A 275,559-nucleotide genomic window follows, 5' to 3' on the forward strand; every position below is an offset into this window, starting at 1 on the left:
ATGCAACAAAATACAGAAACTTCAATTACTTAATCTCTTACACGAGTAAGGAGACAAAATATGTAAATTAATTATCATAATTGGGATAGTAAAAGAACTTCAATAAAACAAACCCTCATACCCATGTAATCGATACCCTTACTCGTAGTTGTCACAGTTCGTTTGAAATGTGAAGCACGAACAGCAGATCTCGAGGGAGCGGTTTTCAATATTCATAAATCAGAAAGTTCCATTCTAACTTTGATCACACGTGGGACAAAACAAAGTGACTGAAGTGACTACCGTTTATATGAAATGTCGCTTTGTGAACATAAAGCTTTACGAATTAAACTGTATTTTGTTTGACTTGTAGAAATAGTTCATTGTTAAACCATTATTGAAATAGTTTTGCCTTCAGTTTATGCTTTGCAAATTAGCGACGCCGTCCCTATACTCTTTGATTTGACCTTTTTGATTCAAATAAAGACCTTTACAGATATCAACGAGTGTTACCGGTGTACGTATGGTTATTTTACATTTAGTTAAAAAAAAATTAAGAAGTCAGTCTTAATCCTTTAAATAAAGATTATTTAAATATTTAATATGTACCTACTTATGTTAAACTTTCAATATTTTAAGTTTTAAGCCCTTCCAAAGAAATACCTACGTGGATAAATATTTTAATAGGTTTAGCGATCAGTTGAAGTTAATAAAATAATTTATTTGTATCAATCGTGGAGAAAGAAATATGTTATTTCTTAACAATTGGTAGATGTTACAGTACAATTCGCCAATATATCGGCAGACATATTGTGAAGTTGAACGTATAATTAGGAAGTCTCCACAAAAATCTACTCTGTTATGCAAGATTTTAAATCAATCTTTTAACGGAATTCTTATATTAGCAGCCATAAACATAATAGTTCACTCAATAAATTGAAGAAAAGTGTATTCTATTTCACATCACGTACAAGCGAAGCTTCGATATAATGATCTAAAGGTGTACCTTTGGAGAATTTATAATAGATGGATGAATGGCAGTGAATGTATGAGATTGTTTTATATTATAAGAAAGTATTATAATTTTTAACCAATATTTTATAAAGATACTTATTTATTGACACAGAATTTTTTTTGGAGTGGAGGAAAATACATTTACGTATTGAAGACCCCGAAACGGGGCCCATATGTCGGACTCAGGTGGACACCCCTTACCGACTAAAAACCTCCTCTATGCTGTCAGTCCTGAAGGCTTTGACAGCGATAAAGGACGTGGGCTGTGGAGGCCGCAAAAAATACGCCAAAACAGTCGCGGGGCGTCTCTTAAGGAGACTCGAACCTCGGACCAGATCATTATATTCAGTATACTGTTTTCGTGTTGGCCGTCCGAACTTAACAATGGTACGCCTATGGGTGTTGTGAAGTCTAGCGCTGGTACATCTATGTAGTTACTGTGTAGGTAATGTCCACTGTTGCGTATTCGTATTTTATAGGTGCCGCTGCCATATGTTCTACCGACGTTTGACTGCCGTCGATTTTAGGTAATCATATTTTAAGAATCTCCAAGCGCTATTTCTCAAATGGAACGTGCCGTCTTTTGGTGTATGCTGTTTTTCGTATATCAATCCAATAGAGTTTGTTGCGTTGTACAATATTTTGCACTTGCGATTAATTCCGGCAAGTATGAGTATTTTTCGATACTTTGTTTTTTTTGTGTATTTGTCGCCTTATCGAATATTCCGTTATGATACCAGTACTCCATTCTGTTATCTATAATTTTCCTTAGCATGCTGCGCTTTGCGATTTTTCCGCTATTAACCTGTGCTGATTCTGTACTGCTGAATTTTCCAATTTTTTTCCGTATAGTACTTGAGGCGTTATGTTTTCTCCTAATTTTATCATTCCAATTCTACCCATGTCTTCCCAAATACCTATTGTTGTTTGCGTATTAGCGTTTGCGTATTGCACTGATCCAGATGATGCCACGAACGGCGTGCGATATTTTTATGTATGTGCTTTTCACCGACGCCGTGTGTATTGTTTCTATAATGTCGTCGTATTCTTTGTGTGTTAGGTATATGAATAGTTTATGCCATGGTATTGTGTGTATGAACGTTCTTACTGGTATATTTTTTCCATTTGCCGCGTTCGCCGATGCCTCTTCTTTTTGGTACGTACATAGTGAACATTTATGTGAAAATTGAACTTTTTTTTGATTGTGAATGTTTTTGTATTTTGTTTATTTTCCACTCCTGTCGTTATTATCGGTGGCGATACCAAATTATTTACCTCGCTTGCCATTATTATTGTTCTGTTCGTGTGCCTCTGGTGTGCTCTGAATCTTGGATATATTGTACCCAATACTTTTTCACCTAAGTATTTTGTTCCTATTCCCGCTAGCGCTGCGACTTTTGCTGCTGCGTCGTATTTCGATTCCGGTGCATATTTACTTGTTGTAGGAATCTTTCCTCTGCCTTTTGTATTTTTTTTACTGCCCACTTTTTTGTTTTTTCCTCACTTTCCTTTCACCTTTACTTATTCGTTTTTCATATTCAATTTGTACGTAATTGTATGTCTCGTCGTGTTGTTTTGCTATTCTATCCAAGTCGTTACTTGGTTCGCCTACATCGAGGTCGTTACCCGGTCCCAAGTATTTGTATCCAGGTAGCGTGTAACCGGTTTGACTTGTTACGTCTTGTCCCTCCGCCGACATACTGGCGCATTATTGGCGCTTTATTCTATTTATAACCTCGCCGCACCTTTGCAAGAATGTAATCCCCTCATGCTATTTAATTATGTATAACCTCCCCTGACATTTACCTATAACGGCCTCTTTTGTTTTATGGTATCCTGGCACCTTGGGGTTGTTCATGCGTTAATGTGAGGGATAATTAAATTCAGTTTGCGTTAATTACTTATTTATTATCATACTTATATCTAGTACATTTATTTTATTAGTGAAGCCTTATATTAGTGTTATTTACAATTATTATATTATTAACTAAAATATTTCCCGATTTTCGGAATCTAGCGTCATGTCCAATGTGTCTGCGTATTTCTTCCAGAATTCTTCCCATATGAATGGATTCAATTTGAATCTCTCCGTTTGTTTTATGAAGTTGAATTGTGTTGTTCTTGTTTCTATTGCTTCGCTTGTATCTGGTACCGTTAAGTACGAACCAATTGGGTAATTGCTGACTGTGTATAGTACACAATTTGTTACGTCGTGTCTATTTTTATACTTTACATCAGTTGACATTGGTTGTCCTCCCGCCAGCAACTTCCACTGTTCGAATTGATTGTCTGTTAGCTTGCATTCGTCCATAAAACTCAGATACGTTTTCATCGGGAATAGAAGTGTTGAAATCCAGTCGTCGCTGTTTTTTATCTCGTGTTGAGCCTTGTGGATTTCCCCCTTCGGTATTTGTAGGGTGATTGTACGGGTTTTTAATTTTAATTCCCGGCGAATGAGCGACACACATTGCAATTTTTTTATCTTTTCGTGTGAGAATTTGCTTAAATGTACGACGATCAGCGCCGGTAGTAATGTAAATAAGAAGGCACTCAATACATGCAATCTGACTACACTTATGTTCTTGGGATCGTATAACTTTTCCAAGCTTGCTATTATGTCCCCAGTTTTTGGCAGTGGAGATGTATATGATGTGGAAATGATCCCTTCTTGTTCCTTGATGACTAGCGATGACTTTCGAAGGAGATACCCGATTTCTCCCGATGTTATATTTTTGTCGGTCCATTGAACAATCCAAGCTATCGTCGGAAAGGTATTCTTCGTCACTGCTGCCTTTTCTTCCGTCTTGAGACGTTTCGCTACAAGTTGTTTCTTCTTTGTCGGTGCTTGTTGGAGTTGCGCTATTGTTCGCTTCATGCTCTCGTTCATTGTTCTCTCCGATGTTTTCGTCTCTGTCAGAGATGTCTCCTCTGCTTCTTTGTTCGGGGGTATTTCTTCGTCCTCGCTCATCGTCCCACCGCTCGCTAGAATCTCTTCCTTCGGGGGTTTGTCGTTTTGATACAACTCTTGATTCTCCGCTGCTTCCGCCGTCGAAGTTACCATTTGTCGCAGATTGAACTCTTCTTCTAGTTCGGCGTCCAGTAAGTAAGTTTCCGGCAGGGGTGAGCTCATTTTGCTTGATGTACGGTTCGATGTTTGCTGACGTGATGATGTGGTAACTGTACATGTTAGACTGTGCTTTGTCGTTCCCGTCTAGCCTTTTTATATCGTGAATGCACCTGCTCGTTGCCCTTTAAGTTTGCACCTGCGCACCCGTTTCTTTGTTCCAAAGAGTTCACCGCCCCGTGGGTTAGGTAGATAGTGATTAAGGTAGGTTGTTTTGTGTTTTTTGCATTACATAGCCACATTGTATCTATTTTATTCCCTAGCAACAGTTTTATTTGTTAATTGCTTAGCATTAATTTTATTATACTACATATATGTATGTGTATGTGGTATATATCGTAGAAGTAGTAATAATAACTAAACCTAACCTAATGTTTCTTAACTTAACCTAACCTAACCTAATGTTTTTTAACTTAGCCTAACTTAACCTAACTAAACCTCACCAAACCTAACATACTCGACTTTAACCTAATTTGTATCGATTTTAAAATTTTGCGAACTTTTTTCGGCGTTGACCTCATTTTTTGCTTCGTGACAACATACTACCTACCTAACCTTACCTAGATTTTTACTGTATTTCGGTCTGAAGGGCACCGTAGCTAGTGAAATTACTGGGCAAATAAGATTTGACAACTTATGTCTCAAGGTGACGAGCGCAATTGTAGTGCCACTCAGAAATTTTGGGTTTTTCAAGAATCCTAAGCGGCACCGCATTGTAATTATTTTCACAAAAAAAAGATGTCGCACTGGCTCTACCTTGAAACAAACTCTCGATTTTCTTAAATAAGAACATTTAATTAACCTAAATCCTTTCCAAGCTCAACCCTTTAATGAGTTTTATCCCAAACGGAAGTTATTCTGACGAGAGCAGTACTAAGTGCTTCGATTTCGATTTCACAGGGAAACTCTGAGACCTCTCCATTGCCCTCTGAGCGACAATGTGCTTTACCAAACATTAATAAAAAGTACTTTCTTCGGTTTGATTAGAAGTTTAACTCTTAGATTTATTTATTTATATAATTAAGGTACAAAAACGATTACAAAGTAAAACATGTGAAACAGAAAATATTAAAAATAAAGTACTTATCACTATAAAATTGTAAATCTAACTATAGTACACAGCGTTATATTATTTACATTCACATTGAAAATATGTAAGTACAACTAAAACATGGGTGCTATGTTAAGGTGTTTCTTAATTGTTATTTTAAAATTATACAAACTTTGACTAAATATGTCGATCTCACAATTTATATGACGACTTAACTCGTTATATAATTGGCACATACGATAAAGTGGATTATTGTAGGTTTGCGAGTGGCTTGTTTGCGAGTTTATAACTCGTACTAAATGAACATCTTTTAATAAGTCATTGCTGAAAGTCCCATGTACAATCCTGTGTATGTCATGTCAGCAATTTCACGCCTGCATTTAAAACTTTGAAATTTAAAATGTACCAAGCGCTCCTCATACTCAGGTGTGGCTCGTCTCAATCCCATTTTGCTACTAAATTGTCTAATGAAGCGCCTTTGAATTGTTTCCATACTGTCTTTGTCAGCTTTGTAAATGGGTGCCCAGACTGAGGAACAGTACTCAAGTTGCTGTCTTACTAAGGAGGAGTAAAGTACCTTTAGTGAATTTAAATTCTTGAATGGTTTTGATGTGCGCATCATAAATCCTAGCATCCTACTAGCTTTTGTCACAATGACTTCATAGTGACGTTTGAAACTTAACGAAGAATCGAACCACACACCTAAATCACGTACAACACCAACCCTGTCTAATCTATGGAATAGTTAAAATTTATTGTATTCCTTATTTTCGTGAAACTAATAAATTGAAATTTTTTTTATTTACAGATATATCGTTAGTTTTACACCATTCGTTTAGAGTATTTACGTTATCTTGAAGTAAATAACAATCTTCGATTTTCGATTTTTTGGTGTAAAATTTAATATCATCAGCATAAGCTATAGATTTACATGTAATTTTATCGAGAAGGTCATATATGAAGGGTAAAAATAGCAGGGGTCCTAAATTTGAGCCATGAGGGACCTCGGAAGTGGGCTTAAAACCACACAATGCAACAATCTGGGAACGATTCATGAGGTAAGTATGTAACCAACGATGAAGATTACCATTAAAACCCAAGCTTGATTAAAAGAATAAAATGATTGACGCGATCGAAAGCTTTAGAAAAATCAATATACACTGAGTCAACTTGGTATTTACTATTAAAAGATTGACATAAGTAATTTGAATATGTTAACAGATTGGATGCAGTAGACTTACCACTGACAAAGCCATGTTGAACCGGATTAAGTCTATGCTTGAAATGATTATAGAGTAAATTACAAACCATACTCTCAAATATTTTGACAAAACAGTTTAATATACTAAATAGGCCGGTAGTTTGTTGCATCAGTCTTATCACCTGATTTGTGTATGGGAGTGATTTTAGCAATTTTCCATAGCTCAGGAAAAATAAGTATAAGATAATTGGTTTAGCTCTTAAAACGAGTCTCTTGCTGTTAGACAACCGATAAAACAAGGCCAGGAATATTAGTTTACTATGTGTGACACGCTACGTCTTACACTAGCGATTTGTATGACACTTTGTGTTAGTGTGCGTGCATTGCTCAAAATATATGTTAGTTCTGAATTCAATTTTTTTGACACTTTCACACCTGTCATAGTCTATGTAGACGTATAAATGATTAACTATTTTATCTTATTCACTTACAGACATATTGTTATATTTCATATAACTCACAAACACTAGAAAAGCATACGCTATTCGGTTTACCGCAATAAATTTTCTTTTGGAATGTTGTCGTTTGATATATTGTACCGATAATGGTTTCGTCTAGAGCAATCTTATGCTACGATATACGATACAAAGAATTATATGATAATAAGGAGGGAGACGAGCAGGACGTTCAGGTGATGGCAATTAAGACGTCCTTCCCATTACAATGCAGTACCGCGAAGGATTCTTGAAAAACCCAAAATTTCTGCGCTCGTCACCTTGAGACAAAAGATGATAGTCTCATTTGCCCAGTAATTTCACTAGCTACGGCGCCCTTCAGATCGAAACACAGTTATGCTTATACATTACTGCTTCACGGCAGAAGTAGACGCCGTTGTGGTACCTATAATCTAGCCGGCATACTGTACAAAGGAGATTCCCACTGGTGAATTGCTCCAATGCTTATTTATAAGTGTGAAGTGCTCTATTGCAAAACTGTTGACTTGACTTTCGAATTCCTATGTATGTTTTATAGACGCCTTATAAGTTTATAAGCTTCAACACTCTTGTAATTCCTCTGTTTTTACAAGAGAGAGAGAGTATTCGCCGCAATGATCACATACCATTACCAGTGGGAGGCTCCTTTGCACAGGATGCTGGCTAGATTATGGGTACCACAACTGCGCCTATTTCTGCCGTGAAGCAGTAATGTGTAAACATTATTGTGTTTCGGTATGAAGAGCGCCATATCTAGTGAAATTACTGGGCAAATGAGACTTAACACATTATGTCTGAATGTAAAGAGCGCAATTGTAGTTCCGTTCAGATATTTTGAGTTTTTCAAGAATCCGGAGTGGCACTGCATTGTAATGGACAGGGCGTATCAATTACTATCAGCTGAATGTTATGCTCCTCTCGTCCCTTATTTTCATAAAAAAAAGGGAACCCGAATTGCTCTCCGTACATATACTCGTTTGTCTTCCTCTCTCAAAAAAAGAATAATATGTATTGAATATCTGGACTTTATGGAAATGTCTTTGAAATCATTACTTAAGTCAGGCTTAACCCTCTTAGCAGTATGAATTATGTATTTGCGAGTGGCAGTCATGCTCATGTGCTCGTCTACTGACAAACAAAACAAATAAATCTGATATGATCGGATGGTTCTTAGTTATCTTACTGGCTTTTTAGAATAACATATGAACAAATAGCTATGGAGCGACGATTTAAAAGAGATGCCGCTGGTATGACGTGGGGTAGATCAGGTCATGACCGAGAACACTGTAAGAGCCTGGGGGAGGCCTATGCGAAAGCAAACCAATCTGTGCCGATGTCTAATGCAAACTCAATGTAAATATAAAACTATCTGAAGATTGTTATTAAATGATATTATTATTATATTATAGCTATATTTCTTTTAATAATTTATTGCAAAGTAATCGAAATTTTGGGATAAATAAATAATGAACAATTTCCAAAATAGGTTATGAAAATACAACGGATGCATTAATAAATTCAGGTATGTTCGCGGAGACATCCATTGATGGTTGTGCCGCCATTATAAGAAAAATATTCGATTCTCTTCTACTCAAGCCTGTGGCAGCACCAACACTCTCCTAGATGTCTTTTACAGATCGGTGGAAGTCCGATAAACAAAGGTGGATGTGGCTTCACACAAATTTCAAATAATTATTATTTGATGACATCAGATTTTAGGTAAACTTTACTTACCAATTTTTTTTTATGGAATAGGAGGACAAACGAGCGAGGGTCACCTGTTGTTAAGTGATCACCGCCGCCCACAATCTCTTGCAACACCGAGGAATCACAGGAGCATTGCCGGCCTTTAAGGAAGGTGTACGCGCTTTTTTGAAGGTACCCATGTCGTATGGTCCCGGAAACACCGCACAAGGATTCTCATTCCACAGCTTTGTAGTACGTGGAAGAAAGCTCCTTAAAACCGCACTGTGGAGGACCGCCACACATCCAGATGGTGAGGATGATATCCTAACTTGTGGCGTGTCATGCGAAGGTGGAATTCGGCGGCAGGAATCTGGTTAAACAAACAAACTGGTGATAAATGCGGTAGAAGACACACAATGAAGCGACGTCTCTAAGCAACGCCAAGTGATCCAGCCATTCACAGAGCACTGTGTCCCCGACAATTCGAGCTGCTCTGCGTTGCACGCGGTCAAATGGATCGAGCTGATACTGGGGTGCGCCAGACCAGAGATGACAGCAATACTCCACGTGTGGCCGGACCTGCTCTTTGTAGAGCGCTAGTATGTGGGCCGGCTTGAAGTATTGCCGTGCTCTATTAATAACGCCCAGTTTCTTTGAAGCCAATTTGGCTTTGCCTTCCAGATGACCACGAAATTGGCAATCGCTCGAGATTTCGAGACCCAGTATTCCGATACTAGGCGAGGCTTTGAGGGAAGTGTTGTCGAAGAGCGGTGATACGACAAATGGGGTTTTTTTAGTGGTAAACGAGCAAACTTGAGTCTTCTGGGGGTTAAATTGGACAAGGTTCGATTTTCCCCATTCCGCGACCTTCTCAAGAGAGGACTCGATAGAAGACACAAGTTTCTCCCGGCACTGGTCGACGATTTCCCGAGAGAGACCTGCATGGCCAGTGTATACAGCATCACCAGTGCTGTCGTCTGCATAGCAATGAATGTTGGAGGTGTCCAACATATGATTGATATGCAGAAGAAACAGCGTGGGATATAGCTTACAGCCTTGGGGCACTCCAGCATTCATGGGCTTCGGGTTCGAGCAATATCCGTCGACAACAACCTGTATGCTGCGCCCAGTGAGGAAGCTGGAGGTCCACTTGCACAAGCTCTCGGGAAGCCCAAATGATGGAAGTTTTGAGAGGAGCGCCTTGTGCCATGCACGATCAAAGGCCTTCGCTATATCCAGGCTAACTGCCAGGCCTTCCCCCTTGCTTTCAATAGCCGCAGCCCATCTATGTGTTAGGTATACCAGAAGATCACCTGCCGACCGACCATGGCGAAACCCGTATTGTCGATCGTTGATCAACTGGTGACCCTCTAGATATACTAAGAGCTGACGGCTAATTATGCTCTCCATGATTTTGGAGAGCAGGGAGGTAATAGCAATAGACCTGTAGTTTGCCGGATCCGAACTGTCTCCTTTTTTTTGGATCGGATGGACAAGGGCTGACTTCCATGAGTCAGGGACTACGCCTTTAGAATAAGAGTGCCGGAATAAACGCGTTAGCACCGGCGTCAACTCAGGGGCACACGATCTAAGCACGATTGGAGAAATGCCATCCGGCCCGCTCGACTTCCTGACGTCCAACGAAAACAGTGCTCGCCTAACAGTTTTCTTACTGAACTGTACTTCAGGCATAGAGCTCTGACACCGCGGGATGGTCGGCGGTGTTTTTCCGTTGTCGTCAAGAGTCGAGTTGGAGGCGAAGAGAGTGCACAAGAGATCGGCTTTCTCTTTTGCCGTATGGGCCAGGGTGTCATTCCTCATGTGCAACGGCGGCATGGACGGCTGGCTGAAGTTACCAAGAGCAGCTTTCGACAACGACCAGAACTTGCGTGTTCCGGTCGGGTAACTGGAAAGCTGCTCGCCGATTTTGACGACGTGTTTTGACTTTGCACGGGCGATTTGCCGCTTAAAAAGTCTGGAGGCACGGTTGTATTTCCTCTTAAGAACTTTGCAGTTCGGATCCTTTGCGCCCAGCGCCGCAACCCAAGCTCGATACTCCTGTTTTTTGCAGTCAGATGCTGCTTTAACTGTGTAGTAAGCAGAAGATCCAAAAAGGACGGCATGTGGCTATCCACATCTGGGAGCCGCGTTGGCGACTCGACCAATTGGGACAGACCATACGCCAATGCAAAATTATGCACAAATCGCCCTGCGTAGTCTGTGGTACGTGATCCAAGCCATTCGGCATTGTGCCCGTTGAAATCACCCAAGACTACGATTTCAGCGGAGGGGATCTGTGCAAGCACGTCGTCAATTGCCGCTTGAACGCAGCCCATGAGATGATCGGTTTCTGCGTTACCACTATGGGACCTGTAGACACAGGCATAGATGCGGACGCGGTCCTCTAAATCTACGCGGAGCCAGAGAGTGGACAGGTCCCTACCCTCAAAATTGCCGAGACGGCGACAGCAGATATCCTCCCTAACGTACACACATACCCCGGCATGAGGCAAAAAATTGTGCTCAATTTTGTACCCGGGGTACGTTAAATATGACGTATCGCTAGGTCGAGATATCTGTGTCTCAGTAAGGAAACACAAGGCCGGCTGCGCCGTCTCAAGGTGGTGGTGGACGGCGTTTAAATTGGAGTGAATTCCCTTGATATTGCAAAAGTCCACGTTGAGTGTGGAGCGGGGTGCCGTGGTGATACTGCCTCGTTTGTCCTTGGTCATGCGCGGTTCTGTGCCCTCCCCAGAATACGAAGGGCAGCCCGAGCTAGAGTGCTCGGGGAGGGATTCTCGGACTCTGGTAGAGCCGGTACCCTCCTGGGGTAAAATCTTTTTAAGCTCCGCTGTCATATTCGGGTGGAGGGGGGGGGAATACCAATATATGGATCTGTTCAGAAATAAATGTTTCTGTTACAATCATAAGCATAACCGATGGACAGACAGCAATACATATTATTCGCTTTTGTACAGAACAAGTGTGATACAAAATGTATACAAGACATTTTGCAGAGCATTCAAACACATCTCCAACAGACGTTTCACATTTGCAGTAAAATACAATGTTGACGCCACCATTGGTCCCGAAAGATCTTTACATCACACTATTATGGCTTTCGCAATTAAGCTTCTCAGGTTTGCGTTTAAATATGATCTTTGCATTAAGTAGTAAGGTAGTGCTTGAAATTACACGTGTTGTCTAATTGCATTATAAATATGACCTATATTCTTATAGTTCATATTCTTATTTTTTAATATTACTATCTATATCAACCTGTTCGTATTAATGCTAACCTGCGTAGTGTGTGGTAGTGTTCCCCCAAGACGACGACGATTTTTCTTTTGTATAAGCGTCTGGTAAACGATCATATTAAATAAACAAACAAATATTTTAATTGCAATGATATATGTACACATGTGTCTGCATATGAAGATGGTACCGATATTTAAATTGTTTTTTTTTTTATTTATAACATTATTACCAGATTAATGTTTGCTTATATGGTACTTATTCTTCTCAATCGATCACTCTGACAAGAGTGGTTGTGGTCGCTAAGATGATGCGACATAGGTCGCCGTTGGTCTCTTTAGTTTTGGGTCGCTCTGCCTCCTTCGCGATGCTCCTCCACTTTTGGCGGTTTCTAGCATTGCGGGAGCAACAACAATTGTCAGGGTTATGCTTGATTAGATCCATCCATCGCGTGATTGAGCGACCTGTCGCTCTTTTCCTCTCCACCTGTCCCTGCACTATCAATCGCTCAATCGATCCTTCATTTCTGGAGATGTGACCAAAGAACTGCACTGTCGACGACAGCCTTTCTTTTATCTTCAGTTCTTTTGAAGATGGAATTGTTCGTTCGGTAAGCCGTCCACAGGATCTTCAAGAGTTGCCTCCAACACCACTCTAAGGCATCAATTTTGCGGCGGTCTTGCAGTCAAGGGGTCCAGGTTTTAGCCCAGTAGAAGAAGATTGAACACAAGGCACCTCATAAGTCGAATCTTAGTGGTTTTGGTGATCCTTCTGTCCTTCCAGATCTAATTGAGCTTCTAATGGTACTTATACAAAAATATATAATTCATGCGGAGTAAACAACATTTCCATTGTGTTTTATTTTTAAATTGCCGAACAAAATAATTTATTCGTATCTTAGATCCAGTATTTCTACAAGATTCAGTCCCATGGGCAGAGAAAGGTTCAAAGTAAGACATTACGAAACAATTTGTCAGATAAGCAAAGTGAGCCACATCAATTATTTTATAAAAGAAAACCTCTGGAGTTTGTGGATATTAAAGAAATAATAAGTAATATTTTTGAGAATTAAATATTGAAATATGAATTTTCAATATAAGAATGACGAAGACATTTTCAATTACACTTTTGTAACCAACTTTGAAACAAATAAAGTATTAATTAGTTTAGTTAGTTTAAGTGCGGTTTTGTATTTTTTTTTATGGAAAAGGAGGACAAAAGAGCGTACCGGTGTCCTGGTGTTAAGTAATCACCGACGCCTACATTCTTATGCAACACCAGAGGAATCACAGCAGCGTCGCAGGCTCTTAAGGAAGGTGTACGCGCTTTTTTTGAAGGTACCCATGTCGTATCGTCCCGGAAACACCGCACAAGGAAGCTCATTCCATAGCTTTGTAGTACGTGGAAGAAAGCTCCTTGAAAACCGCACTGTGGAGGACCGCCATACATCCACATGGTGGGGATGATATCCTAACTTGTGGCGTGTCGTGTGAAGGTGGAATTCCACGGCAGGAATCAGATTAAATAGCTCTTCGGAACACTCCCCGTGATAATTTTACCTTTGTACTGAGACGCTGAGATCGTAAGATCTAACTGTGTTATGGGTTTGTTTTAAAATAACACGACTTGTCATTTACGATAAAGAGACATGCATACGGTAACTACCAACTAGTTAATATTTTATAACAGTAAATAGCTATTTTATATTAATTGCACGGCACCCCATACAAACCCTAGTGGTACCGGGGTTTATATTGTTTTGTTATAATAAATATACAAATAGTAAGGTTATTTAAAATATTTTACTTATATATTTTTGGGCAGAAAATTAAATACAAACAGTTGGAACTGGATATAATTTTTAACTCTTCTTAATTCTTTTGATAATCTTGGTCAGCTGACAAGCATGTTTGTAATATTATGATATATCGAAAATCCTTATAAATCATTTCGTTAAACAAAATATTTTCTTTATGAATAGAAAATTGATAACATTTTTTTATTATGGTTTTGTTTTTCGTTCTTCGTGTAATATCAAATATCGTTCGGTGATTTATCAAAAGGCTATAAAAATCAAGATATATTGAGACATCTGTTACGAGTTTTCATCAATCATGTCTCATATTTTTCCAGTAATAATTCAGTTAATTATTATTCTTAATAAGTTAAGAAGTTCTGCGTTGCTCTCGGTCAAGTGGTTCGAGCTGTGATGCACCAGAGCAGAGATGAGAAGAATACTCCATACGTGGAGAGGAGTGACCTACACCTTATAGAGCGCTAAAATGTAGGAGCGCTAATATCTGTATTTACCAGTGGGGGGCTCCTTTGCAACACAACGGCGCCTATTTCTGCCGTGAAGCAGTAATGTGTAAACATTTCGGTCTGAAGGGCGCCGTAGCTAGTGAAATTACTGGGCAAATAAGACTTAGCATCTTATGTCTCAAGGTGACAAGCGAAATTGTGCCGCTCAGAATTTTTGGGGTTTTTCAAGAATCCTGAGCGGCATTGTATTGTAATGGGCAGGGCGTATCAATTACCATCAGCTGAACGTCCTGCTCGTCTCGTACCTTACTGTTATAAAAAAAATGAAAAATATATATAATGCAGCTCGGACATTTTTTGACAGGCAAATGGGAGCCTAGTTGTTTATTGTACGTCGATGGGCGGCTTGAAGAAGTATCTCGTATTAAGATATTGTATTGGCATATAATCTTGATAGCTCATATTTAAAAAAATATTCAAATCTTTGGAGGTATTTAAGTGATAGTAATGGAAAGATGTGTGTGTTTTAGTTTTTTTTTTGTTCAAAACCAGTCAAGAGCGCCGGAATACGTTGGATGAGGGCAGCGCAGGACCGATTGTCGTGGAAATCTTTGGGGGAGGCCTTCCGGCTGATCCATCACATATATACAGATGAAGCTAATATATATCGTACATAAATGTACAATATCTTTTGGAATAACACAAATATTCAGATAAATTTATTCTAATAAGTCAGTAATTATTGGTTGTACTTGAACTGACCATAAATTTATATTATCTTGGAAGCAGGTCCACAATCTAATGACTTGTATTTAGATTTATTTGGGTTCATTTATCATCTACAAGTGGCTGAATTAAGAGTATTTTCTAAGCGATTAGGGACAAACAGAGTTCATCCACTGATTTTAAATCCTTATTTATAGCTTTTATGGGAATTGTGCTTGTTTAAATTCATTTACTTTTAGTATTATTGATATCTATAGTGTGTATGAATTTTCGTCTATCTATAATTTGGTTACTTCAAATCTGGAAATTTTGTATAAAAAGTATATTAATAATATAATATTACAAGCCGCTTCACATGGCAAATAATAAAAATGGCGTGCGTACAAAGTACACATGTCAGAAGTGAAACGTCTATGGAAACTAATTTTTAAATCTCATTTGTATCAATTATCCTAACCTGTTCCGTACACCAATTGTTTTTTGTCAATATTAGAAATTATTATTATACTTACTCGTGGATAGATACATATGTTTAGATAGAATTATACATATGTAATGCCTATTTTAATCTGATAATTTTAGTGCATTGTTATTTTTGTTGTTGAGACAAGTCGTATGATGGGCATGGTATATGGGCGGAAAAAAAACCGGTTTAATTTCCGTTCGCTATTTGTAGTAAAAAAATAATAGTAATCATTTTTTCCTCCAGCAGTATCATTTGATACATCTCAATAAATATATAATACACAATACAAGGCCAAACAAATATACGCTGTTGTCCATTTACATGCGTCTCGGCTGAGACCTGAGTATAAACTGACACAAATAGTGCGGAATTTATTCCGCAGTGCGTGCTAGTTGAAACTTACTACGCGGATTTAAATCCGCGAAAAAAAAATCCTTTAACTCTCAACCACATTTTTTGTCGACGTTTTCACCTGTCACAGTCCATCTAGACATAAATGATCTAATATAGAAATAATCAACCCTTCATAATATCATCATCAGCCGGAAGACGTCCACTGCTGGACAAAGGCCTCTCCCAAAGATTTCCACGACGATCGGTCCTACGCTGCCCTTTTCCAACGTATATCTTAACTAGATCTTGTGAGGGGCCTACCAACACTGCGTCTTCCGGTATGTAATCGCCATTCGAGGACTTTTATTTACTGCCCCAACGGCTGTCTCTCCGTTGATCTATATACCCTGCCCCTGCCACTTCGCAATTATTTGGGCTATGTCAGTGACTTTGTTTGTCCTACGGATCTACTCATTTTTGATTCCATCTCGCAAGAAACTCCGAAAATCCTTCATATAAACTGTAATAATGTTATGTATGTACTTGTATGTAGTTTAATCGTAATAATTACAAAAACGTCGCAATAAACAGTCTCTCGTTGTTTATTTTCCTTAATTAATCCATAAATAGGATAATATTTGAATATTTTATAATGGACAGAAATTTAAGAACATAAAATATATTATATCAAAGCTGCATTTATTTAAGCTGAAATTTCAAAGCTAAAATTTTGAGGTTTAAGTAACGAAGAGCCGTGTTGTTAAAAAACCATTTTGTTCTTGATAAAACACAGTTGGGCTTTATGTAGTAACGGAAGCTGTGATAAGAAAAATTATATTTTTGTTGAAGTCAGCTCAAATATAACCTCGGTTTTGGCTCTTATCTTATAAATGATGAGAAGGTGAAAAGCCAGTTTACAAATTATATTAACGAATTTTTTTGAAAAATATACTTGTACATGTTTAAATTATGTTGATTTTGTTCATAATAAATTTACATAAATAATAATATATTAATAAAAAATGCAGGTTGTTAGGCAATAATTTACATAATGGTTATTACTAAAGCTTCTTCTGTTCTCAGCCTAAGCATGGAACTTACTGTGGGTTTTCAGGTATTCTTAAATATTCAGTAAATGGAAAAATTAATTTAAAATTATTTTACCAAAGATCGTTTCCCAAACATATATTATTTAAAAATATATAATATTAAAACATTAATAAACATACTAATAAAGTAACATTTACAATATTTTTCTTACAATTTAAAATAGAAATAACGTGATTCAGATCTTATTTAACCTTAATCTTAATCTAATATATATAAATTACATGACACGTTGTTTGTCCGCGATGGACTCCTAAACTAATGAACAGATTTTAATGGGGATTACTTCATGGAGTGCAGTTTGGTCCAACTTGAGAGATAGGATAGTTTTTATTTCGATTTGGGACCCATAATTATTTTTATTACCAATATTTGTTTTGTATGGACATATTTTCTATGAAAGAAATTATTGACGCAAGGTATGCAAGTTCTGCTGTGAAACAATTGCATTGTAAACAACAGGGAGCCTATTTTAAGAAATAATTTCTTGATGTAATGAAATATTATTTACAAATTCATAAATGTCATTATTTTATTGATTATGTACAGAACAACGTCTGTCGGGTCAGCTAGTTATGTATATAACTTATAGCACACGAAAAATATATGGTAATTGATGTCAGATAGAATTAATGTTTTGCGTAACACATCAAATGCTGTGAAAATAATTATTTCTACTTTTAGGCAACCTTGTTATCTTATTTAAATATCATTAAAACTTCTGTCCGTGCTTTGTATCGCACTTCTTCGGGATCTCTTCAAATTTGATGTACCTATTTGATGTATTTTGAACATTTTGATTCTGATATAAGAAACAGGAACCTTTTTGAAGCAGATTGAAAAAGAGTACACTGGATGTTCGCTTTTGTACAGAAAGACCTTGATGACATAAGTTTAAACTTTTGTAACTGCTAATTAACTACATGATTAATTTAACAATTTCTAAATTATCAACACGAAGTTACCAGTGGGAGGCTCCTTTGCACACAAAAGCTAGATTATGGGTACCACAACGGCGCCTATTTCGCCGTGAAGCAGTAATGTGTTATCATTACTGTGTTTCGGTCTGAAGGGTGCCGTAGCTAGTGAAATTACTGGGCAAATGAGACTTAACATCTTATGTCTCAAGGTGACGAGCGCAATTGTAGTGCCGCTCAGAGTTTTTGGGCTTTTCGATAATCCTGAGCAGCACTGCATTGTAATGGGTAGGGCGTATCAATTACCATCAGCTGAACGTCCTGCTCGTCTAGTCTCATATTTTCATAAAAAAGTGCAACAACAAGTCATTTGACGTTAGATTTATCGCAGTGTATGTTGTTCAGAAATATATTATATCACATCAAGGTGATGAAGTAGCTTAAGAACATGCGAATGAATAAGATGATTTCCCAAGAGGAAACGTTTTCAATATTCTATTGTGTCTCGCAGTTAACCACGAAGTCATTACTTCGCGGCATCAAGCTGTGTATTCATTCCTACTTGCGTACAGAATAAAGCGTTGATTATTTGTTCTATGGTTATTTTCTTTGATTATCTGTTGTCGAAGTTGTTTGGTCATGTGGGAAGAATTTTTGATAGTATTTTGAATGCAGAAAGAAAAACAACTTTTGAATTTGAATCGAAAAGCATGGAGGCTTGCAATATTATCAAAATTCATAAAAACAACATGTATTTTCTGTTAAAAGCAAAGATTAATATGAAAGGTAAGTTACAATAATCTATATATTGTGTTTGAATTTTAGTGATACCTATGTTAAATTTTGTTAAGCTATTAAGCTATATTATAATTGCCAACTATTAAGCTGACTTACTAAATTCATTCACCTATTTTAGTAGTTATTTTAGTTTTCAGGTTTTTACGAAATGATTCGTAAGATATAGGTAACTTTGGATTTTTTTCTATCGAGGAAACTACAACCAATAATTTTTATAAATTGTATGGTTTATATAGTAATTCCTTAAATATCTTGTATGTATAATCGTGACCAAACCTTTAATAATAACAATACAGAAAAGGAACCAACAAAAACCTTTTTCACAATCACCTACGTATCGCTGCTCTCGGCAACGTGGTCGCCACCCCCTACGTTATCTTGCAACACCAGAGGAACAGGAGCGTTGCCGGCCTTTAAGAAAGGGATACACGCTTTTGTTGAAGGTACCCATGTCGTATCATTCTTGGAATATCGCACAAGGAAGCTCATTCCACAGCTCGGTTGTAAGTGGAAGTCGCTTGAAACCACACTGTCGTTCCTCCATACCTCACACATCCAAATGGTGGTGATCATATCCTAATTTGTTGCGTGTCGTGCGAAAGTGGAATTCAGCGGTAGAATTTAGCTCAAACATCTCTTCGGAACACTCCCGGTGAAAAATGCGATAGAAGACATACATTGAAGCAACGTCTCTACGCAACGCCAGGTGATCGAGCCATTCACAGAGCACTGTGACTCCGACAATTCGAGCAGCTCTGTGTTGAATACGGTCAAATAGTTCGAGCTAATACTGGGGTGCGGCAGACCAGAGATGACAGCAATTCTCTATATGAGGCGGGATACGAGGAGGTACTCACTGCTCTTTCGAGTAGCCCACGTGCTCGTTTGTCCTTCTATTATATTTAAAAATAAAATAATCACGTTGATGAATGTTGAGGAAAAATACTATACGATACTCGTGCGCACATTGGTCATCCTACTTTGCACACTTGTATCGTAATGTACTATTATAACTTGTCTATTAAATATATAAACAATATGAAGGCTCTGCAGGCAACGTTTGATTTGACCCAGTTCTAATTAAGAACTGGTTTTTACAATATGTACAAACTATTGACAACCTTTCACTACGGGGGCGTAGCTCAGATGGTAGAGCGCTCGCTTAGCATGCGAGAGGTACCGGGATCGATACCCGGCGCCTCCAAGTTCTTTTTATATAAATAAATCTTTTATTATTTATTATTTTTTATGTTATTTGTGTAACTAACTTCCTAATATTAAATTGTTTTCAGCCCTGTAAAATGTCGCTTTTCCAATCTTATTTATTTGATGATTTAAACAATTTGAAACACCTGCGTTTTTGTTTAATTAAATATCAAAGTTTTTTATAACAGCAAAATTATTGTATAGCCTTACATCAACATGGTTTATAAGTTATCTGCCTTCAAATTTTCTGTCAACTCCAAAATGTTTGTATGGGAAAAACCTTAGATCGAAGAGTGTTCATGTTTTATCTTAGAATATTAATACTCATATATATGTCTTCTGTCTACGCTTAGATTATTCAAGTAGCTTTTTAGACTACTTAATCAAATGTTTCATAGGGCATTGCAGTTTGGTTTTGTTTTAGTGACCGCAATTAAAAAAAACGATTCTCCTTACAAAAACGGGGCATGTATTTTTAGTACAAATTAAATGTGTTTATTTTTAATCGTCACCCACCTACATCTTTATGATTTTGTAGGCTTGCATACTCTTTAAACTGTTATTGGAGTAAAATATCGAAGCAGACAAGCCACGCCATTACAGCTTCAATATAATATGTTGAAAGTTAGCCTAAAGCAACGTGAGGCTTTAATATTTCTTCCCTAGAAATTTTCTTTTCACGATTCAGTGAACTTGTGAGGAAATAAATCAAGTTGTGGTCACTCCGCGCGGAGGTGATAGATCCCTTTTGAAGGCCCATTTCGTCGCTGTTAAAGAGAGTCATCAATCCGACCTAACGGCTCTATAACGATAGGTCGACATGTGTTATTTACGAGAAAAAAGCTTTACAACGCGAATAGCTGCCTTATTAATTGAGCAATAGAAATTAAATTCCTAATTAAGGTCAGGTGGGGTAAGGGAAACATACTTCATATTTTTTATTTTACGTTTATTTCTAATGACTGTATTAAATATCCTGCAATCATCTAAATAGACACAATATATACTCCTTTAAGTCGGCTTTCTATCTGTCAACAACAGTCCCGCATCGTTCATAATATATTTTTTTCAGTTTTATTTGTGTAATTAATCCCAGAAATGAGAGTTATCATTTAAAAACATAACAAATTGTTTAGATTTGCAAGAGCGACATCTCAAGTCATTATTATCATTGCGTTAGGAAATCCTAATATGCAAATATTGGAGATGAGCAGTTTATCAACTGTAAAGTAGATCCTGTAGATGAAGCCACAACCTGAGAGTTGAACAAGACATACAAGATTTATCAACAGTACGTCACTCAAACGGTTGCCTCAGTTGGAAAGAGCGGTCGCACGGAACGCGAGAGGTCGCGGGTTCGAGTCCCTCAACGTAAATAAAATTTTGTTTTCAGTTTTATCTGTGTAATAGATACACATAACAATTGCGTAAATAATGATATAAATGTTCACAATTTACTGTGTGTCGGTAATTGAAGTAACGACTCAATTTGATTGCTAACAATATTAATATTATTCAAATTCTCCTGTCACATGCAATAGCGTAAAAATAATGATATTTTACAGCTTCTGATGCCATCAATTAATTTACGAGCGGTAGTCTGTTAGAGGAAGCTGTAAATCGGCTTACATTCAACTACAATTGCCAAGCCGCAGTTTCGTTGAAAGTCTTCCGGATGGCACTCCAGTGAATCAATGGATATTTTTTTAAGAAAGCCTTCGTCATTCCTTTTCGCCATAAACCATAGACTTATTACCTTCAATAACTGCTTTCTTTATCGTCTTTTTTTCCTTCATCACCTGGTAAGGTACTTATCTTCTGGAGAATCTGACACTTAGTTTAACGTCCCCGTAGTCCTAACACAAAATAGTAATAGCTACTAAAAATGCTACGTCATGTTTTGTTATACAACATGATGGGAATGGAGCGACCGCCCTCGGGCTTTTCACTAACAAGTTTCTTTGTATTGTGAGGAATAGTAATTTGAATTAGTGCGGATATATTCAAATAAATTAACAATACTCGTGAGCTTATTATTATTTAATATAATGCTATGTAAATACTAAGAAATGATATGAAGTTTATAAATTAAAAATTAATTTTATTTTTTTATAAATTGGCAGCTATTTAGTATTGTATTTTTCCTCTAGCTTTGTGAATTTACAAGTCAGTTAGATATTCGTGCTAAAAGCTCATGAATATGTACGAGCTTTGACAAACTGCAAATTCACATTTATTGAACGTGAATGTTCCAAACGTATCGCAGCATTTCAACTTTGTTACGATTCGCTTAGAAACTCCAAAAGGATTTTAGATGCTCAATTTTTCAACTCCAGTTCACCTGTAAGTCCCTGCTTCTTTATTGTATTATCATTACATAACCTATAGACACGTGGAGCGAATGAGTGAAGAAAGAATGACTTATCAAATATATAAGGCAAGTGTGTGTGGGCAAGTCGGAACAAGGCGTGAGTATGTGTGTGTGTGTGTGTGGGTGTGTGTGTATAAATCTATCACATTTTTTTTATGGGATAGGAGGACATTCGAGCGTACGGGTCACCTGCTGTTAAAGTAAGTTGTTATTACGTAAAGGGGTTGAATAGCTACTGACCTATCAGGGCTTATAAAATAAAAATATTGCTTCTTTTATTATATCATCACAAATTTTCGCAGACCGCAAACATATGAACACAATAGTATTTATCATAAGATCTCAATTTTATCTCAAATAAAATAACAGTGTTCTGCTATAAGATAAAATTTTATATAATTTAAATTATTTTATAATAATTTAAATTATTAATTATAAATAATAATCCACGAGAAACATATATTTCCTCTTTTATTTTATAAATTTCTTTGTAGAGTTTTCTATATATAGTTTGATAAAAATAATAAATGGTAATAATTGAGAAAACTTAAGTTGTGGCTACTTATCCCAAGCGCGGCGACTAAGGGCTATATTACACTGAGACACCACAATGGCGCAGCCAGTCGCCGCTACCAACAAAATGTATAAAGCTCTATAGAGAGTTACTCACCTGATGTTCGTTTGGTTGCAAATATTGGTTGCACGATCAGCTCGGATGTGTCATGACTCAGGTGTCTAGTTTGGTAGTTTTTTTTTTGTTAATGCAATAAGGAGGACAAACGAGCGTACGGATCACCTGGTATTAAGTGATCATCGCCGCCCATATTCTCTTGCAAAACCAGAGGAATCACAGGAGGGTTGCCGGCCTTTAAAGAAGGTGTTCGCCCTTTTTTTGAAGGTACCCATGTCGTATCATCCTGAAAACACCGCACAAGGAAGCTCATTCCACAGCTTTGTAGTACGTGGAAGAAAGCTCCTTGAAAAGCGCACTGTGGAGGACCGCCACACATCCAGATGGTGGGGATGATATCCTAATTTGTGGCGTGTCGTGTGACAGTGGAATTCGGCGGCAGGAATCAGGTGGAACAGCTCTTCGCAACACTCCCCGTGATGAATTCGGTAGAAGACGCACTATGAAGCGACGTCTCTACGCAACGCCAAGTGATCCAGCCATTCACAGAGCATTGGGACAGTCGCGCCATCATGATGTAATATAGCCCTAAGTGGCAATTTGCCATTAATTACGTGAGGGGAAATCAGTGATTTTGTATCTTAAGTACTGTAGCGCCTCTCTTAAAAATGAAAGCAGTATCTGTTACTCCATTGCTATTATATTTTATTCTATGGTTTTGGGTTAAATCCGATTCATTTATTGCATTCAAATATTCAGGTGAAAAAGTTCTCTGTTTTTATTACTATTTATTAATTACTCGCGATTCCATTACTCAGGTCACACATCACCTTCCTGCTTTGCTATTGGCACATACAAATTACCACTGAGATAAGACGCCAACTTCAAACTAATAGAATTTGTTATCAAGCATCTTGTATATATATTTTATAGTTTAAAAGAATTCTTTAGCCAAAAATAATAGTATTAAATGTAATTTTTTGAGGGGTACCAACTCATGTTTATTTAATATTATATTATAATTAAAACTATGTAATGTTTATTAGTGACGTATAAATATAAAAATTCCAATATTGACAATCAAATATTTGTATGCTGATATATTGGCGAATTGTGCTGTACACCAATTAATTGTTAACAACTATGTTACTACGATTCATACAAATAAATCATTTCATTTCATTTCATCTAGAAAGACCTCGAATATTCGATGGCTAACTAATTCTAAAAAAACACAATAGCTGTAGCGAGAATATAGTTTAATTTGGTAGCAGAGCGTGGTAATAAACACCAGGCAATACCATAGATAAATAGAGAATCAATCTTAAATACAATCAGTGGGAGGCTGCTTTACACAGGATGCCGACTAGGTTATGGGTACCACAACGGCGCCTATTTCTGTTGTGAAGCAGTAATGTGTGAACATTACTGTGTTTCGACCTGAAGGGCGCCGTAGCTAGTGAAATTACTGGGCAAATGGGACTTAACATCTTATGTCTCAAGGTGCCGCTCAGAATTTTTGGGTGCAGAAACAATCCTGAGCAGCACTACATTATAATGGGCAGGGCGTATCTATTAATATAAAAAAAACTTTTTGGTAGCACAGCGTGGTTATAAACCACAGACAAGTGCATAGAGAAATAGAGAATCAATGTAAAATACAACTTATTCACGTTAACACAAAATATACTTGGTGTAGCTTCTATCATATTTGTATATTTTGATAATATTGTGACGTTGTGGGTTTCGTGGTTAATAGAAGGGAAAATTAAACCCACTGGTCAGCACAAGGAATTTATTATCAGTAGTGGAAGTACAAGGCCGTGGATAAAAGGGCCCTTCAAATAATTTGCCACCCAATATCTGTATTGGGCGAGTACTGCCCTGGCTTGTGGCCGATGGCTGCAGGCCCCAGATGAAGCAGACGGAGACACGCGTCGGCCTTGCAGTCGTGAAGTTGCCGATAGGAGGTACAACCACGGAGACTACGTACAGGAAGTAAGACAGGCCTGCTATACATGCAGCAAGGACAGGTTGTAGGTGCAACCTCGGACCCTGGAATTTACATCCAGCGTGTTATAAAAGTTATCCCGCTTCTTCTCCTCTGATTGCAACCACGCGGTCAAGCCAGCAAAAAGCACTGCACAAGATGGCGGATGCGTAAGTTACAATCAGACGGAGTTTACCTTTATAATTAAAAGAAAGCATTAAAATGAAGTTATCTAATTACAATTATTATTAAATAGCAATAAGCATAAGGTACTAGGCAATCAACTAATATGTAAAATAAATGAAGAAACTACTTTAATAAAATTTAACTGATTATGAGAATTGAAAATAAATTAATAAGCAAAACGATATACTAAGAACAAACGTTACAGAATGAAATTAAGATTAATAAATGATTATGCGAAATGATCGGTGCATGAGTGACACGTGGAGAACAAAGAACACAAACGTTATTTAGCGCCATGGCCGACACGCTTGCATAATTTACCTATACAATAAAAAGATTATAAATTGCTTGCAATTATCAATAATTAAAAATCAAATAATTATTCCTTGGAATGATCAACACTTACGCGATACACGGGGTTTAAACAAACTCACAATGCGCTCGTACAGCGAGACGCGAAACAGTTAACTGCCTAGTCGCGGCGTATGAGTCGATGTCTCGTGTGCCTCGCACGACGATGCCTTTGTCTCTGCGCGGACCGCGAGCGACGGTCTTCAATCGAAGAAAACCCCGCGCCACGCGTCTCTCCCCGCGGGGAACCAGTTCCGCGAAGTGATCAGATTAACAGTGTTAACTAACGCTACACATTCGATGGTCAGAGATTATGTCAAAACATCAATTAATAACTCGCTTTAAAATTTGTATGGTTTGTGTAGAGGATTGATAGAAGTAGATTGACTGAATTGTAAAGACCTAAATTAGATAGAAGTATTGGGAAAGGTCGCCCTATGTATACATTCCACGGTCAGTGGGAGGCTCCATTGCACAGGATGCCGGCTAGATTTTTGATACCACATCGGCGCCTATTTATGCCGTTTCCGTGTGAAGGGCGCCGTAGATGGTGAAATTATTGGGCAAATGAAACTACATCATATGTCTCGACGTGTCGAGCGTAATTGTATTGCCACTTAGAATATTTGTGTTTTTCAAGAATCCTGAGCAGCACTGCAAATACAAGTAATTGGCAGGGCGTATCAATAACCATCATCTGAATGTCATACTGATCTCGTCCCTTATTGCCATAAAAAACGAAGCTAAAGCATTTATCATCATTTTTCAATGATTTTTGTCCCTTAAAGTGTTAAGCGCGTTATAAGAGCCAGAAGCCGACTCAATGACTCACTAGACATTGATACACTGTCAGTCTTACATTCCAATCGAACAAATACAGCGACCGTCATGATGCATCAATCTTTTATTAAAATTCCAAATAAATTGTTTGATACATTAATCTCGAATCGCCAAATAAATCTAATGTTTCAATTATTGTTATTTTCCATCATATCTCTTAATAAACTTTGTATTTTAACAACTTCGCTAAAATTTTCTCGCTTACTACAAACCGCTATCTCATGAAAAAAGGAGGAACTGTTAAATGCTATAACGTAATAATAATAATAATAAACTGACAAGTCGTAGGAAATCTAAAAACCAATATATTCCGAAGTAAATGATAAAATTTTAAGATTTTGTCTAATTTGAAAATAAAATTTATTGATCATAATATCTGTCGCATAACTTCAATTGTCGAAAAGGAATTCCATCTTGGAATATGTCTCCTCCTTGAAAATAATGGCTCGGATGAATATTAATATCAAGTCTGAATAGGGCTTCGTTTTTAGCATTACAAAGACATTATCTGATCTTAAAAATCTTCGGAAATTATTTCATTCTATGGAAAGTACATTGAAATTATTTTTCCTTATTAAATAAATAGCGACTGCTGGCGACAAATTACGCGAATCTTCAAAATTAGCTTCTTCAAACCATAATTCATTTTCTACAATGACAGTCGTCTGCCTGTCAGTCTATTCGGCTAAGCCGTTTCAGATATAAGCCGAAAAAGCAACAGATAGAAATTAATTTTAAAATCTGGTTTTTAGGTTAAACAAAAAAAATCTCTTACATAGTCATAGTACAGGCGGCCATAAGTCGACTTCAAAAAAGAAGAAGCTTATCAAATCGTGTGTACTTTTATGTTTCTTACCACATATCTCCACCATTTAAGGGGTGAATAACGTAAACAGTTCCTACCTACCTCCAGAAGATCATATGTTAAAATAAAATTATCAAAAGTTGAATATGCAGAATGTATCATTTGGTAAAATGTAAATAATGAGAAAAACCACAAATTGCAACCGGAAATGAACAATAAAATACGCCGCTGATAAATTACGCGCGTAAATTTAAATTGATATTATTATAAAAATTACTGAAACTCCTTAATACCAATACGAATCAGTATAATAATCATTTGCGCAACGAACAAAGAGTACTTTAGTACATAAGTAATATAATGAAATACTGGTAAAACATTGTGCTGCCCCGGGGCGTAAAAAGAATAGGGTAGTCCCAGGTCCAAGGGTGTCGTAAGAGGCGACTACGGGCTTTTTGAAAGTGGGAGAGTCACGCTGCTATCTTATGACGTCAGCACAATCGGGCCAGACTCGTCCGGGTTACTTACCACACTCGCACAGAATACCGGCGTGAAGTAGCGGCCTAGTGCCGCTATGTTTCGCATAGGTTAGTATCGAGGACCGGAGGCCATTCCCCGGATCGGTGGCAGATCACAGCCCTGGTTCGATGCGTCAGTTAAAGCAGCATCTGACTGCAAAAAACAGGCGTATCGAACTTGGGTTGCGGCGCTGGGCTCAAAGGATCCGAACTGCAAAGGTCTGAAGAGGAAATATAACCGTGCCTCCAGATTTTTTAAGCGGCAAATCGCCCGTGCGAAATCGAAGCACGTCGTCAAAATTGGCGAGCAGCTTTCCAGTTACCCGACCGGAACACGCAAGTTCTGGTCGTTGTCGAAAGCTGCTCTTGGTAACTTCAACCAGCCGTCCATGCCGCCGTTGCACAAGAGGAATGACACCCTGGCCAGTACGGCAAAAGAGAAAGCCGATCTCCTGTGCTCTTTTTTTTGCCTCCAACTCGACTCTTGACGACAACGGAAAAACACCGCCGAGCATCCCGCGGTGTCAGAGCTCCATGCCTGAAGTACAGTTCCGACAGAAAACTGTTAGGCGAGCTCTGTTTTCGTTGGACGTCAGGAAGTCGAGCGGGCCGGATGGCATTTCTCCAATCGTGCTTAGAACGTGTGCCCCTGAGTTGACGCCGGTGCTAACGCGTTTATTCCGGCACTCTTATTCAAAAGGCGTAGTCCCTGATTAATGGAAGTCAGCCCTTGTCCATCCGATCCCAAAAAAAGGAGACAGTTCGGATCCGGCAAACTACAGGCCTATTGCTATTACCTCCCTACTCTCCAAAATCATGAAGAGCATAATTAACCGCCAGCTCTTGGTATACCTTGAGGGTCACCAGTTGATCAACGACCGGCAGTACGGCTTTCGCCATGGTCGGTCGACTGGCGATCTTCTGGTATACCTAACACATAGATGGGCGACGGCTATTGAAAGCAAGGGGGAAGGCCTGGCAGTTGGTCTGGATATAGCGAAGGCCTTTGATCGTGTATGGCACAAGGCGCTCCTCGCAAAACTTCCATCATTTGGGCTTCCCGAGAGCTTATGCAAGTGGACCTCCAGCTTCCTCACTGGGCGCAGCATACAGGTCGTTATCGACGGTTATTGCTCGAATCCCAAGCCCGTGAACGCTGGAGTGCCCCAAGGCTGTGTGCTATCTCCCACGCTGTTTCTTCTGCATATCAATGATATGTTGGACACCGCCAACATGCATTGCTATGCAGACGACAGCACTGATGATGCCGTATACACGGGCCATGCAGGTCTCTCTCGGGAAAACGTCGACCAGTGCCGGGAGAAACTTGTGTCTTCTATCGAGTCCTCTCTCGAGAAGGTCGCGGAATGGGGTAAGTTGATCCTTGTCCAATTTAACCCTCAAGAACCCTTTAACCTTCAATTTAAGACTCAAGTTTGCGCGTTTTCCACTAAAAAAACCCCATTTGCCGTATCACCGCTCTTTGAGAACACTTCCCTTAAAGCCTCGCCTAGTATCGGAATACTGGGTCTCGAAATCTCGAGCAATTGCCAATTCCGTGGCCATCTGGAGGGCAAAGCCAAACTGGCTTCAAAGAAACTGGGCGTCATAAATAGAGCACGGCAATACTTCAAGCCGGCTCACATTCTAGCGCTCTACAAAGCGCAGGTCTGGCCTCACATGGAGTATTGCTGTCATCTCTGGTCTGGCGCACCCCAGTATTAGCTCGATCCATTTGACCGCGTGCAACGCAGAGCAGCTCGAATTGTCGGGGACCCAGTACTCTGTGAACGGCTGGATCACTTGGCGTTGCGTAGAGACGTCGCTTCATTGTGTGTCTTCTACCGCATTTATCAAGGGGAGTGTTCCGAAGAGCTGTTCAACCTGATTCCTGCCGCCGAATTTCACCTTCGCACGACACGTCACAAGTTACGATATCATCCCCACCATCTGGATGTGTGGCGGTCCTCCACAGTGCGCTTTTCAAGGAGCTTTCTTCCTCGTACCACGAATCTGTGGAATGAGCTTCCTTGTGCGGTGTTCCCGGGACGATACGACATCGGTACCTTCAAGAAAAGCGCGTACACCTTCCTTAAAGGCCGGCAACGCTCTTGTGATTCCTCTGGTGTTGCAGGAGAGTGTGGGCGGCGGTGATCACTTAACATCAGGTGACCCGTACGCGCGTTTGTCCTCCTATTCCATAAAAAAAAAAAACCTTATCTTTATGATACTTTGTTTTTTGTCTTATGTACAAGATGTGTATTATGTCCATAACATTCAAATGTTTATTAAAATTATTTAAAATACATGATTTCTTTTCAAATAAAACTCAAATTATGTATATTATCATTATATTTTCAAATACACAACAAAATAAAACTACGTAATACTATCTAGCTAGTAATCTTAATTATTTAGGTTTAAATTCTCTTATAAATAAAATCAAAAATAAATCAATAATCTGAATTGGTAATATCCACTGGGTTATGAACTGGTGTGCCGTCGCCTAATCTCTTCGCTGTCGCATTTATCATCTCAGGAGTTGCTTCACGGAAGTCATAAGCCCACCCGATACTTCTGAAGAAATTTATGAAGTATGTGCACCAGTTAAAAGGGTCAAAATGCTCAGCCGCTTTGTAATCGAATGGGAACATGTGATGGTAATTGTGCCAGCCCTCACCTAGAGTAACTGTAGCTACGAACCGATTCTCGCTAGGCACAATGTTTCTGAAAGAATTTTAATAAATAAAATAAATTAATTCTTTACTGCCATGGCATATTGTGCTTTATTGCCATAAAATTAAAGGCGATGAAAAAATAGGCAAAAGGAGAAGACTCAACTTCACATGACTGACATGAGATTATGCATTCATGTTTCCATGCAATGCTGTTTTTCAGCCATCCCTTTCTCCCTAAGGTGCTGAGTAGGAATGGATGTATTATGGCTCCCCGATTAACTTCTTAAGCTATGTGTGACACACAAAGAAATTTAAATAAGAAGGTAAGAGATTTATAGAATAGAGAGAAGGTAATAAGTAGTTTGAAATATCAAACCATTTGGTTTTGAATGACATAATTGCATGGCTTAAATTCGTTTACTTCAAACCATAATTAATTTTCTAAAATAGCCTGCCTGTTAGTTTATATATTCGGCTAAGCCGTTTAGCATATAAGCCAGTAAACAAACAGATTAATTTTAGGTTTTAATTTCCAATTTCTAGCGGAACGACTGTATACTATATATTTATGTATACATTAAATTTCTCCGTACGCTTGCAACGCCCCGGATATTGAGAACCTGTACAGCAAATTAACAAATAAAAAAATCTCATAATGAAATAGGTTTTACCTGATTATAAACGAAGAATATGCAATATGTGGACTATTTCACTGTCAATAAAATGATAATTCTGAAGTTTACCGAATGTCAAGCAAACTTGCAAATAATCGCGGGAAACGTTATAATACCGAATAAACCAATCATAAGCAAAATGTATATTTGTAAACATTTTGCATATTCTTGGTGAGGTCTCAGGTATAACTTTATACCAAGTTTACTTGTAGGTCGTTGATCTTTCACTATACTATAATAATTTAAAATGAACTCACTTGTTATACGGCTTATATCCATATGCATGAGCGAGGCTATTGACTGTTAGCTCGCAGTGAAACATTATCAAGAATCGCAGGAAACATTGCCACGCTATGGCACAGCGCCAATTCTCTCCCCACAATAACATCGACATAGTTGTCGGCAACACGAAGCATAACATTAGCTTGAAATATGCAAAGTGCCTGAAAATATACATTCTTAATAATTTAGCGCACGAAATATAAATGATCAACAAGTTCCAAGTAACCTGATTGTAAATAGAATTAGGTACATAATTACATAACATAGAGTTGGAGTTGGAACCCTCAAGGAAAACGCAAACGTGACCTGGTGGCGGACTGTAATTGACGAAGCGAAAGACATCGGAAAGACCTGGAGTGAAATCGGTCCTGAGAGATACTCAGGACCGATCACGATGGAGATACACTGTGTATACCTTCTGCCCCAGCTAGGGGATACAGGAATTAAATGATAAATGAATAATTACACATGTATTACAAGCTTATAATCTTGCTCGAGAAGCCTAGTAATCATACAAAGAAGGTTAGTAATCATTTGAACATTATAGACCAGTGTTGAAGCCTTTGAAAATTATAAAAAGTGAAAAAAAAAATAGAATGAAATCTATTGGAAAAGGAAGAGAATATAACAAAAATATAAAAAAAAATTAAAACAACCGAGTTCTAAAACGCTATTGTAAAACAATAGATATACGAGTAATATACACTAAAAAGTATAAAAATAATTGCGTATTTTTATACAATATAATTCTAGTTACGATTATTGTTATTTTTGGGCTCGACCACATGGGAAGCACCGGCTTTGAAATAAAAAAAGAATTAACAAAATCGGTTCACCCAGTCGAAAGTTTTGAGGTAACAAACATAAAAAAAATACCGACGAATTGAGAACCTCCTCCTTTTTTGAAGTCGGTTAAAAATCAAATCTATTTATAAATGTAAAAAGGATAACTTTTTTCATTATTATTGATTAATTGTATGTTAAAAAAGTGTGAAAACAAAAGTTTGACTTTTTTCCATAGGACTTGCAGTTTTGCCGGAAATCGAGATAAACCATTTTTTATTTTTTAGTTTTACCTTTAAATCCCTCTTTTTCCACTTCCCGACCTCAGATGGCCCGTAATTTATTTTTTCTTTCATTCTTGTTTTATTTTCTTCCAATTCCAATGGGTATTTCCATCCTACTATTATTTTTTTTGGTTTCAAAAATTATCAACCCTGGTTTATGATGTAAAGAGATATAAGTAGTATTCCTTGTCTAATTTTAACTCACTAAGTAACTTGTAATTACTAATTCAATTAAAATTCCTCAGGTGATTTTTGCGATGTTTGTGATACAATAACTGCAAAAGCGCTAGTAGGTATAATTAAAATAAATGGTAGGATATCCTATCGAGTTTGAAAGCCAAAATAAAATAAACCATTATATTCTTTCATTTATTGAATCAATTGTTTATCAGCAAAATGAAATGGAAATGATAACTTTCTTCCACTTACACCCAAGCTGTGGAATGAGTTTCCTTGTGCGGTGTTTCCAGAACGACATGGGTACCTTAAAAAAAGAGTGTACACTTTTCGAAAGAGCGCGCAAAGCTCCTGTGTTTCCTCTGGTGTTGCGCAAGAGAATTTGGGCGGCGGTGATAACTTATGATGAGGTGATTTGTACGATCGTTTGTCCTCTTCTTCTATAAAAAAATGAAGGAGAGAAGTAGATAAAGAGTCGTTTGTTAAGTATCAACTTACTTGTTATAAAACCTGAGAATAGGATCGCCAGTAATATCGCTCATGTCCATTTGTTTCCCTCGAGCCAGGACCTGGTCGTTCTTCTTGAGCATCAGCCATCCGATGTGAGAAAAAAACAGGCCACGATTGGCGTTATGTGGATCGGCCTCCGTATCGCTATACTTGTGATGAACACGATGATCGCGGACCCATTGCAGCAAGGAATTCTGTAAAACATCGTTTTCTCTCTATTTTTCTTAAAAGACTCGGGTGACATTACTATTACCTATACATAGAGGAAAATGAATATTGTAACGAACAAATTCAAGGTTAAGATAATTGTAAATGTAAAGTTATATAATAATATACTTTTGGTAACTGTTACATTGCTTACTAAATCAAATACTAAATATTGTTATTACGATAAAAAATTGTGTATATGTCAGCTCCGACGCATATGACGTCATATATTCTAGTGACGATCCTCTGGTGCCACGCATGTCGTCTACCACTTTTGGTACGTTCTAGTGAAGAAACCTCATTTTTAATGTCCTTTCCTCAACCTTGATCTACCAAATACTGAGTAAAGGTCTCTTCCATTTTAGACTATTTTGTGCTGTCTTGAGTTTGTCGCAAAGATGATTTTTTTTGGCCATATTGGATTTTAAAGTATAAACTTATCTCAAAGTGACTAGTATTGTAACGCAAATAATGCTGGGACAGTTTCTTGCGCCGCTTCTCTCTCAGAGCGCCATTTGTTTCCGAAGCGGCTGTAGTGTTAGAAATGACATCAAAAAGAATTCCAAAGGAATCAATTTTTATAAAATAAATGCCTTTTATATCTTTTTATACCTTATACTTTTACTCAACGCTCGATTTTATTTTCCTTGTCACATTTCCAAACCGGGGGCTATAACTAAAAATCGATTCTTAAAGAGTAAGCTCCAAAAATTAATAACATTTCTAGTGGCGTTCATATTTTATGCATTAACGAATTTTATATTAAAAAAGTGCGTAATAGACTCGCAAATAACGTTGATATATTTTCTTATTTAATTAAATTGTTCACACAGCTGTTACCGCGGGAGCAGCCAATAACGCTCATTAAAATTTGAATGCATAATTCGGCCTTCTTTGGAATAATATCGGAATTTTCTTTAAATCGCAACGTTGTTTTTATATTTATTTACCAAAATTGTGAACTGACCTTGCGTTATGATTTACGCATTAAAAGCTTGTTCTGAATTACTTTAATTTTATTCGTTTCATGAATGTTTTTTATGGCCGATTGGAGAAGTATGGATTCTTTAAAGAATCACATATACTACCAACTATTACATATTCTTTGATACTACTTAGATCTCTAGTATTATACCTATTCTTCTACTACAAGGTGAGGCACCGATTTAGTCACAAAGAAAATGGGATCTCTATTTTAGGTAAAATTTTAGATTCAAATTTTTTTGATGGAATCCATTAAACTTTAGAGACCAAAAGTCTGCGAATGTTGGTATTTAGTTAGTATTTGTAACAACTTGCATTTGCGATTTTCACTACAACGCGTGTTTCACGGCAACACTGGCAAAGCGCCGGCTCATAAAACTGGCAAAAATTAAAATTTTCACATGTTTTGTTGATTCTTGGAGATATGGTAGAAATGTAGCAGCAGGGGGTCATCGAATTAGTGAAATTTAGTTAGTGGTCTAAAAAAGTGTGGGAATCTCTGTAAAAGGCAAAAAAGACATAAATCCATTTATTTTCTCAAAATTCCTTTAGAATTTTTTTGATATTGTCATTTCTAATATACTAGATACTACTACCGCTTCGGAAACAAATGGCGCTCCGAGAGAGAAGAAGCGGCCCATGTTCTCTCCCAGCATTCTTTTTTTGCGCTCTTTTAATGAAATATACAATATTGTACTGTCATTGCTATTGCTATAAAATAATCATAATCTAGTCCCAGGCTGTCGGATCACTATGATATTCAGCTGTGGAGTAATAGGATATACGACGGGGGCATTTTTTAATAATTTAAATTTATTTATAGATAATGCCTGAACAGTGGATGGGAATTTACCCTTAAAGCTATTATGTATCTTATGAAGCCTACTAGAATTAGTTACAAGCAATCACTTATTTCTAGTGTTATAATAATGAAAATTACTATTAAGAGCAAAAGGTGACGATTTTTGTGAAAGTTAGTGTATTAAATTTTCATAAATGTACTGACAGTGAACAGTAATAATATTTATTTCTTAAAATTTTTCTTTGAGAGACTGTCTATAACCAATCTGATATATAGCACGAACAGCTCTTAGATCTTAGTTAGAATCAAAAGTCGAATTCTTCATGTTAATTATATTAGTTTAGATTATTACCTGACCAGCGCTGGCAAAGGCACCAAGGAGAAACAATTTGAGTGGTAGAGTCGCCTTGTAGGACTTGTGTGTCCATAGCCGATGTGCCCCTCCCGTTATTCCGAAACCACTTAGTAAAAACATAAACATGGCTGGAAACAGATTCAAATATTAGCAGTGGAATTAGAAAAAAACACACTTGGGAATTTTAGATAAACAGACATAAACTTTCATTTCAAAAAAACTAATTATATGAAAATAATTTACTCTGTTAATTTAGTGTGAGACAATATTACTTTTAATCACGAACCTATTAGTATTATTTACTTAGTTAAATTATGAGTTTCAGCACTGAAGGAAGATTTCATTATGTTAAGAATACTTATTGTAACAATATTTCCGTTTAATTAGTGCGCGATTAGTGCGTAGCGTGATGTGCTATCCGCAATTGAGTACTTAACTATTCATTATAAAGTTGAGTATTGTTTACTAAATAAATATATCTAAACAGACGGTCACTCAAAAAATCAATACATTGCGGTGGCAGGCCATGCGACTCACCCGTGCTACAATAAGTACTGTTGTTGTTGTACCTACATTAATTTTTTTTTCGTTTGTATTGTACCTATATTATTAAAGTGTGTATTTATAAGTTAGACAAACCTCTGTGGTTTTTGGCCTGTTATTTAATAATAAATTGTAATTCTATTTTTCATAATAAAAAAAAATAGTGAGAGGCTCCTTGGCACAGGATGCCAGCTGGATTACGGGTACCACAACGGCGCCTATTTCTGCCGTGAAGTAATGTGTAAGCATTGTTGTATTTCGGTCTGAAGGGCGCCGTAGCTAGTGAAATTACAGGGCAAATATGTCCCAAGGAGACGAGCGCAAATGTAGTGCCGCTCAGAATGGGTTTTTCAAGAATCCTGAGTGGTACTGCATTGTAATGAACAGGGCGTATCAATTACCATCAGCTGAACGTCGTCTTCGTCTCGTCCCTTATTGTCATAAAAAATATTAATTGTTAAAATATATCTACGTAATCAATTAAATCTTGAGATTTGCACAATTCATAAAAATATATAAGTTGAATATAGTAAAGTTACGTAACGACAAATTCCATTGTGCTAAAATTCAAAGCAATGGAAGAACACTTTTGGCGCGGCGCGGTGGTATTGCATATAATATTGATTGTCTAAACACTGGACCTGAGAGCTTTAACTACGGTTTTAATTCATATTTCACTTATACTGGCTGAAATTTAAAACAGCCGATAAATCATAGGATTGTTCCCCAGACTCGCGTTGCCTTTATATGAAGATATTAAAATTTTATGTTTGTTTATGACTTTGGGAAATGATGAAATTTATGAGTGAAATCCTCATGGCTATTATTATTCGATCCCCTTTTTGGAGTGACTTTTGAAAGATATATTATCGATATAACTCCATACTAACATAAATGTGAAAATTACTCGGCTTATCTGTCACACACAAACTATAAAACTGAGATTGATTAATTTTGTGTAGGTAATCGCAAGGTGCTGCCTTACGGCCGTTCCCGTTCAATTCAATTCAGTCTATCTCTTACTCGAGATAAAACCTTATCTGTACACGCTGTCTGTTAATGGGACGAAGTATAGCTTACCAGCGATAGAAGTTTGTGTATAAATTGCAATTCACGCCTCCCAATATAAGGCGATTAGAAAGATTAGATTATTACCTTTCATAAGCAAATATTTGACTGGCTGACTTTCATTATATTTTTTTTAAATAATATTATATTATAATTTCAAAATAAAATAAAAGAAAAATATATGTGAATTCTTATAATTTTGGCTAATTTAAGCCATTAAACTTAAGATAACATATATAGCAATGCTTTGCATACCAATAACTTATATAAAAGCAACACTAATTACTAATAAGATAATTCACTTTAAATGACTGATTTTACTGACTAACTTTAAATTTCAAGTATTGTAAATATAGTTTTAAGCATTGTTTTATTTTAAATAAGAATATTTCGTTGTATTTTTTTGAATTTTTTGAAGCCTTTTAAAAATAGAAAAATTAAAACTCGATTGAGTATTTCTCTCGGCGGAGTAGATCACCAATTATGGAATAAACCCAATGGTTATGTAGTGGTGACTGACATAATATTTATATACATACCAAATCCAACAGTCTGCCATTTAACTGGTAAGGCGTAATGATAACACCAATAAATGCCGAATAAATGATATAGAATAATAGATATAGCGACCGGCCATTTTATGTCATTTTTGAATCCCAAATTTTTCTCAAATGCACGGAATGTTTCACGAAGTGAAGGCTCCGATTTTTTGGGCACTTCAGTCATTATGGCTCCAAATTCAACTAGTGATTACAATTTTTTGTCCGCGTCCAGATAATTTAAAGTGTTTATTATGTCGCAAGCTATTGTAGTCATTGTAATTAACATCGCCCTATATACATCCACTTTAGGGGACTGTAGGAAAAGTACTTGGAGATTTTCATTTCATTGTTGTTTCTATTTAATGACTTTTTATTCCAAAATGGTTCGACGAAATAAAGCCTTGATCGGCAGCCAGAAACTTGTCGAGCTTCTGTTTATTGTAGATAAAATTTCAAAATGCGCATTTGATGTTAGAAATAATCAACTGCTCGTGATAATGTCAATAAGATATGAGTATTAAGACATTCAAAGGCGTGTGAAGCGTAGTCCGATACGATCATACTGCACCCGTCACTGTGACAGTAAACTTGGAATAAAATCTTATATGCTTGTGTTTAGTTATATAACGATAGAACGAATAAAATACTTTGAACATTACTGCCACGAAATAAGGTGTTACTTTGAATAATGTTATCTGTATGAGTTATGAATACATATACACTATATATACAACGCCACTCGGACATTTTTAATAGGCGATTGGAGGTGTAACGTGGGCTTAAGCACACACCGTTATTTTAATCGGCAGTCATAGGGACTGAATGTTTTTTTCTTATTAAACAATAAAAAAAAATGTGATGTCGTGGTTAAAACTTAACACGGCATCAATTTTACATGATTTCGCTGACAGTGTGTTAACAGCCCGGGTCAATTTGTTTATTTATTTTGTGATACAAATATCTACATTTTTTTTAAATAAGGGACTAGCACTCTTACAAGAGTGTAACGCCGCAGGAGAATACAGCGGCCTAGGAGTTTAGATAACTCCTGAAATGTCTGATGCAGAAGGCAACGGGAAACCATTGCATTATTTTCCCATGAAAGTCGCCATGTCTGTATAAGTAAAGAATAATAAGTGGCCATGCGACCCGCTTAGCAACCGGCGCCGTGCTGTGTCCGAAAAAGAGCGGCTGTTCGCAACGAGTGGCGTCGCATTGTGAAACAGGCCACTAACCTCGACGTGACGACCACGACCACTCTTACAAGAGTGTAACCCCGAAGAAGGAGGGACGAGACGAGCAAGACGTTCAGCTGATGGTAATTGATACGCCCTGCCCATTACACTGCAGTGCCGCTCAGGATTCTTCAGAAAAAACCCCAAAATTTCTCAGCGGCACTACAACTGCGCTCGTCACCTTGAGACATAAGATGCTAAGTCTCATTTGCCCAGTAATTTCACAAGCTACTGCGCCCTTCAGACCGTAACACAGTAATGCTTACACATTACTGTTTGACGGCAGAAATAGGCGCCGATTTATTATTGGTCAGAAACCATCACAAAACGATTTATGAAGTGCCGTCAACCCCGTCAACCCGTCAACCCCGATCACATAGCACTGTGCCCATCATGCTGACACTTTGTCATGGTTCCCATCTAGATATAGCCGCCGTAGAAGAAACTTCCTAAAATAAGTTAGTTAAGTATATTGTTATGGGGCAGTGCGGCCGATATTAATACCATCTTTGTGCTGCAGAAGAGGGCTATTCGCGCGATTAACCTAGGTCCTAAAGAATCATTAAGAGAAAAATTTAAAGAAATAAACATTTTGACTGTTGCTTCTCAATACATTTTTGATAATGTTCTGTATGTTCATAAGCACATTGAATTTTCTAGAAACTGTGACATTCATAATGTTAACACGAGGAACAAACATAAACTTGTTATGTCTACTACTCGGTTAGGTCGAGTTAGTAAGTCTTTTGTTGGGCGATGTATATGCTTCTACAATATGATCCCAGAAAACGTACAAAACAAATGTGTTACGAAATTTAAAAGAATTGTTAAGAAACGTTTGTGTGGGAAAGGTTACTATAGCATAAACAATTTTCTTAATGACACCACGGACTGGGAATAAAGCGAACACCCTCAGGCTCTTTAATTATAAATATTTATTGTACGATATCACATTGTAATCCATATTTTATATTAAAAAAAAGCCCGCTGAGTTTCTTGCGCCCATTCTACTCAGGCAGTCTCTTTTAAATGGGTGGTAGTTTTTGAGGTTCAATAAGTGATTTTAAATCCTATTTTGAATAAAAATATTTGAATTTGTATTTAAGCAATTTCCAATAAGGAACCCGGTCACAGTGAAATACATGAATATTGTAATGAGATTAATTAGTTAATATGTCAGTGTCTACTATAGGTCAGTGTTCCATTGTTTCACAGAACAGACACGCACTTTGGTGTTAATATCTAAATAAAGTTAACACTTAAATAGAACAACTACAAACACACATAATATAATGACTTAGATAAATTATACGTATAGACAGAGCCTCTTGCTGCTAGACATGAAATGACAACAGGTTTATTACTTCAGTGTTCGTGACAAGCTACGTCTTACACTCGCGATTTGTATGTCACTTTGTGTTAGTGTGTGGGCATTGCTCAAAATAGTAGCTAAAAGTCAACCTCAATTTTTTCGACAATTTCACAGCTGTCAGTCTGTCTAGAGTTATAAATTATCTAAGGGTTAATAGCTGCTAGTTTAAGGGCCAGTGGCCTTACTTACTTTTAATGAACTGCATTTTTTTATTAATATTTTACATATATATTACTTTTTAATTAATATTGTAAGTTGTTGTGTTTTTGTGTGAGTGTTTTTTTTTGCTAATAAAGTGTTTTCTATTTCTATTTCATTTTATGTTTGCCTGCATCCTTCACTGCTTCTCTGTTGTTGATATAAAATTATTTTTCGTCAGGATAGAGAATTGTGTATCCAGCAAGTTTTTCGTATACGACTTCGTGAACAAAATAACTTAGCCTGAATGAGAATCATGCTACCTTATAATGCCGAGACCATAAATATTTTGTTGTAGAAAGGTGTTTTTATATTCAGTCGTAAAACACACGTGAGACGCGGCCTTTCCAACGCTCGGTACCTCCGGGTAAAGGTTTATGTACTGTGTAATTGTGTGTTGCCTCAGTTGATAGACGGAACTGGAAACTCAAGTTAAACGTAACGTTAGTAAATATCTTTTATGGTTGAGCTTGACAGTTATTGAAGATTACTATAGGGGGTGAACCGTCAAACGACACCAACAGTGAAATCCAATCGCTAACTGATATCTACAATAACAGAGATGAGATTTGCTTCGCCTTCCTTCGAATGGATGCTCTCAGGTTTTAGGTCCCGAAATTATATCAGTTTGTGAATACTTTAGGCTAGGCTAGAAACAAGAAGATTGCAGCGAAAACGTGCGGTGATGGTATGCTAAGCATTGCCGTGATTCGAAGTGAATTTGAAATTAAAATTAAATTTATAATTGAAAAATTAAATTAGTTGCGGGTAATTATAATTAAAGTAACGGGTGTAATTTTGCATTATGACGTTATATTCAGCTGTTGGTTTAACCTGAAAAGTTTTGAGTGCAATTTCTTAGATTTGCAGTCTAGATGCTGGATTTTGAAGACTTTGAGGATAATACAGAAACGGGTCATCTCTTGAGCTGATCAATCGGCAATCGACGAAGTGCTTGCACAGATCCCTGTCAAAAAAATCGCGGTCTTGGGAGACTTCACGGGCCATAATGCCGAATGGCTTGGGTCCTGCACCACAGACTACGCAGGGCTATCTGTGTATATTTTTATTGCGGCGTATGGTCTGTCCTCCCTGAAGTTTTACCCTTATAATTCTTTATTGGATCTTCTGCTAACTACACATCCCGGTAGTTATCAGATGCACTATTGGGACGTCTGACGATTAAGATTTATAAATAAAACAATCATAGTTCTTTTATTTATGACAATAAGGAAGGAGACGAGCAGGACGTTCAACTGATGGTAATTGATATGCCCGGCCCTGCCCATTACAATACAATGCCGCTCAGGATTCTTGAGAAAACCAAAAACTCAAAATCATAAGATGTTAAGTCTCATTTGCCCAATAAGTTCACTAGCTACGGCGCCCTTCAGACCGAAACAATAATGCATACACATTTACTTCACGGCAGAAGGCGTCGTTGTGGTACCCATAATATAGCCGGCATCCTGTGCAAGGAAGCCTCCCACTGGTAGGTAAATGCCATTATTCACCACTTACACCCTTGGGCTTAGGACCTCCCTATTCTTTTTATGCCCCGGGAAATCACAGGGCAATATTTTTTTAGTATATAATCACAAATTCTTATGGAAAACTTCTCGACCAAACATTATGTACATGGAGGTTATAATTTGAACCTCTATCATTTCTCACTTTCTCGCAGATGAGACAAGATTAAGAAGAGTAAGAAATAAATTATTCCATGCCACACACATAAAAATACAATCAATAAATACTAAGTGTGGCAAAAGAAAAGGCCGATGCTCAGCTTGTGCTCTAAATCAATACTGGTTGATTTTCAGCATCTACCTGTCGAAGTAGAAGACAATAACCAAATGACTAAATCTTACTTACTTACTTACCTGATTCACTGACTTCAGCGGTATTTAAATTCCATGTTTAATGACCAATATATTGGCATGAGATAACGATATTATGACTTTATATCTATTATAACGCTTAAATTATTCCTTAGTTTATGTTATATTGACATTGTATCTTTACTGGGTTACTATATCATGAATAATTTAATGAAATAATTGAGGCAAATAATTACACATTCTCGTAACTCTTTTCATTTTTCTGTTACATCACCCTAAATTATAAATTGATACGTGGGCCATACTGAAATGTATTATTTAAAAAATAAATAATGGTATTTAAAAAAAGAACGTTCCGAGATTAGCTAACATAATAGTTTGTGTGATTTTCATAAGTTTACATTGTGGCATCGTTTTGAAAATTGTGTGAAGTGAATGTAATGAATTCAACTCGACAAAATAGGTTTTTTATAATAAGATGTACTCAGGGCACCTTAAGATTTTTTCACATCAAAAAAAGCAAGTAAAGTACCCCTTCAATGCGTTTCTCATTCCTCACTATTTTAATTAATTTCTTCCTGCAATTTCTCTCGCAAAATACATCGGACTTGGGAGATTTATTACGTTGCTGAAACAATTTACAATCCTTTAAATTCAAGACCCAATATTAGATAATTTATACGTCTAGATAGTCTCTTTTTGTTAGACAACCGATTTAAACACGCCAGGAATATTAGTTTAGTGTGCGTGACAAGCTACGTCTTACACTCACGCTTTGTATGACACTTTGTGTAAGTGTGCGTAAATTGCTCAATATACAGGTTAGTTTAAAGGTCTATTATTTTAGAGGTCTTCACAGCTGTCATAGTCTATCTAGACGTATTTTTTATTTTTAAAATATTCTGTCGCCGTAATCCTTCTTCATCCGTACAAGTGTCACATTTAATGAATTTGTAAATGCTTACCCCGAAATTGATACGTTTTCAACTAAACCTTGTGCAATAGGCAACTGATAACTAGATCCCCCTACTTTCTCTTCTTTTTTTTAAAATTACTGTAAACCTTAATTATATTATTACGAGGGGCACACTGAAATGATCGGGAATAAGAAAAACCACTTGCACGGTATAGCTAAATTGTATTTTATTGCTTTTCGAAGTATTCTCCGTTCATCTTAATGCACTTTTCCATTCGTGCAAACCAAACATTAAAACAGTAATTCCAGTTTGAAGTTGATGATGACAAAATGGCTGATTTGTACGCTTCCATAGCTGCTTCGGGGTCTTCAAACCGTTGACCGCGTAATAAATCTTTCATTCAAGGGAATGTAAAGAAATCGTTTGGGCTCAGGTCAGGACTGTACGGAGGATGGCCCATCAGCTCAACGTTTTCCTGCTTCAATAAATCATGTGTCTTCCGAGCCATATGACATATCGTGATGTAAGATGATGCGACGTTTCGGGTTATTTTTTCGGAGTTCAGCTATCATTTGTGGCAAAAAAACCGTGATATACCACTCAGCGGTAACCGTTCTGCGTTCATGTAAAGGAATTGTAGCAACAAGCCCCATTTTGGAGACAAACGTAGCGACCATTTACTTTGGACACGCTGCTTTAGCGAACCACTTTGTTGGTTTGACCTCGTCTTCGAAGACCAAAACTGCTGACTGATGTTTTCTTTCAGGTTCGTATGAATAAATCCATGATTCCTGAGACGATATTATAAACGGCATTGGACTTTCCTCCGCTGAAACGTTGCAGAGCAATTCCAGCACCAATCTACACGAGCCGCCTTTTGCTCTCCGGAAAAATTGTGGGGAACCCAGCGGGAAACTAGCTTTCTTACACACAGCTCGTTATGTAATATCCACTGAATTGCACTCATTCCGACTCTGGTAACATCCTGAATCTGCTCGTATGTCACATGACGGTCATCTAATATAATAGTTCGAACAGCTGCGATGTTTTCAGGCGTGACCGCAATGATCCTCTTTTGGCGTGACCGCTGTTCTTGGTCGACCTGCAGAAGAAAGAGTGCTGAGCGACACACGACCGCGTCGGAACTCGGCATACCAGCGGTATATTGTCGTTTGACTCGGTGCTTCACCGTCATAAATCGAAACAAGTTCGCTGAGACATTTATCTTGAGATAAGCCGCGACGAAAATTGTGATAAATTATGGCACGGAAATGTTCACGCGTGAGCTCCATTTCTGTTAACGACTTGTCAACTTTAAACCAACATAGTTTTTGCATTTTTTTTTTTTAATTGTATGAATGTCATTAAGAGTCTAAGAGGCCAGTATTCAAATTCTAAAAAAGGTTTTGTTGTATTTCAATCAGAAATATTCTATTCCCGATCATTTCAGTGTGCCCCTCGTAACTGCAATTATATTTTATAAAATACATAAACTTTTTGCAGTACATTGAACCACGTGTAAAATACTAAAAAAATGTAGTTAAATACAATAATTAAATATATAATAAATATTAAATCTTGTTATCCTCTAGTAAACTAAATATATCCATATGTTTAAACTAGTATATTAAGGGTTTTTAGTTATTCAAATGTAAATGAAACTTTGTTTTACAAAATAAAATAATAATATCGACATAATAAAAGAAAGAAAAAAAAAGGAATGCTTAAGTTCTTTATATAAATTGAATGTGATAATAAACCTTGATCTGGGGTGTGGGGTTTGAACCTACTTTTTTACCCTAAGGTAGATCGCTCGGCCAAACTGACTTAAAAGCAGTAGTTGAAATTAATGATACAACTGCAACTGTTGTAATGCGACATGCGATAGAGAGGCGACATTTGAGGCGATGTAATAAAAGTTTATTAATGTCTTGTGTGTTTCATTTTACCTTTTCTATAACTTTTAACATTGTTTCTTATCACTAGGTAGAGGTACCCATATCATTTTAAGTCCAAGTTTAAGTTATAGTATAGAATACTATACTATAACTTAAACTTGGACTTGGAGCAAGTAAAGCACACGTACCTTCACACTCGATTCGTTGTCCTGAGGAATTGATTCGGTTTCTGCTTGACTCAAAGCAATATTTCCTCTAATTTGTAAATAATAATAATAATATTGACACACTTTTTACACCAATTATCTTGCCCCAAATTAGGCATATATAGCCTGTGCCTGTGTTACAAGACAACGATATATTTAATACAATATACTTACTTAAACATACATAAATACATATAAACATACATAAATACATATAAACATCCATGACTCGGAAACAAACATCCATATTCATCATATAAATGCTTGCACCTACCGGGATTAGTACTAGTAGGATCGCTAACCACTCGGCTATACAGTAAATAATGTGTAGGAACCAATTCCAGGTAATTAATAACCAAATAATAATTATTGACAATAATTGTAAGGATATAATAACAGGAGTACAATATATTTCCTGGACCTGACACGGATTGCTTTTCTTCGGAGACGTGCAATCCTTCGTTCAATTAGTTCTCGACGCTCAAATAATACTGGGTGACCTCAAGTAACAATAATCGTATCATGTAATAATAATCGTATGTTTATTACAAAGACTTACTATTGGAACGTATAGACGATCTGACAGCTCGATAATGCACGACCAATTATGTTTTTTCAATGTGTACGTTAGCTTTTTTTATGAAAATAATGGTAATTAATACGCCCTGCCCATTACAATGCAGTGCCGCTCAGGATTCTTGAAAAACCCAAAAATTCTGAGCGGCACTACAATTGCGCTCGTCATCTTGAGACAAAAGATGTTAAGTCTCATTTGCCCAGTGATTTCACTAGCTACGGCGCCCTTCAGACCGAAACACAGAAATGTTTACACATTGCTTCATGGCAGAAATAGGCGCCGTTGTGGTACCCATAATCTAGACGGGTTCCTGTGCAAAGGGGCCTCCCACTGGTAGCTAGTGGTTTAATATTCTTCCTTCCTTGTGCAGTGTTTCCAGGACAACATATAGCATGGGTACCTTCAAAGCGTGTACACCTTCCTTAAAAGTTTGCAACGCTCCTGTGATACCTCTGGTGTTGCAATAGAATGTGAGCAGCGGTGATCACTTAACATCAGGTGCCCCGTAAGCTCGTTTGCCCTCCTCTTTCATAAAAAAAAATTAAACTACTTTAGAGCCAATGTCAATTGTGGCTGACTGTTTACGACTTGTCAATCAAAATCGGCTACAGTAACTACAGATTTATATCTTGCTGTATCTCCTTTATAGATGTTCTTGTAACTACTCTTTGTTGTCTTTCCGCTAGTACATTATAAGGTTATGGTTTATTACAAATTCATGGATTGATATTTGCGAGGAATAAATAATACTTTATCTATGTCAAAAATCTCCCTAAATAATATCATAGATCATTTGTAATCTATTCCATGAAGCAAGGAAAACATAGAAAAGAAACATACACACAGCTGGAAAGATATTCAAAGGTTGTGGATTAACTTCACCCAAATCACATTAGACTCCTAAAAATGCCTTGAAAACAAAATGGTGTTTCTCAACAACTTTACAACTAGGTTTTTACATTAAAAAGATCTTATAAAATATATTAGTTTGTAGAATGACTTAAGCAATTTTAATATTCTTTATATAGTCGGTTAAACCCTCTAAAGTTATCCTTAGATCGTGATCAGTCCACAAACTACGCTCCCGTCTCGTAAAATCCTATTTGCATTTTTATGTTCATTACGTTAGATACCCACTTTAACTAATCCAATTTATCCTAAGAAGGCTACAGTTTTCTAAACTATTTTAAAATATATTCCCAAAGACTTCAAAATGGTGTTCGAAATAGGAAAAAACATATTTTCCCATATGAGTTCCTGAAACCTGAGATAAAATACAAGACGAGCATATTTGATGTGATTTGAATGTATCTGTTTGTACACAGGATGGTTTTTTGAGAAGGGCGGTGATGGCCAAGTCGGAAACTACGAGACTTATAGAATAGTCGTGAAAGGAGTCATGCCCTCGATTTATAAGAAACTAATCTCTTCTCATCAATCGAGGGCATGAGTTCTTTCACGACTATTCTATAAGTCTCGTAATTTCCGATCCGATTCCGGCAATCACCGCCCATCTCAAAAAACCATCCTGTATATACTGGTAGATCCAGAATTAGTGTGTTCAAACAAACAAACATAAAACTTTTCAATTCCATAATAATTAGTGTAGATCTAAATTTTCATAACTTTAATGTATTGTAGTACTAGTATCAGCACTCCCTGCAATGTAATTTTTTTAAATGTAAATAAGGGACGAGACCAGCACGACATTCAGCTAATAGTATTTGATACGCCTTGCCCATTACAATGCAATGCCGCTCAGGATTCTTTGTGTGTTAAGTCTCATTTGCCCAGTAATTTCACTAGCTACGGCGCCCTTCAGACCGAAACACTAATGCTTACACACTACTGCTTCACGGCAGAAAAAGGCGCCATTGTGGTACCCATAATCTAGCCGGCTTCCTGTACAAAATATAATAAATTATCTAACAATCGGAGCTTGAAATAAAACAATTAAAACACAAGAACCAGTGTTAAATATATTTATTTTAATTGAACACTGTATACGTTGTAAACTAATCCTTATTGTAACTAATTAAACTGACTATGGGTATATGTCAGTATAATATAAAACAAATTTCTTTCAGTATAATTAGATATAACTGGCATATACCCAAGCAACAGATAGTCTAGTATCTAGATAGACACATTTTCACTGACCTGTATAAATACCACTGGACAGGCTGTTGCACATGTTTGACACCAAATTTTTGTTCCTATTCGAAGCGCCACTCGCGAGCGTCCAGAGAACTAATTTTGACGTATAATTCAAATGGCTGCGAAGGAACGTACAATACTCTGAAGTATTTTTGCATTTTGAATTAATTTCGTTCGTTTTCCTTGTTATTTATACTTCAAGAATCAACGTTATAAAGTACAATTTTTTTTTCTAAATAGTTTCCCACCATCTATCGATGTTTGCTGAGGTTGTCATCACTACTTTTAGTACCGCAGACTCTCGCTACATGGCCAACAGCGCCATAATGGCGAATATCAAACAGGCACAAAAGCATTTTGACAGCCGCCAGTCCAGTGGTTTATAGTAGAGGTCAGTGCACATTTTGGTCAGTCTTGGTAAACCATAATGAACTTGTCCGTCAATTTGTCAATGACTTCACGTTTCATACAATCGAGTGAATCGCTTTTTTCTTAGAGAGTTTCGCTAGGCTTGTTAAATCAACAGCACTGCCTGATTTAATTGAGACACTATAGTTTTTTTTATTACGGTAACAAGGAGTTCTTATCCGCACATAAGAACTCTTGTAATACGGTTGACCGTAATGGTGAAATATTAATTTATTTAAAAACTGAAATGACGCGATTGAAAAACAATCGATATAGGTTAGATGATGGAGTGAAGTAAGAACGGTCGGCCTTCGGCCTATTAAAAAATTGAAAGTAAAATGATATGTTTAATAATTAAAATAGTAAAGAAGATAAATAAACCATAAAAGACAAAATATGTTTTATGGGGCAACGATCCCATGTTTGAAGTTAGGGTTCACACGTTACATTACTATTTGGTAACTTTCAGTGAATCGATGTATATGGTGACGATGGGTGTTGCCACGTTTTTGAATACAATGGAATATCTTTTTGACGCTGACTGTACCACCACTCAAACTTCAAACCTTAGATCATTTATACGTTTAGATAGACTGTGAAAACGTCGAAAAAAATTGAGGTGGACTGTTAACCTCTATTTTGAGCAATGCGCTCACACTAACACAAAGTGACATACAAATCACGAGTGTAAGACGTAGTTTGTCACGCACACTAAAGTAATAAACCCGGCCTGTATTCATCGGTTGTCTAGCAGCTATGTAGACATATAAATTATCTAAGCTTAAAACATAATTGTGCTCCTTAACAAAGTGAATCCGAAACGTACAACCAGCACTGCCTCTCGACGAATTCGCACGCAAGTGGTCCAACAATTAGACGAGTAGTGAAGCTGGTGTCAATTTAATTGCTTCTCTTAGCTGATGGTCTGTCGAACACCTGCTTCATTCCTCCCCTGAAGTTGGTCATGCGAGTGGCCGCGCCGTCGTTGTTCCAAGCGGAATCGAACTCCGTGGTGTCCTGGTCGACTAAGTGCGTGTACTTGGTGCGACCTGATCGCCCAAACTTCTTCACTTGCATCACCTGCACATAATTTTAAAGTGATCACCCTTACTTCTAGGATTAATACACAAATAAAATTTGAAAACTAAATTTTATGAACGATGCGGGACTCGAACCAACGACCTCTCGCGTTCAGTGCTCGTCCAAATGAGCTAACCGTTCGAGTGACGTATCGTCATAAAATCTTGTTTGGTTTGTTCAACTCTCAGATTGTGGTTTAATCTACTTTACAGTTGATAACCTGCTCAACCCCAGTATTGGCATATTAGGAAATTGAATTGAGATGTCGCTCTTGTAAAGTACGCACGGAACGCGAGAGGTCGTGGGTCGTTCGAGTCCCGCATCGTTCATAAAATTTTGTTTTCAAATTTTATTTGTGTAGGTTGCTATAGTAGTAGTTTGTATTGCGTCCCATAAAAAAAAAACATAAATATTATAGAACAAAAATTATATGAATGTTAATTATAATTAAACAGATCCTATAAATATTTTTATTGGTAATTTATAATTGGACGTAGTTCCTGACAAACATCACATTTTAAGGAATTCGTGTATAAAGTTAAAAAAATATTAGTATATTCCATACATGTGGGTTGGTCTACTAAGTCATGATGTCATTTAAAGAGTGACAGTAGGGCTGCCATTTTTTGTCAGTCCGTTAATATGAATCACATGACCAGTTTTGTGTTATTAACTCAATTTCGACTGATTGTGGTTTGGAACGTTTTTCGGGAATTACATCCAATTGTGTAACTTGTAGTACTTCTTGATGCTCCGTATGGACACCAAAACGGTTGCATCGATTTTAATTAAATTAAAAATAAATATTCAGACATTAGACTGGTTGATAGAATTCCGAATGCGGTTAATACGAGCGCGCTGTGGTCTGAAAGATGTTGTGGCATGTACTGAGAAAGGAATGCTGAAACAGTTGGGACACGTGGAGAGAATGAGTGAAGAAAGAATAACTTGTCAAATATATAAGCCAAGTGTGTGTGGGCAAGTCGGTCGCGGGAGATCTCGTAGAACATTCGTCGACCAAATTGGGACTTTTTGAGAAAGGGAAAGGTCCGAAGCATTTGCAACCGGCGAGCATGTATGAAAAGTGGCGTTCTATTGTCTCTGCTTGCCCCGACGGGAAAGATGCGTGAGTGTGTGAGTTGATGTGTGTGCGTGTGTGTGTGTGTGTGTACGTGGGCGTGTTTGTGTGTGTGTGTGTATGTGCGTGCGTGTGCGCAGCGTGTGTATTGCGTGCATGCGTGTGCGTGTGTGTGGTAATATCCAGATTTTTTTAAGTTCTGTATTGTGCTGAAAATGTCACAGTAAACTGTGGCCGAGTTTATCGTGTCTCTTATATAATATGTTATGTATGTTACCTTTGGTAGAACAGTCTTATCGAAATGGTCATCCAATGTCGGTCCAGAAAAGTCTTGCTTGAACACTTCATCTTCCTTATCCAAATAGAAGGCACCTCTGTAAATCAACACACAACCTTAACACTGAGTCGATTTGATCGACAGTAAAATGTTCTTTACCATACCTAATCATACATTATCTGTAGTACATTTATAGTGGACATTTTATTCAATCTTTTATATTAATATGTTAAGCATAAAATACTGGCATGAAACACAAAAGCGCTGTAACACTACTGTTTCAATTTAATATTTAATTAGTGTAGTATACATATAATAGGCATGAATTATTTCCTTAAAACTTTAATACCCACACATTATACCACAATAATAAAGCGGCCAAGTGCGAGTCGGACTCGTCCTTGAAGGGTTCCGTAGCAGCAAGTAACATAATATAAACGTTATATAGAGAGGAAAATGATATCAAATAATTTAAATGGAGAAGGCAAAAAATCTTTGCTCAAAATCATACAGTGCAAATGAGCTCTCATGATTTATACGCATTAAAAAAACTATCGATAGATCTCGTTCAAACCAGTTTTCGGTGGAACTTTGCATGTTAATAATTAATGTACGTCATATATTTTTTTTAGTTTTATCATTCTATTATTTTATAAGTTATAGGGTAAAGTTACATTTTACCGCTTTGGAAGTGTCTCTCGCGCAAACTGTTCAGTTTAGAAAAAAATGATATCAGAAACCTCAATATCATTTTAATGATCTTACTTATGGGTTTGATGAAAAACATTTTTTTGGTTCCAGTATGGGGAACCCCCAAAATTTATCGTTTCTTTCTATTTTTGTGTGAAAATGTTAATGCGAAGTTTCAAGAGTTAGTTCTTATAGTTTAGAAAAGAAGTGGCTGTGACATACACGGTCAGACAGACAAACATGACGAATCTATAAGGGTTCCGTTTTTTGCCATTTGGCTACGGAACCCTAAAAACTAATTTACAAATAAATACAAAGAACGACAAACAGAAATAGCCTTCCTTGTCTTCATTCTCTTTCACTCCCTCACTACACACTCTCTCTCTTTCTTTCCATAGCTTTGTATTGCCGTCGTTGGTTATAATACAAACCCGACCACTAATCTGTATAACGCTGGCTCAGGAACTCTTTTAAGTTTCAGCATAAAATATATTCTCCAATATACCCTATATATTCTTTTCCGTATCCCCGACAACGTGTGTGCAAATATTACGATGCTCGATTGAGCTGTGAAGCAATAATATGTAAACATTATCGTGTTTCGGTCTGAAGGGCGCCGTAGCTAGTGACATTACTGGGCCCATGATATTTAGCATCTTATGTCTCAAGGTGACGACAATTGTAGGGCCGCTCAGAATTTTTGGGGCTTTTAAAGAATCCTGAGCGGCACTGCATTGTAATGGGCAGGGCGTATTACTTACCATCAGCTGAACGTCCTGCTAATCTCGTCCCTTATTTTCATAAAAAAAAGTTGGAATTAAAAGATATAATACCTGTGGTAGTATTTCTGTAAGAACTTGTATTTTCCTTTCTGCGCCTTGTTGGTGACAAGTTTTGGGTTCATCCGTTGTTCGGCACGTCGCTCTTCTTCTGTCATATTACGCAGCCTCTCAATATTCAGTAGCTCCTTCTCAGCACTGAATAAAAAGAAAAATTACATGAAGATTGGAGAATTTGTACCCAAAACTTTAACCGCTTTTCGACCCTAACTGACAGACTTTTTGACTTTGCTTCTTCCATTTGTCGGCATATAACGAAGATCGGCGCGAATCATCGTCGATCAAGTCATATCAGATCAGCTTGATGTTGGTTTTTCGGATGACAATGGGCGGTTGCCCATCAAGTCAGTCTCTAGCCCACATATAAAAATGGCCAATTTATGAAATAAACTCAACTAAAAGTTTTACCCACGCTCGTTCAACCACAGATGATGGTGTTTACTTAAATATAATATATTTGAACCCAGGGAAGTGTCTCGAGATGCCCTTGGCGTATTTTGTGATCAAGGCTTTCGATTGCGTTGAACACGAAACATTGGTCAGAAGAAAATAGCATTCGAAATAATGATATCCTACATAAATTATAGACTACAAAGGCTTAACGTGGATAAACCTGATTCCTGCCGCCGAATTCCACCTTCGCACGTCACGCCAAAAGTTAGGATATCATCCCCACCATCTGGATGTGTGGCGGTCCTCAACAGTGCGGTTTTCAAGGAGCTTTCTTCCTCGTACTACAAAGCTGTGGAAAGAGCTTCCTTGTGCGGTGTTTTCAGGACGATACGACATGGGTACCTTCAAAAAAAAGCGCGTACACCTTCCTTAAAGGCCTGCAACGCTCTTGTGATTCCTCTGATGTTGCAAGAGAAGGTGATAGGTGAAAAAATGGAAAGTAGTCCTCTATATCAATGGTTAAAATAGGGGTTCTACAGTGCAATTTTAGGACCTAATCTATTCCTGATAAATATCGAATTGTGTTGTTTGCTTTACCAAAATGATGTTAACAATGCTATAACTAAATCTGGTAGACTGATTTGAAGCTAATTACATTTTACTTAATGATAAGAAACAAAGTGTATTAAATTCACATCACCTGATATTGTCAATCAATGTACAGTTTAAAAACGGAAAATTAGATAATATAGTTGACAAGGTTGTTTTTCTTGGAATAATGTTAGATGCCAAACTCCAATTTAGACAACTTATCAAGCAGACTTAGTTCTGCTGCATACACAGTAAAATAGATTTGTTTACTAAATGACATTATAACTGCAAAATTGGTATATTTTAGTTACTTTTGCAACATTATGTCATATGTATCACAGTGTTGTTCTTTGGCAACGAACCATTCTATTTGGTTACAAATAAAACTTATTAAATGGTAATTGTTGTTTTTTCAACATGTTAGTTATAAATAATTATTAATATTATCAATAACCTATAAACAAAAACTAACTTATCTAATCCATTGAAATTATGAATGTGCCAAAAATTATTAATGTCGTTAGTATTCTTATATGAAGGGAGATTTAAGTAGAAATATGAATATTGGAATTGTTGTAAGCAAAAGGTAAGAATGTGATTTTCAATATACTATCAACAATTATTTGTTGCATGTTTTTTAAGACTAAGCTCTATTAAAATTTAAAAAAAAAACGCAGGTAACTTACGCCTCTCTCTCCTCCTTATCTCGTTTGATTCGCTTCATCTCACGCAACTTCCACGACTCGTACTCCAACTCATCATTCTCATCATCGGTGCACACATCATTTAAGTTTGCTTCTTTTTGATCTCCCTTAAATCAGAAAATTAAAATACTATTTGATGGCCGAAAGTCTGAAAAACTGCTTGGTACGAAAAATAAACATAAATTAACTTCTAAACTGGTGTGCCTCAAGGTTCAGTGTTTGGACACATTTTATAAAAATTATACACTATACACGCACATATTCTAATGAAGCAATAACCACTTTGAATGATGGCATAGCAGTTATTGTTTGTATATGTATAACAAATAACTGTACATTAATTCTTAACTTGCCCCCATGATGTTCAGGCTGTATTTGATAGTATAAGAAATCAATTGCATTAGAAACCAGAAAGAAAATATTTGTGCAAATATGAACATTAGATGCGTCAAAAGAGGACTACGGCCTTGACTCAATTTAGTTTAGGTACCTGGAAGTTGTTCTCAGAGACTGCAGGTGGAACAGAGAAAAAATCCAATGACTTTCACACTTAGTTTCAAATGAACTAATTCAAAATTATATTGACACAAGTGCTGACCCGGCAATTGTTGTTTTGCCATATAAATTAAGTACCACAAGCCCGATCAATGTATGAATTGTCATTTATAATGAAATGTCAATAACTGAATTATTATTAAGTATTGCAAATATAAGTAATCACTTACAAACATATAAACTTAAAGAAAAAGGTTTAACCATCTCCAAAAACATGCTGCATCTTATGGAATAAGTAAGTATTATTCCGATTGGTTCAGTAGTTTTCGCAGTTTAACCAAAGGAAAATAACGGCTCTCCATTTATTAGTATAGATTAATAGTAAATGTAACCTGTGTATTTCTCTGTTCAGCTCTTATTGTCTCTTCCACAAGTTTCAAAGCTTCTCTTCTCTTTTCTTCTTTTTCCCTACGAGCTTCAACTTCCTCCCTTTTCTGTTGTTTTGCTTTCTTCTCTCTCTCAGCCACAGTCATTCTCTCGGATGCTCTCACAAATACTGGTTTTACTCTTGGGCCTGGTCCCAAATAAAACAAAAAAATTCAACCCACATAGGTATAATACGATGTAATCTTCTAAAAACTATTCATGTAAGTATGTTAAAGATGTGTTAATAGAAACAGATGAAAGGAGAGTTTTCTATTAAGAGGGTTTGGGCCCGCCAAATATTGTAGAGATCCTGCGTTTACTTTTATATATGACTTTAAGCTCATTATTTATTTCGATTTGAGTGACATCTGCAATCAGTTCCTATGCAATTGTTACGTTTGCACAGACTGTAGTTTATGTAGATGGAGCCAAATCTGGAGAGTGAAGCGTGCTAAGGTTTGCGTATAATGCGTCAGAGAACGGCTAGATTTCCAGTACAACATTGGACAAAAAGTGCCGAAAGCATTAACTTTGAATCCGCAATTACAAAAACCGTAGTTTCCATAAGCATTGTACAAAATTAAATTTGTATATAATGTAGAATGTAGAAGTGATGGAAATGACAGACTTGAGAAATATTACAATTACAATGTGAATCTTGCAATGGGCATGATGACAGTTTTCGGTGACGAATTAACGAATAGGATATTATTAAAAAGATATTATGATAAAAGGATTTATTACCACCAAAATAAAATACAAGAGCAAACTGATGGCCCACCCAAATCAAATTGATGTGCAATTAACTTTTCCTGAGGCAAAGCACAGGCTCAAAAGACGGCATATACTAGACAGCCATGATTAAATGTCTCTAAATTCCTAATGAGGAAATTACTCTGATAGCCAATAAGCTTAGAACACATCTGTTTATAGTCTCTCGACTGATTGCATGATAAAATTATAAAAAAAAATGATGAAAGGATTTAAAAAAATGAACACAGTTTTGAGATTATTAATTATATTGAGATTAAAAATATATTTAGCAAAATAAAAGCATAAAATACGGCCATGAAATGTTAACACAAACATGAATGACGTCACGGCTCATTAAACATGACGACGCTTGAAGTCTTGAAACACCGATACGCGTAATAATAATTCATTTCTGAGGTGTGACGTCATCTTAATCGGCCACCATGTCGCTTTTTTTATGAAAATAAGGGACGAGACGAGCAGGACGTTCAGCCGATGGTAATTGATACGCCTTGTCCATTACAATGCAGTGCCACTCAGAATTCTTGAAAAACCCAAAAATTCTGAGCGGCCCTATCATTACGCTCGTCAACTTGAGACATAAGATATTAAGCCTCATTTGCCCAGTAATTTCACTAGTTACGGCGTCCTTCAGACCGAAACCCAGTAATGTTAACACATTACTGCTTCACGGTAGAAATAGACGCAGTTGTGGTACCCATAAACTAGCCGGCATCCTGTACAAAGGAGCCAACCAATGATAAGCCTCCACTTAGGAGGGTTTTTGCGAGTTATTCAAAGCAGATTAATTAAAATACAGTAAATTGCCCTACAGCTTATTTTACTCCTAAAATTTACCATAATGAATCAATTAAAATGAGTGTTCCCTTCCCTTAGGCCACAAGACTTCTATTACTGACATTTTTGGACTCTCTATGTTGAAGTAATCATTAATTTTTTAGATGAAAAGGACGACAAATGAGCATATGGGTCACCTGATGGTATGTGATCACTGCAGCCCAACAGTTGTAACACCAGATGAATCACAAGAGTGTTGCCAACTGTATAAATGTGGGCTCTGTGGTGAGAGTCAACGGTTCAACCTATTGCACCACCTATGCTTCCAAGACGCATTCCAAATTCATATTTTCCCACCAAAAATTTGAAAACTCTAGTTTATTTTACTTCTAAATAATTAATGGAACTGCTAGGTATGTTTGAATTATATACTATGTAATTCAGCTCGAATACGGCTGTTTGTTTCCTGAAAGCTGAAGCTTGTTTGATAATTTAAGATGGACTTGGAATGAGTTTCTTGCCTCTGCATTTTATCTTTATTTAATTTTTCCTAAAAGTGGTATATTGGTAAAATGTTTGCACTTAAATGAATGAATGATTTCAATAATTCAATATACCTAAGGTGAGTTTGAAGTTTAATATATCTGCGCGATTGTCCGTTTGCCCTCTCTAATATGAAAAAGAAATAACCTGTTTCTTCTTCACTATCTGTATATTCAGTGTCTGAAGATCCACTTTCCTCATTTTCTGCATCTAACATGTCTGCATCCTCATCTCTGCCTAAGACTTCTTTTTCTGCCTCCCTTAAAATATTTCAAAAGAAACCCATGTATTTGCTTTTCTGTTGTACTTATACACTTTTAAATGGCTACAATATAATATATTGATATATTTTACAACATTTAAGATTATACATTTTTTTATGACAATAAGGATCAAGACAAGCAGGACGTTCAGCTATTGGTAATTGATACACCCTGCCCATCACTGGTAATAATATATATATATGGCACATAATACATACTTAATATTTTGTACAGGTGATAATAATTCAAACACCATATTATATAGATAAAAAATTACATCAAATATAAGTATAACACAACATAAATAATATGTACACAACACAAACAGGATAGTATATTATTTAAATACCTAGCAGCCAGTTTTGCTTTAATTGCTTGCCGACGCCTTTCAATCTCCTCTTCATCCAGCTCATCCTCACTTTCGGAACTGTGTCTGGCCTCATCTTCACTCATCTGCTCATCCGGCTCATCAGGCTCTGCATCAATTATCTCTGGTTTATGCTCAGATCTCCGTATGGGTGATTTAACAGCCACACGTAACCTTCGTAATCGAGGATCATCAACCTGATAAAAAGAAATATTCATATTAAGAACTTCTAATAATAGAACAGACCACATAAAAATATGGAAAAATTAATCATGACATGTAGCACTGAGAGCCATCAGGTTTTTTTCACAATTTTTTCTCAGCTGTCCTCATTTTTTTTAAAGAGTAGACTATAATATGATGTGAAGTATAAATTACGAAGTTAGATTGTGCATCTCAAGTGTGGATTATTTATGAATCAATTACTTTACTAATTGACTTGAAATTACTAATAATCCTACTACTTAAAATCACAATAACCTGATATTAAGCTTGTAAAATGAAACTGACCTCCTTATCAGAATCACTCTCATCTTTTCCAGTAATTGTAGCAATATGATGCCTCCTTTCTGGCCTCTGCTGTTCAATGAAATCTTCTGCATCAGATTCCTCAGATGAAGAAACACCTTGTGCATAATCTGGCTTTTTTCCTGATATATACCTCTGCACCTTCACCTTTTGCATAGATATTTCACCTAATGAACATATTCAAAAATTTCTGATATATCATATTAATAATACAACAAAGGATTGTTGGAAGAATTACTTATTTCTAATAGTGACTTTGTTCCACTCTTATAGTATACAGTAAGCTAAATTTTTGATTAACTAAAACACTATTTATCAAAATTATTATTGTTATAATTTCATGAAAAAACAATACCTTTCTCATTACGAATTGGTACAGCTCCTGCTGTGCTCTGAATGCCAGCAGGTTGAGCTGGTAAAGCATTCATTATGACCAGATATAGAGAGATACACTGTTACCAAAATATAAAAATTGTATCTCAGCTGAATATTTTAGCAAACGGCATCCAGGACACAATTATTATTAATCAAGATTTAAGCATTGTTAGTTATTACGTGGTTATTACAAAATAAGATACATGTTTGCAAATATAAAGTTGAAAATATAATCACTCAAACTTCAACCAAAATCCAAATGTCTGCTTTTAATAGTTTCACCATCATTACAACTCGGGCGAATCAACATCACAAGTGACAACTGTCTTAAATCATGTCAAATTTTTTTTTTTGGAGTTTATGGCCTGGTACGTAGACTTTTAGGCCCTGTCAAATGTCGTTTGTGCAAGTACAGTGTGCAAAAAGTTTTTGTTTCCATTTCACTATCTCGTACGAACACCAAAAAATTATTTTATTTTATAATCGTCTTATGCGTGTATATTATTAAATTACATAGATGTATCGGATTAAGGTAGTAAATTTTTAGTTGTCATTTAAATTATATGGAAACAAAAAAATAGTTATTCGTATTTTTGTATTAAATTTACTTATTTATTTATCACGCTGAATCGTCACTTTTATCAATTTCTACTATTCTAGACCAATACATATCTACATCATCATATCGCTAAAATCTATCTATTAAAAATAGCTATTTCAAGAAAAAACGTCCAAACGTATGAATTTCAACAAAAATTTAAAAAAGGACAAAGTGTGATCTGTGATATGTATTAAAAAATTATATTTCCTAGAAATATACTCAATGGAGTGTTCGATTTTGAAATATTAAATATTTTATGAAAGTGACACTAGACTACACACTAATAAAACAGTACTTTAACTTAATACTAGCGCACCAGAATCAACGCACGCACAAATTCAAATACACTTGGTTTACATGTATTCGATAATTTAGTAGGTATTGAACACGTTGTAGCTAGGTAAAGACTTATAAATACGAAAAGAAACCTATGTAGATTGTAGTTGCTAACATAAATAAAAAGTTGCGCTAATGTTAAATAAACAAAATGGTGTTAAAAAAAATGGTGTTAAAAAAAATGGTGTTAAAAAAAGGGTGTACGTGTAATCTTTACGCGCGATTGAAGTATAACTTAATTATAATTTACTTTAGGAATAATTAAAAGATACATATATACTTTTTTTGCATATCTGAAAGCTCATAGACAAAATATGTTATTTTCGTTTGCCCTTGTTTATCCCACCTATTCTAGGACATCCAACATAAATAACAAATATTCAAAAATTTGAAAGACAAGAAGATTTAATTTATGCCATTTAATATATAGTTACATTAATTAAAGCCGTGTTATCAATAAATAATTGAATAAAAAAAATTAAATTATTAATATCACACATATCAATATCTCGGACCTTTTGCATGTCCGATGGACGAAGAAAAATTAACGAATGTCGCAAACGTCAGACTGAGAACTCTTATTTATTATTTTTTACAAAGTAGTCATAGTCAAATGAACAAATACACTTGGAGATTTTCAGAAAATATTACTAAGCAATTTGAAAAAAAATTTTAAATTATTAAATTATAATATTTAAAATTGATTCAATCGACTTTTTTCTGCCGGAAGTACTAACGTGGCTTCCTTCAGAAAAACCAAGTCAGTCAGAGTTACCCCTTAGTCACGCCTAAAGAAGTTTTACTTCAATAACTATACAGTAAAACATAACGTTGTAGTTACTTTTAATTTTTAACATTGTTATAATCATTAACAGTTAAAACTGTTCATTCATTACTGTTCAGTGTTCAGTTACATATTGACAACAGACAAAATATGACAATTACATACTTTGTTTTTCAAGACTCTTTTACCACTCCTTTTTTTAGATTTTTATCTTGAAAGATGTTCTCAATGGATGTTTTACACGAGAATTTTAGGTAGGTAAATAGATAAAAATATACATAAGAAATATTGTTTACCGACAAAATAAATTAGGTAAGGTAGATTATTTACATTTTAAGCACTATTTCTATAAAGGTATTTTGAAAGTAAACGAAATACAAATTAGTAATAATTAGTATTAGTTTAAATTAATAAGTAACCAAAATTTATGAACGGTTTGGTAATCGAACCAGTGACCTCTAGGGTTCCATCCGAGCGCTCTTTCCAACTGAGCTACCTGTTCGAGTACGCGTGGGTCATAAATTGTGGTATATCTTGTTCAACTCTCAGGTTGTTGCTCCATCTACAGGACCTACGTTACAGTTGATACCCTACCTAATTTCATATTAGGAAATTGATTTGAGATGTTGCTCTTTCAAAAATCAACAATAATTTGTTATTTTTTACGAGATGAAATGGCAAAGGATAGGTACGGAATAAAACACGAAAATAATGAATTATGATTGTTAGTTTAGATAAATTTTATTACATTTTTTATTAATGATGCGTCACCAGAATTTTTATTAATAATTACAAGTAAAATCAATATTGCTAAATAGAAAACTAGCACTATATTATGGGCATGTAATTAATGTTCTGTGGCAAATCGTAAATGTATTTAGTTTTGGTGAGATGAGTAAAGCAAGGAGTCTCTTCTTGCAATGTTTACAATACTTAAAAACTAATGATGTGTGTTTTTTAAGGAATTAAGTAAGTAATTGAAGAAATCGCATTGTACTCGAGACAAATAAATAACAAAACTCTAGCTACAAATCTATTTATTTAGGCACACCAAAAAACTACAACAAATTGTGATTTAAATAATATATCTCAAAGATTTATTTGGATTTAAAATCGGGCGTCACGGTGTTGGTATCCACCATGTTGTTTTAAGTCGATCAGTGCGCACAACCGGCGCGGGCTCTAGCTTGAAGACGACTGCAGCCTGCGACTTCTCAATGAGCGCTCTACTGATTGACAATAATAACTAATTTCAATCACCGCACCGACAGTGACGTACACAGTGACAACTTCAAACACACTTTGAAAGATGACATTCACCATCAGTTCAGCCCAATACACAGAGTAGAATATAATCATACAGGCCATATTACTTTTATATTCTAATTCTCCGACATATATATATTGTGAACTATATATGTATCCATTTTTCCATATATCCATCCCATAGTTTACGTTAGAAAAATGTGCTACTACAGTATGCATAATCCCTCAAGTCTAAAATATTTTATCTTATTTTTAAGTACTACACGGCTACATTATCTGTGGACCTCGCTGGAATGTAATGACCCTCCCGTTTCCCTATATTGGATATTATATAGTTATGATTGTTTTGCACACCGTACTTTGGATGATGATGTGACGTCATCGACGTCAGGTTCAGAGATAATGTAACCAGGTAGTAATAGGTCTACTAACACGTGAAAAGTGATTCGACTACCATTGTGACGACAATCCGTATAATTTCTCCACCACTTTATAACACATAAATATATTTTAAATTCTTGTTACTTACATCTGTTTTTAAAATCTCGTCCGACCGGGATCCGATCGTACTCACTCGTCTAACCATCGAACTGATCTGCGTCCTGTCCTGGTACAGTACCGGCGTAAGGCCTGCCCACTACGGGTTTGAGTTGCGCTATTATAAAACGTCAGAAATGCTTCCATATTTTATATGCGTTCACTGGGTATTTATTTAGAATTAAGAAGAGTTTTTATAGATGTAGGGAAAGGGACACGTGGGGATATCAAACAATCTAAAAAGGAACTTTGGTCATGTTGCGCCCATTCTTCTCAGGTCTGAGGCATTCGTTTTGGCATAGGTGGTAGTTTTTGACTTTCAATTAGTGATGTCACATATATCATATTGTGAATAAAAATATTTGAATTGGAATTGGGCTTGATGAAACTCCTACTCCTACAAAATCTTTTGGCATGTATTTTGACTCATCGGTATAAATATAATGCCCCTTTTATTTAACAGTAGAACTAACTTATTTAATGGCATTATATTCTTAAATACTGGCAATATAATTAACAGTCGGAATGGTAGTTAAGGCTAGGGAGAACAGGTAGGATTCGTACAGTGGTCATATTATTATTATCCAACATACCGATGCGTTTGTATTTATAAGCGTGACACCCCCGTTTATGCGTATCACAGAAAACATTATATAATATAGTTATAGAGTTGTCAGTCAATTTCAAGGCGAAAGCGAAATCGCGTGGGAAGTTGACGAAACTTTCCTCGGTCATACCTACATATACATATAACATAAATACCTGTAGGTTGTTTTAATTGTAATATTAATTTTACACAGGAATTCCGACATAAATGTAATGGCAGAATTACTGAAATGTAGATATTAGGAACTTAAGCTACAATAAAAAAACATATTATTTCCTTCTTCTTTAATGTAATACTGTATAGCGAATGTTTGCATTATATCCTCCTCATCGTGCGTCGAAATTGCTCCTCGAAGTATTTTATTGATGGACTGCACCAATTACATATAAATATCATAGTAGATATTATAGTAAATATCTAATAAGTCAATTCGGAACTATGCTCTTTGCATTTTAAGGAAATAAACGGAAATCAGTATATACTCAACACGCAACGAACACCAAACAACAACAATAATGAATAAGCAAAGCGATGGCGGCAAATAAATTAATAAACACCATGGTGATTGGCGGCTACCTACTGTGTAGGCGGGCGAAGCGGGTCTGTGTATCAATCAGTGCCCTCTATAGACAAGTTGACAAATTAATTTTAATGTGATGGTATTGTATGAATCAAGAAATGTTCTAAGTGCAAACGCCGTGATGCGTATAGTCTGACTGCGGGAGCGGCGTGGTAGTACAACTACGAGTTTCGTTGGAACGAGGCGTTACGTGTTTTCACGCTGCGTAAGTAATTTTACGATGTACCTTTGAACGTGTTAAATACCATTTTTTTTTATCAAATTTTGTTCTAGTTACTTATGGCTCATGAATTGATGCGGTAATTTAAAATTTCAGTGTTCATTTTGGGCTAACTTTGACGGTTATATTTATATTAAATTGGTTTGTCAAATATTTGGGTTGGGGCACCTTCGTACAGTTATAAATGGGGTGGATTCATACTGTACGAATGCTCCTCTTGAGGTCAGATAATGTGATTACTAAGACGTTATTTTATTACAGAGTCATACAGCGAGTATATGTGAAGGGGCAAGTCCCCTACTAACGGGAGAGGTAGTTGGAGATAAGGCCCAGACATATGTGCAATAACAACAAGCCATACCTGAAGAAATGGATTCTAATCAACACAGCAGCTGTATCACCCTCTTTGCTGTCAGAGCCATTTGCCTTAATTTCATCAACTATAAGATTTATAACACCAGAAATTATCTGACCGTAAATTAGACAGAAATGCATGGAAAACATCGAAGAATGGAATATTGCCAGAAAATTCAAGAATGTATTATTCTGATAATCCTGAAAAGAACAGATTGGAACTGAAAAATCAAAAGACCTGAAGAAGACGAGCATGAGAGGAAACAGAGAACCAGGGAGATGAAACGCGCTTTACACTTGCTAGCAGAGACAAATATCAAAACTAAACCAAAGAGACAAAAGAAAACTGTAACGACTGATAAGTGAGGACGAGACTCATATAATTTAAAGAGAAAATTCTTGTTCTTCCTTAGAATAGATGTCTGATGATCTATCATCTATTTACAAAGAAAATCCTGTTACGACGGATAACATAAAATAATGCTTTCTTCCGGTCAAATTCGAAAAGAAAAAATTGTTGTACATTATATTGGACAGGTGGTAAGATAATATAATAACTTGATGATTCAATGTGATCAGTGAGACTACGTAGTTTGTTATTAAGGGGCTATTTGAGAATTTTATTATTCTAAAACATGAAAAACAGACGAACAGCCAAAAAATAGCGCCTTAAATGAAACGGGGATTCGTTACACTCTTATAATGCATTTAAAGGACTAGATTTTACAAGAAGAAAGAAAGGACTTACAAGAAGGTTCCGAAATCGTAAATAATAAAGGATACTCCGAACTGTGGCACTGTAAAGATAACGGATTTGCACCCGGGATCCCAAAAACACCAGAGAGGCATCTCATTAAATTGAAAAGCCTTTCAAATTTAGTAACTACGTATTCACAATGAGCCAAGACTGTCAGTTTTGAATCTAAAATATACTTACTTACTTAAAATCTTAAATTCCTGTATCCCCTAGCTGGGTCAGAGGGCATCCACAGCATCTCCATCGTGATCGCTCCTAAGCATCTCTCTTAATTTCACTCCAGGTCTTTCCGATGTGTTTCGCTTCGTCAATGACAGTCCGCCGCCAAGTTTGCTAATAAAATATCCTATATAAGGTATACAGTGTCGAACTGAGTAGAGATCCTTGTGGAAGTACACAAGTCTACTTTGGTCCCGTGGGTGGTCAAGTTTTAGTGTTCTACCTGACAGAAGGCTTAGGCTTCGTTCACACGGCATTGTCCTGCACGTTTTTTTGCAGTATACGTCTTAACGTATAAATAGTGACCATACAACGTACATAGATCTATTCACACGTCGATTGTACCTACTGCAAAAAAACGTGTACCGCTTATACGTTTAAACGCATACTAAACGGACTTGTCAAGCAAATCGAATGAACTTTGACGTATTCGGTTCGCAGTGGCATATGGTATAGCTTTGTCTCCTTCACACGACACGATGTCATACGTTTTTTATCGAATAGCAACCGAAGAAGCGTTTAGTACCTGTGCGTCTTTTGGAGGGGTTGGACTGGTGAAACATCAATAGCCTTATGTAGAATTCTCCATTTTCCCGCTAAGATACCATAAGCACACTCCACGTATCTCCTTGCTGCTGGGGCGGTAATTAAAGATTTTTTTAAGAAAATCTAAATGTGTTCCTCCAAAAGAGCGTAGTAAATTATTATGTAGAGCAAATCCCTCATCACCAATAAATGCGTAAGGTGTACTTTCTCCACCTTCTAATAATGGCATTGGTTTGGGTATATTCAGCGAACCATCATTAACTTTTTTCCATAAGACGGAATTTTTCAAAATGGATGAGTCACAATCTTTTCCGTATGATCCTATGTCTACATATTTATATATGCGGTGGTTGATTCGGAATACAGATTTATATCTGTAAATAGCACAACTGACAAATAATCTTTATAATAGAAGTACATGGATCCACTATGAGGAGGCTTTAAGATTTTTATGTGTTTCCCGTCAATTGCACCTAAACAATGAGGGAAATTAGTCTTTCTTTCAAAACCTTCCACTATTTTCATCCATTCACTTTCTATAGAAGACGTTTGAAGATATTCTCCCTGAAGGACATGCCACAGAGTCCAGCAAACATCCCAGATGATACCACTTAAAAGTCGATACTCCAACTTTGTATGAATAGTGTAAATCTTTCATGGAACACCCCGATGCTAAATACCTGAAAAAAGAAATGTATATGTACGTACCGTATTACTTATCATGTTTGTCTTTTACAGCTAAAATGATTATTGAACGGTGAACTCATATAAGAGATAATTATAATCGATCATATAAAAAGATAAAACATCAGAAAAGCTCAGGAAGTGGCGCCATAACAGCAAAGCCTTATGTATATAGTAAACAGTTATCTTTTCTGCAGAAAGTAATACAACCTAAAGAGACAATAAATAATGTTACTACCGAAAATAACAACACGGAATCCGATAATAACACAGAATCCGAAAACCAGTAAAATAATTCTGAGGGAGGAAATGAAACATTGGAAACAAACTCTATAGAGACACAATGGCGGCAAAGAGCCCAATACCTGTAATATGATTAGTCCTGTAGATGCGAAAATGATGAAATTTATGGATTCTTATTCAAATAACGAACCTAAAACAATAAATCGGCATCTTTCATTTTTTAATGGGATATTACCATCATTAGATAATTATGACGATGATGAAGTCCTCGAATTCCAAATGGGTGTGCTACATTATTGAAAAAAAAAACAGTCGCCAAATTCATGAATCGTCGTCTTTCAATCTCTCATCAGTTCATAGAGGATAATTTACACAACAATACCAAAATAGTAATATTACATAAGAAGCTACAAATTCTATCATTACAAACATGACTACAACGACTTCTCTTCAAAGTCCAGCCTCTGTAGAATTAACTACAGCAGCTTCTCTTCAAAGTCTGTCCTCTGTCGAATCCTGCTATTCTAACTACACGGATATGGTGATCCATATCCGAAACACGAATATATACGAGTACTATAGTAAACTTGTTCAAATTTTAATATTTTTTTAATTATAATAATTAACATAAATAAAACTTAAATAATCAAAACCTGTGTATTTTTATTTGTGTACTCACCTTAAACAGATGGCTAATTTCATTTTAGTACTAATGCATTTCCGCATATTCGTATTTCATTTTGGTAGGCTTGAATTTTCCAGTCGAGTTAATAACTTTTCAAAACTTTCAATAAACATTCCAAAGTAATTAAAAAACATTTTTTCATTATTTCTAAGATTTTCGAATAATTATTCAAATGTGATCGTACGCACAGATTCTTGATTACCTAATAGGATGTATCCAAAACCGTCTGTTTTGTCGGCGGCGGGACCGTTGGCGCCTTCGATACCGATATAAAAGTACAACCAAGCGTGGATCCATCAGTGACTTCTACTCACTGTGACAACTGTGTGGAAACTGCGGCTATTCGTTTTTACACAAATGAAAATTTACCATATGAACACCCGGTTGATAAACGTTAAAACAACGATTACAGAAAAACGTGCAGGACAATGCCGTGTGAATGAAGCCTTATAATATTATTAATCAGAATAGAATTCCGGGATAGCAAGTTTTACTTATCATTCATATTATATTGAAGAATATGAAGATTGACTAAAAAAATGCGTAATCAGATTAAGAACATGTAAAGGCTAATCACATATCTGTCGTAAAAGTACCCACACTATTCATAGTGCTCCTACATTTCTTATGATTCTGATAGTATCCCACAAAATTAAATCCCATTTCCATTTAAAAATCCATTCAAATGAAAAGGGAGCAAATAAACACGCCTTATACTTACTAAGTAAATAATTTCAGCTTATTAAGAAACTGCACTTGTGTGTGAGAAGTGCAGTTTCTTAATAAGCTGAAGTTTAACTGTATTTTTATTTTTGTGAAGTTTCTGTTACGATCGAAGGGCATCCAAAGATGAGATCCTCGATCTCTACCATTATTTGGGTACGACGTTCGACGCGAAAAGATGCTATAGAACGAAATAAAAAATTTACTGTGTAGCAGAGAGCTAAAAGGATTGAATTCAGTGTTTTTCAATCTTTTACGAATTTGGGGTAGGTTTGAGGTTCCAAGGTTACAATGTGGTTGGTGGTGACCCGTACGCCCGGGTCTCCTCATATTCCATAAAAAAGGTACCTAGCACTGCAGTTTTATTGAATTGCCCTGCGAATATTTGACCAGTGCTCGTCCTATACAGAAGTGCTATATCGACTTACCGCCGCTACCGAGACATTCTTTGCAAATTATTTTTACCTCGTACAACTGTGGCGATATACTTATTAAAAACCGTCTGAACATTTATAGCGCGATTAACAGCGCACAGCTTTGTTAAGACCTTTCTAGTGCTATCGGTGAATGAAAATTTAGATCTTAATTGTCTTTAATTTGTTATCTATTCACTATAGTTCAATGAATAATTTTTATTATACCAAACAATTGTGTTCAAGAATAAAAAACATAAATAAAAGGGTTTAAGAAAAACATTCCTACACACAATGCATAATATTATTTATTCAATTCTCTTTAATACAAATTTATATGCCGCCGCGCAGACGCAAGACTAAATGCAATGTAGATTCCTTCTGAATATTGTAATCGGAGAGGGTTCTACCATCTTCCAGCTGTTTTCCCGCAAAAATGAGCCTCTGCTGGTCTGGTGGAATCCCTTCCTTGTCCTGGATTTTGGCCTTCACGTTTTCTATTGTGTCTGCAGGTTCAACTTCCAATGTGATTGTCTTTCCAGTCAATGTCTTGACAAAGATCTGCATGCCACCACGGAGGCGCAAAACCAAATGCAATGTGGATTCCTTCTGGATATTGTAATCGGAGAGTGTCCTACCATCTTCCAGCTGTTTTCCTGCAAAAATGAGCCTCTGTTGGTCTGGCGGAATACCTTCCTTGTCTTGGATTTTGGCCTTCACGTTTTCTATTGTGTCTGCAGGTTCAACCTCCAATGTGATTGTCTTTCCAGTCAATGTCTTGACAAAGATCTGCATGCCACCACGGAGGCGCAAGACCAAATGCAATGTGGATTCCTTCTGGATATTGTAATCAGAAAGAGTTCTTCCATCTTCCAACTGTTTTCCGGCAAAGATGAGCCTCTGTTGGTCTGGCGGAATACCTTCCTTGTCCTGGATTTTGGCCTTCACATTTTCTATTGTGTCTGCAGGTTCAACCTCCAATGTGATTGTCTTCCCAGTCAATGTCTTGACAAAGATCTGCATGCCACCACGGAGGCGCAAGACCAAATGCAATGTGGATTCCTTCTGGATATTGTAATCAGAAAGAGTTCTTCCATCTTCCAACTGTTTTCCCGCAAAGATGAGCCTCTGTTGGTCTGGCGGAATACCTTCCTTGTCCTGGATTTTGGCCTTCACGTTTTCTATTGTGTCTGCAGGTTCAACTTCCAATGTGATTGTCTTTCCAGTCAATGTCTTCACAAAGATCTGCATGCCACCACGGAGGCGCAATACCAAATGCAATGTGGATTCCTTCTGGATATTGTAATCGGAGAGTGTCCTACCATCTTCCAGCTGTTTTCCCGCAAAAATGAGCCTCTGTTGGTCTGGCGGAATACCTTCCTTGTCCTGGATTTTGGCCTTCACATTTTCTATTGTGTCTGCAGGTTCAACCTCCAATGTGATTGTCTTTCCAGTCAATGTCTTGACAAAGATCTGCATGCCACCACGGAGGCGCAAGACCAAATGCAATGTGGATTCCTTCTGGATATTGTAATCAGAAAGAGTTCTTCCATCTTCCAACTGTTTTCCGGCAAAGATGAGCCTCTGTTGGTCTGGCGGAATACCTTCCTTGTCCTGGATTTTGGCCTTCACATTTTCTATTGTGTCTGCAGGTTCAACCTCCAATGTGATTGTCTTTCCAGTTAATGTCTTGACAAAGATCTGCATGCCACCACGGAGGCGCAATACCAAATGCAATGTGGATTCCTTCTGGATATTGTAATCAGAAAGAGTTCTTCCATCTTCCAACTGTTTTCCGGCAAAGATGAGCCTCTGTTGGTCTGGCGGAATACCTTCCTTGTCCTGGATTTTGGCCTTCACATTTTCTATTGTGTCTGCAGGTTCAACCTCCAATGTGATTGTCTTTCCAGTCAATGTCTTGACAAAGATCTGCATGCCACCACGGAGGCGCAATACCAAATGCAATGTGGATTCCTTCTGGATATTGTAATCGGAGAGTGTCCTACCATCTTCCAGCTGTTTTCCCGCAAAAATGAGCCTCTGTTGATCTGGCGGAATACCTTCCTTGTCCTGGATTTTGGCTTTCACATTTTCTATTGTGTCTGCAGGTTCAACCTCCAATGTGATTGTCTTTCCAGTCAATGTCTTAACAAAGATCTGCATGCCACCACGGAGGCGCAATACCAAATGCAGTGTGGATTCCTTTTGGATATTGTAATCGGAGAGTGTCCTACCATCTTCCAGCTGTTTTCCCGCAAAAATGAGCCTCTGTTGGTCTGGCGGAATACCTTCCTTGTCCTGGATTTTGGCCTTCACGTTTTCTATTGTGTCTGCAGGTTCAACCTCCAATGTGATAGTCTTTCCAGTCAATGTCTTGACAAAAATCTGCATGCCACCACGGAGGCGCAATACCAAATGCAATGTGGATTCCTTCTGGATATTGTAATCGGAGAGTGTCCTACCATCTTCCAGCTGTTTTCCCGCAAAAATGAGCCTCTGTTGGTCTGGCGGAATACCTTCCTTGTCCTGGATTTTGGCCTTCACGTTTTCTATTGTGTCTGCAGGTTCAACCTCCAGTGTGATTGTCTTCCCAGTCAATGTCTTGACAAAGATCTGCATGCCACCACGGAGGCGCAAGACCAAATGCAATGTGGATTCCTTCTGGATATTGTAATCAGAAAGAGTTCTTCCATCTTCCAACTGTTTTCCCGCAAAGATGAGCCTCTGTTGGTCTGGCGGAATACCTTCCTTGTCCTGGATTTTGGCCTTCACGTTTTCTATTGTGTCTGCAGGTTCAACCTCCAATGTGATTGTCTTTCCAGTCAATGTCTTGACAAAGATCTGCATGCCACCACGGAGGCGCAAAACCAAATGCAATGTGGATTCCTTCTGGATATTGTAATCGGAGAGTGTCCTACCATCTTCCAGCTGTTTTCCTGCAAAAATGAGCCTCTGTTGGTCTGGCGGAATACCTTCCTTGTCTTGGATTTTGGCCTTCACGTTTTCTATTGTGTCTGCAGGTTCAACCTCCAATGTGATTGTCTTTCCAGTCAATGTCTTGACAAAGATCTGCATGCCACCACGGAGGCGCAATACCAAATGCAATGTGGATTCCTTCTGGATATTGTAATCGGAGAGTGTCCTACCATCTTCCAGCTGTTTTCCCGCAAAAATGAGCCTCTGTTGGTCTGGCGGAATACCTTCCTTGTCCTGGATTTTGGCCTTCACGTTTTCTATTGTGTCTGCAGGTTCAACCTCCAATGTGATTGTCTTTCCAGTCAATGTCTTGACAAAGATTTGCATGCCACCACGGAGGCGCAATACCAAATGCAATGTGGATTCCTTCTGGATATTGTAATCGGAGAGTGTCCTACCATCTTCCAGCTGTTTTCCTGCAAAGATGAGCCTCTGTTGGTCTGGGGGAATCCCTTCCTTGTCCTGGATTTTGGCCTTCACATTTTCTATTGTGTCTGCAGGTTCAACCTCCAATGTGATTGTCTTCCCAGTCAATGTCTTGACAAAGATCTGCATGCCACCACGGAGGCGCAAAACCAAATGCAATGTGGATTCCTTCTGGATATTGTAATCGGAGAGTGTCCTACCATCTTCCAGCTGTTTTCCTGCAAAGATGAGCCTCTGTTGGTCTGGGGGAATCCCTTCCTTGTCCTGGATTTTGGCCTTCACATTTTCTATTGTGTCTGCAGGTTCAACCTCCAATGTGATAGTCTTTCCAGTCAATGTCTTCACAAAGATCTGCATTTTGTTCTGGAATTTAAAAAAAAAATGAGGTTGCGACAATTTTTACAAGACATATTCATCAAAATTTAAATTAAATCATTAGACTACATAGTAAAGCATTACAATAAATTTCAAAATCCTCTTTAATATAACAATATACCAACTTATTTATTTGGACCCAATTGTATGGCTTGAAACAACAATTATTATGTTTATTTTAATATTTAACAAAGCTAGGTCATAAGTTTCAATGTATTTTGAATTATAATAGCTAACATTTGTAACAATGTGGAACCTGCTTCTTTATTACGGCTACTATAAGGCTAAGGTTTATCTGTACCTACAGATAAATATTGATATAATAAATAATAATTACCCTACCCACCTACTTACCTAAAGGTAAGTCCATTAAGTGGACTCCACTTTATATTAATTGTACCTACTGGCCGCTAGACATATATTTCATTGTAATTATTAATTAAATTTACTGTTAGATTTGTATAACAATCCTATGCTTCAGCATAATATGCAGAACAATTACACTAATTCAGTCACATAATACATCATTATAAAATGAGGTATTACCTATATACCTACATAATACATAGGTATCAACCAAGGCATTATAACAATGATAATGCTACTATTTGTATTTATTTAGAGCATTTAAACAAGACCATTTCAAACCAAAATACAATAAAAGAATATTTAAATCATTTTTCAGTAAAGGCACTCGGTCACAGGAAAGGTTAGATTTATGGCCAATATATTTCTTTATGTAGGTTAGACCTCCATTTTGATATCTTATTTATGTTAGTGTTACTGTTTAAATATTATACTATTAGGCTTGAATTTGTTAACAAAGATCGTCCATTGTTTCAAGATTTGCCAGGGAGGTAGGTAGGTATGTTTCTCTACGTCGTAAATACAATGCGTGAATAACTAGACCTCCATTTTGTTATCCTATTATTGTTAGTGTTACTCTTTAAATGTAATAAATACTAGTAGGCTTAAATTTGTTAACAAAGATGATCACGATCATTGTTTTAAGATTATTTCATTGCTAGGGAGGTAGGTACCTATGTTTATCTGCGTCGTAAATACAATGCGTGAATAACTATAAAGCAATTTTGTTGACTCTCTTGAAAACTCAAAAGTAGGTCATTCAAGGCACTTAATGGATCACAATTTTTATTACTGTAAATAGGTAATACTTAAACACTGGATAAGACAAAGCCAAGACAAGTAGATAATAGTAATATAATTCTTATAATATTCTCACCTTGATAAACGATCACTGCAGTTGAATCAAAGAATATACCTATTTACGATTAAATCCAAATTGTTTTCTGTCAATGATACGATAAATTTATTGCACAATAATAATTAATGTATTTAAAATGAAATTAACACTTATAATGATCTTTTATCCCAACTGAAACGCAATTTATAAATGCAGGAAAAAATCACAGAGAAAGCTTTATATAGACTCCTCAGTGACACGGCGCGCGTCACCACGGCGTCATCGATCAATAAACCATATGGACTATGGAGCGGCCTCTCAGCGAGTCGACGGACTCCGAAGTTCGCCGACTTCATTTTCTATCTCTCTTTACCCCTATTAGAAGAAGAAAAATAAAAGACATTTGTCGTGAATAATCTAGATTCTAGAACATTCATGAACAATTGAACACGATGACCGATGTTTTATCTTTGTCTGTTTTTCATTGTTGTTGTTGTTGAATGTTGACGACTTCGAGACTTTGTGCTGACGCAATAATAAAAACCTATTATATTATCTTATATTATCAGTTTACCTGTGGATTTTTACGAACGACGTAGGTACTAGGTACCTAGCTAATAAAATCAAAACCAAAATACGTTAATTCTTTCTAGGCTAAGGCGTCATGTCCTACACCCTGTTATTTGGCGAAAACATGAAAAATATAGATAGGTGCATAATATTATAAAAAAATATGCTACGAGGTGAAGAACTATTATGTTGGTACCTTTTAGGGTACCTATTGGCCTAAGATACCTATAGCCTATACGTAAAGGTGCACACTAATACATAGATTATATTATTATTATGCAGGTGCACTTAGAATAACCATTAACCACGTAGTTTCACTTCTCAGTTCGGTTATCGCATTAAAGTATGTAGGTACCTACTAGGTATTTAATAACCACTATTTCCTAAAAATATTAGGCACCTACCATTTGTTTAAGACAATAAGGAACGATAGGAGCAGGACGTTCAGGTATTTGATACGCCCTGCCCATTACAATGTCCAGTCCGCTCAGGATTCTCGAAAAATCCAAAAATTCTGAGCGGGGCTACAATTCGCTTGTCACCTAGAGACATATTAAGATGTTAAGTCTCATTGGCCCAGTTATTTCACTACCTATGGCGCCCTTCAGACCGAAACACAATAATGCTTACACATAACTGCTTCACGGCAGACCTACCTACTAAAATGATTTAAGATATTAACACATGGGATCTAACTTTTAAATGATAATATACTTTAGTTGCAATATATTTCTACCTACTTTGCACATAAGAGATTCATTCATTTTCAAATAATATTATGAATGAATTTCGTATCTACTCTGAGCAGCTTAAATCCTTGATAACCGCACTGTGGAGGAATGCAACACATCCAGATGGTGGGTTGATATCGTTATTTATGGCGTGTCGAAGGTGGAAGTTAGCGGCAGGAATAAGGTCAAATAGGTCTTCGGAACACTATCCGTGATTAATGCTGTAGGAGACACACAATAAAGCGGCGTCTCTACGCAACGCCAAGTGATCTAGCCATTCACCGAGGACTGGATACCTGCACGCGGACAAATGGTACGAGCTGGTGGGCGCCAAACCAGAGATACAAATATTTATTTATTACAACAAAATATATAATCAGTGTTGGGGTCTCCTTTTAAGCAAAGACTTGCCTGTAGTAGGAGGCGGCGCTCTTCTATAGCAAAAACATAATAATAAGATATAATAATAATCAAGTTGACCTTAACATAAATATAATTAATTAACTAAGGGAAAGAAAACTACTAGCAATAATAACATACAAAAAATTGATTTATTTGTAATCTATACTTAATGTGCTGTGGGTGTGTATGTATGTGAACAAGTACACACTTGTTCACATACATACATACATATTGTATGTATACAATGTGTTGTATACAATCACACGATTGTATGTATTGGTGAGTGTGTGTGTTAGTTTGAAAGATAACTTAAAGATTTAGTACCTAACTATAAGTAGGTTTTTTGTGTCTTCATAATTATATGACCTTATCCACTCAATTATTATTTTCTTGCATTCATTATTCATATATACTGTTTAGTTTATTTATTTTATTATACAGTAAGGCCGCAAGTTTTTCATACTGTATACTTGCAAATGTTGTTTTGATATGAGGTACATGAGTAACAGTGTGTTTAATTCTCTTATTTAGTAATGTACTATTGAAAGGAATAGTTTTATGTATTTTTAATACCGTATCTACTATATACAACTTTCTAACAGTCAATAAGTTACGGTCAGAATAGATGCTATGCATGGGATGACGCCGTTTCTTAAAATACATAATTAGAGATAACAGCAATACTCCATTTGCGGCCTGCGCTTTCTAGGGCTAGAATGTCTGCTGGAGTATTGCAGTGGTGTTTATGACGCCTTATGAATATCTTATCTTCTTTGAATGTATTGAATCGACAATTTTAATTAACATTCTAAAATAAGTGGGTATAATTGGTATTAAAAAAATCAAACTGCTTTAGCTTTTTAAAGCACTCTTTTATACATATGAACTGGGCTAATATCATCTTCACTATCTGGATGCATTCCTCCACATTGTGAGTTCTCTATTCTAAACAAATTATAAGTTCCCAAAACCAGCATGACAAAAAACAGTGATTTTGCTGCCAATATTGGTCTGTAGGATTCAGTATTGCCTCACAGTTATTTTTTTTATCACTTTCTATTCAGTTTATCCTCTTTTTTATTATTTATTTATCACAGGAGTGTTCAGAAAAATTAAGACCCAATAACTTGATCCCTGCCACCCAATTCCAGCATCTGATATACCACCACATGATAGACTTAAAGCTATTAGAGAGATATGCAAAACAAATTTAATATCAAATCTTATCAAAAATATTTTTATTTCATAGGTAAATAGAGCACGGCAATACTTCAAGCCGGCCCACATACTAGCGCTCTACAAAGCGCAGGTCCGATCACACATGGAGTATTGCTGTCATCTCTGGTCTGGCGCACCCCAGTATCAGCTCGATCCATTTGACGGGTGCAACGCAGAGCAGCTCGAATTGTCGGGGACCCAGTGCTCTGTGAACGGCTGGATCACTTGACTTCATTGTGTGTCTTCTACCGCATTTATCACGGGGAGTGTTCCGAAGAGCTGTTTAACCTGATTCCTGCCGCCGAATTCCACCTTCGCACGACACGCTACAAGTTAGGTTATCATCCTCACCATCTGGATGTGTGGCTGTCCTCCACAGTGTGGTATTCAAGGAGCTTTCTTCCACGTACTACAAAGCTGTGGAATGAACTTCCTTGTGCGGTGTTTCCGGGACGATATGACATGGGTACTTTCAAAAAAAGCGCGTACACCGTCCTTAAAGGCCGACAACACTCCTGTGATTCCTCTGGTGTTGCAAGAGAATGTGGGTGGCCGTGATCACTAAACAACAGGTGACCCGTAAGCTCGTTTGTCCTCCTAATCCATAAAAAGAAATATAACACTTGCAATGTCATTTTTTTTCATACAGCTCATACGAAGGCAGGTTTCCTCAGAGAAGAATGAGCAAGAAACTCTGAGGTGCTCTTTTTAAAACAGATGAGGTTTTACAATTTCTTATTTTTATTGCACTATATGAATCATTTCAATTAAAATATACGCAGAAACACAACAAATTACTCAAACGTCAAAAACTGTAAGGCTTACACAAGTAAATAAAAGTAAATTGATAATTATAAACACTATCAATCTATCATCCTCACCAACTGAATGTGGTGTTCCTCCACAGTGCATTTTCAAGCAACTTTCTAACATATAATCCAAACATTAAATATAATTCCTTCTGAGTTGAATCTAGGATGAAATTATTTGGGTACTTACCTTCAAAAAATAGTGTATATATAACCATTTAAATCCCCAGCTAAACTCCTGTGGGATTCCTCTACTTTTGCAAGAGAGTGGGTATCATTGCTTAACATCACCTAACCTAAATGATCTTTTTCATAAAAAAAGATTATCTAGGTCATGTGATTCCTAGTATCTTTGAGGATTTCTTAGTACTTAAACATATAAGAATATAAAATTTTTCAAAGAATCATAATATATTAACAGTAACAGTTATTAACTCTAAAATCACAACAAATAACTTAATTTAAAAAGCAATTTTTACATTGTATTTACTTAAACTACTTATTTTGTTTTATCTATGATAGTGTTTTCTTCCCAAGGCCTAGGGCCTCTTTTATTTTCCCAGTGGTCTATGTCTAATTTCTGTATATCTTCAAATGTACTTTCTAATGTTACATCCCGTTCTTTCTTAAGACCCATTTTTTCAGCCTCTTCTTTTGTAACTCCTTTTACTCTTCCTATTTCATATCTGGAAAAAAATATATTTTTAAAGTGTATATTATCCCGACCACAAAAGCCAGTCTTAACATGAACTAAGCAGAATTAGTGTAATAATTGTTTTACATAAAATATACCATATAAAACAACTTCTTATTGAAGTTTGTACATAACAGTAAACCTTTTATGGAAAATAAATTAAAGGTGAAAATTACAGCTTCTGTGACTTTATAGATATTGAATAGTATATTTTTTAGCCTAACCTGACTTGTGTCCACTGTCTTAGACCAAAGGAACCCCCTACAACAAATATGAGAAATGGCAATCCATATTTCACAGACTTCCTCCTGTTGTATTTCACCCAAGCGTCACTAATATAATTCATCTTAATTACTTTTGGACTTTGTGAACACCATTGACAATTTGATTAAAACTTTAAAGTATAATTCATTCATGCAGATAAGAAAATTCTAATACTTTATCAATTTTATTTTTGAACTTCAAAATCAAAACCTCAATTTCAAAATTCAAATTAGAAAGACAATTGACAAATGACAATTTTTATATATATTTTTTTTGGGATTTTATGACCTAGTAACTAACAATTATTATAAATACCTTAGAAACTGACGAGTGACAATTATACGGAGAACATTATTACTACTATTCATGAGTTCTGTAAACTCACAGTGTAAACCATTACTATCTATAATCAAAAAACGCGACAATTCGTTTTGGAAATCCTCTTTATGACTAATTACATACTGCTAAGTTACATACATCGAAGTGCTGGTCGGGTAAAAAATGGTGGTGTGTAAAATAGACTCCTTGAAATCTACTTGCAATAAAGAAAAAAGATTTTTTATTGCTTTGCTCTATTTATGATCTTGTTTTCCTGTTTAAAATATTGAGCCACCTTCAGACTGTCTCCTTTTGGCAAATGGTACAACTCGCCTTTCTGAAACCCTTTTTCCAAGATCAGGTTTACACGTTGAAACTTAGGTATACTATACTTCGAATCAAACATTCTTTAGGTCATCAGTAATGACTATAAGTAGTCAGAAATGAATTCGCATTGTATTTTAACAAAGTTTTTGCAAAAACTATGCATCCCGCAACACTTATCAGCTATTTTCTGAACTCTCTTTGACCTAAAACATATGAGTAACGTAGATGTGACATAATATCAGATAATAGTAAAATGCCTAGTATTAATTGCAGCTGTGAGGTAAATTATATTCTTATTTTGCCATGAAGATGAAGTTATTTTGTATGTGCATTATCTTTTTATTTTGCTGACATTGAAAATCATTCCATATTTGTATGAGCGTATCAATTACCATCCGCTGAACGTCCAGCTCGTCTCTTCCCTTCTTAACATAAAAAAATGTATAACCCAATAAAGATAATTCTAATCTAGAAGCTCCTATTTAGAAATTTTTCTTCACGGATAAATTTAGTCAAAAATTATATATCTTTGACCGTCCTCGTATTAATAATACTACCTATTATTAGTAGGTGTTCTATTTCCGGGCCGGGCAAAAATAGTTATTGGGTTTTTCTTAAGATTTTTCTCAGTAGTAGCCCGGAGTTTAGAATGTGGTGGCTCGCTCCTGTGGAAATTAACCATACTGGGCGAACAGTGGGTAGAAAAATACACCTCTACCTAAACTTTCAGGAATAAAGGCGAGAAACTATGTACTGTTATGTAGTTCCGTATTTTGTTTATTTGTTACGCAATAATAGGAAGTAAATAATTATTTTTATTGTATGTGAAATACATAATGCACAATGCACGTGGCGTGCATGCCTATGTATTATTTGTTCTTGTTTGATTCCGTTTAGTGGGCATACACCATAATCCAAATCCCAATTTCAAGGGATATTTACCAAAATAAGTAATTTTAGACGTTAGAATCCAATTGAGTATTTTTAAATAACTTTGAAATGTTCTAATTTGGTTCGTTAATTTTAATTTATTTTAGTTGCGAGTACTTTTTAATACCTGTTAGTCGTAAATAAATAAGAATTCAGATTAAATTATTGTGAAGACAACTCTGACGTCCTCAGAAGAGTAACGCGGTAGAAAGAGCGGAAATTTCTTGGACCTAGGTTGTACACGCCACATAGGCATACGCCACATGGTGTACCCATGGGGAGCTCTAGGAGCTCTAGAAAAATTATAGGCTCTTAATCAATTAATTAATTTTTGCACAATTTCCTACTCCAGTGTAAGCCGTTTTAAGAATCGAGGCACTTACTTGAGGTTATCTACTGCAACCTTCTCCAAGTTCCGGGGCCCCGGTTACAACTACGGGCAGTTGACAATGTAGCAATGCAGTACGAATAAAACTAGCTACACACAAAATACACTAAATTTACAAACTCTTTCACAGCACATGCGCTTGCGTCCTAACAGTTTTTCTGAGTTTTTTTAAGTGTAGTTTGCACACAAACGTCAATGTCGAATTACGTACGAGTGCACACCAAATTCAAATCGACGTTCCTTTAAAATTGTGTAAGTAAACAATACAAAACTGCCGAAGCATACTCCCCATCTGGAAAGGGTACCTTTCAACTAGTGGAAGCGCGAAAAACTAAAGCTAAAGATAGCTCTAGATATAGCTAATGAAAATTAATCTAAATTAACTGTAAGAGCGTTACGGTTGTAATAAAAACAACATACTAACAACAAACCAAAAATAAATATTAAGGTATACAAGATTATCAAAATCCCAAAGTTGAAATTTATTCAATAACTGTCTTTAGAGCGCAAAATAAAATACTATCTAAAATTAACTTATTATTAAGTATATTATAATGAGTGTAACTATTTTAATTTAGGCAACGGCCAAAGACGAATAATTGGACGTTTCAAAGTTCCAGTTTAGTTCTCACTAAGGCAACTCTAACGTTGGCTCCTTGATAAGCCTTTTCAATAATAATTAAAGGCCAATGTAGTGGCGGTGAATTATTCTTCATAATTAAAACTTTTTCACCTTCTGTAATCGGATGTATGTAAGTACTTATCACGCCACCTGCTCCAGTACGAATGCACGAGTCTATCAAGCAACATAGCGCTAAAGTAAGTGTTTACTCGTTTCCAGAACGTCTAGGGAACGTCGGGAAGCGTAGCTAGGGGTGTTGTATTCAAAAAATGAGACGGAGTTAATGGTAAAGTTTAACAGTCTCGAATTGACTATCGCCTCAATTTGGCAGAGCACTTTCAGCAACTCTTCGTAGGTCAATATTTGTGTACCTACGACGTTTTCTAAATGTGTCTTAACCCTAGAAAGATAACGTTATTTTTTGCTACTGAAAAGAAAATGTTGCGCCTTAGAGGCGCTCAATTATTATTATAACTTTTTTAAACAAATTTAAATAAATATTTTACTTTTTCATAGCTTTGTGGATGGCTACATTATTAATAAGTAAATAAAACACAGGTTTTAGTTAATATTTTTTAATTTTAATAAAAAAGTTAGTATTCTAGAAATCCGTTACGAAAATCAATAAAAATAAAATGGTATCTGTGTATGGACGTTACATTTTTTAAGGTATATAAAATTTTTAGTGATTTATCTTACTAATTAGTGAGTTATGAAATATATAAATCTAAAAAAAAAAAATATGCACAGTTGTTGCAAACATCTATTTTATGTTCACCAATCATCACACATATATTTTTTACATTTGGAACACGTCATCTTCTTTATGTGGAAGACATTCTCTTCTTTTTTATGTGCATGGGCTACAGTAGTACCGAATTTTAACTGGAAGTTAGAAAAGGAGGCACCTATTCACCTAGTGGTTTGTGGCAGAATGTTCAATATTCCCTCTCAAACGTCCTGACAAATTAGGGATTTCCAATCTAGACTGATTATCAGTCCATATTGTGGGCGGCCTACCAACTGTGTACTGCAGCACATGGTCTCCATTTGAGGACTTTGCTGATAGAAATGTTGGGCTGTTCAGCTCTCCCATATCAAAGCCCCTTTGACCTGATATAGCTTCATGATGTTTACCAAGTGTTATGTTATTGTCACTCACTGGCCTTGCTTATAGATTTACCAACGATTTTCATCGAGCATGTAGATAAGTCAAAATCAGATCAGAAAAAAATACAAGTTAAATTACAATATGCAGAAAAAATAGAGCAGCTTATTGTGTACCTTCGTCCTATTCCTCATTCAATAATAAAGACACTGTTTGAGCCTCTTTCAACGGTCTCCTTCTCATGATGTTGAAACTATCCTAAAAGATAATAAATACATAACCTACTTATATATTGACCGTACATAAACAAAAAGTAAGAAAAAAACAAAAAACAAACCATAAAGAAATGTTTGAAAGTTGCACAATAGATAAAGTGGCACCTTTCGAGCGCAACGTGTTGCCATGGCAACGAAACTCTCGGGAGTGTAGAATGATCACTGAGTTGGCACCGAAACACAAGCATATAGGTACGCACGTAAAGTAGAAATATACAGCAATTTATTTGTTTCGCGGGCACCTCTGAAGTGCACATTAACTGTCTAGTTTTAAAGTTAGGTTGGCCGAGTTGTGTAAGACGCCAGATTTTACTCTAGTTCCCGAAAGGGATTGAGGTTCGGACCCCAACCATTCAATAGGTTATTTTAAGTTATATTACATTTTATTTTACAAATTTAAAAACATATGCATCGTTAGCAAGCTTATAATATGATAATGACTGGAAGGTACTAATGTTTTGTAAAGCATAACATTTAAAAAAATATATATTTAGATTATTATGCTGATATTTATGTGATTTTGTGAAAAAAAGTTTCACTTGTAGCGTGGTTTCATAAAAACACAATTGCTTTTTATTCCTAAGTAAAATTCCCAACTTAAATTTCATTTATTACCTAAAATAATAATATAGTTAAGCGCTACAACTTACACACTAAAATTACATATAAAAATATGTGATCCAATTTTATTGTTGCCATTATAAATAGGTCAAGAATTCAAAACACTCGTGTCTGAGACGGAGATCGTTGAAAAAAAAATATTTTGTTAAAAAAAAGGTAAAATGGCGGCTACGTAAGGGTGACGTATATCTGTGTTGTGACTTGTGTTTATTAAAATTTAATTAAGATAATTTCATCTGTTTGCGCCTGTTAAAACTATTAGTGTTGTGTTTACCCTTATCGCAAAGAAAGGATATTTAGGATAATCTAAAGGTATGTAGCATTTACTCTTTGCATAAATAGGAATTTACTTCGGAATTACGACTGCTAAAGCTCGTGCAGTAGTGTTGCAAATTCTTGCGATGCGATCAATCATTATTCTTGCCCTATGTGAGGATTATTAAATAAAAATTCACGCATCTTCCAAGTAATTCATAATTCTGGTGATTTCAATGTTTTTGAAGGTAATAAATTGATCACAGTATGAGAATCATAAATACGAAGCTGTAGATCACTATTTACGTTCGAATCGTATTTATTTAAAATATATTGGTTAATTGGCTATTTAAATAATGACTATCTGGCAATTATATATATATTTTTAAAATTTATGGAGGGTTTTGTACTCACATTATATTATAATAATATTTACACATACATAGAGTTTGGTAAAGATGTTATTTGAAAACCTTGAATTCAAAGTCAAATGTGCTTTAGAATCGTTACTATAAATAATTCTTTTAAATTACTTAATCTAGCCTAATAATATATTCGGTAAAAGTAGAGCTTGTGAGAAGAACATACGAGAAACTTAACGGCCACTCTTTTTAATGAAATGGAGTATTTTACAAGGTCTAATTATGCATAATAAATTAGTTTGTAACTACACCCAATATATTAATCATATTCAAAGTTGAAAGTGGCTTAAATATCAAATATTTCATAAAAAGTAATAAAACCTTTACAGATTGACTTTATTGTTTGTGTAAGGAGGCTTCTTGAACATGTTTTTAGTAATTACTGTCATAATTGGCACACCAAAAGCAGCATCAATTCAAAAGTTGACATGGACTTATAATTGTTTCCTTCACGCATATTTGAGGGAAGTAGACGACCTGGCACATGACACCACCACAAGCAATGCCATTTTATTGAGCATGACAAACCATGCTATAACATACACATGATAACTACAAAAATACAAAAAACAATGCTCACAAAGCAAACCCACAAAAGATTCTATATAATGCAATTACAGTGGATTTTATATAAACAAAAATAATATAGCATATTCATGTTACATTCATAAGATTATACATCTTCATATGAAGGATTATTATGATCAAGTAGACCAAGAGCATCTATTTAGATGCTCTTATTTTTTAAGATAAGATTTTTATTATTTAATAAAAAAGCCATTTATTCAACAATAAGTAATTCAATTTACTATATCTAAGTTATATAAAATCTAGGTTTTTTTCTGCTGATTGCTTGGCATAAGGCCTCCTCAAACCTTTTCCACTCATTTCTGTCTTTGGCAACCTGACTCCAGGTCACTCCTGCAAATTTGGCCAGGTTGTCCTCCCATCTTTGAGGGAGACTCATCTATTTTTTATATTTCTTTACAAACACATAACAAAAAAACAAAAAAAACGATTCCAAAACAACAGATATAATATGCACTAAAAAGTAAAAAAATGTATGTAATGTAAAAGGTAGGTTTGCAACTATGTAGTAGGTGAGATGTGCTTGTATCACACGCACAAGTTGAAATAAAATGAAATTTAATCTTAAATTTGAATGAAACTGAGCTTGTTCATAAAAATAATTTAAACTAGTAGTAATCTGAACAGGTTTTTAAAAAAGGAGATGAAAAATTTGAGTGATATCTCTACTATTTTCCATGACCACTCCATCTTTTTTAAATGATTGAGAGAAAATGTTGAGACTGTTGAAAGAGTTGTTAGAGACTGTTGATGTAACTGGCAAGCTTGCTCAAATTTATAGTGCAAACTTGGAAAAAAGTGTTCGAAAAGGTGTTATACATTCCATAATCATATTATCATTCCATATTCCGTTACTCAAACCAGGTCACAATCCATCTGAAGCCACCAGTTATAGACCAGCTTAAACATCATCTTGAGTGGTTTGTTAAATACAATAACCTCATTTCCTATTGTCAGTATAGAGTTAGAAAGGGGAGGAGCTCATTATTTAGCTTCGGTTTCCTTACAACTAACATTAGGTAAGCACTCAAAAAAGAACCTCTTTTTGCAGTTTTTCTAGATATAGAATCTGCATATGATAATGGGTCATTTCCTCTGCTCAGGAGTAAGCTCATTCAGCTGAGTAATCCTGTGAAGCTATCTCATTTCATATGTAATGTGTTGATGGAGCGAACAATCACCAATATCCTCTTAGTTACCCCCTAAATCAGTTTGGAAAGTTTTATCTCAAGGTTCAGTTCTCAGCCCTCTATTATACAACCTCTATACCACCTTCCAAAAATAGGGTAGTGCTATTCACCAACAAAAATTGTCTCCCTGTTATTAAAGTAATAAATTACAATATATATTAGTACCTGTTGTTGATAATGTTAAGTTTTTCGGTGTCTGATATCAAAGAATAACAGGTGTAAAGCATTTTAATTACATTTCCCCAAAAGTTTGAAAAAAAAACATCCATATCTTTTGCTCATTGTCTGGTGTTTGGTGGAAAATTATTAAAAATCTATAAATTTGGGCATTGTCACTAGTTCTATTATCAGGATATACTTGATCAAACCACCTTCAACATTATTTCACATGTTTTTATGTTTTTTGCGGAGATCACCCCTTTACTCAAAAATTGCTTTACAATGCCATAATTTGTAGTCACACAGTTATGGTACTTTACTTTTGGTACCAGGTAATAAAGCAGGCTTAAATTAATTAGACAAATTACAAATGTTTGTGTATTATATTAAGAGCATGCATGTAGAATGTGTAGAATCTCCCCTTTAGCTCCGTTCATTCTAGTAAACTGTTTTGATTCTGAATTGATCTGAATTTATGCTCAGAACAGTCAATAAGCTTTGTTAGAAAAGCTTTGCTTGATTGAAGGCTTTTTCTATTGAACATAATCACTAATTACTCTCCATTTAACCTATTTAAGTGGGAAATATACAAGAAGCTGAGCTATTTTTACTACTACAGCATTTGCATTATGTTTAGAGACTGAGACCCATAACTAACATCTACATGTTTTTCTTAGTACACAATTTCATATGCCTTGCCAGAAGTTGTCGCTATCTATAAATTTAAATTGATTCAAAAGCAGTCAGTTATACCATTCAGCATTCATTTCAACTATATTTATGCATATCTTTAATATATATAAATTATGTGTCACATTGTTTGTCTGCGATGGACTCCTAAAGTAATGAACGGATTACTTCATGGAGTGCAGTTTAGTCTATCTTGAGAGATAGGATAGTTTTTATTTCGATTTGGGACCCACAATAATTATTTTAATTTCCAATATATGTTTTGTATGGATATATTTTCTATAAGAGAATTTATTGATGCACATTTGACAGTTCTTCTGTGAAACAATTATTTCATTTTAAGAACAGGGATCATTATTTAGAAATAATTCTTAATGTCATGAAATATTATGACAAAATCATAAAAGACAGTATTTTATTTATTATCAACAGAACAACGGCTGTCAGCTAGTATACCTATAATTGTTACCGCCCCGGTTGCCCCATATTTGGCATTACCTGCTTTTAGTTATTATTATCTAACTCACAGCGATAAGGTATATGGCCTACAAATATATTGGTCGACTACATAACGTTATTGTACCACACGCAGTCACGCGACCAACTCGTATCACACACATTGGATTCATCTCACGCTCTACTTGTCGCAAAAGCCGATTGTGTTGCGTTTTTACAGCACGGATGGGGAATTATGGTCGTGTTAGCACGGTATATCGTACTGTTGTGAAACCGGCCGCTAAAGAACAAGGCGTGACGTAATTATTATTGGGTGTTGTACGCGTCTTAAATAGTGTGATTATTGTATAAAATTAATGTACTTTGGAAAATTTATAGACCATGCTTGTTTCGAACCCGGTCCTCTGAGGATACGATGAATTTTCCATAAATAGTCATTCGTTCAGTTAGTTAAGTGGTCTAAGCGCTAGGGCGTATCCCAAGAGGAGCGGGTCCATAAATGTTGGTAAATAAATTTAATTTCTCTAGTTAATACCAGAATTGAAGGAATTCATTTAATAACAAATTGTTGTTGATTATTGTGCTAATTTGAGGAAGGTGTGTCGTTGTTACTACATAGAGACCGTTGCTCTAGTGGTATTCATGTCTGCCTATCGGGTTACTACTTTGGTTAACGCTGGAAATGCTGAATATTTTTTTCACGCTGAGCATGTATTTTAATTCGAGTGTTTTATTTTTATGAAAATAAGGGACAAGACGAGCAGGACGTTCAGCTGATGGTAATTGATACGCCCTGTCCATTACAATGCAGTGCCGCTCAGGATTCTTGAAACCCCAAAAATTCTGAGCGGCACTACAACTGCGCTCGTCACCTTGAGACAAGTTGTTAAGTCTCATTTGCCCAGTAATTTCACTAGCTACGGCGCCCTTCAGATCTAAACACAGTAATGCTTACACATTACTGCTTTACGGCAGAAATAGGCGCCGTTGTGGTACCCATAATCTAGCCGGCATCCTGTGCGAAGAAGCCTCCCACTGGTAACTGGAGTGTAACTGGGTATTATGAATTTTTATTAAATAAATGGAGCAACAGATCACAAATACGAGGGTCCTGGAGCTCTATCATAATTTTTCAATGATTTTTGACCCTTATAGTGTCAAGCACGATATAAGAGCCAGTAGCCGACTCATTGACTCACTTGACAATTATTGATACACTCACTTAAAACGATGTAGTCTTGGCACATTCACATAGGCGTGAGAATTGATTTTTTTGTTATGGAATAGGAGGAGAAACGAGTGTATGGGTCACCTGGTGATAAGTGATCACCGCCGCCCACATTCTCTTGCAACACCAGAGGAACCACACGAGCGTTGCCGGCCTTTAAGGAAGGTGTACGCGCTTTTTTTGAAGGTACCCATGTCGTATCGTCCCGGAAACACCGCACAAGGAAGCTCATTCCACAGCTTTGTAGTACGTGGAAGAAAGCTCCTTGACGCACTGTGGAGTACCGCCACACATCCAGGATGATATCCTAACTTGTGGCGTGTTGTGCGAAGGTGTGGAATTCGGCGGCAGGAATTATCAGGTTTAACAGCTGTTCGGAACACTGCCCGTGATAAATGGATCTAAAGAAATTGATGGGTATGGGATGAAAGCTATAGCTAGTCCACTACCAGATGTAATTCTTAAGCAGCTATTCGCTCGTAGTAGAGTCCACGATTTAAATACTTATGATGATTTTTTTAATTTATTCAGAAAACAAATTTTATTTTATCATGGTAATTACTTATTAGCATACCCTAGTACCTTTTGTGTTTTTCTGAGATCTGAGAAAGCGAATTTCGGAATGGGTGGTAGATTTTGACGTTCAATAAGTGATCTTAAAATCCTATTTCGCATAAATATATTAGAGTTTGAGCTAAAAGTTAAACATAAGAGTTATAAGTTAAGATTGCTGTATTGCATTTCAAGTTTGTTGCTTGTTTTTACAAATTTAATTTAGAGATCGTACTGTGCAGTAAGAGATATATATATTTCACGGAAACTACCAACTAAAATTAAATTAACTGCAAAAAAGATTCAGAGCTTACTTTGCAAATATGTATTATAAATTAGACGCAGCCATGTATAAAATACAATGAAATATAGCCCCTAATGTTATACTAACGAGGATTTTATTGTGTAACGCGTATTATTTTAATAACACCAGTATGCAAATAGAGTCCATAATGAAGCGGCCGTAACTCGTAAGCTACCGGCGACCGGCAGTACGTAATTGACTATCACGCCGCGAGCACGCAAGGACTCGCGGACGACACTCGTTATTAGGTCTCATGGCCGTTTGCCACCGTCTTCCGTACGGTATCTGTAGAGTAAACAAAGGATGCCTCGTTGACTCGGTGAGTCAAGTGTGTAAACAAGGGTGAACATTCGCGCCTGTAACTGGTTGAATTGTGTTTTTGTGAATGGAAATGGTGTAATGAGGGTTTATATTAGCGTTTCGAGGGGTCAAATTGGATTGGGATTGTTGTTGTTACAGTGCGGTATGTAGTAAATTTGATGATTACATCTCGTTTAGGATTATTTCTGTGGCCTGGTGCTAAAAGGGCCAAAGTACGTGTTTGTATGAAACGAGATTGTAATGCCAGTTTATTGTAAAAGTATGATATTTTTTTGTGCTAAAAGGGCGTTAGTGTATTAACAATCTTTTAAAAGTTACTATGTAAACAAGGCCAATGTAGTGTGCGCTTTCATAAGATGCGAATAAGGGCATTTACAAGTGGGAGGCTCCTTTGAACACGATGCCGGCTAGATTATGGGTACCACAACGGCGCCTTTTTCTGCTGTGAAGCAGTAATGTGTAAGCATTATTGTGTTTCGGTCAGAAGGGCGCCGTAGCTAGTGAAATTACTGGGCAAATGAGACTTAACATCGTATGTCTCTAGGTGACGAGCGCAATTGTGGTGCCACTCAGAATTTTTAGGTTTTTCAAGAATCCTAAGCGGCACTGCATTGCAATGGGCAGGGCGTTTCATCCACCATCAGCTGAGCATCCTGCTCGTCTCGTCCCTTATTGTCATAAAAATAGTCTTGAAGCAGGCGCTACAACAACATAATATACAGGGTTATAGTGGAAAGGAGAGTTAAATATTTTTACATTTGATAATCACAATTATAAATTGATGTCCGCGAAAATATAATAATTGCAATGTGAAGCAAAACAGTATACGGTAGATATAATATAAAAATAATAGTGCGTACTTACCAGGATTTCCCAACATCAAATTCGATCATCAACTGTCGACGATTTCGTTCCTCAGGGTGGTTCCGCACTACATTTGATACGAATCAGGGCAAAATACTTATTAAGGAAATTCAACCGAATTACAATATTGACTAACGCACTGCATCCGATCTTATTAGTCTTCTAAGGAACCCGGACCGAATTGGGATATCCAATGGCTGTTATACTAATCAAAATCCAAGAACAGATCTTTGCGTCTTTGGTATATCTATGTGTAAAGCGGACACAGTGCGTCCATAGAAATATATAACTATACTTTGGCTATTTCGGTGCTTCACTATTCTGTTCTGAATTGGAGACATGAAAACGGACCTACTGATGTCTATGACTACTGCGGAACAAATTTTCACGAGATCAGATCGAACACTATTTGTATTCTGTCTTTACGGAACTTTTGAAAATTCCAAGATGAAATGTAGCCTTCAACTTCAACAAAGAATTGTATGTTCAACAGGAACGACAGAGAGTTTATAGAGTTACTTTCACATATTGATAAATGATAAAACTTAGACTGTTGGAAATATATAGATATTCAATTTATTTATAATAGCTACATTAATTCCATACTTTTAACAAAAACTACAATAAAGGACATATTGGAGGTTGTTAAAATAAGCCTTTTCGCATCTGATAGAAACAGCAAGAAACCCTATTTTCGTACTCAATCGATACAGCAACCTAACGGGGAAGTTTTAAAATAAACTGTTGCAAATCCTGTGCATAACTAAAGACTACTGCATGTGCAAAAAAAATTAGGCTATTTTAGATCCAGGTGGTACGAATGTTAAAGGTTGAAATGTAAATTGTTATTGCTTGTAGCGGCGTCGTGGGGCGAGTCGTTCACATCTCTAAAGTACGAATGCGTAATGCTCGTGAGAGGTTACTACTTGGGCTGAATGGTCCGTCATTGTGATCTTTGCTTTTTTTAGTAATAAAATGTTTGTTAGTTAGTTGATGACTGACAAAAGGATGTTGTTTGAAACACAACAGTTTTCATTAAATGATTATAACACATTACTATGATTTAATAGATAAGGCAGAACTTTTATAATCGAAACGATATATACCCACCCACATAAAAACGAAAACTGTAGACGTTAGACGACAGAGGAAAACTTATAAAGGACAACCACAAGGTATCTGTAAAGGATAAAAAATGATCCCAGGATTAAAAGACAATATCATACGAGTGTGTGTAATATAAGTTGACTGATCTTTATATATACTCTTCTCTTAAAAATCGGGCTTATATAGTTATGAAGTAACGTGACTTTGTCTGCATGGAATTCACGTTATGTAAGCATAAATAAGCACAATTTTATATTATAATGGTGCCGCTTTTTTAGTCTTTAAAATGTTTTAAGTCCAAGCTTCAAAGTAGGTGAGGCTCAACAACCCTTTTTGATAGTTTTGGGTAGATAGTGCTTATGTTAACGTCATGAAGGGTGTAGGACAGAAAAAAGATCGTTTTAAAATGTGTGGCGTGTATTGCACCAATACTAAACTTCTTTGAAATGTTAAGTGGTATTATTTTGCTTGTGCTCTTGTAAAAAAATCTTGTTTATGACTCGCTGAAATGTCGAGGCTTTTTACCAGACATGGCTTTTGCGTGTGCAATCATTAATAAGCGCTATAAACAGTCTGGTACATTGGTATTGCACTGTGCAACGATGATATTTATTGAACGCTGTGTGCGATCTGTGCGTGTCGCCCCCGCGCCCTGTGCCAATGAGACCGTAAATTTGACTTATGCGAGCATAATATATAGGCCGTTTGAGAGCCGTTCCGGAGTCTGTCTAAAGTACTTATCGTTCCCATGATATATTTGATAAAGACGCTTTCATCAAATTCAAATCTTTTATTCAAAATTGAACGTCAAAAACTACCATCCATTGAAAATAGACTGCCTCAGACGAGCCTGAGGTTGTTCGCTTCATTCCCAGTGTGCTGTTTAATTATGAAAATCGTTTATTTTATAGTAACCTTTCCACAAAAACTTTTTTAACAACTCTTAAATTCTGTAACACATTTGATTTGTACATTTTCTGGGATCATATTTTAAAAGCATATACATCGCCCAATAAAAGACTTATAACTCGACTTAACTGAGTAGTAGGCATCAGAAGTTTATGTTTGTTCCTCGTGTTAGCATTATGATTGTCACAGTTTCTAGCAAATTCCTCAATGTGCTTATCAACATATAGAACATTATCAATATATTCAACAGAGAAGCAACAGTCAAAATGTTTATTTCTTTAAATTTTTCTCTAAATGATTCTTTAGGACCTACCTAGGTTATAAATAGCGCGAATAGCCTTCTTCTGCAGCACAAATATGGTAATAATCGGCTGCACTGCCCCATAACAATATTATACTATAGGCCATAATACTATGAAAATAACTAAAGTATACTAGTCGCGCCGAATCTATGTCAGTTTACTGTCTAATTTTCTTAACCGCTGCAGTTCTAATTTTCTTAACTAATACGCTGCAGAACTGTGCTTATTCGCAAATTCTTCAATATGGGGGCCATATTGCAATTTGGAATCAAGAGTAATGCCAAGAAATATAGCACATTCCACTGGTTTTACCATCGGTGAAAATGCTTCTTATATGGGGTGCAGCAACTTCAATTTCCTGTATGTTGTTCTCACAGGCTCCACATAAAGTTTATTTGAGTCAGAATAATCTTAGTTGCAGGCAACTCTCTTGTATATTCTTTAGATGATCGCATCATCAACCATCAGTAAGCCTACGTTTTTATGCACTGCTGATACAAAAGTAATGTCATTATCAACTCCAACTTGGCCGACGTTGGATTAGATTGATCGGTTGTGAGCGGAATACGAAAACGTACATTCCGATGGCTGACCGCGAAAAGTAATGTGACTGGATGGCGCCGCTTGTGGGACCGGTTGCGACGCAAAAACATTCATTGAGCGCATTATCAACCGTGCAATCTATAGTAGTCTAAGTAGTAGACACGTGCTGGAACAGTCCGGACTCTTTAATGTGTCTATGTATTATATTTAAACCGCATGGTCGGCGAACAGGTGACGTAATATTATGAAAAGGAAATATAACATTTTTATAAATTAATAATAATGAATGATCGAAGCCTTTATTGCAAGCAAACTAAAAAGGTACATTTTTAACTTATGCTACAACTTAATTTACTAAATGATTATATTTCACCAAATATATACTATCCCCCTTATTCATAATGGTCCGCTAACTTAAAACAGCCGCTACAGAGTGTTATTTTTTCTTCAGAAGAAGATAGAGTGCGAATTAGCAATGCTTTAAGTTAGCAGACTATTATGAATAAGGGGGCCTATCTTATGTTAATCATTGCTCGCTTGTCCGCCGACAGGCCTCCTCCAGATCTTACCACAATATTTTCCTGTCGTAAGTTGTTCTTCTCCATGTTGGTCCAGCAATCTTTTTGAAATCATCTTCCCATCGTATCGTTTGTCTCCCTCTATTTCTTTTTTCATATCTTTGTGTCTTTCTATCTTTTGTCCATTTATCTTGTTTGCTTCTTATCACATGTCCTGTCCAACGCCATTTTAGCTGCTTGATTGTTTTTTCCACACTTTCCATTTTTGTTTTCTTTCTTATGTTTGTTATTCTTACTTTAACTTGCTTACTTATTTCCAACACGCTGCGCTCAATCCAAATTCCAAATCTAATTTGGTCTCTCACCAATAAAAATAAATTAATAATAATACGATATACTTATTTTTTGTCTGGCCCAGAGTTTTTCTGTTGTTTTGATATTTATGTAGGAAGTGTAACGCTATATTTATGTAGGTGTCAAACTGTTGGCAACAATGTTTACGTTAAAACGCATCTGTTATGTTTTATTTCAACTGCCGGGATGCCTTTTGGTGGACACGCAGGGCGACGGGAAATAAAATTTGGTTTTATTCATTTTTGCTTTAGCTAAAAAAGAAATGAGGTTGTCTGTTATAAAATGGCTATTTGTCACACAGTGCTAAGACAACAGTTATGTGGCAGAGGTCCGGAAAGCACATGTCAACAATTGGACGTAGTTCCTGAAAAACGTTTCAAGCCACAAACATCACATTTTAAGGAATTCGTGTTTAAAGTTGAATAAATATTAGTGTATTCCATACATGTGGGTTGGGGTACTAAGTCATGATGTCATTTAAAGAGTGACAGTAGGGCTTCAATTTTTTGCCAGTCCGTTAATGTAAATGACGTAACCAGTTTTGTGTTCTTAGCTCAATTTCGACATGATTGTGAATATAAAATATATCAAAAAATTTTATCTTAGTAGGTATGGGTAGACTACATTTTAACGCTGGGAATTAGCATTTCTTAACATAATTGTTTCACTGCATGTTCAGATACTTTGTTTTTTTTTATTATACATAGGTAATATGCATGTCGCAAAAAATGTTGAAGTATTTCGAATAGAATTGTATTTTTTGGCTGGTGAGGTGAAAAGTTGTGTGTGTCACACGCGAACAAAGTTTTTTGTTTCTTGTGCTTTTAAACCCCTTACTAGGTTTAGGATGCTTACTTAGAATCTCTCGCTTGTGATTTAATTTTAAAGAGACCTTCGCTTGCTCGAGATTCAAATTCGGCACTCGCAACAAATAACCACCTTGGCTCTCTTGTTGAACAAATAACTACTTCGCCAGTGTTGCTGTATCCAGCTCGGTTTTGAACGGATTTGAACACTAGAAATAACTACAAGCTTTTAGTGCCCCCTACTAGGCTCTGTAAAATAAACAATTCTTTTGCATGCGATAGTATTAAATTTTACAATAAATTACCAAAAAGTGTATCTGAATTATCAATAATTAAATTTAAATCTTTTATTAAACGCACACTTATGTCGAAGGCTTATTACAGTATTGAAGATTACGTAAACGATATTACAATATGGAATTGAATAGTATTATAGTTGTTTTTTTTATGGTTCAGCCTTGTATTGTTTCACTGGTTTGCATTATTTTAAAAATATGTATATGTTTAAACTTTTGTGTAATTAATATGTATGTATCTGAATTGTATTTTTTGTGATTGACGTTTACGAGCAGTCTTTTGATTTTATGTCACTAAAATATTTTGACTTTGACTTTGAAGAGGCTTATTTAAAAAACAGCTAATGACTGTCTTGGATAATATTATAGGCAGAAAATTTCTCGAATGGCGACCACGTACCGGAAAACGTAGTGTTGGTAGGCCCAGCATAAGATGGACCGACGATCTGGTCCAGATCGCCGGAAAAGTTGGATGAGGGCAGCGCAGGACCTATCGTCGTGGAAATCTTTGGGGGAGGCCTTTGTCCAGCAGTGGACGTCTTCCGGCTGATGATAATGATGATGAATGATTATCGTTAGTGGAACATTACTAATTAACCTGTTTACCCGAAAAGGGATAAGAAACAATCTCATTTTTTTTAAGTATTGAAAGATTTCAGCATTTTCTCAAGACACGCGAGAGAGAAAATTTAAGGTCTTTTAAAGGGTTTTTCTGCAAAGATGACAGGAATATATCTTTTAATGAAGTCCTCTTTATAAAAAGTAAGAATAAAACTGCTGTACTAAAAAAATACAAATGTATTACATTTTAAACTGAATTACTTCCCTACGCTTTATTATAACAAACAACAACTTTAAGTACAGCTCTGTTATATTACTTATACTTGTCAACAAAACAGCAGATTTGGAATCTCGACGACCTTTATAATGATTGAAAGTATTTCCTTATTTTCGTTTTACGTAAAAAGTTGCCCATAAATTGTATTATTGTTAATTTAACCTGATTTGAGCTGTTTAACCTGATTCCTGCCGCCGAATTCCATCTTCGCACGACACGCCACAAGTTAGGACATCATACCCACCATCTGGATGTGTGGCGGTACTCCACAGTGCGGTTTTCAAGGTGCTTTCTTCCACGTACTACAAAGCTGTGGAATGAGCTTCCTTGTGCGGTGTTTCCGGGACGATACGACATGGGTACCTTCAAAACAAGCGCGTACACCTTCCTTTAAGGCCGGCAACGCTCCTGTTATTCCTCTGGTGTTGCAAGTGATTGTGGGCGGCGGTGATCACTTAACACCAGGTGACCCCTACGCTCGTTTGTCCTCCTATTCCATAGAAAAAATATTTTTATTTTATACATATTATTTATTTATTTTGTACATACGGTTCCATTATCTAACTTTACCAGTATAATGTAACTAACAATACTTAATTTTACCAGTGGGAGGCTCCTTTGCACAGGATGCCAGCTAGATTATGGGTACTACAAAGGCGCCTATTTCTGCCGTGAAACAGTAATGTGTAAACATTATTGTATTTCGGGCTGAAGGGCGCCGTAGCTAGTGAAATTACTGGGCAAAAGAGACTTAACATCTTATGTTTTCTTTCGCCATTTCTTGCGCTGCTTCTTCTCTCTCAGAGCGCCATTTGTTTCCGAAGCGGTAGTAGTGTCTAGTATATTAGAAATGACATTAAAACGAATTCTAAAGGAATCAATTTTGACAAAATAAATGCCTCTTATGCCTTTATGTCTCGAGGTTACGGGCGCAATTGTACTGCCGCTCAGAATTTTTGGGGCTTTTCAAGAATCCTGAGCGGCACTGCATTGTAATGGGCAGGGCGTATCAATTACAACCAGCTGAACGTCCTGCTCGTGTCGTCCCTTATTTTCATTAAAAAAAAACTCCCAATAAACGGTAGCTTTATACAGGTTGACAAACTTCAAGCACTAGTTGTATGTATGTTTATAATATTGTAACGATTAATACATAATTTCATACATAAATTAATGTAAAACTGGTAGCGAGTCCGAAGACCATAAAGCCGAGATGTTTTATGGGTGCAAGGATGTTGTCGCGTGCCGGGTTCAACGACCATCATACGCACGTTTCACTTTCATTTTCTCCGACGAACCGCCTCCCAATGTTATTCCACCGACAAATGTACTCCAATGTATTGCGGCTGAGAGATTCACGTACGAAGTGAGGGTAGATTGAAATACTTGTATTATATATTCTTTGGTAGAGGTATAAGAGATAATAATCACGCTGTGTGATTGAATACTCTGAATTATACAGGTATTACATTTTACTGGGAGGGTCCTTTGCACCAAATACCGGCTAGATTATAGCTATCACAACGGCGCCTATTTCTGCCGTGAAGCAGTAATGTGTAAGAATTACTGTGTTTCGGTCTGAAGGGCGCAGTAGCTAGTGAAATTACTGGACAAATGAGACTTGACAACTTACGTCTCAAGGTGACGAGCGCAGTTGTAGTGCCGCTCAGAATTTTTGGGATTATCAATAATCCTGAGCAGTACTGCATTGTAATGGGCATCAGCTGAACGTCCCGCTGGACTCGTTCCTTATTTTCATAAAAAAATACAGGGTTCTTTATAAAAAGTTCAAGTTAAGGTTTCACAAACAGTTTCGGTTTATTTATTTATTTATTGAGATTTTTTTCATGCTAATGAAGTGCTCTTGCAAATCAACAATGCAATTCATGTTACGATTTAGATACATTCGCTATTAGCACAGTATGTTTCGCCTTCAAAAGGCGTTTCATCAGCATGTGCTCCAAGAGAGTTGGACTCAAGGTATTTTGACGCGCGTCAAAGTAGAATAAATTTTATTCAACTAGGCTCAAAGTACGCGCTTTTGAAACGTTATTATTAAAAATATTAAAGTTTTACTGAATCCACTATATGTTCGGTAAAAGTAGTGATTGTGAGAATAACATACAAGAAACTCGACGGCCACTCGTCTCAATCAAATAGAGCATTTTACGAATCATGTTGCAGCATACGTTCACTTTATCGTGTTTTTTTTTAGTGTCTGTATTATCCGCTCACCATCATTAGACGACATGCAAGATATATAAGTTGATGGATCAATTATTTATTTATTTATTTAAATCGCGTTACACTTGGAATACGTTATTAGTACTACAACACTTAAAGATTATTGAAATAATAAAAAAAAAATAGTTTGAAAAAACTAAAAAACACGCTTTGGTTGAAAAGATAATGGTGGAAATAGTAGATGAAAAAATTATGTATACAAAATTAACATTAAAAATCTTATTTTGCAAATTGAAAAATGGAATAATTTTATCAAATTAATGTATTGTCATCTGCCCTTCATAAATCTACGAAGTTTGAACGAAATCTGGCCGTTTAAAGTGGGTCAAAATCTCGCCCAAATGAGTCGGTTACAAACAAACATACATACAGGTGAAGCTAATAAAAAGCATGTAAAAATCAACATAAGGCGCGGTCATACCTCAATATCAACAAAAATTGGTTGCTTAGGGAGTCGATTACAACATAACACAATGAAAATATTCGGACGCAAAAAATACATTGCACAAAGAAGGACTTAATGATAATTTTTAACCGAATAGAATATTTATATATAATTTAAAACATCCAATAAAAAATTTGGAAGTGGCTTCCCAAAAATAAACTTTGGAGTCAAAAATATCCGAATTTTAAGCGATAACAATATTCTTTTTTTTAAAGAATTGAATAGAATTAGTACTTTTCTAAAACTCAAACCGAACAATTTCTCAATTTATTATGTAAATTTGGAATAAACAAAAGAAAACCAGTAAAATAAATGCCCATTTGCTTAGCTTAGCCACATGATCAACACAAATAATGTAGGGTTGGTTGTAACGTTTACAATCCTAGTCAGTCCGCGCATTAATGAGAATGCAGCTCTCATTTTATTAGTAGTTTTCAGAATAAAGTTGTATCCTAAAGTTCACAATTTAATACCGGCAACTTTTTTTTAACGGTATAAGTATATTAAGGAAGTATAGTTTAATATAGTGGAATGTTCCTCAAATATAAGTAGTTATAATATAGTTTTTTTTTGTGTCTCTGTAACTTTTCAAGATATATTGCATTATTAATAAATATAAAGCAAACATAGATGAAACTGAAAATTTTTGAGTATATAATCCTAGCCAGGCCTAATATGCAAAAATTCTGAAAAAGAATGATAAATTTAATTTTTTAAAGCCTGTATTGTATCTTTTTTTCTATGCGAAAAAAATGAAAGAGACCGTTTTTGTAGAAAATTTATTTGAATTTCCTACAATATATACTTTTTTTTTCAGTGTATTTTAAATAGGAAAGGGGACCCCCCATGTGCCAGCTCAATTTTCAAGATATTAGCTAATATTTTAGGACGTTTTTTTGTTTAACAAAGAAACTTTTTAGATGTACATACTTACTCAAAAACAAATATTCTGACGCAGTCTTATACTTAGGTACATATAAATTATAAATGTTAGTAGCTACTTAAATAGTCTTAGTCATCATTTAAGCCGGAAGACGTCCACTGCTGCACAAAGGCCTCCCCCAATGATCGTCATGACGATCGCTATATGATCTTGACCAGATCGACTAAATAGTCTTTGAAAATAACATTATCTCATTTGACATCAGTATGGGACTTTCAGCAGAATCAGTGGTCTACAGACTACGCGGGCATGTGTCCTCGCCACTTGAACCAAAAATGACCAAAGACCATATTTACCAGTAGGAGACTCCTTTGCACAGGATGCCTTCTAGTTTATGGGTACCACAACGGCGCCTCTTTCTGCCGTGAAGCAGTAATGTGTAAATATTACTGTGCTTCGGTCTGTAGGGCGCCGTAGCTAGTGAAATTACTGGGCAAATGGACTGTTTAACTTGCTTTTCCTTTTATTAACTTTTTTTTTAGTTTGTCAAGTTAAAAATTTTGTTTTTCTTTTGTTTTAGTGTTTATGTACTAAGATTATAATGGAGCTGACATTTGTATGCCCCTATATAAATAAAAAATTTTAGTGCCACTCAGAATTTTTGGGTTTTATAAGAATCCTGAGCGACACTGTATTGTAATGGGCAAGGCGTATCAATTTCCATCAGCTGAACGAAAAATAAAAAGGTGCCCGAGCATCAGAACAGGTTTTTAATTAAAACACTTATTTAAATAATAATTACGCCATCGTAGCTGTACCGCTGACCTTCAAGTTGACGTGTGCAGATGTGTCAACATTACCCACTGCATAAATCATCATTAGCAACTACTGTGTAAATTCTATGAACACAATTTTTTGCCGCTGTTTTTTTTTTCTATAAAAGTCGTAATCGAACACTTTCTCACGTTTTTATCAAATGTCATTGCTTACTCTATTTAATGCTGACACGTTTCTGTTACAACGGAGCCTATAGAGAAATACAGATTAATGAGTATAATTCTTTGTGCTGTCGCAAAAAAAATCTGAGTTTTTACGGTTCCGTAGCCAAATGGCAAAAAACAGAACCTTCAGAAGATTCTTCATGTCTGTCTGTCCGTTTGTCACAGCCACTTTTTTCCAAAACTGTAAGAACTATACTGTTGAAACTTGATAAGCAGATGTATTCTGTGAAAAAAAAAACTAAATATTGGGGTTCAACCAATCCCCATAGGTACTTACAACTGAAACTCAAAATTTTTTTTTCATCAACCCCATACGTGTGGGTAGGTCTTCCAAAATGATTCTGAGGTTTCTAATATAATAATATTTTTTTTCTAAACTGAATTGTTTGCGCGATAGACAATTCCAAAATTAAAAAAAAAAAAACACATAAAAGTTGACTGTGTGACTGAATGCCGACGTACTTTCATTGCTGTTAATTGTGAATTAAATATACGAGATATAATTGCATAGGACGATACGTCACTCGAACGTTTAGTTCAGTTGGAAGAGCACTCGCACGGAACGCCAGAGGGCGTGGGTTCGAGTCCGGCATCGTGCATAAAATTTTGTTTTCAACTTTTATTTGTGTATTAATCCCAGAAGTGAGGGTTCTCACTTTAAAAACATAGCAAATTGTTAAGCTTTCTTATTCTTGGTAGGTACTATTGATCCGACTTTATTGCAGTAGATACCCGATCCGATCGTGGAATGAATCTACGCCTCCGTCGAACTTTTCAAACATTCTCCAATATCCTCTTAATATTGTAATAATAACAATAATAAAGCCTTTTTTATTTCATATCCTTAATATATGTACATTTCAGATGTTGTTATTTAGTGTTAGTTTATATTTCTCTTAATATCTATATGTTAGTACGTGTTACTTATTTGTATGGGTTATTTATTTATTTGGATATGAACCCCTCCTCGGGTGAAGGCCTCCTCCAACTTTACTTAAAAAAACTACCTTATTAAAAATATAAATTATACTTCTTTTTTTACGAAACATTTTTAAATGTTATTCAGGGTTATTAAATTCGTTATGAAAGTCATAATATCCGGGCGAACATGTTTGCAAAACTATGCGCGTTATTATATGTTTGTAAATAATATCGCCACGAGTTAGCCCACGTCTCACTTGTGAAATACAATCTACGTATTTGGTAGTAGTGGAATGTGGTCATAATCAGCACTCTAGTCAGCGTTGCGGAATTTCACAACATGCTTGATACCAAGACGAATCGGGATCACGGATTTACAAAACAGATTACTTGTGAACGTAAAGCGAACAGTTGCTCTGAACCGGAGAAAACTGACTTGAGAAAAATAAATCAAAATATTTATATTGTAGAAGCCAATTTTAACGAGTATATTGAAGTAAGAGACCAGATTTACCAGTAGGAGATGCACAGGATGCCTTCTAGTTTATGGGTACCACAACGGCGCCTATTTCTGCCGTCAAGCAGTAATGTCTCAAAATTACTGTGTTTCGGTCTGAGGAACGCCTTTGCTAGTGAAATGATTGAGCAAATGAGACTTAACATCTTATGTCTCAAGGTGACGAGCGCAATTGTAGTGCCATCCCTAAGTCTTATTTGTTGAAAACTGTTTAACTTGCTTTTCCTTTTATTAACTTTTTTTTAGTTTGTCAAGTTAAAAATTTTGTTTTTCTTTTGTTTTAGTGTTTAAACATGTATATGCTCCTAAATAAATAAAAAATTGTAGTGCCACTCAGAATTTTTGGGTTTTATAAGAATCCAGAGCGACACTGCATTGTAATGGGCAAGGCGTATCAATTACCATCAGCTGAACGTCCTGTTCGCCTCGTCCCTTATTTTCATAAAAAAGACATCGAAAATTTGCTACAAAAATACCTTTGCGTAGACTTAGACTATCTTTTAGAGCAGGGTACAACATTTAATGCACCTAGCGTCTACGTCTTAGTTTCGTCTTTGATAGACTGATTGCAAAAGATACTTTGTGTAGTTTTTTTTTAATTAAAATAAGAGACAAGACGAGCTGAAGAGCACAATGCAATGCCACTCAGAACCCCAAAAATTTAGAGCGGCACTACAATAATTGCGCTCGTCACCTTGAGACATAAGATGTAAAGTCTTATTTGCCAAGTAATGTCACTAGCTATGGCGCCCTTCAGACCGGAACACAGTAATGTTTACACATTACTGCTTCACTGCAGAAATAGGCGCCGTTGTGGTACCCATAATCTAGCCGACATCCTGTGCAAAGGAGCCTCGCACTGGTGGTTGTTATAGCAACTAGAAGATTAAAAATCCTTGTATTTTAAAGGTGTTCTGTTATCACCGGAACAATACTCCAAATTATTCCATTCAACCTTCATCATTAGCTTCGCAATTGTTGATTATATTATGGTTGTTGGATGTGCAGCACATTATTATTATACTTGCAGAGAACTAAACGATTTGTTTACGAAATGCTCAATCATAACATAAACATATTTGCAAGTCTACAATGAGAATATTTTCCGTATTACGCAGTTACGTAATTTATTGTGCACGCGATACAGTCACGGTATACCTACGACACGCATGGCCGGCAGCCGTATCGACACAAGAATGAGAGTGAATCACTAGGCCACTCCCACAATATCCTCTGCCGTGTATCTCATTAGCAGCGACGTTAGCGCAGGTTCTTTTCGCATAGCTTTGTACGAGATAATTTGAAATGCCTTCTGTTCAAAATCCAGGGCCTTTGGTAGCTAAGAGCTGTTTCACCTGATTCCTGCCGCCGAATTCTACCTTCGCCCGACACGCTACAAGTTAGGATATCATCCCCACCATCTGGATGTGTGGCTGTCCTCCACAGTGCGGTTTTCAAGGGGCTTTCTTCCAAGTTACTACAAAGCTGTGGAATGAACTTCCTTGTGCGGTGTTTACGGGACGATACGACATGGGTGCTTTTAAAAAAACGCGTACACTCCTCTGGTGTTGCAATAGAATGTGCGGCGGTGATCACTTAACACCAGGTGACCCATATGCTCGTTTGTCCTCCTTTTCCATAAAAAAAACTAAAACAGTGTTTGAATGTTCGTAAGCGAATTAGTAAAGTAGTATAAATCGAACCAAGAAGTTTCAAGATCTTGTTGTAACAGTTCCAATGAAGCTTGAGAAAGCTTTGCTTCAGTCTCATTTGGTTTTGAGTATCTTTAATTCATAATCAATCTGTGAACTCAGTGCTCGGTTATTTTACAAGTCGAACAGTGTTTCTTCGGCTTTATAAAGTACTGTGACACGATAATCTACTTTTCTAAAATTTTTGCAGAATTTCTGCAAAAGAACCATCTTGTAATACCACCCTGCGACTCATTTGAGAACGAAATGAATTAAAATGCAATTCGAAGCATACCTTCAAGTCTTAAGACATACTACCGTCACATCTCAAAGACCGGCAACGGAATTGCGGATATCCATGATCGGCTGGGTATTTTACTGTCCTTGGTGAACTACCACTTCCACTTGCCGTTTGTCTCCTCTAATTTATAAAAAAAAAATATAAAAAGTAAATATAATTCGCGATGTTAGCTTGTTCTAGTGTGACTAAGTACATTTTTTCTTTTATTGCGTCGAGAAAAATATGCGTTTAGCATTCACGCAGACAGTATCAAGATCTGAAGCTACATGGAATATATTTATCTACATTCTATGGCACAGCATTGGCCATTGAGGTTCTAGGTATCTTGTTACTGTACGCCGCAGTTTCTCTTTACTTTCAAATAATTTGTTACGATAGCGGGATCGAAAATTGCAATTTTCTCCCGCTCGGTCGCGTATTCATAATGACTTGGATTCAATGCTAAATGCAGAGCGAGCATGACGCAGGAAGCAATTAAAATGTGTGCTTAAAAGAGGTCTTATATGTTATGTGAGTTGGTGGTAAATGTGCGCTTTGTGTGACTTTTGAAATGTTTTACTTTGACGAGCTTAAAGATACCCAGAAATGCTTGAGTGTTTGCTTTGTATATTTTAAGGGGACGTGATGATTGTGATGCTATGAGCCTTTTGGATGAGTGGTATTTTCTTTGTGTGAACATTGCAACCCTTTCGGATCTATTGTATCTTTCGCCCATCCATTCTACATCTCTCCCAGACTAGTTAGCCGATTGAAGAAGTTCCTTTTATTGGCCGATTTCTATATTCAAACGCAACCGGAATGGCGATCGGATATTTTAATTTTATGCTTTTTGCATTTCAATCTATATATTTAAAAGAGAATGTGTGTGTGTGTATAAAGATGTATGATCACCTACATCTCGAGAACCGTTAGCTCAATTTGAATGAAACTCTACACACTGAGCAGGGCGTATCGTTATACTAGTGGGAGGCTACTTTTCACAGGATGCCGGCTAGATTATGGGTACTACAAAGGTGCCTTTTTCTGCCGTGAAGAAGTAATGTAGTAATGTGTATGCATTATTGTGTATCGGCTGAGGGGCGCCGTAGCTTGTGAAATTATTGGGCAAATGAGACTATCTTATGTCTCATGGTAACGAGTAAAGCAACTGTGGTGCCGCTCAGAATTTTTTCCTGATTCCTGAGCGGCACTACTTTGTAATGGGTAGGGTGTATCAATTACGATCAGCTGAAGGTCATGCTCGTTTCGTCCCTTATTTTTGTAAAAAAAATCATTACCACCATGTAAAAGTCTAGCTTCTTATTGTAAAAATTTATAACCCAAAGGAATTTTAAACACATCAAACGTCCGCGTCCTGTGAGTGTCGCAACAGCTCCGAGACAGATATTAAGACGTATATCCCCATATTATATATCTCAATGCAAGCGTCTCGTCCGCGCGCTAAATATAGTCGAAGTGCTTTGTGGAGGTTGTAAGTATTTACTTTGTCCACAGATGATGAAGCGCTCTTGAATGTCCGTGATACTCGCCGCCTGATATGAACTCTGACGTGCACCGTCATCAGGCGCATCCGCCGCTGGCTCAGGTATTTCACGCTTTTATTATTTTATTATAACACTAGGCAGTTACTCACACTTTATTCAGGCTCAATTTGCTGGTATGAGAAGTAGAAATGAAACATCTTGCTCTTTTTTAACAACAAAGTGTTGCAAACCGCCATTGGCTACAATGTTTACCTATCTTGAGGTTATTACCGTAGGAATCTCCAATTTTTTTTTAATAATTTACCAATCAAAATTAAAAATACTAATTAGTATGGATGTCCTTGATTTTTTGGTTTGAATCAAAAAGTATCTATTCATAAAAAGAGGTGCATCGTAGTTTAGTAGAGAATTGAGGGTAGTTGAAAAAGTATAGGTAACTCCAATTGACAGTCTGGTACTAGAGCGATTACGGCATACTATATGATATTAGAAATAAATGTTCTTAAGCGCCTACTTTCAGAAATTCATCTTCTCGATAGATAAGCCGTCAAGGGTGTCTTGAAGTTTTATTCCTGAGTGATAACTTGCTTGACAATTCTCTTTAGATAGCTGTAGTTTCCTTTTGCCTTCTGCACCAGACTGTTCTGGGGATATTTAAGCCCAAGTCAATCGATCAGGTGTGGCTATAGCGCCACTAATTGGCCTCCAGTGCCTCCTATGTTATCCAGCGGTAGGCCTGGAATTACGTCGAGTCTAGATATGCCGCGCGTGAGGTGCATGCGAAAGTTGACGTTTGGGGCTAGAATCTTATACCTTTAAACGTGCAATTCTTGTATATATGTATAATCTGAATCTCGGAAAAGGCTCCAACGATTTTCATAAAATTTAGTATACAGGGGATTTCGGGGGCGATAAATCGATCTAGCTAGATTTAAAAAAATGTAGTTTTATCCGTGTTTTAATGAGAAACAGCCATAATAACATTAGAATACACAGTAAAATTTCGCCACTAAATTCAAGACTATAATAGCTCAGATGGGACATTGAGTGATCCGGAAAGCGGAAGACCCCAGTTTGAATCCAGATGTCCTATTAGTATTTTTTTTGTTCAAGTTTTGTACATTCTTAAACTTCCGAGCAAGGTTCGGTCGTCCGGATATTGATTGTAGATTCGTTCTCCTCTACTTCAGAAAATAAAATAAATACACGTGATTTATAAATACTTTGTAAATTCAAATCGTGTTATATGGCACTAATCTCGAGTTTTTATACCCTTGTCTTTGTTTCGCGTTTTTTTGATTTGGTACGATGAAATTTTACTATGGAGTAATTATTTATCTGAAAGATCAGCATTGCTTCCATAACTTTCTAAGTTTAAGTATTTTGCGAGATTTAAGATCCGCTCACTTGAGCCTTAGTAAAAATTTCGGTTGCAAAAGTTTTGTGAGTCACACCGTGGTTTTATTTAACCTTAACAGGTGTGGGCGCTAAGCTCGTAAAGGCCCCAAGCGTCGCTGTGATAGTGGTATTTTTACACCCTAAAAGAGTAAGTTTACACACAAATAAAGTTTGAAAACAAAATTTTATGAACGATGCGGGACTCGAACCCACGACCTCTCGCGTTCCGTGCGAGTGCTGTGCCAACTGAGCTAACCGTACGAGTGACGCATCGTCATAAAATCTTGTATGCTTTGTTCAACTCTCATTCGAGTTCCCGTCTCGTTCATAAAATTTTGTTTTCAAATTTTATTTGTGTATTAATCCTAGAAGTGAGGGTTATCACTTTTAAAAACATAAATTGTTTAGTAAGTTTACAATTAAAATTTATCTATTGCTGGCAAAGATCTTACGATATTTCTGGTGCTACGTTCAGTACGCATACATGATTTACCAATACAAGTCCAACAAATTTATTTTCTACCCGTACTAATATAAAAGGAGGAAATATTTGTATTTTCTCATTATTATGTTTATATAATTTTGAGCTTGTCGATTTTAAAAATTCATTCACCAGTAGTATAGCAGGTAGTAGGTATGTTATCGCTGGGTAACATGAGCTGTATTTTATTTGAAAGAGTTTTCTAATTCTTCACGAAAATTGCAATGTTTTAAATGTATAGTTTGCTATTCTTTGTTGATAAAACGAGCAAGAAGTTAAATTACTTTATATGCTCTCAAATTCAACCTTAATGAAGTTGAGGTGGCTATTTGTAAAATAAGAAATAAAACTTAGTGTTTTTTAGCAACGTTAGGGTCTAGTTACCTATTAACTAAATATAACAATAATCTGAGAGTTCGTAATAACATCGAATGGGCAAAAAATGCCATGAATTGAAAGGCATGAAACGTTAAAAGGCACTCCAACTTCAACTTAAGCTAAGAGCAATCTTATCTGCAGCAAAGTTTAGCTTGAATCAAGTTCAAGACGAATGTTTTGAGATGTTAGTGTAAGTGAGATGACTCATGTGCGCAATTATCTCAATACCATATGCGGTGAACACAAGTAGCGTTGTAGTGGGCTATATAGCTTAAGCAGACGGCAAGATATATGAGACTGGACAAATTTGGTCCGATAATGAAACAGTTTTACCATTTTGTTAAATATATTTAAATCAAAATCACTTTCCATGTAGGTCATGGAATGACACCGAATGTCAAAAAAAATTTTTTTTGAAGTGAAACTTTCTTTCTTTAGATACGTTGTGATTTCAAACCGGATGCAACGGAAAAACGACAGGTAAGAGACACAAATACAAAAATGTGTAGGATGAAGCCGGCAACGAATGAGACAGAAATATGCATACTATTGAAGTGAAAACTTCTTTATCATCGTTCTGATTTGAAAGTCGATGAAACGAAAAAGTGACAGTAAAATGAGCAGTCACATCAATTCATAATATTTAACATGGGAGATAATGAGATAGGAAACATAATACAATGTTTTGGTACCAGGCGATCATAGTTAAAGAAGAGATTGTCTTAAGTCTGGCGCGAGTATACCTTAATATATTCTGACTTCAAGCGCACGACGTATTACTACATAGACACCAGGAGAACATATTATTATATTATATATTAGTGGTGGTAGGAATGTCTTTCATAGCGGTTGAAATCATGTGTCATCCTAGCAACACGTACCAGGAATTCATATGCAGTTTCATTGCAGATATTCATGCACCATGCAGGTTTTACTTCTGACATGTGTACTTTGTACGCACGCAATGTTTTATTTTTTCTTATTGAATCTACCACTACTTCGTAAAGGGTTGAGCTAATGACAAGAAGTAGCAAGAAACTCATTGCCACTCTTTTAAATCAAGTTTTACATTTCCATCGTTTTACAAATCATTTCAATTACAATATGTGTAAAGTGTTGCAACAAACATACTCAAACGTCAAATAGTCAATGGCCTTACACGAGTAAGTCAAAAAAGTATTTTAGGTTCAATTTAACAAATTTTTGTATTTGGCACTGCAATGCTTCGATTTCGATCGTTCGAATCTTGTCCCATCTTTATCGAGATTTATCGTTTTCATTCATATGATTTTATTCATTTAAATCGTTTATTGTATATATTTGTTAGAAGATCGATTATAATTATTTTAGTTATGTGTGCTATGTCTATACACATACATTGTAAATATTAAAGTCTAAAACAGGAAAAGTTTTCGGTCATGATTCCGATATTATCTCTCGTTGTACAAATAATCGCTACGATATTTTTTGATACATATTGATGAGATAAGCAAGGCCACCTCATAAATGATACGCTTTGCCTATTGCCAGTTGTGGGAGGAGGGCGATTATTGCGTTCGTCAAATTTAACCGAAATTTGATAATGGCCGTTTTCAATAACGTATCTCTAGTTACGGATACTTTGCTGTCACCGTTTAATGACAAGATCTTATCTATCCATAGTTATGCCCAATATAGTTATAGTCCAAATGCTTTATGTCGAAAGGTTATTGAAATGTGAGTAAGCGTAAAAGGATAGATTTGTCGACCTCTAGTAAGTTAAACTGAGGATAGATAGGTTATTGAAAACGGCCGTAACTCTCATTATTCTAGTAATTTACTAATTAAGTCTCCCTTCGAACTTTGCTTGAATCTGCTACCGCAGAAAAGTATTTCTCCCAGGAATAAACATATTCCTAAGACAATCGACACACACACTAACCTCGTAACACTAAAACTTATACGATATGAGGACATCATTAACCCGTATTTCTTATCAAATGTTTATGAAGGTTATAGTGTCATAAGCGTGTAATTGTGTATTTTAATGTCTGTTTTAATATAAATCCTCTTGTATATTATTATTCTATGGCTAAGTAATTTTCAATTGGAGGTTAATAGGTAGGTAGAGGAAGTCAGTCTCACGATAAACGAGTCGGGATACGATGACACTTCAATATAACAATATGTATGTTCTTATGATGTTTTTATTGAGTATTTTTCGGATGGTAGAATAAAAACTGTTAAGTATGTACATACAATTTACAGTGCAGACTGTTCTTAGAAATTGCAAAAATCGATGGCAAAAATTCTCGTAACGACCCCTACTATAATATATTGGATTATTAAAAAATATAAACCTACGATTATCTTCAGTCTCCAATTCAAATAGCGACCAGTCCATGGTATTGGAATAACAGGAGCGTTTGCCGGCCTTTTAGGTAGGTGTACACTGGTTTTTTGATGGCAGCTATGTCGTATCGTCCTAAACACCGCAAGACGCAATACAAGTCAATCGCGGTACTTATGTGACGGCACAAATAAAATTTGAAAACAAAATTTTATGAACGATGCGAGACTCTAACCCACGACCTCTGCGTTCCGTGCGAGTGCTTTCCAAACTGAGCAAACCGTCCGAGTGACATATTGTCATAAAATCTTGTTTGCTTTGTTCAACTCTCAGGTTGTGGCTTCATATACATCTACTTTACAGTCGATAACCTGCTCAACCCCCAATATTTGCATATTAGGAAATTGACTTGAGATGTCGCTCTTGCTAATCGAAACAATTTGTTATGTTTTTAAAGTGATAACCCTCACTTCTGGGATTCACAAATAAGATTATGTAAGTGATTGTAATGTTGGTGTTTCAGCATGTGGTGCACGGAGGTGGTCAGGCCGTAGGTCCGTGCGGCTGGTACTCCGCGTCAGCCACGCCTGCTCCCACAGCACCAGCCAGGCTCAAGAGGGCTCAGCCTCCACAACACCTGCCGGTAACGCACAGAACTCAATGTCGGCATTTTGAAACTTTTTTTTATGAAAATAAGGAATGAGACGAGCAGGACGTTCAGCTAATGGAAATTGAAACGCCTTGGCCATTACAATGCAGTGCCGCTCAGTATTCTTGAAAAACCCAAAAATTCTGAGTGGCACTCCAATTGCGCTCGTCACCTTGAGACGTAAGATGTTAAGTCTCATTTGCCCATTAATTTGACTAGCTACGGCGCCCTTCATACTGAAACACAGTAATGTTTACATATTACTGCTTCACGGCATAAATTGGCGCCCATGTTGTACCCATAATCTAATCGGCATCCTGTGCAAAGGAGCCTCTCACTGGTAAACTGGGCCTTTACAGAATTTTTGTTTATTCATCGTGTTCGTTATAATCGATCGTCATGGCGATATGGGTTTTACACTTTGGGCTGGGCAGCACGGAAAAGAGATACACAGCAATTGCCGCACTGCTCTCAAATTTTTCAGCCATGATTTCCTTGGATCGTTGTAAGAGTTGCAGCAGATGATATATATAATGACGCATGAAATGGCCACAGTATTGCAAATTCCATTTATTGACTGCTTTGAGCACTTCAGTATTTAAAGTTAAAATTTATTCATAAATCATGCATCAGAAATACTGACAGTCTTCCAGCATTCGGAGGTTTATGCATATCGTTTTTGATAACATCTGGGATTGCATACACGCTCCAATGTTTACTATTATAGTCTTGCAAATTACGTATGAAAAAAAAATCGACCAATCAGTACTATCTCACACTGCTAACTTCATTTGTCAATTACCTAGATTTATTATAATATCACTATAGTGTACCCGTGACATTACAAAATCACTAAAACCAGGCAAATTGTAAGAAATGAAGACGATGGACAATCCACCGTTAAATTATAATATCGCTAGTGAAATTTTAATATCCAGTGACTCATTTAAGAGAACGTTTTAATAAGAAAAATCTTCCCAAATCTTCAAGTAAAAACTATCAATCTCTATAGATATAGATTTATTCGTTATCTGCACCGGCGCCGATCGATGATTGAATTTATTTCCAACTCGTTCAATATCCTCACGCTAGGGGGAGATTTTCACCCCAATTCAAAATATTATAATAAATGGCACGCGAGCGACACTAGCATGTCTTATACACCTTAGGTCTGAGACTATTTAACAAAAGAGCCGGAATTGTGTCGAAGGCTAACTATAATATTATATAAATAAATCTAAAAAAATTATGACGTGAATAGTTTTATGAGTACATTTTATAACGTATAGGGTCCTGTTGTGTATTACAACTAGCGCTAGTAATTCTATATAAATATTTATTTTAATGGACTGTACTTAATTATGAGGAATTAATGTGAGTCCTCTTAGATCCCTACCTCAATGGGCAAAATCGGGACATAGATAAAATAGTGACCACTAACCTTATATTTCCTTGCCTCTTTCTGCCTCGAATCCAGCACACTTCCAGCTCGATGCACGGCACTCGTAGCTCAGTAGGATTTCGTCACGAACGTTAAAAGGAGACTTATGAATCGAAACCGTTACGTAAGACGCAACAATAGAACAAGGGGATTTTCAAAGTGCAAAATGACAGCATCTCTTCTTCGCAGTGGTCGGACGCGGACTCTCGACTCGTGTGTGTGTCGCTCGCACAAGCTAGTGGGCGTTGACAGCTGTCACTTCGACAAGATGAGGGTAGTTAGAAAATATAACTTTAGCGGTCATTTCTATCCACAACCGTCATTTGCACATTGATCGAACAGGTCCTATTTTATTGATGTGCTGTATGTGTGTGATTTTTTGTGCTGCACGTATATGACGTCTCCTCTGGTTAAATCTTTCAAGTTATCCACACTATTACGAAACGTTCAACATAGCCAAACACGCACGAAAGCAATTTATCTTGTATGCAAATTTCCTCAATAGAATTTCTTAATAGCACAACAAGGTATACGTGCTGGGTTGCTAAACGGTGGGTAATTGGCGATAATGTTTGCTCACTTATTGCACAGACATGTGTTATATTATCGACATATTATAGAGTAATTACTTGTCATAAGGATAAATGCTGAAGATATTTAAGTAGTTGTTTTTATGTTCGTATCAACAATTTAACAGTAGCTTTAGTTGCATCATCTCGTCTCCCCTAAATCAGCTGTTCTCTTGTACTGTTATTACTATTTGTAGGATGCTTATTTTAAGCCCTTTCAATTCTATATCAGGGCGCGTTAGTGGTGTACCGTATTACACATTTTATGGATACCACAACGGCGCCTATTTCGGGTCTGAAGGGCGCCGCGGCCGTAGCTAGTCAAATTACTGGGCAAATGAGACTTAACATTTTATGTCTCACCTAGAGCGCAATCCTGAGCGGCACGGCATTGTAATGGGCAGGGCGTATCAAATACCATCAGCGGAACATCCTGCTCGTCTCGTCCCTTAAACATTCCCAATCCCGATACACCACAATGACACCGATAATTGAAATAAAATTAAAAAGTAAAAGAATTAAAAAAGTACACAAATAAAATTTGAAAAACAACAAAATTTTATGAACGATGCGGGACTCGAACCCACGACCTCCGGCGTTCCGTGCCGGTGCTCTAACCAACTGAGCTAACCGTTCGAGTAACGTATCGTCATAAAATCTTGTATGCTTTGTTCAACTCTCAGGATGTGGCTTCATCTACAGGCTGTACTGCAATTTACAGTTGATAACCTGCTCAACCCCAATATGATATATCGTCTTAATGTAATTAAAAAGTCGCCATAATCTCATGCTAGTTAACGAGCCATTCTTGTTAATGTATTTGACGCGTCTTGAAATGGCTTCAGCGATTTTCATGAAACGAACACAGGAATTTTTGATGGCAAGGACAAAACTTCGATTCATGCCTATAGCGTCATTAAGAAACATTCATCTCCGGACAGACAATTCATCAGAATCATTCAATTTCTTTTTTCATTACATTCTCTCTTCAATTCAAGCTCTTTGTGCACTAATGACATACCTAGTTTCTGTTGCTCGTGTCATCCCTACCCACACCATACAAATATCTCGTTCGTTATTTTGCAAACAAAAATGCTACGCAGGCGATGTGAGTCATCCTCACATTAATATGGGGTTAAAATGGGGCACACATTCACTGCTAGCACATAAAAGATAAATAAAAACTATTAACAGTCAGCTGTGCGGCGTTAATCACGCGAACAGGCGTTCAAACGCGTTCAAGGGTTCAACATATGTTTTTTTTTTATTTAATAGGGGGAAAACGGGCAAGAGGCTCACGGGATTGGGAGAGGTGAGGAAACCTCCCATAATAGACATCCGCAACATCAGGTGTCAAGAGATGCGTTGCCGACCTTTAAGGTGGGAGTGTGCTCATTTCTTGAAGGCCCCTAAGTCACTTGGTTCAGGAAAACAGCAGTCGGTAATTGATTCCACAAAATGGCTGTGCGAGGTAACTTTTTGCAAAACGCGCGGTTGTGGAATGCCAGACGTCAACGTGATGCGGGTGGTACTTTGCACGTAATGTCCGGTGGTTTCGACCACCGGACATTACGTGCCGCTGGAACCAACCCGAACAGCTTGCCGTGATAAATGCGGTAGAAGATGCAGAGTGAACCCACATCTCTACGCAACGCCAAAGAATCAAGCCGATCGGAGATGACTTGATCGTATATGATTCGAGCGCTCTCGAGGTTATAAGAATAGTAAAAGTAATACTAGGCACCAACAATAATACTACGACTCCAATGTCTGATTGACAGACATTCACTAAAGAGATCGCATAGGAATTTCTTTTAGTTTTTGAACTCCAAAACTTGGTTAGGTATATAGGGTTGCCAATCCCAAATTTAAAAATTTGAAGTTGGAAACCAGTACAGTTCTGTTTAAAACAGTACTATTACTACAATAGCTGTAACTATAGTTGCAATAGCAAGTTAAATTTAAATAATATTATTTTTTAATAAAAGTATTTGAATAAACATACACGATACTAGTTATTAAAATATAAAACAAAATAAATGCCAGTAAAATGCGAGGACATTATCTAAAAATTAACAAATTTACGATTGAATACATAATACTAAGATTTAAAATCTAAAAACCCAGGACTCTGCTTAAAAACTAGTTAGGAAATCCTAGGACACTACATCTAGGACTTGTCCTGAGAAAACAGGACGGTTGACAACTATCAAAGCGCGTCTAATTGAATCTGAACATTGTTTGTTTGAAAAAACAAAAAACATTTTTTATGAAGCCTGATATCTCCTTGTCTTTCGTTTTCAGACAATTTTCTCGAAACAGGTGGTGTAAACCAATTGTTGAAAAAAAAATATGAAACTTTTATAAAACGACCGTTTTCAAACTTAATAAACCGTTTTTGCACAAGAGCACTACAATTATGCCTACTATTATCTATTATTAAATTATTGGTCTACACATAATTTGAACGACCCATTCGCGAAACAGACCACGTAATGTACTGCAACGCAATAGAAACAAGTAATTTATTAACTGTATATTGCATTGTTCTATGTTGGTAATGACTAATCGCAGAGACACATAACTCACAGAAATCGTCCATAAATTCTGCAGTTGCATGACAATAAAGTCATATGTTATGACATTTGATAGCTGTTTTGTATCAGACTTGTGACCGAGGAGTAAAAACTTTGCATAACGCGTTTCGCCAGAGATGAGGCTTTTTTATGACAGTAAGGAACGAGACGAGCAGGACGTTCAGCTGATGGTAATTGATACGCCTTGCCCATTGCAATGGAGTGCCGCTCAGAATTCTTGAAAAACCCAATAAATTCTGAGCGGCACTATAAAAGCGCTCGTCACCTTGAGGCATAAGATGTTAAGACTCATTTGCCCAGTAATTTCACTTGTTACGGCGCCCTTCAGACCGAAACACAATAATGCTTACACGTTACTGCTTCACGGCAGAGAAAGGCGTCGTTGGTAAGCATAATCGAGCCGGTATCCTGTGCAAAGGAGCCAAAAATTTAAAACAATTAAATAAACTTTTGATTTAATTGATTTAAAATCACTTATAGTTGAACGGTAAGATCTACCATTCAGAAAGATATGACTCGGACCTGGAAGAACGGGCGCAAGAAACAGAAAATCAGCTCTTTTATTTAATTAAATTGCAATCCAATAAAATTTATTATTTGAATAGCTTGGCGGTCGCTCTATTTCCAAGATGTGGTATAATTAAAAATGTCATTTCAATGCTTACTTTTTTCCAACAATTCTTTTGAATTTCAACCAACATATTTTTTGTATATTTTCTGGAATCGTGTTGTTAAATCATAAACATCTCTATCTCTACAAAAGCCTGACGAATTTACGAACGAACGTTAGTTCCTGGTGTTACATATGATTATTACAGTTTCTAGAAAATTGCTAATATTTTGATCATCCAAGTTAAAATTAGCGCGAAAAGCAATTAGGGAATTTGTTTTGTAATTTTTATGTTCAACATAATTGTCATATATTTTAGAACAAATTGTAAATTATGGTGTAGATAATTTTATTGTATACCTACGTGTACTTTAATTAATTAATAAGTAAAAATGGGCTCTACAGCAGTACAAAGATCGTATTTATATCGGCGCATTGTCACATAATAATCTAATATATAAAATTCTCATGTCGCGGTGTTTATAGTTGAACTCCTTCGAAACGGCTTGACCGACTCTCATGAAATTTTGAGTGCATTGGTAGCTCTGAGAATCGGACAACATCTATTTTTCACGCCATTTTTTTTTTAATTTTTTTGACATATTTTTTAAAATTTGTTTGATTATGAGTCAGCATTAAAAAAAAAACATACAACTTCAAATTTTCACCCATGTACGATCAACAATTACTTTTGTATCGCGATTTTAATATCGGCAATACAACGTTTGCTGAGTCAGCTAGTAATATTATAAGAATATATTATACCTACATTATTACGATAACTGTTCGTTTAGTAGTATTACATGTGAACTACGTACAGCCACTTAGTTTATTAAGGTTATCTTTGAATAATAAAAATTTACATTTTGTTTAGTTAAATTGTATAGATTAAGAATAGTTGTTTTCTTATTGTAATAAGTATTTTTAATTATTTAATTTAATTTAATGATTGTATCTTTCAGTCCGGAGGTGGAGTCACAGGCAGTAATGGGCCCCACGCTCCGTTGTCGCCCACTGCCTTACAAAATTCCGCTCAACATAATGTAAGTTGTATAATAATATAATCTATACCTACTACTATACTATAAATCGTTATTTTGTGGAAAATTCAACTGAATGGACACCAATTCTACGTGTGATTTTTGAAATTTTTGTCTGTCTATATGTCCTTTTATAACTCAAGAACGGTTTGCATGCAAATCTAAAAAATTTCGTAATAAAGTGAACAACTATCAAGTGTCCTTATCTATCAAGTAGTAAGTAATATATCATTATTGGCTGTGTAGTTAAGGCGTAACAGGATAACAGACAAACAAACCAACCTCATGCAATATTAAATGTTTTGTGTTCTGTTTTGCATTGATATGGTTGGCACACTTATAATAACCAGCCAAGCTCAGCAACAAAGAAGGTAGCTGTGCCTACTATCGTAGTCATAATGGATAAATTCTTGGTAGATTAGAAAATTTGAAATTGGTGTAGTAAGAACATGAAAATGCGTAAATGTTATTAGACTTTGAGCACAGCATAGGTTACACCGCCATTATACCGTCGAGAGGAACAGAGATTTTTTTTACAAATTGTATTCGCTTCGAGTTTATCTAGTTAAATTATAGAAAGAAGAATACGAAAAATTGCAATATTTTACTAAACATTCGACAGGCCCTGTGGTTAGTGACCCTGCCTACTGAGCTAGAGAGGTCTTGGGTTCGAATCCCGATAGGTGCAATTTATATGATGAGTATGGATGTTTGCTTTCGAGTCTTGGATGTTTAAATATATATGTTTAAGTAAGTATATTGTGTTAAATATATTGTTGTCTTGTATATATAGTCATAGTCTATGCCTAGTTTGGGACACGATACAAATTATCTTGTAAATGATCGTGTGTAAATACTATATTATTTTAATTATTAGTGGTCGTTATTAATGAAAGGTACATAAAATATGCTATATTTTATTCAGTTCCTGTCACACCACCCCTGTATGATGGAACAGGAACCGAACTTTGTCATAATAATGTCTGCATAACGTCAGCAGTCATCTAAAACAAACGGTAGGTTTGATGTATGTCTAGATCTGACGTCACAAGATGGCGGCCTCTCCTTATCTTATCGCGCAGGGATTTAAAGAAATTGACTGTATAAGTTATGGTCTGATATTATGATAGATCTCTCTTATTTCAGAATGTGATGACGTCATCGGTGCGAGCGCCCATTCCCCCCGCGCCGCCGGGTCCCGCCCCCACTGTCATGCACACGTCACAAACTGCCGGTGACTACTTTATAATATTAGCCGAGTATGAAATTCCTTGGCATGGTTTGAAACGCCTCTCATGTTTTTAGCTATCACAATATATATTTGACGACCTGTATAGCCGAGTGGCTAGGGATCCTACCTACCAAGCTAGAGGTCCCGAGTTCGAATCCCGGTGGGTCCAAGCATTTATATGATGAATATGTATGTTTGTTTCCGAGTCATGGATGTTTATATGTATTTTTGATGTTTAAGTAAGTATATTGTGTTAAATATATCGTTGTCTTCATCTTATCAACCCATAAAACAGGCTATATACGCCGAATTTGGGGCAAGATAATTTGTATAAAAGTGTGTCAATATTAGAAAATAAAAAAAAACAGCAGGCAAAGTTATATAATGGATATGCGTACTAGAAAATAGTGCAGATCGACAGGAGCAACATATTCATTGTGATATTTTCAGTTAATTACTTGGACCAATAGCAAGTGTGCAAAGACAATGGCATCAAGTTATAACTATAAATCTTATATCAGTGGGAGGTTCATTTGCACAGGATGCTGGCTAGATTATGGAAACCAGAACGGCGCCTTATTCTGCCGTGAAGCAGTAATGTGTAAGCATTGTTGCGGTCCGAAGGGCGCCGTAGCTAGTGAAATTACTGGGTAAATGAGACTTAACATCTTATGTCTCAAGGTGACGAGCGCAATTGTAGTGTCGCTCAGAATTTTTGGGTTTTTCAAGAATCCTAAGCAGCACTGCATTGTAATGGGCAGGGCGTATCAATTACCATTTATCCAAAAAAAATGTATTGTATTTAAAACTTTCGACACTCTGTTATGAGTGTTCAGTGAGTATTGAAGGGTGTTAGTATTGAATTAAGTTTGACTTGTTTCCCTTATAACTGGGAAAATGCAGATATGGCCAAAAAGTACATAAGTCTCCTCGAGTGTCCTTTTGAGAGGAGACATTTTTGATGTGCTAGCGTATATTTCTTGACTTCTCGTTAAAATGTTTATTTACTGATGTTAGTCATATGAAGTGCAATTCTTTCATAAATATTTTATTTCACATTCCAGCAATACCCAAGGGAGGAAGTGATGTTCTCGTGAACACGTCCAATCAGAATCCACCCCCGGCTGCCAACAGGTTGCTCAACATGACGCAGTACCCGTGAGTGTTACATTATTACATGTTCTCATTACGTTTTTAAATGATGTCTATCACTTACCTGCCAAACAACAACATAGCGAGTATTATCTAAGACAGCCACTCTTAAAGATCATTTTTTATTATCATTGAAAACATATAAGCTGTCACTTATATGAGATTTATAAATACTGGACTCCAGGCGCAAAAAACTCTGCGGGCGTATTTTATTTAATTAAATTACACTCCAATAATCTATGAATTATCCGTATGATAAACATAGGTTTAAAACTAAATATAAGTGTGTGAACTAGACAAAGGAAGTGTCATCTGTAATACATCTTTGATATCCGAAGATAGTCCATTGTACAGATTAGCACCTTTACAGGGAATTGTTTTCAGAACAAAAAATATTGGTATCTGAATGTTTTTGTAAAGATTAATAGAATTGAGAAAAACAAAATTTCATATTTGTAGTGGCCACTAATAGTTTTAAACCGACTTCAGAAAGGAGGAGGTTCTCAATTCGATCGGTTTTTTTTTATGTATGTACACCGATTGCGCTGAGATATACGCGATTCTTCTATAGTTTGATGAGGAATAGTTGCCTTTTGGTAATAATTTATTTATATTGAAGTTATTGGGTTTGCATAAGAGGTGTATTAAATTAAATCTTTATTAAGTTATTTATAGCTTTTCAATTTGAGAAGTCGGTTTTGTAAACGTAGTTTTTTTTCTTACTATCGTGTTAATATAACAACTCATCTAAATAAAAACTAGACAAAACGAAACTACAAATCCTTACACAACGTTGGTTATCAATACAATCGTCGCGTTCAATTATATCTGGTGTAGATAAAGCCAACACATTGTTTTATCTCGTTACATATATAAAATTTGGAATCGACAACGATGTACACGCATGATAAGATAGCACTTCAGTTGTTTGTTCGGTTCATGTGTTGTGTGATGATCGCGTGTGAGGTGGTGGAGCAAAAGAATACAGGAGAATACGATTGCGAGTAAATATTATTTACATCTATAAGGATAAATAATATCCCAGTCAGTTGCTTATACACTTTTATGCCTTAGACTTAGAGTCTAAACTAGGGCTTCCAAAGACCGAAATCTCGGTATTGCGGGATCCCGCACCATTTTCCGATCCCGCGAGATGCGGGATTACGGGCGCGGGATCCGCGGGATTTGCGGGACTAAAAAAAGCGTGCATGCGATGCAAAATTGGATAATCTGCGTGAATTATTATTCTTAATAACTCAAGTTATTAATTGTTTCGTATTTTCATGATGTTTATTGACATCCTTTTAGAATTGAATAAAAATGTAAGGGTGTGTACGTGAATGAAAGATTCATTCACGTACAAGCCCTTAAAAGGAATACCGCCCACAAGAGTGTGGAAGCAGGAAGGGCATTTTCTGGCCAGGCAATAGAGTAAGATACGCAGTAATTTGGCAGACGACAGTTTGGAAATGTTGTATTTCCTTGCAAACATTTTCAGTTAATATTAAAAGCTGAAAAACTTATTAATTAAGTAATTATTTATCACTTTAAAATGTTTTTTTTTGGTTGATTATGTAATTTTGCTTTGTGTATTTTTTGAAAACGATTTGTTTTGTTTTGCTTTTCATTCAGAATTTGTTATTTTTTTTTGTGATAAAAACAGTATAATTTGATTGATCTCATTTTAATAGTAATATATATACGTAAATAACTGTGGAGTTGATGAATTCATTGTTTTAAAATGTGCATATTTTCAATATGCGGGATCCCGCAAATTCCGAGATCCCGCGGGATTGAAAATACGTAGTCCCGCAAATGCCGAGATTGAATACAGGTCGCGGGAATGGAAGCCCTAGTCTAAACTTACAGAAAATCTTGAAAGTACTTTACCAGTGGGGGCTCATTTGCACAGGATGTTGGCTAGATTATGGGTACAATGGTGCCTATTTCTGCCGTGAAGCAATGTGTAAACATTTCTGTGTTTCGGTCTGAAGGGCGCCGTTGCTAGTGAAATTACTGGGCAAATGAGACTTAACATCTTATATCTCAAGTTGACGAGCGCAATTGTATTCCCGCTCAATTCCTTACCAGTTTTTCAAAAAAACACGAATAATTTAGGTGCCAAATAGATTTGCTACAGCAAATAATAGTGTCGTATTCTTACTTACAATATCAATGAGTTCAAAGGTTGATTAATGCATCCAGTATATGACGGTATATTTTTTATTACTTTTCATGAAATATTTGATTTTTAAAACGCTTTTTAACTGTGAACATAATTCATATTGGATGCAGGATCTTACAAAATAATTTGTCATATAGCTTTTGTAAAATAATATAATTGATTTAAAAGAGTGGCTATAGAGTTTCCTGTGTGTTCTTTTTACGAGCACTACTTTTTCGGAACATATGATATATTAATATATTAAAAAAAAATCTTAATGCAAATTGCTTTTAAATTTATTATTTTTCATACTTTCAAATAGCTTATTCAATTGTATTTGAATGCAACGAAATTATAAAAGTTTATAGATTTAAGAATTAATCAGAATTAGTACTGAGAATTCCCCTATGCTTATATTTACGCCTCGTTGTATTTTATATAAAAACATATATATATATATATCTACATAAATACCTACATTATCAAAATATTATACCAAAATTTGTATTGCTAATTAAAATTACGAGAATCATTCTAGATTCCCGAAAAACAATAAACATTTTAATCAATGATTAACTTATTTGATACAAAAAATTCTTTTATCATGTAACTTGATATACATAATAATATTGTAATTAATCTGATATGAAAAACAGTAATCATATTATTAAATTCAGATTAATTTATTTAAATAGAACTCGCATAAAATTCTGACTCTAACTTTAACAAGTGTTGCTTATGAAAAGCATTATTGTGAATTTATTTACGCCCAATTTGAATATACAGTACCAATATGGTCGAATGGCGTTTTTTTAGTTTGCTTTTGAATGTCTTGACGGGAAAGTGTTCTAGCCAGATACATTTTATGTGACCAACTTTAAATCTTTTTAAAAGACTGTCTATTTTAAAAAGTAATATTATAAATTTTCTATGTATTATTTACGTGGGAGAATTGAATAGATAGATATAGAATAGAGAATAGTAGAGTATTGAATCCCTCGTACTTCGTCTTGTGCCTACAAACTGTACCCTCATAGGACCGTCCGTGATGAACAATATATAGTTTATATACATAAATATCACAGATCTTCACTTATCCAAAGACAATGCTAAGAACCATATAATCAAATTGTCAGATGGCACCACGGCGCGATATCCCGCGAGCGCGCAGAGGCGTTGCTGTCGGGATCACCAGACGGTGTGTTCCTGGTCCGGGAGAGCACCAACTTCCCGGGGGACCACACGCTGTGTGTGCGCTTCAGGGGACGAGTCGAGCACTACAGGTAAGCAACACATAAGTATCTTACATTACTTTTAAAACTGCGATGTTTTTTAACACTATTGACCAAGACACTTAAAATATTGGGAAAACTCGTAAAGTCCTTGACTATACTATAGTAAACATCCCCTTAAATATTGTTTATAAACCCACATACCTTAAAAAATATATGGTGACCTCTTTTGCACTGAATGGCTAGACAGGTGGCAACATAGCGTCGTCTTTTTCTGTTTCTTAAAAGAAATGTGTGACGTCTAGTGTATTTGTTTGAAGGAATCTCAACACCTTATTAATCTATTAAGTCTATCAAGAACTTATAACTCCATCTGTGGTGAAGTAGATATTTTTTAAGATTCCTTACCTGCTTTTAAAAAAATATTGCGAGATTGTTAGGCGCCAAATGATTAATATTCTTATTCTTTTTTTTTATTCTTTTTATATTCGTATCTTGATTTTATAATTTTTCCTTTATTTTATATAATTGTTTTCTTGGTGTCACGGAAGCAAAGACTGCATGTTGTGACACCTTAATTTGTTGTACATTCAACTAATTATTTGTTAATATTTGATATATTTAAAGCGTATTAGAATGTAACAACTACTGGTTGTCCTATAAATAAATAAATAAATCTCACTCATTATATTGAGCGACAAGCTCATTTACCATCAGTTGAAAATCTAGTACATCTCTCCGCTTCTTATCGTAAATATTATTCTTATGTTCGATATGAAAGAGGACGGTATATGGTGTTGTAGGCGTTATTAAAAAAACTGTGATAAATACTAAAGCTTATACCACCTTCCTTTACTGCATATCGCCACAAAGAATCCACCAGCGCAGGGCAGGTCAGAAACCAATTGTGGTTTTCTAGACTCAATTCAAGGCTCCCGGGATCAACTACTATTAATATTATTCAAATAAAATTATTTAGTATTCAAAACCAACATAATATAATGATATATTTAGACAGAGTGAAGTAAGCCCAACTTATGCCGAGAAATATGGAAAACACGAGAGTAAATGAGATTGGGGTGTAGCTTTGTCCGATTAGTGATTTCCATACATTGTTGAGATTTCGAAACTATAATATAATTATATTTTTCAGAGTCAAATGGGCAACAGTACCGGAGAGTCAGAATCAACGGCTTACCATCGACGATGAGGAGTTCTTCGATAACATGACGGATCTCATACACGTAAGTTACATAATATCCATAATAGGGGTCGAACCACTATGTCACTTTGGATGTTTTTTAACTTACACGAGTAAGTCGATACGTATCAGTCTTTTTGTTGCATTACTTTGCATATATTTGGTTTCATTCTATGCTTCCTTATTCAAGATATTAATTATTATTACCATCAGACTTATCATACGGCTAAGAGTAGATATTCCCCCAGTGTGCCACCATCGTGGTCGGAACCCTGGTGATGACTATGTCCATCAGCAGACTGATTTCTAAGTTATTGTTATATATAATATAAATGATATAGATAAGAAACAATGATTTCGTGTTAAAAAAGTAATATTATTAAATCAAAAGCGATCCAGGCATCGCAATAAGGTTTAAAAACGTGGTCTCCCTTTAAAGTTAATGTCATCCTTCAACTTATTTAAAAGTTTTACTAAAGTCGAAACCTGTTTTCTAACAGAATACAAGTGTAATTTAAATCTCACGTAGTTTTTTTTTGTACAAAAACGACATCAGGTAAAAATAATTTTTCTGTTAGTTTCATCCATGTTTGCTGCAACCTCGCTCTTTCTTCTCTATTGTAATACATATAGTTCGTATATAGCTAAAATAATAATAATAATTAATGATGACTTTCATTCATTATGGAAGAACCATATTAAAATTAATATGACAAAATAATAAAAGTACCGATTAATTTATTCAGTTATTGAATTTATATTTGTTTAATTGAAATTTAAACAATTCCTTTAAGTTCAAAGACGCTGGTCATTTCCGTTGTCTGAGTTGTGACAGAAATCATTTAGAAAAGTAACATATTGTTTGTATTGTATTACAGCACTACTTGAAGGACGCGGATGGACTGTGCACAAAGCTGGTCCGATGTCTTCCCAAGGCATCACCCAACGGTGCCAACAACAACAATGTCCTACAGCCACCATATTCACCCTTACCTGCTGTGAGTATTGTACGGTTGTCGATCTTATCCTAATAGAGGCCAAACTCTTTGAAATGCCACGTTCAGGAATACATATCTATACTAATATTATAAAGAGTTGTTTGTATTGAAAAGGCTCCGCAACTACTGAACCGATTTGAATAATTATTTCACTGTTGGGAAGCTACATTATCCCCGGCTGATATTCCTACTAAAAGTCCGATAATGTGACCCAAGATGTAAAGATATGTACGCGAACGACGTCGCGGGGTATCAGCTAGTGTTATATAAATCCACTGTGACCATTAGACATTTTTTACGATATGTTATTGTATTTAGTTAATCCAATTAGCATTCAGTTACACCGCACCCGCTCGCCTCTGTTGGGTGACTGAATTATTTTAAAATAACGGTCTGTATGGCGAAAAATGGGACAGTGATCTACGACGATTCCTGCAAACTCCAAAGGAACATGACTTTTGAGTGGACTTCCTTTTAGGGGGATCCCTACCCATTTCATAAGCAAATTATTTCCATAACAACAATATTGTGTTGGTTCCAGCAACCTCCGCCATACCCGCCCACGCCCAGTGTGTCGAGCGCGCTCAGTTCGGGCCACTTCCAGCACACGTACAACACACAGACACCCGACCAGACGGACAGCGCGCCCCACCACCAGAAGTTTGTCGACGCACGTACGTACTAACGATACATAGTATAAACATGTATTGAACTGAAAGGATCTTTAGCCGCGTTGAGCACACTTTGGTTGGGTTCGCGTCACCGACATGCTCATGACTGACACTTATTGGAGAGCATAATTAGCCGCCAGCTTTTAGTATACCTAGAGGGTCACCAGTTGATCAACGACCGACAGTACGGCTTTCGCCATGGACGGTCGGCAGGTGATCTTCTGGTATACCTAACACATAGATGGGCGGCGGCTATTGAAAGCAAGGGGGAAGGCCTGGCAGTTAGCCTGGATATAGCGAAGGCCTTTGATCGTGTATGGCACATGGCGCTCCTCTCAAAACTTCCATCATTTGGGCTTCCCGAGAGCTTGTGCAAGTGGACCTCCAGCTTCCTCACTGGACGTAGCATACAGGTCGTTGTCGACGGATATTGCTCGAACCTGAAGCCCGTGAATGCTGGAGTGCCCCAAGGCTGTGTGCTATCTCCTACGCTGTTTCTTCTGCATATCAATGATATGTTGGACACCTCCAACATACATTGCTACGCGGACGACAGCACTGGTGATGCCGTATACACGGGCCATGCAGGTCTCTCTCGGGAAATCGTCGACCAGTGCCGGGAGAAACTTGTGTCTTCTATCGAGTCCTCTCTCGAGAAGGTCGCGGATAAGGTAAATTGAACCTTGTCCAATTTAACCCCCAGAAGACTCTAGTTTGCGCGTTTACCACTAAAAAAACCCCATTTGTCGTATCACCGCTCTTCGAGAACACTTCTCTTAAAGCCCCTAGTATCGGAATACTGGGTCTCCAAATCTCGAGCGATTGCCAATTCCGTGGCCATCTGGAGGGCAAAGCCAAATTGGCTTCGAAGAAGCTGGGTGTCATCAATAGAGCACGGCAATACTTCAAGCCGGCCCACATTCTAGCGCTCTACAAAGCGCAGGTCCGGCCACACATGGAGTATTGCTGTCATCTCTGGTCTGGCGCACCCCAGTATCTGCTCGATCCATTTGACCGCGTGCAACGTAGAGCAGCTCGAATTGTCGGGGAATCAGTGCTCTATGAACGGCTGGATCTCTTGGCGTTGCGTAGAGACGTCGCATCATTGTGTGTCTTCTACCGCATTTATCACGGGGAGTGTTCCGAAGAGTTATTTAACCTTTTCCTGCCGCCAAATTCCACCTTCGCACGACACGCCACAAGTTAGGATTTCATCCCCACCATCTGGATGTGTGGCGGTCCTCCACAGTGCGGTTTTCAAGGAGCTTTTTCCCTCGTACTACAAAGCTTTGGAATGAGCTTCCTTGTGCGGTGTTTCCGGGACAATACGACATGGGTACCTTCAAAAAAAGCACGTATACCTTCCTTAAAGGCCGGCAACGCTCTTGTGATTCCTCTGGCGTTGCAAGAGAATGTGGGCGGCGGTGATCACTTAACACCAGGTGACCCGTACGCTCGTTTGTCCTCCTATTCCATAAAAAAAAATGGTAGAGGAAAATATTATGAGTTTGCGTCACCGACATGCTCATGACTGACACTTATTGGTAGGGGAAAATATTATGGGTTCGCGTTACCGACATGCTCATGACTGACACTTATTGATAGGGGAAAATATTATGGGTATGCGTCCCGACATGCTCATAACTACATATACTGGATAAATAAATAATTAGTAAATAAATATATATAATAGTTTGACAATTATTGTATGGGTGAAATCTCTGTAAGTTCGCGTCACCGAAATGCTTATAGCAGTATATCTATAGCTATCTATATACAGCTGACATGTTGTGTGTTTCTACGCCATTCTGAAGTAAGTATGAAATCGTTCAGTTATTAAAAAGGAGATGAAACAAATATTGATATTGGCCTTCTTGATAGCGAGGCCTTGGTGTATCAGCAATCCATTTCTTTTTATTTTTTTTTCTTTTCCATAATTCGTTCTTCTCCACATACACAAGAAAGAAATAATGTCCAAATCTTTATCACTATCGCTCATCCGAACTGCTATGTAATATATACATAATAGAAGTGATGTGTACTGCCCCTTATTGCAGTTGTAATGCGATAGGTACCGTCATGCGACGCGCCGCGCAGCGCCGCTCTAATGCGGTCCAGCCTTTAAGAGACACTTACGAAGCCATGCTAGCTAAATACTTAAATTATACGATTTTATTTTTATATATCGACAGGCTGGTTAATACCCGAACGCGATCTGGAAATCCGCGAGAACATAGGCAAGGGTGAGTTCGGTGATGTAATGTTGGGCATTCTCAACGGAACACAGAAAGTCGCGGTCAAGATACTCAAGGACAACCAGGCGGCTAACAAGTTTAAGGCGGAGGCGAGCGTTATGGCGTAAGTTGAGATTTATAATTACTAACTGGTTACATTATATATGGAACTGACGTCGATGACATTACACCGTCGCTTTATTACGGTGTGCAAAACAAGCATCACTAGCATACATAACATATTATAATTATAAATAAATAAAAAAACATGTGTGCAATTCACACGTGGTAGAAGTGAAACCTTCAGAAATGATGAAGAATTTTCTATAAAATGATGAAAAAAACTCGCAACTCTGCACGTATAAAAAATACCACTGTTGTTGTGATGCCTTATCTGAAGCTTTGTACTACGCATGCGCCTACAATAAGTATTAACACATGTACAACGCTTTGGCCCAAGCAAACTCCTACTATGCCTTGGTAAACACGAGTGGAGGAAGTACGAAGCAGAGTACAAAGAGAACCACGAACAATAACAACAACGGGTCAGCACTTGTATAATAATTTTATTATGTTGAAAAAATTTTTTTTTATTGTATTTAGTTTGAGCTGATGGTCTTGTTATCAATGCTCTACATAAGTAAAACCAACTAACGATCTAACAAATGCAACATCTTCGTTGTTATTTAATATAGATTCTAGATTTGATTTGGCTAATATGAAGGCTTATCCTCCATCAGATCACTGAAGCACGAGAACCTGGTGCGGCTACTGGGCTGCGTGGTGTTCAGCTCCAATGGTCGCACGTGCATCGTGACGGAGCACTGCGCGCAGGGCTCGCTGTTGGACTACCTGCGGAGCCGGGGCCGCCACTACGTCACGAGGATGGACCAGATCAACTTCGCCTAGTGAGTATTGGACAGCTGGACTGGATTGATGATCAAACATTGTTTTGTGTAGACTTGGACATAAGCCTTTGAAATGACACCTAGCTACATTGCTAGAAGTAGTGTGTGACTTCTCGCCCCCAAAAATCCACTAAATTTTATACAAATCATTATAGCCGACTAAATTCATAGAAAATAAATAAAAAAGTATATGTAGATACAATAATTGGCCGTTTAAATATATTAGATATTTTGAACGTTTATTTCAGGTAGTAGGAATGTTCGAGCATAAATTTTGAATGGGGGGAAACTTGCACACAAATGAAGTTTCAGAAAGGTGTTTACGCCTTTCCAAAGGTGACTTAAAGGTGGAATCTGTTTCTAAACAGATTCCACCTTTCGGTCTCTGTGAATCTACCTGTGAAGATTAAATTTATAAATGAATTGGTGATGGACGATTCAAGATGCGTGACACCTTACTCTCAAGCAGGCTCCATGTTTGTCTGTTCATGACTCACATACAATGAGAGACTTAATATTATATTTTACTGTTATATAAGTTTGAATAATATTAAACAAATCAAACCTATAATAATATTGAAATAATCATGAATCACCTAAGATATTATAATATTATTTTACACTATTATCACTGCGTGTCCATAGATGACCTCAGTAACGTTTTATTAGTACCATAATCCTATTTTTAAATTTCATTTTCTTAATGTATTGTTGGTTAGATACTCAATTTAGGCTTTTTTGAATAACAAATCTGATAATTAATTTATATTCAAATCTTTGTGAAGGCATATTTTTATGTCAATAAAGGATGAGACCAGCAGGACGTTCAGCTGATGGTAATTGATATGCCATGCCCATTATAATGCGGGTGCCGAGCGGCACTACAATTGCGCTCGTCACCTTGAGACATAAGATGTTAAGTTTGCTTAGTCTAGCCTAATTTCACCAGCCATGGTGCCCTTCAGTCCGAAACACAACAATGCTTACACATCAGTGCTTCACAAAAGCGCCGTCATATAAACGGCATCCTGTAACATGTGTGTCGGTACAGCGACGCGTGCTGCGGCATGGAGTACCTGGAGCGCCAGCGCGTGGTGCACCGCGACCTGGCGGCCCGCAACGTGCTGATCTGCGCCGAGGGCCGCGCCAAGGTGGCCGACTTCGGCCTGGCGCGGAGCGACGCGGCGCCCGACGACCCCGCCGACGCGCTGCGCGTGCAGGCCAAGCTGCCCATCAAGTGGACCGCGCCCGAGGCGCTCAAGTACAACGTGAGTGGCGTGCTAGGGTATAATACTGTAGGAGTGGTAGTGTTGCGACACAACCGAACAGTGGCGTCCCTGGGCGTCCACAATTAGGTACCTGATAGTGGATGTCCAGGCTGCCCCTCGTATTCTGGAGGGGGCAAACCTATGCTGACTCTCTTCACTGTTGGACCTTCTGTTGACCTCACATCCGGACGGCTACCTAGTTGCCGTTGACCCTCCTCTAGGATCGTTCGACCACTGCCTGATCCGGAGCACCTTGCCGATCACGCGCCTACCATAGCCCCTCTTCTTAGACTGTCACCGCGTGTGGCACTATAGGTCAGCAGAATGAGGTGCGGTACTTTTTTGCGTCCTACCCATAGAGGCAGATCTGTTTTTCGCTGGGTGATCCAGATGCCGCTGCTGACGCTGTCGCTGATGCGCGCAAAAATAACAATTTTGCAGGAGTGCTATCAGGCTTGAATGCGTGGTATCTAATAAGGATATGAATTTCAGCGAACTTATAAAACACTACAATCCTGCCTCCAGGTCCCCCAAAAAAGAGTTATTACTGACGCGAAGTCGAAGCACATAGGCAGCATCGGCGAGAGACTAGCACGCCTTCCCGCGGGAACTAGTGCGTTCTGGTCGCTCACCAAGGTTGTCTAAGGAAACTTATGCCAGCCCGCCAGCCCTTCCGCCATTGCAAAGGGACGATGACTCGCTGGCCCATGAGGCGAAAGAGAAAGCTCATCGCCTGGGTTCCCTCTTCGCGTCCAACACCAAGGTGCACCACGACCAAGGTGCGAGATATACATGCCGGAGGTAAAAATCTGGCATGGTGCCGTGCTTAAGGCGCTTCTCACCTTGGACATTCATAAATCGAGCGGGTCCGATGGCATTCTCCCGATAGTGTTGCGGACATTGCTCCGGAACTGGCGCCGGTCCTTACCCGTCTTTTCCTGCTCTCCTACTCATCAGGCGTAGTTCCGAAATCATGGAAGGCGGCTTTAGTCCACCCGATTCTCAAGAAAGGTGTATCGGATCCGTCCAACTACCGCCCCATTGCCATTATCTCCATTTTTTCCTAAGTAATGGATTCGATCATCAACCCCCAGCTCTTGGAATACCTAGAAGAGCACCAGCTGATCAGCGACTGCCAGTACGGTTTCCGTCCGGGTCGCTCAGCTGGTAAACTTCTTGTATACCTCACCCATAAATGGGTGCAAGTAGTTGAGTCGAAGGGAGAGGCGTTGAGTTGGTGAGTTTAGACATAGCGAAAGCCTTCGAGCGGGTGGTAATAAAGGGCTGATAGCGAAACTGCCATCCTATGGGTCGCTTTTTGGCCGATCGGAGCATCAACGGTGCATGCTCCGACTTAAAACCTATAAACGCTGGTGTCCCGAAAAGCTGCGTTCTATCCCCTACACTGTTACTTCTGCATATCAATAATATACTGATATATGAAATACTGCAAATCAGCAGTATTCATTGCTTTGCAGACGATAGCACAGGGTATGCTTCCTACATTGGCCGTGCCAACATGTCCCAGGAAAGCGTCGACGAGAACCGGAACAAACTTGTGTCTGAATTCGAGAAAATTTAGTCCAATCCAAAGGGCCGACCAAATTTAGTCCAATTCAACGCCAAGAAGACACAAGTTTGTGCGTTCACCGCTAAAAAGTCTCCTTTCGTCGTATACCCTCGATTCGAGATCAAGGCGAGACAGTACTTCACTATAAGCCTGTAACTACATAAGGCGCAAATTCTTTCTCACATGGAGTACTGTTCTCAACTCTGGGCGGGTGTTCTCAGTACCAGCTTCATCGATCAAGTCGACTCCGATATGGTTGATTCTTTGGCGTTGCGTATAGATGTGGGTTATCTCTGCATCTTCTACGCATTTATCACGGGAAGTGCTCAGAGGAGCTGTTCGGGTTGGTTCCAGCGTCCGAATTCCACGGGTACATTACGTGCAAAGTACCACCCGCATCACGTTGACTTCTGGCATTCCACAACCGCGCGTTTTGCAAGAATTTTTTTGCCTCGCACAGCCACTTTGTGGAATCAATTACCGGCTGCGGTTTTCCCGAACCGTAACGACTTAGGGATCTTAAAGGTAAGGCAACACATCTCTTGATACCTGATGTTGCGGATGTTCATGGACGTCACCTCTCTCCATCCCGTGAGCGTCTTGCCCGTTTGCCCCCTCTTATATAAAAAAAAATAAAAGTATGATCTGACAGCCAAAGGGGATTAACATTATTAAAGACTTGTATTTTTAAGTAATTTGTTGATAAATTATTAAAATTTAACAGTAAAACTCCATCATTGTATTCGGACAGATGGTAGTCAGTATACATGGGGCACACTAAAAGTTATACACATCTAGCTAATCGGAACTATTTGAATTTCGAATGTTATATTTTTTGAAACGTTGCAACCTTCTTAGTAATAAAAAAAACAATTGGCGGGAAATCAGTTGTCTATCTTTTTTATCACACATCAAAGTTCTACGTACGCAACGAAAATGGAATTAAGTCGATAAGATTTTAGAGCGATGATTTTTTATGATTTTATTCTCTCTAAGTTCTCTCTCTCCGCAAGACTGTGCTGCTCGCCTTTAAAATGCTTTTGGGAGTGAAGCACCTTGCTTGAGCATCGTGAGGCGATGTTTTGGCGAACTTGAGAGAGTTCGGGTTTCTTTACATGACGAATTTCGTGAGGGGCGGCCTTCAACTGCCGTCAATGAAAATAATGTGGCTACTGATAAGCGGCTAATTGAAGTAAATCCGCGGATTGCCTATGAGACAATTCGAGGACTATTGGGGATTGGCATGAGCCAAATTCAGAAAAGTTTACACGAAGAATTGAAAGTTCGGAAACTTTGTTGTCGTTGGATCCCTCATGAACTAACAGCGGAGCAGAAGCGGGCTCGCGTGGAATGGTGCTCACAGATGCTAATGAAGTACGACAACGGAGATTTTAATGCTGTTTATGAGATTGTCACAGGAGACGAAACGAGGATTTATTGTTTTGAACCCGAAAAAAAAACAGCAATCTTGTGAATGGGTGTTTGAAAATGAGAACAGGCCAACAAAAGTGAGGCAGGCGAGAAACGTTGTTAAAAAAATATTGCACTTATTTTCTCGGCTACGGGTCCCATCTGCACAATTCCAGTTGAAGATCAAAAGAGTGTTAATGCCGAGTGGTATTCTACCATTCGTTTACCTAGAGTGTTAAAAAATGTTCGCGAAAGACGACCAAAAAGCAGCGTTTTCCTACATCATGACATCGCTTCTTCACACACGGCCAACAAGAAGGTCATTTTTAGGTTCCGAAAAAGTACAACTCGTCACCCATACCTGCACATAGCCTGCACATAGCCCCGACCTGGCACCCTGTGATTTCTGTATTTTCCCCAAAATCAAAGATTTGATAAGAGTTTTCACTTTAAACAATTCGGAAGAGGCAGTGATATCGTTCAATCAACACGTAGAAAACATTCCTTCAGAGCTGTGGTCATCCTGCTTAAAAAAATGGTTCGATCTCATGAAAAATTGTAGAGTATTTTAAAAAGCAATAACATAATATTTTGGTTATAACATGTTGTTTTTTTAAGTTACGCAAAACTTTTAGTGTGACCTACGTATATGTCTGTGTGTGTATGAGTGTGAAGGTTGGAATATGTGTAATTATGTGCGTGTGTGTACTCGTGTTAATGTGATAATAACACAAGATTTAAACTATAAATATTTTAGTCATCAATGCTATGTTGTGATTTATCCTTTCGGCCCTCATCATAAAATATTTGTTTTACATTTTGAACAGCTTAAAAACCCTATTGAGTAAGGAGGTTTTTAAAAATCTGTGATTGCATAAGTGCAAACTTATTAAGATAAGTTTAATATCTATAAAGTCTTCTTTCTCCAAATTTAAAGATTCTCTCCTCTGTGGGTCATGATATAAGTGTTCAAAAGTATTTTGAAATGTTTTTTTTTTTTTTCAAGAATCTTTTTTTAATTACAGAAATTCTCAAACAAATCCGACATGTGGAGTTTTGGTATTCTATTGTGGGAAATCTATTCTTTTGGAAGGGTGCCATATCCTAGAATTGTAAGTATCCATTTATAATTGTAGGTATCTTCAATTTAATTTAGAATTAAAAAGTAGTTTTTACACAATATAATATACTACATTTTCGAGTACTTACATATTTACTTTTCTCTTTATCTGTTATTAGTTATTTATGCAACTGTTGTGTAATAAGGGGTATTAAAACACGAATGTGGGTTTATCACACGAGGTGAAGCCGAGCGTGATAATAGTATCACATGAGTGTTTTAATACATAATTATCAACAGTTGCATACAAGACTTTATCTACACCCAGAATATGAATCCTCTAAAAGATTCTAAAACAGTTAGCTTGCTGCTAACATTAAAACAGCCAGTCCTGGTAGTAACCTAATATCATCCCTTACTGATTATATACAAATAAACTAAGTATTAAAGGAAAAATTTATTAATTTTAGTAGTAATTTACATTTTATATAGTGCAATCATTAAAATTCACTTGAATATTATGTTATTTTGTAGCGTTTAAAATATCCGGCGTTGTGCTGTCAAAACTTGAATTAGTCATTTTTTCAAGAAAAATGGCGGGGTTTCGAATAACCTACTTTTTTTTACGGCGCGCCATGTTCTGGTAGTGTGGAACGCGCGTAAACGAAAATGTTATTTTTTTGAAACTGAATAGAGGATTTAAAGCATGGGTGTAGATAAAAATAGTTTCAAACGTGGGCTTATGATAAATAAGTATTTAATTTTACCCTTCTTTGACATTTTCATTTTCAATTCACAATAAATAATAATATAAAATACAAAAATTGAAAATTTTGGTTTAGTATATTTTTAACACTTTAACAGCCGATCACGTACTGTGTACGGGCAGTGTCGATCAACTCGGTACGCCGATCACGTACTCCGTACGGCTTTGACTTTCCTATCGTCTGTTTAAATACCACGTGCCCGGTGCGTGAATGGCGTGTAACCCCGGTGTAGAATGACTCTTTATCTACGCACACATGTATAATTCACCGACGGGAGGTGCGGGGTGGAGACAGGACAAGCGATCTTTCACGGCGCGTCGCCAGTGCGCCCACGCCACTAACGTGAGAGTACGTCCTTGCATTTTGGCGCGAAATGGCTTCCGCTCGGCGCAGTTACCGGCTCGATTCTAAAGAAATTCTTGATGCTTTGGTAAATGATGTTAACTCAGACATTGAGGAAGACCCGGAAATTCAAATTGAAGGTAAATTATTGTATTTTATTATTGTATTTTTATTCAAATATACCCTTTTTGCGACGTATAGATTTTTATTAGTGTTTTCTCTCTCCAGAGGTAATTCAAGACTTACAAGAGGTGGTATCGGTCCAAGATGAAGTAAATGATGATGCTGACATGTCAGAAAACGTATCTGAACCAGACCAGGGACGGAGCCGGGGTCGCTCGAGACCTACACTTCGTGGCAGAACGAGATCGCGCGGCGGACGCGTTCGGTCAGGAAACGGGCTACTTACTACGCATGGTTCCCTATGTCGGCGACTCGAAATCTGTCGAGACTATTATCACGGAATTGAGTGAACCATATTTTGGTAAATGGCACACCATTTATATGGATCGTTTTTTTACGAGTCCGACAATTGCAGACTTACTTTGGCTGAAGAAAACTCGCACTGTCGGCACAGTGATGGCAAATCGTCGTGGTCTGCCACAGGATTGGCGACAACAATCTTTGGAAAAAGATGAAATGGCTTTTTGTCACCGCGGAAATCTAACTGCCTGTAAATGGAGAGATAAGCGTGATGTACTTATACTCACGACGAAACATGGAGCTAGCTGGACAGAGGTGGATGCAAAAGTCAAAGGTGTGGGCGTAACCAAAAAGGTGAAACCAGACTGCATCCTCGACTATAACCATTATAAAATTGGCGTAGATCTCAATGACCAATATGTGTCCTATTATTCGTTAAATAGAAAAAGTATGAAATGGTGGAAAAAAATGTTTTTCAATTTAGTAGCGCGTTCTCTGGTAAACGCTTACATTTTATACAATAAATCCAGAGAACAACGACGCCGCCTGCGATTCTCGCAGTTTCTGATGGACTGTGGTGAACAGCTGGTGGAAACTGCATCAGATGCTGAAGCAGGACCCTCCCGTGGTCCACATGCTGTCGGGACTAGCACGAGGCTCGTCGGCAGGCAATTCATGGAGAGGATTCCAAGCTCGGAAAAGAAAGATAAAGTCGCACGAGTTTGCAAAGTGTGTGCCGACATTTTAAAAAAAGAAACCGGAAAAAGGGGGCGCAAAGAGACCATTTATTACTGCCCAGACTGCAATGTTCCCCTGTGCTACTATCCCTGCTTCAAAATATTCCACACAAAAAAAAATTACGTTACATAATTAGCTCAAGTATGTAAGATTGTTTATGTTGGAGTTTTTTTTTTTTCGATTTTAGACCTCTTTTCTTAATTTTTTTTCATAAATATTATTTTTTATTACAAATGTTTTTTATTTCATCCCTAAAAATATAAAGAACAATAGTACATATAAAAAAAGAATAATAGACATATCACAGATAGTTTTTATTTTATGAGTCATAGAATATCGGCAAAAAACGCCGGCGTACCAGGGAAAGCCGCCTTTATAACGGTCGGCTGTTAAAGTGTTAATATTGGTTTAACGGGTTGAAATTAAACCTTTTCGCACTATTTTTTGGCTGCCTTATTCCGTTTGCCTGCAGCTCCAACTGTCTCTTTACTTTAATTTTTGGAATTTATATTTAAATTAATTTCATAATCATCAAGATCCCATGGCGAGGTGTAACTATCGTGCAGATATCTACATTACGAGATCTTGCAGAAGTTACGACGAAGTTGTTTAAATAATTAGATATCTATATTTTGTACATTTAGCACCGAATTAAAAAGAACGTTATCTAATAAGTACCCACTTTTAGATTAAATAATTGTGGTTTAGTTAGTTTTTAGTTGTTAGTTAATTTTATATATATGTGGAAACTTTTAAGTAGCCATTAATAATTTTAATTAAGTACTTAAGTTAACATTGTAAGCTAGCTGTAAAGGCTGATTTACACGTATTAAGTTGCCAAGTCTTAACTAAATTTCAAGCGACTTAATTTTGAGTAACCGTTTACACGTAAAAATACTAAATAACTATTTAAACTCATTTATTTGCTCAAGATAGACGACCGCAATTTCTGTAATTTAAGTTTTTAAAATTTCATAAACAATCGTCCTTTATGTATTCTTCAATGAACTTTATTGTCGTGTCTTCCGTCCACTTCGACATTTTCGAAAGATTTTTATTTATAAATTAAGTAGGAACTATGTTGCAATGCACTTCGTCAGCTTCTGCTTTTCACTAAAATTTAACTAAATTTTGCCTGTCCAAACATGTCAAGTGATTAGGCACGCCCACCAACTTAACCGAAAAATAGACAAAATTCTATTCTACCTTGTTTACTTGCAACTAAATTTTAACTTGCAACTTCTTACTAAATTCACTGTTTACACGGGTTAAGTCACTTAAAATTAAGTTAAAATTTAATAAATATTTTAGTCAACTTGATATGTGTAAATCAGCCTTAAGTTTCCTAAATAATTATAAAATTAAATGAAATTAACATGTTTGTCATCTTGATGTGTTAATAAGCGCTACTAACGCCATGAACTGCCCTCTATCTATTAAGCTCCAATACTCAGCTTAGTTCGCATGTGGACTGGTTCCGTTCTGCCGAGCGCTAGCCAATGTGTACATGTTTGATTCCGTTGTCCAGCCGCTGGCGGAGGTGGTGCGGCACGTGGAGCGCGGGTACCGCATGGAGGCGCCCGAGGGCTGCCCCAGCGGGCCCTACGAGGTCATGCGAGCGGCGTGGCACGCCGACCCCGCGCAGCGACCCACCTTCGCCACCACGCGGGGGCGGTTGGCTGCCATCCGGGACGCTGCCCAGGTAAAATAAGGGACGAGACGAACAGGACGTTCAGCTGATAGGAACTGATACGACCTGCCCGTTACAGTGCCGCTCACGATTTTCGGAAAACCGCAAGAATTCTGAGCGACACTACATTTGTGCCCGCTACCTTGAGACATAAAATGTTAAGTCTCATTTGCCCAGTAATTTCACTAGCTCCGGCGCCCTTCAGACCGAAACACAGTACGGGTTCATGGCAGATATAGGCGCCGTTGTGGTAGTCATAATCTAGCCAGCATCCTGTGCAAAGGAGGCTCCCACTGGTAGAATGTAGATGAACCAGATCCTGGAAATGGAACAGAACCTGAGAGGTCCCGGGTTCAATGTCCCGCACCTTTCATAAATTTTGGTTACAAATTTAAGCTGTTAATATTGTCTCAATAAAGAATATTTCACTTAAGGGTAATTTTCTTACACTTCACACGCTGGCAACTGGACTATGTCGGTGACTTATATTTTCCTAACGATCTCCTCATTTCTCGAATTCGATCACGCAAGGAAACTCCGAGCATAGCCCTCTCCAATGCCCTCTGAGCTACTATGAGCTTTCTCATAAGCGACCACGTCTGCATACTATAAGTCATCACTGGCAACACACACTGGTTGAAAACCTTCGTCATCAAACACTGTGGTATTTGGGACGAGAAGATTTTACGGAGCTTCCCGGACGTTGCCCATCCGAGTAAAATTCAACTAGTGAGCTCCTTCGCGAAATTGGACCTGCCTGAATGACTCGACCTCCCTTAAAAGTGCGGGTTTAGACGAAATAACCCTACCGTCACCGGTCTTCAGCTTCGTCAGTTGCCTCTGTCCAATATGTTGATGCTATTCTGATGTGACACCACAAGCACAACTTAGTAACAAACGTAGCTAACTTACTAATACATAAATCTCTTCTCACTAATAAAGACGACGCTCAAAGCGACACCTGAGTCAAGTCATACATATTTATAAATAACAAATAATAATTGTTTCAGTGAGAGTATGTTCAACTGCAGCACGTGGTTTAACGTTAACCAATACGAAATGTACAATATTACGAGGGCGCTGTGAAGACAGTAACTGTATTTTATATAACTACTAATTATTACAGATACTTTACTATGTAAGTACTAAATTATTTTGGTAATATTTAAATTCGCCCTCGGCAGTGGCCCTGTTGTAGGTTAGGTCAAGGTGTTCTGTGTCATAGGAAATTAAATTTTATTGGACTTATTATTGTTATGCAGGGCTCTAGTACGGAAACGTTAATAAATATTAAGGTGCATACAGTCTGGTGTAACGTAACATGTCTGTTTGCTCCATTCTGCCGCGAACACGTGTGATATTTTTTCTATATGTATTTCGCGACGAATTTATGAAGAGAGAAGACTAACAATTTTTTTGTTGAATTTTACTTTCGTCATTGGCATCAACTTTGCGATTTCCGACCACGCATCTTGCTTAAGATTTTTTTAATTAGTTTCATTTTGCGGAATCTACTAAATTTCGCGAATCTGTACGCATCAATTCCTCACTCATCTATCACTCCAAGCAGTGTCCTCTCGTCTCTCCATGTTCGTTGCGCACACGTGTTGATTTCCGAAACGACCGTGCACATTGCGCGTCTCTTTGTGTTCGTTTGAAAACGGCCGAGTCGGGTCGCACAAAATGCACATATTGCGCGCACAAAACATCCAAACTATGAGAAATTGTTTAAAATGTGTTACTTTTCATCATACATTGCGATGTATGTACGGCGAATTCTTGCATGATCCATTTCATGTTACGTTTTACCAATCTGTACGCAGCTTGAGTGATCACAGTTATCGATGCAATTAGTTAACGCATCATAAATATTTTTAAATATTGAATTTGTAATGTCAATGCCAATTGGCTCAAATAGGTCAGAAGTGTTTTGAATTATACCATACTGTTATAAGTACATTAGTATCACATACTTTGTATTAAAATACTTTATAAAAGGGTTAATGCACGTTATAACATTACTTATAACTAATATGAACAGTTTTCTGCCTGATGTTTCGGGCGCTTTACAGCATACATATTCACAGAAGTCTTCGGTAATTATATGCGTTTAACTCCTCTCCAAAGTATTTTAATAATTGTGTCACTCATAACAATGTAATATTCATTCAAATAACATCACCCTAACCACTTGGAGAAACACATCGCTAACTAAAGCCAAAACGTATAACGGCAGCCAGCGCGAGTTTCGACAGCATAATATATAGTTTAAACGTAAGTCATATTCTAAAATAATCTTTATTGAACCAGGCTTTTTAAAACCTTTGAGTTGTCTTTTTATATTGATAACCCATAGGGGTTCGGAAATAGTAGAATGAGCGGGAGCCATACAAGGAACCCGAAGAAATAAGGACTTTATTCTAATTTAAGAGCTATTGTCGGTGCAGCATCTATGAAATAACTTATTTTTAATGCTTTCATTTATGGGGAAAAATAGTGCAACAGCCTTTTGCTTTCTGCACGGCAGTTCTAAAGCTGGTGCACTACATCCAGATCGAAACTAATCTTAGACCTCCTGCCAAAACTGGTATATAGGTATTTCACTAGTAAGTGATGGGCAGAATGTGGTTTGAACCGAATACGAACTTCGGCCGAGCATTCGGTAAAAATCAAAAATTCGGCTGAAGTTCTGTTGGTTTTCGACGCATCTTCTCAGGAGTGACAGGTTGCGTCTTGTTTATTCATCGCGGTCGGCTACGCCCTACCGAACCGTTCGGCCGAATGCCGATGTTCTGTTAAATTGAATGTAAAACTAATTTCGGCCTATCCCTAGTAGGTACGTCTGCCGAACAGTATCTCGTTGATTCTTATTTAATGATGACATTAATGCGATGTTAGAAACGTAAAATATATAATTTTGTGTTGGTTTCCTTGGTTTTGGGTGATGATATGTATACCATCGTATGACCTGATGGTGAACAAAACATTTTTGGCGTGTACCAGATATTTTAAAAATTGAAAGAACCTAATAAGTGCAAATTATTTTGTTAACTAACCATCGCTATAGTTATATTCCCTAAGAAAATTCATATTATAAAATACTAGATGTAAGACAAAGTGCACGAAAAAGCCCGTTATTTTTGAAGGCCTAATTTATTCTATATTCTTATAAACTCGCACATGACTACCGTACAGCTGTTATATGGTACTGTCTAGTCAAACTATTTGTAGTGTTGTTTGTATATTATATTTCCGTTTTATAATGTCGTTAATTATGGTGAACGAACAACTATGAACTACATTGCACATTAATATTACATTGTATAGTTATCAGTGGATATGCTTAGATTTAGTCGGAATTAGTTTTAACTGGTTGAGACTATTCTGTACTGGATATTATTGTTAGAACTAGAACTAACCGGTATAATCCGGTGATGATGCTGATGATAAATTTGACCTAATTCATGTGTAATAAATTCTAACGTGAGGAAATTCTAGTTATATAGATCCAGTATAAACTATTCATATTTTAAACGCGGTTTAATCAACAACCAGTTTGGCTGTTTCTTATATTATATTGAAAATGATTAGTTTATTAAAAAAAACCCGCTGCCCACGGTGCGATAAAACATTAATGCGGCACGGACGTCAATTATTGAAAACTGCTTGTCAAGTCCTAGATGAATTTGAAATAGTGTGCGCTGAGACTTCGTAGTTTATTAATAACTGCGAAATAATTGAATTAATCTCCGTGGATTGGTGTGTGAAACTAAACTTAAATCCCCAAATGCTAACCCAATTCCACTCAACGATTCCGTAAAAAAGCATCGATGAGCAGCGAGTGCATTACTGTTATTCCAAACAAAGCATGAAGAAGTTGACAAGTTTAAATTACCTAACCTTTGGTAACCATAACCTTATCGTGATAAATACAATAATTTACTATCATTATTTTGTTATCTGAGCATTCTTAACAAATTAAATTACATTATTAACTTGAAACAATAAAATAACATTGTATATAGATATTAAAATATATTGTCAAAATTGCTGAAAAGAATGCAGTTTCGAGTTGTCGGATCCATGCTTTGTTCGGAATTACCATCTGAATTGTATTGTATTTTCAATGATTGCATGACGCCTTAAGGCGACATGTACATTCCTCTAGAATATGTATTAGACAAATCTGGAAATCCATGGTATTAAATGTACAACTACTTAGCAACAATTCGCGAACTGATAATACAAATAATAATAGGTTGGGGTTCACTTTAAACGTCCTCTTTTATTAAAATCTTCCGATCGAAGTGAGAAAAGAAGAGAGAAGGAAGGGCTATGACGTCGGTCGAGCGTAGCGCGTACCCGTGCGCTTGATTGGACATGTATTATCGCCATAGCGCGTCAGTAGACCGTCGTACGCCAGACCTACGATTCTCGAAAGCGCGACGTAACTGTACGCGCGTAGCAATTTATTAGCGCTGGACTGTACGTGTTTATATTATGTTTTCATTGTTAACATACGCTTGACCGATACCAGCGCTCACCGTCGGTCGAGCAGTAGATGCAGCCTTATACTCGCTGATCGATGCTCAGTTGGCCGTCAGAAACACTCGCTTTCTATTATGATGCGAGTAATGGCCCGTCGCACTTGTATTCTCGCTATAAGACCAGAAAAAAAATATCGGAACTACACTAGCTTCTAGCTGATTGCGAGCCCATTACTAACTACGCGCTACTCGTTTATCACCATCGGACAAGTGCATAACAGTAGTGGACTATAGAGAAGAACGAATCGAAAAATAAAAATGAGATACGTCTTTGTTTGGCCACAATTGGCATTTGTCACACAATATAGTAGTGGGTGGCGCAGACTTAATAAATAGGGACAACAGGACCTTTTTAGTTATTATATGCACGCACTGATAATCATCGATCCCATTTGAACACATTTACAGTATTTCCCGAAGCTAACCTGTAAAATTAAATACAAACGTGTGTTGGTTGTTATGCAACATGTTTATTTTTCAATATCAATATCAATGCATTTTATGCGTGGATTGTTGCAAAGAAGTTTTAACATTCTATTTCTCTTGGACTTAAGTCTGATAGTCTCATGCATTTCTAAAAAAAATGTGTAGGTCGAATGTGATAGCTGTGTGCCCCGTGTTGTAGCTACTGTGTGCTTAGTTTGAGTAGCGAATTGCATGATCCAGGTTGTGTGTTATATGTAAGTCTAATTTGGAACTAAAGTGTTGTCGCCTACCAGAGAATTTTTCGGTCAATGACCTTACTAGAGTACGAGTGTTATAGGCACATTGGGTCATTGACCGAAATCGTTCGTGGTATACGACTGCTATATAAGTATTATGTCCGAAATGACAAGACTATCTAAATGTGAATCTCAACAGAGATGTGTAAATACATTTCAAAATTATATTCAATCTTATATGCTTGAGATTGTACTAATGAAATTAAATTACAATAATTTATCTAAATATGTAAATATTTTACTATTCTTAAATATTATATGTTAGACGTCTATAATAACAAGCATATAAGACAATATCACGTAATTTATTTTAAATTTCTGTTTAAATGCTTATTGTTTGGAAATGTCCGTTCATTATTCTTATGCAATATTAGTTGTTAAGTGTTATATTGTTTTTTACGAATTATTTATGATTTATCTGTGAATTGGATAGCAGTATATCCGAGCCGAATATGGAACTATTAGCGGGTTGCACTTTCTATGATTCTATCTACCTCGGCCGGCTCAACGTACCGATATTTCCTTAGTTCACATTTTTGGTCAATGAAATACTTATTTTTCGTTGGTGTTCCGAGCCATACTTTTACTGATATTGCCTTATTGAACTACCTGTTTGTATAGCACAAATATTTTTTTAATCCTTTACGAATATAGTATGTATTTTCGCAAACTCGCTAATAGACCCAAACGACTCTTGACGAGTCATATTTTGCCAAAGTTATGCAACAGCAAACAATAGGAAGTCTTCCCGATCTGTCACTTTCTCTCTTAATTGTACTGACCACTCTACCGAATGTAATCCGAAGTTATGTGTGATAGGTTTTGTAAAGCGGAGATGGACAAAAATCTCGTTGTTTTGTTTAATACTGTTCTATTCAAATGTAAATACATCGCGTACTAAATAAAATTGTATTATGAACTGGGTTTTGTGTTTTTATTCCTTGTTTGTTCTCCCCAATGTAGCCAGTTCTACATTATAATGGAGCCACGAACCACTTTTACTTGCAGCTATGAGATCTTGGTTATTCCCATTTTGGAAGCAACTTTAATGGAGATGCAGGTCAAGGACATAATTTGTCGATAAAAATTCTGAACACCCCATTATTATTATGTCGGTAAGTCATTGTCACCAGGGGCCACTTTAGTAAGTACCGTTTGCATACTCCGACTGCCTGCTTACGTCACGAAAACGTTAATAAATTAATATTAAAAGGTTCCGTGTATTCCAAAGATGTGCGGGGGTCATACATCAACAAAGGCCAGTTTAGATTTGTAAGGCGTTAGGTTAGGATTTATCGCGACAAGCTTCGTTATGCTCGGTAAAATGTCATTGCTTGTGGCGGCGACGTGGGATGGATCGTTCCCTTCCCCAAAACGTGATTGAGGGAGGCGATTGCTGGTCCATGCGTTATGCTTGTGAACAGGCGCTACTTGTAGTGGCAGGATGATCCTGCCTGAATACCACGATACCAGAAACTCTGTCTGCTTAAAATTAAAGTTATTATATTTTTATAATCGCTAATAAAATGCTCACCAAATATCTTTATTTGTTTATGGTGTGTGGATGATGCATCTAAACTTACACTAAGGCATTTACTATTTGACGTTTGAATATTTTTGTTGCATCACTTTACATATTAATATATTGTAATTGAAATGATTTGTAAAACGATGAAGGTGTAAATGTTGATTTAAAAGAGTGGCAATGAGTTTCTTGCCACTTAATCTACCTCAACCTTTTACGAAGTGCCGGTAAATGTAAAAAGAAAAGTATACCTACTTTTAACATTCATGAGTGTCATTTCCGTGACCAACATGAATAAAGTGATTTTGATTTGATTTGAAAGGATTAAGTGACCTTACTCGTTTGTCTTCCCATTGTTAATAAAAAAAATCTATTCAACAATTTACATTTATTTACTGGAATCTGTCGTGTAGTCACAAACGCACGTTTGGTCACAGCAACTGGCTGTCGCGCAGGAATCGGACAATGTCAACTTATACACGTTATCTTCCCAGGAATTATGTCTTCGTGGCGGGCTCATACTGTTACAAGCACGGTCGGTATACGTCGTGCTCTGCTTGTCAACCATATCACTCCTCGTTTTACAATGACAGCGCGTCTTCGGCTTTCGTTTACTTTTTTTATTGTACGTACGTTTACTCTTGGTTCTATAGGAGTTTTCGCTGTCTATTGACATAGCGCTGCTGGTGTTTATGTTGAGTATCTTCTCTTTGTGTCGTTTGGCATCACCGTTGCAAGAACAGCGCTGCTCTGATTGACAGGAGGTTGTAACTTTCCGCGGTCCGTCCACTTGAATTGAAACACCTCGTTTGGTTGCCTTACAAAAGCTGCGCAGACTTGGATAAAAATAATGTATATCTGACGTCGAGGAACTGTTGTCGTTGTGAAACTGCAATTAATTAGCATTTTACAATAAGAATTGTACACGGTTGATTTTCTCACCGAGGAGGTGAGCATTAAAATTATATCTACAACTAGCTGTTGCCCACGACATCATCCGCATGGACGCTATAGATCAGCAAACATACTATCTCTGTTTCGACCATAGACAAAGAACATACTAGCGCAGTGTCTTTCAATCTGTGGGTCTTACTCGGGCGATCGCCGCAGAAGGTAAAAGTCTACAATAAAAACACACTTTTAGTGAGAAGGCCAATCGTTATAATTTTTTTGAAATGTTAAAAATCAAATCATTTTCTTATTAAAGTTTATATCTCTTTATAGTTTTAATGTCCACCAATTGAAGAGAATGTCTGTTCACAGTTTCACACAGGTATGAAGTGGCGATTGGTACTTTACTATATATACTTTAGAGCTTCTCTGGCCAGCTCAGGATACCTATTCTTGTTTTCATTTCATTCAAGAAACACGTCGACACTTTGATTAATAAAATCATTATTGTAGTATTTTAAAATTAAATTATAAATAAGTTAAAACTTACTGATAAGGGGTTCGCCAGAATTTTTTAAGTTTTGCTACTTATGTTACAGGTTCATTACGTGAGAAGTTATACCTACTTCTTTTGCACAGCAAAGCAAAGAAAAATCATAATATATTGCGATATGCACCTACCCATTAGTTCACTGTTAATAGGTATATTATATCGCAACATCTTTATAAGGCCGGGTTCACATATAACAAATGATGGGGAAAGAAAGAAAAGAGTTTGCATCGAGAGACGAATTAAAGAGAAAGGGTGAATCGCTGGCTTTCATTCGCTATAAGTAAACAAGGCCTAACGCATTCACACTCTTCAAAATACTGGAATAACATCAAGGCATGAATGAAGTGCCAATAACATGGATGGTATACCTCTCATACACTCAACCAACGTTCCCTTAGTACGAGATGGATTTAAATAATTACCTTCTGACAAAATTCAACAGGAGGCGCTAGGTTACTCTTAGACAAGAAGTATGACCTTAAAAATGGATCGCCAACATTTATGTTTTGCCCCAGAAACTGATTATCCAGAACGCTGAAATAAGAAAATAATCTTACATGCAAAAATATTATTTTATTCGTAATGTTATTATATAACCTTATAACGATATTTTCAAATAACGCATGGTAGATTTCAACTACTCTATACGAATCTAATTTGTGTCTCTGTCACATTATTATTGTTATTTTAGTGCAGCATCTATTGTTCTTCTATCTACGCTTAGATATGACAATATTTCACTTTATTAGCTACTCTTTTATTATTTAGGTCACGACAGCGGCCAGCAAGAGGCTTTAATGGACGTGTAAGTGTGGCCGCTGCTCCCATGTATTTGGCCAGTACATCAATTTGGTTTTATCTCGAAGTAGGTTGTCAAAATAATGATCAAATTTCCAAGCATGTTTGAAAAAATATATTATTCATTAAGAACAATAAATCCTACAAAATATATATGTATGGGGAGGCTCATGGTCGCTCAGAGGGCAATGAAGATGGCTATGCTCGGAGTTTCGTAGGAGAACCAAAGTCACCGACATAGCCCAAGTGATTGCGAAACTGAAGTGGCAGTAGGCAGGGCACAGAGCACAACGGACAGATGGCCATTGGGGCAGTAAAGTCCTTGAATGGCCGACGATCTGGTCAAGATCGCCGGAATTGGTTGAATGAGGGCAGCGCTAGACTGATCTACATGGCGATCTTTGGGGGAGGCCTTTGTCCAGCAATGGTCGTCTTCCGGCTGTAACGATATATCATGTAAGAATTAATTATTATTCACAAGCGAACAAATGTCACAACAGACATCATAGTGTGCACTATGCAGCAAGTTACGCCATCAATATTTTAATAATAATTTCTGGAAAATACTTTAAAAGTGATGCTCAAGGCTTTAGCTAATTTGAAGTAAAGAAATGCAGACAAATGGAAATTTTCCGCTTAATGGTTGTTATGACCTATGACGTCATATTAGCGCTCGCAATGGGCGCGAAATTAGCAAGCGCTTAAAGTGTCCGCGTCGGTTGGCTTTTATTTTAATTTAGAATAACTTTATCGGCTTATATTTTTTCATAATTCAGTATATAGTAAGTTATTGAATAAAAATATATATCCAACCACAATATTTCACTAATAATAGATTGTAAAATCTTACGGGTAGGGGATGCTCCTTATATACCACAGCTCGTTGCCGACTGGTCTCAAGGTTGGGTATATGTTTGGATTATGGGCATTCGAATATGGAACGAATTTCTCTCGTCTCAATGTAGGAACAAAATAAAATTGCACAGTGCCATCAGGAAACATTACAGATGTGACATCACCTTCGCCTTTAATGTCGGTATATCGAAATGCTAAAATAATTAAAATAATACATTTCATTGCAAAGATTGATCTCCTCCTGATTTAACTCCTCCTAAGATTTCCATTCTGTGCACTCATTTGCTAGTCTAAATTTAGGTAGGTACCCGCTATTTTCCTAATGTAATAATTTTCCTCATGTCAAAGTCTGTCTATAGATAGACTAGATCTAGATCTAGGGAAGTTAAGGAGAAGAGTCGAGAAAGTTTGTATAAAAAAATGGCCATGTTGCCTCTTAATTCAAAGCGCTCCTTGCATGAGTGTACCCGGAACACCTCAGAGAAATCACGAGATTTTGAGGCGCATATACATAGATCTTCCATATCACTTTAAATCACGATTCACGAAGTAAGTCCATAAAAGCATAATAAATAATACTTACGTATTTGACAAGTACCGTGGTAGCCATTTGCGGGCCCATTATATATTGGCTGATTGAACTGCATTATGTTTTCAGCATTTAATGATGGGTTAATGCATTAGTGGGTTTATAGAGGTGTTCTAAGTAGACATTGTTGAAATTTTTAATAAATATTATTTTTTTATTTAGGTATTTAGTGTTGATGCCATTTTTGTTGAATTTATTTAACTGACAGTGTTTGACTATAGTTTGACATTTGAAATACGTTTTTCAAAGAGTATATTAGGTAATAAAAGGCGGGACTGCCTGAGTAAAAATTGAAATTTAGTTAAGTATGAAACGTGCAGTCATTTGACATAAGTTTGAAATACACTACACGCGATTGGCCGCTGAGTATAATCAGGCTAAGTTCGAATGCGAACAGCTGCTTAAAACGTAGTGGATTTCAGATACCTCTTTTTTTACAAGATTAAAGCCGACATCTGTGAATGACTGCACGTTTCATACAATCGAGTGAATCGCTTTTTTCTTAGTTTCGCTAGCCTGACGTTTTTATACAGTACACTGAGCTATATTCATTTAATTCCTTCTACTACTTCTACTTCTTCTTCTAACCTTCTTGGTTTTTAGACAAAACCAGCCAAAACCTTTCTCTTCTTTTTCTGTATTGATATCGTGAGCACGGCGCATCATCTCCGATCATCTCTACCTAGTAGTCTGTTAAATAATTTCTACCTACTTATTATAATAGATTGTTTCAAAATTCACTGAAATCACCCTAAATAATAGCATTATTTTGGCACAAGTAAAATAATACGCATAGACACTTTCGCACGCAAAAATTCGCGCGCCTAAATCGCCCGGTAAACAAGCGACATTCAAGGTTTATAAGCCCCGAACACGAAAGGTTAACAGACTTTAATCTCAAGTCTAAACATTCTAGTATTTACGTGTGGCCATTAATTTTTTTGAACGTTCTTGTGACTCGCTTGTATATACAGTGGGGATCTATTGAATGTAACTTTCATTGTAGTTACACTACGGAACTATAATAAGTATATTTTGATGAGGTCTAGCCGTCGCTCGGAGACCCTTCTACTGACAACTGACCAACTGACAGTATCCGAGTCTTCCTGGCAGTATCTGACGCTATTATCCGAGATTGTCGGACATCGTCGTTTTAAATAAGTGTGTAGATTGCGGTATATTTCCAAACCAAATGAAACAGAGCAAGATCACTCCTCTATTTAAGTCGGGAGATAAAGCTGACCCCACCAATTTTACACCCATATCAGTACTACCAACCTTTAGCAAGATTTTCGAAAAAATTATGTTAACGCAATTAATTAACCATTTTTACAAAAATAACCTCATGCATAATAAACAATATGGTTCTACTCAAGGTCTTTCAAGCACAGATGCTAGTATCGAGTTAATAAGAAATATTTTGGATGCTTGGGAGGATTTATGTGATGCGTGAGGAGTGTTTTGTGATTTATCCAAGGCATTCGACTGCGTTCATCATGAAACCTTACTTCAAAAATTTCACCACTATGGTGTTAGGGGTGTTTCACTAGATTTAATAAAATCATACTTGTGTAATAGGATTCAAAGAGTAGACGTTAATGGAAAAAGATCAACGGGCTCTATCATATCAGGGCTCAATCTTGGGTCCTTTTTTGTTCCTGGTTTACGTCAATGATTTACCATACCTTATTCAAAATAAACATGATATTATACTGTTTGCTGAAGATACATCTTTGTTATTTAAAATAAAACGCCAGCAAAAAACTTTCTGTCAGGTTGACGACGACATTGCTGAAGTAGTAAATTGGTTTAATGTTAATAACTTACTTTTAAACGAAAGGAAAACAAAATGCGTAAGGTTTACACTTCCAAATATAAAGCACCAACCAACACCTATAAAAATTAATAATGAAAAACTTGATGTAGTAGAAACGACAACATTCCTAGGCATTACATTAGACTTTAAGCTACAATGGGGTGCTCACATAAAAAACTTATGTAATCGACTTAGCTCTGCAGTATTTGCGATTAAAAAGAATTAGGCAGCTGACAGATGTTGAAACGGCTAGACTTGTTTCATTTCAGCTACTTTCATAGTGTCATGTCTTACGGAATTATATTGTGGGGTAGGGCTGCAGATATTGAAAACATATTTGTGCTGCAGAAAAGAGCAATTCGAGCAGTCTATAAAATGCGTTCAAGGGATTCATTGAGAGAAAAGTTTAGTGAAATAAATATTATGACAGTACACTGCCAGTACATATACGAGAACCTCCTATACGCCCATAAAAATATTAGCCAATTTAAAAAGAATAGTGATGTACACAGTGTCAATACTCGAAACAAACATAAACTCGCAATTCCATTTACTAGCCTCCGTAAAATTGCTAAATCTTTTAGAGTGGATTGTGTTGTATTTTATAATAAACTCCCAAATGAAATTAAAATGTTACCTATTAAAAAATTTAAATGTATCGTAAAAAATAAATTAACATCTAAGGCCTATTATAGCGTGAAAGATTATTTGAATGATAAAGATAGTTGGAATTAATGTTATAATTTTGTTAATGAATATTGTTATACTCATTTGAATGCTATTGTAACTTTTGTACTTCATCTTGACTTGCACTAAATAACTTATAAAGTTTTACAGTGAATAAAGATTTATTGACTTTGACTTTGTTGAACTGTGCTCCTGGCAATGAATCTGTCTGTATTCGACATATTAAGAAGGTATGTTTACTATACAAAATATATATTACTGTATGCCACCTATATATTATAGGCTATGCCTAATTTGTGCAGTATGTACCTATATATTATAATTATTATTATTATGATCTATGGTACAGTCAGCCTCAAAATGATAGCGTCACCCATTGTATTTAAAAACATGGCAACACGCGTATACATCGATTCACCCAAAGTGACCAAATAGATCCAAGCTACTAAAACCAGAGTAATTGTACAGAGCTCCGTCTCTGCATGTTTATAGTCAATGTTGATATTAATATGTAAACTGAAGTTAAAGTTGTCGACAATCTAATTTGAATCTTATAACATTTCATCGAAAGTTCATTTTCCGCAAATGTATCCATATTTTTGAACACTGGGTGGTTCTATATTTTGGCGATTGGTGTGTGGTGATATATTTGTTACTTTGAATGTAGTTATGTTTATGACATTGATATCGGCACACCCTGACATTCTTTTACTACTTTGGATGACGCTATATGGTAACGGTAGGTGTTGCCATGTTTTTGAATAAAATAGGTGACGATATCTTGTTGACGCCTACAGTAACTATCCAAAAAAATCCTCAAAATTGTACTGTGTTAAGTGTTAGCTGCTTATACAGATGAAGATATTTTGTGTAAACATTTTTTAAGTGACCGCCAACTGCCCATAGGGATGATCTACCGAGAAGCGGCTATAAGTACATATTTAATAAGCACACGTTTCCCATAGACCACATCTTAGGAATGATGCGATCGCTACCAGAATATTTCATTTAAGTGAAGTATATACAACAATTTGAATATAAAAATATAAAAGACCCAGCGTATCTCTTACGGATGAATGGAAGATTCTGTCATTCAATAAGTGATATTAAAATCTATTTAACGTTATATTTTTTGATTTTCCACCGTAGGTATATTTCTTCTAAACACTTCTTATAGAAACACTTATCAGTGGAATGAAATCAAATCGTCTTTTCTTTATAAAAAACTATTTTGTACCACTAACAATTTTTTACCATGAGGAGTGTGTCCTGTCGAGTATGATGCCTTATATGACATATGTTTATTAAGGTTCTATTATTAAACTATTTGTACTTATATATATAGCAATAAGTTTGGTTGCGAACAAATCTCAGTTTATCAACTCTATGTGTTTTTTATTTTTTATATACGTACATTAAATGACTTTATTTAATATAATATAGTAGTATAAAATTATAATTTATATACAATATATAATATACAATATACACTATCATACAACGTTGATTGTATTCTACATTAGTAGAGCTGCAGAAATGATACATTAATAATTACTTGTAGCGAGTGGAAGAACAATTATAGTTACGTTTATATTATATAATATTAATTAAATTATATGACCCACATATACAACATGGAAAATAATATCTCTACTACATACCCTGCTCAATGAACGATTTTTACTTTACATGTTCAGTATCCATAATTTATCATCCTTATATAAACTTCTAATCAAATTATTTACATTTTTTACAAAAAACAGCATGGAATACTGCTAACCATACAAAAATATACTTGATTATGTTGTAATTTTAATTCATATTTGTCGCAATAAGCTGCGTACCGTCACGTTTCCATGTTCAATAGAGTGTGGACTTCACAAATGCACATTTCAATTCCAATGCGCGTTATTAACCCAGCTTCCATACAATAGGTAGCATATGCCAAGAGCTGTCATTTAATTTGAAACTTAGTTACTTTAACAATAAGAGCTTATTTCGCTATAACATTGCAATTCCTGTCAATGAAGTACATGTAGTCACTCCTATTCTGCACTAATAAGTATCAACTTGTAAAATAAACGAGTTCAAAACGTTCAATAATTATGTAACATCAAATAATACATAAATATAAGGGTGTCAACTGAACACAGCATTTCTTATGTGAAAGTTAACAATATATTCAGAGTTAGTTCTTTGCACACTAATGGCGAACGGGTCTGTCGGGTGAAATGTAAATGCGACGAGTCTTCGAGCACTGGCGGGAACAGTCTGGCCCAGAACTCCAGCATATATTTTAAACTTAAGTAGACCGGAATCACGTGCATAAAATCTGTAAACAAATATTACAATATATATTCGGCTAGATACAGACTATCATAGACCATGTACTAGGTATTTATTATTTGAAATGGCAAAACAAGCACGGGATAAAGGTATTCTTTAAAAATTTCAAAACTGCGTAATTGCTAGTCTTTGAAAAAAAAACTCGTTTAGTTCAACATGGATTTCGGAAAGGTAGAAACAATTTAACACAGATGCTATGGATAACGCTACGCAAGTTGATGTGATATATACCGACTATAGTAAGGCATTTGACAAAATCGACCAATGTACATTAATACGTTAGCTTGGGTATTCATACGGGAATGCAGGCGGATTTGTTACGATGGTTCTCATCATATATTGAAAATCAATATCAATCTCTTATCCTAAATAATTACATTTCTGTACCTGTAGTACCTGTTCCTAGCAGTGTCCCTCAGGGATCATTACTGTAACCACTTATGTATATTATCGATGTGGGTGACATAGACTGCTGAGTTTTAAGTTTTCTAATTTAAACCTTCCTTCGCTGATGATAAAATCTAATCATGACATGATTGCTGTTCAAGACGATCTCAACAGACTAGAGTAGTATTGTTTAGTGAATAAACTTGAACTTAATACATCAAAATATTCTGTAGTCACATGCTCGCATAATCAAATCAAAAATATCCTACATACAAATTACACCTTACGAGGTCATGTGCTCTCCAAGTGGAGATCCATGAGATCTCGGCTTTTACCATGACTCTAAGTTATTATCATCAAATTAATTAGATAGTTAATAAGGCTTCAAAGGATTTATTAAGCGATTGCAAAGAATTTTAATAATATCAAATCTATACAAATATTATATTGCACTTTTGTAAGAAGCCATTTTGACTGTGCTTCGCATATTTGGATATTGATCGTATAGAAAGTATTCAAATGCGGTTTTTAACATATATTTGTTACAGAATTAATGTCATTTATGATTGACTTATTACCGGTAAGGTTATTTTATTTATATGAGATAGATTTGCAAGAGCGTAAGTAATTTAATAATACGAATATTTTTTTAATTAAATATGGTACAATTATTGACAAGTCCCCGGACAAGACCCGCTTGTCAGATTGGGACAGATAAAAGGACACAGTTAGAAATTAAAACTATAGAGTCGCTCTTTTTTTAAAGGCCTATTTAACAATATTGTGTTTTGTGTAATGTGATCCGCTGACAAGAAAGTGAACAATTACATACTAGTGCTATTTACCTGTTATCACGGAAGTATCGTTACCTAGTGGTAATTGATACTTATTTACACTCTTAACAAACTCTCAAATTTACAAACCAAATAAGTCGAGTGTCATCTGCTCGAATCATTTAATCGAGGCATATTTATATTTCACCACTAAAGGATTTAAGCGATTAAAAATTCATGCTAAAAAAGTATGATAAACTTTTTTAAAATTAAAAAAAAAATAACAAAACACCAACCGACTTCCAAAACACTATTCCAAAACAATAGATATAATGTGCACTAAAAAGTATAAAAATAATTGCGTATTTTCATACAATCTAATTAATTAATCTAATTCTAGTTACTATTATTGTTATTTTTGGAATCGGTGTCCTTCCGTCGCGACCCGCTCTCGCCTCCTCACGACTCAAGCACATCACACCTATAACTATCTATATAGTAAGAAACCTATCTTGGATGACACCGACTCCAAAAATTACAATAATCGTAACTAGAATTAGATTGTATGAAAATACGCAATTATTTTTATACTTTTTAGTGCACATTATATCTATTGTTTTAGAATAGTGTTTTTGAAGTCGGTTATTTTTTTGTTAATTTTATTTTTATTTTATGATTTTAAGTACACTCTAAATATGTGTAGATACACTAAATTTTTTAATGCAGCAATGAACTTAAGAGCTTTGCAATTTGATTACAGATAGAAATTTTGCCACAGATCGCACCCTTATTGTAAGTCGAAGTATCATCCACTTTGCTATACGTATGTATAGCAAATTTAAGACTTATGGTTTTCTCATGGATGTCATTGTCAGATCTGTACCAAATTTCACGGGAAGATGGTTCTTCCCGTGAAATTTGGTACAGATTTGAAAGCTGGTGCTTTCAAATAAAAAAAGAATAATCAAAATCAGTTCACCCAGTCGAAAGTTTTGATGTAACAAACATAAAAAAAAGAACATACCGACGAATTGAGAACCTTCTCCTTTTTTGAAGACGGTTAAATTTTTTTTTTAATGTTATTATATTTAGTTAAATTAACAACACACACAAAAGTCCAATTTAAAAGAAATTTAGAAATTCTTGAAGGTCAATTCATTTCGTAAATAGAATTATTCTGCAATAACATAATAGACATCATACCTGATAGGATATTCTCCATATGCTTTGGGTCGCTCCATAACAGACACCCATTTGTCATCATAGCTAAACAGCCCTAAATCTAAGTATGGTGAACCACTGTATGACTGTGCACTTATTGGTAGCTGGGCTAATATTCGTTTAGTTGCTTCTGTTCGCCCTCCATAAATAGCTCGTACAATAGTCTGCTTGAATCTCTGTTGTGTAAGTCTAGCAAACAAGTTATTTGATGGAGAACAAGTAAATTGTGAGTCGGCACATAATCGGGCATTTCTAAAGCAATCACAGTAATTTTCAAACAATTGTAACAGATTCTCTGATGTATTCTCATACACTTCCAATATCTTGCTGCCACTTATATTATAAATAACAAAGAATGATGACTGGCTATTGGGCTCTGCCACTCTTAATGTAACAACTTCTTCACTTGCATACTTGATAAACAGATGATCCTCATCTAACAACTGCATTTTCCACATCCTCAGGCTCTTGAACATATCAAAGTATTTGTAAAACTTTCTCAATTCCAACGGGTCTCGGGAATCATCACTGATTGTTTTAGCTCTTTTAAATAAAAACACAAGAAGTCTATGTTTCAAACTGTTAATAGTCTCTTCATGAAAGGGTCTATCATTCATAAGAGGAGCAAACACTGAACTTACTATAAATGGGTCATCATCGTAACAAAACCTTCCTATCTTTCTAATTTCAATCAACATTCCTTCAACTATCTGAAACAAATGAATTGTTTGATGTTGTACGGAAAGCACAGCCAACACCTCTTTATAAAGATATATCCCCTGATTGTGGGAGAGGTATATCTTGTCAGTCCTGAAATGTTTTGTGTCACACAATTTGCCTTGATGTAAATCCACTAGATGTAGAGAGTAGTCTTCCAAGGCAGATCTATAAAAAATAATATTATATTAATAGTTTGAATTCAAATTGAAAGGAATAATTAGTCAATAGAAATACCTAACACTCAAATCAGAAATTTATAAAAGCTCAAAGTTAAACTTTAAAAAAATGCACAGAAAAAGATCAGAATAGTAACAGTAAATAATGTATACTTCACATGCTGGGCTCAATTTGAAAAGCTTTTGATACTGTAAATAAGTTTAACTCAGCCACATTTCACAATGAATTAATCATGATGTAATATTTCGATGGAAATTAAACAGGACTGACAGATCTAATCATCTAATTAAAAAAAATATACCTTATTGTGGGAGTGACAGCTTCATTGTTACTATGTATATGATAAAAATGGGGTCGAAGATCGTCCGGAATATGCACAGCAGAGCCAACAATGACATATCTGCCGTCTTCAGTGAACAAACTGCACTCTCTATTCAACTGCTGTTCCATAAAAGGAAGCTGAGCAGCATTCCTTTCAGTCCTATTAACTGGTTGACCAGAAAGATATGCTCTTTGTTGGCAAACATTGACCGTAAATTTTGGCTGAAATAACAAAATGGCATAATTTTATTATTGGACTTATTTACTGGCATATTGTTTAAAGTTAAAACTAGACAATATAGAATTTCGAAATATTAAAAAAAAATATTTTACCTTAAGTATCAACATCACATTTTTATTATATATATATATGTCTGCATCGAGCATGACATGTAGCCTATATGTTGTTCCGACCTCTTGTTAAAATTGCAAAATTTTAATGAAATCTATTCAGTAGTTTTTCCGCCGCTGGATAGTATCACACACTAGGTTGTGTATCATTATCGTCATAATCATTCAAATATATTTTGTCCAAATGATGTAGTGGGTATTTTCGGCGCACTCCAGAATACCTCATAGATTCTTTTTCCTACTTACTTGACACTTATCATTATATAATGGATAATTCAGACAATATCCTTATAAATTACATCCTATTTTACCAGTGGCAGTGGTAGTAGGAGGCTCTTTTGCACAGGATGCTGGCCAGATTATGGGTACCACAATGGTGTCTATTTCTGCCGTGAAGCAGTAATGTGTAAGGATTACTTTGTTGTGTGTTAAGTATTGCGGTCTGAAGGGTGCCATAGCTAGTGAAATAACTGGGCAAATGAGACTTAACACCTTATGTCTCAAGGTGACAAGGGCAGTTGTAGTGCAGCTCAGAATTCTAGGGGTTTTTCAAGAATCCTGAGTGGCATTGCATTGTAATGGGTAGGACATATCAATTACCATCAGCTGAATGTCCTGCTCGTCTAGTTCCTTATTTTCATTTAAAAAAAACCTATGTTATTATGATGTGAGAGCTATATTATTGTAAAGTTTCCAGAAATGAATGAGCAAAAACATACATAATACATTCTTACAAACTTTAGGATTAGGATAACCAACCCTACAGAGGGAAGGACTACCAATCTCTATTTGCCTAATTTCTGATATACTTCCTGACATCTTGCATGTAAGGACTTATGGCAACACTTTTATAGACCATTTAGTTGGTCCACTCCTTACAGCACACCTGTATATTTTCTCTGCCAGCATGTTTTAAATCCTGTACTATAACTTATACTATATAATTAATGAGTCATTCAAATACCTTAAAAAACCTGTAAAAAATATGAGTCCTTATTCTATGGTGTGCATTGGCATCAGCATTGAGTAAGTCAGAAGGATAACCGGCCACAAGATCCCCAGCCGCAGCAGCACCTCTATATTCATATATCTAAAACAAAGTCAGGTACATTATTATGGATTTTTATATTTAAAAAAATTACATCCACATAACAATCATGTCTGGCACTACACTTCATGTATATATAGATTGCTGTATTCAGGAACCAGCACACCATAGGGGCTATAAGTACCGATCTATTATAGCATAAACAATTTTCTTAATGACACCACGGACTGGGAATAAAGCGAACACCCTCAGGCACTTTAATTATAAATGTTTATTGTACAATATCACATTGTAATCCATATTTTATATAAAAAAAATTCCACTGAGTTTCTTGCGCCCATTCTTCTCAGGTCTGAGGCAGTCTCTTTCGAATGGGTGGTAGTTTTTGATGTTCAATAAGTGATTTGAAATCCTATTTTGAATAAAAATATTTGAATTTGATCATACTCCCATTACAAAGGCCGGAAAGACATCTCATAACCATTCCTGAAGTTTTTTTTTTATACTTTATGGACTAGTAGATGGAAAGTAAAAAAAAAACTACTATAAAAAATTGGTTATACATTATCTAACCCATTTTAATGATAGTTGAAAATTCTACGACCTACTTACAAGTATCATTACATCACATACCTAATTGAATTTGAATATTGAGAATAACAGTAAATGTTATGGATAATAGGACATCATACACCTTGGATGAAAAAGCATTATTAATGATATTTACCTCTAGAGATGTTTGATCAGCTGAAAATGCAATAAAATGTTTACCATCTGGACTAAATTTTCTCAAAAAACAAGGAGGCTTTTCAACATTTACTATAGTCAAATTGGGAAATACATTTTGATAAAATTCACGGACAACATGGAAATGTGATCCTGGTTTTCTTGATCCATAAATTTCTCTGTTCATTAGCCTTATCACTATGTTTTGGGGCTTAATATTCCTTGGAGTTATTTTTTCTGTACAGAAAAATTCTCCGTTCTTTAGAGATTCTGAAGGCATATCGTCATAATATACTCCTGCTGATGAACTATTTACATCCATTATAATATTTTAGTGTCCCGATTTTATTTACACATACGAAAGTTTTGAGTTTATTGTTTATCTCAATGAAATTTACATTTATAAAGATCCATTGACGTTTATTAATGGACTCAGCTAAAAGTGAGTAAAGTAAATATTATTTTTAAATACTTAACTACAATAGTAACATGTAATTTTAATTTTTAAAACAAGTTTTAAGTAATTTTGTAGAACTTTTAAAACATACGTATTACGTACTACACTTATTTGTTTACTTGTTTTTTTTTTGTTTCTACCTCCATTACTAAGACAAACAAAAGCTTCAAGTCCATACAGCCAAGTTGGTGTTCTATTCAATAGAATATTATATTAATAGAAGAATTCTTCGTAAGAAAGCCACAGTACGAAGAATACTTCGTACTGTGGCTTCTGGGGAAGGTTTAAGGTACAACTTAGCCTTTAATGTCACGTTATAGTAGACCACCAAGCTAAGATTATTTTTTTGTTTTCTAATTTTGAAGTGGTAGTCGGCGATAAAGATGGAAACATGTTTAAGTTTCATAACTTATACCCGAAATAAATATGGTGCCAGACTGTGATATATTTTACAATTTAATCTTATTCTTTATAATTACACTAAATTTTTACAAAAGGAGTGAGAGAAACCAGGGAGAGGAGACTTTTAAAGAAAGTTGGGCGGAGAACTTCAGGTGTTATAAATTGTAAAAAGAAGGTTGCATTTAAGGGCAATTGAAAAACAAATGATCCACATTTCTCTAATATAGACCACATTCACAATGGAAATTAACTCCAATTTTTAGTTTTGCTAAAAAATTGTAGTACAAGCTTGGTTGTAACGTAAACGACAAACTATAGTTGATATCACTGTTTTATTGGGAATTTTAAATTTAGAGAACCAAGGTTTTTGAAGAATTTCAGGTTGCAGTTCTCAATAAATTTACCTTCTTCTTTCTTCGTTGTATCAAAACTCATGCTTCTTGGGTTTCAGGGTGGTCAGGATGGCAAGTCATGAGAGAAATTTCCACTATATCCTTTCCGCATCGGCCGTGCCCGCGGGCACTGGTAATTCAAAAAACAATGGCACAATGACACAATTTCAAAATCAGGCACTCTTTTACCTCATCCAGTTTTCACCCTTATTAGGTGTACAAGATGGTTTATTTGCCTACGCAGTTATGAACGAGTGAATTCCCAAACATATTTCGATCCGTTACGATTCAAGGCCACCAATATTCGACGTCATAGCTTTACGGACAAAGCACTTATGTGTCCACTTGTTCCCGGCCGGCGCAGCGAGCGGTCGTTATCAAGACTTTACACGAAGATCGTTCTTTGTGGAGATTTAAGCTTAATTTTATAATTAACATATACTATTCATTACAACAACATAAAAGGAAATAAATAAAACAAATAATTAACAATAATAACAATATTTATTTTAAAATATACCTATTTTTACACTTTTTTTCGAATGAAAAGTCTTTGTGAAATAAAAAAGAAAGACAATATGAATAATTTATACATGGTCTTATAGCTTGTTTCAATAGCTTTCAGTGACAGTCACTCAAATCACCCTAGTTATAAGCATTTTATAACTACACGTAAAATAATACACACGGGGAAAATGCCGGAAGCTTGCCGATCTATAGTGTACAGCGAGATCCGGAGCGCGCTGATGCGGAAAGGATATTGGAGGGAACCTGTTTGAGTAGCTGACCTCACACTGGCATCCACATTTTCATTACCAAGGATGCTTGAATGACCTATAATCCAGGCTAAAATTATGATAATATTCAGGTAGTAGCACTCTTTCAGTGATTCTCTTCTTTTGAGTATAATTAGAAACTGATTTTTTTACCTAAATGGATTTGATAGTATTGGTTGAAATCTACTTTTAGAGTCTGCAAGACTAATATAATCGATCATGCCACGAGACTAAACAAATATAATTACTTCGAGGATGGTAAATGATTCCCCAGTAAACACAGATTATGACAGATGGGCAGCTATAACTCAGTTTATTTCTAGTAGTGGGAATCTAAATTACAACACCAACCAGGCTCATGTCTATTTTTGAAGCATCAGTGAAGATAATAAATAAAACATATTATATATAAATATATCTCGATTCATATCGAATCATTATTATTAACATTCATATGTTAAAATTATTTTGCGGCAGCAACAAAATATAATTTAATTATTAATTACTTTTACAGCTACGTGAAGAAAAATTAATAAGACTAAGGTATTAAATATTCTGGATGTTCAAGAAAAAAACCAAAAACTATTTACGTTTTGGATTTGGGAAGCGCTCCGCAGCTGCCACTCTGTACATATTTATATCTTATAACGGTCCTTATCTGACATTCTCATGTAACGCTAGAAAATCTGTCGTTTTCCTGTAACGCTAGAAAATCTGACGCAACGCTACTAGCGGGACGACGATGGGGCGAGGAACGCGGAGAGGGAGCATGGTCGCTTTTCCACCCATGGTCCTGTCTGTATATTATTACTCTAGACCGTATTGTAAGTCTATAGATAGACTTTGAGCTAAAAAAAGTTAAGTGTCTAAAGCCGTTATTATATTTTAAAAAAAGTGTTTGCTGGTGACCAACTGCCAATCAAATCAAAAATATCAAATGCTCAGTTTTTAAAATATAACATTGTTTTTTGGATAAGAGAATATTAAGAGCAAAATTCGCAAATAATGACTACATAATAAAAAGCCTTAACAATGACAACATGAGTGTAGTAAATATAGTATAATATATAACTGTACTGTTCTTAACTGCTGATTCCAAATATATCAGGAATGGAAGAGCCAATTACTCGATATGAAAAAATAGATTTCTTAGGAGAAGGACAGGTAAAATGTATTCGACAGTATATAAACTTAATTTCGTGGTTTCTGTTTACCGTTAATTTTTCATACATCGGTCTTTATTTCAGTTTGCTACAGTCTACAAGGCTAGAGATGTTAAGACAGATAAAATAGTGGCGGTTAAAAAAATTAAAATTGGCTCTCGATTAGAAGCCCAAGATGGTATCAATAGGACAGCCCTCAGAGAGATCAAACTTTTACAAGAACTTCAACATATTAATTTGATTGGACTCTTAGGTAAAAACAATATAATATTATAGTGGTAACTTGCCTAACCTATAAACAAATCTCCAATCTATCATTAAATATTTGGATAATAATACCCAAATATTTATTTGTAGAAACATAAACAACATGTTAATATTCAATTCACTTAACTTTATGTTTATATATTAAAGTCCATCACCTCATGTTGTTTTAAATTTTTTGTTTGTTAATGCAGATAGTTTCCTGATTGTTATCCATGTGCCAATGCCTTACTAATACGAAAAATAAGGCACTTGATCTAACCACAATTTGCACATGGTTTGTTATTTTTTGACTGATTGACCATATTGGTTACTATGTCAACAGAATATCACCGATAACTAAATGATTGAGTTTTACCACTATCTAGAGGTAACATAACAATTTAATAATAAACACATTACAATTCTAATAAGCAGTCTTGTTGATACCATACAGTTATAGGAATTCAATATAAACACATTGTATTTAGGGGCAATGTGAGATTCTAAATTAAGACTCTGGCTCTCTAAACCCCACTGAGTTACTACTAAACTAATTGTTCAATTGCATATCATTAGTAAAAATTGGTATGTTTCAACTCCTTTAAGTTGTACCCATCAACATCTACATTACAGTTGATTGCCTGCTCAACTCTAATAATTGCATGTTAGGAATGGAACAAATTATCTATATAATGTTTAAAAAAAAAATTAGTAATTGTTGAGATAATATGCACTCTTTATAATAATTTCAGATGTATTTGGACAAAAATCAAATGTTTCTTTGGTGTTTGACTTTATGGATACTGACTTAGAGATAATAGTTAAGGATAGTAATATTGTGCTGACTCCAGGAAATGTGAAAGCATACATGATTATGACACTCAGAGGTGAGACATTTGTTAAACAAAAGGAATGTACAAAAATAGTTCAGAATTTTATAAAAAAAAAAATATTATATCAGTTTATGAGAACTGGAACTATACTATGGCTATACCATAATTATATTATGTACTGAGAAGTATTTGTAGGCTATTAGTTGCCCACCCACCTGTTTTTTTTTTGTTTATATAAATAATAATAATATTGACACACTTTTACACAAATTATCTTGCCTCAAACTAGGCATTGCCTGTACTATGGGTACAACGAAATATTTTATACTATATACTTAAACATACATAAACATCCATGACTTGGAAATAAACATCTATATTCATCATATAAATTATTGCACCTACCGGAATTCGAACCCGGGACCTCTAGCTTACTAGTCAGGGTCACTAACGATTCGGCTATATGGGTTGATATATTATAAGAAGCTTGACCTATTTAGTATATAGACACCTTCAATTATTTCAGATGATTGTTAGTGATGATCTCATGAACAAAAGAGTATTCCAATTGAAAAGCTAATATCAAAACTTTTTACTGTATCAATATTATTTTTACCGCTAGAACATTTTTTTTATTGTTATAAATATTTACAGGGTAAATTATTCAAAATTTGAGCAAAATCAACACATACAACTGTCCTTCATGTCACTAGCAAAAATATAAGAATAATATTTATTTCATCTCATTACACTTCTATTTTTTTTTTCTAAAATAATTCTGGCAACCATGTTTAATTTTCTTCTTACCTTCTTTTTATAATTTATGTCAATTGTAAAATATATTATTATAATATTTGCTTTGTGCATTCTCCTAATAACTTGACTTTGACTAAGTCCATGGCACTAGTTTAGCAGAATGAACAGCAAAAATCACAACATTTTCTCACTGAGGGAGTAAAAACTACAAACTCACTGGTTTTATGCAGTTATGGCATTATTATTGAACTAGAGATGTGAAAAGAAAATTTGTGTATTTTTCATTGTTAAATATGTTTTTGATATCAGATCAAATGGAGTTTAAGACCACCATCTACATCCAAACTATCTCTTAATCAAATTAATGCATATAACAAATTTTATTAGTATTTAATTATATTTTAAGGACTTGAATATCTACATCAAAATTGGATATTGCACAGAGACTTAAAACCAAACAATTTACTGATAAATCGAGAGGGTATACTTAAGATAGGGGATTTTGGTCTCGCAAAGGCATTTGGGTCTCCAACTAGGATAAATACCCATCAAGTGGTCACAAGGTGGTATAGGTAAGTAGTCTCATCCTCAATAAAATGAGTGTGAATATCAGAATCTCTAAACACTCTTGCTGTGAATGAAAATGATCAGAAAACCTGTCATTTCTTTTGCATTCCTTTTTCATAGGTTTGTAGGTTTTGCATAAGTACCATTATGTGATTTCTTTTTATGCAATATTTTACCGACTCACATAATGAACAGACAATAGATGAAAGAAAATTGTAAGATTAATCTGTTGTTACAATATTCAAAAGTTAAAAGGAATTCATAATAAATTATGATAATTTATTTGATTTTTTTAAATAACATGATTTCCGAAATTTGACCGTTACTGCCACCACTCTTTGAAATATCTGTCTATGCCGTGTGCGTGTGTAATTAGTTCTTTAACTATACTGAGCCTGATTAGTTTCATCTATGGGAATTTTGTCCTTAAGAATTCGTTTTTAGTTAAAGCCCCTCATTTAGAAAATTTATTAGGAGTAAAATCGAGTGTTATACGGGGCACATCACATTACCTGAAATCCAAGATGACCGCCACTCTGAGTTTTCATTCCATCTATATGGTTTTCGTTTCCAAGATTCTCTGGGTGAATGTGGGATCATTTATTGAATCCAAGATGACCACCGCGAAAAATTTATCTGCAACAATATTGATATAATTTCCAAGGTTCTCAGAATGCTTATGAACAACATTCAACAAATATATATAAGTATATATAGGTAATTGATAATACGGCGCAGGTCCGGCCACATGTGAGATATTGCTCTCACTTCTGATCTGGTGCATCCTAATATCTGCTTGAAAAAAATTTTGACTGGTGCAACACAAAGATTCTCGAATTGTCAGCAATCCAATACTCTGAACGGCTAGATGCTTGGCGTAGCGTAGACTTCGCTTAATTGTGTGTCTACTACCATAGGGGTGTTAAGGGATTGCGGTGCTTCTGCACCAAAAACCAATTAAAGTATAAATTAAGTATAGGTTAGTGTCGAGGACGACCGGTGGCCATTCCCCCCCTCAACCCAAATATGACAGCGGAACTTAAAAAGATTTTACCCCAGGAGGGTACCGGCTCTACCAGAGTCGGAGAATCCCTCCCCGAGCACTCTAGCTCGGGCTGCCCTTCTCATTCTGAGGAGGGCACAGAACCACCTTCCTTAAAGGCCGGCAACACTCCTGTGATTCCTCTAGTGTTGCAAGAGATTGTGGGCGGCGGTGATCACTTAACAACAGGTGTAAGTGAGTGATATCATCACTTTAAAAATAACAAATTGTTTAAATTAATAAAATAAATTTGTAATATTGAACAGATCACCGGAACTATTGTTTGGGGCTCGCCAGTATGGCACTGGTGTTGATATGTGGGCTGTGGGCTGTATACTAGCTGAACTGCTTTTACGAGTGCCTTTCCTGCCAGGAGAAACTGACCTAGATCAGCTTTCACGTATATTCCAAGTGTTTGGAACACCAACTGAGGAACAGTGGCCAGTGAGTTTTCATTTATTTATTTAAATTTATTTTTATCTTTACCACGGTAAATTATAAATACTTGAACAATTTTCTATGATTATTTGTATAATTTATTTTGATGTATTTATTACACACCAAAATATCATAAGGCTTTTATACAGTAACAAGGATACTAAAAATATTAACTAAATTATAAAATCTACTGAAACCTGCAGTAGATAAAAGTAGTTTTAGAATTCGTCTCTTTGTGCACGTTTCTCAGAAATAGCTTAATCGATTTGAATGCGTTTTTTACTAATTTATTTAACTAAATTTCCTGTAACAATATTTGTTTCATTCTATTCAATATGAAAGAAAGAAGAATTCATTTATTCACTTTAATCAAAATGATGTGTCAAAGATTTAGCACCACTTAGAAAACATTGAGCTTTAATGAGAAGAAGTGGCAAGAAACTCATTGCCACTCTTTAAAAATTATATTTACAGTTTCAGTATTTTGCATTATATGTGTGTAAAGTGATTCAAAAAAATTACTCTAACATTTTGATTGACATAATGATTATTCATAAAAAAAAAACTATTATGATAATAAGTGCAGAAGATGTATCATTTCGAATGATATACTGTAAATAAGTAAATTTATTATGCGAGGAAGTATATATTCAAATAAAATCTAAATAAAACCTAAAATCAGGAATTCAGGCCAAAGACTGACATCTCGCAACAAATATCTCCCGTTGACGAGCATAACACATGGACCAGTCAACACTTTACAAACAAATGTTTTAACACTATCAAAATCGCAGGCACCCATTTTTTTAAATAAAATTAATAAATTTCACACACACAGTGTAATTCCTAAAGTGTTTTGGTAAATCAGTAAACTTATAATCTAATTGTGTTATTAATTATAACTTCAAAGAGACATATTTATATTTTATTGTGTGAATATACAAAATATATTGTTATTCCCGATTACATTTGTTATAATAATAATAGTCTATTAAAAGGTATATACCCAATACAATGTATGTTACTTAAAAATTAAATAAAAATAAAAATTAGTAATTAAAAATTGCCGATGGTAATAAGCTTATCATATATAATTAACATTTTGTCGTAACTCTTAATACAAATTGGTCGTACCTGTTTGGTACCTCTCGTATCAGGGCTATTTTTTGTTCGCCTCCCGGTGCACTGAGTGATAGTGCCTGAAAATGGAACAGTTCAAATCCTCCGCTAATGTATTGAGAATCTCGTTACTAGAAGTACGGAGACGACTCCAAAAAGATGCTTTTCGTGATCTTATGATCGCGAAGAAGTCTGGTACTCCGGCCTTAGCGAACATGTCCGACGCGCTGCAGTACCGTGGCAACTTCATCAGGATACGATACGCGTCATTGTATTGCACCCTGATGTTGTTGACAGCACGCCTGGTGAACTTGACCCAAAGTTGACATGTATAGAAACATAAACAATATGCTCTAAACAATGTCACCTTTACTTCGTCACTGCACTTTGCGAAGCGACGTGCGAGCATGTTGCATCTAACAGCCAGAGCACGACGTTCCCTCTCTATATCTTCATCGTCAACGAGATCCTCCGTTAAAAACGTTATAAACGTTTCACAAAAGGAAAGCTGTGTATAATGAAAAGAAGTATTACAGTATCTAATTATTATGTACATGTTCCAGGGCATGAAGAGCTTGTTGGCCTATGTGCAGTTTAAATATTGTCCAGTGCAGTCTCTGAGACATATATTCAGTGCAGCTTCGGACGATCTTATTGAACTTTTAGAAAGTCTTCTAGCACTGTACCCTCCAAAACGTTGTGACTGCACACAGGCCCTACAAATGCCTTACTTCAGGTAAAATTATAATTTCACATTATAATATTTGGATATAGAAATGGAGCTTGTTAAGATTGGATACTCTTGAAATAATTTCAAACTTAACCAATATGTTATTTTAAAGTGATATCCCTCAATTTTGGGATTAATTATACAAATTAAATTATTTGTAACTAAAATTTATGAACGATGCGAGACTTGAAGTCGCGCCTCTCGGGTTCCTTCCGATCGCTCTTACCAAGCGAGGCAACCGTTCGAGTGACGCATGGTTCGTATGTCTAGAGCGACATCCCCAGTCAATTTCTTAATATATTGTATTCAAATTAATTATTGAGAGTTGACTCTACTACGACTACAGACTAGCTACTGCAGGGTGTCGATTTTGGGTGATAATTTTTCCCTAACGCGCCGAAACAAGTATAGCTTAAAGAATATGAGACAGATGTCTGTTTCTATTCTTTGCACTTGATATTAAGATGAAAATGATTAATAAAATAAAAAATAAAAAAGTACTGTAGTTGACTTATATTTATATGGTTATGTTTTGAATAGTACATTATTTAGCTTTTGTGAATCTTTTCATAATCCATATTTTCCATTTCCAGCAACAAACCAGCACCAACAGTCGGAGTTAAATTACCGATGCCCACAAATATAACAAAAATGGAATTGGAAAAACCATCCCTGAAGAGGAAACTATTAGACAACATAGATGGCGGCTCTCTCGTAAAGAAATTACAATTTGATCGTATATGACGAATATTAAATAACATCAACTTATGACAAAGTATTTTATGGAAATCGACTGTTATATTATAGATATTATATATAATCTACACGTCAGAGCTTAAAAACCTCAAGTTAGCATAAACTCAATGTCAAAGCATAATATTAAATTATTTTTGTTCTTTTCATTCACCTCAATATATAAATTCCAAATTTTACCACTATCTTACTAAACAAATATTTATTTTTATAGTAGGGCATTTTGATTATTGAAGTTTGACTAAAATAGATTACAATAAAGTTACAACAATTATTATTATTAATGTTATTACATTAAGCAAAACATAACATAACAGCATGATTAATACAGCATTTATAGATATATATAGAGGTAGGGTTTTAATAAGCTGTTTAACCCAATTCCTACTGCCAACTTTTAAATTTGTCCATCATCATCAGCATCAGGCGGAAACAATTAATAATCATTAATTGAGAACATTAATTGTTAAATCATTAATTCAGTACATTGTTTTTTTCTGCCTGATATGACGTGCAATTTTATATCACTACCTAATTTTTATATTGTATTGTTTGACATTATGTGGATGTTATCACAAAGCGGGACTTTACCATCCAGCTATAGTGACTATGATTTTAAGACAAAATGTAATAATAAGGTAATAAATTTTATATTTCTAAAGATGATCTTTTTACTTTTCATTAGTTTTGAATTGAATACAAGATTTATCATGCAGTGCGATGACGCATCGCAAAAACGATGTGTTAACACCATACCATATACGTAGATATATAACATGCAACATGCGTACGAATAATTTAGTTTCTTATTAATAATAATAGTCTTTATTAAAAGGTATAAACCCAATATAATGTATGTGACTTAAAAATTAAATAATTATAAAAAATTGCCGATGGCAATAAGATTATCATAATTAACTGTCGTCACTCTAAATGCAAATTGGTCGTACCTGTTTTATCAGGGCTATTTTTTGTTCGCCTCTCGGTGCACTGAGTGCAAGTGCCTGAAAATGGAACGGTTCAAATCCTCCGCCAATGTACTGAGAATCTCAATTATTAGATAAAGGTTTACAGGTAACAGCTGGTATCGTATTCATTCATTAATTTATTTTCCGTTTGCATTGCAGTGTAGAGTGAGATAGTAGCCCTAAGTACCTACATACCCAACCATCCTCCCATGTGCTCCAGTGCACAATTGAACACGGCAAGCGATTCTATGGTCATATGCTACATTCTCCCCGTGGACACGGCAAGACAGCCGTCAAAAAACTGCCAATATCTACGTATCCCTAGACAATTTTTTTTACTGGTTGCATTATTATTATTTTTTGACACGTTTAGCAATACCTATAGTCACAATTTCTCGTACAACTCTGAAAGAGCGGCGTCATATTATCTATGCAAGTAGGTATCACGTTTCAAGTGGCCGGCGCCGGGTTTGGCGCCAAGACAGCTCAGCAAGTGGCTTCTGCGGTTGCGCAGCACCGCAGGACGTGTTGGCATATCAGTAGTTAAGAGAATAAGAGTAGATGGGGGTGCGAGTAAACTCATTTATCAATGTGTTACGAATCCGCCGCAGCTGCGAACTGAGTAGATCAGCACGTAGACGCAGTTCTAAGACTCATAAGTACTAATATTATAGATAATGGCGGCGCGGATTGGTGGACTGTATTGGCTGGTTCAAATTATAATTAATGCAAATACGTAATCAGAAAATATGGCGGACCGCGGAACGAAGGCAACTTACCATATTCGAAGAGCTTGTTCTCTCTCCAGCTGATATCCAATTGACACTATTATCATTGATGCACACACACACAACTGAATGCTTGATTAATTATAAGTAAATGGAATGTTTGCGTGAATCTCAATAATACACATGCGGCGGTGCCACTCAAGCTACCACTTTGAATGCAATATTATTATTATCATAATTAGCATTATGTCATGGCATATTGTTATGGGGCATTGCAGCCGATATTAATACCATCCTTGTGTAAGCTAGGTCCTAAAGAATTAAATACGAGATAAATTTAAAGAAAGAAACCTTTTAACTGTAGCATCTCAATATATTCTTGATAATGCTATGTTTGTACATAAGCACATTAGCCAATTCTTTGATTATCAATCAATCATCAAAATATGATTTGTAAATCGATGGAAAAGTAAATATTGATATAAAAGAGTGTCAATGAGTTTCTTGCTACTTCTACTTCTCATTAGCTCAATCCTTTACGAAGTAGCGGTAGATTCAATAAGAAAAATATTTTCTTTTGACAGTCATAAGTGTCATTTCCGTGACCTACATGAATAAAGTTATTTTGATTTGATCACACGGTTAATACTACGAACAAACAAACTTATAATACCTACTACTCGGTTGAGTCGAGTTAGTAGCTAAGGGTGCTTTTAGTGCTATGCTAGTGCGTAGCAATTTTTTTTTATATAAAAGGTGTCAAACGAGCAAGAGGCTCACGGGATAGGGAGAGGTGAGACAACCGCCCATGGACATCCGCAACAACTGGTGTGTCAAGAAATGCTTTGCGGGCTTTAAGGTGGTGGGAGTGTGCTTTTATCTTGAAAGTCCCTAAGTTGTATCTGTTCGGGAAAACCGCAGCCAGTAAGTGATTCCACAAAGTGGCAAAGTGGCGAGGCAAGAAATTTCTATCGAAACGCGCGGTTGCGAATTCCAGACGTCTACGTGGTGCGGGTGGTACTTTGCATGAAATATCCGGTGGTGGAATTCGTCAGCTGGAATCAACCTGAACAGCTCATCTGAGCACTCCCCGTGATAAATGCGGTAAAAGATGCAGAGAGAACCCACATCTCTACGCAATGCCAAAGAATCAAGCCGATCGGAGATGGCTTGATCGTCGATGATTCGAACCGCTCTTCGTTGTATGCGGTCAAATGGAAGAAGCTGCTACTGGGGAGCACCCGCCCAGAGGTGAGTACCAGTAACAGTACTCCATGTGAGGCCGAATTTGCGCCTTATAAAGTTGCAGGCGGTGGCTTTTAGTGAAGTACTGTCTCGCCTTACTGAGTACACCAAGCTTTTTAGAGGCCAGTTTGGCCTTCTCTTCCAAGTGACCACGGAACTGAACGTCGCTCAATATATCGACGCCAGGTATGCTAATACAGGCTGTGGCAGTTAGAGGAGTGATCTCGAATCGAGGGGATACGACAAAGCGAGTATCCCTTTTAGTGATGAACGCACAAACTTGTGTCTTCTTGGGGTTGAATTGGACTAAATTTTGGCGGCCCCATTCCGAGACTTTGCAAAGCATAGTCTCGATTTCAGACACAAGTTTGTTCCGGTTCTCGTCGACGCTATCACGGGACATGTTGGCACGGACGGTGTAGGAAGCATACCCTGTGCTGTCGTCTGCATAGCAATGAATACTGCTGATTTGCAGCATATCATTGATATGCATTAGAAACAGCGTAGGGGATAGCACGCAGCCTTGCGGGATACCAGCGTTTATGGTTTTAAGTCGGAGCATGCACCGTTGATCACAAACTTGACGCTCTGATCGGCCAAAAAGCTAGCGACCCATTTGCAAAACTTCTCGGGAAGCCCACAGGATGGCAGTTTCGCTATAAGCGCTTTATGCCACACCCGATCGAAGGCCTTCGCTATGTCCAAACTCACCGCCAACGCCTCTTCCTTCGACTCAACCGCTTGCGCCCATTTATGGGTGAGGTATGCAAGAAGATCACCAGCTGAGTGACCCTGACGGAAACCGTACTGGCAGTCGCTGATCAGCTGGTGCTCCTCTAGGTAACCCAAGAGCTGGCGGTTGATGATCGACTCGCATTACTTTGGAGAAAATGGAGGTAATGGCAATGAGGCGGTAGTTGGACGGATCCGAGCGTACACCTTTCTTAGGGATCGGGTGCACTAAAGCCGCCATCCATAATTTCGGGACTACGCTTGATGAGTACGAGAGCCGGAAAAGACGGGTAAGGACCGGCGCCAGTTCCGGAGCACATGTTCGCAGCACTATCGGGGGAATGCTATTGGGCCCGCTCGATTTGTGAATGTCCAAGGTGAGAAGCGCCTTTAGCAGGGCGCCATGGCCAGGGCGTATGAATCGCCCGCGGAATATGCGGTGGTGGTGCACCTTGATCATCCAGAGTCGAGTTGGACGCGAAGAGGGAGCCCAGGAGATCAGCTTTCTCTTTCGCGTCATGGGCCAGCGAGTCATCATCCCTGTGCAGTGGCGGAACGGCTGGTTGGCAGAAGTTTCCTTGCACAGCCTTGGCGAGCGACCAGAACGCACGAGTTCCCGAGGGAAGGCGTGCAAGTCTCTCGCTAATTCTGCCAAATTCGCGTCAGCAATAACTCTTATGAAGGACCTGGAGGCATGATTTAAAGTGTTTTTTAAGTTCGCTGGAATTCACGTCCTTAGATACCACCGCATTGACCCAAGCCTGATAGCACTCCTGATTTCCGCGAGAGGCCATTTTACAGGAGTGGTCAAACCGGTTTTCCTATGAAAACATATTAGAGCGATCAGTCCAGCGCTGAATAAAAATATTTGAATTTAAAGGCGAACGCAAACCACTCGCGCCATCTCTGTGACTGCCATTAGGGAGAGGAATTATCATAGGTCCATAAGAGCGGTTAAGGAGATACTGAAGGAGCAGGACATTACGATATACCTATACAATAAATAATATATACTGGCCACCAGATCTATTCTGTGGCCAAACGCCGATTTGTAGAACTGTTTTTACAGTATTAAAAATAATTCAAGTAATTACATTTTCATAGTGTTTACTTCAATAAAGGACCAGAATTTACACAATGCTAAATACATATTATACTAAACTGCGAAACATGATTTTTAAATAAACTTTGAACTATAATTACTTCTAAATGGGTAAGGTCTTCCAGGCGATTTGGGCGTGTTCTGAAACAAAAAGATAAAATTAAAAATTCTTTAATTATTAAATAATAAAAAATCATTAAATATTAAAAATTCTTTAATATTTAATTATTAGAAATCGATCTAGCTAGGTTTCAATTTCAATGTAGTTTTATCCGTGTTTTAATGAGAAACAGCTACAATAATATGAGAATACAAAGGTAAATTTCGACACTATATACAAGACTATAATAATATCTTGGATGGACATTAGGTGATCCGAAAAGCAGAAGACCCCGGTTCGAATCCAGATGTCCTATTAGTTTTTTTTTGTTAAAATTTGTACAGTCTTAAAAATCCGAGCAAGGCTCAGTCGTCCAGATATTAATATAAATATTCACATATAAATCAATTGGTATTTTGAGAAATTCTCGAAATTTTTAGGAATCCCAAAGAAAGAATCCCAGCGAATAGGTTTCATTTTTCCAATCAATCTTAGACTAAAATAATTACAACAAGATAAATCATACCGCACTGAATGTCAACACCACGCTGATGCTTGCTTGGTACAAAAGTTATCCTCTTCTTAATTTTCCAATAGCACACACAAAATTTTATCTTCATTTCTTTAAAAAGTTTACATGCGTATTTTTCCATTTTATTACATTTCAGTATAGATTTACGCTCACATTTTCTGTGGGAAAACATGATTTATCAAATATTGTAAGATTTTTTCGGTTTTTCCGTTGCATGGAGAAGAAAACTCATTTGTTTTATCAAAGTTCTTTATCCAAGCTGTACGTTTTCTTAAAATTTAGGTAGTTAACAGAATTTTACCACCACTTTGTAAGAATAAGGCTGATATTAGAGCTAGAGGCAATTTGGATTTGTGGCTACCGTCTCCAGCACGATTTTCAAGGGATGCCCTTGCGATTTATATGAATTGACATGCGGCTTAAGGTACTCCCGTACACCTTCAGCCGGCAATTCTTTTCTGAATTATCTAGTGCTGCATAAGAGCGTGTACCAACAGTTGCCCCGCATGCCCGAAGATCTTCCCACGCCCTAATTTAAACGTGCATTTACAGTTAAAAACTTTAATAATTTTTGCAAAGTGCTGCGCACATAAAAACATGAACTAAATTAAGCACCAAATTAAAAAGAAAATATGGATATAAACATTCAAATGCATGTTTATAATTTTTTTTATGAAAATCAGGGACGAGACGAGCAGGACGTTCATCTGATTGTAATTGATACGCCCTACCTATTACAATGCAGTGCCGCTCAGGATTCTTGAAAAACCCAAAAATTGAGAGATGTCAAGAGCGGCACTATAATTGCGCTCGTCACCTTGAGACATAAGATGTTAAGTCTCATTTTCCCAGTAATTTAACAAGCTACGGCGCCCTTCAGACCGAAACACAGTAATGTTTACACAGTAGTTGTGGTACCCTTAATCAAGCCGGCTTCCTGTGCAAAGGAGCCTCCCACTGGTTTCACGTACAATTCATGAGAAAAACCTGTTAAACGTACAAGTAGCAAGCAGCGAACAAATGCGTTTGTTTCTAGTAGATTATACTAATGATTTAATACCTCAGAGAGATAGACTATGACAGCTGCGATATTCTAGAAAAAAATTGAGGTTAACAGTTAACCCCTATTTTGAGCAAAGCACGTACTAACACAAAGTATCATACAAATCGCGAGTCTAAGACGTAAGCTTGTCACGCACACTAAACTAATAATCCTGGCCTGTTTTCATCGGTTGTCTCACATCAACAGAATATATCTAGAGATATAAATTATCTAAGTTTAATACAATTAAGAGACATCGTAACACATTGGATATTTACCTACCTTTGCTGAGTTTGATATAACAGAGAGACGCCCGTACACGCCGTATTTGCGTTCATCTTCTGGACGCAACGTGCCCATTTTTTTCATAACCAGATATATCTGAAGAAAAATTGAGCAAATGATTCGATTTTTAACATTTAAAAAATACCATCACTATGTGACAATTTTTTTTTATATTAAGGCCATCGTTCTCACTCAAATTTTGTTTTTACTGTAGTCTACACGAGCACGGCAATACTTCATACCGGCCCACATTCTAGTGCTCTACAAAGCAAAGGTACGGCCACATTATATGGAGCTGTCATCTCTGGTCTGGCTGCCACCCAGTATCAGCTCGAACGATTTGACCGCGTGCAATGCAGAGCAGATCGAATTGTCGGGGACCCAGTGCTCTGTGAACGGCTAGATCACTTGGCGTTGCGTAGATATGACTCCTCATTGTGTCTTTTACCGCATTTATCACGGGGAGTGTTCCGAAGAGCTGTTTCACTTAATTCCTGCCGCCGAATTCCACCTTCGCACGACACGACACAAAGTAGGATATCCTACATTCCCACCATCTGGATGTGTGGCATTACGTACGACCAAGCTATGGTATGAGCTTCCTTGTGCGGTGTTTCCAGGATAATACGACTAGGGGACCTTCAAAAAATGTCAAAAAACCTTCGGTTAAAGGCCGGTAACGCTCTTGTGATTCCTCTGGTGTTGCAAGAGAATGTGGGCGGCGGTGATCACTTAACACCAGGTACCCTTGTTTGTCCTCCTTTTCCATAAAAAGAAATATATCCACATTACAATACACAGAGTCAAGGTGCTGGTCAAACTCAGGTGCTCATGTTACCTGTTCCAACATGCCGTAGCTTCGGATCAGGAAGTCCCGCTGAGCGAGCTGGTTGACACGCTCCCGTTCCTCTTTCTCCACAATCGGGTCAGGCTCGAACGAGGATACCACGTAAGGTGGTTTTGTTTCTTTTTCTTCCATCTGAAATTCAGTCAGAGTCCATAAATATCTAAATACAATATGTTGCGTGGATTCCATATAGTAAAATAAAGACGTATTTTGTACATTAAATATTTATTAAAACAAATACTATGTATACAAGTTGTAGGTACTAATTAATTAAACCGAGGTAAAAATAGTATGGTTTTTGATTAACGCGAGGGTTACACATTTAAATAAAATTCTTTTTAAAGGATTAAAACGCGTGTAATTGTAACTATGTTTTGCATTAGGTTCTTGCGTAAAAATACCATTATTATCTTATTTAAACCGACGTTTCGTGACATAATCAGAGCACGTTTTCAGCGTGGACTGCGGTTGACAGGAGTCTCAATATTATTTATAACCCAAGTCAAATAAAATTAGGCCTTAAACTAAGCGTTTTTGATACGTCACTATATTTGATATAAATAAATATTTCTTTTTAGATTACTGAATTTACCATATGTTCGCGAAAAAGTTAGGCTCGTGAGAAGAACATACAAGAAACTCAACAGCCTCTCTTTTCAATCATATAGAGTATTTTACAATGGCTGTAATATACATAACAGATTAGTTTGTAAGATGCTGCATCCAATATATGAATCGTGCTTAAATATTAAAATCCGGACGACGGAGCCTTGCTCGGATTTTTAAGAATGTACAAAACTTGAACAAAAAAAAACTATTAGGACATCTGGATTGGAACCGGGGTCTTCTGCTTTCCGGATCACCCACTGTCCCATCTGAACTATTATAGTCTTGTATATAGTGGCGAAATGTAACTTTTTATTCTACCACAATTTTTTTAAATTGATACCTACTAATATTATACTAGATCGATTTATCACCCCGAAATCCCCTGTATACTAAATTTTATGAAACTCGTTGTAGCCGTTTCCGAAATTCAGATTATATATATATTTATATAATAATCGAATTGCTCGTTTAAAGATATAAGATAAGTTATTTCATAAAAACAAACTATAGATATAAATTGTCGTATATTGGATCAATCTTTAGAGCTTGTATTCATTATTTGGAAACTTACAATAGTTTGTTGGGGCGGTTTTGGCATGACTTTCTTGTCATCTTTCTTCTTTACATCCTTCTCTGTCTTGGGTTTGAGCTTGGCCTTGTCCACGGTCGCCGGCGTGGCCGTACTGCTAGCGACCGTGGTCGAATTGGTGTTTGTGGTCACCACGCTCGCTTCATCAGGCGCCTTCTTTTCACCTTCTTTCGGCTTCGGTTGAGATGGTTTCTTCAAGGCTTCTGCTTTAGCTTTGATTTGCTGAAAACAATAAGGACTCAATAGTTTAATAATATAAAAAACACTTCACAATCTATAACAAATAGAAATAGTTAAAAAAAACTAAAAAAAAAAATTCTAACACAAAAAACAACCGACTACAAATACAGTATTCCAAAACAATAGATATAATATGCAATAAAAAGTATAAAAATAATTGCGTAGTTTTATACAATCTAATTAATTAATCTAATTCTAGTTACAATTATGTATTGCTATTTTTGGACCACATGGGAAGCACCAGCTTTCAAATAAAAAAAGAATCATCAAAATCGGTTCACCCAGTTGAAAGTTAACAAACGCACCGACGAATTGAGAACCTCCTCCTTTTTTGAAGTCGGTTAAAAACACGCTTTGGTTGAAAAGATAATGGTTGAAATTAAAAATGAATATCAATTCCTTATTAACGATAGATGAAAAAATTAAAATAAATTAACTAAAATCTTATTTTGTAAATTGAAAAATGGAATAATTTTATCAAATTAATGTATGGTCATCGGTCCTCGATAAATCAACGAAGTTTAAACGAAATCTGGCCGTTTAAAGTGGGTCAAAATCGCGCCCAAACAAACATACATACAGGTGAAGCTAATAAAAAGCGTGTAAAAAACGGTGAGTATATATTTAACAAGTATCAGCACAATTGGGAAACGAATTCATTTTGTTCAAAATAAATACGATAATAATTATAATGACGGCCAGGAAGTAGACGATACTCATGACATCGTAAATATATTGGTAGGTATTAATTAAAAAATAAATAAATTGATTTCGCCGCAAAAGAGATTGACCAAAAGTGTTCTAGCAATATTTTACATGTCGCAAAAATGAAAACAATATATAAATATTTTTTTATTATATTTTTAAGTTTCTTTTCACTCCAGGAGTTTTATTTAAAGAGTCCATTTTCTTCATATTTATCAGATTTATATTAACAGATCATTTATACGTCTAGAGTCTAGATAAACTGTGACAGCTGTGAAAACGTCGAAAAATTGAGTATAGAACTAAACTCTATATTAAGCAATGCACGCATACTAACACAGAGTGTTATACAAATCGCGAGTGTAAGACGCAGCTTGTCACGCACACTAAACTAATACTCCTGGCCTGTTTTTATCGCTTGTCTAACAGCAAGAGACTATCTAGACGTATAAATTATCTAAGTTTGTAGGTTATCTTTGTGTTTGTCTTATTACTTAAAAACTCCGGTTTTTGTGGGAAAAAGAACACATTTATTTGATAATATATAAAGCCTAGGCTAAAATAAATAAAGATTCATTGTGCAACAACTTACGACGTAAGTGTTCATTGTCCTTTATTAATTAAAAAAGAAAACAATATAAATATAAATTGAGTTCCATTTATTGTTACGCTTTCACGCTGTAACTATTCAACAAAGCTGTGATTTTTTATGAAATAGGAGAACAAACTTTGGATGTCATGTCATGGTAAATGATCACCGCCGAGTTCTTACAAAACTACAAAAGTTACAAAACCGTTCATAAACACTGGATAGCAAATAAACCAGGCCACTCGCTACTTTGGAATTCTGATTAGATTTTCTCAAAAAGTATTCAAATCAAATCAAAATCACTTTTGTCAAGGAAATGAAATGTAAATGAATTTATTTTGGAAGAAAAACTGACACATTCAGACAAAAATGTTTATGAGAACAAAATATATGATTAATCTAATACTTAACTTACTTAATACAAAAGAAACAAACGCAAAACTTGATGTGGCAGTGGTCTTCCAAAACTGGAGTCCACTCAGTTATAGTTGTGTCCATACACTATGAGCACAACACTGATTTTCAGTGACCCCATTGTGTGAAGTTTGGAGCTGAACTGACATATTTTAAAACCAAAATATAATTAATTGTGGCACTAAAATAATATTACAAAAAAAAATAGATTAACAAAAAAATGTTACCAAAAATAAATAATGACAATAACAGAAATAATAAAAAACGTATGTGTGTAAATATATAAGGATGAAAAAATTATAATAAATACGAGTAGCTATTTTATATAATACAATGAAATTTAAAAAGTGCTCACCAAGGCAGGAGATGTAAGGAGGTATTGATCATTAATATGTATTAATTAATAAATGACACTTATGAATATCAAAAGTTTTTTCATTTTTACATTAATTACCCAAGAAGAATTAGCAAGAAACTCATTGCCACTGTGTTATATCAACATTTACAGCTTCATTTTTTTACAAATCAATTCAGTTGCATTATATATGTAAAGTGACGCGACAAAAATACTAAAACGTCAAATACTCAACGCCGACAACACGATTAAGTCAAAAAAAGTTAATATAAATGAATACGTAAAAACAAGAGTTATTGTGTACAGTAGATGCATCAATCCACACATACACACACACACCGTAAATAAATAAAGGTATTTTGCGATGATTAATTTAACAACTATGAAAATAATACCAACAGAAAGTGTTTTTATGCTGATTAAAATTTCTTCTACCGTCATTTATTTATAATATATTTTTAAACAATTTTTACTTATACCTTGAACTCTTCGCGCTGCAGCCGAGTACAGTCACCTCTTGCGCGTGATGATGCGGTCCCCGTGTACAAGGACCCCGACGGCTGCTGGAATAGTGTGGCGTACTGCTCGCCCACCGGGTACACGCGCCTATACGAAACATCATAGGCGATAGCTAACAGTCGAAGCAGAAAATTCTAGACACTCACAACCTTACAAATAAACTTGGTATAAAGTTATACCCTCAGATATTTTATACGTCTAGATAGTCTCTTGCTGTTGACAACCGATAAAAGCAGGCCAGGAATATTAGACCAGTGTGCGTGACAAGGTCTTTGTGCTAGTGTGAGTGAATTGCTCAAATAGAGGGTAGTTTTAAACTCAATTTTTTTTTCGACGTTTTCACAGCTGTCATATTCTATCTATACGTATAAATGATCTAAGGTTATACATGAGAATAAACCTCCTCCGAACCTCCGAAACTAGTCGGTACCCACACTGATAAATCGTGAGTAAAGCCGTATTATTATATGGACTTTGGAATTTTAAGAATCAAAGTTAGTAGTTATATGCGCTTTATGGAGTGTGTGTGTGTTATTAAAAATTCCAGATACATAGTAGTTCATTTTTATTTATTTTTATATGAGAGCAAACGGGAATTTCACACACCTGACCTAACAAAGGTTAAAATATTTTTGATAACTAGCTGACCCAGCAAACGTTGAATTGCCGATATTAAAATCGCGATACAAAAGTAACTGTTGATCGTAGATGGGTGAATATTTGAAGTTGTAAGTATGTATTTTTTAATGCTGATTCATAACCAACAAATTTAAAAACAAATGTCAAAAAAATTAAAAAAAAATTTCGTGTGGACCACCCTTAACATTTAGGGGTATGAAAAATAGATGTTGGCCGATTCTCAGACCTACTCAATATGCTCACAAAATTTCATGAGAATCGGTCAAGCCGTTTCGGAGGAGTACGGAAACGAACATTTTATATATAAGATGATACCAACTACAAGTAATTAAATCAACTTTTTATTGAGGTAACTGTTATAAAAAATTACTTATTGGTTAGAAGATTTTAAGGTTTGATTTACTCATACTCTAGGGCAGGGGTGCTCAAGCTTGAATTGCTGGCGATCTACCTCAAAATTGTTAAACTACGATCCATCCACTGTGAGAGCCTGAAAGTATGTATGATGAAGGATTGTCGTCTAGGTAGGTGCATCGTGACATGCATGTTAGTTTTGCGCACAATATGCATTTGATTAGTTGACTTATAAAATGCATATTGTGCGAAAAACTACCTTAAGTGTACGTCTGCTCTAAAATGTCGTTGAAAAAGCTCATAATTATTCAAAATTGCAAGTTTATTGGTTTTTCGGCTTTTCTTTGACAAACGACTTTTGCCGCTAGCAGGGGATTATTTCGATAAAAGAAAGTGATGAGGGGCTTATTCTGGCCTAATTGTGGATTGAATAAATGTTAGTAGTTTATTCATTACATTTTGTTTTAGTTACGTAAATCAATATTTCTTTATTGACATTTACAAATCTGTGAATATATCGGCTTTTTTTCTCGAGATCGACTCAAAACGCACTCGCGATCGACAGGTCGATCGGGATCGACCGTTTGAGCACCCCTGCCCTAGGGCCTAAATGATCTGTGAACTTCTCCCACCGCTTCCAAAAAAAAGCTTCAAATGGGCGGTATGTATCGCAAAAACATCGGCAATAGAAATAGAATGATTAAAAACATTACCAACCTATAATTGCCCAGGTGAGTTTCTTCCCACTGTATTTGAGTCTGCCACGGACTCTTCTCCGGTTCCTTGTCCTCCGATGGCGTGTATTCTGCAAATCTAAGCACACAACGACACTTTATGTTCAGTGGCAGAACTACCAGTGGGAGTTCTTTGCACAGGGTGCCGGCTAGATTATGGGTACCACAACGGCGCCTATTTCTGCCGTGAAGCAGTAATGTGTAAACATTACTGTGTTTCGGTTTGAAGGGCGCCGCAGCTAGTGAAATTACTGGGCAATTGAGACTTAACATCATATGTATCAAGGTGACGATTGCAATTGTAGTGCCGATCAGAATTTTTGGATTGTTCAAGAATCCTGAGTTGCACTGCATTGTAATAGACATGGCATATCATTTAAAAAAAAGTAACTATGTGGAGTGCTCACCCGTCCAAGAGACCTATTTCTGTGTAACGTAACGCTATATGTGACATGCATTTATAAGAAAATACTCCTTACGTAAAGTTGTTGTTTAAATTGTTGCATCACTTTTAGCTTTAGTAAAAGTGAATAAAAAGTTAAATAAAATGACTTTTTTTAACAAGAACCTAAAAGATCATTCAAACTCGTGAATTTCAATCGTGAGAATTCAAATCGTGAAAAGAGAGAATTTTTATCTGTAATTTTATTTCTAAATTACGAGTTAAGTTTTTACCTGAGAGACGAATCAATTAATGATAGATCCAAAGTGATAATAATTACACTAACGATAGTCTACGGTCCGACCCGGTACTGAGTTTCTATGAATAGAAGAAGCGACAGATAAAAGATATACAGCCATTGTTTTACCGAATTTTTAGATCTCTTTGGCGACTTCTGGGCTCTCCTAGTACACGGATTTAATACAAGAAACGCTAGTAATTATTTTAATTTACCTCAGTTATTAGTTTGATTATAAAAAATATGGCACAAAAGTATAACCACAATGAGCCTGAATTAAATATGTCCATATCTGGATCGGAGGGCACTAGTGAGATTAAAGACGGGTACGTGAACTTACGCTCACGTAGATGTAATGAATATGAGTCTAGCGCCGACTCACCAAAAGCACTTCATGGATTTATGGCAGAAATGCGACAGCTAATGAATGACTTTTCAGCTTCACAGAAATATGAACTCAGAAACATAAATAATACTCTCAGTGAATTAAAACAAACAAATATTGAAATCCCGAGTTCGATTAATTTCCTATCAGAACAAAATAACCAGTTGAAAAACCGTATAACTACTCTGGAGGATGATATAAAAGATAATAGGGACTACATTATTCTCTTAGAGAATAAACTCGAGAACTCTGAAATCAGCAGCCGTAAGACTAACCTTGAGCTGAAAAACGTGCCAATGTTGCCTGACGAGACCAAAGAAAAGCTAGTAAACATGACTTCTTCTCTTTTCAAAAATATAGACTGTGAAGTATCACGAAGTGAAATTAAGGATATATATAGGATTCGAAGCAAAAAATCGCAACAGAAAAACCATCCTATAATTGTGGAACTGACCACAGCTTTACAGAAAGGTTTAATTTTACAAAAAGTAAAGCAATACAACATAAAGAATAAATCCAAACTTATGGCCAGGCACCTTGATTTAAAAAATCAAGTGGAGACTCCTATTTACGTTTCGGACCACCTAACTTCCAAGGCATCTCGTCTATACTTCCTGGCACGTGACCTAAGGAAGTCCAAAAATTACAAATATTGCTGGACAAGCTATGGAAAAGTCTATTTGCGTGAAACGGACCTATCGACAATTATCCAAATAAGCAGTGAAAGTCAGGCGCATCAGCTTAGGTTAAAAGAATGACTAACCGTAGTCCTACAATATCCTCAATTTAATATTGTCTTTTCTAGCATTCTTATTAATAAGATTGAAATGTTTATCACATTTAACGATATTCCCAAAATCATGATAAAAAATACCTATCCTACATTTATCTCTCAGCCCTTTTACGTACTCTCGTACCTATCCCCTAAACATACACTTACACAATACATAAAACAACACTTACTCACATACCAACTCCCTTACACTGAACATGAACACATACTCAACTCATCACCTTATTTAGGTACATTGCTACGAGTGCATATTATTATACACAAATATAATTATAAAGTATCACATAAATACAAAACAAGATAAAATATGTTTTAACCTATATTATTTACCTGAATTTACTTTCTTTAACTCAATATGGTTGACACCGTAAACACCATACAGGACATAGACCGGATTGAAATTACACATTCCTTCGAGTGTGATATTACAAATTTAAATGAGTACCTACAAATACAAAAGAACGACTTTACCGTTATTTCCCAAAATATACGCAGTATTTACTGCAATTTTGATGACTTTGTAACGACAATACATAATTTTTCTTTTGAGACAGACGTTATTATATTAACTGAATGTAGAATTAACAATAACAATCATTTCCCTGTGTTACCGAATTATATATCTTATGCTACAACCGCCCAACTAAATCAAAATGATGGAGTGGTCGTATACATCAAAAGAAATCTAAAACACGAAGTTAATGAAGTAAAACTCGCACAAGCATCATGCTTACAGCTTGACGTTCTTAACAACTTTAAACTAGGAATATACAGATCACCATCTAACAATAATGCTGAAAACTTTATCGAGTCTTTGGCCACACACCTAGACAATATTAACTCAACAAGCAGGAACATCATAATAACGGGTGATATTAATATTAACATAACTCCTAAACATAATGAAACTCATTATGAACACAAGAACAGAATAAGCTACCTAAATACTCTTTCAACGTATGGTATCTTGGCAGGTCACATAATTCCCACCAGGGAAAATAGCTGCTTAGATCACTTCATGATGAGATTAAATATAAAAAGAGTCGAAGCAAACATTGCAGTTTTGCAAACAACTACCACAGATCACTATACCATACTTCTGGCACTCTCAAAAATTAATAAAAGTTCTCCTGTAAGCAAAACTAAGACAACTATAAATATTGAACAAGCATTAGAACAACTAAAAAATGCTAATCTCGCAGAACTTTTAAATTATCACGATCCAGAAATAGTTATTAATAGATTGATATACCTTCTCACTGAAATAATAAGAGATAATACATTGGTTAAGAACATCCCATCAAGATATCGAATAATCAAACCGTGGATTACTCCAGGAATTCTAAGATGTATAAGAAATAGAAATCGATTACAACTAAACTTACGCAAAGATCCAGACAATGAAGTAAATAAAATAATATACACTAGATACAGAAATTACTGTAACAAATTAATAAAAACAATAAAAAGAAAATATGAAAAGGAACTTTTAACAAAAACACTTAAAAATCCTAAATTACTATGGAAAACTATCAAGCAAATCACATACACTAGTAACGAAAAAAATCAGAATATTGAGTTAAACAATTTAAAAGAAACTGTTATAAAATCGGCGGATTATATAAATAAATATTTTATTAATATAGGTAAAGAACTTGCATTGCAAATCAAATCTAAGACTAAACATGTTACCCCCTCTTCTGAAACTCTAACACACTCTCCTAACTCAATTGTTCTTCTCCCGACAGATACAGATGAGGTTGCCAGCACACTGATGAATCTAAAATCGAATAGTGCTCCTGGATGGGATAATATCCCAACCTCATTTTTGAAAACAGCTAAAACTGACATTGTACCCATCATTACACATCTAATTAACTTATGCTTTGAAAAAGGTGTGTTCCCTAACGCACTAAAGCAATCAGTTACTCTCCCTGTGTATAAGGGTGGGGATAGAGGTGCTGTTGGTAACTACAGACCTATCTCATCATTGCCTGTCTTATCCAAAATTTTAGAAAAGCTCATAAATAAAAGACTTCTAAACTATCTAGATAAATTCAATATACTGTCAGAACATCAATATGGTTTTCGACGAGGTAGGTCAACTGAAGATGCAGTATGCGCACTTTCCTCACTAGTAGTTGAGAAAGTTGACAAACATAAAAAATGTATTTCAGTTTTTCTAGATCTCAAGAAAGCTTTTGACACCGTCTCTCTCCCCATTCTTATACATAAACTAGAAGCTATTGTTATTAGAGGAACACGCCTATTCAGTCAGTATCTTTCTGAACGTAAGCAAAAAGTAAAACTAGGTGACTGCACCAGCGAATACGAGTCAGTATCTTACGGCGTACCACAGAGCAGCGTTCTTGGCCCAACCCTATTTTTAATATATATAAATGACTTATGTGATATGAAGCTCAAGAATGCAAACATCTTCTCGTATGCCGATGACACTGCGATAGTATTCACTGGTGACTCGTGGGACAGTGTAAGGAAATATACTGAAGTGGGTTTGCGTGAAATTTACACTTGGTTAAATATGAACCTACTTACTCTAAATGCAGATAAGACCAACTACATGTGCTATAGTTTATATAACGATGCCCAAGCTGCTAGAGAATTCAAAATACAAATTCACGACTGCGTTAATATCGTACATTGTAACTGCCCAAACATTCAGAAAGTTTTTCAAACTAAATATCTCGGTATCATATTGGATCAGAGACTTTCTTGGCATCCACAAATAGACTACATAATGCAGAGGTTGAGAAAACTATCTGGATTTTTAAATCATTAAGATACGTAGTACCGAGGCTGCCGGCTGGCCCCAAATTGGAAGACAAAGATCTCCTGAAAGAGATCTATACATCGTTGGTACAAACTGTACTAACGTATTGTATAACGATCTGGGGTGGGGCCACTAAAACAAAATTCCTTGAACTTGAACGAACACAACGTAATCTTATTAAAACAATGTACTTTAAAAAACGCAGATTTCCCACGGATAGCTTATATAAAGAAACTAAAATACCAACAATTAGAAAACTATATATTACAAACACTATTACAAGAAAGCATAAATCCCTCGCTTATGACCCTAAAATCCTGCAAAAAAGAAGAAAAGACATTGTGGCAGTAGTTCCTAAGTCGAACTCAACTTTTGCTGATAGACAGTTCAATAAGCGCTCTGCCAAATTATATAATTTAATAAATAAAGAATTACAGATATATTCAAAAAACGTATATGAATGTAAAAAACTTACATCTAACTGGTTAGAACCCAAATCCTATGACTGGGTAGAACAGTTGCTGAGTAGCTAGTTGTGTATGCTACAATTATATTTATATAAATACACACACACACGCGCACACACGCACACACACACACACACACACACACTTGCACACTAAACACTCATTTCCCTTCTTTCCCCTTTCTCTGATCATGTCTATTTTATATATAGTAGTAACGTAACGTATAATGGTAGAACTTTCATAAATAGTTTTAAAGTACATATTATTTCATTTGTGTAATTTGCATTGTAAAAAAAAAAGGTCAAAATTATATTTTTATTAGTTAACTTTTACATGTATGAATAACTCTTAAGTATAATGTAATTTTGTTTGTTATAAATAAAGGTTAAAGAGCGGTGACTCCCAACACAGGCGATAAGCTTAACGGGAAACACCTGCCCCTAGTTTTTAAGTACTTTTTGTTAAAGAAATAAACAATTTATTATTATTATTATTATTATATTATTACTCGTGATCTATAGATAAAAATTCACTTATTTCTTTCTTCGTCAAGAATTCAATCCATTGCGTCTTCTTTTTACTCTAGTACAAATGAGCATAAATAAAAAACGCAATGAACACCGTACATGGTACAATAGCGGGCATAGGTTTGTCTTGCTGAGATATTTGACATAGAAAAATTGACACGCGTAAAACGAAGGCTCAAATTTGAGCATTGAATGAATGAATCAAAACTATTATTAATAACAAACACAAACCACACAGAATAATACAAGTAAAAAAGACTTACAGGGAAAAAAAACAAATACATGTATAATATTATAGTGATTATATTAAATTAAAAGTACTGTGTAGCAGTTATTGCTATCAAAAAGAGCTGACTCTGAGTATACGATATAATACAAATACAGCGCTGATTGTCAGCAACCCCCTGGTGACCCATTGAGTAACTACTATTGTTAAATTGACTACATTGCCATTCTACCTCGATTTATTTCTATGGATTGTACAAATTGATAGACCTAATGTGAGGGTTTACTAAATAGCGCCATCTATCGTCCTCTTAATAGTATTATTACTTGTTAGTCTGTAGCAGCCTATCGCGTATCCTCTTGCGATCCTCTTCCAGTACTCGTTTCTTATCGCACTGCCATATGTTGAGCATGGTGAAAGTGTCCGACAGTAGGTTCTCCTTCACATCCCGGTCTAGCTGAGTGTCAGTATGGAAACTGGGAGAATGGTTGACCTGTAAAATTATATTTGTAAGCATAGATTAAATATATTAAACCAGTGGGAGGCTCCTTTGCACAGGATGCCGGCTAGATTATGGGTACCACAACGGCGCCTATTTCTGCCGTGAAACAGTAATGTATAAACATTACTGTGTTTCGGTCTGGAGGGCGCCGTAGCTAGTAACATTACTGGGCAAATGAGACTTAACATCTTAAGTCGCATGGTGACGACCTTAGGTGAAGTCTTAGAGCGCTTTCGCACTAACGTCCAATCCGAATCCGATCCGTACCCCACACGGTCCGGAGTAGTCGAAGAAACTATTTCTATGGTAGTTTACGCACTAGATCCGGCTTGCGTCATCCGATTTCATTCCTTCAACCGTTTGAAATAGTTCTACGACTACACAGTACCGTATTTACACGAGTACGGATCGGATTCGGATCGGACCTAGTGCGAAAGCACTCTTAAACTCGCAATTTGTATGTCACTTTGCGTTAACCTCAATTGGATGTAATTCCAGAAAAACGTTCCAAAGCACAAAAATTTCGAAATTTTTCGCCGTCGAGTTTTGAACAATTCACTGGTCACTACTGTCACTTTTTAAATGACATCATGACTTAGTAGCCCGACCCACATGTATGGAACACACTAATATTTATTAAACTTTAAACACGAATTCCTTAAAATGTCATGTTTATGGCTTGGAACGTTTTCAGGAAATACGTCCAATTTTTTTCGACGTTTTCACAACTGTCATAGTCCATCTAGACCATAGTTTCTCAACCTTATTTTGCTCACCGCCCACTTTGACATTATGTTTTTTTCTAGAGTATGTTCTTGTTTTTTTTGCCTTTTTAGACTATATTTTTTAATCTACCCACGCCCCATTTGCACCATCTCAATGCCCCCTAATTTTCTCTGGGTCTTCTACTGCCCCCCGAAAGTCTCAAACGCCCACAAGGGGGCGTTCTCGCCCACGTTGAGAACCTATGAATTCTAGACGTATAAAAGATCTAAGATCAATTCGTTATACTATTTACAGAAATAACCACGTAATAGGCTACATATCTTATAAATATATTCATTCAAAAACCCACTCACTTCCAATATGAACGGATGTAACTTGTGATCCAGAAGTATATCGAAGCCCAGTATTTCAAAACACGCGTGCACCTATTTGTAAGTATAAACAGAACTTTAAAAAATCGTATTATTTAAATTAATACTCTACCGTATTTTTAGCACTCAAAATCCACTACAGCTAGCTATAACTGTACTGTGGGTACTGTACTCAATAACCTTTGTTTTTACATACTAATTTAAATAAAACACTTTTAAAGGAATAAAACGCTTGTAGTTGTAACGGTTTTACATTAGATGTTTGCGTAAAGCCTTTTGGTACGTTTAGTTAAAAGAAGAGGACCCTGTCAGTAAATTTGCCAAAAACCATCTGTGTACAGCAAATACCACCTCCGAGGAAATAAATGGCGCTAAACTTCATAATAACAACTATGACAAATACTATCTTTGACTCACTTCATCTCCAGTCCCCCTGAAAACGAGATCTGGCAAGGTCTTGAAACGTCGGGTTAACTAAAATAATAATGTAACTTTTACGCAAACGTCTAATGTAAAACCGTTACAATTACACGCGTTATAATCCTTTAAAAGTGTTTTATTTAAATGTGTAACACTCGCGTTAATCAAAGAAAATACTATACTAATTTACATTTACTTCTTTTTTACTTAGGTAAGTATCTACTCGTGTAAGGCATTGAGTACCTATTTGACTGAAGTATTTTTATTATATTACTTATCATAAAAAGTAATTGAAATTATTAGTACCTAATGAGTTTCTGCCACTTCATCTCATTAAAGCTTACAACCCCTTCCGAAGTGGTGGTAAATATAAGTGGAAAAGAGAACTTTTGACATTCATAAGTGCCAATTCCTTAACCTACATGAATAAAGTCATTTTGATTTGATTTAGAAAAATGTAAGATGTGCTTCTCTCTCGCATGCTCTGTTTGTTTTGAGTTTAGATATTCTACTGCATAATTAGGTACCTACTATTAATTTTACTTGTCAGTTTATTGACTATATAAACTCACTGAAATCAAATTTTACCTGTATTCATAGGTTTTACGGAAAACTAAGTATCAAGAGTGAGTATCATCTTTTAAGCAGGTCTATAGAAGTTTATTTTCAAAGACCACAGGTTAAGGCCTATCTCAGACGATAGACTATCGGTGACGCTCTTTTTAGTCTGTGATAATAAAACATATAGAATTATATGCAGTACCGCATACGACGCGCAAAAAGTCTGACACACAAAATATCCTCGTAGATATGACAGACCGAAATATATATGGATGTAGTTTTAGAACTAAATGTTTAATATGAAACAGTCCCTTTAATAATGATTCTGAAAGAAGAGGATGAGCCAAAAATTCTCTATTTCTTCTTCTTTTTTATATCTCAAATACGAAATAATACACCGCAATCTCTGTACTATCCCTACAGTTCTGCCGACAAAATGACCGAAAGTGTAAGCGCGCAATGCAGACTTTTTGTGTGATGCATACTCAATAGCACAAAAAATGTGTCATCTGCGATAGGCCTAAATATGTTATATAATATTATGCTAGTACCTACGACATAATGAGTAGAATAACAAAATCTTGGCGAAAAATACTAGTATTTCTATCAAAACTAGAAATAGGATCGACTATCTAGAAATCACGGGTACTACTCAATGAAAGCTAAATAAGATTGCCAATTTTGAATGTACAAAACTTAACTTAAAGTTAACAATGACACTTATAGATTTTTTTCAAGTTTTACAGCACAGTTTGATACACGACTGAGGGTCGTATTCCGAAAGATGTCTCAAATTGAATGCATCGGCTGCCTATATATACATCGCAAGACAGACAGTGGTGAAAAAATGTTGAAACGTATTGAAACACCTATATATAAGTATGCTTAAGTATTTCCACCACGATAATTATTATTTCGGATTTATTGCACATTACAATTAGTATTAAAGTATAAAGTACACCAGGTAATTACGTATAAGGTTTTTGGAAAAAATTTACTCGATACAATTGACCATACAAAATGGGCAATCAGATTAAGGTTGGGTTGCATCATACTAGCTGTAATAATTAAGGTTTAAGTCAAATCTCACGTTAACAGTAACGATGACCGGCAACCGGATGAAGCATTAACCGGCGAAGATTGGACGGTTACGGTTAACTGTTAAAGCTATAACGTCATCCAAAAATTGTCAAATGGTGCAACACATTTTTTGCTTAACCGGTACTTTAACATGTTTGTTATTGCTAAAGTTGTTGCAACCCAGCAGTTCCGAGAGCTGGCACCAATTTTTGGGTTGGTATTTGAGGCAAGCTGAAAACTTGTTGCATACCTCTCATATTATACCCCCACCTCGGAGCTGCGGAGAAGCGGGGCTAAATGAACCCCTAAAGTTTTAAAAATATAATTTTTATTTTTTCAAAAATATGTTAGAGGCAATATGCCAATTTTATATGTTGTAGTTTTATGTTTTAAGAATAAAACAAAAAATAAGGCAGATGATTTTGTCGGGGCTGTAGCATTGCCAACCGCGTGCAAAAATTTTTTTACAAAAAAATATAAAAAATGTATTTGAGGCAACATGCTATCTCAAAACGACAGATCTTTTTGGTAGGATTTTCTGCCTGGCAGGTGATCTAACAAATTATGTATAGTGTGAGTAGAGCTACTCACCAGCCAAATCTGCAGCTCCGAGTTGGGGTATAATGGGGTATGTAACAAGTTTTCAGCTTGCCTCAAACACCTACTCAAAAATTGGTGCCAGCTCTTATACTATAAAGAACCTCATTCACTACGTGCAGTTCAATACAAATATTAAAACGAAATACACCATATCATGTGAGGGGAAACAGGCGTGGTAGCTGTGTTTGAGGATCGGCCAGGCGGATATGATGGTCTTTACTATCACTTGGTCTATGGAATGCCACAGGCGATCGAGGTCTACGCCTTGCGATATCAGGATCTTGTTCAGCGTTGATATCTTGCTGGTTCATGCAAGTTATATTAACTATAATTACTACAATTTATTTGCCATAAATATTCTTGTTGTTCCTAAATATTGTAACGATGAAAATGTCTAAGTATCACCCGGCAATATGTAGTCTAGTAAATGGTAACATTTATGAACCAAATAAAAAGAGAATACACTTGTATATCTTGAATAGCTGTGGCGTAATTAAAAAAAATGTAAGCTCAAATTTTACGAACAATGTAAGCTTCTATTATACAAGCGATTGGCGGGTTGTTTTAACGCGCGGTTGTATTGCAGGAAGCCAAATTGAGACTTTATAGCGGCGTTTATGACTAGGATGAAGGATATGCCTGGATGTGACAAGCAAATAATAGAACCGCATAGAGATTACAATATTAAAAAACTGTTTCGAATAAAAACTACGAAAACAATATTTTGTGTCTTTTTTAGTATTTGTGCGCAAGTGAAGATTGCGACCAACACATTGGTTGTGAACACAATTTATCTGTTAATTTTTAGTAATTTGCAGTAACTTGAGTTGAGTTGAGTCGTAATTGAGAGCTGCATATAACTCATCGAAACATGGTGATATGTCATTATTAGGCTGCAAAATAAATACTGAATGGAAATCGGTAAACATAAATCGCAGTTAAGTACGATTTTAATTGAAATATACCATGCAAAAAAACATTGATAAAATAAACCAAATGATTGTTTGTACAAAATCAGCATACTATCCAAGCAAATCAATAGTAGGATTGTAGTCTATTTTGGAGGTTCGCGCATGGCAAATCCAGTTGATACTTCATCCTAGGTTCTTTTCTGTTTTTTTTTATTGTGGCTTTGGTCATAATAATTTAGCCAATGTGGAATGATAAGGAAGGCTATCGTGTATGGAGTATTTGTAGGGTGATGATGAATTTACATGTTATAACGGTAATGCTCGGTGTTTGGGTATCTAAACAACAGTTAACATTTTTAAACCTCTGAAGCAAATACACATGCTCACCATCTTACAAAATTCTGGAAACGATATAATGTAAATTGTTGTCAGCTAATAATCGATTTGCCTTTGATACTAAATACCATCACCGGTGGAAGGCTCCTTTGCACAGGATGCCGGCTAGATTATGGGTACCACAACAGCGCCTTTTTCTGATGAAGTACTAAGTGTAAGCATTATTGTGTTTGGGTCTGACGGAAGTTGTATTAGTGAAATTACTGGGCAAATGAGTCTTAACATCTCATGCCTCAAGATGTGCAAGTGCGGCACAGAATTTTTGGGTTTTACAAGAGCACGGCAGGGCGTATCAATTACCATCAGCTGAACGTCCTTTGTCTCGTCCCTTATTGTTATAAAAAGAACAGTAAATAGTTACCGTTTACTGCCCGCTTCCGAGTCGTAGACGTATGTACGGCTGTGCTTGTTAAGCGCGTAATTGGTAAGGTGCATAAACACATTTGTGGTGTTGTTTACATTGGGATCCGCGTATCTACTCGTTGCGAACCTAAAATCCCAAGAATAGCATCAGTAACTCCCCAAGTATTGTTCACTAGACCAGTGTTTTTCAATCTTTGGGTCGGGTTGGCCTAACATGGGGGGTCAAAAAGGTAAGGAAGACTTTTTTACAAAAGAGAGGACAAACGAGCTTTCAGATCTCCAGATGTCAAGTGATCACCACCACCCAAATTCTCTTGCAACACAGGAAAGCGTTGCCGGTCCCTTCTTAAAGTGTACGCGCTTTATTTGAAGGTCCCCAAGTCATATCATCTTGGAAACACCGGACAAGTAAGCTCATTCCACAGCTTCGTCGTACGTCACATATCCAGATGGTGGGGATGTAGAATATCCTACTTTGTGTCGTGACATGCGAAGGTGGAATTCGGCGGCAGGAATCAGGAGAAACAGCTCTTCAGAACACTCCCCGTGAAACTTCACTGAGCACTGGGTCTCCGACAATTCGAGCAGCTCTACACGCGCGTTACACGCGGTCAAATGGTCGAGCTGTTACTGGGGTGCGCCAGACCAGAGATGACATCCATATTATGTGGTCGGACCTGCGCTTTGTAAAGCGCTAGAATGTGGGCTGGCTTGAAGAATTGCCACGCTCGTGTAGACTACAATATAAAAACAATTTTAGTGATAAGGCCTTATATAATATAAAAAAAATTGTCACATAGTGATGCTATTTTTGCAATGTTAAAAATCAAATCATTTTTCCCAAGTCATTTTCTAATAATTGAAGTCTATTTCTCATTTTACTTGTAAGAATAATAATAATAATAGTCTGCTAACTTAAAGCATTGCTAATTCTCACTCTGTCTTCTTCTATTGACCTAAGTCAGAACGAGAAATAACACTCCTAAGCAGTTGTTTAAAGTTAGCGGACCATTATGAATAAGGGGGTTAATGTCCACCAATCCAATGAAGAGAATATCAGTTCACACAGGTATGAAGTGACTAATGGTCCTAATAACTTTAAGCTTCCTTTGCCAGCCCTAGATATTATGTTTTTTTTTTTTCACAATAATTTAAATGATGAATATGGATGTTTGTTTCCGAGTCATGGATGTTTATATATATTTATATGTTTAAGTAAGTATATTGTATTAAATATATCGTTGTCTTGTACCCATAGCAGGCTATGCCTCGTTTTGGCCAAGATATTTTGTGTAAAAGTGTGTCAAAAACGTGTTTATTACAGGCATAAGAAAATATACCTAACTAGTCCTTCATTGTAAACAAATATCCTGAGAGGGTCGCAAGAGGTTATCAATGTGTACACTCTGATGTCGAACTTGTAGCCGTCTACGAGGTATGGCTTCGATAAGTACACCTTAAAACAACAAACACTAATTAGTATAAACATTTAAAGTAATTTAACTACTAATATCAAGCACTCGTTGTCTGCAATGCCATAAACCACTAGCACACGAGTTATAAACACTTTTGTTCGGTTTTAATCCCCAAAGAAACAGAGGCATTTTTTTTATGACAATAAGGGACGAATAGACCCTGCCCATTAGAATGCAGTGCCGCTGAGGATTCTTGAAAAACCCAAAAATTCTGAGCGGTACCTACTACAATTGCGCTCGTCACCTTGAGACAAAAGATGTTAAGTCTCCTTTACCCAGTAATATCTACAGCGTGTTATAAGTATGTATAACAGTCTCAGTATCTGTCTGTAGCATTATAGCTCCTTAACGAATGGATCAATTTCAACGAGAATTCTGTTCGAAAACTAATGGAATGGAGATGGTTTCAAACTATAAAATACATTGGTTCGATTTATTTATGATTAATTAATACGTAGTGTGACGAATTGGCACAGCTTACTGATGTATAATAAAACTGCTTGCTTCGTGAAAACAATTATAGTATTTTAAACACTCTTGCTTATTATTCCACAATTACTAACAATTGCATAGTTTAATATCCAAAGTCTGTCTCCGACCAGACGCTCAATCAGAATGCCCCCACTTTTTCAAAAGAATCCAATATATACCTTTCGTTCTCCATAGAATACCAACATAACGGCATTTCAAATTGAACAATTTACTAATATCGATTAAAACATAATATGAATCAATTACAATCATCGAGTAGAGTATTATAAATTGAATATAAATAATAAAAATAAACTTGATTTAACTGACTTATTTGTAAAACAATAATAAATAATCATAAGTTCATTACAGTAGTTATTTTTTGACTTGAGTTTACATACAAGAATAATATAAAAATACTGTTATCAAATATAATTTCTATACCTGACATATAAGTTTTTCTGTTGGTTTGATGTCCTTGAGAGACTTTGTCAGATAAATTCCACGTCCTTGACTGCCGCATTCTGGTTTTATTATAAATGTTTTGTTCTTTCGGGCTTTGCTGTAATTTAGTGCCTCGCCAAAGCTACAAAAGGGGAATTTTTATATATTCAGAACATAGACATATTTTTATTTCACATCACACAAATTAATTTACAAAGTTTAAGTAAACACCTAAAATTAAAACATAACAATATCGTTTAAAGTAATATTTGTGAAAATATATAATTAAGAATTATTCGTAGATGGACACCGCTCAGCGTATAGCAAATACAGTATACGCTACAAACAGCAGAGTCATATTATAACAGTCCGACAACTTCTTGCGCGACTGTCCCTCGGAGTGACACAGTGGTGCGGTGATGTCAGCGGGTTACGGTAATCTCACGAGTTACCTTCCCCGCAACACCACCCGCTACCCGCTGACATCTTAAGTACCACGTCCCCGCCACCGTCTGTACTCTGTAACCCCGTGGGACGATCGCGCACGAAGTTGTCGGACTATAATAGGATTATGTTGTTTACCCTTCGGTTACCGAACCCCAAACATGATGGAATTATAAAACAATAACTAAAATTAAGACAGCTGGTGTTTGAACATTTGTTCACAAAACAGCTGAGAATGGGAGAGACCGCCATCTTAGTGACGTCAGGTTCAACGTTCAAGCAAGAATCACCAATCAAAAGGATCGGTTGCAATCTCGACTGCTTGGTGCTATTCCACCCCCGTTTCAACGCGCGGAGTTAAATGGAAAACAGTGAATAGGAAGACCTGCTGTTTTCTGAGAACAAAACATTTTTAGAAGGGAGGCAAATAACATAACGAAATGGAAAGGAATCGTTGAGGAGGAAAAAACACACAAACAAGAGTGACAAAGGATGGGGCCTACGATACGCTTAAATTCCTGCTACTGTTCACGTTTATTTCATCACATATCTGGGTTTCTGTTTCGTTATTTGAATACATATTTATATCCTCCCTCCAAAAATGCAGTTCTGTGTTCTCTATACCATTTTATATACTTTAATTCAAATTCAAATATTTTTATTCAAAATCACTTATTGAACGTCAAAAACTACCACCCATTCAAAATAGACTGCCTCCAACCTGAGAAGAACGGGCGCAAGAAACTCAGCGCGCTTTTTTTTTTATAAAAATATGGATTACAATGTAATATCGTACAATAAACATTTATAAATAGGAGCCTAAGGTTGTTCGCTTCATTCGCTTCGCCCAGTCTATGGTATCATTAAGAAAATCATCTATTTTTATAGTAAGCTTTCCCACACAAACGTTTTTTAACAATTCTTTTAAATCTCGTAACACATTTGTTTTGTACATTTTCGGGGATCATATTTTAAAAGCAAATCGCCAAATAAAAGAGTTACTCACTCGACTTAACCGAGTAGTAGGCATGACAAGTTAATGTTTCTTCCTCGTGTTAACATTACTTGTACGTGTTAACTTACAAATATGTATATTAATAAAAATATTACAGGAGCCAAAGCACGAAAACCATTAATGTTTTACTCAATAGCATAAACATTACAAATATAGAATTCAATTTATCATGAATACTTACTCTGCAGGTAAGCACCATGTTTTTGGAAAAAAATTATATTCCTTCGGATATATTTTTTGCATTCTATTCAAATTTCTTGCTAATAAATCTTTTCTGAAAACACAATAAAATTATGATTATTTTATTAACAAAGTAAATTTAATCTAATAAGTTATTTATTACTTATAATACTATTAATCTCAGTTACTTATTACTAATGATACTAATTGGCTCAGAAACATCAGGGAGTGGAGTAGCATCAAGACAGTCCAAGAACTATTCCGCCTAGCCATGGAGAAGTTAAAAAAAAAGTGTGTGTGTAGTTATGTATGCACGCAAGAAGTTATAATTATTTGGCCTAAAAAAGCAAAAATCTTATTAAATTATTTATTCCTCGTGCTATTCTACGTTTGTAGAAAGAACAATATTGTAAAATGTTGCAACGATGGCTTTGACAATTAATTATTAAATAACAAATACGGCTGTACGGGCTTGAACCCTTTGCCTATCCTAATAATGGACGACGAAACAAAAAAAAATAATAACGAATGTCGTAAACGTCAGAAAATTTTAAGAACCAACTTCACCATTTTACTTTTGTGTTACAGTGACGCGCACGCATCTTAAAATTTCATCTCATCATTTCTTCATAACGCGCCTAAAGAAATATAACTTCAAAAACTGACTGCTGACCTCCAGTAATGGAGAGGCACGACAAGAAGAAGACTTATTACTAATTTTACCTGCAAATTTCTAACATTCCAGGAAAGTGATTGATTCTCTGAAACCGTTTCATTTCTTTAGCTCTTTCCACCGACACACTCATGTCTGTCCAGTAGAAATTCCACGCCTCTTCTTCAGAGACTTCTCGCATTCCGAAAGCACTGGCTACTTTGCGGATAGACTCATATCGGCAGTTAGTTAGGCATATACTTATTTGTGATCTAAAAAAGGAATTATTATAATACATAATCAGGCGATAATTACTGTTACATATAAAAACGCATTAAATCATTCTTAATAAAACTTATAATGTATTTATTTATTAAAATTTCAATAAGTAATTAATATTTTCTACTTTTCAGTTTGGTTTTCTATTAAAGAGTGTTCTTCTTTCTTTTAACTATTATTTATTTTTGCTTTTTTAGGTCTTAATACGATAATTATTTCGTAGCAACGGATAATCGACTTTTCAGTGTGCGCATGTACCTATTAACACGCGCCTTGATAATAAACATATGAAATAGAACTATTACTTTCAGTTTCAATGTTGGGTTCTTCTTGCGAGTACAAGCGGTTGGTTCGGTTTCTTTTGTAGCCTCAGACAAGATTAAAACTACCAATGATTTCAATAGTATCTAAATTATTGAATTCACAATATGAATCATTGCTCATCACTAAACTCGCTATTTTCTGGCGGCTGTATTACGGCAAGGATTTATGCAGGTATTTTCCGCATTGCTGTTTTCAATTCGCATATCATTAGGGTTGTAAAAATTAAGTAGTATTCATATTTTTGATTTTATCCTCACTTTTCATTCAAAATGTAACGAATTCGGATTACATGGTGTGCATAATTCTATTTTGCTGTAATTGTACCTGTTATCAACACGAATATGAAGAAAGATGAAATGAAACACGGCGAAGAAACAGACGCGACATTAACTAATTTTTATTTACAATATAAGTATTTTTTTTCCAGCTACGTAGGTACATAAAGGCCTATTTTTCTTAAAGATGGTATTTTTTTTGTAAATGACCCTTTACCGCAACAAATGCATAGTTTATGTAGTGACATAAATAATAAAATCTTGTGTGACATTGACAAACTCTTCTTAAAACGATTTCTAGAATAAAATCACGTTTCTTTTCTCCACCCAATGACATTCAAAAGTATCTCCGAAGCTGCACATTTGCGGAGTTGTGATAAGCATCGTTTACTCACTATTATAAACTCATTTACAAATAGAAACGGGCGGTTTTAATTATTTCCGTCCCTTTAGAAAATACAATACCAATAGAGCTTTTAATCATTTGAGAATATAATTGGCACATTTACGAAATGTTGTGATGCATAAAAAAGTTTATTCCAATTCCTCGGACTTTAACAAAAATTGCATGTAATTGCGTATCGTGGCCGGAATTGGTGATAGTTCGTACGAGTATTAACTCTAATCATCATTATTATTATAATCATTTTTAGATAGTTATTGTCCTATTTCCTTGACATTTTTAAGCCTTGACACCATTATTTAGCGATCTCTAAAATGGTTGATAGAACGATAACAGCGAGCAGAACAATTGCGAGCGAGCGCTACTTGAGGAAGGATGTAGTCAATGTTATGTGTCCCACAGAGGCTAAATGTGAGAGTGTCCAGAGGACTTATCAACGGTATCAAGAGACTGGTTCCGTCAGTAGAAGGTCTGGGTCTGGCTCGAGATGACATCCTGGTGAAGCAGGCATTTTGAAATCGCAAATTTTCTTATGTCGACCTCTAGAGGAAGTGAGAGGTGTGCAAACCAGCTTATGGACTGTCAATATATGCAGTCGCCGACCAGCCCGTGGCCTTCAATTATTTCGCAAGCACAGAGTTGCTAGACTTAGCTTACCTCGAAATTGTGCAACGTGGACTCAAGAGGACTGGGGTAGAGTATTATTATCGGATGAAGCCAGAATATCACCATATGGTGAGGACGGACATCGGCGAGTACTGCGAAAGCAAGGGGAAGGTTTTGCAGAAGTTTGATTTGAAGAAATTTATGGTGGAGGCTCAGTAATGTTTTGGGCAGCGATTAATGTATTGGACCGTACAGAGTTAGTCTTCATAGAAAATGGCACTTTAAATGCACACCAGTACGTATACCGTGGTAATAGGTGCCCTTTTTTTTTGCAAAAGAGTGTATTGTTGTTGTGTTGTGCTTTTTATTATTAAAATATATGAAGAATACTCAATACATATTATATTTTTAATGTTTGGGGGTGGACATATGACTATTACTTATTTGGGTTCCATCGTACAATCAAACAAATTATAATTATTAAGTTATATATATTCAGTACTATTTTTTTCAAATGAATCAATTTTGAAGCTCATACGGATACGAATGTAGGCAGAGAATTTATTGTTATCCATTAACAATAAAGTCTCGTATCATTTTTTCCTGCTATTATTATGGACATTTTCATTAACAATGTAAAAAAAGTTTTGTAAACGTATCTGTAGCATGCATGACGAAGTAGCGCGGGGGCGTGTGATCAATTTTGCGTCTTCTTCTTCGGCGTTATAATTTTGTCAGAGTGGTCGTGGTCGTCACGTCGAGGTTAGTGGCCTGTTTCACAATGCGACGCCACTCGTCGCGAACTGACGCTGTTCTCGTGCATTCATGCAGAGTACCGTCGAGAGCTTGCCTCACTTGGTATAGTGCCCTTGACTTTAACCTGCACTATTAAGCGTTCTATGGAGTCGCTTCCACGTCGCGATACATGCCCGAAGAAGGTGAGAATGCGAGCTTGTACCGTAGTAGACAGTCTCTGTTTGATGCCGAGCTCCTTTGAATGGTCTCATTGGTTCGGAATTCCGTCCACGATATACCGAGTATTCTTCTCCAGCACCACATTTCAAGAGCATTGATCTTTTCCTTCTCACTTTCTCGTAGGGTCCATGTCTCAGCAGCGTAGAGGAATATGGGGAATATGAGAGCCCTTACAAGTCGTATTTTGGTGGTTTTGGTGATATTGCGATCCTTCCATATTTTCCTCAATTTATCCATAGCCGATCTGGAGATTGCCATGCGTCGTTTGATTTCGTCTATGCAGACGCAATTATTTGAAATCAGTGCCCCCAGGTATATGAAAGTAGGCTACTCGCAATAACCTCGCAATTTTCTACTTTCTTAACCTCTGGCGAGTTGTTCTTAGCTCGGTCGACAATCATCAATTTGGTCCTGCTGCGATTAATTCTGAGGCCAAAATCAAAACTAACGTTTTCATATGAGGGATGCTACTTGCGAAGAGGGTGGTATCATCCGCGTAGCGTAAGTTCGATATTTTTTGTCCTCCAATAGTGATACCGTCTGTCCAACCATCCAAAGCAATTCTCATAATCTGTTCTGTGTAGATGTTAAACAGTAATGGAGAAATTATACATCCTTGTCTGATTCCTGCACTGGGGTGGAAACTGTTGGATAGAACCTCATCGGTTCTTACTGAGGCCGTACCATCTTCGTAAAGGTGCCTAAGAAGTGATGTTTTGGGGTACCCATTTCTAGGAGAGTATTCCAGAGCTTTATTATGCAATTTTGCGTAATGATTTATAAATAAACTGTCAATCGTTTTATTTTTTTAATTGTTTTGTTTTTCTTTGAACATTCATAACGTATTTTTAATTTCTTCAAGGTAAGTAAAACAAGATTTTATAAAAGTACATAAGAATTTAAAATTTAAATAATAATTAATAATGGTTCATACACTTACTCAAAAAGTATCATCTAATGTCAAAATTCAATTATAATACGCGTTTTAGTACTTCATAGCAATGCAACCTTCTTTGTACAATTTTATACCTCCTGAAATTCCCCGCCCAACTTCCTTTAAATGTCTCCTCTCCCTAGTTTTCACTCCTTTTGTATATATTTTGTGTAAATATATTAAAATAAATAAGATTAAGTTGTAAATAGCACTTATTTTAAATAATTTAAGTAATTATTTTTGTGTTTGTCCTTTATAGTCCTAACAGCATGTATATTTGTTTCAGGTATAAGAAAATAAAACTTGTTTCAATCTTAAGCACCAATCACAACCATTAAAATTAGTAAAAGAAAAGCTTGGTGGTCTACCTTAACATGACATTGGCAAACTTGTGGTATACCTTCCACAGGAGCCATAGTAGGAATAATAGAATACTTCATAGCATATTTATTTCATTTGAATATTGAAACAATGATACTACATACACTAATAAACCTACAAAGTCGTGTCTGACAGTCCCAACCCAGACTAAAAGTAAATCTATTTTATGATAATATTAGAAAATATATTGAGATGGTATTTAGTGCTCGAAAGACGATTCTCGTCAGCGCGACGTAGCTGTACGCGCGTAGCAATACATCAGCGGTGGACTAAATATACACATTCATATGTTTTCATTGTTATAGCTACTCTTGACCGACGTCAGCTCTGGCTGTCAGTCAAGCACAAAGTGCAGCCTGACAATGTTTAAAAAAAACATAGACCTACATGTCTTATCAGTTGTAAGGTAGCTTTAGCCGTGACAGATTAAGAAAGAACTGGTAGATTGTATGCATAAAGTGAGCAAAGTGATTTATCTCAGTTATGAAACCAACACAGCAACAAACTGAGTATGATTTAAAAAGAATATACTTAGATAGTATTTAGAGTAGCTATTTCTTTCAAATTCAAATATTTTTATTCAAAACAGGATGTGACATCACTTATTGAAAGTCAAAACCTACCACCCATTCATTTGAAAGGTGTAGTGTAGTTATTCTCACTACAAACCCCTTATTCATAATGGTCCGCTAACTTTAAACAGCCGCTTAGGAGTGTTTTTTCTCATTCTGACTTAGGTCAATAGAAGAAGACAGAGTGAGAGTTAGCAATGCTTTAAGTTAGCGGACTATTATGAATAAGGGGGAAAGTACTTACAGCATATGACAATTGTACATGAAATAGAATGTCTCAAATTTCATTTTTCATAACAAAAATAACATCGCCAAGAGAATGATTACCTCTTGCGTTTCTTTTTCTTACGAGTTGCCTCAATTGGTATGATTGGTGCTGTGCGAGAGGTTGGCTGTGATGTGTCATCCTCTGCATACAGTTTACTATCATAATTATATAAAAGTAATGAAGAAAGATTTTCTGCTTGATCTTCTTTACTCTGATCGCAGATCACATTTTTATCATCTGAAAATTATTAAAATATTCTTCTGATATCATTCTCAATGAGCCCAACTTATAATTAGCTAGAGCAGGAAATGTTTGAAATTATATACCTGGGACCTTAGTGTTTTTTCTTTTCAAATGTAAGTTTTGTTTAGCGGCCTGGGGTGGTGCTAGTTCTTCACCATGAAAGCAAGCATCTTGCAACTCCAACTTAAATAAGTATATTATATTATAATCAATTTGAAAAAATTATAAAAAACGATGTTGAATTTTTGAAGACTTACCTCCATTTAATTAACTTATTTTAATTAATTATTAATAGAAAATTAAAAGACTATGCATTCTTCTTTTTTCTGTGATCCTTACTAATATATTAAATTAGGGGCCTAAAAAACAACCTGAAGTTTCCCTGAAAATAATTTTCAAAAACATTATAAAAACACCAAAAATTAAAATACAACGTAGTTATTATTTAACTTACAAACACTGATTAAATAATTTTCAAATTTCATTAAAATTTTGCAAGAACATGATTTATTGAGTACCGTCTGTTTTTTGTTTTTGTTATTGTCAAACTGAAAATCAGTCCTATTTAATTGACAGTGACAATACAGCAGTTTTTTCATAAATTTGATTTTTAGTCTATACCAATTCCTTCCTACGTTATAGTTCGAGATCAGAAATGTAACAAAGAAATGTCATTATCAAAATGACAATTCAGAGATTATCAACATTTTTCTAGGTAATCTAATTATTTTATTTAAGTAGTCTAATAATTTTGATTCTTCATACATAAAACAAAAATATATATATATATATTTTTTTAATAATGCTCCATCTACAAAACCATCCTCGCTGCCTATATGAGATATTATAAGACGCCTTCTTTTCCAAATTAAATTTGAAAACAAAATTTATTGTGGGACTCGAACCCGTGACCTCTCGCGTTCCGTGCGAGCGCTGAGCCACCGTTCGAGTCACGTAAAGTTCATAAATTTTGATTTGATGTCTTTGTTATTCTCACAGGTCACAACCTGTTCAACCCCAATATTTCCATATTAGGAAATTGGCTTGAAATGTCGCTCTTACAAATAGCAGTAATAAAAATAGTAAGCAATTTGTTTATTATATTTAATTAAACAAAGAGTACACGTCTTGAGATGTCTCTCTTTCAAATCTAAACAAATAAAAGTTATACATAAAATCTGTACCTACTGTTCACATACTTACATTTTTACTGTAGGTTGTAGGTACTTCTGTAAAAGAAAGCATGCACTTTTCGTCTTATTGCTGAAAAAGTAAATTCATCAACTTTGTTTCGAATATTATTTTTAGTGCCAGTTTTACTTAGCAGTAATAAAATAGTAAGCAATTTGTTTATTATATTTAATTAAACAAAGAGTACACGTCTTGAGATGTCTCTCTTTCAAATCTAAACAAATAAAAGTTATACATAAAATCTGTACCTACTGTTCACATACTTACATTTTTACTGTAGGTTGTAGGTACTTCTGTAAAAGAAAGCATGCACTTTTCGTCTTATTGCTGAAAAAGTAAATTCATCAACTTTGTTTCGAATATTATTTTTAGTGCCAGTTTTACGAGGTGAATAAAAATTCTTCGGTGGTTTTATTTTCAATTAATATTTTGCTCACTGTCACCGCACAAATACCCAAAATCTCTGCGGTCTTCATTGCAATCACCTAAAGACCAATTCTGACGTTTAGGCCAGTTTATATAGATGATAGAGATATAGATATGCTTATAGGCATTCATTATTAAGCAACCTATCATGATAATTTTAATAAGCCTAAACACAACTAGTATAATACTTACACAAGTTTTATCCCGATTAGATATGAGCACCCACTCAGCACCGACGATCAATTTCACGGCGACGGCGTGGTCTTTTGATGGCGGCGTAGCCGTTTTTGCTATACAGTTTTATAAGGGACTGATTTTTGAATATTTTTTTATGAAAATAAGGGGCGAAACGAGCAGGACGTTCAGTTGATGGTAATTAATACGCCCTGCCCATTACAATGAAGTGCAGTTCAGGATTCTTGAAAAACCCTAAACTTCTGAGCGGCACTACAATTGCGTCGCCACCTTGCGACATAAGATGTTAAGTCTCATTTACCCAGTAACTTCACTAGTTACGGCGCCCTTCAGACCATAACACAATAATGTTTACACTTACTTCACGACAGAAATAGGCGCCGCCAAATACACCTTAGTTGGCACTAAAGAAAGTTATTTAATAAAAAGCAATTGTTCTTATAACAACGAAGTATGAAGGACTTTTTGTTTGATTAAGTATGAAAAAAAACTTACAACACTTGTTTCAAAAATGCAATAACTAGTTGTAGTAGATAGTCTTATAAACATTTAGGATCACGTTAATTAAAAAAATTAAGAATTTTCAATTAAATGCTACGTGGTTAATCCGGCACTGTATTCCATTGCTCACTTCGTCAGACTCTATGTAGGTAGAGACCGAAAATATTTTCTCTATATTATTTTTATCTTTGTTTACAAAAAGACTGATTGGTCAACCACTCTAACAACTTCAAATAGTGTGTAATAACGAACTCTTTTAACAGCCTGGCGCAACTCTCTAATAAACTCGAATATGTATGGCATTGCGCTTAAAATAATGGCGACAAAAGCTGTCTCGCTCTGACATATATTCGACTCTTTTGCCTGTTTTGGTTTGATGCCACGTGACATGCCATTCATTCAAAATAAAAGTGACTGTTAACAGTTACGAATTTTCGTTTTCCTTTACTTTATTCGTGTATTATTTAGGGTAATGTGCTTAATTATTTATATAATAAATGCGTAAGACTTTCTTAGCTATAAAAGTATGTAATAAAAAATGTGTACAATATGTGGTTTAAAAATAATGGCGACAAAAGCTGTCTCGCTCTGACATATATTCGACTCTTGCTTGTTTTGGTTTGATGCCACGTGACATGCCATTCATTCAAAATAAAAGTGACTGTTAACAGTTACGAATTTTCGTTTTCTTTTACTTTATTCGTGTATTATTTAGGGTAATGTGCTTAATTTTTTATATAATAAATGCGTAAGACTTTCTTAGCTATAAAAGTATGTAATAAAAAATATGTACAATATGTGGTTTAAAATCTGGCTGGTCAGGTGGGAGTGAGAGAATTTTCATGGCTAAATTCTTTTTGGATATAGAAAGGTAAGCACTTATGAACAAATAATAAGCTAATAAAGAATGCTTAAAGTGATAAAGTATTGATTTAATTCATCTAGAATAAAAATTATAATATTATAATCTATCTGTAGTGTTTGACACTTTTATATCGATTGTCGATATTTTATTTTAAATTATTATTAAATTTATTTTTATTTACTTAATTTTATTGTATCTATATTTTTGATTAATAAGTTTATTACCTTTTAAATCTTTTTTATTGCATTATATTGTGGTTATGATGAGCAAAAATATATCTAAAGCCTAAAATTTAGGGTTAACTAACTTCTGCTAATATGTATTCTGTTATAATTTCAGATTCAGGACCCTCACCTACGACTTTATTGCAACATCTGAAAAACGAATACCAAAGACTGTCTAAGCCGAAACTACAACGCAAAACAAAACTATTAATAAAATATTAATTATGTTAATTGTTTTTTCTTTGAGATAATTAAAACGTATCCCTTAGTTTAAACTTGTCAGGCTTTGCTTAGGTAGGTTAGGTATATTAAAATTAACAAAAGAGAACCTTAAAATTAGACATTATATATATAAATAAGTTATTGATAAAAATGATGTATTGATTCCAACCCTATATATTTATTATATTGGCAGCTCTGATATTACGTCATTTGTTGATTATGTTGGTATCAAGATTTAGTGCAATACAATACAAGCGACATTTCTCATTATTTTGTATGGCACTCCCGTCTCTTGAATGTAGTGTTTAAATTCTCTTTGCTCTTCTAACCCAATGCTCGAAGTGAAAAGCATATCTGATTAGCCCTATCATCAAGTGGGTGCTGTCATTGATTCCTTTTATCACTAGATTAGACATAAGAACTTACATTTCCAAGTCGTACTTAGATCAGTTATACGTCTGGATAGAGTGTGACAGCAGTGAAAACGTCGAAAAACATTGAGGTTGACTGTTAACCTCTATTTTTAGCAATGAACGCACACTAACACAAAGTACATACAAATTGCGAGCGTAAGACGTAGCTTGTCACGCACATTAAAGTATTAAACCCGCCCCATTTTCATCGGTTGTCTAGTAGCAAGATGCTTTATCTAGACGTATAAATTACTATGCTAATGGCCATTGCAATAGCTGAATCCTGCTATCAGATCTATGTACACCATGAACGTCACACAATATAATAAAGGAGGTTAAATGGGGCCTTATAACAAGTCCATTCACAATATTAAAGAACTGTGTGTGATTTCTACGAAAAATATCAAACACAATTGCCCGGAAACAGAGAAAGAGCACCTAAAAATAGGTTTTCTTTAGATAAATAAAACAATAATTGTATTTGTAATTGTATTCTGTCACAGACCAGCCACTCAAAACAAAATTGTCGACGATTAAGATTATAATAATTATAAGTATAATAATTAATTATGTATTATTATATCAATACATTAAAATCAACAATACAAACTGTTTAAATGAAGTTTTATTCCAATAAGAATACCAAAATGCTTCACCACAAAAATTTAAACATACAATGACAGTATCACCTTAGCTTGATATTGAAACTTTTTAAAGTGAAAACTCAAGCCGTCATAGAATATAATTCTGGTCAACCGACAAAAAATCCAATAAACGCTTCGGATATTTTTTTTAACAACTTATGAATTATAAGAATATAAATTAAAGCACACAGTTTTATTAAAACACTACCACCAAAAGTAGACAAAAGCGAAAGTGGCCATCATACTCGCGCCAACACTAAGGTATGCCTAAATAATGGTTACGATAGACAGCAACACGGCGCGTCACTACATAAGTGGGCACTACCATAGTTACTGCTCAAGATACCAGCGTTGGCGGATAGTATATACAATACAACCATACAATTTCGAATCCTTAATAAGCTTATCAAATACCCACCATCAATACAACCATTTGTATTAATTGAATATAAAAATTATATACAGACAATCTCCCTATAACGCGGAACGACTCTACAGCGTTATAGGAAAAGATACGTCCTCTTATAACGCGTTTTAACTACCTCGTAATTCGTCATAATAATTAATCACAATTTGCAACAAGTATTTCCAGTTTGTTTGCCTAGTTTTACCATTTTATTCAGGTTTTAATGCACAAATTTAATAAAATAACTTTTTTTTGTAATAACACAATTGACACACGTGCAAAGGTACACCAAGCTAATTATTAACTGTACAAATCGTTATAAATTTCACAATACAGAAATATGTATGTGGGAAATCCCCGCGTTATATGCGATATGCCCGTGTTATTAGCCTTTGAAATCGCGTGATATGGCAAACCGTTATAAGCGTACCGCGTTATAGGGGTAATACTGCATTAACTTTTAGTAATTAGGAAATCTAAAACTTATTATACAACATTATTTGCAGTCACAACGTTTGTAGCATTTTCTATTAGTGCAAACTAAACTCGAGATATAGTATGTCGTAACAAATATTATAAAATAAAATTAGGTGTGAAAAATGCATTTATTTGTGAAATACAGTTCTAGCCAAACTTTGTTCACTTCAAACAGAGACTCATAACACCAACAGTAAGGGTTGGTTATTTGAAATATATTTAATATATTAATTTTATTATTATATTGCAGTATATTATAGTATGCGCGAATTCTTAACTGCCACCATATTTGGAGAGGCCATTGACTTTGGTGGGAACTGTCTTACTCAATACCAATAATTCAGATTTTAATGCCCGAAGTTTGGTTCAAATTTTTATGTGCATACTTTATAAGAATTTTTAAGCAGCTAATACAAAATACTGTACAAACACAAAAATGTAAAGCTCAATACATTCTGTGGCCTTCCCATTTCACCTTTAAGCATCTATGTACACCATTCGCTACAATAATTGAAGATAAAAAGTATAAACAAACAAGTGCAAACAAAAGTATTACATCTTTACATATGAAATAAATTTTACACTTGAGTAAATTTATTTCTATATAAGAAATAAATTCTATCAACTAAAACGAAGAGGAATGGATAATAAATTTAATGATAGATAGTAATTATATTTAGCTGTAAGATTGACATATATTTATCAATTCACATACTTTATAGCCGATTTCGACTTTGGCCACAGATTTGAGATAAAAATATTATTGATGAAGGAAAAACAAATTATCACAGAAGGTCCACTTTCAAATGCACACTTTAGTTAGACACAATATCCTGACAAGCAGTTTATAATGCAATCTTTCTGCACCATATGAAAATATTTTATGAATTATTATTATATAATAACAATTATTGCAAACATATTTACCATAATCGAAAATCTCTAACATCCAAATCTTATACGGGATGTAAAACAACTACATCCTAAAAGTGGGGGGTTGCAATTGGACCATGATTCTGAATATACTGGCACTGAAAAAATTAACAGCTATTTAATAATTATCTGAATGAATAGTACCTAGTATTATAAAAAACGAAAAGCAGAAATTGACCCTTATTACATAGAAACTGTACATTGCATTATAATGATGGCTAAATAAGTTTACAATAAACTTAAATTAAATAAGTTAGCAATAAAATATTATTCTGCAACTACAGAACTTTCTTTCTAAAATGCCAATAGCTATTATTCATTATAGGGAATTAGTACGTTATAGGGAGAACTATGGAACCCTTCCGTATTCGAAAGTTGTCTGGTTACAGGTGGTTGGTAAAATTAAACTAGTGACGACCCACTCAAAACCCGCATATCACTTGCCCGGGTATGCATGCCTAGTTAAAAGTATATATAGCTTTTGATACCCACCACCTAGAAACCAAAACCGCGGAATAAAATTTCCAAAGCCATCTTTGCCCTTTATATATACATATTATAGTGGACCTTCTGTTTGTTATTGCAGATAATTTAAAGGACCATTTAAATTATTCTGATTATTTTCCACTTTACATCCAAATATAATAAAAAATTCCTCAGTGCCTGTCTTCGGACTGACCAACCTTAAACTCTACCATTGTCATCAATACTATTCATTTATAAAAGCCGGTAAAACTAAAACTGCGACAATTCCGGTTGTATATGGCAATAATAAGAACAGCAGACTGGCCTCTGAAGAATAATTGTGTATAAATAGTATCTCAAAACTGTGGCATTTGAATTGTATCATTAGACTTATACGCGAGTATGTTAGCTCATTGACAGTTGTCCGAGTGCAAGTAGCCTTTCCACTGCAGCATTAACATCTCCAAATGTTGCAATTAACGCTGAAAATAAATGATAAACCATTTAAGTTTTTACACTACAACCAAGCAATAATAAAATTATGTTTAAGAGACTCACAATCACGCTCAAAAATTGTCTGAAGCAAAACTCTGCCTACGCGTCTATTACGCAGTTTTCCTTCAGTTGTGTTTCGACCGCGCTTTGAATACAACGCCACGCAATGACAAGATGTTCAGTGAAAAACTGAACACCTTGTTTATTTTATGGAAAAGTAGGACAAACGAGCGTACAGGTTAGCTGGTGTTAAGTGATCACCGCCGCCCACATTCTCTTGTAACACCAGAGAAATCACAGGAGCGTTGCCGGCCTTTAAGGAAGGTGTACGCGCTTTTTTAGAAGGTACCCATGTCGTATCGTCCCGACGTAGTACGTGAAAGAAAGCTCATTGAAAACCGCACAGTGGAGGACCGCCACACATCCAAATAGTGGGGATGATGTTTTATGGCGAGTCGTGCGAAGGTGTTTTATATTATACAGGAATTTTAAAACGTTAAAAAACTGCTTGTTGAATTGAATTGCTGATCTCCTTTTTGTTCGATTAATAAGTCTGAGTTTTCCCAAAGTCGGCGTTATGGTGGACTTAAGTGCTTAAGCTAAGCGCGAACTCAAAGCGATGTTTATAAATGCGGACTTCGACTCAACTCGCTAAGTCTAAGCAAAGTCTAAGTTAGCTCTATAGAGCTCAGGCTAAGTAGAATAGATTCCACATAGTGTTTGTGGAACACAGACATCGCCCATTGATGGGGGTTAATTCTCACATTTATTATTAAATCTGAATAATATGCTCTAATTATTATTATCCTTGTTAATAATTAGCAGGAAGTTAGACAGTCACAACTAACTTAATTTTTAGCATAAAAAATTCATCATGGACTATGGAGATCCGATTAGACACATGTATATCTGGGTCCTTTATGCACAAATACAAAGAATAAGACTTTCTAATCATAGCATAAGCTATAATAAGTACCTTGCAGATTGGCATCCCGGTTGAGAAATCCCATAGCAGCAAGCTGTTCCAGTTGTTGTGAGTAGCGTTGCTCTGGAGGTTGGTTGGTGTTGTTATGATCATTTGCCATGGCTGCAACCATCCGTTGCATAAACTGAAATCCGAATAGTTATGATCAATATAAAGTATGCTTGTGATCAAGTAAAAGAAAAAGTGAACATATAACTTTACATTGACGGTACTTTAAATTACCCTACACTGTTGAACTGATACACAGAAGTATTTTTTTTTAATAATTATGGGCTACCTGATTTATGCAAATTCATCTACTCATAACAATGTTACTATGATCTGTCATTTCACAGCAGAAAAAAGACTACCCCAAACATGCCATGATGAGATTTAGAGCTTATCCACGCTACAATTTCTTAAAAAAATTATTCCACTATTTTCTTCCTTGTTAATGTCTCCAGCACAGCCATTTATTTTTCATAAAATCAAGATACCGCGATTTTTATATTATTCAGTTCCATCCACAAATCCGCTATAGGGTTGCAAGATGGCAATGGATCAATACTTAAATAATTGTAGTATGATAAATTTGGTAGGTCTGAGAATCGGTTGCATCTACTTTTGACACCCCAAAATTTTTTTTATTACTTTATATGGCAATACAACGTTTGCTGGGTCAGCTAGTTATATATATATTATACTTGACAATGACTACTATGACAAATACTATCTTTGACTCATTTCATCTGTAGTCCCCCTGAGATCCTCATTTATTTATGGTGTATGTGGATGATGCAGCTACTGTACTCAATAACTTTTGTATTAATTTACATTTACTTTTTTGACTTACTCATGTAAGACATTGACTATTTGACGTTTGAGTGTGTCTGTTGCAACATTTTACATTTTACGTATTATATTGTAATTTGAAATGATTTGTAAATCGATGTACTTAAATGTAAATCTTGATATAAAAGAGTGGCAATGAGTTTCTTGCTACTTTTTCTCATTAGCTCAACCCTTTACGAAGTAGCGGTAGATTCAATAGGAAAAAATTTTTTGACATTCATAAGTGTAATTTCGGTGACCTACGTGAATAAACTGATTTTTATTTGATTGATTGATTTGGAAAGGTCTGAAACATCCATTACCACCATTCGATGCGAAATTTATCCTAGATGTTTTATGGCAATTTTTTTTATTCTTATTTATTTCCTATTAAAATTCGCCCAGTGAAGCCGGCGGGAACGGCTAGTTGTAATATAAAATCTAAATGATTGCTGCACTACAAGGCTGGTAGTGCAAGAATACCTGTGTGAAGAGTTCCGTATTCTGTTGTTGTCGAGGGTTGGTCTGCGGGTTGCCCTGCGCGGGGGGCGCGGGGGTCGCGGGCGGCTGCGCCGGGGCGGCGGCCGCGCCGAAGCCGAGGTTGTTGACGAGCGAGGGCGCCGCCGACCGGAGCTGCTCCATGCCTTGTTGGATCTGAAGCAACGCGTTCAGCGCCTGGAACGGATGGAGACAAGGGTCACTCCGAGTTCACATATCATTCAATTAAACTTTGCAACCAAAAATTTATGAACGATGCGGGACTTGAACCCGCCACCCTTCGAGTTCCGGCCGAGCGCTCTTCCATTGAGCTAATAGAGTTACATATGGTTCGTAAATCTGCTCGACTCCTATATTAGGAAATCGACTTGAGATGTCTCAAAACATACCAAGTTTATAAGTTTTGGTTGCAAATTTAATTTAACTAATCCCAGAAGTGAGGGATATCACTTTAAAGATCACATAATATGATGATTTATTACTGATTAAGATTTCTATTGGATAAATGCAGACGCACATTCGTTTCCCAAACTATGTACAAGAATGTTTGAGAATTTCTTAATGTCTGTTAGTTTCCTAATGTCGCTGTTTTCAATTACGAACATATTTCGCAATCAATATTATAAAAGAAATGATTTTTCTATACAGATAAGTAGTAATGATTGTGACACACAGAACGTTTTGTATGATATTTATAAACTAAAGCCTAGAGGTTGTCATATTAAATAAATAAAACATACCTAAATAGGCACTACTGTGTTGTCTCTGGTGACTGGATGATCCTATCATCGGGACCTTTGCTTCATGTTGTAAAAAAATATTTCTTATACATATATATCTGTTTATTTATAATCATAGCTAACTCGTGAGCTTTTTTCAATTCAAATTTATCTGTACTTACTTATGCACCTTCAAGGTTGCATCACTTTACTTTGAATATAGATTGAAATTAAAATAATTTGTAAAGCAATGAACCTGTAAATTGATTTTAGAGTGGCATGAATTTCTTGCCACTTCTTATTCCAGCTGAACCATTTCCGAAGTGTATTTTAAAATGAAGTTTTGACATTCATAAGTGTTATGTGTTTGATCTTTAATCTAACCCCCTTATTCATAATAGTCTGCTAACTTAAAGGATTGTTAATTCTCACTCTGTCTTCTTCTATTGACCTAAGTCAGAATGAGAAAAAACACTCCTTAGCGGCTGTTTTAAGTTAGCGGACCATTATAAATAAGGGGGTATATAAATAACATGATATTGATATTTTGACATAATATTATAGTAATATTACCTGTGGATTCGACATCATCTGCTGCATTTCAGGATTTTGTAATTGATTCAACATCTGTGGTATCATGGCACGAATTTGTTCCTGAAGCTGTGGGTTGTTTGCAAACATTGGATTCTAAAACAAACAGAAAATATTTAAGCGTCAAGATATTTCTAAAACAATTTCAACGGGCCTATTGATCAAAAATATAAAGTTACTGGAAATGAATTGATTTGAATGTTACATGAACAAATGCAGAATGTGAAATAGTGGACAGTACAGTCCTGTAAATGTCTTTTCTTGCAACACTAGTTGTGCCCCGTGGTTAAATTATTGTTTTATCATAAAATACTTGAGGCTTACGAAGGCAATAAGGGCAGCACGCGGCAAGATAGCCCTTTTTTAATAGGACTAAAAAAATTAAGGCTATCTTTTAGCCGTTAGTGTACACTATGTAGACATAACTATCCATAGTTATGTCTATGTAGTGTACATAGATGTATTTATGTATCCATAGATTAGATCTTGTCATTAAACAGTGACAGCAATGTATGCGTAACTAGAGATACGTTATTGAAAACGGCCGTAAAGCTACTGTAGATAGCCTATTGTATTCGTTATGAAACTGGCTATAATATAATATATGAAATGTCTGACTGGTGAGAGGCACAATAGCATGTTCAAACAAATTTATAAAAAAAAAACTTTATTTTTATGATATACTAGCTGACCCGACAGACATTGTTCTGTATATAATAAATAAAATAATGTTTTTATATGAATTTGTCATAAATATATCATAACATCAAAAAACACTTCGTAAAATATGCACCCTGCTGTCGTAATGAAATTGTTTCACAGCAGAACTGTCACACCGTGCGTCAATAAATATGTATGGACATATCAAAGGAAAAACAAATTTGTTGTTTTTATTTAATTTAGCAGCATCTGCCTATTTATTCACCTTTTAAACCTTCCCTGGACTTCCACAAATAATTCAAGACCAAAATTAGCCAAATCGGTCCAGGCGTTCTCGAGTTTTAGCGAGACTAACGAACAGCAATTCATTTTTATATATATAGACTAGCGACGTAGTTCGCCTGGACGACGTACTGTGACAATATGTTTGTGTAAGCAATTATCTTATGCTGTCGCGGGATTTTTAATAGAACTATTTATGATGAACATTTCCATTAGTCATTATATACGTGTAACTCCCAACAGTTTTTGGTGCGCACGCCAGAATATCTCGCAGATGGCAGACTTTTTCATTACTTACTTGACATTTTTCATTATATTTTGAATAATTCACACATATCTTTATAAATTATAGCCTATGTGTTATTCTGATGTGATTGATGTGATTATATTATATATACATCAAAATCCGTTTAGTAGTTTTTGCGTGAAAGAGTAACAAAACATCAAGAGTCAAAAAAACTTTCACATTTATAATATTAGTAGGATATTTAAATATCTTTTAAACAGAAGGAAACAGGAATGAATAAAAATATTTTGTTGATGATAATGTGTAATATGTAACATGTACCTGATTGATAAGCTGTGCTGCTATATCTGGGTCTGCAGCAAAAGCTTGCAACATATTATTTGTGTACGGAGCAGACAGCATAGACTGGATGAGCCGTGGATTCTCAGACATTTGTTGTAGTAATGATTGCATTCCTGGAGTGTTTAGCACACCGGGGGCTGTGCTGCCAGTGGTGCCAGATCCTGGGGCTGCACCACCACCACCTCCGCCTCGCTGCCAGGGATTTGGCAATGGCTGACGGTTTTCAGCACCCTGTTGTGGGTTTGTACCATCTGAGAAGTAAGAATGAAACATTGCATTTGAACTACATTGAAAAGAAGACAAATTTATTTTAATGATATTCTGAATAATATAATATAATCTAAAATAATATTACGAAAAAACTGTTGGGAGACAACATAATGAGAGGCAAATAAACATTTCTATAGGCCCTTAAATCTTAATATAAATAAATTACGTGACACGTTGTTTGTCCGTGATGAACTCCTAAACTAATGAACGGATTTAAATGGAGATTAATTCATGGAATGCAGTTAGGTCCATCTTGAGAGATAGGATAGTTTTTATTTTGATTTGGGACCCATTTTAAATCCAATATTTCTTTTGTATGGACATATTTCCTGTGAGAGAATTTATTGGCGCAAGGTTTGACAGTTCTGTTGTGAGAAAATTCTTGATGTTTTGAAATATTATTGGTAAATTCTTATAAAAAAGTATTTTTTTTATTATCTACAGAACAACGTCTGTCGGATCAGCTAGTATTATAATATATTTGATCCACGACAGACATAACTAACCTAACCTAACAGTTAGGCTAAGCTTTATTTATTTACTGAGAGGCATTATAATTAAAATATAAAATACAGCTGTAGCTATATAGATTATAGACAAACTTCATGAAAAATAGTTCCAGTTATAGTTTTCAACTTATTTATAATAGATTAGACTAAGGTAGGTTCTATAAGTATTCCACTATATTTGTGAGGCAAACAAGCAACTGGCGCACCTAATGGAAAGTAAAAGTAGTCGGCCACAATCTTTAGTGATACCAGGGGCCACGAGATGCACTGCTGGCCTTTGAGATGGCAGTATGCTCTGTAGCAGAGGTTTAGATTCACTTAAGTTTGAGTTAGGAAATATGAAATAATCAAATTCGAAGAGGGTATATAATATGTATTTAAATGGCGAGATATAAGGTAATTCAAACTATTGTGTGATGGTTTTAGTTTTGAGTAATGGAGTTTATTGGGCTTGCAACATTTTTCGAGTTTGGGCGAGTGGGGTTATGAGAACTTATGGAATGTCAACTAAATATGTGTCGTTCGCGAATGAACGAATCATAAGACCCGGGTCGCAAAACCCGTGCGATCGAACGGGTCGAGATTGAGCGTCGCGACTCATCCATTCGCCGCCGCCCGCGCACACCCCCGTAAGTCGTTAGATCGAAAGTATGCATGAGCTGTCTTGAACGCATAACTTTTATTAAATTACTTCCATTGTAAATTCATTCATTACATAATATATTTCTTAAATAATTTGTGTTTTCTTCTTTTCATTGGCGGGCACTCTAATTACATGAAATTCACACAACAATATCTATGTATAGGTAAACAAAGGTTTATTGGACAATAAAGTTATTATTATTTTAGATAATATACATATAGAATATTAACATAAGAACCCATGCGTGGTTCGTCAGCCGCTACTTAGTAACTAGTACTTATAAGTGTATTAGTTAGCAGGTACTTAGCAATTACATAGTACTATTGCAAGTGGCAACGGTTCTGGTTCTGAGACATGACCCACTGTCCGGAACAGAAGCAATCAATCGATAGAACGGGTCGCGCGACCGGGGTCATTTTGTCGACAGATCCGTATCTCTAAAATTGAACGAACGACTCATCTCTAGTGTCAACATAAACATATTCTGGATTAAAAATTTACCTGAGTTGTCAACTAGACCAGAGAAAGGATTCCCTGCCATACTGCTTGCCACATTCAACATTGGCTCTTGAATATCGCGATACATCCGCTGTAATGCATTATACCCACCTACAAAATGTTACAAATATTAGCAAATATAAATAAAATATATATATAAATAATTTGATAGTGAAAACAAGCTATTTTTTTTTAAATAAATGACAACTATTACGAAGTCTATTTATTGTACCTATAACACAAATAATGTATCTACACAGCTCTAACAAAATTCTGCTTATGCATTTAAGTTGCTATGGAATAAAATAAAGTAGGAAGTGTCTATGAAATAGACTTACATACTCAATTAAATTATTAAAACTTTCGTGAGTCCTTATTAAATTATTTATTAATATGGCGTGAGTGAGTAAAGCCGTATTAATAAATAACATACTCAATTGTTTTGTACGATATATAGCTACAATGCCATCTTTGCAATAATTCCGTATAATTTGGCCAGTCAATCTACATCACAGTTTTCAAAACGTATTTTAAGTTACCTGGTATACTCTCAAGATTAGAAAGAGCTCTATCATGGGACCTCATCAACTCTTGCAACATTGCTGGATTTCTTGCCAATTCCATTGTTTGACGGAGAAGATCAGGATTGTTTAACATGTGACTTATTTCTGGGTTGCGCTTGAATTTAAAAATAAGTAAATTTTAACAACTACACATAAACTACTTGTGTAAATAATTGTAAAACAAAAAAGTATGAGGTGGATCAATCTAATCAACCTATTTTTCGTGTATAGGAATATATTATTTGTTATTGATGCAACCCAAACTCCTCCAGAAACTTTAGTAACCTCCTCTCCTTCGTAAAGACTTTCAGGAGTGTGTTTGGAGTGACAAAGTCTTGAGACTGGTAAGCCTTTTTACCTGGACAACCCAAAAGTGCAGCCGTTTCCTCTGCCAAAATGCATACCCTGCACAGGGGCTCTCGGTTATGCCTATATTAAATAGATGTTTATTATAATGACTGTGACCAGATATGGCCACCATGGAGAGCTGAGTTTTTTCCTTCAGTTACATTATATTGCGGAAAGTACTGAACCAATCGAAATACTACTTAATAATACTATAAGATGCAGTGTGGTTCGGAGAAGGTATGTGAAAATATGTTTTTTTTTATGGAGTAGGAGGACAAACGTGCATAAAATGGCGAGAATGTGAGGTTTTAAGTGATCATCGCCGCCCACATTCTCTTGCGTGTTGCAAGATTTACAGGAGCTTTGCTGGCCTTTAAGGAAGGTTTTTAGGGGCTTTTTTGAACCATATAGCTTATTCCACAGCTTTGTTGTATGTTGAAGAAACCTGCTTGAAAACTGCACTGTGGAGATCCGCCACACATCCAGGTGGTGTCATAACTTGTGGCGTGTCGTGCGAAGGTGGAATTCGGCGGTAAGAATTGGGTGAAATAGCTCTTCGTAACACTCCCCGTGATAAATGTAAATAATTACATATGACAATCATACAATGACTAGGTACTTATCTTACATGGCAAAACAGTGTTTGCCAGGTCAGGACTTGTAATACTACATATAAATGACTAGCTGACCCGACAGATGTTGTACTGTTCATAATAAAAAAAAAAACTCTTGCGTGTCGAATTTCGTAAAATCCTTATTATTACTATTCGTAAGTTCTTAGCTGACCTCTACTCGGCGAAAGGAATATTCCTACCAAATTTCAAGTCTCTACGGCTTATGGTTCCAGAGATATCATGATGAGTGACTATATACATGGAAATCTCTTATATATAATATATATATATAAATAAATGATAAATACATAAAGATTCATACAATACTTGACATTTTATGTTGGGTAAATAACGTAAGTAACAAATTATTTATTATTTTTAACCACAAGCAATATTGCCAATGTCTGCTCAGTCATTTCAGTATGAAAAAATAAATCGAGGCAAATCAAAAAAATACCTGTTTGTTATAATATTACTCTTTCAATAAAATATGTATATGATATTTAAATCTATATACTCACAGACATAAGATCTTGCATTTGTGGATTTGATGTTATAAGACTTCTCATATTTTCTGGATCATTCATCATCTGTTGAACCAGTGGATTATCTAACACCTGTCTCAACATATCTGGATTGGACAGGAGCTCTTGTTGCATTCGTGCCTGGAAAAATGTTATAATAATTACTAATCTGGCCATAAGTATTGTAACAACTTAGAAACTATTATTTTTATAATTTTTAAAATTCATTGGTACATGTTTATGTTGTTAGAAACTTCAAGAATAGAGATTTAAAGTAAACAATTGCAGTAATAATCAATCATGGTATCAATAGATATATACAGATGATCTATGATCGAACACCATAAAATGTCGCGGCAGGTGCGAGCTCTCAGAACTAAAAATGATTTTATTGCTTTTATAGTCAGTATTTGCCGAAATCCTATATGGACACAAAAAATATCACTTGCTAAGAACTTCTAATATTGATAAAACTTATAATCATGTTAGTAAATACATTAGCTGCCATAATAATTATGCATTTTTATTTGTAACAAAATTTATGGCAAGACTATGTTATTTGTTTAAAATAAGACACTAGAAAAATTTTACAAAATCAATATGAATATAAACAAAATAGATTTTTGTCTCGAAAGTCATCTAATAAAATTAACATTTACATAAAACCCTTCTGTGATATTACCTGTAAATCCATAAAGGTACTTTGACCGAGACCGAGGCTTTCCATGCCTGCCAGACCGCCAAGAGAGTTCAAACCAAATGGAGTTGCACTTACATCGGCTGAAAAAATTATTGTAAGAAATTTGTCATATATATGAAATACTAACAATTCTGTTTATTGTTTGTAGTCTGATTCATATTTGATATGTTCACAGATCAGTTATAGTATGGTAGTGGGTAGCCTTCTTTAACCAAGGTTGGACTCTGTGCTATCTGTTTGCTTGCTATTGTGTGATACCTATTGATTCTAGATGTTACCTGGTTGCACTACCTACATTTGTATGCAACATAAGCTTTAATACTAGTCAGAATGTATAATTTGAAATGTTATATCTCAGAGCCATATTTGAATGAGAATTTTGCTAAACTCAATGTATTTTTGATTTAATGACCACTTGCAACTGCTCACCGTCAAGCGAATGCGTGACCTGGCTGCCCGAAAACAAAGATGAAGACAGCAAAACAGCTTACATTGACGGAGATGTTTGAAAAACAATGATTTTTATTTCTAAACTTGTACATAAGTACATTTTATTTATATTTAAAACATGTGAAAATATCATGTTTCTTTCATTTAATTCAATAAAAAAATAGTGCAATATCAAAAAATTTAAAAAAAAAAACTCTGATTATCTGAATATTTGATTATCCGAATGGGTCCCGGTCCCCATTTATTCGGATAATTGGAGTTCTACTGTATTAGTAGGCCGGAGTACCACATGGATTGGTTCTGGGTCCGGTACTGTACACAATCTACACATGTGACCTGCCAGAAACACCTGATGTAGTAAACCCTATTTTGCCAACCACAGCACTATGCAAGTAACAAGAATCGCAACTATACTTCACAAAACATGGACTAGATAAAATTGAAGATTGGTGAATTAAAGCTAATGCATCGAAGTCACCTGTTCACCTAGAAGACGCCTTAACTTGCTAGATAACTTTTGTTAGATATTAAAGAGTGAAAAAAAAATTACATAGTAAGTTAGTTTAGCTCTTTAGAGCTCTTTACACACAAAGCCTTGATTGTGCCATTGTGTATGTAATAAGAAAAAAATAAATTTAATTTGTGATGATATCAATATGTCCAGTGGACTTCTATCTCCAACCATCCCAGATGTCTAGAGATAGGAGGATTTGTGCCTGTTCTTTGCCCACAAAGTTGCCCACAAAAACTTTGGTGTGCGTCAAACCTTTGGTAGATGCTTGTGATTAAACTCACTGGATATTTTTTGGACCTAAAGCAGTGATGCATGCCTCTAATTTCTTGGTAGTGGTAATGGTTGGTGCATTAGAAGGTAACAATCCTGTTCAGTAAAACAGCAGAACAGTTTCTGCTTTTTTAGTTCCACCCTGTTATTTATATCCAAAAAATTCCTCTAATTCCCACAGTGACCATCTTTAAAGTTTTAGCCAAATGCAATACCAATTGAAAGTCAAACAATCTACATATAAATATAGAGTCATGTGAAGGTTCTCTCTGACATCTCATTCCTAGGAATTTTTATTATAATTTCAAAAGTAGCCAGTATGCCAAAAGAGTAGTTTCATTCTTATGCCCCTTGGTAATTATTTCTCAACCTTCGCAATTATTAAATATAACATTTATGTAGCACAAATGCAGAGGCGATTACAGTGGTTATTTATCGGGGCTTTCATACAATTAATGAGAAAAGTGCACTCCAGAAAGTGCCTAAGACTTATAAGTAGAACATAAGTGTATGTAGGCAATTTTCTACCAAATTATAAATACAGTGATAAATTGTTAATTAATTAATGTTGATTAACACAATTTTTAAATTCCCTTATTCATAAGTTTTGCACATATCACTGAAGCTTCCATTCCCATCAATAGCGAAAGAATTGAAATTATTATTCTTTGTAGAAACCATGTGATATGCTTTAGTTAAATATAAGAGGTTGTTACATTTTTCTGGATTACTTTATGGACTTAGAGATATATAAAAACATTGAACTGAATCACCCGTCTGTATACAAGTCTCTCTCACTCTTTGGGAGTTACTCTGCGACCCAATGGGCTAAGCACTTGCATATTAAATCCATGGAATGATGTTTACTCAATAATTCATGTTTAACTTTATGCTAGTTAACATAAATTTATGATCACCTTCATTATTCATTTTATAATATTACAGTAGTTGGCAATTAAATCACATTTAAAACATCATTAAGACCAACATTTAACATTATATGCTCAATACATCTATTCTGAAATGCAAGTGTATTTAATGATTTAGCTAATCACAGATAAAATATTTGTAAAGATAATTCTTCAAAATTACTTGCGAGAATTAATGAAGATATTAAATGATAAAAACTTACCTGGAGGACGTCGAGTAGCGCCTTCGGGTTCTGGTCTCGGTGGAGTCTTGATAACAAGATGAACTGTCAATCCATCCTTGATATTATGTTGCTTTAGAGTGTCATGCTCATTCATGATTTTGCCAGCAAAGATGAGACATAATTGTTCAGGTTCCGCATTGAACTTAGTTGATAGAATTTCCTTAAGCTAAAACCGGTAGAAAATAAAACTAGGTGTTAATGATTGCCGAATGATTCGAGAAATGTCACCAATGATTGCGTATGCAACAGTACAATGTTATTACGCCATGAGACGTTTCACAATGCCTTGCTTACTTTTTTGATATCTGCATCTTCCTCTATTTCAACCTGTTGTTTTTCTTTAGGTGTTTTTACGTTGATCGTAATCTTTTTTGGTTCTTCTTGGGCTTCTGCCATTTTATCAAATGGTGATGACTATGTACTTTGGCGGAACAGCAAAATTGTATACTGAAATTTTATTTGACGTTTGGACTTAGTGTCGCCATTAAATACCAAATATTTCCAGTGTGAAATAGATTCTAAAATAAAAAAAAAATAACTAAATTCCTATCCCTAATATAATGATTATCCTTTATTAACATTGCACAGAAGAAAACATTTTATCAATTTTAAAGTTTTACTTTGATATATATCTTAGAAAAAGTAGAACAATGTTTATATAATAATTGGTATTAACCAGCCAACTCCATCCACTTCAATCCTACTACCACAGCACTACAGCACAATAATTACTATATGCGCTTGCTTTTCGTTACAGTGCAAGAGGCGTGTCGAAATATTTTACCTAAAAACCAGCTTGGCGCAACTATGACTTAGACTTGAAGGTGTAAATGAAAAGCGTACTAATTAAAAATAAGAACAATGTTGGCCAATGTTGTCTTGCTCTAACATCATCATCATCATCAGCCGGAAGACGTCCTCTGCTGCACAAAGGCCTCCCGCAAAGATCTCCATGACGATCGGTCCTGCGCTGCCCTCATCCAACGTATTCCAGCGATCTTGACCAAATTAGCGCTCCATATTGTGGGGGGCCTACCAACACTGCGTCTTCCAGTACGTGCTCACCATTCGAGGACTTTTCTACCCCACCAGCCATCTGGCCGTCGTACGACGTGCCCTGCCCACTGCCACTTCAGTTTCGCAATCATTTGGGCTATGTCAGTGACTTTGGTTCTCCTACGGGTCTCCTCATTTCTGATTCGATATCCCAGGCAACCTCCGAGCACAGCCCTCTCCATTGCCCTCTGAGCGACCATGAGCTTTCTCATCCGGCCCATAGTTAGTTACGTCTGCGTAGGTAAGCCCTGGCAACACACACTGGTTGAAAACCTTCGTCTTCAGACACTGCGGTATTTGAGACGAAAAGATTTTACGGAGCTTCCCGAACGCTGTGGTTGTTGTTGGATTTTATTTTCGAGAAATCCAAATTGTTACGGGAGTAGGTGCGAATGGACATTTGACATGATCTTCGTCTTGTCCATCTTCATTTTGAGACCTACTCCTTGTGAAGCTGTATAGAGGCCATCGAGCACATGGCTTAAATCTTCCATGGTCTCTGCCATGATTACGATATCGTCTGCGAATCGAAGGTAAGAGGTGAGGTATTCACCGTTGATATTGATGCCCAGTTCGTTCCAGTCCAGAAGCTAAAGGACATCTTCAAACGCAGTGGTGAACAGCTTGGGCGATATGACATCGCCTTGTCTTACTCCCCGCTGCAGTCGGATAGGCTTCGAGATCTGATCCTGAAGATGGAATGACATGGTGGCTTCAACACATCGATACATCGGTAATCAATGCGGCACCTTTGGAGAGAAGCACCGCCCAGGTCTCGATCGAATCAAAGGCTTTCTCATAGTCCACGAACACCAAGCATAGTGGCTGGTTATAATCCTCAAACTTCAAAAGCATTTCATCGATCTTTTTGAAGAACAGCCCCAAACTTCTCTGTCATGTTTGCGGCGTTTTTCCCTCGATGATAACGGAATTGAATAGCTTCTGGAGGATCTTAAGTATAGGAGTACCACAAGCACTCAGAAGATCAGCTGTCATTATATCATCACCCGGCGCCTTTTCTTTTAAGCTGTTTTAAAGCCATATTAATTTCGTACAGGCAGACGTCTAGGATATCTTTTGTATAGTGTCGGGTTAATTTGGCTCTTGGGTCTAAAGCCTTGTTTGTACCAGGTGCCCGTGCGGTCATGTATAACTGTCCGTGGAATTTCTCGACTTCCCTCAAAAGTTCGGGCTTGGACGAAAAATTTGCTCTAACATAATCTATATAGAAAAAAAGCGACATAACACTCACTCAATGACTGACTGACCAATCACGAAATCTCAGAAAATACAAAGTCTACAAACATGGAAATTGGAAGGTTGTTCTTTCTAGGACGTAGATTTCAGCCAATAAACGGATTTGACTAAATATTTATTCATCTTAATGATTTCAACGGGCACAATGCTGAATGGCTTGGATCACATACCACAGACTCCGCAGGGCGATCTGTGCATAATTTTGCATTGGCGTATGGTCTTTCCCAATTGGTTGAGTCGTCAACGCGGCTCCCGGATGTGGATAGCCACATGCCGTCCTTATTAGATCTTCTGCTGACTACACATCCCGATAGTTACCAGGTCTCTGTCGACGCCCCTCTCGGAACGTCCGACCATTGCCTGATGGGCACTACACTCCTGTAGTGCCCATCCGACGCCAACGTCGCAGACCACCAGCAACCCACCGCGTCTAGCACTACAATTCAGCAGATTGAGATAGGATGCATTCCTTCCATCTTGCCCTTGCAATCTTGCATAGTGCCTGCGCCGTTGCAGTAGCCGATGTGATACTGCAGGGCATGGATATTTTTATACCAAGCTCTGTAGTACCGATCGGCGGCAGATCGCAGCCCTGGTTCGATGCGTCAGTTAAAGCAGCATCTGACTGCAAAAAACAGGCGTATCGAACAAGGGTTGCGGCGCTGGGCTCAAAGGATCCGAACTGTAAAGTTCTGAAGAGGAAATATAAACGTGCCTCCAGATTTCTTAAGCGGCAAATCGCTCGTGCGAAATCGAAGCACGTCGTCAAAATTGGCGAGCAGCTTTCGAGTTACCCGACCGGAACACACAAGTTATGGTCGTTGTCGAAAGCTGCTTTTTGTAATTTCAACCAGCCGTCCATGCCGCCTTTGCACATGAGGAATGACACCCTGGCCCATTCAGCAAAAGAGAAAGCCGATCTCCTGTGCACTCCTTTTGCTTCCAACTCGACTCTTGACGACAACGGAAAAACACCGCCTACCATCCCGCGGTGTCAGAGCTCCATGCCTGAAGTACAGATCAGACAAAAAACTGTTTGGTGAGCTTTTTTTAAATATTTTCGTTGGACGTCAGGAAGTCGAGGGGGCCAGATGGCATTTCTCCAATCGTACTTAGAACGTATGACCCTCAGTTGACGCCGGTGCTAACGCGTTTATTCCGGCACTCTTATTCAAAAGGCGTAGTCCCTGACTCATGGAAGTCAGCCCTTGTCCATCCGATCCAAAAAAAAGGAGACAGTTCGGATCCGGCAAACTACAGGTCTATTGCTATTACCTCCCTGCTCTCCAAAATCATGGAGAGCATAATTAGAGGGTCACCAGTTGATCAACGACCGGCAGTACGGCTTTCGCCATAGTCGGTCGACTGGCGATCTTCAGGTATACCTAACACATAGATGGGCGGCGGCTATTGAGCAAGGGGGAAGGCCTGGCAGTTAGCCTGGTTATAGCAAAGGCCTTTCATCGTGTATGGCACAAGGTGCTCCTCTCAAAACTTCCATCATTTGGGCTTCCCGAAAGCTTATGCAAGTGGACCTCCTGCTTCCTCACTTGGCGCAGCATACGAGTTTGTCGACAGCATTGTCGACGGTTATTGCTTGAATCCAAAGCCCGTGAATGCCGGAGTGCCCCAAGGCTGTGTGCTATCTCCCACGCTGTTTCTTCTGCATATCAATGATATGTTGGACACCTCCAACATACATTGCTATGTAGACGACAGCACTGGTGATGCTGTGTACACGGGCCATGTAGGTCTCTCTCGGGAAATCGACCTTGTCCAATTTAACCCCCAGAAGACTTACGTTTGCGCGTTTACCACTAAAAACAACCCCATTTGCCGTATCACCGCTCTTCGACAACACTTCCCTTAAAGCCTCGCCTAGTATCAAAATACTGGGTCTCGAAATCTCGAGCGATTACCAATTTGGGTTTTTGAAAAAAATTTTTTTTTGTGATAAATGGAAAGATTATATATTAGTTTTATAACAAAACTATTTTTTTTCGCAATAATTCAAAAGTTATTTCTAAATAAAAAAAAAAAATTGAATCCAGTACCGAAGACACGCCGACAACTCCCGAACAAACCCGAGCGCGTGTGACGTCATAATGTTAGTTTTCACTCATTGCATATATTGATAGAAAAATAATAAATACAGTGTTTTGATCTATTTAATTTTGTTGTCATTATTAAATATTTAAATTTATATTAAAAATGTCGAACCTCAAAAGTTATCGTTCTTGTTTTGTACCATTATGTAAGAATACTACAAAGGCAACTCCTGATATTTTTTTTTTAAATGTTCCCCAAGATGACAAACGTCGAAATAAATGGTTTCAAGCAGTGCACCGTGATAATCCCCAAACAAAATCGAATTTTTTTTGTTGTGAAGATCATTTCGATGTAAGTATTTCTTAATACCATTTTTATTAATTATTATTTATCTAAGTATATAAATCAAATAATTATTATATATTTAAGTAAAGTTCAGTAAATATTTTTTTTTACTGGACTCCAAATCATAACCTTTAAAATCATAGCATTAAAAAAATTTTTTATTGATAAATTAAAGTGCTTAAATAATAAATTTATGTATCTTTCACACATAGCTAATCGAAACCAACTAACAACTCGTATTTTAGCAATAAATTTTTAATATTATTGTCTAGACACGTGTAATAGCCGTAAACGCTGTACTGTTATTAAATAGCTATAACATTATGACGTCACAACTATGGTGACCAATCATGGCGCGTTTATAGTCACGTGATTTTTATTTAAATTTCATCAATTTTTAATTGTTTATAATTAATTGAAAAAAATTTTTTTTGAAGTTTTTTGCATTAAATATCAATATTATTAATAATAAAGTTTTAAAATACATAAAAAAAATCAATAATTTTTTTTTTTCAAAAACCCAATTCCGTGGCCATCTGGATGGCAAAGCCAAATTGGCTTCGAAGAAGCTGGGCGTCATTAATAGAGCACGGCAATACTTCAAGCCGGCCCACATTCTAGCGCTCTACAAAGCGCAGGTCCAGCCACACATGGAGTATTGCTGTCATCTCTAGTCTGGTGCACCCCAGTATCTGCTCGATCCATTTGACCACGTGCAACGCAGAGCAGCTCGAATTTTCGGGAACCCAGTGCTCTGTGAACGGCTGGATCACTTGGCATTGCGTAGAGACGTCCCTTCATTGTGTGTCTTCTACCGCATTTATAACGGGGAGTGTTCCGAAAAGCTGTTTAACCTGATTCCTGCCACCGAATTTCACCTTCGCATGACACGTCATAAATTAGGATATCATCCCTACCTTCTGGATTTGTGTTAGTCCTCCACAGTTCGGTTTTCAAGGAGCTTTCTTCTTCGTACTACTAAGCTGTGGAATGAGCTTCCTTGTGCGGTGTTTCCGGGACGATACGACATGGGTACCTTCAAAAATAGCGCGTACACCTTCTTTAAAGGCCGGAAACTCTCTTGTGATTCCTCTGGTGTTGCAAGAGAATGGTGGCGGCGGTGATCATTTAACACCAGGTGACCCGTACGCTCGTTTGTCTTCCTATTCCATAAAAATAAAAATTTTGTTTTTTCTTTGATGTGTCCCCCTTGGTTCTGATATCAAGTTGAAAGAATAGTTTAAAATGAATAACTAATTAGAATTTTTATATCTTTCGAACTTTCACAGGAGGTAAAAAATAAACTTAACAAACTATAGTTAGAAGATTAGCTACAGTTATTAACTATCTATCAGATTTTTATTATGTAGATTGATCAATCTTAAGTTTTGTCACAAATTAAATTTCTGAAAGCAAACTATTTTATTTCACATTTGACAACAAACTATATTATGTAGATTGATATATAATAAGTTTCGTACGTTACAAAAAATATAGTTTATCAGAAAGCCTTAAATTGAGTAACAGACTGTATCATAACTGTGTGTGTCTGTCAATATCAAATGGAAACCTTATAAATAGCCAGTAATTTACGAAAATTTTGTATTGTAAGTAAGCAACATCATATGTAATTAATGGAAAATAATAATAAAGTTTCATTCATACCAAGCATTTTTTTTATTTGTTTTAATAAAAAAAAGGATTCCTTTTGTTTGTTGTAACTTTATTTTATACAAAAGTTTAGGTCTTTTGTTTATCCATTACGAGGCAGTACGAAGTTTGCCGGGTCAGCTAGTAATTAATAAATTTCTGAGATTATTACGGCGTCCGTCATGACCTGCCGCAGGTGTACGTCGGAAGAATATATATTCTTTTTGTGATTTCTTTTACTACATCTTACGTCTCAACATGACGAGCGCAATTGTAGTGCCGCTCAGAATGTTTAGTCTTTACAAGAATCCTGAGCGGATCCTGCATTTTTATGGGCAGGGCGTATCAATTACCATCAGCTGAACGTACTGCTCGTCTCGTCCCGTATTTTCATAAAAATAAATCAGGAAATCATTCCCGCCTTTTAGTATTTACATCCTCTTTGGTAAATATATTCTTCAGTGTACGTGTTTTTACCTAAAGGTCTCAGCTACCAGGTCATAAAATCCAAAAAAAAAGTGTACGTGTCGATACTTCATGTTTTCTCTGGTCTTTGCAAGTTTGCATGAGACATAAATAATAACAGTAAGATTAGCATTTGGTAGGAAATCATTTTTCTGGTTTTAAATCATAGCACAATAGGTATATTATAAATATGAACATATCAATAGAGAGAAAAAAAACCGATTGCCCTGCTCTTCCAAAGGGTTGGCAAAGAGAAGAAGTATTAAGAAAGAGCGGACTTTCTGCTGGGAAAGTTGACGTTTACTATTACAGGTAATTTATTTGGTATTTATGAAAAGATAAACTGTGTACAAATAATTAATGGTTGATTCATAAAGAAACGATGGGATAAAATTTAATATTGTAACGATTATGTACAATAATTATTGATCACACTAACATAATAAGTAATAGTTTATTGTAATACTTGTAATCATTACTGTTATTTTTACCATTGCGTTTAAATTTTTTAAGTAAGGAAATAAGATTGCTACTTTTGAAACATGCACTTTTTTATCTTATCTTATTTCAGTACCATGCTGTTCAGCAATCATAGAACCTATCATAACCTATGTACATCTAAAATCAGTTTCTGGTGACATTTTCTTTTTTATAGCCCAACAGGTAAAAAGTTTCGCAGTAAGCCTGAGCTAGTTCGTTATCTCGGTGATAGTGTGGACCTTTCTTGTTTCGACTTTCAACAGGGTCAAATAAATACAATGCTGCTGTGCAAGGCCAAGAAAGCTCGAGCGCAGTTCGACTACAGGTTCACATCAGTGCCATATCTCGCTATCACCGTGTTGTTTTCACTAGTGCTTTATGATATACATGTTTTGTGCTATTTATTTGGCTTCACTTTCAGTAATCAGTTTCCATAAGTTTTGCATTAGACATAAGTATGTGGCAATAATTGTGCTTGGATGTTTCAGTAACTCTTCTCTGTACACATAGCTTTTGTTTAGCCACATAAGTATTATGTTTTATTTCAATAACTTTCATTGAGATTTAGAAAGTACCAAAATTGTAGACCTTATTTGTGAAAAAATTAGCTTATCTTAGAAATTAACAATGCAATAGTTATAAAACGATTTTGATACATTGGAAATTATTAATTCAAAATTCTCTTTAATCTATGTAAAGTATAGTTTAAATACTTATAATTATAAGAATTTGCTTGTTTTAATAAAGATTTTGAAAGCAATGGTTAATCTTAAGCTTCAAAAACTATGAAGTTTCATCAAACTACAGTAGAGACTATTATCGGGACCTCAGTTGTATGGATTAGTGATAATCAGGATTGCCAAACACAACTTTAAACCAGGTTGAGGCATGAATGATCTGAGGATCATGTCGGTTTATGAAATTGTTTAAGACACTTTGCTTACAAGCTGACAGCAGGAAGTACAGCATGAAACAGTAGATGCAGGAAAGATGTGTACCCTCAACATGGTATAACTATGAAAAAAATATAATATAGCAGCTTTGGAAATTAAAAACTGCTTTAGTCAAGTGACACATACCTAATATTTATAACTGCACTACAATGCTGTGACAATTTAAGACAAGTTAATATTTAAAAGATTTCAATTAAAAGTAGAGACTATTTATGTAATTTTTTTTACTATAAACTAGTAATAAATATATTTGGTAACATTTGTTTTGGTTGATAATTCAACTTGTTTTTGACCTGTTGTTTAAGCAGCAAACATTGTGTGCCTGTGTGGGCTCAGTGATCTGTCTGAAATAAAAAGAAGTACAAAAATCAATTTGCTTCAAATATCAATTATACAGATTTTCGATTATCTGAAGGACTCAAAACAACAAATCAAATCAAAATCAGTTTATTCACGTAGGTCACGGAAATGACACTTATGAATGTAAAAAAAAACTTCTTAAAGGGTTGAGCTAATGAGAAGAAGTAGCAAGAAACTCATTGCCACTCTTGTATATCAAGATTTACATTGATTTACAAATCATTTTAATTACAATATAATATGTAAAATGATGCAACAAACACACTCAAACGTCAAATAGTCAACGTCTTACACGAGTAAGTGAAAAAAGTAAATGTAAATTAATAGCCTGGTAATAATAAAAATAAATAGTCTGGATAATCAAGTCTCTGCTGTAGCTGTATTATAATAGAATAGTAAAAGGTAAAAATAGTTTCATAAATTTTTAGCATCACATTGCTTAATTTTTGCTGCACTAGTTGGTTCATTAAATAAATCATCACAATGTTATTAATGCTTTCACATGTAGCATGATTAATATTGCATGTATTGACTAGATATATCATACAACACCTGACCATTCCTTTTGTATCTCAATATTGTTAAAATCTGTGCAATTTTCTCAGATGTCCAAACAAAATTAAATTATGATTATGCGCGACTTAGTAAAAGGAATGGCTGGGTATTAATAATGGTCGTTCCCAATATTCAGTCTATCTCTTACTTGAGATAAAAATCGTAACTATTGTTGACTTTTCTGTCCCAATAAACTTATCGACGGTAACTAACCTTATCCATACACACTGTCTGTCAATGGGACGACATATAGCTTACCAGCAGTAGAAGTTTGTATGGAAATTGCAAATCACGCATCCCAATGTAAGGCGATAAGAATGACTTATTGGGTATATTGGGACAGCTTCAGATTATTGACAGCTAATTACTGACAGTATAAGGTAGTAACTTATCTCTATCTGTTGATAGAATATTGGGAACTGTCGTAAATGTGTTTTTTTTTTCAACATGTATGAATTTTGATAGATTAATAGCTATATGAGCACAACTTTTAAAGACCACTAATTGCAAAATGACATTTTTTTAATGAGAATAACTGATGAGTTACCTGAATTAACACATCACAAATGTATACAGTCACACTTACTGCTCCCATCCCTGAGGCTTAAAGATATAATATCTCATATGTCTTTAACTACAGCAGAATCACTTTTAACTCGTAAACAACATAATTTTGCATTATCTGTTGAGTCAGATCTAAAGTAACACAATTTATAAAAGGTTCAAAAAATTCTAGTGAAGGAGTCATTCATAATTTGTCTCAGTGTTGAACTATGTTTTACAAAGTGATTGTATTTCATTTTTTTTTATTATCAACATAAAAACAAACAAAAAGAGAGCTGCCAGTCTAATAAATTTGATATCACTTACGCAAATGCAAAATACTTTCCCAATATTTCTTTGCCCTTTCATAATAGTTTATTTTTATTTGATATCAGATTCAGTAGTGTAATATTAATATTGATTCTGAAAGGTATCATAAAACCCTAAGAAAGTGTGTTTCAGTTATTACATTTATATAAAATTTTTAAAACTTCATATTATATTATGTTTTGTGTTGTATGTGTGGTGTTTAAATAATTGGTTTGTGGTAATTTTTATGAAACCCGACATGTAATTTCGTAAAATTACTAATTGGTAACTTAGTATGTTTTTTCCTGTTTATAAAACAATTTTAATTATTTTGATCGACACATTGGTACCTACAAATACTTGACCATAATATTTTTTATTTTATCCACAAAGTTCTCCAAACAATAATTTCCTTTTCTCCAGGTTGTTGTTATTAAAATGTAATAATAATAATATTAGGTACACATCTAACCTTGATGCCTTTAGAAATTTTGTTGGCAAATAAAGCTTACAAATTGGCAAAGGTTAAAAATTTATTATGTTTGTTAGATAAGTAGTCAAGATTATTACACCACCTAAGTTATATGTCAGTTGAATTATTAATAATATGTTAAAAAAAAAAAACAATTTAATTTTTTTTTTATTGGATTAAGCATATAGCAATCATAGTTTATACCCTAGCTGTTCCTTGTATAAGTATTTGTTTTAATTGATATAAGATCATTATAATAGAACTATTGTTTGGACCTAATAATTTTTCTAATAATTCTGAGTAGGAACTAGTGAATTCATACATAATTTAAAAATTACAGAGGGGTTCGATCTGATGCATCACTTGTGCCACCAATTAGGCAGACAGCTTCTATATTTAAACAACCGGTGACAGTTTATAAGACACAAGAGAGTAAGGTCAAGACTGACCTCAAGCATGGCACTCAGGAGAAACCAAAACAGCTTTTCTGGGAAAAGAGATTAGAAGTAAGAATCATCTATTTATTTTGACTAGTTTTCAAAGAAAGGTCTCGAGTTAGCTTTTGAAGCTAGGTATTGGTTCTTGTATCAAGAAAATTTTGAATTGGCCCTTTAAATGTTTTGTGAGGTTATTCTGCTTTTTTTTCTGTCTTGAAGACATCATCTGGTCTGGTGTCATTGTTTTCTCTTTTCAGATGTAAGAAAATGATTTTTGTCTTGTTGCATCTTTTTAGTCAAGCAGTCTGTTGTTTTGATGTTAAAAATATTTCCACATCTTTGTTTAGCTAATTTGAGTGTTTAGTTGTGCATTGAGCACTATTCCCAATCTATATTTATGTCAGCTAGTCTTCTAAATATTTTGTGAAAGTGTGAGTGTGTTGCTTTGTTCAATAGATATAAAATTATACAGTATATTAAGTCAGGAATTTTTAATGGATCCCTTGGATTTTAGAAGGCAATCACTTTTGCCCATTTCTGTACATTCCATTTCACACTGCAGTGGTATGTACCCCGTTAGGGTGCTTACCAGTTGGATGTAATGTTTGCTTAAGCTGACAAGTCGACGGGTCAGTTTAAACATTTCCTATATAGGGCAGATTTTGTACATTTGTCTGGACAATAGGCGTGTTGGCATCGTGTAATAGTTCACGCAAGAGAGCATTTGCCCTAATGCCCTATCATAATATCTCCAGAGTTTTCACCAAAAGTTCCTGAACCCGAGTGGTCTGAATGACTGTGGTTGCATGCAATCGCTTTTGCCGAGCTTAGGAATGATAATTATAGATGTTTGGTCAGAAAACCCGCACCACTCCATTGTAGCAGGCCCGCTGTTTTAATTGGTTGAAAGCTGGCCACATCACAATCCAGTGAGCTGTTTTGCTATCCGTCTGATTCGTTAAAAAGCTCCTTACCGCTTCATACAACGATTAGTAGTTTGCGATATGGCAAACCACGGAAGTGAGACTGCAGAAACAGTTTGCAGGTTTCGGTGTTAGATTTGGTGTGTGTGCCTTCGGGTTTTTAGAAGAAGACTACTACTGGATCGCGCGAATGGACCTTAAGGATGTGTTTTACCGTTGCCGCTTGGTTTGTTGGTTCAATAGTAGTGCAGAAGCGCCTTTAGCATTCTCTTTTGGTTTAATGGATATGTGTAGGTTTTACCTAATCCATCAGTGATACAAGCATGAAGGTTCATCTGATATGTGCCAGTGACAGACAAAATATTATGATGACATTACTGACATGGTCAGATTTTTGGAAACTTTTTAAACTCACTATTATGATATCATACCAACATTTCAGGGCTTAACAGCATGTGACGCAAATGGTGTGATAGGAACAACGAAATTGCCAAAATATATCAAACCTCTGGGCCCATACATATCAGATGCAACTACAATACAGTCTCTTGCAACTGCACTGCATGTCTCATCACAGCCTATCACAGGTAATGTCACATATTCTACCAATTTCTCCGTTATGTGTTTTTGCTTCAGATGTTTTTGCGAGAGGAATGGATGAACGGTATTTGGATGTTTATTAATTACAGTAAACTTTGTATTTATCAACTATTATTTATGTAATATGTTAAGCTTTTATTTGTAATTAATTACTTTCTTTAATATAGTAATTGGTTCACGCCGTTTTATTAAATAAATATTCTACCAAATTAGGACAGCTTCGAAGGTAACCTTTGCGGAAGAAAAAAGCACATAAGTGCATACGAGTCACTTGACTGTACCACACCTCATTATCTCTGGACCTCTTTGGAACGTGAAGCCCCCTTACGATCCCCTTTCACCCCGTTGAGCTCGTCCGTATACGTTAATACGGTTTGCAATTTCATTACCGTTAGAGCGCTTTTAGCTACCGGAGTAGCCGAACAAATATTTCTATGGTAGTTTACGCACTAAATCTGTCATCCGATTTCGATTTCTGTCTACTGTTAATCTGTTCAGGAGAAAATTATTGACGGACCGAAATAGCCATAGTATTATTGTTTGGAGGCTCCTTTGCACAGGATGCCGGCTAGTTTATGGATACCACAACGGCGCCTATTTCTGCCGTGAAGCAGACTGTGTTTCGGTCTGAAAGGCGCCGTATGACGCCGGTGAAATTAATGGGTAAATGAGACTTAACATCTTACGTCTCAAGGTGACGAGCGCAATTGTAGTGCCGCTCAGAATTTTTGGGTTTTTCAAGAATCCGGAGCGTCACTGCATTGTAATGGGCAGGGCGTATCAATTACCATCAGCTGAACGGCTTGCTCGTCTCGTCCCTTACTGCCATTACACGAATGGAATTACGCCAAGGCTTCTTAGGGATTAAAATTGGTTAAATCCCACAAATATTGAATGGTTTTGCTGGTGTAGTGTTAGAATTCAAAAAAAGGTAAAGGTGGCAATGACTAAATCCATTATTAAACATATTTCTATACTCGACGAAAGTTGAAGAGTTATACGACTTTTGTTTCTAGTCATGCTTGTTAAAAAATAATTCACGAAGCTGTAGCTTGAAAACATTATTTCCTATGTAGCTCATAGCTTAAAAAATTAATAATATTGTATTAAAACATCCACAGGTCAAACTGGCCCCAAACAGGCAATACTGGAGAGCCCCGGTGTTTTTTTAAACCCTGAGCAGCCTCTTATAGCAGCTGTTACTATAACTAAAGAAGATGTGAAACGACAAGAAGAGCGAGTTAACCGAGCACGTTTGAGGTTGCAAGATGCTTTAGCTGCTGCATAGGGTTTAGCCGGCGACGGGGAACTTGCCCCCGTCGCCGACCCTGAAGCAGAGCCTGATGCTTTGCCTGCTACAACTCCTGGATCCCCTAAAGCACCTGCCTTCGAATGTTTGACTGATAGCATTGATTTGATTCTATGAAAGTGTATGTATGTGACGTTTGATTGACACAAAGATGTATGTATTGTTTAATTAGTTTAGGGAACATGTATCGAAAACGTGTTTAGTATAGGTAGGTACCGCCATGTAAAAAGAGCACTGGATTTAAAACTGCGTTACCTGTATAAATACCACTGCACAGGCTGTTCCTTAGGTTTGACAGCAAATTTTTTGTGCCTATTTGAAGCGCCACTCGCGAGCGTCCAGAGAACTAATTTTGACGTATAATACAAATGGCTGTGAAGGAACGTACGATACTCTGAAGTATTATTGCATTTTGAATTTATTTCGTTCGTTTTCCGTGTTATTTATACTTCAAGAATCAACGTAAAAAATTACAATTTTTTTTTGTAAATAGTTTCCCACCATCTATCGATGTCATCATCAATCACTAATTTTAGTACCGCAGACTCTCGCTACATGGCCAACAGCGCCAAAATGGCGAATATGAAACAGGGACAAAAGCACTTTGACAGCCGCCAGTCCAGTGGTTTATAGTAGAGGTCAGTGGTTGTATCTATTTGTCGACCATTTTGGTGGTAAATGCGGAGGGGAGAGATGCGCTGAAAGTCTATGGCACTACGCTACGGTCGGTTAGTCGAAAATAGTAACGTGCGCTTTGGTTTTTTTTGCTTGATTACAGTCTCGTTTAACAAAAATATATGCTTTATATTAAAAAAACATAATCACATCACGCAGGTATTTCGCGCCGAAAATTATTATAACCTCAAATCTAATCAAGCTTTTTTTTTAAACAACTAGTGCTTTCCTTACAAATAAACTCATCAAGTTCAACTCAAGTGATTTCATGGACTTAGTAATAGTCTCAATATATCAATTGACCAATGTGAATGCTCTCTTTTTACGTGGCACCTTAATATCTATTTAACTGGTAGATTTTAAGTCTAAAACCGCGCAACGCGTTGTGCTTTTGACGAAGCCATGACAAGCAAGCTCTAAAGCACGATCCACGTTCTCATGTTCAATTAATATTGTACATAATATAAAGTAGCTTCAGCAAGGCTATATTAATAAAAGCTCTTTATTGAATTAGGAATGAGTGGATCGCTTTGTGATCTTCATTTTTCAAAACTGCCAGTGTAAGTGTGAAATCAAGTAATATAATATTATATTTAAGATATTAATAATTAAAGATTTGCCAATAGAAATAAAATCGATAACGCTTTTGATTTTGCGCGTTTTAATATTTCCAGGCCTACACTGTACTGTACAATACTTATTCTAAATATTATGCAGTCGATTGTCAATCGCTGACTGGTGCCCCTTTAATTCCAGTTAGGTACAGCTAAATATATTTGCCATTCTGAATTTGATCGAAGTAAAAGTCCTCTCAACCATGATCGGACATAAAAAAGTTGAAAATCTTACACCTAGGTACCTGCATAGGCAAAGTATGTAGGTACCTAATTAATTATTCTGAATTTTATATTCATTTTGCTAATTTGTTACACGAAATGAATAGACAACTGAAAGGATTGATTTCATAATGAAGAAATTATCATCAACCGGAAGACGTTCACTGCTGGACAAAGGCTTCTCCCAAAGGTTTCCACGACGATCGGTCCTGCGCTGACCTCATCAAACCTATTCCGGCGATCTTGACCAGATCGTCGGTCCATTGACGTACTTGGTACGTGGTCGCCATTCGAGGATTTTACTTTACCAACAGCCATCTGTCCGTCCAACTATTAGCCCTGCCTACTGCCACTTCAGTTTTGCAATCTTGAAGACTTTGGTTCTCCTACCGATCTCCTCATTTCTGATTCGATCTCGCAGTTCCCTGCGAGCATAGCCCTCTGAGCAACCATGAGTGTTCTCATCAGGCACATACTTAGCGAAATACTTTTTATAAATAAAAAAAATATTAAACAAGTTTTTACTCAGTAAAATCTTCTCGTCCCGAATACCATAGTGTCTGAAGATGAAGGTTTTCAACCAGTATGTGTTGCCAGCCAGTGATGACTTACAGTACGCAGATGTGGTCGCTAATGAAGAAATACATAAATGAAATTTATACTTGACGAATATAGTAGATTGAAATTAAAATATCAGTTATTGAATTCCAATCAAATACGATACAAACCGTGCCCTATTGCATTTTGATTAGGTTAGTTCTTAGTGTCCTCAATGGTGGAATGCGAGGAACATTGGTAAATGAGTGTGGATGGAAATGGATGAACATACACCATTATCTTAATGGTAGGCCCTCACATCCTTACTCTTTAAAACCATGTTTCCACATTACTAAGTTTAAAAAACGTTATTAATTTGAAACATTGTACTTATAGGTAATCATAATAATAATAAAAAATAGATCTGCACTATTAAATACAAATAAAAACATTTTATACTTCAAGGTATTTTATTTTTATCAAATGGAAAAAGTAATGTGCAGTTGTACTGTCACATACATTCACACTGTATTGCAAGCCAATGCCCAATGAACACATCATACACCTGCGCTCTACATTAGTGCCAGGCGTCTACTCACGTTCATAAAACTAGTAAATTCCTATTTATGCATATTTGGTAAAATTGATTGAGCGCTCACAACCATTACGACTAGATCGACTAAGAAAAGCAATTATTAAATGTGCGGTATATCTTCATGTGTTGTGTAGGTATAACTACGAAATATTAATTGGACGGCAAAATATCTTTCAAGGATAGCAATTGTGCGAATATCTATAAAAATATTATTAACTTAAATAATTCCTTACATAAAATATCAACTAAACAAGATTGTTACTTATATATTATTACTGGAAAAGTCATCTTTACTATTGTACTTAAAATCCTGTATACTATGGCAGATTTTATTCTTCAAAATGTCTCCTTACAGTCAATTACTATCATAATATATAAAATATAACTATCAATTAGAAAAGAATCATTCATCTTCCAGGTAAAAATGACTAGATATGGAATAGAATGCCTTTAAATTAACTACCCCAAACTGGTTTTACTGTTACATTGCTTTAGAAAATAAAAATCAGGGAACTTATTAATCATTGAAAAGATTGTTGGTAGTATTCTTCTTCTTAATCTTATGATACAATCACTAATTAACTAGATTAACCCAAGACACCTAGATCGTTCTCAGTAAAGTTTTTATTTAATGACATCAGAAAGAATTCTAAAAGAATCAATTTTGTTTTTTCAGAAAATAAATGCCTTTTAGTTTTTTTTCGAAGTGGTAGCTAATTATATAAAATTCACAAATATTCATTTATTTAACCTCAATGAATTTGGTTTAACATCTACATCTTTCTTTGGGAATCCGGCAATTAACATGTGATATTCTGTCTAATATCTAGTCCTAACATACAATGGCACTTCTATTATTATTTAAATACTAAGTTAATCCCCTCTTTTCCAGTCTTTCCTCATAAAATAGTTGTTGCACATCTTATATTAGGTTGTAGAGAATTAGTGTCCACAGCCACTCACTTTATTTTCATAGTTTAGATTATGTGTGTTACAGTACCATATAAAAAAAGGCTTTCAACATCTTCACTTCCCTCTATGCCATTTTTTAATTAAAAAAAAAGTAGTTCATATCATATACCATCAGTAAACAGTTAGTTTTATGTTGTTTCAATAGTGCTGTTTGAAAATATGAAACCCAAAGCACTGCATTTAATGTTATTATTACATATCTCTAAACATAATGCCAACTTACTAGCTTTTTCACTTATAGGATACACAATTTGATTATAATATTACAGCTACAAAAGATATGCATAACATTTAAAATTGTGATTACTTATAAGTATAATTATTAACATTATGGACTAGTGAAAAGGCCCCAATTCCATTATACTTAAGCCATCAATTATTGTACAATTTTCATAATGACCATTAATTAAATCATAATTACAATCATTTTTATATTCATAAATTTTTGATAGGTGAGTTTACAGTAATGATATGTCATATTTTGAAAACATTCTGTAATTAAATTATCTTATGCTTAATTATTAAGCTATGATATGATATGTGCTTTTATAATTTGATTATGTCCATGGATAAAAATTTGAGAATAGTACTGTCCCAATAAAAAAATAGCTAAGAAAATAAACCTGGATAATACGAGACATTAAATCTGGCATTCTTTTTGACACTATAAATGTTCGCCATTTACTGTACATGTTATCAACACCCTCCAAATTTACAATTGATAAATGATGAGATGGTATTTTCTTGGCCACTCCGATGTGACGAAAGTGTTCATTAATAGTATTCTGATCAGATGATGGAGTAGGAGAAACATTAATTTTTGTAGAGCATATCCAGTAGAGAATGGGGCTGGCTGAAGCTAAAAACCTTGTTGCAACTTGTATATGAACAAATAAAATACAAAAAATAGATAAAAACATAATATGTACAACATATACAAAAAATACTGCTTCATTGGTCCCAAAACCCTTAGAATAAAACTTTGGTCTATAAGGCATCTTAGCATACCCAAAGTTTAAAATATTATCCCTTATTCCTAGTCTTAGACATATCCTTAAATTATTCTTGATGTATATTAAACAATTAATTATTATTAAAAGCAATATAGGAGTTGCTAATGCAAAATTAGGAAATTGTTTTAGTTTGTAATATTTAAGAAACCCAACACCCCAATAGTGACTCTGAATATATGAATATGACAAAGGAATTGAATAATTACACCAAGGACTGTTAGCATTGCCCGGAAGAACATAATTTGAGATCAAAAGATACTCTGGCAAATTGTGTTCATTGTCAACACAAAATTTCATATAATTATAAATTTGTACTAATATAAATGGAATAAAAGACATTATTACAGTCAGAATTAATGTCACAATTGTAGTAAGAATAGGCAATACTAATACAGGAAGAATTAACTTGTTTCTCAATGTTTTATATTTGTAAATTATTTCTGGAATTGTTTTCTCAAGAGTATTTTTAAAACTTGTATAAATTATGAAACCAAGGTTTACTATGCCATTTGACCTTGTTGTCAATGACAGTCCAGCTGGAAATGCACTCATGATATCAATGTTTGCAAATCTAAGTGATTCTTGTTCAGTGCATTTCAACATGGTGTAGAATGATGTGTATGCAAATAATGATTCTGAATATGGAGCGGTAAAAAATATGCTAGCTGGATTGACACAATACAAAATTGCTGATTTATATGCTTTGCTTTCACTGTGAAAGATTCTTAAGCTCAATTTATGTAAAACATCTACTGACTTAAGAAAAAATAGCAAATTCACAAGTGTGGCTGATATCAATAAATTACTATGAAAATTTATAATGTTACCAAAGATGCTATTTAAGATATAAGCAACATACCTAACTATAAGAGGAAATAATGGGAAAAAAGCCAATGAATTCTCATATGTATAACCAAATTGAGCTATATGTATAAAATATTGAGCATCCCATCTTTTCAAACCACCAAGAAGTCTGTTTATGATAACATCAACAGTTGTAACATGTAGTGTGGGATCTTCAGGACTTACAAACACATTTGCTTTATGATCTGGAATGATGTTATTTGACACAGCTTGCACTAATAATACAACAACCCTCGTGTAGAACGCAAACCAGATAACTTTTTGCCTTGGAGAATACATTTCTGAAAAACAGTTTTATGAAATGATATGTATATTTATAGGTGTTTATTAAACGAAATATGTAACTTAAAACTTTGAATGTTTATTATTTCCTCACCATTTAGATTATAAATCATGTAATGAATGAAACGACTTCAACATATTATTACTCCTATGCATGATAGTAATAACAAAAGGTATGTGCATGGGCCAGGTTCACATTGGTAATCACTAATCAGTCAAATTCAATAGAAGCTGCAATTTATTAAATATTGGTACATATCTTAAAATAATAATAATTGTGATAGGATATCTTCCGTTTGTTTTTTGTGACTTTGACTTCACGAAAACGAATTGCGATTTACCTACTCTAAGTTCTAACTTGCTTCATGAACATTGATGATTGAACCAAGATCAAGTATTTACTAAACGGAAAAAAAAATCAAAATTGGCTGAAAACGCATACTGTGCAAGGCCACAAATAAAAAAAATGTTAAAATCAAATAAGGTAATTTATTTTTTATTCACCTGTCACTGGCAAGCATAATATGTATAGAGGTGTGTCATTGAAGGTTTTTAAATTAATTTAATTTAACTGTTTTTTGTCAATGGTCAACAGGTTGAACAAACTGTTAAATCGTCAACGGGTTTTGAAAAATCGGTTAATGCATTTATCATTATTTATAATTTAGGTTTTTATTTCGTCAATATAATATCATGTCAACGTTGTCGTTCGAAATTTCTTCATTTATTGCGAGTTACGGGCGAAGATGTTGATTGAATTTATTAGCTTATTATGTTCAACAGGTTTTTTCGTTGAAGAAAAACAGTTAATTCGTTAACGAATATTAAACTGTTAATAAAAACAGTTTATTGATTTAACGACCACCTCTAAATATGTAGAAGATATGTAGTCTACCAATGATATTTAAAAGTATAGATAGGTTACCTAGACAGCATTCGGTGTTTGTAAATGATACACAAACGCACACACGAATAATTTAACATTGCAATAGCACACTACATTAGGATTACACGTCAAAGAAGGATAGTAAATGCAATTATCGCAAGTGAAAAAGAGATAAGTCTAATTTGCTAATTTCTTCGTATTTGCACAGCAAAAACACAGAATCATTCACCAGATATGATTTTTTACCGTAGGTACACCGTGATTTATGCCTAAACTACGATTAATTCATGAGTTCATGTAATAAAAGTTATAAAGTAGTAAAACTACATTTAAATTAGGTAAATTGAGTGTTATTGATTTAAAAAAAAAAACATATTGATTATAATATATAGCCATAATGATGATATAAATTATTTGTACATAAAATAATAAAAAAACATACAGACATATCAAAACCGAAATGTATTAACAATTAGGGTTCCATTTTTACAATTTTACTTACGACGGCTCCCAAAAAGTTTTAAGTTTACAATTATTATTTCTTGTATATTATAGTCGAGTGTTTATTACAATAAGATAATGGGAGAAACAGAAAATGATCCATTGATTCTTCTGCAGTTAGCAGGGGATATACCGAAAGGGCAGTGTTACTGAAAAAATTCCTACGCAAGCAGATAGCACTTACTGTCTACGTCCGCTACCTAACCTACCCTAAAACTTGTTTTTGTAGGTTGATAGTTCAGCTATACGCACTTGTTTATTAAAAAATATTAAATTTCGTATTGCATTCACTGCAACAACGCCTTTTTTACATCATTTCCTAAATTTTCCTAAAATATACTCGATCATCCCGCAGCAGACAGGGTATTTGCGGTATATTCGGAGTATTATCGTATCGTTCCAAATGTGTCGTTGTCGATTTTGCGAGTAGACCTCCTGGTATGTTACATACATTCCAAGATTAAGTACTAATAAAATATCAAATAGCCTGCTATTACTAATCTCATTCTATGCCACCTTTACTATAAGACTTTGAGAGCCAGAACTTATTATAATCATCATAATATTATTTAAGAAAGACACTCACTAACTAAAAAGAAAACTCAAGTTCTGCAATCAAGCGGTTACGAACGCTTTGTATTCTGCCTACGATTTCACTTCTGGTAGATTAATCTATGACACATACTATTTGTCCTTGTCGCGCTGCAGTTGACATCAAATTCTCTATCTTGCTCGAGCCACCACAAAATATAAAATCGTGATTAAATACAAATACGACGTTCTTTTATATAATTTCGTATGGTATGAAATACCTTCACTCTTATATATCTTGCAAACATAGTTTTTACATTTTCTTAACACACAGGTTGGCATTTTAGATTATTATTGTCACGCCACGAAAACGTTCCGCTTGGCTCGCTGCTATTAGCCGACTATATATAATTGTCTGAATTTGTCTGCAACATTTTGCGCGCGCTAGTGCGATATCTACCTCTTTATTGTATATTATATCATTGTAGTCTACCCTGAAGTGTTTCGGTCACTCTAGTGTGCTCTAGTCCTTTACTACTGGATATAATCTGGCTAACGTAAGCTGAACTTGTCAAAAGGCGGCAAATTCAAAAAAACTTCATATTATGGTATAACCAACTAAAGTAGGAATAAATAATTTTGATACTTTTCCTATATTATTTTTTTGATAATGCCTTACCGTAATTATGTAGGTAATGGTTTTGTTTTTTCAAATTTATACAGTCATTTCTTACATAAAACTTGTACACAAATTTTTGAGAGATTAGTTCTTTGCAGTAAAATGTAATATTTATAAGTGTTACTTCAACGTACAAAGGGACCATATTAGAAGAACTTAGAGTATTGATGGCGTAACAAATAGTGTAAGAACAATATTTAGTGAAAACCAGTATACAGCTGAAGTGAGCATAATAATAAAAGCCATAAAGTAAGATAAACAGACTTTATTTATCATAATCAAAAGCTGATTATAAAATTGCTATTTTCATAGATTGTCTTTCAATGTTAGAGTGTTATACTTTCGAAAGGATCTTTTATGACTGTTTTCATTTGATATAATATTATTTGTTTTCTTATTTGCAACTGTCGTTAACACTATCTGAAGTACAACATAATATTCAATACTTTCTAGTGAACTAAACTACTGAATGCAAATAAATATTTCACAGAAACAATTCTGTGTAAATAGTAGATGAACTAAATGAAACATAAGAAATATACAATTTTGAATTACAGTCTTAAATCAAGTATTAAATTCATAACACCGTAGTAAAATACGAATTCAGTCAAGATGTCTAAGTTTTTGTTATTGCTTATATTTACTCAACCTATTAAACAACCACTTTTATCGTTTTACCCATGTACGCTTAGAAATATTCAATAAACTCAACGTTAATTACCTCCGATGTGACAGATTGATTGACATTGTCATAATTATATTTTATTTATTATTGCCATTCCTATAAATGGCTGGGTTTCAGCTTTCATTAGCCAGACTCTATACTCTTTAATTTATTTTAACAATATTGAAAAATTTGGTATTATTTTTTATTCATTTCGGATTGTATTTCTAAGCGGATGGTCGATTGATTTTGACAAGTTGACATATATTTTGTCTTTTCCATTTTGTCTGAAGGCTTTTTAGCATTATTTTGATTAAGCCATGAACGTTCAGTCCAAAAATAGTACAACAAAAGAGCTGAATGGAAGTACTAATAATTTGTTTGTGAAAAGTGTAAGTACTTACAGGTAGGTCGAAACAAAAGTCCGAGGCGATGTCAGGTTGAAGATATCTGAGGACTCGCTCGAAATAAATTTCAAGTTGATCCGCAAAGTGCATTTCTGAAAAGTATTTTTTTTAAAAAGTGTTGAAAAAAATAAAAATTTCTTGGTTTAAAAATAAACTCGGAATTAAATAGACGAAGTACTTACCCCTCGCCAAATTTCTAGTTCACTCCGAAGTTGTAACGAATAATTGCGCAGTTATAAATTTTATATTATATTTTTGCTATGCCGTGTATTATGGAAGGGTTCTGTAGAACTCCCTATGACTGAATCATAGGCATTTACGAAAAAAGTTCTGTAGTTCCAGAAAAAAGAATTAAAACAAATTGTAGACTTTGTTAACCAGCAAATAAGGTTATGATGATAAAAAATGCATTGCATTGCATTTTTATTCTAAAAAAATAAAAGTAATCAGCACCACAATTTTAAGCAATGCAATTTTTCAGTGCCAATTTATTCAGAATTATGATAAAATTCCAATCTCCACTTTAAGGATGTACTTATTTTACATCCTGTATTATAAATAGAATTTTATACCTAAGTAAAGTAATGCAAGTCGTAATGGATAATAATGTATCTGTTAACTTATTCACGCTTTTAACTCGATTATAAATTATGGCTGGGCTCTGTAACTAAGCGATAAGATTATAGAATAGTCACAAAACATTGCTCCATTAAAATAAATACACTGTAATATTATCTTTTAAAAAGAATATAAATTAAATTAGAAATAGTCAAGCAAATTTAACTTATTAATTTTGAATGTAGCTAGGCTCTCCTTCTATAGAGAAGGAGAATATTATTTGACACTGCTGTCTCATTGAGACTATCTCAATCGTACTCAAAGAATATATTATAATTATACTTACTCTATCGTACTCACATAGAAATTAGAAATGCTAAGCTGTGGTGTAGATATTGTACGTCAGAGATTTTGGCAGTCCGTGGGTGAACTATTTTCTTGATTTCTTCATTGTTGACCTTTCCTAAATCTTAGGTGTAATTAATTCATCATTAGAAGTTATTGTTCGTGCCTTTACTATCTAGTTTGTAATTTATAACATATATCAACGATGGATTCTGAAGATGACACAAAGGATGATGTTGATTCTGGTAATGAGTCCAGTGGAGACGATGTCGACTTTGTCATGGACGAGACTCATAGTACAAGGGAAAGACAAACAGAACTCGAAGAATATCCATACGAAGTGTTATCAACAGAAGAAATTGTTCAACATATGGTTGATTGCATTAAAGAAGTTAACACAGTTGTTGAGGTCAGTATGTTAGTAGTAAACAATGGTCTGATCTAATGAGGTTACTAGTTCTTTGGTATACTTCTTTTGTCGTACGTATTACGAGTATTTAGTCTTTATCGTCTCACGTCTTATACCCTTGATAACCCTGTTTTAAAACCTATAAACAATTCAATAAACTAGTTTGGTACTTTTGAGGGCAATAAAAACTACTACAAATGTATATTAGGTATACAAAAAATATTATTGACTCATTCTGTTCGTGACTAAGAAAATATTATTGTTGAAGTTTTATAGAGTATTATGACTCTTTTATAAAGCCATAAATCAATTTAAATAATTGAAATAACATATTGTAACTTGTAAATTATTTTTGAATTCCTATTAGAATTAAATCACAAGTATATTTATGTATACAAATTAATTAATCTTTGATACCTACTCTTTAATGCTTAGTTCTTCTTTTGTAATATTTATTCTTATCTTAATACCTATTGTTTTTTTTAAATCTATGCATTTTCTCAATTCAAATAATAATTTTAATACTTGTTGTTTAGTTCAGTGATTCCAGAATTATTTCATTAAATTATCTATGATCAAGTACATATTGTCTCTTTTATATGGATAATGGAGGACAAAACACACTTGTTAATGGATTAAATATTACACACACCTTTTAGAATAGTATTGGAGCTGCAATAGATAGAACAGTTGACATGCAATTCTGTGTCCCCAGTTCAATCCTCAACAGATTAATCAGGTTGGCAGCACTGCTGGTGATTCCATGATAGTTTGGGCCACAATGGTCACAAATCTCTTCCATAAAAAAAGATCTATATTCTACTGATGGAGATGGAATTCTTTTAGAATATAAAATCTATCTTCATATATATATTTCTTCTGTGTGTCTATTTGGTCACTGAACTCCTCCTAAATGGTGGAAATAGATTTTGATGTTAATTTTTTTTATGTTCCAGTGAATTTGAGAATGATTTAGATTCTCAATTCATAATTAATATATAATTCGCTTGGCCATGTGCGTGTTAATGTACTCCTCCAAATGGCTGGACCGATATTTTAAATCTAAGGTGTGTGTACAGGACAACATGTATCAGGTCCGCCTAGTCTATTCATACAATGTTTACATATATAGTTTGATGTGTCACGATCCCACCCACACACTCACCCAGGGATTTACCATATCTCTCCAACTGTTTGTTGACAGAATGTCTGTCGGGTCAGCTAGTATAATATGAATAACATGAGGAATAAATAACTATAATGGGACAATTTAGGTAGATGAGTTTAAGGTTAAATGGGCTCATAGAAACTGTAGGGTGATATAAATAGAATGAGGTGATGATTTACTAATAGATACATTTTGTTATTTTTTAAAGTGATGAAAGTGAGGGTTCAATTCTGGGAATAAATACATAAATTAAACACAAAGCCACAGCCTGATAGTCCAACAAGATATGTTAAGATATAAAACAATAAATAAACACAAAAACTGAAACATTTATACAGCAGGTTTGCTGGTTTGAAAACCAATGCTGATCTTCCTTGGGCCATGACATGACTTCACAATAAATGTATTATTACATAAAGCGAAACTTTTTAGGAAGGAAATATGGATTGAAATAAAGTGATTACAATAATATGATGATGAAAATAAAATCATGAGTGATGCAAATTTCACCTTCTTTTTTAATTTATTTATGAAAAATAGAGATAAACAGGCAATGTGCAGATATAATCAGTCTGCCCTAAACATCCAAATAGTTAGTAGAGATAACAATTAAAATGTCAAAATCTAACCCGATATAATAACTGAGTATGATCATAGCACATCTAGTATTAAAATATCTAGTTGGTATGGTCTAGTAACACAGCTTTTTGTTACCCGCCACTTCTTCTGTGTTGACCTTTTATTTATAAAATATCCTGTGTGTTATTTTATTGCACAGAATGGAACATCAGCATTAGTAGAAATTAGCTGCCATTAACCGCACCCTGAAATTATTTAAAAACATCAAACAGCTCAACTTTATTGCTTAAAAACCTTAAGGTTGCACCGTTATTACAATTACAAATTAAACAGGTTGAATTGTAAATATCTTCAGGTGTCGATAACATTTGCTCAAATTGGTAAAAATTGGTCTTTGTGGGTGTTGCTGAAATTGTGACATGTAATATTATCACAGAATAAATTTAAATATCTTTCAGGAATCATGACACAGGTGAATTGATCCCCAAAATAGTTTTGCGAAAAGGTTTTTCAAATAATTATTTACTTATTTATTGTTGCTAATAAATAGTATTGACTACCTAAAAGGCAGGCAACAACGCAGCATTTATCACTTCCTATCCTACCTATACACTAGTTGGCCCTCCTAGTTAAATTTAAAAAATATTTTCACAGCTATTCGATCAACTAAATAGTGGTTCATTAAATATCTATACTAATTAATATTAGTTACTAATTAAAGCTGCAGTGTTTGTTTGTTTGTTTGAACGCGCTAATCTCTGGTACTACTGGCCCGATTTGAATGATTCTTTCAGTGTTGGGTAGTCCATTTATCGAGGAAGGCTATAGGCTATGTTTTTTTTTCAAAATTAGGGATCCGTAATAAAATTGCTATTTTGTAACACAAGGTGTAAAATCGAAAACCTATTTTTGCGTGCGCTGCAAAAACTATTGACAATAGAACAAAATGATGTACAGGCTATAATATAGGCAATATTTTATTACTTATAAAACTATTGCGTGAATTATACTTTATATGGCAAAACAACGTTTGCCGGGTCAGCTAGTGAAGAAATATATTAATTCAATTATTAAAAGTTTTGTGAGACATTATAAACTTATTTATTAATACGGCTTTACTCACATTTATTACATGGATACCAACTAGTTTAGGACCATTTTGAGAACCCACTACACTCACCCTGATGAAGGATCTCCGATTGGTCATAAACACGAATAGTCAGTACCCACACTGTAAAACGTGAGTAAAGCTGTATTAATAGATAAATACATTAATTTTATTATATTACCTTGGTTTGTTTGTCACTAAAATTTATTTTAAGATGTATTCAAATGCTGATGTAACATAAATTTAAAATTACCTTATGTTTACTTTAAATAGTTAGTACATTTGGTTGATGAATTCGAGTCACTTTTACTAATTCCAAGTTGTTTGAGCTTGCTCCAAGGATGTTGTATTTAATCCCTGATTTTTTTCTATTGGCGCACCATTTGTATATCCAATTTAATATAATTACTAAAAGAACTGCATATAATGCTACTCCAGTATATCTATATATAATTTCTTCTTCAAATTGTGAAAATATTTCTGCATTTTGCGACATTATTTCCTCTCTCTTGGTTAAATCAATGTTTGTAGTAAGGGGGATGACTCACTAATGATAGAATAACAGGTTGTCAGGTGAATGATGCAGTAACTTATTGCTTACATTAATAATTATTACTCAAATGCAAAATCGACATTGCAAAATAATCTAGGTTAAATTAAACTGGTATTTTGATGATTCTTTCAGATTTGTAGAAGATATGAATTATTATTTGCTGTTATAAGGCATTTATTTTCTCAAAATTATAGTTTCGAATTCTTTTTGATGTCATTTCTAGCAATACCACCGCTTCGGAAACAGTTGGCGCTCTGAGAGAGAAGGAGCAGTACAAGTAACTCTCCCATCATTCTTATTTTTGCGCTCTTTTGTTACCCGCCAGTTCTTCTGCATTGACATTATATTTATAAAATATCGCGTGTGTAAGCTATTATTAGCTGGATATGTGTCAAATTTCATTGACCGTTTTGTCGTGATTGAGTAACAAACATCAAAACAGCCGTTCACGTTTATAATATAACTAACTGTATATTTTTATTTTTGTATAGTCTGCGCAGTAGGAATATCTATAGGTACACATTATAATAAAATTGTAACGTAAGTCTGTAAATTGAATATTTTTTAGAAAGCAAAATTTATACATGTTCTTCTAAGTATGCAGATTAAATTGTTTATAGAAATTTCTGTGCACTCTAATTTCGCAAAACGGCTTCAATTTTTTTTACTTTTTTTTTAATTGGTCGCAGAAGTTAAATAATTGATATGATTCGCCGAAATCGGTTAATAAATTCCGATAGTCGAAGGTGACCTATACAACTTACTTGGAAACCTAAAAAATGTAACTGGTTAAGGTTTCAAATTAAACAGAACTTTTCATTCGGTTTTGATCTTCCTTTAAACTTAACGGTTTTTGGTTATTTAAGTTCATACAAACGATTTAAGTTTTCTTTAGTGTTAATTCCGCCAATATTTGTTTTTAAACAATTCAAAGTACTCAAGTCAGATGAGTCTCGTGCCAGATTTTGACGAGACAACACGTCCTGAGGATGTCTCGTGTAGAGGCGAAACACGTGTCGAATTGTTTAAAAACATATAATGGCGGAATTAACACTAAAGAAAACTTAAATCATTTGTATAATTATGGATTTCAGCAAAGTAACGCCTACTTGAATAAATTTTATTTAAGTTCAGTTACCGGTTAACAACGGTGTTTTCTATCATCACCGTGCCTTGAACATTTCAAAATGACATCGTTGATTGACATCACCACACAAAATTTCCTTTTTTGCCTTCATATGCATTAGCTCTCGGCCTGTAAATCTCAGAGGTACCAGTAGTAGGTAATTACAGAGAATTACGGTCCACAAATAGTGTAACATAAATACATTTATACATGTACCTATTGATAACTCAACTGACTCGTTTCTATATAGGTCATGTATGAGTCACCATATGATGAAATCTTAATTTTATTTTTTGTTTCTTTTAAATTCAATACGGTTCGTCATTACAAAATATACTCGTATATAGTAATGACGACCATTATTGAATATAACGATGTATATGCTTTTACAACAACATCCCAGAAAATGTTCAAAACAAAAGTATTACGTTATTCAAAAGAATTATTGTTAAAAAACGTTTGTGTGGTAAAGGTTACTGTAACATAAATGACTTTCTTAATGATACCACAGATTGGGAATGGAGTGACCGCCCTCAGGCTATTAAATAATAAGTTTAATTGTACAATATTACTTTCTAAACATATTTTTTCGATGAAAAAAAAGCCCGCTGGCAGATGATTCTATTCTCTAAGTCACAGTTATTAAAAAAAAACTTGATAATATATTGTAACTAATCAACCTTTGTCTGCAGATACCAGCAACAACGACTCGTATCCTTCTGAACCATTTCAAGTGGGACAAAGAGAAATTAATGGAACGTTTCTATGATGGAGACCAGGATCAACTATTTGCTGAAGCTAGAGTTATAAATCCATTTCGAAAACCAGTCACACAGAGGCCAAAGGTTGGTAATCTATTTACAGACAACTTTTCCTATTTCAAAATGGTACTTAATTATTTATTTTCTATCCTCTTTATTTCTAAAAAGTAAGTAATGATAATAAAGTAAAAATATCATCCATCATCCCCACCATCTGGATGTGTGGCGGTCCTCCACAGTGCGGTTTTCAAGGAGCTTTCTTCGACGTACTACAAAGCTGTGGAATGAGCTTCCTTGTGCGGTGTTTCAGAGACGATACGACATGGACACTTACAAAAAAAGCGCGTACACCTTCCTTAAAGGCCGGCTACGCTCCTGTGTTTCCTCTGGTGTTGCAAGAGAATGTAGCCGGCGGTGATCACTTAACACCAGGTGACCCGTACGCTCGTTTGTCCTCCTATTCCATAAAAAAAAATTGTAACTTGGAAAAGTTTTGTAAAACTCAAACTTGTTAATAATAAACTATTAAATTACAGTAGATCTTTTATACAAATGATTTAAGTTTTCTTTAGTGTTAATTACGCCAATATTTGTCTTTAAAACAATTCGACACGTGTTTCGCCTCTACACGAGGCATACTCAGGACGTGTTGTCTCGCCAAAATCTGGCACGAGACTCAGTCCCAATATTGGCGGAATTGACACTAAATAAAACTGAAATCATTTGTATAATTATGGATTTCCGCAAAGTAACGCCTACATCAATAATTTTTTTTTTAGTAGATGTCTTCATTTTTAATTTTTTCATATATTACAATAGCTAGGACCATTTATGTATGAATCCGTCTCATGTATGTTTCATTGAACTTTTTAAAGTTGTTTAGGCATCTTATTTCAATGACTGCTGTAGGGCCAACCGTACTCTTAAATATATGTATTGTACACTATATTAATATCGTGTAGGCATCAGGGGCATGCATATCATATAGGCAATTAGGCAGTACCGACCTCTTTATGAACCTAAATAAATATAGTGATAAAGTAAGCAATCTCCAGACTCAACTACGACTAGGTAGATCTACAGTGTCTACCTTGCTAGAATACTCTTTAATCTATAACACTAATAGAGTATGCTAAAATACTCATATTTACACAATTATCTTAGAAACCATGAAAAATTGTTAAGTGCTGCAAAAAGTACAAAAAAATACCTTTTTAAAAAATATAACTAACTCTTTTTGGAAGTCTGTACTCTTTATACCTTTGAAACCGGATATACTCTATTTGTTGGTTTCTAAGTTAGCAACCCTAGGCTGCAATTATGTACAATTATACCCATGTACACATTTTTTTTAAATAAATAATAAAAAATTATATCTTCATTAATTTGCTGTTATTATTTTTTTTGACCAAAGGGGTGAGACAAGATGTTAAGCTGATGGTAATTGATGCGCCCTCCCCATTACAATGCAGTGCCGCTCAGGAACCTTGAAATACCCAAAAAATTCTGAGCAGCACTACAACTGCGCTCTTCACCTTGAAACATTAGATGTTAAGTCTCATTTGCCCAGTAATTTCACTAGCTACGGCCCCTTCAGACCGAAACACAGTAATGATTACGCATTACTGCCTCACGGCAGAAATAGGCGCCGTTGTGGTACCCATAATCTAGCCGGCATTCTGTGTAAAGGAGCCTCCCACTGGTGAATAATTTAATTAATCTATATAATAATTATATTGAATTCCAGCTACCAAGAAGAATATCAACATCAGGGGCGGAAGAATGTGAAATTTGTTTTACTATTTTACCAACTGCGGTATGTATGGAATCTTTACTTTTTTATGGAATAATTCTTAGTGTCTCTTAAAAGTTCAAAATTAAAGTTAGCTTTTGGAATATGTAAACCGGCACATCTATGTGGAAACCGATTTTTTTTTTAAGTTTATTAATCTTTATAATGTATATAAGAGATTTCCACGTATATAATGTATAAAATTCCATCCGCAAGAGTTTTTTTTTTATTATGAACAGAACAACGTCTGTCGGGTCAGCTTATATTTGTATTCATTTGCCTAAGCGTGTTATTAGGAACAACATAAATTCGCATAGGTCTTTTAGGGTTCTGTAGGTAGGTCCTGCAGGGATGGGATCTCTATTACAATGGCTCCCCTGTCCGTCTGTCTGTATGCGAGCTGTATCTGGTAAGCCCATTAACGTACTATAAACAATTAGACTCACCATCGCCAAATAAAAGGTCGTAAAAAATGTACGAGCGGCGTTGTAAATTCGTATACATTAACTTATACATATAACATTAAAACATTCATTCAAATTGACACCTTATTTGGTGGCAGTAAAGTTCAAAGTGTATTGTATACATTTATAAGAAGCTCATTGATTATGGAGCGAAATGTGCGAAAGAGACGTCAGTCGTTTTTTCCAACATTATGTTGCGATCTTTTTTGTTAACAATTGAAATGTATTTGTTTAGCATAATTTTTCAAAACGTTATGTTAGTTACATAATTTTGTTAATTTAAGGGGCACTTACCTTAAATACGACACTCCATCCTTTTTAAATTTGGATATGCTATTATTTGAACAGTTTGTTTCAAAGCACTGTCGAAACACAACTAGACGAAAAGTCTAACGCAGAGTTTTGCTCCAGACAATTTTTGAGCGTGATCGTGAGTCTAGCTGTTTATTGTACGTCAATGCAAAGTGCTGTCGAAACACAACTGGACGAAAACTCTGCCTAATAGACGCATAGGCAGAGTTTTGCTCCAGACAATTTTTGAGCGTGATCGTGAGTCTAGCTGTTTATTGTACGTCAATGCAAAGCACTGTCGAAACACAACTGGACGAAAACTCTGCCTAATAGACGCATAGGCAGAGTTTTGCTCCAGACAATTTTTGAGCGTGATCGTGAGTCTAGCTGTTTATTGTACGTCAATGCAAAGTGCTGTCGAAACACAACTGGATGAAAACTCTGCCTAATAGACGCATAGGCAGAGTTTTGCTCCAGACAATTTTTGAGCGTGATCGTGAGTCTAGCTGTTTATTGTACGTCAATGCAAAGCGCTGTCGAAACACAACTAGATGAAAACTCTGCCTAATAGACGCATAGGCAGAGTTTTGCTACAGACAATTTTTGAGCGTGATCGTGAGTCTAGCTGTTTATTGTACGTCAATGCAAAGCGCTGTCGAAATACAACTAGATGAAAACTCTGCCTAATAGACGCATAGGCAGAGTTTTGCTACAGACAATTTTTGAGCGTGATCGTGAGTCTAGCTGTTTATTGTACGTCAATGCATAAACCACATTAATTAGCTAAAATTTTGACAAAGTGTGGTATTATAAATAATGCTGGTTTAACAACTTATATTTTCGGTTTTCCAAGACGGGAGTTCAAAATTTACAAAAAAAAAATGGACCTACGCCTCCCGGTGATAAGCAGAGGCGCCGCCGCCGACGCTCTTTTTAATGATGTTATTAATATTATTTTTTAAATGACAGAATTCTCAAGTTTCCGAATGGCACAGCATTCTAGTAGTACATATTACTTAAAACATCTTAATCGACAGAATTGATGTAATTTCATTTACCTACATTCATAATAAACAGGTAGGTCAAAATTCCCTTGAATATACTTTTCCCTATGTTACTGTTATCATTTTATTAGACACTGACAATACACCAATCTTTTTCGTGCAAATATAAACCTGTTTTTATGATTTTAAAAGAATTATCAGCAATGTGGGTCATGAATCGATTTTGTCGATGGTACTTCTTGATAGTAAAAATCGCTGTGTGCTTGAGACAGTACGACAGAAGTGAAATTTTCATCGAGGCTTATTAATTCGAAATGCAACTATCACATCATTTACAATGTTTATTATAATAATTATAATTGTGTATGAGGAAGCTCATGGTCGCTCAGAAGTGAATGGAGAGGGCTATGCTCGGAGTTTCCCTGCGAGATCGAATCAGAAATGAGGACATCCGTAGGAGAACTAAATTCATCGACATAGCCCATGGTAGCGAAAGTGAAGTGGCAGTGGGCAGGGCACATAGCTCGACGGACAGATGCCGTTGATTCGATGATGCCGGCCGTTGGGGCAGTAAAGTCCTCGAATGGCGACCACGTACCGGAAGACGCAGTATTGATAGGTCCCCCACAAGATGTTCCGATGATCTGGTTAAGAAGAATTAGGGCAGCGCTAGACTGATGATTATGGCGATCTTTGAGGGAAGTTTGCTCAGCAGTGGACGTCTTCCGGTTGAAATGATGAATGATGCAAAATGAATTGTGTATAAAATGGCTACTCTAAGTAAATTTCGCTGAGAATAATCATACACTCCCTTAGTATACTCAAGTGGATACCGTAACGAGTGTTACATCGCCGAGTGAGACGGCTCAATCTCATTCAATACCCACACAACATACAATGCTCAGCCCTAAAAAATATTTTAAATTGAGATTGTATTACGTGTATGATATTATTTTCTTTTTTTTTCTACAGATTATGACAGGCTTGGAATGTGGTCACCGATTCTGTACACAATGCTGGTGTGAATATTTGACAACAAAAATAATGGAGGAGGGCTTGGTATGTGACTTGACATAATTTTAATGAATATCTGTAAAATTTATTACCACACACATGCGGGTATTTATAAAACGAAATAAAATTTGTACTACACTGAAAATGCATATTTTTTTATACATTCAAGCCATTAAGTTGCTTGAAAATCCTTTACTATAATGGGGTGGGTACAATAAGTACTTAAAAAATATTTTCTAGCGTGCTCTCTATTTGTTTTGGTTTGATAGACTTTGATATATTGATTTTGTAACAGGAAGTGAAATTGCTAACTTAGGACTTGAAATAGCCTTCATGTAAAAATTGATATTTTGTTTCAATATTTATCTCTTTTATGTCCTTTTTAATGTTAATAATCATTTGAGACAAAGTGCGATTCCCATACTTGTGTGTAATAAGACCCTCGGCTTCGCATCATGCCTACTACACACACACAATTAAAGAAATAAATAAATTTTGTTTATTTCAAAGATTGCATATAATTTTTAGTTGTTGAGTCTTCCCAGTAAGTTGCCTGAGGACACTTGTATTGTATATCTCGCAACTTCCGTAGCGGATACATAATATTTGATAAACAATCCTATTAATATTATAAATGTGAAAGTTTGTATGTCTGGATGTATGTTTGTACTTCTTTAACGCAAAAAGTACTGAATGGATTTTGATGAAACTTTACAATAATATAGCTTACACACCAGAATAACACATAGGCTATTATTTATAAAACTATCGCGTGATTTATACTTTATATGGCAAAACAACGTTTGCCGGGTAAGCTAGTATAGAAATAAACAAAAATGATTAAACAAGTCTGAAAACTGTGTGTGTGTGTGTGTGTGTGTGTGCATGTGGGTTAGAGTCTGGATCTTTAATTGGGTTCCATCTATAGACTGCGTGTGCTTGTCATGTCAGTCTGATCAGAAGATTTTTCCACTTCATCATAAGCAAGACATATTAGCCAATGATTATTACAATTGTGTGAATCGATAAAGTTCTCCCCTTAGTGAGCAATGTACTGTTTGCAGGGTCAAACGATAGCGTGCGCGGCTCATGCGTGTGACATACTGGTCGATGACGCGACGGTGATGCGGCTGGTCCGTGATCCACGAGTCAAACTCAAATACCAGCATATCATCACCAACAGCTTCGTTGAGGTGTGTATACATCAACAATCGCTCATTGAGCCAGGAACACACTGTCAATTATATTTATCTACACCCATGCTTTAAATCCTCTGTTAAAGATTCTGAAACAGTTAGCTTATTGCCAACATTAAAACACCCAATGTCCTAATAACCATTACATCATCCAAACGAGTGTTGTAATGTTGTACTGAATTTCATAACAATACGCCTATGTTTTTTTTCGATCCCTTCATGCGCAAAGAGTTTCAATAGTCAGCCACATTATTATTGCTCGAAACGTGGTATCTGTATGAATTACAAAAAAAGAACATTTTCGTTTACGCACGTTCCACACTACCGGAACGTCGCGCGCCGTAAAAAAAGTAGGTTATTCGAATCCCCGCCATTTTTCTTGAAAAAATGATCAATTCAAGTTTTGACAGCACACCGCCGGATATTTTAAACGCTGCAAAAGAACATAATATTCAAGTGAATTTTAATAATTGCACTATACAAAATGTAAATTACTACTAAAAATAAATAATTCTATCATAAATACTTAGTTTATTTGTATATAATCAGTAATGGATGATATTAGGTTAGGACTAGCTGATTTAATGTTAGCAGTAAGCTAACTATTTCAGAATCTTTTAAAGGATTCATATAATGGGTGTAGATAAAGTCTTGTATGCAACTGTTGATTCGCCTCGTGTGATAAACCCACATTAGTGTTTTAATACCCCTTATTACACAACAGTTGCATAAATAACTATTATGCAGGTGCAATCTCTGTTTGAATAAAACACTTTTAAAGAATTAAAACGGGTGTAATTTAAACTGTTTTTAAGCGTAACACATTAGAGTTATGCGTAAAAGTTAAATTTTTATTGTTATTTTAATTACTCGACGTTTCAAAAATCTAATGTAAAAAAGTGTGTTAAGGCTGGGGACCGAGCCACCGGCCTTGAGGAACCGAGCGGAGCTAGGTTATCTCTCTCGCACAAGATCGCCATAGTTTTAATTCGGAATTAGAAGCCTTTTTTATTTATTACAAAAATAATATCATTTTCTTTACAAAAGTAACAAAGCTATGTTATGTTAAATAATATTGGTGTACAATTAATAATAATCATTTACAAATAATAATAATAAGTAATTTTCGATCAATTTTTATCTACATGGATTGAATGATTAGCATGGCTCCAACTCTAAAAGTATTTAGGTGACTTTTTTCGCACTGACTAGTTTAAAAATAAAAATGTAATGAAAAAATGAATTTTCTTCTCATATTCTCTAGATATGTAAGTTGTTGTTTCAACTATTTTATATTTTGGCGATTCCTTGGGATAGCAGCCTTAATCAAAGAAAAAACTATCTCTGTTCGACTTTTTAAACGGAGAGTTCGATGATGGCTCAGCCTGACCGTGGTTCGGACTTGGCTCTGTCGATAGAGGCGGCGAGGCTGCTCGCTGAGTCAGTATGCAGCTAAGAGCCAGGCCTCACTAGCGCGTCGCGTTGCGTCGTCGCAACGGACCAACGCATTGTATGCCCCATCTGCGTTACGGCGACGCACGATTTTGCAACGTAAGAGGGCGACACGCGCCGTCGCTGCGTAGCGTCTCAGTGTTATCAGTCTTCACTCAATAATGGATCGGTCGCATCGGAGTGCAATCCTCCCACTTCGTTTGTTGTCCGTCGATCCGTTGAAACATCGCAAGCGACGACGCAACGCATTAATGTGGCATGGCACAAAAAATCTATGAAAAACGACGCAGCGTTGACGACGCAACGCAACGCATCGCACTGGTGAGGCCTCGCTATAATGAGTGCGCTAATGTGAGCGTCTTATCATTGTAGTGTAATCGACTACTGCGCTGGTGTCCTTCTCCCGACTGCAGCAATGCTATCAAGGTGGCGTACGTGGAGGCGGCGCCGGTCACGTGCCGCTGTACGCACACCTTCTGCTTCGCGTGCGGCGAGAACTGGCACGACCCCGTGCGCTGCTGTCTCCTCAGGAAATGGATCAAGGTAAATACGTCTCTATCACTTTCATCGCTAGAGTTCCATCTACCATGTGCCCTGTGCTTCCCCGGGGCATAAAAAGAATACAGAAGTCCAAGGGGCTATTCACGCTATTTATAACCTAGGCCCTAAGGAATCATTGAGAGCAAAATTCAAATAAATTAACATCTTGACTGTTGCTTCTCAATATATTGTTGATAATGTAATGTATGTTCATAGGCACATAAGTGAATTTGCCAGAAACTGTCATAACCATAATGTTAACACCAGGAAATGACATAAGCTTATAATGCCTACTACTCGACTAAGTCGAGTTAGCAAGTCTTTTGTGGGGCGATGTATATGCTTTTACAACAGGATCCCAGAAAATGTTCAAAGCAAAAGTATTACGTTATTCAAAAGAATTGTTAAAAAACGTTTGTGTGGTAAAGGTTACTATAACATAAATGACTTTCTTAATGATACCACAGATTGGGAATGGAGCGACCGCCCTCAGGCTATTAAATAATAGGTTTAATTGTACAATGTTACTTTGTTACTTTGTAAATGTTACTTTAATTGTAAAACATATTTTTGATAAAATAAAAGTCCCTGAGTTTGTTGCTCCCATTCTTCTCAGGCCTGAGGCATTCATTTTGGAATGGGTGGTAGTTTTTTGACTCTCAATAAGTGATTTCACATCCTATTTTGAATAAAATTATTTGAATTTGAATTCAAGGGTGTCGTAATAGGCGACTCAGGGCATTTACCAGGCTTCTTTGCACAGGATGCCACAGCGCCTTTTTCTGCCGTGAAGTAGTAATGTGTAAGCATTATTGTGTTTCGGGCTAAAAGGCGCCATAGCTAGTGAAGTCACTGAGCAAATGAGACTTAACATTGTGTCTCAAGGTTACGAGGGCAATTATTGTAGTGCCGCTCAGAATTTTTAGTTTTTTCAAGAATCCTGAGTGACATTGCATTGTACTGGGTCAAGAATGCTGTTTTCGGCACTGCATTGTAATTGGCAGGGCGGATCAATTACCATCAGCTCAACGTCCTGCTCGTCTCGTGACTTATTGTCATGAAAAAAATGGACAAAATTGACTCATGACCCACTTTGATGATAAATCATTTAAAATTATAAAAACAGGTATATATTTTCACGAAAAAGATTGTATGACAATAGGTGGACTGTGAATGTCTAATAAAATGATAACAGTTACTTAGTTCTAGCAAATTTCGATGTACTTGTTTATTATGACTGTTGGAAAATGACATTAAGGTAAGTCACGGTTCAATTTTGTCTATAGCACAACATGTTTTTTTCCAAGCCGGAGCTCTGTGTACTGTTTTACATAAAAATTTGTTTAAGTAGTTAAAAAGAGTCTATCTAGCCTGTTTAAGGCGAGTATCAAACATTAAGTAATGTGTTATAAATTCAATTTGAATTTAAAAGGAATCAGTCAAACGATTGTAAATTTTACGTCATAAGTAATTATAAAATGCTTAGAAAAATTATATGTCTAGGAAGAGCCTCTTGCTGTTAGACAACCGATAAAAACAGGCCAGTTTTAATACTTTAGTGTGCGTGACAAGCTACGTCTTACACACCCGATTTACGTGGCTTGAAGTAATGTTTGAACGAGCGTGCACGCCATAGATCCTAGACTATATATAGATATATTGGATGCAGCACCTTACAAACTAATCTATATATATATATATAAGAGACTAGCTGACCCGACAGACGTTGTTCTGCATATATTAAATAAAAAAATGTTTTTTTATGAATTTGTCAATAATATATCATAACATCAAGAATTACTTCGTAAAATATGCACCCTGCTGTCGTAATGAAATTGTTCCACAGCAGAACTGTCAAACCGTGCGTCAATAAATTCTCTAATAGAAATTATGTATGGACACATCAAAGGAAAAACAAATTTGTTTGTTTTTATTTAATTCCGAGCAGTTTCATGTTTATTCAAACCTTTTAAACCTTTATATATATATATATATATATATATATATATATATATAAGAGATTTCCACGTATATAGTCACTCATCACGATATCTCTGGAACCATTAGAGCTAAAGACTTGAAATTTGGTAGGAATATTCTTGTCACCGAGTAGAGGTCAGCTAAGAACGGATTTTACAAAATTCCATCCGCAAGAGTTTTTTTTATTATGAACAGAACAACGTCTGTCGGGTCAGCCAGTTTCTTATATATATATAATACATTGTGACTATATATATATAGTATGTATATACTATTGAAAAGAGTGGTATATAAAGATAGTATTTTATTATTGTGAATATATATATATATTCACAATGTACAACATTACATTACAACATATATATATATGATTGAAATCAGTGGCCGTTGAGTTTCTTGTACGCTCCTCTCACGAGCTCAACTTTTTCCGAACATGTAGATTCAGTAATTTAAGAGAAATTGTGCCGATGCAAAACCTCTTCGTTTAAGTCTAATTGAATAAAGGTTACTTTACTTTGGACCCATCTTTAAATGATAATTTCCATTGCAGAAGTGTGACGACGATTCAGAGACTTCCAACTGGATTGCCGCCAACACGAAGGAGTGTCCGAAGTGTAACGTGACCATAGAGAAAGATGGTGGCTGTAACCACATGGTGTGCAAGAACCAGAACTGCAAGGCGGACTTCTGTTGGGTATGCCTCGGGCCCTGGGAACCCCATGGCAGTAGCTGGTATAACTGTAATAGGTAAGTGGGAGGCGTCTTAGCACAGGATGCTGGCAAGTAGAGTAGTGTGTAAGCAATATATCGATACATCAGTTAACAAGGTTGAAATTCAGTAAGTTTGAGATAATATATGAAATTATTTCATAAACGATCACACACCATCACCAAAGAGACGCAAGTCGGTAAGTGAATGCGGTTTAATTGTTACTTCTAATATTTCATCATAAGTCTAGGATATTTTCGTTTCATACAGTCGAGTTTTATGAATTTTGTTTGAGAACCCTTTATGGTGGTATGTTAAATGTGTGGCTTTCATATTTTCCAGTCAACACTCTGTTAATATCACTAAGTCGGTTTTAAGTTCTCTTAATATGTATCATTAACTCAGTATTTTTTTCATAATAAAATTGAAACAGTAAAGTTTTTTTTTATGAAATAGAAGGACAAACGAGCTTACGGGTCACCTGGTATTAAGTGATCACCGCCGCCCACATTATCTTGCAACACCAGAGGAATCACAAGAGTGTTGCCTGCCTTTAAGGAAGGTGTACGCGCTTTTTGTGAAGGTACCCATGTCGTATCGTCCCGGAAACACCGCACAAGGAAGCTCATTCCACAGCTTTGTAGTACGTGGAAGAAAGCTCATTGAAAACCGCACTGTGGAGGACCGCCACACATCCAGATGGTGAGGATGATATCCTAACTAGCTTGTGGTTTATAATGAGTAGCACTTGACCAACTTTAACTTTCATCCATCATTCTCCAATGATCTCCACCACGATCGGTCCTGCGCTGCCCTCATCCTATATATTCCGGCGATCTTGACCAGATTGTCGGTCCATCTTGTGGGTCTACCAACACTGAGTCTTCCGGTACGTGGTCATCTGTCCATCGAACTATGTGCCCTGCCCACTGCCACTTCAGTTTCGCAATCATTTGGGCTGTCTGTGACTTTGGTTCTGCTACGGTTCTCCTCATTTTCTTATATCTACTTTAACATTATTGTTGATAAAATATACAATATTTTCAGATACGACGAAGACGAAGCCAAGGCGGCTCGCGACGCCCAGGAGCGGTCCCGGGCCGCCCTGCAGCGGTATCTGTTCTACTGTAACCGTTACATGAATCACATGCAGTCCCTGCGCTTCGAGTCCAAGCTGTACGCATCCGTCAAGGAGAAGATGGAGGAGATGCAGCAGCACAACATGAGCTGGATCGAGGTGAGTGCACAATATACTACCAGTATCACTAAGAAAAACAAACAAACAAAGAAAAACATTTATAACACAAAACACTTTGCTTTATGCATATGCTTTCAATTTTTGGCTTAGTACTTTTTCCTCTATGCACATAAAATTCCACCACAATAATTATAACTTAAAGTTGAAGCCAGAATAAGCCTTACACTCTCCCCTAAAACTACAACTACAATGTTATGTTTATGTAATAGTATTTTTAGATTTAGAAATATCACATATGTTTAGTATAGGAATGCTATAATTTAAGTACATTTAATATAGTGAAAATGCTCTTTGTTTGAGGCTCTTTCACGCCTAAACCACTGATTGTATCGACATGAAACTACCACCAACTACCACGAAATTTATCCTAGATGGTTTATGGATAGTAATTTTTCGAATTCCAACGTTCCTTCATTAATTTATTACCTTTTAAAAAGCCAGCGAAGCGGGGGGGAACGGCTAGTATCATTATGTTTGTTAAATTCTTAGTGCATAGTTGAACAAATTGTATTTAGTTAAGTAATAAATAAATAAATCTGTTCTGTAGGTCCAATTCTTGAAGAAGGCAGTGGACATCCTGTGCCAGTGCCGACAAACGCTCATGTACACCTACGTGTTTGCGTACTACCTGCGGAAGAACAACCAGTCGGTGATATTCGAGGACAACCAACGTGACCTGGAGTCCGCCACTGAGACCCTCTCCGAATACCTGGAGAGGGACATCACCAGCGAGAACTTGGCTGACATCAAGCAGAAGGTCCAGGATAAGTACAGGTGAGCTAGATAATGCCGGCTCTCTTGTGATACCACTGTGCTGGAAGAAACTTCACTTCACACATTTGGACAGTAATTATAATTATACAAATGATTTAAGTTTTCTTTAGTATTAATTCCGCCAATATTTGTCTTTAAAACAATTCGACACGTGTTTCGCCTCTACACGAGGTATCCTCAGGACGTGTTGTCTCGTCAAAATCTGGCACGAGACTCGAGTAATTATAATGCAACGTAACTTGTGATGAAAAAGTTTTCTGTCTACATTGGTGCTATGTAACAAACTTCTACCATTTCACTTACTACCAGTGGGATCCTCCCACTGGTAGTAAGTGGAACTTTGCAGAGGAAGCCGGCTAGATTATGGGTACCACAACGGCGCATTTTTCTGACGTGAAGAAGTAATGTGTAAGCATTAGTGTGTTTCGGTCTGAAGTCTTAAGTCTCAAGGTGACGATAGCAATTGTAGTGCCTCTCAGAATTTTTGGATTTTTCAAGAATCCTGAGCGGCGCTGCATTGTAATGGGTAGGGCGTATCAATTACCATCAGCTGAACGCCCTGCTCGTCTCCTCCCTTATTTTCATAAAAAAAAAACAGTCCACGTTTTATTCGTCGGTTATTCGAACGAACACGGGGCGTATATTATGCCCAAAATGCGCGCCAACCTGAACCAGTTATAACTGGTTCAGTTCATGATACAGCTAAGGACCCCATTCTCTTCGTGCTCTCATCAGACATTCGTTATGTACACGCCGGGAACTGATGCGTGTATGTACATGTTCGGTTCACACTGATGAAATGCTTGCATTGCCGTTTATCAGTCTGTATTTTATATATTACGCTCACAGACCCAAAACGCCCATTGACTATAACATACACATTCCGAAATTTGTGTTATTTCTTTTATGAAGATTCTTATCAAATCTGCTCAAGTACTAGTAAGCTTATAATAAGTTTTGTAATAAATATAAATGACAATGTATAAAATATTTTAAAACTAATTAATTCAGTATTTATCTTAAATCTAAGACATGTAAAAGTGCTACTTTTTAGGCCTATTTGCAGAATTAAACATTTGAATTTCGAATACTTTCAGATATTGCGACAGCAGACGCAAAGTTCTACTGGAGCACGTCCACGAAGGTTACGAAAAGGATTGCTGGGACTATACAGAGTAATTCCTCTATTTCTATCCCTCTCACAACTCTAACACACTCTCATTGCGTCTCACTTACGCACTTCGCGGAATATTTGAAGATCATACACACACTAGCTACTTATAAAGACACAGATAGGATTTGTCTACGATTAAGATAAATTTATTTAATGCTCTTTACAAATTACTCCCAATTCATAGGAATGAATTGGCCTAAGAACCGATTGATCTAAAGGATATAAATTCAGCCATTGATCAATTGTTGTAGTATTTTCTTTTAATTTTATTACTAAAAATAGCAAATTTTATTAAAATATATAATTAAATCGCATAGATTGTGTTGCATGGGAAAATAATAATATTATCGTGTTTTTTTTTCAACTCTCAATAGAGAGTTTTTTCTCATTAATAAATGAGAAAAAAAAATCCCCCTTTCCACTGCCAACTGTCACTACGTAATTAACATAACCTAACTTTTTTGGATTCAGCGAACAATAATTTTAATAACCATATTCTAGAAGTAACTCAAGTCAACTTGTTTTTATTTTGCCCATTGGCGTTGGCCGGACATTTGAGAAACTGATTAGGTCCGGATTAATTTGATCTATATTATTATGTCCTGAGACTATATTTTTCTGTAACAGTCTGGTTGATACTGTGTGTACATAGTTAATATTTATGTTTAATTTTATTATTATTTTTACCCATTTACGTCTTATGAATCTAAATTCATACCTATAATAAAATTATGGGATTCTTTTATCGAAATTCTACGTTTTCATTTCGTTGTTACCATTTTCGAAATCCTCAAGTCTGTGGATGTGTTTTAATAGTTATTTATGCAACTGTTGTGTAGAGGAATTAAAACACGAATGTGGGTTTATGATCATAGTATCACATGAGCGTTTTAATACCTAATTATCAACAGTTGCATGCAAGACTTTATCTACACCCATAATATGAATCCCCTATAAAAGATTCTGAAACACTAAGCTTATTGCCAACAATAAAACACCCAATATCCTAATAACCATTACATCATCCAAACGAGTGTTGTAAAGTTGTACTGAATTTCATTACAACACTCGTTTGGATGATTTAATGGTTATTAGGACTGGCTTATTTAATGTTAGCAGTAAGCTAACTGTTTTAGAATCATAGAGGATCATCTCATAGAGGATTTAAAGCATGGGTGTAGATAAAAATATAAACATGACAAAAAAAATTAGTTCTTCGCCAAACTGTAAAGCGTAATTAGTTTAGTACATCTGTGATCTTTGCTGGCGAAAAGGATCATTCATTGTATTTTAGTTTTTTTTAGTTTGTTAATATAAGTAAGGATATTTTTATAAAGTCAGATCTCCATTACTAAAACATTATGATAATTCACGTTGATTTTGTCTATCATAAATAGATTTTTTTTATTGTAATTGTTTTGTATGTCGTTATATTTGTAAAAATCATACGCAAACAATTGTATACTAGCAGCTTGAGATGTGATTTTTGCTCACATCGTAATATTTTATACTTAGATCATTTATATTTCTAGACAGACTATAACAGCTGTGAAATCGTCGAAAAAAATGTGTTTAGAATCATTATTTTTAGCAATTCACGCACACTAACACAAAGTGTCATACAAATCGTGAGTGTAAGACGTAGCTTGTCACGCACACTAAAGTATTAAAACGGGCATGTTTTTATCGGTTGTCTAACAGCAAGAGACTGTCTAGACGTATTAATTATCTAAGATTTTGTATTTTGTTCGATCAATATTAGTGTTGCTCATAGATTTAGACTTGTCGGATAAATTGTTGGCCATACATGGACGGATATGTAAAAATGTATTTATATTTTAAATGATTCATCATGTTTGAGGATAAAATGAAGTTAAAAGCGACGCATTGTTGATGCAATGGAGTGGTAAAAGTTGAACCAATGGTAGGAGTGTTTAATAAATACATACTACGGGGCAAGTTACTGCTGTATGTTTAAAGGCCGCGAAGTACGGAGTGCACTCCTTTGAGCAAATTTTGTTAAGGACTACAGTGCGGGTTAAAATAAATTTGAATCTTTCTGTGCATGGCGTGAAGTTATATATAAAAAATCAAACTACCGTCGATTACATAATATATAAATGCATGACGTGTTGTATTATAAAGACTTGTGTTGCTAACAATGTGTCAGTATTCATAGATGTATTAGATTACATTGTATAAATATATATATATATATATATTAGTAAAAAAATTCTCGTCGTCAAAATAGTGTTGTAAGTGATATTTTTGTTTATGAAATCTTAAAACGAATTTTTAAACGACAACGTGGCATACTACGTGGATCTACAATATTTTTTATCGGAACGCATATGTTAATTTTTTAAATAAATTATCAGATTCTACCTAGAAATAGGATTGTTCTTCTGTGATTATTATTCATTTTTGGCCTCAAAGGCCCTACATAAATTCTATGCAGTTGATAGCTTAGTATGTATAAATTGTCTAAATATCATAACATTTTTGCAATGTTGTAAAAATTCGTTTCAATCTTAGTGTAGAAGTGTAATTTTAACCGTAAGTCTTTCGTAGTACGTCAGATGTACAATATGTCGCTTAATCTGCTCCGGTCGTGGAGCGGAGAATGTCGGTCATTGACCTATTACAGTCTGTCCTTTTCGCACGCGTACCTGTCCTTTTAGGAAGTGAAAGGAAAGTCGTTGTGACGTCAGGTCTGATATTATAGATCTCTGCTTTCCAAACGACATCTACATATCTTAATGTGCGCATAAGAGAGCACTGCCAATTATAACAGATATTTAATGCGTTTACATAGTGGACGCGGAGTGGTGTGAAATATTTATCCTCAATATCAATGCTGAACTAAAGGAATTTTATTACGTGGTGTAAAGCCACAGAATAAAAATAAATACGCAACATCTCAAAATAACAAAAATAAAAAAAAACAACATATAGTTAATTTTGATTGCGTGTTTGATTGACTTTGAAAAGTTTTTTTGGAATGTATTCTTTTTGTTCCGCATTGATATAGACTCGGTATAAACAGTTTATAGCCTCGCAAATTCGTGTCGTATAAGTTAGAACATATTATCATCCCTTCCCCCGGATCGCCCGCTATGGGTGTGTCGCGGACGAATCTGCCAGGCTTAAGTGAATGTCTAAGAATACGGATGGGTTTACGCGTTGTACATAATATAGGAGCTGTATAATAAATATTTATATGAATAATATTCACGACTCTAATGTATGAGCATCTTGTATGTATGGCTGAGAACATTTGTCGGAAGGTGGAAATAAAAATAGTAACATCGATGAGGGGTTTTTTATTTTTTATTACCAATTCCAATAGAGAGGTTTCAAACGATACAGTCGTCTGGTGGATTTTTGATCAGCTGATCAAAATCTATTTAATTTAGTTTTCACTTGTGAAATGTTTCTTTCTCTGTGGCATATTATATGGTATTGTCGTTGGCGTATCTAAGGAATGGTGCTTGAAAGTAAGTTTGCCCATTAAGTATAAAATGAAACTAAACAAGTTTCTTCTATTACAATAATATTTAAATAAATGCCGTTGAGGAGAAAATAAATTAACTAATCAAGAAAGTACTTCTTGGGTAAGAAAAGTTGCAGCTTTGGTAAGAAAATTGTTGCTTCTTTTTTCGGGACATATCGTCCCCGTCCTCGCAAAAAAGTCGTCCTTCATTACGACAACTCGTAGTCGCACTATTGTGTTTTGTAGGTACTCTTTCCTTTATTTACGCAAGGGATTTCAATTTTTACCGATGGACATTCAGACGTACGTATATAGAAATACGACATAAATTGCCATGCTTTATAATGATGCCGTGGTATCGACAGGGATTCATTCCTCAGTATTGAAAGACGCGCCACGGACCTCGCGACATACCGCGCGGTGTGGCGGGGGGTAAACATTTTAAAACTGAGGCACATCAACACACGATCAAACACAACTGAAGACAAAACGTGTATCGGGAAGCAAGAGTTGCCGAGGCATGTGTGGCGGTCCGACACAGTGCGGTTTTCAAGGAGCTTTCTTCCTCGTACTACAAAGCTGTGGAATGAGCTTCCTTGTGCGGTCTTTCCGGGGCGATACGACATGGATACCTTTAAAAAAAGCGCGTACACCTTCCTTAAAAACCGGCAACGCTCTTGTGATTCCTCTGGTGTTGCAAGAGAATGTGGGCGGCTGTGATCACTAAACACCAGGTGACCCGTACGCTCGTTTGTCCTCCTAATCCATAAAAAAAAGGCATGCTTTGCCGTGCCGCGGCACGCCGTGACATGCCCTGGCAAAACGCTGGAATCCCGCGGTATATCAGCGGCTAGAGTGCGCTGACTGTCGCGGACGGTAAAATCCTTTGTCATCCCCTCCCGGTCTGTCAAAAAGGGAAATAGTAAAGTCTGATCTTAAAGTGAAGTTGATCGGTTGATGTGTGCACACGCATTCTTGGGCACATCTCGGGCGTTGACTTCTGACTAAACAGACTGCCCGTTTTAGTGGGTACGAGGCCTAAAGGAGCGCGTACACAATCCTGCGTGTAAGAATTCGGTCTTTAATCTAAGCAGCGCCAATATTAGGTAGGTACGTAAATGATTCCTCGGAACCCCTTTATCTTCAACTCTTCGATTATCAATGATCTTAATTTGAGTAATAAACCCTGGCTTCCGTTATGTGGTGGTGGTACCAATACTGGTTAAAACCAAGTCATTAGCGATCATATTTTTTTGGGATTTACTATCTAGCGCTTGTCAGCTGATCTCGCCTAGACTCGCTTAGACGAAAGGCGATATGGGTAATAGTGATTTTGGATACATTAAAAGGGAATTAATTGGTTTTGAAACTTAAGGGTAATTAATTCTTAAATATAGTGAGACCCAAATATAGCGACAAAAGCAGGCAATGCACTCTATGTTTCAATTATAAAAATAAGAGGAAGTTAACTGTACATAGTTCATATAGAGAGAATTCATTGGTAATTGGTAAATACATAAAAATAAAAGTTGTTTCGATGTAATTAATCATAGTCTGTTTTCGTAGGGACGCTTTAGCACCGTCTCCTACAAGACCTAGTGTGGCCTAAGGATTTATTGGTGAGTTTTTGAACTTTTTTAGAGAAACGCGGTAAAACACACAGTAGGTACTATATTCAACAATATTCCTGAAGGCCTAAACGGTTGATATCACAAATTGCACGGGTTCCCGTTCGTAGCACTACTGCGCACGGTAGGTACATCGTTGCGCTAAGGTAGTTGGTATTGAAACTGTGGTGAAACTATAGATACACAGATTACCAGTGGGAGGCTCCTTTGCACAGAATGCCGGCTAGATTATGGGTACCACAACGGCGCCTATTTCTGCCGTGAAGCAGTAATGTGTAAGTATTACTGTGTTTCGGTCTGAAGGGCGCCGTAGCTAGTGAAATTACTGGACAAATGAGACTTAACATCTTATGTCTCAAGCTGACGAGCGCAGTTGTAGTGCCGCTCAGAATTTTTGGGGTTTTTCAAGAAACCTGAGCGGCACTGCATTGTAATGGGCAGGGCGCATCAAGTACCATCAGCTGAATGGCCTGCTCGTCTCGTCCCTTATTTTCATTAAAAAAAACCAATATACGGCCCCCGTGCGAGTGAAATTTAAAACTTATTACCTCTAAGAGAGTAAATAGATATTTTTCTATTTTAACGGTAGCAGTATGAAACTTCAAATAAGTACAACAACCTATTATAAGTATTTATCGGCGTGTCTTGCCAATGCCTTGTCTTGGATAAAGTTCGGAAGAAACGACCTCACAGTGGCCTTCTTTAAGCACGTTTACGCCTCGTTGCACACCGCGAAGCGAACGATCAGCTAATACTGCGTCCGTACTGTATGACGTCACACGTGGAATTACTGGGTGACTCTCGTTTAGCACCAACTTTGCACCTTCCGATTCCGAGATTCCGAGGAAAACGTTTTCATCGACGCCGAGACAGCTGTTGAGGCTTTTCCAAAGGTCCTCGAAGAAATCTCAAGGACAAATAGGCAAAGTGCCTTTCTTAGTGGGTCCATCGGATGCCGCAGCATACTGACGGAAATAAAACACTATTTTGGAAAAGATATAATAAAACTAATAGTTTGACTCACGCAGCAACGCTATCAAAAAAAAAATGACTAAATATTTTACATTTTACAATATTTACCACAAGATGTTCCAACATAATATAATAAAGTCTTTAAGTCATTTACACAATCGTATGTAAATATTAACACCAATTTCAAATTTTTTGAATTTCCAAGATATTGGAATTTATTTCTTCATTTCAAGATTCATTCTCGAAAAACATTGGGATCATTATAGATTTCTGCAAAATAACACCTAATTCAATAAATTTACAACAAAGAGTAACTACTTACAGGCCAGAGATATTTTGTGTTTGAGAGAGTCTTTGAAAATGATAAAAAGTGAAAAAAAAAATAGTACCTTAGATCGTCCGTCATTTATTTTTCCTTTAAGATTTGTTATATTCTCTTCCTTTTCCAATGGTTTCGTTCTACTATTATTTTATAAATATATATACTAGTATGTCTATATATAATGTTAATTTAAATTTCAGGAACTGTTGGATAGGTCAAGGAACTTTGTTTATAAATTGTCAAGTGCTTAAAGACTACTTCATAACACATGTGATAACAATACGCGTACCGATATCTACCTACTCAATAATATGATTAATATTGTAGTCTCTAAAACTGTACAGATATACTGTTTTATGATATTATATATAAATAAAATTATAATAAAAATAGAACGCTGCGTTTCATTGACATTGCATTACTACATAGAGTAGTGTAATATAGACGAAATATTATTTGTTTTTACATTGATTTTTGGTTTGAATATATTTCGCGGCAGATTATCATCTGGCCAGGATGACATTTCAGGACAAAGAACGTACGGACAAAGGTCGTTATCATCATGATCATATCTGTCGGAAGACTTCCCACTGCTGGACAATGGGCTATCCCAAAAGATCTGCGCTGCGCCGCCCTCATCCAACCTATAACGATCAACGATCTTGAACAGGTGATCAGTCCAACATTGCGTCTTCCGGTATATTTTATACACAATTTGTTTTTTATCATTCATCATTTCAGCCGGAAGACGTCCACTGCTGGACAACGGCCTCCCTCAAAGACCGCGATTGTGATCGGTCTTACGCTGCCCTCATTCAAACTATTCCGGCGATCTTGACCAGACCATCGGTATATCTTGTGACTTGGTCCATCATATTGGGACGAGACGAGCAGGACGTGCAGCTGATGGTAATTGATACGCTTTGCCCATTACAATACAGTGCCACTCAGGATTCTTGAAAAAACCAAAAATTTGAGCGTCACTACAATTGCGCTCGTCACCTTGAGACATAAGATGTTAAGTCTTATTTGCCCAGTAATTTCACTAGTTACGGCTCACTTCGGACCGGAAACACAGTAATGCTTACACATTACTGCTTCACGATATGTTATCCTTAGATCATTTATACGTTTAGAAAAACCGTGACAGCTGTCGACACGTCGAAAGAAATTGCGGCGAACTGTTAGCCTCCTAGCCTTTCAGCAACGTACGCACACTCAAATACAGTAACGACGGAGACGTAAGACGGATTTAGCTTGTCATGCACAATACAGTAATAAATGCCTGTTGTCATGGATTGCCTGTCAGCACAAGGTTTTATCTAAATATAAATTATCTAAGATGTTATTACTAAAATTTATATAAATTTAAATTATTATATTTAATTGAATAATATTATAATGCTTAAATTTATTGGTCAAATATTTTTTGCCACATAATCAACCAAAAGTGTAAATAGTAAATACAGCTCCCACAAATAAAACAATTCGTAAAGCAGTCAAGTTCTATATTTTATCGTTTACTTAATTTATTTTGTACAAACTTCAACAATATATATAATATAATAAATACTCAATTAAACCTCTCATTCAGCAAACTGAACTCACTTTTTGTCATAACTTTATTCAAAGAAACAATACAATGATATAATAACTTATTGTCTAAACTTAATTAAACACAACTTTTTTGTGCCAATATGCCTAATAGTAGATAAAATGTTTGGTTTTACCAAAACAAATATTTTTACAATCTGTAATTATCAACAAAAATATAACTATTTACTTTGCGTGGGGTTGGAAACTGCTGAATCTGTGAGAAGGCGCTTTGTTGAATTAAGAACATCACAAAATATGTGGGTTTGTATATTCAGAATTTTGGTGTTAATATTAATGATTGAACGGTTTCCACACCCCCAAACCTCAACTTGAACACGATGATGATGGCTTCCAATGGAATCTATAACACCAACTGAATGAATATAATATTGCATTTTTGAATACGAAACGCGAGCAAGCAATGGGGAATTTCGCTAGCTCGCGTATCGCAGAACAAAGTTTATCTACATAATATCATGTTTATGTAACTGGTATTAATATTTCAAAATATGTGCAGAACGTTAAGCGCCTCATTTCGATACTTTATAATACAGCGACTCTTAAATCAACTAGCACGATTGATCTTCACAATAATTGGTAAATAAAAGACACACTAAAGTGATCGATGAAAAAGCGAAATTCTTATTGCTCCAAGCTTACGTATGGCGCGAATTGCGATCCACCAATCCAAATATATTGGCCAAGTGCTGATTGGGCAAAACCCGGCGCTAAGCTTCCTTATTTACACAGAAGTAAAAAATTGACCATTCCAAGATAATTTACAAAAATTTAATAATTCCTTGTTTTGTTTTATTGTGCTAGAAAAGTCAATACCGACAGACCTTTTAATAATACATAGTCTTAGCGAATATCCTTCTCCGAGACATAACGACCCGATGACTCTTCGGTCACTCAACTCACATTCGGATGTTGTATAATAAAATCATCAATATATGTATACCTTACTCAGTAAGGGACGTTTGTAGCTTAGGTATATCGATTATCTTATTGCTTACAAATAATTAAGATCAAATTGTTTATAGATAGCCGAATCCTTTGTTCAATGAATAACGAATAATTTACTGAGTGTTACAATGTGTAAGAATAATACATTATCAAAGCAGTACCAGCCAGCTGGTCATCTGAGTGGGGCGTGGCGGTGAAGTGATCACCGGTGTGGGGAATCACCGGGTGGCCGCCCACCGACACCACCACAAGCCGCAGCTAATGTAATTCAGGGGAAGGAGGAAAGTTGACATTACATTAACTACGTGAAGGTGCGCATTACGTAAAATGGCTCGATTCCTATGATGCGACTGAATTAGGACGGATGTGAACTCTGGTACCAATTTCACTGTCGATTCGCTAAGCTTATAAAGACAACGTAGCAAAATTTTCTCTAATATTCGTCGAGGCGACCAGCCTCATGCTAGCAAGGTTACACATTATATTTCGGTACAATAAGAAGCTTAAAATTGGAACTATTAATACTATCATGGACAAAATTGATATGAATCGGCGTAGCCATTGCTTTAATTAAGCGTTCAATAGACGACTTTCTAAACATCCCAGTGGGCGGACACTATCAAACTAAAATAACATAATATTTCGATGTAGTCGATTCATGTCTCGTCTCATTCTTGACTAAGAATTAGTATTTGAGCTTTGTTTCATCGACGCCATATCAGCGCGCCGATACATAACTAAACCGAGACACTTCGTGAGTTCATACTACATCAACACAAACCGAACAGAACAGCCACTGTATGATGCCATTTCGGGGAAGTAAAATGACATGCCACAGTTGCTATAAAATAACATTACACGTTATTACAATTATGTTCATCTGCTTTTTAATTTACATAATTAGTATTGAGTTTAATT

General features: G+C 35.8%; 12 protein-coding genes, 1 long non-coding RNA gene, 1 other non-coding gene and 1 pseudogene across 73 annotated transcripts; 6 read left to right on the forward strand and 9 right to left on the reverse strand.

Annotated features, from left to right (window-relative positions):
- Positions 1-19,544: 19,544 nt before the first annotated feature.
- On the forward strand, positions 19,545-19,617 carry Trnaa-agc (transfer RNA alanine (anticodon AGC)). Its single transcript has one exon. It is a non-coding gene; the product is annotated as a tRNA-Ala (tRNA).
- A 10,028-nt stretch (positions 19,618-29,645) lies between these two features.
- LOC126973174 (acyl-CoA Delta(11) desaturase-like) lies at positions 29,646-37,387 on the reverse strand. Its single transcript, XM_050820386.1, has 5 exons — positions 37,198-37,387; positions 35,045-35,175; positions 32,688-32,893; positions 30,921-31,106; positions 29,646-30,038 (listed from the first exon to the last, which is right to left on the reverse strand). The coding sequence occupies exons 1-5, from the start codon at positions 37,382-37,384 to the stop codon at positions 29,765-29,767; spliced, it is 984 nt and encodes a 327-aa protein (XP_050676343.1). The 5' UTR covers positions 37,385-37,387; the 3' UTR covers positions 29,646-29,764.
- A 10,025-nt stretch (positions 37,388-47,412) lies between these two features.
- On the reverse strand, positions 47,413-58,479 carry LOC126973179 (microfibrillar-associated protein 1). Its single transcript, XM_050820392.1, has 9 exons — positions 58,190-58,479; positions 57,817-58,001; positions 57,289-57,503; positions 56,824-56,936; positions 54,549-54,730; positions 53,644-53,768; positions 51,968-52,111; positions 50,445-50,541; positions 47,413-49,089 (listed from the first exon to the last, which is right to left on the reverse strand). The coding sequence occupies exons 1-9, from the start codon at positions 58,260-58,262 to the stop codon at positions 48,910-48,912; spliced, it is 1,314 nt and encodes a 437-aa protein (XP_050676349.1). The 5' UTR covers positions 58,263-58,479; the 3' UTR covers positions 47,413-48,909.
- A 7,280-nt stretch (positions 58,480-65,759) lies between these two features.
- Positions 65,760-66,243, forward strand: LOC126973053 (uncharacterized; annotated as a pseudogene).
- Positions 66,244-68,054: 1,811 nt separating this feature from the next.
- Positions 68,055-73,021, reverse strand: LOC126973154 (polyubiquitin). Of its 50 annotated transcripts, none has more exons than XM_050820350.1 (7): positions 72,785-72,999; positions 70,965-71,529; positions 70,509-70,736; positions 70,101-70,280; positions 69,597-69,644; positions 68,961-69,140; positions 68,055-68,732 (listed from the first exon to the last, which is right to left on the reverse strand). In XM_050820350.1, exons 2-7 carry the CDS (start codon positions 71,521-71,523, stop codon positions 68,098-68,100), a joined length of 1,830 nt encoding a protein of 609 aa, XP_050676307.1. In that variant the 5' UTR covers positions 71,524-71,529; positions 72,785-72,999; the 3' UTR covers positions 68,055-68,097. The 50 variants fall into 50 exon arrangements, with proteins under 50 accessions (XP_050676307.1, XP_050676289.1, XP_050676294.1 ...); XM_050820332.1 differs by lacking the exons at positions 68,961-69,140; positions 69,597-69,644 and adding exons at positions 69,417-69,596; positions 69,825-69,872 and having other exon boundaries at positions 68,055-68,960; positions 72,785-72,994; XM_050820337.1 differs by lacking the exons at positions 68,961-69,140; positions 69,597-69,644 and adding an exon at positions 69,189-69,416 and having other exon boundaries at positions 68,055-68,456; positions 68,685-68,960; positions 72,785-72,981.
- Positions 73,022-76,867: 3,846 nt separating this feature from the next.
- Positions 76,868-77,646, reverse strand: LOC126973173 (cytochrome c oxidase assembly protein COX16 homolog, mitochondrial). The gene is made up of 2 exons (XM_050820385.1): positions 77,394-77,646; positions 76,868-77,161 (listed from the first exon to the last, which is right to left on the reverse strand). Exons 1-2 carry the CDS (start codon positions 77,513-77,515, stop codon positions 76,975-76,977), a joined length of 309 nt encoding a protein of 102 aa, XP_050676342.1. The 5' UTR covers positions 77,516-77,646; the 3' UTR covers positions 76,868-76,974.
- A 4,542-nt stretch (positions 77,647-82,188) lies between these two features.
- On the forward strand, positions 82,189-142,954 carry LOC126973131 (tyrosine-protein kinase CSK). 4 transcript variants are annotated; one of them, XM_050820276.1, is made up of 17 exons: positions 87,880-88,329; positions 104,222-104,312; positions 106,907-106,948; positions 109,321-109,440; positions 115,626-115,706; positions 116,850-116,937; positions 117,999-118,092; positions 121,387-121,533; positions 122,636-122,726; positions 123,562-123,681; positions 124,223-124,355; positions 126,545-126,710; positions 127,327-127,494; positions 128,546-128,762; positions 132,768-132,854; positions 136,601-136,774; positions 137,773-142,954. In XM_050820276.1, the coding sequence occupies exons 2-17, from the start codon at positions 104,265-104,267 to the stop codon at positions 137,773-137,775; spliced, it is 1,779 nt and encodes a 592-aa protein (XP_050676233.1). In that variant the 5' UTR covers positions 87,880-88,329; positions 104,222-104,264; the 3' UTR covers positions 137,776-142,954. The 4 variants fall into 4 exon arrangements, with proteins under 4 accessions (XP_050676234.1, XP_050676233.1, XP_050676235.1 ...); XM_050820277.1 differs by lacking the exons at positions 87,880-88,329; positions 106,907-106,948 and adding an exon at positions 82,189-82,334; XM_050820278.1 differs by lacking the exon at positions 106,907-106,948 and having other exon boundaries at positions 87,886-88,329.
- Positions 142,955-143,929: 975 nt separating this feature from the next.
- On the reverse strand, positions 143,930-147,468 carry LOC126973137 (uncharacterized). The gene is made up of 4 exons (XR_007731267.1): positions 147,237-147,468; positions 146,649-146,847; positions 145,423-145,534; positions 143,930-144,445 (listed from the first exon to the last, which is right to left on the reverse strand). It is a non-coding gene; the product is annotated as an uncharacterized LOC126973137 (long non-coding RNA).
- Positions 147,469-151,119: 3,651 nt separating this feature from the next.
- Positions 151,120-158,338, reverse strand: LOC126973130 (DET1 homolog). Its single transcript, XM_050820275.1, has 5 exons — positions 157,817-158,338; positions 157,006-157,131; positions 155,671-155,912; positions 154,455-155,357; positions 151,120-152,077 (listed from the first exon to the last, which is right to left on the reverse strand). The coding sequence occupies exons 1-5, from the start codon at positions 158,135-158,137 to the stop codon at positions 151,885-151,887; spliced, it is 1,785 nt and encodes a 594-aa protein (XP_050676232.1). The 5' UTR covers positions 158,138-158,338; the 3' UTR covers positions 151,120-151,884.
- Positions 158,339-160,761: 2,423 nt separating this feature from the next.
- On the forward strand, positions 160,762-168,150 carry LOC126973135 (cyclin-dependent kinase 7). Its single transcript, XM_050820282.1, has 7 exons — positions 160,762-161,006; positions 161,090-161,258; positions 162,004-162,138; positions 163,247-163,412; positions 164,716-164,893; positions 166,570-166,742; positions 167,330-168,150. The coding sequence occupies exons 1-7, from the start codon at positions 160,953-160,955 to the stop codon at positions 167,478-167,480; spliced, it is 1,026 nt and encodes a 341-aa protein (XP_050676239.1). The 5' UTR covers positions 160,762-160,952; the 3' UTR covers positions 167,481-168,150.
- Positions 168,151-172,252: 4,102 nt separating this feature from the next.
- Positions 172,253-203,122, reverse strand: LOC126973129 (tubulin polyglutamylase ttll6-like). Of its 6 annotated transcripts, none has more exons than XM_050820271.1 (19): positions 203,012-203,122; positions 202,815-202,939; positions 202,641-202,740; positions 202,374-202,551; positions 197,369-197,569; positions 196,647-196,739; positions 195,007-195,148; positions 193,957-194,072; positions 192,615-192,743; positions 191,095-191,248; positions 188,268-188,339; positions 187,013-187,179; positions 180,801-180,896; positions 179,051-179,177; positions 176,251-176,490; positions 175,062-175,202; positions 174,221-174,319; positions 172,891-173,054; positions 172,253-172,405 (listed from the first exon to the last, which is right to left on the reverse strand). In XM_050820271.1, exons 2-18 carry the CDS (start codon positions 202,818-202,820, stop codon positions 173,046-173,048), a joined length of 2,070 nt encoding a protein of 689 aa, XP_050676228.1. In that variant the 5' UTR covers positions 202,821-202,939; positions 203,012-203,122; the 3' UTR covers positions 172,253-172,405; positions 172,891-173,045. The 6 variants fall into 6 exon arrangements, with proteins under 6 accessions (XP_050676228.1, XP_050676226.1, XP_050676225.1 ...); XM_050820269.1 differs by having other exon boundaries at positions 174,217-174,319; XM_050820268.1 differs by lacking the exon at positions 172,891-173,054.
- A 3,947-nt stretch (positions 203,123-207,069) lies between these two features.
- On the reverse strand, positions 207,070-222,675 carry LOC126973134 (ubiquilin-1). The gene is made up of 11 exons (XM_050820281.1): positions 222,499-222,675; positions 222,184-222,370; positions 219,800-219,897; positions 219,115-219,258; positions 217,608-217,746; positions 217,072-217,179; positions 215,128-215,399; positions 213,600-213,713; positions 212,293-212,484; positions 210,991-211,123; positions 207,070-210,001 (listed from the first exon to the last, which is right to left on the reverse strand). The coding sequence occupies exons 1-11, from the start codon at positions 222,598-222,600 to the stop codon at positions 209,925-209,927; spliced, it is 1,566 nt and encodes a 521-aa protein (XP_050676238.1). The 5' UTR covers positions 222,601-222,675; the 3' UTR covers positions 207,070-209,924.
- A 6,395-nt stretch (positions 222,676-229,070) lies between these two features.
- Positions 229,071-238,479, forward strand: LOC126973136 (methyl-CpG-binding domain protein 3). Of its 2 annotated transcripts, XM_050820284.1 has the most exons (5): positions 229,073-229,338; positions 229,682-229,831; positions 233,039-233,204; positions 234,501-234,645; positions 235,780-238,479. In XM_050820284.1, exons 1-5 carry the CDS (start codon positions 229,217-229,219, stop codon positions 235,944-235,946), a joined length of 750 nt encoding a protein of 249 aa, XP_050676241.1. In that variant the 5' UTR covers positions 229,073-229,216; the 3' UTR covers positions 235,947-238,479. The 2 variants fall into 2 exon arrangements, with proteins under 2 accessions (XP_050676242.1, XP_050676241.1); XM_050820285.1 differs by lacking the exon at positions 229,682-229,831 and having other exon boundaries at positions 229,071-229,338.
- On the reverse strand, positions 238,467-242,034 carry LOC126973133 (GPI mannosyltransferase 2). The gene is made up of 2 exons (XM_050820280.1): positions 241,836-242,034; positions 238,467-241,740 (listed from the first exon to the last, which is right to left on the reverse strand). Exons 1-2 carry the CDS (start codon positions 241,852-241,854, stop codon positions 240,140-240,142), a joined length of 1,620 nt encoding a protein of 539 aa, XP_050676237.1. The 5' UTR covers positions 241,855-242,034; the 3' UTR covers positions 238,467-240,139.
- Positions 242,035-246,353: 4,319 nt separating this feature from the next.
- Positions 246,354-272,425, forward strand: LOC126973176 (E3 ubiquitin-protein ligase ariadne-1). 2 transcript variants are annotated; one of them, XM_050820387.1, is made up of 12 exons: positions 246,354-246,721; positions 251,948-252,100; positions 253,764-253,832; positions 256,540-256,626; positions 257,646-257,774; positions 259,602-259,772; positions 262,300-262,496; positions 263,506-263,695; positions 264,264-264,490; positions 265,588-265,665; positions 270,724-270,776; positions 272,280-272,425. In XM_050820387.1, exons 1-11 carry the CDS (start codon positions 246,518-246,520, stop codon positions 270,764-270,766), a joined length of 1,548 nt encoding a protein of 515 aa, XP_050676344.1. In that variant the 5' UTR covers positions 246,354-246,517; the 3' UTR covers positions 270,767-270,776; positions 272,280-272,425. The 2 variants fall into 2 exon arrangements, with proteins under 2 accessions (XP_050676344.1, XP_050676345.1); XM_050820388.1 differs by lacking the exons at positions 270,724-270,776; positions 272,280-272,425 and having other exon boundaries at positions 246,356-246,721; positions 265,588-268,976.
- The last annotated feature ends 3,134 nt before the right edge of the window (positions 272,426-275,559 follow it).

This window comes from Leptidea sinapis, chromosome 28, assembly GCF_905404315.1.
Source record: "Leptidea sinapis chromosome 28, ilLepSina1.1, whole genome shotgun sequence".
Classification (NCBI taxonomy): Eukaryota; Metazoa; Arthropoda; class Insecta; order Lepidoptera; family Pieridae; genus Leptidea; species Leptidea sinapis.

Bases quoted from the DNA above. Each gene is read 5' to 3' on its own strand.
- LOC126973174 (XM_050820386.1), bottom strand. From the start codon at position 37,384: ATGACTGAAGTGCCCAAAAAATCGGAGCCTTCACTTCGTGAAACATTC. The intron at 35,176-37,197 runs GTATGTATATAA...ATCTGTTTCCAG, and splicing joins ATGGCAGACTGTTGGATTTG to CCATGTTTATGTTTTTACTA. The intron at 31,107-32,687 runs GTAAGTTGATAC...GTATATTTTCAG, and splicing joins ATTCTCAGGTTTTATAACAA to GCACTTTGCATATTTCAAGC.
- LOC126973179 (XM_050820392.1), bottom strand. From the start codon at position 58,262: ATGAATGCTTTACCAGCTCAACCTGCTGGCATTCAGAGCACAGCAGGA. The intron at 57,504-57,816 runs GTCAGTTTCATT...TCTTTTTATCAG, and splicing joins AGAGTGATTCTGATAAGGAG to GTTGATGATCCTCGATTACG. The intron at 54,731-56,823 runs GTTATTTCTTTT...ATTTGGGACCAG, and splicing joins AGATAGTGAAGAAGAAACAG to GCCCAAGAGTAAAACCAGTA.
- LOC126973154 (XM_050820309.1), bottom strand. From the start codon at position 71,523: ATGCAGATCTTTGTGAAGACATTGACTGGAAAGACTATCACATTGGAG.
- LOC126973173 (XM_050820385.1), bottom strand. From the start codon at position 77,515: ATGAATTATATTAGTGACGCTTGGGTGAAATACAACAGGAGGAAGTCT. The intron at 77,162-77,393 runs GTTAGGCTAAAA...ATTTTTTTCCAG, and splicing joins AGACAGTGGACACAAGTCAG to ATATGAAATAGGAAGAGTAA.
- LOC126973131 (XM_050820276.1), top strand. From the start codon at position 104,265: ATGAACTCTGACGTGCACCGTCATCAGGCGCATCCGCCGCTGGCTCAG. The intron at 106,949-109,320 runs GTAAGAGACACA...TTGGTGTTTCAG, and splicing joins ATGCAACGGAAAAACGACAG to CATGTGGTGCACGGAGGTGG. The intron at 118,093-121,386 runs GTGAGTGTTACA...TCAAATTGTCAG, and splicing joins CTCAACATGACGCAGTACCC to ATGGCACCACGGCGCGATAT.
- LOC126973130 (XM_050820275.1), bottom strand. From the start codon at position 158,137: ATGGATGTAAATAGTTCATCAGCAGGAGTATATTATGACGATATGCCT. The intron at 155,358-155,670 runs GTATATTTTTTT...TATTTTTTATAG, and splicing joins GCTGTCACTCCCACAATAAG to ATCTGCCTTGGAAGACTACT. The intron at 152,078-154,454 runs GTATGATGTCTA...ATTTGTTTACAG, and splicing joins TATGGAGAATATCCTATCAG to ATTTTATGCACGTGATTCCG.
- LOC126973135 (XM_050820282.1), top strand. From the start codon at position 160,953: ATGGAAGAGCCAATTACTCGATATGAAAAAATAGATTTCTTAGGAGAA. The intron at 161,007-161,089 runs GTAAAATGTATT...TCTTTATTTCAG, and splicing joins ATTTCTTAGGAGAAGGACAG to TTTGCTACAGTCTACAAGGC. The intron at 166,743-167,329 runs GTAAAATTATAA...TTCCATTTCCAG, and splicing joins CTACAAATGCCTTACTTCAG to CAACAAACCAGCACCAACAG.
- LOC126973129 (XM_050820268.1), bottom strand. The intron at 197,570-202,373 runs GTAATCATTCTC...TTCCTTTTTTAG, and splicing joins AAGAAAAAGAAACGCAAGAG to ATCACAAATAAGTATATGCC. The intron at 194,073-195,006 runs GTATAGAAATTA...TGTTGTTTTAAG, and splicing joins CAGAAAAACTTATATGTCAG to GTGTACTTATCGAAGCCATA.
- LOC126973134 (XM_050820281.1), bottom strand. From the start codon at position 222,600: ATGGCAGAAGCCCAAGAAGAACCAAAAAAGATTACGATCAACGTAAAA. The intron at 219,259-219,799 runs GTAATATCACAG...ACATTTTTCCAG, and splicing joins GTACCTTTATGGATTTACAG to GCACGAATGCAACAAGAGCT. The intron at 217,180-217,607 runs GTAACTTAAAAT...AACATTTTGTAG, and splicing joins TAATCTTGAGAGTATACCAG to GTGGGTATAATGCATTACAG.
- LOC126973136 (XM_050820284.1), top strand. From the start codon at position 229,217: ATGAACATATCAATAGAGAGAAAAAAAACCGATTGCCCTGCTCTTCCA. The intron at 229,832-233,038 runs GTTCACATCAGT...TAAAAATTACAG, and splicing joins CGAGCGCAGTTCGACTACAG to AGGGGTTCGATCTGATGCAT. The intron at 233,205-234,500 runs GTAAGAATCATC...CCAACATTTCAG, and splicing joins TCTGGGAAAAGAGATTAGAA to GGCTTAACAGCATGTGACGC.
- LOC126973176 (XM_050820387.1), top strand. From the start codon at position 246,518: ATGGATTCTGAAGATGACACAAAGGATGATGTTGATTCTGGTAATGAG. The intron at 257,775-259,601 runs GTGTGTATACAT...TTATCATTGTAG, and splicing joins TCACCAACAGCTTCGTTGAG to TGTAATCGACTACTGCGCTG. The intron at 265,666-270,723 runs GTAATTCCTCTA...CTGTTTTCGTAG, and splicing joins GATTGCTGGGACTATACAGA to GGACGCTTTAGCACCGTCTC.